We start from the raw sequence: 284,910 nt of genomic DNA, 5'->3' as shown, positions 1-284,910 counted from the left end.
TAGCGTCATAACTAACATGCCGGGTGTTCGGGTTCGGTTCCCGTTCTGGTAGGGGGAATTTTTCGTCAAAGAAATTTCCTCCGGCTTACACTGTGATCACGCGTATTCTCGAGCTTGCCACTCAGAATGCATTCAAGGCGTGTTATTTGGCATAGAAATCTCAACTAAGTACTAATAAAAATGACGCAAGTAATACTACGTTGAGACGGCGAAGTTCCTCTAGGAACGTTTGTGCCATTGAAGAAGATATTTGAAATCCGTCACAACTATGATGCCCAAATATGGTTGTCGTACCCACCAAAACCACTCAGTGATAGGAAACGCTTTTTTTCTTATTTTTAGATGAGCAGTCATGACTGTGAACCATTTATAGAGAATAATCTGTCTCTATTTATCAATATTCACGATCAAAAGTGATCGGGAGGGGATTTAGGATTTTGACGTGGGACTACGTCTAACCGGAATATATGGAGGGTAAAATGAAAACCTAAACACAGAACATGCAGGAAAAAATGAAAGATTTCGAATGCTTATAGCTCGAACATTTCGTACTGGATAGGAGAGATGTTTGCATCACTTGATAGGGAATATTTCTACGCATCTATCGCAACTAACAAAATGTTGTTTTTCATTAGATAAACAATTGAATAACTGTAAAATATTAGGCGTTATCTAAACGCCCTAACTGCATCGTTTTGATTGGCCCGATTTACGGTTTCCCTAACACAGCCATCAAAACCAAGCAGCCTTGGGGAAATCGGTATTGCAAATACATGAAAGTAGGGGGACTTTTGTTCTCATCGAAAAATGTTCCCTAACACAGACTTTAAAACCAAGCAGCGAAATCGGCATTGCAAGCACACGAAAGAGCCTAGAGGCGAGTGAACTGAAAAGTTTAAACCCTCTTAAAGCCAAAAAGAAGAAGAAGAAGAACACACGAAAGTAGGGGGAGCTTTTGTTCCCACCGAAATGTGTTCCCTAATAGAGATTTCTAAACCAAGGTGCCTGGAGAAATCGGTATTTCAAATTCATGCAAGTCGGGGGTTTTTTTGTTCCGACTGGAATGTGTTTCCCTAACACAGACTTCAAATCCATGAAGCGTGGGGAAATCGGCATTGCGAATTCATACAAATCGGGGGTATTTTTGTTCCGATTGAAATGTGTTTCCCTAACACAGACTTCAAAACCGTGGTTTCTGGGGAAATCGGCTCTGCAAATAAATGCAAACTGCGAGTACTTTTGTCCTCGCTTGCCTTTGTGCAGAGTGGAATATGTCTGTCCTAACATGATCTTCTAAACTTAGGAACCTGGGAAAATCGTGCAGCCACTAGAAGCGAATGAACTTCCCAGTTTCAAGCAAATTCGAGATTCGAGAAGTATGTACACTTTTGGGATGTAAACTTCAGAGGGAAATGTAAAATAAAATAATCGTTTGATAATTTTTTTTTTGTCTTTATTGGAAAGATTTTCAGCCTTAGGCTGGTTCATCAAACGTTTGATAATTCTTCCGTACATATATTTTGTTCTAGTCATCATACCAAACGTAAAAGGTCCGTCATTAAATTTACTTGTAACGAAGAACAATCAATCACAATAAATGAATTGACTTTACACGGCATTTGTTCATTTTTTTCACTCACAGAGCAAATATATTGAACTCAATTGAATTTGGAAACTGTTTCATTCAATCAAGAATTTAATCAATACAAACGAATGATTGCTAAGCTAAGGTAGTTCCACGTGAACCTTGCGGTTATATCATAGATATAACCCACTATTTTTTTGTTTTTTTTTTAATTCAATTGAAAAACACAGTGGGTGCTTATGTCATTCTTGCATATTTGGGCAGTACGCTAGTTATCTCAAAGTGAAAACCTCTGAAGCAAGTGTCTAAGATCTCATACATCACATGTACGATGAGTTAGATTACGATGCAGGATTTAAGACTCCTATAGAAAATTTCTTAGTACTAATGAGCCAAGAATCAAAAATCCTATTCATGAGAATATGAAAAAAATTCAAACTTTCGTTTCTTTGTGTGGATACCGACTGGACAACATCGTTGCTGGACGAGCTGGACGGCGAGGGATCGTGTGCCTTTCTCAAGGCAATGAGGGTGGAGGTGTAGTGTAGGAGTTAGAGCAGAATTATCCAAGGGCCTTTCTCAAGGCTAGAGACAAATGAACTGAAAAGTTTAAAGTCTATATATTACAAAACCATTCCATTCCATTCAAACTTTCATAGATGCTGTGGTACCGCTTTTTCTAGGATATAATCGATATCGTTTTTCGCCGACAAGCGAAGAATTGGTCGGAAAACAAAACCGAACGCAAGATGAACTTAAAGAAAATAATGTCTTTATTGCTAAAATATGCTTATACAAAACACTGTCATTATTGCTGCGAAAACAAACACCAGCTTAGCTTGCCACACCGAACCGCTCCCAAACATACTGGTTTTGGATTCACTCGTTTGAAAATTGTTATAATCATAATAGTCTCCCGTACTGACATTGTCCGTGATGGTAGAGTCTTCACTTTCCGCTGAGTACTCAATGGTTTCCGTTGTCTGTAATCTTTCGTCCGCTAGCTCAACTAAAAACGAAATGTTTTAAAATTAATCACTTTCTCATCCCAATCCCAATCACAACACCACTCACCTTCACCTCCGGTAGCGAACCTCAATATGTTGCTGGCGTCACTCCACCCGTACCGATTCCTAGCCAACACCATCACTTCGTACACGCTTGTCGGCTGAAGTCCCTGCAGTGTGTATCCGGTGCTGTGCAGTGGCCCGGCGGATCCATCCGACGGTATTATCAACTCACTCCAGGTGAGATTCGGGTAGCGCTTGTTCGGCGTTATGTTTCCCGAAGGAATCTTACGGAACTTCAGCTTGTACTCGATAAGCGCCGAAAAGCTCTCCACCTGCCAGATGAGATTGTGCGTGGTCGGTGAGGTCATCTCGGCCGATGGTTTGAACGAAGCCGGCATGGGTCGACCGGTCAGCTCAATGTGGGCACCCCGGATGCCGATGTTGTTCTCGGCTTTACACTCGTAATGTCCCAGATCGGTATCCTTCAGGTGTCGTATGAAGAGTACATGACGGTACGTGGTGTAGTAGGGTGGAGGTCCACTGACGATACTGTCCTGCTTGGAGAAGCGTCGGTCCGACGGTAGAGGATGCCCATTTCGGAACCAGTGTACCGACGCGGTTGGAGCGGATGTTACGATGCACTCGAGCTGTGCACTTTGGCCAATTTTTGTGTGGACGGGTGCGCTCTTCGCCCTAACCTCTGGAATGACTGACGAAAGGTTTCGAATTTGTTTTCTTCCGTGTTCCGGTGTAATTTCTACTTACAATGAACAATTACCTCTAGCACAGCGCTAGCCGATTCACCAACGCCATTTGTCGCCAAGCACTCGATTGGACCGGCAAGATCTTTGTCCTCTACGAGGACACCTATCTTGCGACTGTTTTCGAAGGTGGCACTTATGTTGTCGTTCTGCGAAAAAATAGGCTTTATGAGAAAAAGAGCCGGAGTAGAATCAAGAAAGTCGTCACCTTGAAGTTCCAGGTGATATAAGGCTGCGGAACTCCGGTAGCATCGCAGATGATTTCAAGAATTTGCCCAACTTTTATCTCAATACGATCCGTGGGATACATCGATATCAGAGGGGGGTCTGAAATATCGAATTGGTCGGATGAAAAGCATGTTCTGGTTTGAGTTATCAGTTGGATCATTACACTGTACTTCGATCGCGTGCTGCTGGATCGCTCTTCCCCCGTCGGTAGTAATCTCACACTTGTAATCCCCCGTGTCCTCGGTCTGCACCTGAGCAACCTCCAAGCTTCCATTCTTCCACAGCTGGACTCTCGGCGGTGGTGTCAAATCCGGATACCTCGAATCCGCCAGCAACAGATCGTCCCGGGACCAACGCACGTATCTGTAGGGTGCTTAAAAAAACACAGAAAATGACCATTAATCTGAATTAGCATTGTGTTGCAGTACAATTGGGACTGTCCTTTGTCAAATATTTATATTAAAACGTTTTGAATTACTGTCATTCAAGTTCGAAGCATGCACCCGCGATCACGTGTTCGTGGCGCGTCAATTGACGGATAATCCAATTACGCAAAGTGTCGTTTCAAATCAAGTGCTTTCCAAAAGTGTTGTGACATTCCACATATTAGAACGAAGGGAAGCCCATTTATAAACAAAAGATAAGTGTCGCATAAAGTTATGGAATGTTTGCTGCACCGAGTGGCACTTAACACTTCAAACCGCGCGCGCGGGAGATGAATTCTCTGGTGAAATAAGAACCGTCGCAAACATAACTTACAATTGTGGTAGCAGGGAAGTAGGACGGTTTCATTTTCGTACGTTTTCACGGTCGTTGGCACACTTCGGAACTGCTGGCCATTAACTGTGTGGGTTGGAAATGTTCCTGTTAGCATCGGTGCCAGCAGAAACCAGAGCGATACCGAGGGTTTCATATCCTTTCGAAAATGATGAATCTCTTATGTGTTATTCTGCAAATATAAGAGTGAGAAATTTTATATGAGAACTGTGTATGAAATTGAATATTCAACCCAGAGGAATGTGTTTCATGCGAACAGCAATGTTAACTAGTTTGCCGTTGAGTGCCAGTGTAAATTTTCAGTTCATTTAGGTATTAATTTCAGTTCCCGCCAATGGGTGCCGATTGAATCCGATGGCAACAGTTTCCAGTGCTATTAATTACTTTCTCCGTTGTCTTTTCACATTCTTTCACAAGAGCTCAATTTTCTTCATCCGATTGATGTGGATGAGTGATGGCCAGCGATCATATGGTATCCCAATCTGGCATCACATAGCTCATGATACTGATTATTGAATTAGTACAAGCTTCGGAACATTCGATGGGTTTATTGAAACTTATTCCGCTGTATCCTTGCCATTGGTTAGTATTCGCTATTACCTACAGTGACAAACACAAAGATGATTCGCCCCCTTATATGTGAAAATTTGATTTTTGACGTAGAACTACGTCTTCCATTAAGGGTGCCAAATCAGAAAACAGGTCACGTTTTTATGAAATAAAGTTAACGTTGATAACTATTTTTGCCGCGAACGGATTTTGACGATTAACATACCAAACGAATCGGAATTTCCCTAAGATTTGTTTTTTTATGCTATAGATTACAATTCCCTGGTGGTGTGATGAAAACTAGAAGCATTTTCATTTTCCCATACATTTGTCATTTGTGAGCTCTCCTACCCATGCCGTCAATAACGAGCAACTTATCGGCGATCAACGAGATGGCATGATTTAAAGTCTCCGTTAACAAAGAAGAGAAGAAGAAGAACGAAAGATAATATTTATCAAGAGCATAAATATTGGATCTCACTGAGGCAAGCTTTCAGTATCGTTCTAGATACGAAACAATGAATAGCGCTTGTTCTTCCTTGTTTTGCGTCATCACACGTCTTCGTTTCGGATTTAGTTGTGGGCGCGACCAAATTACTTACTCGCTGATGTCTCTGGCATTGCAATCATTACATCAAACTGATGCCTTTCCAATAAGATTCTGAACTATACAATTTTGTGGGGAATTATCAAACTAGGCTATCATCGGCTCACCAAGAAAATCATTGTTCAGGAATTTTGTGTGTGATTTGGTTTCGCATGACAACAACTTGGTAACAAAGCTATCTTCACCAAGAACGACAACAAAGCTAATCGAGACCGGAAATATTAATAGAAAGGGGTTCTGTTGAGAAGAGCGCAAAGCGGAGGACTTGAACAAAACAACAGCGTAGTTCTACGTCAACAATGTGGTCGTACTACAATTCGGTCGTATTACAATTCGCTAATCTCTAAACGGTTTAAATTCATAAAAACTGAAAGAATTTCATTTTTCGTATACATTTGTTCTGCCGATTTGTGAGATAACCCTACCCGTATTTCGAATGCTTATAGCTCGAACATTTCTTCAAACATCGGAAAGATGTTTGCATCAATTGATAGGAAATATTTCTACGCGTCTATCACAATTGATAAAATGTTATTTCTCATGAGATGAACAATTGAATAACTGCAAGGCCGATTACACATTATCCGGTTTCTGCCGGACCGGTTTGAAACCCAAATGGCAAATTTCGACCGTACCAACCTCTTCACGGCGCCGTGATGCAGCCGTCTACTGCGACTACAATGTCCGGTGACCGGACAAGCATTACACGCGATGACAATAGTATTGTGCCGACGTCTGGTGGAGACATCAGTTTGGGAAAGCAAATCATTCTCTATAAGATTATCAGACCTTTTAAGTTTCAAGTTGTTTAAATTTTGAATGAAAATTTTTACTTTATGTTATTTGATTACTTAGAACCCGTGAACTGATTATCATTTAATCATTTTTGTATAATTTTCTTCATATTTTCACTGAAACTCATAATTGTAATACAAAATCATCATCAAATATAATTATTGATCAGGGGGTTTTCTCCACTTGCAAAAGAACGTGTTACTCCATTACGAAAATAACATATTTTATAAGAAGAAGTTAATTTTCATTCATAACTTTTATTTTCAAACATGTGTTTATTGCACCTGAAAATCTATTATCACTATCATTTCCCAAAAGCAGAGCAAGAAGTTCCATGCCATCAACGCGGATTGACAGTTGTTTGTCATGTCTGTTAGTATTAGTACAATTCAGGCAGTTTTTCGTCCCATGTATTAGTATGTGTGTGCTATTGACGTTTGTTTGTTGTTTTTGGAATTCAGAATTTGCAAGTGATATGGATGGATTTACATTTACTCCTTTATTTCGCTACTGTGGAAAAAGTTTAGTGATGCAGGTTTCTGCTCAAAGCAAAGCAATGGTGAGCGATTTTATCGAGCTGAATGTGAAGGTCAGTTTTTGTTAATTTGAACACACCAAAAATAGCACTCTAGTAATATTCTTATTGGGCATTCCACACAGTTCGACCTGACCCGGAAAGCGATCGATGGCAAGGCTCGGCTCGAGGAGCTCAAGACCAAACTGTCTGTCATGTGACCGGTGATCAAGATGTTCTCCTGCCCGATGCAGAAGCATCCGCTCTGTCAGAGCGAAATCATCCAGCTGGCATATCTGATTCGGTCATTTTTCGCCTAGGATCCGCGTATTGATAACTATGTGTTGATGCGAAATACGCTCGAGAAGCCGTCCCTGCCCCGGGAGTACGCGCTCGAGGAATCTGCGGAAGCAGTGATGAAATAGTTTCTGAAGGAAAATTATGTTGTTCTAATCGTAAAGATTCATACTGCAATGGTGGAATAAAAAGACACTCTAGAATAGATGGATTATCTTGTAGGCTAATTCTAAGAAAATCACAGGAAGTGAACAAATAATTGAGTAGTGCCCTTAGCTTACGAAATGTTTTTTATTGGTTCATTCAAATTCTATTGGAAATATGTGGCAACAGAGTGTATGGATTGAATAATACTGTTTGTGTAAGTTTGGAAATAAAACAATTTATATATATGGATATGGATAAATACACCGCAACTGGACTTTTAAATTTATTTGTCATTGAATTGTATTTTGAAATGGGGCGAGAAGATTCACACCTTCGACCGCTGGATCGCACCTATCGGTAATAATACCGTCCTGATGCAGGATGCGCGTAATTTTCGCAAGATCTGCCGTGTCCCTGGTGTGCCACATTTTAACACGGCCGTATATACTCTCCAAAGGAACGCAAATTTGAGAAGACTTGTAATTGCTGCAGCAGCTGTGGTTTCAAGGTTTTCCGTATACAAACGGCTGCATGTAGCAGGAGTATTTGCAGCAATGTTTACCTGTCAATCCACTATATAAATAAATGCACGTATGTGTATGTGAGAGATGCACGGTTTTGTGTAGCGCGAGGTCTTTTTCACATTGTTATCCGGTTATCCGTCCAAACCCAGCGGCGCTTTTTGAAACCGGTCCGGCTGAAACCGGATAATGTGTAATCGGTGGGACCAGAATGCCGCGTTAAGTGCGATTCACATACAACATACACGTCACGTTCACGTCCCGTCACGTCACGATACGTCAATGATTCTACCATGCAATTCTCATGAAAACATTCACATACAGCAGCAACGTAACGACCCGTCAGCATACGTTCAACGAAAACAACCGGCAGGGTTTGTAGAAAAGAATAATTGACGGAGACGGACGGCTCGTTTTGGTTTTTGTCTGGGCTTTGTGTCTCGGCTTTTGTTTTGATTTGGTTGTACAGTAATTTACATCTACATCGACATTAAGCTAATTGAACAGATCTGTGATGCAACACGTTTAATTTGACATTTTCACCTCTAGTTGGACATTTTTGTAAACATTGAGTTCGGGGCCCAAATTATGGCCCCACATTGAAAGTCGCCACCAGTCGCAAATGTCCAATTACTGGTCAAAACCGACTCCAATGCGACACTGAGTGGTGCTTCAGCATATCGCTTTATAAGTAACTTACTGTACTTTTTATGCCAACACATCTCCTAGCTCCAAATTTCGGAGTGAAAATCATTCGCGACTAGTTAAAAGAATTATTCTATTTATTATTATTGTTGCATAAGGGTCGGACTACAGGGTTTAAGCATTTAAATAATTGAATTCAATGATTCTCATTGAAGTTTTCATAATTTAGAACTGATTCTAGGCATGCTGATTTGAAAGAGGGCATTGCAATTTAAATTGTTGTAGGTGGCGACACCATGAATAAAATTAAATAAATCATTCGTTTGGCATTTGAAGTGACGGTGCTGGTGGAAGCATTGACTGCATGTGTGAATTGGTGGAGACGTTGACGGAACGTAGACGTTCTTCTCCGTAACGTGCTATGTGAATCGCACATTATGCGTCGCGTTGCAACAGTTGTGCTTTGACAGTTTATTTTGAATATGTGTGTTTCCATATAGTCGCCCACAATGATGCGTCGTGTCATTTGCATCGTTGTACTAAACTCTGACATTTGTTCTAAACTGCTTGCGTCGAATGTGTCAATGTGTTACTTTTAAATACATTCTACTGGTGCCATGGACACAACACGAAAAAGATTTTCCCACGATCTGAAATTCGTTGAAAACGGAGTGTGAAACAAATCTCGTTGAATTTGTGAAAACAAACGAGTGCTTCAGTTCGAAGGAACATCGTGTGAAACCAGCCACACAAGAAAGAAAATTTGGACTGATATACCAAATGCACTGAAACAAGGAGGTATGTTACAGTTGAACATTTTTCAAATATTAGGACATCTTATTTGATTTACGTGACAGATATTCGCGTAATAAATGCGCTTTCACAAGCTCCAAGTATAGGATTGGCACCGACAGCGGCTTCATCATGACAGTATTTTGAAGCATTAAAGATTTTGTAAACACTTATCAGCAAATGAAGGTAAATAAAAAATTCAGTTATGTGGATACTCAATGTCTTAACTGTTTTTTTATATAGTGGAACTGCCAGCAACTACGACCCTGAATGATCAGTTCTCGTGTAGAAAAAATCGACGAAACAATTTGTGTTCGGGCTGCTGGGAGTGATCACAAAACTCCACGGAAATGGAACAAACAGCAGCACAAAAATATTGATCTCCGTGACATTAAGCTCATGGTGAAAACAATGTATGCAGCATAACCTCCGAGCCATGATTCATTCGCAAAAAAACCTTGATTGTGTCCTAAATGATCACAATTGTTGGGGAATGAAATAAAAACGCCATGTTGTCTATTTTTTAATTTTTTATTCATATTTAATTAATTTAATTATCTTTTACATAACCGGTGAGTGTGTCACGTAGCTGATACGAAGCCTTACTAGAATTGTTCTTATTCATATTTCTGCTGCTGATAAATCCATAAGAAGTGTAACTTCAGCACACCATTCTCTCTAATTCATAGAACTTTCAAAACTCTCTACACCTATAAAGTTGTGAAGCGCCGTTGCGATTTTCTCCACCAGATGCATCGAAGTCAGAAAACAATCACGGTCTCTTTGTCGCATCAGCTATACCAAAAATCGCTGTTCTAGTTCGAAAATCAAATTCACAATCTACGGGAGCCAGTGTCTCGCATATTATTTCGGTTAGTATGACGAAGGCTGCTCTCCGATGTCGGTTCATGTCTTTTTCAGTTCCAATTTTTAAACTAGCTGTAATCTGCATACATAGAATTATTAAAATGAAATACAAGATTCACTAGTTGATTGAATTTGTTGAGTGTTTTATTTCGTTTTTGTTTACGTGAAAAGCGGCGATGCGAACGCTACATTGTGATTACAAATCAACAGATTGCGTCAGGCAAACGCTTTAGTACAAAACGCAAGCAATGACAGCTGATGAGAAGCGACGCACAACGCGGCATTCTGTTTCCACCTTAAAATGTCAAGCGTTATCTGAACGCCCTAACTGCCAAGCTTTGATTGGCCCGATTTACGGTTTCCCAAACACAGACAAAACAAAAATTGATGTACCTGTGGAATTCCGCTTTGCAAACACGGGTATTGCTCGATTCAAGTTCTACCAACTAACGTTTCTTCTTACCTTTTCATTTTCAGAAGCCGTTTTCCCGCCAAAAATGCGCTTCGTGGTGTTGTATAGTGAGAGTGTGGAAAAGAGTGTTGTAAAAGCCTGTATTAAGGCTAATTTATATTTGAAATAATAATTCAAGGAATACATATTAGTTAGAAAAGATATAGGAGTGAAAAAGAAAATTTAAAGAAATTACTGGCTAATCCAGGTGAATTGTGTGCTAGTTGGGGCCTCTCCTGAGGTCAAGTGGTTTAGTTCCGCTTAATTTAAAGTGTTTCTGCGGTGAGTAATCGGTGATCACACTTATCATTGATCTTTTAACCGGCAAGCAAACGGTAAGCGACGATTTTTTCCATTCTTCTTCATTGAAAAGAATTATAAATAAATATATTAATAACACGGTGGGTTAATTAGCCCAGCCGTCATCATGGCGGCAAAGAACAGCGGTGGAACTCTACCACCAGATAAAAGTAAAAAAAGAAATTATTATACTGATACAATGCCATTATGGATGGATCCTTATGGTGAGTTTGGGGCTTTTTTTTTTATTTATTTGAGGATCTTTTAAAATTTATCACATTTGATTTACAATTCAATTTTTCAGCCTTAGGGGCCCGGCAACTTTGGTAAATTTTTGGCTTTCAATTTCTGCATTGGTTGTGAATCTAGTCTACATTTGATCCCGTAAAGAGAGATGTAACAATTATTAATTGAAAAATTTTATATCCTACCTAACTATAATCTAAATTAAAACTATGGGACCAGCTCCCGGACTATTGCGTGCGGAGACCGCTGGCAAGACCCCCTGAACCTAGACAGGATTTGTGTTTTCCGTTCCTCCAGCACCTGAAGACCAGACAGGCGGTGGATCTCGGTATTTCGGGTCCTTGGTGGACTGTCCAGGATCATCCGAAGGATGTTGTTCTGGATGATCTGTAGTCTTTTATGATGGCAATTTGCACATCCCTCCCAGATTGGTAAACCATATTCGATTACCGGCAGGATGATCTGCTTGTGTATCGCAAGCTTGTTCCTCAGCGACAGAGTAGATTTTCGGTTGATGAGCGGGTATAGCGACTTTATGAGTTTGGAACACTTCGTGGATGTATTGCTCACATGGGATGCGAAGTTCAAGTTCCTGTCCAGGGTGAGACCAAGGTAGACAACCTCACTAGACCAATTAATGGGATTGTTGCTGAGGTGGACGTTCATATCATCAGGCGGAACAAGTCGTGGTGATTTTGAGTGTGGAAATAAAATGGTCCGTGTCTTCGCCGCGTTGATGCGAATCTTCCAGGATGTTAGGTAGTCGGACAAAACATTCAGGCCCCTCTGTAATCTCCTGACTAGCGGGCGTATCACTCGACCCTTGTAGATGATGGCGGTGTCATCAGCGAACATCGACAGCACACCATCACCAGGAAGGGGAGGAACATCCGAAGTAAAGATATTGAACAGGATAGGACCTAGGAGGCTACCATGAGGAACTCCCGCGATGACGTTGAACGTATCGGAAAGCACGTTGTTCAGAGAGACCTGAAAAGTCCTGTCCGATAGATAGTTACCGATTATCTTGACGAGAAAGATCAGGAAGTTGAATCGGTGTAGCTTGAACACAAGACCATTGTGCCAGACATTATCAAACGCCTTTTCGACGTCCAACAATGCCATGGCAGATGTTTTAGACATGGACTTGTTCCGCCTGATGATGTTCGTGACTCGTGCAAGCTGGTGGAGAGTGGAATAACCTTTCCTAAACCCAAACTGCTCACGGAGGAAGATGTTGTTCTGGTTTGCGAAATCCAGCAAACGGCTGAGAATCAGCTTTTCAAATAACTTCGAGATGGACGACAAGAGGCTGATGGGGCGATAGCTTTTGGCGTTGGTAGGGTCTTTACCAGGCTTGTGTATGGGAATTACTTTGGCTAACTTCCAGCGAGACGGGAAGTAACCAAGTTCCAAGCATGTGTTGAAGATAGAAGTTAAGTGCTCGAAGAAGCCAACGCTCAAGTTTTTTTAACTCGAGGTTAAGCGTACTGTCGAACCCGGCAGCCTTCATGTTTCTCGTGTTACGGACCGCAGCTATCGCCTCATCAGCCGTTATTTTGAATTCTTCGGGGAGAACGATGGGGGTATCAGCGACACTAGCCACGACCTCCTCGACGATAGGCTCGTGGGGACTCACCATGGAGCGACCAATATTGTGAGAATCCACGAAGTGTTGACCAAGCGCATTCGCCTTTTCGGCAGATGTTATAAGTAAGGATGAATTCGAATCCAACGATCTGAGTGGAGGAACGGGTCGTGGTTTGCTTTTTAGAATTTTGGCGGTTTTCCAAAATGGTTTTGCGTGATCTAGGAGGGAGCAAAGATGATTTGAGAAATGTTCGTTCCTGAGATCCACCATCCTGGCATGGATGATTTTCTTGAGACGGTTGCAATTGGTCTTCAGGTGGGAAAGTCCAGTACGTTGGTACTGGCAACGGATGGTGTTGCGGAGTCTAATTAAATTTTTGGTTATCCTGTCTAGATTCAGGGGATTACTCACCAGTCTTAAAGCCGGTACGTGTCTGTCTCTGGCCCGAGAGATCGCCTCGTCAATGGTCTGAAGACACTGGTCGATGTCGTCGGTTGAATCGGGAACGATGTCGTAGTTGATCTCGGTGTCCACGCACTGCTGGAACTGTGACCAATCGACGCGGTGGTAGTTGCGTCGCGAGACCTGGAATCTGTTGGCGGAGGAGCTCACTTCAATCGCCACCGGGTAGTGGTCGGAGCTGAGTTCTTGATAGACGACAGGCTCCGAGATGTTTATCGCGTTCGTGATGAAAATGTCGATGGTCGCGTGTACACCGGACCGGCTCAACCGGGTGGGACCGTCCGGACTCAGAATGGTATATTGTGCTTCTTGGAGGTCGTCATACAGGATCAAGCCGTTTCGGTTACTACGGCTGTTGCCCCACGCTTGATGCTTCGCATTCAGGTCGCCACCGATGATGAACTGCTGTCGCCGCCGGGTCAGCTTGATGATGAAGTGCTGCCGAGCCGTCCCGTACATTTGTTTGTTTGGGGCAGTAAGCTGCTACTATGGTGAGAGGACCGACAGGGGTTGAGACTTCCACCCCTACGGCCTCGATGATTTTCAGCTCGAAGCTTGGAAGCAGCTGACAGCAAATGTTTCGCCTAAGTGCGATGGCCACGCCACCACCCCCTGAGCTGGCCCTGTCAAGCCTCACGAGCCGGAAGTCTGGGAGGCAGACATTTATTTCGGGCTTAAGGTGCGTCTCCGTGATAATTGCCACGTCGATTTCGTACTCATTGAGAAATACAACGAGTTCTATGGCTTTGCTCTTAAGAGAGCAAGCGTTCCAGTTGACTATGCGTGTTATATTACGGTCCATACTTGGAGACGAGGGTGAGGACAGCCTCAAGCTGTTCGTTTAGTGTCTTGCAGGTGCGTTTTATTCTGATGACCTCGGACACCAGCATGACGAGTTCCTTGTCATTTAGTAGGACGCCCTCGGCGGTCGTGCCGGATGTCACACACGAGTACGAGAGACCCGGGAGGGGTGGTTGAGTCTGCTGCGGCGCTGCACTCATGAGCCTATGCTGCACTGAGGAGACGCTAGAGCCCGCTTGGTTACTTACGGAGGGGGCGATGGGATCGCCGCGGTTTCGTTGATTGTTGAGTGGAAGAGGAGGCAGGTTCGGGACTGCACGGCGTTGCACTAGCGCGGGGAACTGCACATCGTTGACTGCTGGCGGGCGCTGGTTTCGCTTTCGTCCTGGTTGATTGTTGATGGAGGCACGCTTTCGGATCTCTATATACTCAGCTCTCTTCGGACACGATCTGCTGGTGGGTTTGTGATTGGCTCCGCAGTTTGCGCAGATAGGGACACCGTCCTCCATGTGTTCACATGCATCAGCGTTGTGAGTTTTGCCGTATTTGACGCACCGGGATGCCATGTGACAGTTTCGAGTGCCATGCCCGAACATGAAACAATTCGAGCATTGAGTAACGTCTCTGTGAACTGGTATGTAGCGATCCCACTCGACCACGATATGGAACAGCAGTCGTATGTTCTGGAGGTCCTTCAGGCACGTCGAGTTCTTGGCCAGGTGGACGAGATAAAGTTGGTCTCGATACGCCCGAGTCTGGTCGTGCCGCTTCATTTTGTAGATTTGAACCGGCTTGAGTCCGCGCAGCTCGAGTTCAGCCGATAGTTCCTTGGTGTCCATATCGTGGAGTCCGCGGAGTACCACCTTGAGCGGTTTCTCGGCCTCGATGTCATGTGAGAAATACTCACAGTTCCGCTGTTTTAGCACCTCCAGCACGGCCTTGTAGTGACTCATGGAAGGGACCATCAACTTGAAGCCCTCCGCACTACGGCGGATGGTGCACCTCAAACCCTTCTCGATAAAAAAGGCAATTCGAGCATGAAGCCCCTCCGGGAAGCCTTTCACGTAGATCGGCGGCAGTTTCTCCTTTTTATCTATCTTCGGTTCGTCACCATTCTCGAGTACAGCGTAACGATTGTTTGCCAGCAGCTTCTTGGCCGACGGATCAATGGATTCGGCCGATACTTCGGCGTCGTTTGTAGACCGGGAGCGTTTCCCGTTGCTGCTACCACTTGCGCCAGAGCGCGTTTTGCCTGCGGCTTGGTTCATGGGGACGTCGGCGTCCAGTGCGAGATAACAAACAGTATTACTTTACTTTTTCTTTTTAAACTATCAAGAGCAAGCGAAAATACGTGTTTACTGCTCAACACAACAGCAGAGAATCGAGTTTGGGGCAGCGCACTTCCTTCTACTTATAGCAGAAGAAGGTTGCACCCTTCCTAAGAACCCGTTCATTGTTGGCAAATCTATTGAAGATGCGGTGAAGGGTGAGATTGAAAACGCCCACACCGAAGAAAACCGTACACGGCACGTTTTAAAAGTCAGGAAACTTGAACAAGTCGAAATACTGCTTCCATTAAAAACATTTATTGATGGAACCAACATTAGTATCAGTTACCAACCAACAAAAAATTTCTCAAAATGCGTCGTTACATGCTGGGAAGCCATTGAGATGTCTGAAGAAGATCTCATGAAGAGCCTAAGCGATCAAAATGTGACAAAAATATATCGCATGACGAAAAAAGGAAACGATGGTATTGTTACTCCTCTTCCAACCTTGATTCTAACCATATTGGGTACTGTTCCTCCTCGGTATATACATTTTGGTCCTCTAAAAGTTCCAACCCACCCATATGCCCCAGAACCTATGATGTGTTACAAGTGCTGGAATATTGGTCACACCAAGGCTCGATGCCCAAGGAAGGAACCGCTTTACGGCACTTGTGGCGAAGAGCATAAAATTGTCGGTGAAACCAAATGTAACAGACCTTTGTTCTGTCTAAGATGCAAAACAGCTGATCACGGTTCTTTTCAATAGAAAGTGTCGGCATTATCAGGATGAAAAAGAAGTCCAACGGCTTTCACTTTCTAAAGGGTCTCTCTTTCGAAGAAGCGCGCAAAATAGCAAAAGGCGGTAAACACTATCTATGCTGAAGTAGCGCAACAGAGGCTAACTATAAACAAAACTGAGGGAGAATTTAATAAAATAATCGATATTAAAAATCGTGAAATCGAAGATCTTAAAAACCAAATTGCAAATCTGAACAAAAAAAATCGATTTGCTTTGCTTAAACGAATCTTTGACAGAAATGGACACGGAAAGTAAACACACTGAAAATAACACTGAACAACCGACAGAACACATCATATACATTAACAAAAAAAAATCACAGGAGGGTTGTGTCCGAGACACGACCGCATAGTTGACGTAGGATTCCGTTAGGCTATCTGTTGATTTTGGATATGTTTGAAGAATTACATCGTTAAACTTTCTGATAACGATTTGGTGGCCCTGAGAAGGGCAATTTTGTTTGGTAGTTTGGGTATTTGTTTGTTCACTCCACCAGTGTTGACCGAGTGATGATGACAAAAGTATGGTAAACAGTCGTTTGGGTGGTGCGTATCAGATAGAAGATGCCGAAAATGGAATGAGATATGATGAAAACCGCCCTCTGTGACCCTAGACGAGATGCCTCCTGTGTTATGTATGGATGAAATAAAGAAAAAAAACTTACCAATGTAATATGAGATAATTACCAATACCGAACACAATTATCAATTTTTCTCATCAGTAAAAACATGTTATTTTAATATAGTGAAAACATATTAGAAAAGGAAAAGGTAATTTTCTTTTATAAATTTTTACTTTCTGAGTGTTTATTCAACCCAATACGAATTCTAATTGGACTAACAACACCTAATACTTTATGTAGAGCATAATGGGAAAACCCTTTCTCGAATATTTCTTCATTGTTCCAATTCTTTCTCGTCGCATGAACTTTCTTTGGGTGAAAATGAACACAACAAAACAGACAGCTTAAACCGAACGACACGTTCTCGAGCGGGAACATACTTGGTTTTTATTTATGAAAATTGAAAAAAATCATTAAAGTTCCAAATTTAAATTTTATTTGCTAGAATTAATCGAATCACTCACCCTACTTGCAATATAAAAATGCTCCCGACTTGTATATATTTGAAATACCGATTTCCCTCGGGCATCTTGGTTTTGATGTCTCTGTTAGTGAAGACATTTCGGTGGGAACAAAAGCTCCCCTTACTCTCATGTATTTGCAATGTCGATTTCTCCCAGGCAGCTTGGTTTTGATGTCTCTGTTAGGGAACATATTTCGGTAGGAACAGAAATTCCTCCTACTTTCATGTATTTGCAATGTCGATTTCCCCCAGGCAGCTTGGTTATGATGTCTCTGTTAGAGAACACATTTCGGTAGGAACTCCCCTTACTTTTATCTATTTGCCAAGGTGCTACTGACACTCGACCGCAACGGTTATGTTTTTAGCGCCATCCTAAAAGAGAACAATAGGAATAGAAGTTTTCTCCTACTACCGAATGCAAAGCTTTTTTCAAAGCTAATTTCGGTCCTAAATAAAGCGTTTTTTGCAGCAACAGTTGTCCGGATACCAGGAAAGGAAGAAGCCCCCAACGGCCATTTAGGAAGTTGGTCCGGTCGGATTGGCCACTTTGACCGGCAGTTTTTACTGCCCCTTGCGTGTCCCGCTGTTTGCACCCGTCTCATCTACATTTTAATTTAATTTTAAGATTTGACCCAGTCATGAAGGAAAGAGTTCCTACTTCTACAATGATCCTTACCATACACGGAACAGTTATTCCTGAAGCAATTAACTTCGGATTCCTCCGTGCTCCAACCAGAATTTTGTACCCAAACCCGATGCAATGCTCTCTTAGTGGCAAGAAAGCTTCAAACTGCTATTCCCTCGAAATTCATGGCACCTTCACCGAAGATCCAGGCATCATAGCCGACCACTTTGCCACTATTTCAGCCACCTCCAACTATACTAACGAATTCAAGGCTATTAAGGCGGAGGCGGAACTTAAAGTTTTTCCTCCTGCTTCGGAACAGGTCCACAAATACACCGATAAGTTCTCTTTGGACGAGTTGTTATGGGCAATAAAAATATCCAAAAGCAAATCAGCTGGCCCAGACGGAATCCAATATCCGATGATGAAGCATCTACCTCTTCATGCAAAAATTCTACTCCTTCAGATATACAACGAATGTTGTATGCATGCATGGAAAACGGGCTTGGTAAGACCTCGGTTGTTAGTAACTGGGCAAATTCCATTGGGTTTAAGTTTTCGGCAGAGAAGTCTAATATAATGCACTGCTGCAAATGTAAAGGTCATAGGAAAAGGTTTAGAACATGTCTAATCAATGGCAGGCCTATTGAGAGTCAGCTCAGTCCGAATTCTAGGAGTGCTTGTTGACAGTAAACTATCTTTCGGACAACACCTCAGAAATGCTAACGCTAGTATGAAGTGTCGCCTGCGGCTGATGAAAGCTTTAGGTGGCCGATGCCGATTGAGTTCTCGTAAAACCATCTGCAACATAGGCAAAAGCATTATCTTCTCTAGAATTCGTTACGGCATCGAACTTTTCAGCCGTGCCTCTTGGGCTCACTTGAATTACTTAAAGCCTGTCTACCATAGTGTGATTAGATATGCATCAGGAGCCCTTCAGACCAGCCCAATAAACGCTCTGCTTGTGGAGGCTGGCGTAGTTCCTTTCGAACACTTCCTCACAAATATGCTAGCCACTAAAGCCATCCGGACGTCCGAGAAATACCCGGATCTTCTATCCATTTACTCCAGAGCCAACATTTGGCTGCAAAATATTAGCCAAGTCACCCTCCCGACTATCGCCCCATTAAGCAGAGTGGGTCAACGCCCATGGCACGCACATCCGCCAAAGATAGACTGGTCAATCAAAAATGCTGTTAGGGCTGGGGAAGCCAGCAGCATTGTTACGGCCTGTTTTAATAACCACCTCCATAACAAGTATCACACCCACCACAAAAGCTTCACAGATGGGTCTTTTGATGGAAACCTAACAGGGTTTGGAGTTTTTGCTAATAACACGGAGCTAAAATTCCAACTGCCTTCGATATGTTCGGTATACTCCGCCGAAATCTGTGATAACGACAGTAAAGTGGTGATCTTCTCTGATTCCTATAGTGCATTACGGGCGCTACAAAGTGGCGATAGTAAACACCCTAGGATACAAAGCATTGAGGAAAAAATTACAGGGAAGGACATCACTTTCTGCTGGGTCCCAGGGCACTGCGGAATCCAGGGTAATGAACAGGCTGATCGTCTCGCCAAGGAGGGTAGGCTCTCCGAACTATGGGGGGGAGCCCAGCAAAAGACACCATCAGATGGGTCAGTCAATCCCTCAGATTGAGCTGGGAGAACAGTTGGTATTTTTCCCGCGACCTCTTCTTAAGAAGGATCAAGAATACTACCCTTCCCTGGAAGGATAGTATTCTCCGATCTACTCAAGTATGTCTGACACGTTTACGTATCGGGCATACATTTTTAACACACAAATTTATCATGCGTAGATTGGAACCAACACTATGTGAGTCGTGCAATGTAAGATTCACGGTGGAACACATATTAATCACATGCCCTAATTTTAATGCTTCAAGAATAAAATTTCAGGTTGCAGACACCATAAGGACAGCACTATCGGACGACGCCGTCGAGGAAAAAAGGACCATCGATTTCCTAAAGGATACAGATTTATTTGATCAGATCTAATGTCTAATTACTACATTTACCTATACTGATAAAATTTTGTTTGTCTTCTCTTCTACTTTCAGCAAAAGATGAGCAGGTTTTTACGCCCCTTTTAGAAGCGAGCTCCTCAAGCACACTAAAAGGGGCTTTACCCTCCAATTGTTTGGTTGTGTTTTTCGCCCCAGGGCCGTGTAGGGTGCGGCGATACGACATACATCCATAGTCCATTACTAGGACTGGGTCGAGCAAGAATAACGAATTTTGCAATAGTTTTCTTAGTTTTCCTTTCAGTTAAATTTCCCGCCCTCAAGGGCAAGAGACGAATGAACTCTCAGAGTTTAAAGTTTCTCTAATTCAATACCGATTACCGATCTATTTGCAATGCCGATTTCCGCCAGGCAGCTTGGTTTCGATGTCTCTGTTAGGGGACCGCTGCATGTGTCGTCAATTTTGACCAATTAGAAGGGGATGTTTCTGTTAGAATAGGGGTTGAGTTTTTTCAATTGTTCAATAGTTAGTTTCTTAACAAATATTATTTTATTCAATATAAAAAATTGTTATGGAGTGCCGAAATCGATTGACGCAAAAATTTCAACAATCCATCATGAAATGACTGAGCAATAAGCGTTTGAAATTGGACAATTGTCACGATGTGCTCGATTTTCGATTTTCAATTTGTACCCCAATATGTTCCCGAAAGACGTAATCCTACGTCAAAAAATCGAAAGATACTGAATCAGTAAAGATACCGCTATCGCATGAACCTCGGACAGGTCGCATCGAAGAAGTTACGATTCCCGTTTTTTAAAAAATAATAATATTAAAAAACATCATTTTTTAAAGGTTCATACGATAGAGAGATGCCTACAGATTGTATCCATATAAATTTGACATGAATCGGTTAAGTAGATAATTTCTTGAGATATCGTGTACGGCAGTTTGAAAAAAACTAGTTTCGAGAAAAACGCGTTTGAAGTTCATTGTTATGACCGTACCAGGTTAGATACCGCATCACTAAAATGGCTCTTGTGTGGTATACCTCATTAAGGAGGTGTGAAATGAGCTTTGCGCTGGGTATTTCCGAGGAGGTATCGATTCCTCCTTTGAGCATTAATAACTCTTTACCGACTAAACGCAGTGTATGATAATCACTTTATTCGAAAGATAAAATGTCCAAGATTTAGAGGAGAATGAACTCCAAATTTCAAAACCCCTTTAAGCCAAAAAGAATAAGAAGAAGAAATCCAGTCCAAGAGTTATATGATTGTTATGTATTGATTCAAAAACTTGTTTCTATAGCTCAACAATTGCGTTGGAAACAAACTATTGAATTCCTAACAATCTAACTTATTGACGATGCTTGCGTTTGTGGTAATCGGAAGGCGTTCCCAAACATGAACACAAAATCAAGGCACCTCGATTTTTTTCAAGACCACCCAATAGTTCAAATGAGTTGAATTTCATGCGTATCCTTGCATAAATCATTCCATACTTATACTCATCCACTCACAAACTAATAAGAAACATTTCCAGCGTTCTTTCAAAATATTTATTCATTCATTCATTGAGAATTGGTTCAAATAAAATGTTTACAATGTATGGTTTAGAAAAAATGTTTACCGAATCAGCGGTATTCCTACATCTACCTTGGGATTATATCACAGATATAAGCCACTTCTAGATTTTCTGCGTGGCCAAATGTAGATTGAAATGTGAATTCAAATGGGCAGCCCTTACCACATACCACGTGAACAACTCTAGCTGGGGTAGGGGTTACGAAAATGTTGATGCTTGTCCACTTGTCCATAATTTCCACTTGATTTTTTTTTCAAATACATATGCAATACATTACAATACATTTTGAAGTAGCTAGGATGCAATTTTTAGAAACGATTCGTACTCGTTTCTAATCGATTCGACCGATTCAGCAGTTTCTGACACACAGTCGAGAACTTTCAAGGTTTTGCGAAAATGAAAAACGAACAGCAAATTCTTTTAAAAGTGCACGAACCGTATCTCTGAAGGAAGTTTTCTAGCAGCGATGCTCTTCTTGCTTTGAAATGTGGGGATTTTTGAAATACTCTTCTATAGGATGGCCCGGAAAGTTTATGCCGCCATTTGATTCTCATCAAACTCTCAATCCTCGGTGAATTAGGAGAATTATCAGATTTACTATAGATATAAAAAAATTGCAATTAGTGAAGGGTGATGAAAAGTCAAACAATTTACAACAATTTGGAAGATGTTCCCAAAACCGATCTTCACCCGAAAAAATGTCTATGTGTCTGGTGGTATTGGAAAAGTATTCGGTGTAATGAACTTCTATCAAGGAACCAGTCGATAAATTCCAATAACAGGGTGTCGACTACCTTGAAAATTCTTGAAAATTAGGGAATATCAAGGATGAATTCCCTACAACTAAAGTCTGGAATTTTTCTGGGAAAATACTGCACCCTGAAATAGACACCCTGAATAAATACAGATCGCAGCTGGACGAATTAAGGACAGGGACCCGTTCAGTTTTAGTTAATATGATGGAAGACGTGTCTTGAGACCTCATGTCTCTTTGACAATCCGGCAAACAATGTTGGAGTTCGGCTGGGATGTGCTATTCCACCCGTCATGCTCACCAGATATAGTACCTTCCGATTATCACTCATTCAGACCACAGTTTGATTCTCTCAAGCGCAAGAATTGCGACTCTTTGGATAGTATTAAAAACGTAATGACAGTTTTTTGACGGAAAGATTCTGGAATAAACCGTTATAAATAATGCTTTTGAATTTTTCCTTGAAATCGTCACTAGCTTCCCGGCTAGCTCAATATTCTCCAAGAAGTTGCACAGAAAGATCAATGGTAGATGAATCTATTACAATCACTAGGCTATTGCCAGGTTAATGTTCTAACAAGTGTGCTTGTAGCCAACAGACACTAGTTTTGTGTTTTGTAAGTGCTAAGAGATTTGTGTCTGAGTCGAGAAATTCGGAAAATATTTCATAATATTGTGCTCCCGTGGCCGAGTGGTTAGCGTCATAACTAACATGCCGGGTGTTCGGGTTCGATTCCCGTTCTGGTCGAGGGAATTTTTCGTCAAAGAAATTTCCTCCGACTTGCACTGTGATCACGCGTATTCTAGAGCTTGCCACTTAGAATGCATTGCAAGGCGTGTTATTTGGCATAGAAATCTCAACTAAGTACTAATAAAAATGACGCAAGTAATACTACGTTGAGACGGCGAAGTTCCTCTAGGAACGTTAGTGCCATTGAAGAAGAAGAAGGCTGTCAAAAAAGTCCTGCGGTATTTTCGCGAGGTGTCGTTGTAAGCGCGTAGTTCTAGTTGTATTCATTGTATCGAGTCATACTATAGCTTGTTGGAAAGGTATTTTTGCGCGCTATAATATAGTCCTTGACAGTGTTTTGTTTGGTTAAGTCGTTCGTGAGTTATAGTGTTGCAAATATGGAGCAAAATAAAGAGAAAAACCGACATATTTTACAGTACTACTATGACAAAGGCAAAAATGCATCTCAAGCTGCCAATAAAATTTGTGCAGTTTATGGACCCGATACAGTTTCCATTTCCACCGCACAACGATGGTTTCAACGTTTTCGTTCTGGTATAGAGGTTGTCGAAGATGCGCCACGCTCCGGAAGGCCTGTCGTCGAAAATTGCAAAATCGCTGAATTAGCCGAGAAAGACCGGCATAGTAGCAGCCGTAGTATCGGCCAAGAGCTGGGGATAGGTCATCAAACCGTTATTAACCATTTGAAGAAGCTTGGATTCACAAAGAAGCTCGATGTATGGGTGCCACACACGTTGACGCAAAAAAACATCTTTGACCGTATCGACGCATGTGAATCGCTGCTGAATCGCAACAAAATCGACCCGTTTCTGAAGCGGATGGTGGCTGGCGATGAAAAGTGGGTCACTTACGACAACGTGAAGCGCAAACGGTCGTGGTCGAAGCCCGCTGAAGCGGCTCAGACGGTGGCCAAGCCCTCATTAACGGCCAGGAAGGTTCTGCTGTGTGTTTGGTGGGATTGTTAAGGAATAATCTATTATGAGCTGCTTCCCTATGGCCAAACGCTCAATTCGGACCTGTACTGCCAACAACTGGACCGCTTGAAGGTAGCACTCATGAAGAAGAGGCCATCTTTGATAAACAGAGGCCGCATTGTCTTCCATCAGGACAACGCCAGGCCACACACTGCTTTGGTGACGCGCCAGAAGCTCCGGGAGCTCGGATGGGAGGTTCTTTTGCATCCGCCGTATAGTCCGGACCTTGCACCAAGTGACTACCACCTGTTTTTGTCCATGGCGAACGAGCTAGGTAGTCAGAAGTTAGCCACAAAAGAGGCCTGTGAAAATTGGCTATCCGAGTTTTTTGCCAATAAGGAAGCGAGCTTCTATAACAGGGGTATTATGAAGTTGGCATCTCGTTGGGAACAAGTCATCGAACAAAACGGCGCATATTTGACTTAAAACAGATGATTGTAACTAATTTTATGAACAAATGAAAATTCAAAAAAGTCACATGGGGGTGGTGTCAAAGACACGACCGCATGGTTGACGTAGGATTCCGTTAGGCTATCTGTTGATCTTGGATACGTTTGAAGAATTACATCGTTAAACTCTTTGATAATAATTTGGTGGCCCTGGAAAGGGCTGTTTTGATTACCGAGTGACGATGGTAGAAGAATGGTAAACAGTCGTTGGATGGTGCGTATCAGATAAAAGATACTGAAGGATCGAGATATGATGAAAACCGCCATCTGTGATCCTAGACGAGATGCCTCCTGTGATATTTATGGATGAAATATAGAAAAATAACTCACCAATGTAATATAAGATAATTATCAATATCGAACACATCAATTCTCATCAGTAAAAACATGTTTCTTTAATATAGAGAAAACATATTTGAAATGGAAAAGGTAATTTTCTTTTATAAGTTTTACTTTCTGAGTGTTTATTCAACCCAATGCGAATTTTAATTGTACTAACAACACCTTATACTATATGTAGAGCATATGGGAAATCTCTTTTTCTTCACTTTTCCAATTTTTCTCGCCGTATAAACTTTCCTTGTGTGAAAATAAACACAACAAAACAGACAGCATAAACCAAACGACCCGTTCTCGAGTGGGAACACACCTTGGTTTTTATTTATGAAAATTGAAATAAATCGTTTCATATATCAAGTCATTTTTACCACAACTGCTACCATATACAATTTTACAATATAAAAATTCTCCCGATTTGAATATATTTGCAATGCCAATTCCCCCCAGGCAGCTTGGTTTTGATGTCTCTGTTAGGGAACACATTCCGGTGAGAACAAAAGTTCCCCCTACTTTCATGTATCTGCAGTGTGGTGGTGGTAGTTTTGTATTATAGAGACTTTAAACTTTTTAGTTCATTCGTCTCTAGCCTTGAGAAAGGCCATTAAAACTCTACTCTAACTCCTGCATTACACCTTCGCCCCCATTGCCTTGAGAAAGGCACTCGATCCCTCGCCGTCCAACTCGTCCAGCAACGATGTTGTCCAGTCGGTGTCCACACAAAGAATGTCTGCAGTGTCGATTTCCCTCTGGCAGCTTGGTTTTGATGTCTCTGTTAGGGAACACATTTCGGTAGGAACAAAAGCTCCCCCTACTTTCATGTATTTGCAATGGCGATTTCCCCCAGGCAGCTTGGTTTTGATGTCTCTGTTAGGGACCCGCCGCATGTGTCGTCAATTTTGACCAATCTGAAGTGGGTATTTCCGTTCTCAACCCCTAAGATTTTTCAATTGTTCGATAGTTAGTTTCATGACATATATTATTTTCTTCAATATAAAAAATTGTTATGGAGCGCCGAAATCGAATGACGCAAAAATTTAATTAATTCCTCCTGAAATGACTGAGCAATAAGCGTTTGAAATTGGACAATTTTCACGATGTACTCGATTTCGATTTTCAATTTGTACCCCAATATGTTCCCGGAAAACGTAATCCTACGTCAAAAAATACCGCAGGACTTTTTTAACAGCCTAATACTAAACTCATTTTGATGGGATGATGAATCTGCGGATCAGCAAAGTAAATAGTAAAAGAAATTGGTCAGTGAGTAACGACTTTAAGTTTAAGCGTGTTATGCAATTTTAAGACATTCGGCATAAAAAATTGTTTGTAAAAAATAATGCGGTCCGGTTATTTTATTTATTATAAAAAGACGTTAGCTGGCTGAATTGTTTGACTTTAAAAAAAGCCAAACAGTGGAATTAAGGAGTTATTGGAATTTTAAGGAAACGAATTTCGAAACAAGGTGCTACTGTTGCCTAATAAAAATTGATATGGAAATCGAAACGGCACATTTAATACCCTAATTACTGCTCAAACTCTTAGACGTTAGACAATTTCTGATCCACAAAACAAAGTAAGCAGTAAGCGAAATTCAAAATCTGTGGGGCCTAGGGGAGGTCCCCATAATTGTTCAAGCCGTACTCTTTAGAGCAGTAACTGTTCCCGAGTTGGCCGACATCCAGAGGTCGATTATCCTTAGCACCTGCCCGATTGTCCGACAATTCCTTGGTCAGAACTCAAGATCACGAGCATACAGATTCGTGTATTACGCAGAGCCTCTGGTATTAAGATATCCCGTGCAGGTGAGAATTTCTGGCTAGTCTATCCATATGTCATATGAACTTCCAAAATAAATCAATCCCCCTATAATGACTCCCCGTAAAAGCCAATAACTAGAATACAATAGAACTCCGATTATTCTAACGGAATTGAGAGGCAAGGTCACCACGGATAACGAAAACCGCAGAAAATGCAATAAAGGACCAAACATGACACAAAATACAAAAAACACAAAAAACTCAAAAAAGATATTTGAGCATGAAAACAATGTTGTAACGATACAGAAATCATCAAACTCATCTATAAGGTCGTGTACACCAGTGGTCAGATAATGCGAAAGTCGTGACCAAAACAAAAGGGCAAGAGCCTATCACTAACTGACAAATTTTGGGAAGCCCTATACTGCCGTTCTACGCATAGTTGTCCCATGTTCCAAAATCAGCAACTGAGAAAAACGCAATCAAAGTTTTCTACCATATTTGTCTACCAGAAGCTTTAAGCATTTCAGTCTAGCAATACACTAGACTTTTTATATGCAGAAAACTATTGTTTAATGAAATGTGAACAGATCCCCTCACTTGAATCAATCAATCTTGGTTACAGGCTTCAAAATTCATGGCGGGACAGGTATACCTAGAATATCAACATAGGACAATTGAACCTTATGTTGTTTGAAATACTAGGAACAAACAATAACTTTTTTGTGTTTTTTTCGACAGATTATGCATAAAAACATCGTTTTATGAAGAAGGATGTGCAATACCTTTGCAGAATATAAATCTCATTGCTATTAGGCTTTCGCTAACAAGGTGTACACGTGTTCTGTACAACTTTTTTTTTATTTGTTTGAGAATTAGTGCGTTCTTCCAAACCAGAAATGAGTACATTAGCCCTGCAGAAAGCTTGACATAAAATGCTTGTACTTGAACCGATTTATTTATTATGGATCTACAAAAAATACAGTTCAGCTTAGAATAGCAACATGGGAAAATTAAGCTTGATGTTGTTTTTTTAACAGCTGGGAACAAACTATAACTTTACTTGTGTTTTTCCGGAAGATTATGCATAAAAACATCGTTTCATGAAGTTAATATTGTAAAAAGGTAACATGGGACAACTATGCGTAGAGCGGCAGTATAGAATGTATATAGAACTCGCTTTCCCGGATAATCTGCACCGCGGATAATCGAAGTTCTACTGTATTTGTGTTCGGCAACATTTGCATTGAAATGTATATTGAGACTTTTTCACTATTTTTAATACCAGTTGATGTGGTTCATGAGTATTAAAAGAGAAAATTGGCCAACACAGAAGTTCTAAATCGAATAAAATGGGGTTATGGAGTTTTTCCAGATTAACATTCTCGATCAAAGATCTTATTGAACAATTAGAACTATCCCAACCGAATGGGGAACAGAATGACTTACTCACCCTTTCTAAATAGCTATGTTCTTATTACTGTTTTTTATGTAGAAATCCAGCATCACAGTCAATACACAATTAATCCAAAGCGCATAACTTGATCACATATTCTGTAGAATCTCATGTCACCGCTCTAACCTTGTTCCGCTTTCGTTCGGATGAAACCGATCTCTGTAATTAATCACCATCCGACAGTTCTACACGGGCAATTATTCCATTTCAACACTTTGTTTCTGGTGCGTTCTTTCGTTCGTGCCACAAATTATACGGGTTCACATCACCAAACAGCAGCAAAAAAAAAATGTCACAAAACCGTTGTGTCTCTGCAATTAAAATATTTTCAAATTGTCACAGCTTTAACCACGGTATTCTACTATGTCCTATGCTGGCCTAACGGACACAATAATTTCGGTTCTTAGGACGGCACCCGCTTTTCGACCAATTCTCATAAATCACAACGCGCGCAACGGTCGCTTAATCTGTTAAATCTCGTGATTCATGCAAGACCGCCAGGCTAGAAAGTGTTGACAGCTTGATCGCCGAATCGATACTGACCGGCCGGAGACTGGAGAACTTTCATTCAGCTTCGCCTGCTTGCCTGACCGCCCGCTAGCCAGCCACAGAGAGAAGGGTGTTAATGCAAGCCGGTGGTCCGGCGGTCGGTTGGCCATCCGTCAGCACTTCATTTTGGTGCGTCAACGATTATTCAGTTACTCATTTATGCCGTTGCATCTGTGAAAGAGACAGAATTTAATTTTCAAAAAATCGACCGAATATGGATAAATGATGGTTGTTCACGCAGATGTACATTCACGATTCGTGATTTGCATGTTGCATAAGGTAGTGATACATTAACTTTCGTGGATTCAATACTGTTTAGTGATCCCCGAACCTCATTGGGTTGAATCAAATTTCCGTTTTCGAGTTTCAGATACAAATGTCAAGTCTGAAATCCGGATGCTAGATTCAGGATCCCAATTCGAATTCCAGAAATAATGCTTAAATATGAGATTGAACATGCAGAACATTCCGAAACATGAGGTTGTACATTAGCAGGTATTCTAATAATCTATATGAGTGTTCGTTAGTGCGTTATATGTGAGTTTTTTCTTCGTGCAATTTATTAAATTGCCAGAAATTTAGTTTAGTGAAACTGGATCATATTTTATTTCATCATCATTTCATTCAAAAAGTTTCCGATTGTTGATGGACTACGAGGTATCTATTGAAATAATTAAGTGTTCGCCGCAACAGCCCATCGAACAGGTCTGTGACGGTTGTGTAACGCAACCCTATCGGATGATCTGGGAAGTATGGGAGATAGCGATAGTATGCAAAAAGTAAACATAAACAAAAACAAAAGTTAGAAAAAAAACGATTTGGTGATTTGGAAAACGAATTTGAGTTAAAATCATTTATATTTCGAGCAGAGGTAAACTATTATTCGTCAGTTAATACAGATTAAAAGCAAAATACTATTTACAGTCTAATAAATTGTCACGCAAGTGTCGTAATTAATACAGTTTGTGATAGGAGAAAAACACTGTACGGAGACCGAAATGTGAGCGAGAAATGAATTTTGTTATCTAACCTATCCTAAATAAATGCACATTTATAGCTTTAAGCGGATCAAATCATATACACGGTTGATTGATTTTTTGCTGGAAGAACTCCCATCGATTCTATCACAACATCCTTAAAGATTTTGACCGGAGTAAAATGAATCCACAGGCGAATGTGAGACAAACTCGATCGCGGACAAGGGCTCAGCAGGTGAATGCTAACCTTACACCGGGTGATGATCAGTCATCGGAACGTTCGTCGGAAGATTCGTTCATCCCATCTATGGTTGACAGTAGCAGAGGTGACTTGCACGAATGTGCCGGTTGCGAACGACCCAATAGCTACGATTTATACATGGTGGAGTGTCAGAAATGTGATCGCTGGTACCATTTCTCTTGCGCGAATGTAAATACGACCACGGTACGTTCTATATGCTTCGTATGTCCGTCATGCATGCGGAATGAGGTTTCCAGTGCATTGGAATCGGCTCTGGCGTTGAGTCAAGTTAGTGGCATTTCTAGCACGGCAAGTGCTCGTGCGGCTAGAGTGGCTCATGAAATGCAACGTCTCGACGAAGAAAGGAACCTTTCGGAGGATTTGAGTCGAGAAAGGATTGACTTGACATGTACCCTAACGCGCGTTAAACGAAAAAGAGCTGCGGGAAAAAATGGAACGTGAGAAGCAGTTTATCGCTAGAAATCATGAGCTATTAAATCAGCAGGACGACGAGGAAAGAAAAAGTGTGCGCAGTATGCGGAGCAGCCAGAGAAGTGCGAAACGAACGGCGGATTGGGTTAGACAAACCGAAGCAGCCGCGGACGAGGCCATCGTTCCGGCATCGACGTCTACGAGTGCCGATCGTCCGGAGGATTCAAGTCTGGGAAACCCACAGGGAGTGCATCCGTCGGCAACGCCACTGAAGACTGTAGCATCCGTGGTACCTATATCTACATGCGATAACGGTATAGGATCAGAGGTTAAATCGATCCCACGGGCATTTTAGAGTATGATAGTTGGTGAAAACGCTGAGGATTCTCTTGAAGGTGCCGGTATAGTAGATGCAGATAAACTGAATAAGTCAGTTCTGCCTACCGTCGATCTTCAACCATATGCAGACATATTGAGAGCGGAAGAAATAGCGTCAACCACTACGTACCCGAAAGTTAATCGTCCACAATGTTACAAGCGCTGGAGTGTTGAAACCGGTGAGCTCCGAATGCAGCAACGGCAAACGGAAGCGGAACATCGAGACATGGAAGCACTTGTGGTGAAACATAAATTAGACATTGACACGAGGCAAAAACGAGAGGTAGAGCTGTTAAGTCAAATAAAAAACATGCAGTTGCAACACGCTGGTGAAATGGGACTGGTTCGTGTATCGGAGACAGGTTTGCGGAGTAAGCTCGAACATCGTGAACGTGAGCAAATATTGCTAAAGGAAAAGATTGAGACCCTGAATAAGGAGATTGAACGGATGCGCACATCGGAGTTAGATTTGCGGGGTCAGCTCAAACAACGTGATGATGAATCTGTAAACTTGAAAAGGCAAATACAGAGATTAGAGTCTCAACTCTTCGAGACAAGCGAGCGAATGCGCACTTCGAAAGCAGATTTGCGGGATCAGCTAAAGCGACGCAATCGGGAGTGTGAAGCACTTCAACTTCAGCTGGCAGAGCTGGATCGCGAAATTCATGGTCTGCGTGCAACAAAGCAGCAGTTGCAACTTCAAATAGAAGCAGGTGGTCGGCGTGAGAATGAAGAAATTCGTCTACGAAAAGAAGCGGAGAAAGAATACTGGGATTTACACGATCAGGTTCAACAGTTCGTAAATCGTAATCGGTCGGTAGATGTTGATTGTTCTCCTCCGTTACCTCCTCCTCCGGCGTCGCGGTTAGATTTGCCAAACGGAAATGAATGCGATGTGAATTCACCATTTCCTCCTCCTCCTCCTCCTTCACCTTCTTCTCTGAACTCGGATAACGTCGTTCTACCCGTAGTTTCTGTTGGGGGAATTCCGTCTGTACCGATTCATCAACAGATGTCCTTTCAGGGTGTAAATCCGCCTAATACAAATGGTGCTTTTGGGCCATCTCCACAACAGATAGCTGCTAGACAGGTGATCACCAGGGAGCTTCCGATTTTCTCCGGCGATCCTATTGACTGGCCGCTTTTTATAAGTAGTTATCAGAATTCGACGGAAGCTTGTGGGTACTCTAACGCCGAAAATCTTCTGCGTTTGCAACGTAGTCTGAAAAGCAGTGCGAAAGAATCAGTCAGCAGCTTCTTACTCCACCCAGCGACAGTACCTCAAAACTTGTCCACTCTTCAGCAACTGTATGGACGTCCTGAACAAATTGTCAATAATATGATTGCCAAGGTTAGGGCTACCCCTCCCCCGAAACCCGACCGGTTGGAAACCATAGTCACCTTTGGGCTGGTAGTCCAAAATTTGTGTGGGCACCTAAAAGCAGTTGGGCTAGAACGACATCTCGCAAATCCGATCTTACTGCAAGAGTTGGTGGACAAGCTACCACCAACGGTGAAGTTTAGCTGGGCGCTTTACCAAGACCAAATCCCGGTGGTTGACTTGAACGTGTTTAGTGACTATATGGCGAAAATATCATCAGCGGCGAGTGGGGTAACACAGCTTGCAACTATTACGCAGAAGTCTGGTAAAGATGAGCTAAGTCGACAGAAGGAGAGATCATTCGTCAACACGCACGTATCCACAGAGCAGCCGGAGGCGAATCGCCGAGAAGAGGAGAAAGCCAGTACCAGTGGTGAAATGAAAAAAGAAAATGATGCCGGGGTCGAAATTTGTTCAGTCTGCAGAGTCGATGATCATCAGATAGAAAACTGCACATCGTTCAAAGGGTTGAATTTGGATGGTAGATGGAAGGCGATGAAGGAAAACAAACTTTGTGCTCGCTGTCTCACCTCACATCCACGATGGCCATGTAAAGGTGAAATTTGTGGAATCAATGATTGCCCAAAGCGACATCACCGTTTACTCCATTTCGACCCACCGGTACCGCCGAAGACTACCAATGCGGTAGTGTCAGTCCATCGTCAGTTGTCGTCATCAACATTGTTCCGTATCCTTCCCGTTACATTGTTCGGTAAAAGCGGGCAGTTCAACACCTATGCATTCCTCGACGACGGGTCATCAGTGACACTTGTAGAGCGGTCGATCGCGACCGCCCTTGGAGTCAACGGTCAGATGGAAACGTTGCACATCGAGTGGACTGGGGGCATTAACAAGACTATCGACAAAACAGAGGTCGTAACGATGGAGATATCCGAAGTCGGTGGAAGCAAATGGTTCGGGCTATCGGAGGTTTACACTGTCGACAATCTCAGTTTACCACAACAGACCACGGACTACTTCGAGCTAGCTGCACAGTTTGCTCATCTTAGGGAACTTCCGGTAAATAGCTTCAGGTCGGCTGTTCCAGGTATCTTGATCGGGCAGAGTAATTGTCATCTATTAGCGACATTGAGGTTGCGGGAGGGCAAATCAAATGAGCCAATTGCAACCAAAACCAGAATCGGATGGGCGGTGTGTGGAAGTCTGCGAAAACCACAGAACAACTCTCGCCAGAATTCCTTCAACGAGCTCGTTATGAAAGAGGAAGCGTTAAAACTGCATGACGAGATGGTTTCCTGTTTGCTGGAGGAGTTCGTCAAGGTGCGCCAGAGTCTAGTCGAGAGCGGACATGTGATACGGAATTTGGAGACTAAAATCCAGGAATTGGAAGAGGACAAGACCCGCCTCCGCGAGACGACCATCGACAACTCGATAGCACATCTGCAGAATGAACTGAAGGCGAGTAAGTTACGGGAAGCGGAAACAAGCCTCTCACTGAAGGATCTTGAACAGCGCGTACAGCAGTTAAGCATCCAGTGGGACCAGCAGCTTTCCGAGCAGCGGAACGAAGCTGCCCAAACTAGCGAGTCGGGAGCGAAGAAGCTTCTGTTTTGGAAGTCATCTCGAATGGCGGAAATCCAAAAGCTGGAAGAGGATTTGATGATCACTCGGATTCGGGAGATGGAAAAACTGAACGAGTTGAAAGAGCTGCGGCTGAAAGTAATGGAGTTGGAGACGCAGGTACATGTATCCATCAACCAGCTCAGACGACAGGACGAGGAATCAAAGAAAGTAAAGGAAGAACTAGAGGAAGCATTGACTCGGGAGAGAGAATTGACTAACAAAGTTCGTGAACAACAGCACCAATATTCCGATTTCGAATCACGCATGAAGGACGAGCTAATTAACGTGAAATTCGAGCTCACCGAGCAGAGCCAGACGGTGACTGAACTGAAGCACCAGATTTCCCGACTGGAGACCTGTTGCGAAATTAGCTTTGCTGAACTTAGGAAAATTTGGTGACACTAAACTAGAAGTTAAGGCGACACGGGGGGGGGGGGGGGGGGAGGATGTTCGCCGCAACAGCCCATCGAACAGGTCTGTGACGGTTGTGTAACGCAACCCTATCAGATGATCTGGGAAGTATGGGAGATAGCGATAGTATGCAAAACGTAAACATAAACAAAAACAAAAGTTAGAGAAAAAACGATTTGGTGATTTGGAAAACGAATTTGAGTTAAAATCATTTATATTTCGAGCAGAGGTAAACTATTATTCATCAGTTAATACAGATTAAAAGTAAAATACTATTTACAGTCTAATAAATTGTCACGCAAGTGTCGTAATTAATACAGTTTGTGATAGGAGAAAAACACTGTACGGAGACCGAAATGTGAGCGAGAAATGAATTTTGTTATCTAACCTATCCTAAATAAATGCACATTTATAGCTTTAAGCGGATCAAATCATATACACGGTTGATTGATTTTTTGCTGGAAGAACTTCCATCGATTCTATCACAACAATTAAGCTTTTCAACGTACAGTTAGAACTGAGTGTACCGCCCTTTCACATCTTGGAAATAGTAATTTCATATTTGCATGCCCTATTTGAAACCCGATTATTCGAATATATTTTTATATGACATCAACAATTGACTCCGGAATTCATAGTACTTTGACGTTTTAGTTTTTAGATTTAAAGTTCGACTCACCGAAACTTAAGGCTGATTTAGACGATGCCTGTCAGCGCTCTAGTTAAGTATCCAGTGAATAGAGAACAGACACTCTGTTCAAGTTAGAGCCCAATTACTTGTTCGATACTGGTACAAGTAACTTGGACAGAGTGTCTGTTCTCTGTTCACTGGATACCTCAACTAGAGCGCTGACAGGCATAGTCTAAATCAGCCTTTACACAATGAGAATGATTTGCTACTCCCGAGCGACATTCAGTGCGTTCTTTGTGCAATTTCGCTGGTTCAGGTCAATCACGGAGAGCAACTACGAAGTGTACAGTCTACCGAAGCTCAAGCTCAAGCTCAATGTTGTTTAGTGATCCCCGTTTTTCTCTAAGATGAATTACTCAATACAGTGTGAGCCGAATTAGTTTCTATTTTATTTTTCACTAGCTGACCCGGCAAACTTTGTCCCGACCAAAATTTGTTTTTTTGTTATCAATACCTTCAAACATTCACGTTTTCTTACTATGAGCAAGTTCATGTGTCCAATCGCAGAACAGTTCATTGATTGATCTTCTAATCGATCCCATTGAATTTACCTTTCACTATAAAATTCCCAGTATTTCTAACAAAACTCATCATTATAATATCAGATTATTTTCAGACAAAATTCACGTTCAAGATTTTTCAACCACTTACAAATAACATGTTTCTTCGTTACATGGAATAAATGTTTTGTACATAAAATATGATAGAATAAAGACAGCCCGAAATCGGATAATTCCTTCCTCGAGTTCTGTTCTTATCAACACATTCGGTGATACTTTTTTATTGGTATAGATAGAAGAAGGTATCATATGGGAATTTCATTTTCCGAATTTTCCCTTGTTCCTTCTGAGTTTTCCGAAAATTTTCAATTGTCATGTTTGGTTGGAATATTTTTGGTTGAAATATGTGTAATATTGTTAAGGGGCCCCCTCTCCATTCCAGAGGAGGGAGAGGTGTCATACCATCATAGAAACATTTCTCATACCCAAAAACCCTCACATCCCAAATTGTGCTTGATTAGTTCTCGAGTTATGCAGAAGTTTGTGTTTGTGTGCCCCCTGTAATTTGTGTTTCATTTGTATGGCAGTCCTCCCTTAGAGAGGGGAGTGGAGTGTTTAACCACCATAGAGACATTTATTGTACCCTTAACCTCCATATGCCTAATTTGGTTCCATTTGCTTGATGACATAGAAATGAAGTGGTATATGGTACTTAAAGAGGGGGGAGGGGTCTCAAACGATCACGAAAACCTTCCCGGCCCCAAAAACCCCTACATACCAATTTTCATGTTGATCGGTTCAGTAGTTTCCGAGTCCATAAGAATCAGACATGCAGACAGACAGACAGAAACCCAATTTTTATATATATAGATTTCTTTAATTTTTTTATTCTTTATTATAGAGACTTTCAGCCGTAGGCTGGTTCATCTCTTTAGTATATAGATTTCTTGAACTGTATAGCAAAAATATTTCGTTATATAGGGTTGCCCGAAAAGTGATTGTCGATTTTGTCATTACAAATAAAGTACAAATTTTTGTACATCGAATGAACGCATCAAGATGTGCATCATTTCAAAGCTTAAACCCTCATGTTTTGATTGGAAATGTTGTACGAACATATTTTTATCTTTGTTTGTGTAGGTGTAGTGGACAACAATATCGGGAAGAAATAAAAAATCGTTTTTTTTCTGTTTTTTTCAAATATTTTTTTTATCAACCAACTTAATTTGATTCCTAAAAAGTCCTGTAGAAACTCTTAATACAGAGTTATTTTTGTTTGAATGAAAAATGTCCCCTTTGTCTTTGATGATTAATTGTTCAATAGACAATCACCAAGAAAATAATTGTTCAGGTATTTTGTGTGTGATTCGGTTTCTCATGAAAAGAGCTTGAGCTTGAGCTTGAGCTTGGGTAGACTGCACACTTCGTACTTGCTCTCCGTGATTGACCTGAACCAACCAAATTGCACAAAGAACACACAGAATGACGCTTGGGACTAGCAAATCATTCTCGTTGTGCAATTTTCGGTGATTCGAGCTTTAAATGGTCAATAACGACGCCGGCCACGTCCTTACAGTCACCAGGGAAAGGGAAGGAGCGTTAATATGATAATCGCCGCCCGAAGGCCAGAAGGGTCGCTTCTATAGCGTGGTTCCCTAGCGAATATCATGGAAGAGATAGTTGTTAGTGGGAGAGGTAAAAATCAGGATTCACTGTGGTAAGTGATGTGATTATGAGAGCGACTATCGTGACTATCGATCACTCAACGAAGTGAAATTCACTTGTATTACAACGCGCGACATAAATTACTTTTAGGTAACCTAAAAAGGTAGACCTGTTAAATCAATTCGACCGGCTATACATTTTACTATTTAACACATCTTTTTATCGAAACGCGACGGAAATCTGAGAAGGCAACCGAGATAAAATATATATTCGTTTATTTATCACACGTACTCTCCATCAAAATAATTCTCCGCGTTATATTTGGGAAACCTGAGAAGGTCTCTAAAATCACACGTATTTTTTATCTAACTTAAGAAGGCAACCGAAGGTAATTCACTACAAAAAAACTCCATCTGGCGATATATTCAGTCATTCATTACGCGTGTTCCTTACGTTACTTTCCGATCGCGACAATGAAGGTTATTTGCTCAGGATACCTACAATATTATACTCAAATCGACGGCGGCGGACACAGAGCTAAAACTATATAGATACATAATCACTCTTATACAAAACGAAAAAAAAAACATGAAAGAACTACAACATGGAACTCTAACTCTTCTACACGTAGGGTTTTATTACAATGTTTTTTTTAATTATACATTAACAAAAAAAATCTGAGACACCTTCTGCTTCTCCACTGAATTGCAAAAACATTCCAAATTTCTACAATTTTGCTACTCATGTAGCAATACTGGATCTATGCCAAATGAAAATCACCTGACATCACTGTATGCCGCAAAACATCAGACACATGCGCACATACACACCGATGGAGAAAAAACTAAATATATAACACACACAAAGCTCCTACTCTGGGTTCCCTGGAATAAAACTACAAGTATATGTGTAAGAGCAAGAGAGGGAAAACCCCCAGAACCCCCAAGTGCGCGCGACGATTGAGTGCGCAACGAAACACATATTTTTCACCCACATCCTGAAGAACTAAACAATTAAAGATCTACTTGAAGAAATGTATACGAATATATGAATAACAGGAAACTTAGCTCATTACGCCTGTTCGCTCCATGGTGATACCATACCTGCGACACGCACAAGTACACATTCGCCGCAAACCAATGAAGAAAGAAGAAAAAACACCAACCACACAGCCGTCGTTAGCAACATATTCAGCAGAGCCGTCTCCCGTTCCACCCATATCACCACCCACCATTTCATACTCATCCAAAAGGCATTCATACATGTGGGTGGCTGGAACGGTTAGACAAAACCTAAACACAAATAAAACCAAATGTATGGAATTATACAAACATAATTCACCATCACTGTCTTATTTTCTTTCAAACACGATTCCGTTCCTTTCTGCGATTAGCTTCGGAAACACAGGCCTTATTCGGCAACACACACACACCCATAACGAAGAAAAGAAATGATCCGACACGAAAACGAACAGCAACGAGCGCCAGCGCGACCAAATAAACGGACTGTACTAAACAATTTGCACTTCTTCGTCGGATGAAAATTCGATATCGAATCGAGCTCGCTTAGAAGAAACGCACACTTTTCACAGAAACTTGTACACTTATAACAATCAAAAGGACAAAAAAATGAGGACAATCGAAAAGAAGCCAACACGCACGTCTGCACAGCACAGACGCTCAACCAGAACTCCGATTCGGTTTCTCATGAAAAGAGCGCAAAAAAGAGATAAGTGTGTGTATGTTAAATAATATCCGAAGTTATTAAACCATTAAAAAAATGTTTTTGCTCTAACTTTTATATTTCAAATTCTACATACAAACTGTCTTCGAAACAGTGCCGAAAATATTCACGTTCACGACAATAAAATACGGCGAATTTCAGGCTGCCTTGTATTGATAACCTACTGCTCAAGCGAGAGTCGATAAATATGAAACAACACTATCAATGAACACCAGTGGAATGAATATCCGCATCAGCTTGCCATGAAGTTCATTTTTCATTTGCATCTTCATTTTCGTCATGATATTCGTAACGTAGAAATTGAAGATCATTGCGTGTTAGTGAAAATCAAAGCATAAAATTCAACGTCAACTAATACAGAATGAAATCGATTAATGGTAAAGCATGGCCATTCATCACTCAAAATTTTTGTTTTTGGCGACTCCGGCAATAGAATGTATAGATAACTCTTGCTATGTTTTGTGAGTTTACTCCCGATTGACAGGAAATGGCATACACCCTCTATTATATGGGCAATGGGTGAGCGGAAGACGAACACAATCTTGTTTTGATTTCCGGTTTAATGAAACGCTCAACACCGAACAACGGTCAACGCTCAACGAAAACTAATGTTGACTTTTCCTTTCTTTTGTTCTAAATACGGAAATCAAACACGTTTTCAATTAAAATTCATTGCAAGCGATGAAGATCGACTTAACTTTCGTGATAATCACATGAAATTATTGACAGTAATGAAAGTGTCTGAATGCAGGCTTTCCGAAATTGGTGTTTTCGTTTAATATACCAGACAAAGTTCACGCGTCTCGACTCATGTGTTATACTCATTATAACAGATATGGTGTTGAGCATCAACAGAAGAGAATTCATGCGACACTGGGAAAAATGTAATTCTTTCATTCGTGAATAAATTTTGATAATTTGTGGCACTGCTTCGAAAGATTTTTAGAACATACTGATACAAATATTTTTCGATGCAGAACTTGACAATATCCTAACTTCACCCAAAGTTATTGATATTTCTTCCCAAAAAATACGCTCTGCCGTTCTTTCTGGGGCCAACATAAAAAATGTTTGTTGACGGAATTTGAAAGAAAAAATTTCACTCTATATAATATGTGATTATCAAATATATGTTATTTTTTGTATTTGAGTAAATTAAAATTGAAATCATGAGTTTTTGGGTGAAAACCCATCAATAACTTTGAGCAGGATTAAGATATTGACGAATTCTGCATCCCAAAATGTTGGTATTGATAAGCTCTAAAAGTCGTACGAAGACAATTTTGATTTAGAATTTTAAATATAAAAGTTAGAGTAAAATGACCGGTTTTTTCATGGTTACCCTAATATAACTCTAGCCATGATGAAGAACTACTATAATGTTAAATATTGGATAGTTTAATTCTTTCAAGTCTTGCCAGATGAGTCATTGCTGATTTTTAACATCAAAAAAGTTTTTCCATTGAAATTTCAACATTTTCGGAAAAATCTCTTATTTACGTTGAGTGGGGGTGAGAATGGGTCCAGCATAAAATTGAACATATACAACTAAGTTGCAATGTACATGCAAAAATACACCAATACACTCACATTAGTAGCAATTCCTCAAATTCAACACTCATTACACCGCCCCTAGACTGTGTATTATTCATTGCTTGGTGTTTTTGTGGTGCGGTTTGGGAGGCCTGCGACCAACCGCACTATTTCACAGAAGGACCATACTGCTGTTTTACGTCTTCAGTACCACCTGAACTGGGCAAAGACGCTTACAGCGGCGTCAATTCGCTGTTTCCGGGTTTTTGTAGCTTTTCTTGGAGATTGACAATGCCCATCTACTCTTCCCACCACCATATCCTTCCAGCAACCAGCATCACGGCAGAAGACACCGTCGACAGCAGATTGAAGAAAAATCATCATATATAAACATTTCCATCGCACTTCTAGGTGGATTGCCACAATTTTCATAACTCAAATAGTGAACTTACACACAATTTACCTAATTTTGCCTCATTTTTTATATTATTAGCTATACTTATGCTAATAGGTTTGAAATACATAAAGCGAAGAAATAAGGCGTTTTGCACAAATGATGTTGATGTTGATGTTGATTTACACTACTCCTCCTTTTGTTTTCAATGCGGCAGTTTCTGTTGATACATTTCACTACAGTGGAACCTCGGTTATCCGCGAGCGGATGATCCGCGATGACTTCTGGTGTACACAACCTTATAGATGGATAGTTTAATGATTCTGATAAAACATAGTTATCATGCTGAAATATTGTGTTTACATCTCTTTTTTAATCATTTATTACATTATCCGTGATTTTCGTGATCCGCGGTGACTTAGCCAGACTATTCCGCGGACAATGGGGGTTCTACTGTACTTGCAAAAGGCCCTGGGATGTCCTTACGTGATGAGCAAACCACTCGGCTTAATATCGTACTAATTCCGCTTTAAAGTCTGCTTCATTTAATATTGGAACACAAACAATTGCGTGTAGTTCAGTCATTTATTAACGAATTCATAATTTGTTTTTCATACAAATGTAGCATTTTCTTTACTCTTTCATAAAAAAAAATTAAAAAAATTATTCATTGCTGTTTCGAAGAAATTCTCGTACTTTTCCCGTAATACGGCACATTAGGCGGCGCACACCCTTTTCGTCCACCGTTTTGGCGATTTGATTCCACCAGTTCTTCATTTGAGTCATGTTCCTAACAAGTTTTCCCTTTGCCTTAAGCCTCCGCTTCGTGATTGCCCAGTATTTCTCTATCGGCCGGAACTGGGGGTAGTTTGGGGGGTTGAGGTCCTTCGGTATTACGCTGACCCCGTTCGTTGCGTACCATTCCATAACCGTTTTGCTGTAATGGCAGCTTGCGGGGTCCGGCCAAAACATTACTGGACGGTCGTGGGCACGAATAAACGGCAGAATCCGTTTCTGTAGGCACTCTTTTTTGTAGACTTCTGATGTCATTGTCTTGTCAGTGAGAAAGACTTTGGTTTTCTGTCCACAACTGCATATTCCCTGCCAAATCATGTACTTAGGGGCGAATTTATCCGCAAACACGAACTTAAATTTTGCAGGTACATCCCCCCGAGCCGTCGCCAAATAAAATTTTTGATCTGGGATTTGCCCAAAGTCCGCCTTCACGTAGGTCTCATCGTCCATCAGAATACATCCGTCGAACTTGGTCAGCACTTGGTCGTACAGCTTTCGAGCACGGATTCTGGCCACATTGTTCTGCTTCAGCGTCCGATTTGGCTGTTTGCTGGCTCGGAATGACCTTATTCCTTCCCGGAGACGAATTCGTCGCACCGTACTGTGAGCGGCCTGGAACTTATTGGACACATCGCGGTCTGAAAGATTGGGATTCCTCTTGACGGCCTTGATGACTTTCCCACGCAGTTTCCGGTCGACAGTTCCACTCCGACGCTTCGAATGCGGCTTCCGAGCCGTCGTCAATGTTTCCTTGTACTGCTTGATAACACGCCATACGGTATTTCTGGGCATTTTAAGCTGTTTAGCTAGCTTAGATGCCGACAACAATGGATTTTCAAGAAAACTGTGCACAATTTTATCTCTCCGTTCGGCTTCCATGGCGGTTGTTTACAAAATGCTATCGTTTGGTGTTTTGACATAAATACATGGTGAAAGGTAATGAATTTCCCGACACGTGGGTGAAAAAAGTTTCCAAATCCGTCCACTAGGAGCGCCACAATGAGCAAAAGAATTTGTTCCAATATTAAATGAAGCAGACTTTATCAGTTTTTGAGTTTGCGAACTCAATGTATTCTGTTTTTAGGGAATATTCCTCGATCGCTAGATTATTCCACACATCAGCATACTTAAAATAATTCGTTTCCAGTTGAGATTCCTCATGATCATTAAACCTACTAACCCCCGGGGAAGGGGGCTCATCCGACGTTCGGCGATTGAAAGCACTGCGTCCTGGAGCATTTGTGATAACGCGTATTGGATCAAGATTCAATTGATTAAAATGATAAATCGAAAATATCTATGACCATTTTCAAACGAGTTCTCGTCTGGTCCTCCATCCACATTATTTATGATTACTGGCATATTATCCCTAAAGTTGAATAATCTCAAACTCAGGAAGCTCGCTCACCCTTTTAAAATCGAGCCCATGAGAAAATGCGTGCCTTTCTGAACGAACTGCAACGTACATTGGACCACTGTATTAAACTCTTTTTCTCAAGAAATCTGCGTTAGGTTTATAAGTCTAATTTTTAAGCATAATTTTAGGTTTAGTATCATTGATTGGCATAGAAACTATTGATTAGATGATGTTGATGGTATCCACGTAATGCCACGAAACATAAACATTGTAATAAAAATAAATTGCTTTATTGAGGTGCAATGGAAATTTATTCAGTTACCAGAGGATACTTGTTCACATTGGGCAACGTAAATACCTCCATTATAATATATTTCAGGTAGACACAAAAATATAATGGTAGTAATGAATTAAAAGGTAGCATAATAAAGCTTGAGAACTGTCAATGCTTGAGAAGGACACATAAAGTAACTATATACCTAATGCTTAGGTATGGGACAGGACAGGAATTTTTCCCTCTAAACAAATTAATCGGGTATGTTTTTATTGAAATTTCTATTTTTTATTCAAACTTTAGTCGTTGATGGTTCAGCAGATGGTTCTAAAAGCGATTGTTTTGTTTTCGCCCAGTTCAGTAGCTTCTATTTCTATATCTTCAAAACTACGTAGATATCTTCAGATGCTTTTCTAAATATTCTGGAACATCAGATTTGATGCATTATACTTGGCATATATTACTCAAGAAAGTGAGATAGAGTGTTCTGGTGTCCAAATTAATCTGAGTGAATTCAGGTGTTTCAGCTGTCTAGGTTATGTTTCCGACGGATTCAGCATTTTCAATGGTTCGAGCTTCAGTATTTCCTGAACTGATTCAATCCCTTTTTTTCGCTTTGAGCTGTGCAACACTCATTTGAAAAATACGCTTTCGAAGCAAATGAGTTTTCACGACAGTATGAGTGCACTTTTGGAATTTACATTCTCTGTGCTTTAGTAAGAAAAAGATAAACGATGTTATTTATTTATTATAACGCTATATGAATAAAGTAGGTGAGATGCGAAAAAATATTATTAACCTGAAGCCATTATTGCAACGTTATTTTGAAAAAATCTGTAAATTCTGTATGAGACAAAAAAAAAATTGTGAACTGTTTCTACAGATTCTTGGTTGAAAAATATCTTAAAAATCTGTAGAAATACTGATTATTATGTAGATATGGTAATTCGAGATGCATCTATCGGTGCTTGATTAATATTGGCTCAGAAAATACAACTCATTCGGTCCCGGAGTCGAAGCTAGCTGCTCAAGCATATAGGGGCCCGTGAATTAATTTAAGAATTTTGTTACGTAACGATCGCGGCTACCAATAACAAAAGCGCTTCTAATGCATTCAAAGATTAATACGTTGAGCTGGTTTCATCGCACCGACGGTGAGCTTTTTCTTTAGAGAGTGTCAACTGGAAGCGACAGCAACAAAATTGGAAAATGATTTTTATAAAAGCGCCCTATTGATCCGCACGGCCCAACGTGAGTCAGACGAAAAGTTCATCTTTGGTCCCCTAGCTCGGTCAGGGCTTAACGTTTTAAATAAGTCCGAAGAACTAGTGTATACTCGACTGGAAGAGGCAGGGTTGTTTGATGAAGTATCGTAAGTGAAGCGCTGGGCGGTCTTACGGAAGTTGGCCTGAACCTCAACCATGACCATCTCATCTCGGCGTGTTCTTTTACCTTTTCGTGGCTTTGGTGGTCGACTGCCTCTCCATTTTGGCCATTCGCCCAAAAGTTTTCTATAGGTTGCAACTGGGGAATGTTCGGAAGGTTGGCGGTCTTCGCGACAATTGTTATCTCCAGCCGATCCATCCTCCAGTGATCTTTTGACATAATGGGCTGATCCCAGATTCAGAATAAAGACCACATCACCTTCGCAACTTCCGGTAAGCACTTCGAAAACCGTTCACCATATGACTCGAAAGAAGAGCGGTTTGGACATTCCCTTCACGTCTGTCAGAGAAGGACCTTCTTCGAGAACTTGATGTGGATGATATATTCGACGTCATCGCTTACCTGGGGAACGTAAAGTAGCGAGCATTCCATTCGATAATTTGAAGAAAATTGCAGAATTTGAATCGTGCTTGCCAGGCGTAAATGCTCTGATTGAGTGAGTGATTTTCAGGCGTAAGCAAAATCTAAACCACCGAAAAATCACAATCGGTACTTAGAAAGAAATAACACAGATCAGTTTAGACTCGCTAAACTATGGTTTATGTTCACATAGCATATATACATAACGTTTTGTTTTTTGTGTCCCGCGTTAGACCTATGACAATCTGATCACTTTACTCAAAAGGGACCTTTCCTTCTTCGGATTTTGCGATTAGTGACACATTTGGCCTTCCTTTTTTATTAATAAAGGGTGTGTCACATCAAATTGCATCACGGAAAAAACGCTGTAGAAATTTAATTTTTAGGAATTATATATTCTGCTTTCGCTTATAATCAGATAAGAGTGTATAGATCACGTTGGCCATGCTTCACTGTCAATTTTTCGTAAATTTGGAAAAATGTCGTCGAACGAAAAAGAGCGTCGTGAATTAATCCTGTGCACTCATTTCGAGAATCCGGAGTTGTCACATCGGGACATCGGTGAGATGCTGGGAATCGTCTAATCCACGGTCAGCAGAGTACTGAAACGATACATCGAGAACCTAACCATCGACCGGAAGGTGAAGAACGGCAAAAATGGATGCTCCGTCAGTGAAACACAGTGAATCACAAGCGCGTAGTTAAGCAGTTTAGACGTGATCCGAGAAGTTCGGTCCGGGATGTCGCCAATAAGCTGAATTTGTCAAGTTCATTCGTCCAGCGGACCAAGCAGCGGGAGGGCCTGCGTACATACAAGGTTCAGAAGGCTCCTAACCGCGACGAAAGGCAAAACATGGTGGGGAAGACGCGAGCCCGGAAGCTGTACACCGAAATGCTGACGAAGCCGCATTGCCTGGTAATGGACGACGAAACCTACGTCAAAGCGGACTTTCGTCAGCTGCCGGGCCTGTTGTTTTTCTCCGCAGAGGACAAATTCAGCGTTCCGGAGGAGATTCGCAAGCAGAAACCATCCAAGTTTGCCAAAAAGTACATGGTGTGGCAAGCGATCTGCTCTTGTGGAAAGCGGAGCGCCCCCTTCGTGATGACCGGCACAGTAAACGGGCAGGTTTACCTTAAGGAGTGCCTACAGAAGCGCTTACTACCACAATTGAAGCAGCACGAGGGCCCGACCATCTTCTGGCCGGATCTCGCTTCGTGCCACTATTCAAAGGACGTGTTGGAGTGGTACGAAGCCAACGGAGTCACCTTCGTGCCAAAGGAAATGAACCCGCCCAACGCGCCGGAGCTTCGCTCAATAGAGAAATATTGGGCGATTATGAAGCAGGCCCTCCGGAAGAACCCAAAAGTTGTCAAATCGGAGGCGGACTTCAAGAGAAAATGGATTTCTGTTAAAAAAAAAACTACAACCTGACGTTGTACAGAACCTTATGGACGGGGTAAAGAGGAAGGTGCGAGCATACGGACTTGGGCTCGAAGTATGAATAAAAAGAAAATGCCAAAAATTGTTTAATAGTTTTTATTTTACTGTCTAAAATTTTCAAAAGGATCGGTCTACTGGGCGAATTTCTACAGCGTTTTTTCCGTGATGCAATTTGATGTGACACACCCTTTATAGATAGAAATGCGTTATTCCGCCTGAAAATCCATTTCCACCTTCAAACAAAGATCAAATTTATTAGCGCAAACATCGAATGGACTAACAACGCTTATCATGATGTTATTTTCGAACATATGGGTATTCAATTTACCGAAATTTCCGAACTTCCTTCAGAGTTTTCCGAAAAATTTTCCGATTTTTCTAACCGCTATATTGATCTATAGACCAAGACAAACACAACAAAATAAAGACGACTCAAATCGGGTTCGGGTTTTACGCTTAGCAACACATTTTTATTTATATGGATATAGAAGATAGAAGATATAGGATTGCGCTATTTCACCTAAAAATCCATTTCCACTTTCAAACAAAGATCAATTTCAATAGCGCAAACATCGAATGGACCGACAACGCTTATCATGATGTAATTTTAAAATATATGGGAAATCAATTTTCCGAATTTCCTTCAAATTTTTTCCGATTTTTCTCTCCATAACATTGATCTACGGGCAGAGACGAATACATCAAAATAAAGATGGCTCAAATCGGACGATTCCTTCTTCGGGTTTCGCGCTTAGCAACACATTTGGTCTTACATTTTTATTTATATAGATAATGTCGTGCGAGATAGTTCATTTTCATTCAAACAGCCGGAGTTCGAACCCCATCGAAACAAATTGTCTTCCATCACCATCACCATCACTTACATGAGCTGAGAGGCCATGAGTTCATACATATTTTGCAAGTCTGATTAAATAATCCTTGGTTTCGTGCAGAGAAACATTCTTTGAATAGAAAGAAGCTTTCTGTGAGATTTTTTTTGCGTGCATGTTGGCAATTAAAGTCTGGGGAACCGACAGCACAGCGGGCGACGTCGTACAAATGCTGACCAAAAAAATAAATACCCAAAAATTAGTCTCAGATGCATCCTTCAGCGGCACACAGCCGAACCAATTGTGAAAAACTCTGATATCAATCGACGTTTATTTTGTTCAGAACAGATAAAGAGGTTTATTTAATTTGCCCAATATTTTAGACGAAGCATCCATTGTCTAGATAGGAAAGCATTTTCTCCATGTCAACATACCAACACACCACGCGTTGAGTGGTGGTGGTGTGGTGTCCGATTCGCTTCTTCTACTCTACAGTCTTCCATGTTTCACAAAAAACACTGCGTCCGGAATAAACATGTCCACGCTGCTGTTCACAGCAAAACATGAGTATTTTTGGTTCGAATGAAAGTATGTAATCCGTTTGGGTTAGAGGAAATATGAGTTTTCCACAGCAATTGGGAATTTTTTGACTCAAGCGTAACTTTTGAAAAGGGCGTATCGATTTGAGTAAGAGAAATCTTTGATAATTTATATCTCAAAAACTATGAGTCGTACCGAAATAGTGTCTTAGAAAGAGTTATAGAGTATTGTTGGCTTAATTTGAAAAAAATATACACTGAGAAGAAAAATTAGTACTCTTTATTTTATTTACAAAATAAAATTTTAATTTGCGACATCAAAAAATATGTATTTTTTTATATTTTTTTCAATTTTTTTTATATAAAATAGAAGTCATGTAGAAAATTAAAAAAATGAGCCCAAGATGGTAAAACTATTTTTGATGAACTTTGTGGAACATCGAATTTTTAGGAATTTTCGTAACTTCGAGTTTTTGTATGTTAGCAGTCATTTTTAATCACAAATTATGAATCCTGATGTTATTTAAAACACTGATGGTTACCATCAGTCTTCTTCTCGAGATATTTAAAAAAATATTTGTAATTTATTGTCATTTTAATAGTAAATAGGCCCTTTAAATATGTTTGTCGTGTCATACCATCATGTTCATGAGATTTTATGAATTCGCTTATAATTTCCAACAACTTATCCAAATACATCGTTATGGTAAAGACATGTGTTCAGGAGTTACGTTACGAAACATTCGAAGACAAGTGGGTTAATACAAAACGTAGCGAAACTAAAAAATCTTTTTTATCTTAATACAAACTTCAATCAATCAAAAAAATTGTTGGAAATTATAAGAAAATTCATAAAATTTCATGAACATGACGGTATAACACGACAAACATATTAAAAGAGATTATTTACTATAAAAAAGATTATAAATTAGAAATATTTTTTTGAATATCTCGAGAATGGTTGTATTTAGAAGGAGATTGATAATAACCATTTTTGTTTTAAATCACATCAGAATTCATAAGAATGATTGCTAACATACAAAAATTCGAAGTTTCGAAAATTCCTAAAAATTCGATGTTTCACAAATTTCGTCAAAAATAGTTTTACCATCTTGGGCCCATTTTTTAAATTTTCTACATGACTTCTATTTTATATGAAAAAATTGAAAAAAATATAAAAAATACATATTTTTTTATATCGCAAATTAAAATTTTATTTTGTAAATAAAATAAAGAGTACTAATTTTTCTTCTCAGTGTATATTTTTTCAAATTAAGCCAACAATACTCTATAACTCTTTCTAACACAATATTTCGGTACGACTCATATTTTTTGAGATATAAATTATCAAAGATTTCTCTTACTCAAATCGATACGCACTTTTCAATAGTTACGCTTGAGTCAAAAAATGAACCATGATGATGTATTTGGAAAAGTTGTTGGAAATTATAAGCAAATTCATAAAATTTCATGAACATGACGGTATAAGACGACAAACATATTAAAAGGGATTATTTACTATAAAAAAGACAATAAATTAGAAATTTTTGTTTCAATATTTCGAGAATGGCTACATTTAGAAGGAGAATGATAATAACCTTTTTTGTTTGAAATCACATCGGGACTCATAATTTGTGGCTAAAAATGATTGTTAACATACAAAAATTCCTAAAAAAGAGTACTAATTTTTCTCTCAGTGTACATTTTTTTCATATTCAACCATCAATACTCTATAACTCTTTCTAAGACACTATTTCGGTACGACTCATAGTTTTTGAGATATAAATTATCAGTGATTTCTCTTACTAAAATCGATACGCCCTTTTCAAAAGTTACGCTTGAGTCAAAAAATTCCCAATTGCTGTGAAAAACTCATATTTCCTCCAACTCAAACGGAATACACACTTTCATTGGAACCAAAAATACAAGTTTTTAAAATCTGCGATTTCATTTGGAATTGCTGAATAGTTGTACTAGATGCATCTGTAAGTCGTATATACATCCAAACTAATTCGCAAGCAATTGTCATTATGTATACTAGGGTGGCAGCGAAAATGATCACGTGAAATATCAAAAACCGACCATGTACATTCTGTTTATTGACCGAATTAAATGACCTGTGCAAAATTTCAGCTCAATCGGACATGATTTAGGAGTACCTCAAAACGTTCAAAGTTTTGATTTTTTTGACCTCGAAAATCTTCCAAGAGTTTTCGATGCCAAATGACTTCAAAATGCATAAAACGTCGAGATCTGATGTTATCGAAAATCCCTAAACTCCGATCTAAACTTTAAGTACTTTGAGGCACCCCTAAATCATGTCCGATTGAGCTGAAATTTCGCACAGTTAATTTTTTGGGCCAATAAACAAAATTTACATGGTCGGTTCTTTGAATTCGATTTTGAACTTTTTTTTCCATACATCCATTGCCACCCTAACGTATATCACCTCCACTTTTACATGTATATGGCTGTTATGCACATCATATACCACCCAAAATAGTTATACGATTTAATGTTTGCTGGGTACCTTTTTTATTATGAAAACGCATGCGAAATATTGAAAACTGGAAAATCAAATAGATTCCATTTCTCACTTTCCTGTCGACCCCTCAAATCTCAACGACGCAAAACTCCTCGAAGTCTCAAATGTCCCATGCCAAGCCGCGCACATACTCAACAGATCATCCCATAATCGAATCACAAACAGGCATAACTTATTTTCGCTCCATCAAATGGGTGACAACGAGAGGATCTCAATTGAATTACAATTGACTCGTATAATCGTAACAAATCCAACGGTGGCGCACCGACAAATCTGATTAAGCCGACGTCAGGGACAAAACACCAATTTATTCATCGGACTTGGGCAGTCTGTTGTGTGCATGCTGTTGACTATTTTGGGCCGATTGTTAAATAATTTCTGTGATCACCGTATTTACGGTATTTACATGAGCACATGTATAATGGAGAAGTAACGGCGCTTAATTCACTGTCATCTATCATCACTTTTGGCTGACCATCCGTCCTGAGGATGTTTTTTTGATAATTAAGCTAAAAATAACAATGATCCAATAAACGATACCCGTATTTTTTTTTTTTTTTTGCTGTGCATAGAAGTAGGAGAAAAACAGCTTGGAAAAGAATGAGGGCTTTCTCTTGTCCCACTTGCTTTTGCTCCTTCCAAAACGTGTGACCAAATTTGAACCCGCGCAAAAGATCTCGTGCACATTTTCGGCCACTCTTCATTCGTTGCACCAAGCTCCCTTGAGCTGTCAGTTTTCCGCAGAAAACTTCTGGATTCTGTCGTTTCGTAAATTAATTAATTGATCAATTAGAACGGAGGCGTCTGCTTTGTGCAGAATGCGATCGGACCGTACCGAGTTCAAGCGATTCGACAAAATTGTACAATTTTAATTAGATTTATTGATGATCTACGACGGGGATTGTAATTATACGTAAGTTGCAAGTGCAGAAAGATTCTTTTCCCATGGAACACACAGTCATTCATCCAATGGGACATGAGAACAGGGCGACAGCAATGAGAATTTATGACGATCACTAAACTGACCCTTGCGATGATCTTTTTGACGCGGCCCTATTTCTGAGACGATTTGGACAAGCAGCGTAAGAAGATTTGCGCGGCGGGTAACTTGACAATTATGAATCGTTAACAAATCACTTTTTGGTTGATACAAAATGTGGAAATGAAGATCCGGATGGCCAATGGGTGCCTTCCGTTGTGCAGTGCAATCCGAAAGTTTACTTCCTGTTTTACAAATCAAATTGTAGAACAGAACTGTTCCTGTTGATTATATCCAGACGCAGAATATAGCATGTGGATTGAAGAACGAATGTGAATGAATATAAACGTTGCCCTTTATAACATGGCGTTTGCAAACCTTTTACCGCATGAGACACACGCATTTTACCAACTTACATCGGTTTCATTTTTCGGTTACTTATTGACTTCTGCTAAATAAACGCTAAATTTGACCCATATGCAACAGCATGGCGCAGCACATAAACAAAATGCACTCTTGGACTGACTGATCTGTTACATTTGCAAGACACACACTCGCGACAGGCGTCTGAAAGAGGGGGTCAGGCGTGCGAACCACCCACGCTTCCGCTTTCAGCACGTTGCATGTGTTTACACTTCACTTCACTCGAGCAAATATAGTTCGCTCGATTTAACTCGTTGAACCCTCGCAGTTTGAAACGATCCAATCAATCTTGTTGTCTCTTATTTTTTAATTATCCCAATTTTGAGTACCCGATCGTGTGCCGCCTGTTGTTTCGTAAAATGATCCTTTTCCGTCTCTTCTACAGATACCCTATTGATTGATTGTTCTCGGATAGTTACTCCCGAAAATCGATTGATACGATTATACTAAAAATTATACTGTGGCAGTATTCCAGTCTAGAAATTAGTAAATATCAAAAAAATTCTACATAACTCTGAAGTTTAGACATTCAAGTATATAGCCTAGAAATGACCATTTGAAATTCCCATTATTCTGTTATAGCCATTTTAGTGATGCCGTATCAAATCTAGTACGACCATAACAATTAACTTCAAACGCGTTTTTCTCGAAACTAGTTTTTTTCAAACTGGCGTACGATATCTTAAGTTTTACTGAACCGATTTATGTTGAATTTATATGAACACAATCTGTATGCATTTCTCTATCACATATACACATATATACAGTTTTTGTTTTGTGCGAATTTTTTTTTGTTCGATTTTTTGTGCGGTTTTCTGTTCTTGTGCGGTTTTTTTTGTGCGATTTTTTTTGTAGAAGAAGCATATTTGACGAAGTTTTTTAGTCGTCCATTTAGTTTTTTTTTGATGGTTTATATGCATTTCAGTGCGAAAAAAGCATATTTGCGTCTCAATTATCCACTTCTGAAATCATTCCCCTCTTCCCATCAAATGCTCTAAGTTTTTCTAAGTTTTTGCATGACATGATATCTAACAGCATCACGTTTCGGCATGCAACTTAAAGCACAAACAGCCACGCGCAACCGTGAGCGAACGTTCTAGCGCCCTATGTTATGCAAGTACACCACGATTGAGACTCGATGTTATACGGGAAAGGGTTAATATTTATAAAAACGCTATTTTGAATACGTTTCTTATCAATTAAAAACAGATATTTCATTGGAGTTCTCGCTTAATATGAGTTCAATGTGGTATTGTGTGTATTTTTCATTCTCTCATCTTCATAGAAACAATTTGATTTGAGTGATTTGAGTAAAAAATGTACAATCAAACACAACACAATTGTCATCTATTAAGAACAATTATTTACAAGATTTCATAAGCAATTTTGGATCATAGCATCGTGAAATTATTTAATTTATTTAAATATGTTTTGTTTCTTCCATATTGCATGTAATGACGACACCATGTTTTGTTTACCAATACAAGTATACTATGCCTACAGCACCACCTCATATGTATCTAATTGAGAATAGGTCGTAGAGATGTGTGAGCTCATAAAAACCATGCGTCTCCATAGATTGAAAAAGGGGTTGGTTTCATATTACAGCGCGGACTCGATTATATACAGTTTCTGATTTCTTTTCACTATATATAATCGAATCAAAAAAAATATTTTTTTGTATGGTTTTTTCTTTTTTTTTTGAATATAAAAAAAGAATTTGATTTCTGATTCATCCCCTTAAAGTCAGAAAATACCTTTCTCTCATGAAAAAAAAATTATCCACATTCTCTCAGAGGGTGATAGACGATCATATTTGTTGGAAAAAATCCTTCTACGCATATGTTCGAATTTCAACAATGACAGAGTTATAGACCTTTTTTTTTGGTTTCGGACTCTGTTGCCTCGAACTGGCTCTACATTACAAAGTACGCTACGGAAGGCGATTCTGTTGATTTCATTTGAAAGATGAGAAAATTTGATACAGGATATAGTAGTGGAACATCTAAATTAATGGATTTTAATAACATTTTGGAAGTGGAAAACTTAAAAGTTAGTAATTGTTACTGTATTATTATTGATGTCATCCTGATTTTTTTAATTAAACTGGATTGTTTCTATCAATAAAATTGAAGCTCTCTAACCGCTCTACAATTTGTTCTTTGACACCCAACTTCTATCTATCTTAATTTGGCTGCAATATCGATATCATTAATTCTTGGTGAAAATTCAAGCAAAATCTTCAAAAATCGCGATTTTTACCCCACTGTATATGAATTAGTCACATAAATTACACCTTAACGTTGGAAGGTTACATTTCTTCTTGAAATAAGTCATATTTGAAACATAACAAAAATATTTTTTTTCAAACGGAATATAATCGAGTCCAGAATTGTATATATTCGAATCACATATAATCGAGTCTGTATATAATCGAGTCCGTCCTGTATCAAGAATACCACGAAGGGTCTTATCTTTTTCATCCCATCTCGGAAATGTTCATATAAACACCAATTTAAATCATATAACATGTTTATTTGCTTGATTCATTATAGATGCACTTAATGACTATGGTAAGTAATTTAATCAACATAAACGCGCTCGCTTTTGTTTTATTTTACACTTTCGCTAATAGCTCCTGCTTCGCAACAAAATCCACCAAAAACCTTTACAGAACAAAATTCAACTCGCAGCTGTCCTGTGGCTAACTTAAAAACAGTAAACTAATTATTTCCTCTCTACATTGATGCGGTGCGTTGGTTGTGTTTTCGCTCAACAGGGCGTCCCGATTACAACAGCTTGGATTCCTGCCATCAGTATGGTTTTCCTCGCCTAGTGTTGATTGTTGGGACAACGAAAACTACTCGTAAACAACGCAAAAATAGTAGAAGAAATTCGACAATATCTTCATTAAATAGAGTCTGAAATAAAATAACATGTGAACGAACGACTTCCTAATCCACCCCGGAATTAAGAAGAATTTGCGACGGATTGAAGAAAAAACGCCCAAAACAGCTTCCGTTCCGTTCCTACTAGAGATTTGGCAACGCGTCTCATGGTACACACGGTACGAAAAGGGGGATCCATACCGTACTCTCATCTCGATACATAAATAATTTTCCTACAAAAATAGTATCAGAGTCCCTCTTCGCTCTGATCTCTGCAGATTTTTTGTGTCTTTGTTTGTTTGTTTGTTTGCTACTTCTCGCCGTGTGTATGACTGACTCGCTCCGCTTCGCTTCGTGCTGCTCGTGGTGATTAGTCCGAATCGGAGTCTCCGGACTCCGAAAGACACAGATCCTCCGTCAGCAAATGGGTTGGAAGCGAACGAGCGTTCATGGTGTTATCCGATCGGGTTGGACCTATGTCGAAAATTGATTCTATCATTGTGAAAAAAAGCGTGAAAGAAAAAGGGAGAAAAAAAACCACTTTTAGTGCTGTTATTTTGTACAGTGCAAAACTACCAGAAACTAGAAAGAATTTGATCAAGAAATTGACCTTTGAAAATATTTACCTTTAATGGGGGAATCGTTATTATCCTCGGTCGTGCTGTCCGATTCGGAACCGCTGTCGCTGTCACTGGAACCGCTCGAGTCCGAGCTGGAAGAGCTCAGCAAACCGGTAGACTGCAACAAATGGAAAGAGTTCATTAGAATATGATTGCCATTGTCATTTGTACGGGGCTCCGTTTGAGCAGTACTTACAAATCCGGTATCTCTTGGTGGGGAAGCATGGGATCGCGAGGGAAGATTCACTTCCACATTCGCCTCACCATGATGGTTATTGTACGGATTGTGATGATTGCTGTTGTTATTGCTGCCGAGAGAGGGTAACCCATGAATGGTGCCGTGGTTGTTGTGATTGCTGGTGCTGCTGCTGCTGTTTTGATGATTGTTGTTGTTGTTCAGATTGTTGTTCATACCACCACTTAGCGATCCGCTGCTGCTGCCGCTGCTTCCACCGCTTGTATTGTGAGCGCTACCGCCGTGATGCATCGACTGCTGTGTCTGAGATGAGGCTGGTGGTAAGGACGATGAGGACACGGGCATAAAATCGCTTCCATCGTCTAGCCCAATTATGGGAATACTTGGCAAGGTCTGCTGGGTGTTATTGGCATTCCATGCAGGTGCCGAGAGAGGACTTTTGTTCGGGTAGGATGGCGAGTTTTGTAGTGGCGAATGTTTTGGCACAAAGCTGATAGGATTGTTTTTGCGAGAGCCGGTTGTGATTTTAGTTTTCGAGCTCTGTCGAGCCGTAGAGTTTTCGACTTTGATTTGGGGCGGCATCGGCGGTGGTTGGACGACTTTGCTTTCGGTTCTAGTCTTTTTAACCTGTATGTTACTGCTAAGCTTCTCCAGGGTTACCTCACCAGTAAGCCGGTTAATGATGAGAACACATTCCTTCTTAGAGTAGTCACGTTGGTTGCCTTTGAAGACTGTGTTCGGCACTCCGGATCCGTCTGAAATACATAACAGAAAAATAGCGTCAGAAATAGTTGCTCAAATGTTCATTTAGAAAAAAAAACTCACCTAGATGTGGCACCGTGACAGAAATCTGCTTATTAGATCCCACCTCCAGTGACGCTGGTTTGTTGACGTCCACACTAGCCGGCTTGAAGTCGTACTTGAGCGTATGAAACACGGTCCGCGGGGAAGGATTTGTGAACGTTTCACCCAACTTCAATTCGCGAACCTCAGAAGTAAGGTTCAGTCGATTGTCCATCTTCCTCATAAGGGCTACTATATCGGAACCTGTGCTTTGCCGTTAAGAAAAATTTTCCTGCTTTCTGTGGCTATAATTCCCAAAGCCTACTTCCAAATCACACAAACAATTATTGATATCCGGACTCGACACAACCCACCAACGCTAATCAATAACGATGGCCAACTGATTGTTTGATTTTTCCACTGCGGTTAGCTTCTCCCGATCGAAGCAACAGGAGGAGGTAATTGAACGGGAATAGCAGACTCCTGCTGAGCTCAGGCGAAAAAATTCCACGAACGTTCACAACACGCAATCACTTCCGGAAATCCAGCGGAAGCAGGATCCAAAATCCAGCTGAATGCCTAGAAACTCCAGTGGATCTTCCAGCAACAGCTGTCAGGGCTATTTACTTCACCAGTGGGATCCCTTTTTTTTCCTTCCAAATAAACTCCTTGATGACCTGTCTGCTACTTCACTTCTTATTCCTTGGGATCTCGCTCAGATTGCTGACATGACACATCGATACATTCGAACTGTGTTAGTTGGTGCGTGACTCTTCCAAAGTTCAATTTTCTAAAACACCTCTTTATCGCTTCTGTTAAAACATCACATTCACTCTGTGTTATTTGATCTAAATCACAGATAGTAGCAGATTTGAATGATATTGGAAACACATTCAAAATTTGGCCCCCACAGCTCACAAAATTCAGTACATTAGTCAATACTGCTCCATGCAGCTGCTTCAAAACATCAGTAAAAACAGCACAATCTCGCGACGGATTGAAAAGAGAAAGGCACGAGTTTGACGTTTATGCTAGGCTGCTATGTATGCTGGTGTGTGTGTGTGTCGAAGGCAATAAAGCTTGTGTTATCGAGACCAAGACGGGTCTATGGTACTAGGTGAGGCCGTTTCGTCACTAAGTTGGTTAGGGGAGCGGTATATGAAAACAGTACGGAAGAAAGCAGAAGGGGAATTATTTCCTTGAAGCGTGAAAGAGACAGACTGATCAGGAGCGAGCTTCGGCACTAGCGTATTGGGTTTTGTTTACAAACAAAACACAGTAGACTTCCAAGATGGCTGAAGAGTGGTTTTAGCAAGTTGGCCCACCTTAGGATATACTTCTACGCGCCTTGATCGAGACGAATATCAACTTGATGAGCTTTGCGAAAACTAAAAAGCTTTACACAGCTAAGCACTATTGCTTCAAACGATTAATTCGAACTGTGGAAAAATCAATTACATTCGTTGATTTATAGTAAACAAAGAAATTAGAGAGGGTAGATTTTTCCCTGTATTCTCGAGGTAAAATCTACCTGGTTTATGTATGAAGGGGTACAAAAATGGTGACAGGTATCAATATACGTATACAACAGGCACTCATCATGTACACGCTTCCACTTGTTCGATTCATAGGGCCTGATTCTCGAATACACTTCACGATGAAAGCGATATGAACGGCACGCCATTGAACTACGTTTTACGAGTTAATGAAGCGTCAAAGATATTGATGTTTTTTCATGCCGAATGAGAACTTTTCAAATAAAAATTATCGATGGAAATCTCGCGTAACTTTTGAAAAGGTCCAATGTAACATTTTCGCCAACTCGAGAAAAACGAAGTTGAAGACCCGAACATTATTTCGCGAATTGTTTTAAAAGCTATCGATCTTTATCACAGTTTTCACAGCTGTCAAGAATAACTCCGTAAGACCAATCGTAACTGTTGTTCCGTGATTTGAGATTAAGGTTGAAGCCTCGGAGCGAAAAATGTTACATTGGACGTTTCGACTGCCCGCGTTTGCACATTGGACATGTTACGTTGCACTATAAGAATTTGAAACTAACTAATAACCAACAATCCAAATATCAGCATTTCGTTCTAAAGACTGATTATTATTGTTTTCACTCGTTGAATTGCACTGAAATCGATAACAACACGTGTAAGAAACAAATTCCAAAACGACCGAAGCACGACTGCGAGTTGTTTTGAATGCTTTGTTACTTCGGACGTTTCGGTCGTCGGAGGAAAGTGGCGTCCGAAGTAACAGCCGGGTGCTTAAAATCCGAATCTGTACATTGGATATTTTTTGTATCGGCGACAAAAAGATGAAGAAGATAGATACGTGAACGATTGTTTTTGTAATACATTCAATGATTAAAAACTAATAGCGTGCATCCATTAACTCGATTTGTTTACATTTGTTACATAGGACCTTTTCAAAAGTTACGCGAGAAATGTACTTCTTCATTTCAGAATAAGTGTTCAATGTGAATGGAAAACTTTGTTTTCTTCATGTGGTAAAATAATCTCATACCAATAATTTATGTGAAGATAATTTGATAAGTTTTAGTGGAAAAATAATTTCGTATCCAGATGTCGACACCGTGCCGTTGTCATCGTGGATACACATCGGGCCTGATTCTCGAATACACTTCACGGTGGAAACGAAATAAACGGCACCCCATTGAACTATGTTTTACGAGTTAGTGAAATGTCGAAGATAATGATGTAATGAATGTTTTCAGGCAGAATGAGCACTTTTCAAATAAAAAATCATTAATGAAAATTCACTTCTTCGTATCAAACTGGTATTCAATGTGAGTGGCTTTATTTTCTTCATATGATATAATAATCTCAAACAAAAATTTCATCTGAAGATAATTTGATATTATAATGTTAAGTTTAGTGGGAAACTAATCTCGTATCCAGAAGTCGACACCGTACCGTTGTCATCGCGAATACGTTTCATTCCGTTTCCACCGTGAAGTGTATTCGAGAATCAGGCCCATCATTTCGTTTTCATCGTGAAGTGTATTTGATAATCAGGCACGTAGCCATAGATGAATTTATTCATGAGCTAGGTGAGATTTGAAGTCGTGTCCTCCTTTGTTATCGACTCGAGCATCAAATAGGAGCTAAAAAGAAAAGTGGCTTCCAGAATAAAGTAGTAAACTTTGCAATCTCACGTCACTCGCCGCGCGGAATAAAGGGGAATATATAAATCAGAAAATTCCGGTAAAAAAACCTAACCTACCTGCTTTTATCATACCTCTTCATCGACAATTTCTTTCAATTATAGCTCAGCGGCAAAAGCATTGCCTTATGTATTATGTATATGATGATCAGGAATGTAGAAGAGAATCTCGTTTTCCGAACTATGTAGCAAAATCTGTCTGCAACAGGGGTTAGACATCAATTGAATATAGGCTACCCAAAATCAAAATCAATATGGCGTTATTTGTTTACCAACATATCATTTACGAGGATTGAAATCGAAAAATGCGCTGCTTTATTCTAACTGCATGAGCGATTTTCATATTTCGGTTTCACATGGAGGTGTTCACATTTAACATGGAGTTTAAAGTTAGCCACTATTCGACTATATAACCGGACCGAGTTGTAAACAACAGTAATTGATTGAACCAAAATGTCAGTGAACCGCAGCAATATTGGGTACACTGGCAATATGAGGGATTTGACGTTTTAGTCGTACCCCTGGTCTGCAAGGCCGTGGTTATCGAAAGTCATTGAAGATTATCGATCAAAGCAGATAGGTCCTTTCCAAAAATTACGTGAGAATTATTGCCCTCTCTATTGTTTCATTCGATCATCTATGTGTTTTGGGATTTATTCCCAAAAGAGGAACAGTATTATGAGGATATATTCCACGATTGAAATAGATATAAACAAGCTGTGTTCACCTTGAATTTCTGTGGTTTTCCTAATTCAAATGCCGTAAAGTCAACGTAAAGGAATGAAACATCAAATATTTACTCATGGAAATCATATGGTCGCATCCACATACACCAGCAACGGCAACTTAGACGTTGGCAAAATAAATCCAAGAGAATAGTTGACAGAACGGTGATGGTGACGTTACGCTCTTGAGTTTTTCGCGGTTAAGAATTCACATAAGTTGATCTTCATGAATAACTTATTAAATATATTCACGATATGAGCCGCACAGTGCAAACGGTCGGTAAGGTTTCTAGAAGTCACATTATATTCGTCCATGTATTATCTCACTATAAGACCCCATATTTAGGGTGCGTTTCCATTAGAAAAAAATTACAGAAATTCAGAGCGAAAACAGTTAGTGTAAATTTTCTTTCATCGCAGAATATATCCCCACAAGATGAATGCTGTTCTATTTTATAAATGAAACACAAAAAAATAAATGAGCAAATGCGACGAAAGAGAGTGAAACTTGAACTTGTTTGTGTTTAAGAGACTTTAAACTTTGCAGCTCAGTCGCCTCTAAAACAAAAATGGGACAATTTCTTCATTTGGTTCCACAATTCACTCAGCTCATCTTGAATGTGTGTGGCTGTATTCATGAATGTTCAGTATAATTTCAAAAACTATTTAGCCATTCATCATCAGTTTTATTCTATCCTTAAAAAAAGAGAGCCTCGATGAGCTGCACAGAAAGAAGTTCTAGCAGCAGGACTTTTTGTGTTACAAGTTTTGCTTAATGCGATTGGTGTACATAGTGAAGAAAGATTGGGTTTCTTATAGACTTAAAGATTACTGAAATGGTTTTCGTGGAAGTCTATACGAGGATTTTTCAGTATAGTGGATTATTTTGTACCATCACTTTTGGCAGAATAGATATGTTATTTATCTGCTTGATTTGAGATGCTAAATATACCAGATCGGGAGATGAGATGTGTAAATGTACCCAATCGATACATCCAGAATTTGATTCACTAAAATAAGTTACCAAATCTTTAGTAATGCAAACATTAGTAGAATGTACATATTTTCTGTAAATATGAATTGTAAATGTAAAATGAATGTCAGATGCGATACACATTCCTACCAATGATTGGTACATTCTACTACGCGGTATCGGTAACTTTGAGGATTCTGATTCCTGGCAACCGCTAAAAAAACATCTGTCATCATCCGCGTTAACGTCATTGAGCTTCGTATTACGAAATGGGGGAGTAGGCATGACGATATGGGTTTGCAGAAAAAATGAACACACTTTTAAAATAAAAATTATGAATGAAAATTATTTTCCCCAAATTTGACTAATTTAGTACTCTACCCAGGTAACCAGTAAACACTTAGAAATGGTCTTAAATCAGCACTGTATCCACATATAGAATACAGAATAAATGCTTATCAAGCGCTATAAACCAATATAGGGTGGATATAATGCTAAAAAGGCGAAATATAGGGCTCTTTTAATGCTTAAGTTACAGCTTTAAATAAGCATTACTAAAGCTTACTTATGGCTATCTGAAAAAATCACTTGTGATGGCAGGCTTAAATAAGCATCATTCATGCTAAAATATGATTCCATAAAAACGTCAAGATGTTTTTCTTCCGAAAAAGCCATTGAAATCATTCGACAGAAAACAAAAAAAAATCATATACATTTCATGGCCCACCCACACAGATTTATTGCAGATTATTACCAAGTTGTTGAGGTTATAACAGTATTCTTCTTTATTTCGATCTACGGCACACTGTTTGGAATGAGAAATAATTATTATATTATAAATTACCTTATGAGATTCGAACCGGGGTACTTCTGCAACATGTGTGTTTCTCTGTTGTGCCTTTGCTATCTGGACCACTGTTGATATAGAGGAATGAGTTGAAAATAGTCATATTAAAACAACCGCTCAGATGCCTGCTCAAAAAGATCATGTATGAGCGGGTTTTGCTGGCCGGCTTGGAAGCATATTTTTGGCATAAAATATCCATGTTATGTTTATTTTGAGACAAACACTTGCATCCAGATATCTAATGCTGAATGCATGAATGTTTTATCCTAATGCTTATAAGCATTATATGATAGCACTAAATGCGTATATAGGGCTTTTATTAATGGTTATTTTCATATGTTTTATCTTAATGCTTGTAGGCATTATATGGTAGCATTAAATGCGCATATAGGACTTTCATTAATGCTTATTTTCATTAATGTTTATATGCATTAATAATGTTGATATAAGGCCTATAAGCATCAAAAAAGCAGATATACTGCCATTTGGCATTAGAGATGCTGAATTAGTGCTACAATAGAGCTTAAAGTTAATGCTTATGGCTAACTGGGTATGTAAATAGAAAAATATTTTTGAAAAAATATCATACAAAAATTGTGTCTGGAGATAATTTTATATTATAATGGTAAGTTTTGTATAAATTAACGAACGATCACTGTATGGACGACACTTTCATCGTTGCTTTGATGAAATCTTGTATGAAATTTTATTGATGCATGAAATCTTGCATCTGATGTTTATGTTCGAAAAAGGTCTTGTTCGAACCTAGGTAGTGCGGACTGAATCAAAACGGCTGTCAAAAAAGATCCAATTGAAATGTCAAAAGAGATCCAACGATCAGGAGTGTTATTTTTCTTATGATAATCAACACTATAAAAGAGGTATTGTTGTCAAGGGCAAAAATAAGTAAAATTATAAAATGAACGAACTACATTTTTCCGTCAATTGTTTAATTAACCATTGCATCTCTAAAAGACCATCTCAGCCTTTCACTGAGCAACGCATTTTTAATGTCCCCTCTCTTTGTCATAACGTTTTTCCGAACGTAATAAAAACAAACAAAGTCAGAGTCACGTAAATGTTTACTCCTGCGATTTGGAAATATTCGATAAAAAGTGGAAGGAAGAGCTGCCAGATGATTTTTAAAAAAAGTCTGTAAAAACATGTGAATGTCTGTTAAAAATGTGGAAAAGTCTGTAAAAGTGTGCAGATCTATAGAAATGTCTTTTAACGTTAATTTTCACTTATTCATTAATACTTTGTACATCACGATGCACGTAAGATTGTATTCTGTATATATATATACAGCCATTCCATGCCAAACTAATATAGTGGTTCTCAGCTCTTCGTCAAAAGTGGTAATTTTGTTCTTTATCGCAAAACATTAAACTCGTATTTTTTTAATTTGTCATTAGGGTGCCCATTTCCATTTTAGGGTGATCCCAAAAATCATTTTTTCCACTTTTTCCCAAAATGACTTTTTTCAAAAATTTATAACTTTTGAACCACTCAACCGATTTAGATGATCGACATATCAAATTTAAGCCAATGAGCTTTAATTGAGAAATATTTAATTTGCATATAATATGGATCCTATTTTTAATATGGATTGAAAGCTGAGAACTTTTGCATAAAATATCTCGATATCAGAGATGCTATTTTTTTCGTTTTTGAAATATGATTTTGCAAAACTAATCGATGGTTCGAAAAACAATTTTTCCCCATTTTTCCCACTACAAAAAGTCATAACTTTCGAACTATTGGACCGATTCATATCATCGACATATCAAATTGAAGCTTACGAGATATATTTTTTTTAAAAATATTACTTTTGCGAAAAAATTGAATTTTGTTTTTGTAATTATGGATTGAGTTAGTTTTTCATAGTTTTCTCGGTTAAAGATAGGAGCGCTATATTTTTTTATATTTTTTTTATGGAAAGCTGAGGAGTATTTACTTAACATATCTCGATATCAGAGATGCTATAATTATTGTTTTTAAGTTAGAATTTTGTAAATTTAACATGTTTTAAGTCTTCGATCAATATTCATATGTGACTAAACTAGACCTAAGCTACTAGAATCCAATCTTCCCGCAAGTGTGAGTTTTGCTTATTGGCTTCAATTTAATATATCGATCATCTAAATCGGTTCAGTAGTTCAAATGTTATGATTTTTTGCAGAAAGTTATTTTTGGACAAATGGGGAAAAATGATTTTTTTTTAAATCATATCTAAAAAACGAAAAAATAGCAACCCTGATATCGAGATATGTTGTGTAAAAAATCCTCAGCTTTCAAGAAAAAATATAAAAATATATAGCGCCCTCTAGTCCAAAGTCATAAAAAAAATAAAAAACGACTACAATCAATAATTACTAAAATATAATTATGTTTTTCGCAAGTTAAATATTTTTTTATAAAAGGCTAGGTCAATTTTATATGTCGATCATCTAAATCGATTCAGTGATTCAAATGTTATTAATTTTCATTTGTCATTTTTGGGAAAAAGTGGAAAAAAATGATTTTTCGGACCACTTAATAACTTATGTGCTGTAAGTGTGTTTAAATGTTTCAACGATCTACACATACATACACAAACATACGCGTTGTTAATTTTTATAAAACACAGTATTTCTCCGTTGATATATTGGACATCCACCAAGGCTTGCGGTCTTGTCGTTTTTATTTTAAAAAAAATGCAGTGTATATTTTCCATCCGCCATACAAGGCTATACAAGTTTTAGACCACCACACGGCCATGAACCATGTCTGTCGTAACAATATCGAACAGTAACCCATATTTCGTCATAAGCAGACCCGAAAGCAAATGTAAGTTGTTGAAAATAGAATGAAAATTTTTATTCGATGTTGTTTAAATACATAGGTTGCATAGTCCTGACCCTAACTTCACTATTTTTCAATAAATCTCCTTGCATTTCAGCAAAACAATCTTGTCTAGAACAGAAAATAATTATCAGAGACAATTTTCGTTCAAGATTTTTCCTTACCTGCAGAGAATGCAATTGTTCATTAATTGTGAATAACTGTATCCTCTTTTTCGTCTGCAATGATGTCAAGGCAAAAGTACTTATGTGTATGAGTTCCAAACATCATACACACCAGATGGGCCAACAAGAAGGACTGCCGGGCCGCAGGTTGAGTATCGCTGGTCTAACGTCATGTGTATTGATATATACTAAATATAATAACTTTTCTGTATTAAAACTATGGAAAAATGTCATATGGTGAGTCAAATATTTTTGATGTGATGAATAGATGTGATGAATGTTTTACAGATATGTCTGTAAATTTACAAACATATTTGTAAATCTGGCATCTCTGGTGGTCTGAGAATTTATTGCAAGAAATCGCTTGAAAACATGCAAGAATTTGCTTGAGAATGAAGTGGATTGAGTCCGCACCACTTAGGTTCGAACGGATTCGTACGAAAACAAGAAAGTATTTTTCGAAATTGTCTGAATCTGGTCTTTCGAACGAAAGTCAGATACGGCCGTAAACAAGAATAAGGGTGTATACCTGATCAAAATACCATTGAACCGACATTGGACTGACAAATGACCCCTTGTTGAACAAATTACATATATATTTAGGGTATATGTTAAACCAAGGTTGAACCGACCGCTTATACTGGGTCATACTAGCCGGTTTGACATTTGTTTACCATTGTTATTCTGTAATATGTACGAATAATTCGTATTGCAAAGATTTACTAATCATTGGTAATATCTACCAAAAAATTCTTCATATGTACTATTTTTTCCGAGAGTGTAGGATCATTTGAGAAAAAAAAATCATCTGGCTACCCTGCCCGCTAACGTTGGCTTTGAAATTTTATCAATTTATTTTCACGGTGCTTGCGTGTTGGATTCGAGTTTTTTTTCGATTTGCGATAGCGGTACACGAGGAACACTAGAGTGCAATGGATGAGTTTTTAAAATCTTTAAGGGTAAATATGTAACAGAAATATTGTTGTTCATTATTTGGAACGCTCCTCTACCATTGTAGGAACAAGGAAAGTTCCAACCAGAGCCGTCGTATGCAGATGAGCTGGAAAAACAGAAGGCGATATTATTGAAGCAACGCGAAGTTGATAATTTGAAAGAGCTTCTCGATGGTAAGTTCAACATTGAGATAGAATGTTCTAGAGAAAATCCTAGCAGTTTATTTAGCCCGGGTCATGAAAGTTTGGTCTGAGATTTTTATTTTGAAAGGGTATTTTTTCATCGAATTATAGATTTTGGAAAGATGTTTCGAGGACTGACATTAATTCAGCTTGCGCATGCAGGAGCCTCATAGCAGATGTTGGATTTTATTTCAGCGGTCCGTGGAACGAATTCTATAGAACCGATTTTTTTTATTTGACGGTGGGCTTGTTCTAATTACTAATTAATAAATTAAAATATCAAAATATAGAGTATTTTTTGCTTTTCATGGATCAAATTTTAAGAAAACAAAAAAGTACTCCTTGTAGCCGGCTACAATATTGATATATTAAATTGTCAACGAATATTCATTGACAATTGATCATTAACTATTCGGTGTTAAGTCAGATCGGACCAAGTCGTAAAATTAAAAATTTCGAGTTATTGTTTGCATTAAGGTGAAGTTGGAAGCTAGCCATTGTAGTAGTATAGGTAAACCCTCGTGTAAAAATGGGGTAATAGTGTTTGTGAGAGAAGAGCAAAGCACACGTAAATAGATCAATTCACTTATCAGACTGTGTGGCGCTTCATTGACACGAGTCTTTGAATACATTTGAAAAAAAAAAACAAATAATTCAATACTAAAGTAAAATGTATGAACGATATGTTCCGATGAACAATTGCAAATATAAATATATATAGAAGGTGCATTTGCATATGATTCTGATTATACGCGAGCGTAACATGAGCAAATTTATAACACATGCGAATTGGGGCACTTTTGGTATTAACAAGTTCTTCCGCATAGTAACTCGATGTTGATAATTCCTTAATATTTTCATTCGTTGATCGTATTGTTTTCACATATTCACGTTGGAAAGCCTTAACCCTTCTCTTCGTTGGCCGAGACATTTAGATTGAATTTAATACTTTTCCGTTTACTGTTTTTGAAAGCATAGGCAGCCGTGGCAGTGTTCCGAGCTCTGCAATACAATTTTCTTACCCAATGTTAAAGTTGCTAAAACTTACATTATAGACCCATTAAACGTAAAAATAATAATTGTATTGAGATCAACACAATTTTATTCTATTGATTTTCATGACATGGGACGCTATGACTCCGGAATAACATTTTATTGAGTGGTTTTTATAGCTGTTTCGATGATGTTGTTTGGCATCAGTGTCGAAAAAATAACGATGCTTCCACCAATACAAACAAAACCATTGCAGAAGATTGAAAAACGAAAATTTAACTTTCAGAGCACTTGCTCGAGTTTTCCGACGTTCTTCACTATACGGTGCGAAAGCAGATGAAAATTTAATATCTTGTGAGTAATCGATTAGAGTTTGGTTGATATTACTTGATGGGAAGTGTGCGAAAACGATCATTTTCTTCACACTGTTTCGCAAAATTTTTGATTTTCGGGCGAGAGATGAGGGAGGGAGATGAAAGAAATGAGCGCCATTGTGGCAGCCATTTGTGGCTAGCTTCCACCTTCACCTTAAACATTTTGTAAGCTACATTCCACTACGAATTTTTTTGAACGCTCAATGATAACCCCTTATAGCACAAAACTTCAAATTCGTTTCACTCGAAACCATAAAAATGTCGCATGTTACGGTCTGATTTAACACCGACCAACTTATACTTACAGGCACGAAAGTATTTTGCGAACAGCTTGAAGTCGAAGATCGCTGCCTCCTAGAGCAAGCCCACAAAACGAAAGCCCTGGTAAGTCAGCTCGATGAGTTGAAGATTAAAGTCCAAAGTGTCATCGATCAGAACTTTGATCTCACAATGAACAAACTCCGCGAGAACTGCTACCGTAATACCGCACTGAACAAACAACGTCACCAAAAGCGACAGATGATAGTGAACTTGAAGCAGCAACATGAACATTACAAAGGGTTACTCGTTCAGATGCAGGAGTCGAAAGGTCAGGTATTATTGAGAGAAGCACAGGATGAATACGAGGAAGAAAAGAACAAACTTGAAGCAATTCGTTCGGAAATTAACAGTATCCGGAAAACGAAAACAGAAGGCGATAAAAAGTATTGGGAGGAGAAAAAAGCGATGTTTGTAGAGATGGCTAAATTGCAGATACAAATCAAGACACAAAATGAACAAACTTCGGCCGTTATGAAGAACAACGAATTGCTAAAGACGCGCATTATACAACTAAGTGATGAAATTGAAACCCAAAAAGAAAGAGAAGAAGCAGAAGCAATACGAAGAAAGAACGAATTAGATGAGCAAGTGATGACTCCTTTAAAAATTATTCACGCGGTTAAAAGTCAACATGTATTTAAAAACCCCAACGATTTTCCAATGCTCGTAGAAAGTATACAAAATAAACGTTCTTATGAATCTATTTTCAAACGATCTGAATTTCACAATTCTTATACATCTCGCAGAAAGGGGGAAAATACAGCAACGCATAACAAAACCACAATACCACACGCCACGTTCTTATCAAAAGCTGAATCAACACCACTAAAACGAAAGAAACAAACTGTACCAAAAAATTCACCTGATAATACTACCACAATGTATGCATCTCCATCAAATGAATTCAAAACGCAAGAGAAGCTTATAGTATCGGAATCTGAGAAACAGCCAAAACGACGACCTGCACAGGTACCCTCACAACAAGCTACCAAGAAAATTGATTCTTCAGAATCACAGCCAAAGGCTTCTAGCTTCTCGCAAGATAAACAAATCATCAAAACGAAAAATCCAACAAATGAGTTGGAGAATATAACAAAAGTATCTGAAAGTAAAACAAATGTATCTGAAGTTGCAACAACTATATCGGAAAAGGCTTCAAATTCGAATAAACCAGAGAAACAAAAGAACCAACCAGCACAAGTCGATGGAAACGCAGTCGCTACTTCTGTAGAATCGGATCCGAAGTCGAATTTCGCCTCAGAAGGCCCCACGCAGAAAGTGATTCCTTCGCCACAGAAAGATGAGAACCAATCTGGATCGATGCAAACAGAACCAGGTGCTTCAGAAGACCAAGATTACGAATCTACCAAGGATGCCGGTAATGCGGACACAGTCTCTTTGGCCAGCACCATTTCTTCGTTCGATTTAGATGAACGAGAGGGTAGCAGCGATCTAGGTTTTGACCTTTCGCCCGTTGTGGCCCGTAAAGGGAAAAAAGGCAGTGATGGCAGCGAAAGTGGAGATTTGGATTTTGATTTTCTCACGGATTCGCCTAAGCAGGCAGCTGCACCACGGAAGAATAAGAAGCAAAATGATTTCGATTTCCTCTCAGCTGATAACGATAATTCGTTTGATTTCTTCTAATTTCCTTCCACGTAAAAAGGAGATTATTTGCTTTGGCGATTTTAATTTTGGTTTCTCACTCACTATAGAAACTTGCTGAATTATTTGAATTCTTGAATAAATCTTCATTTTATCTAAAATGTATTTAGATCTTAAATTGTGTTGATGAACAAAATCACTGATGGTATCAACAGGGCACGAAATCTTCGAAGATGAAAAATGAACTCTTCTCTCATTAGCTTCGCTACGACTAGGACTACTTCGACATTCGCCGTCAATATGCCTTGAATTGACGAGCACTTACTATAAATAAAATCGCTAAAAAATAAAGCGCGGTCGTCGTGAACAGTCGTAAACGGTCGTAAATGTTCGTATTCTTGACGTAAACACAAACATAGTGAGAGAGTGAGCAGTGAGCAGCTGCGATGCGTTTTTTGTGTGAGAGAGTGTGTGCGTCTGCGTTGTTGCGAGAGTCTGTTTGAGTGCAACAGCAAAGCTATTCCAATGACTTTGCGGTAAACTTATTAAAACATAGAATTGGGCCGCTAGTGACGAGCATTAAAAGCGAAGATGACAAATAGGTTATTTTAACTAACAAATGGTTATTTTAATTGACGTGACTAATGAATACAAATCTGCATCTTCATTCAACCTGACTTCAATCCACACTAATAATTCCCCGATACTAATCTCGTTACCTGCGTACACAATTTTATTTTAAGGTCTATATAAAGTGAAGCGAAAATTTGATTTCTGATACAAAAAAAGTAACACCATTAATAGATGGCTTCATCGTTTACTCACCGTGAACTCAAACCAATGAACTTAGACAGTTAACAGGTATACTATAAATGTCCTTGCATTAGTATTGGTGAATAGCGTGCAGTTTGGGAGGAATTCTAAACAAAATTTTAGTTCACCTTGTCTCTGAGTTGTGAAAAACACAAACAGAAAAACGGATTTATATGAATAAAATTCACAAATTTGTCAGTGTTTCTGAACACAACACCGCATACTATTTTAGTGTGGGTAATTTTCGTGTGAGATACAAAAAAAACTAGCTCACCTGTAGTATATGTCAAACCACGTTGAACATACGTGATACATGAAAGAGAGAAACGAATTCATTTTGGGAGGGAGTCACTACAATATGCAATGACATGCATTTGATGGGAAAGAATGAAATGAGATAGTCGAGTCGTAGACTCAGCAACTCAACGCTCGAATGACTGTTGAGTCATGTTGACGGAGAATCTGCCAAAACTCATTTCCAATTGAATACGAAGGCGAATTTCTTCATAGTCCCCGGACTATTCTCAGTTGAAAATGACTTTGCCGGTTCCCGGTATAAAACGCTGCAGAAACCGGCTGCAACAGAAACTACCACTCAGAAAAAGTGTAGTAGGCTAGAAATATTGTTGCGCATTATTGTATTTCAAAACAAAAATTAACAGGGCAAACGTATCGCCCCGGGACGTTCGCCCGAGCGTCGGACGTATGCCGTCCGACGCTCGTTATAGCTTGGTCGGACATTGCTAATGGAACGTATCCTATGTTTCAAACTAACCGAGCAATCAGTGGATCCCAGGTGTGCGTGCGAGACACCGCCGCTCCCGGCGATGCTGCGATTTATTCCCGTCACGGACTTTGCCGAGCCCTGATATCAAGTATGTGAACTGCCGTCTAGAATAAATCTTCCCAGATATGATTTGATTTGATTTGAACACGATCTTACCGGTGAATAGTTTCTGTATTGATAAAACAGTTCACATGTTGAAACTATTTTGGAGATGCATTTTCATAAATAATTATGTTCTACTAGTCGAGCCATTTCATTTGATATTAACATTGATGGGGGTTTTGAGAAAATATGTTGTCCGCAGGGTTATCACATTTAATTCTGTAAAGTTTTCCGAAAAAATCTGTATACACCCAGGTTTTTTTACGCGGATTTTCGAATTAATGCGGTGTTTTTTACGAGGTACGTACCCCCCGGACCTGGGACCAAGTTGTATCTGAGTCACTCAATTTTGTCCCAATGAGATTCGTCTTGAGTAGCACGAGTTCAATATAGAAGCCACGAAAAATTGATTTGAAGGTCAGTTTTCTAGCTACATCCAATCATTTTCAGCTTCTTCTGCATCGATACCAGCGTAATCATCCTCAGGCTTCTTCAGAAAGTCTTCAAAATCTTTCACATCAAGGTCAGCATCAGTGAATCGTTGGCTGTAGCTCTTCAAACATATGTTACCCAACAGGATCAACGATGACATCCTTGTCTCATTATAGAGTTCGCAAAACAGAACTTTCTGAAAAGTCCAATAGACGTTATTGATTTAGTCATAGGATCGTTTAACACTAAACTTACCGATGTTTCATGTATAGCTATTCCTACCACAGCGAGTCAAGTGACCCTTTATGAATAGTTAGTGAACAATGACTCGATTTATATAGTTCTGTTGAGAAACGTTGCATACCATTTTTCTCCTGTATATTTCGACATTTTGGGATAACAATTATTAGCAAAACAATTAAATTGCAATTTTTGACACGCAAAATAGCACTGTAGCTTGGAATGGGTTTTCTTTTATTCAACCAATGAAGAGAGACCAGAGTAGCTTGGAATGGTTACTGTTAGCTCGCTTGGATAGCCAGTAATACAATTAATTCAAATCATTTACTCTTCATTCACAAATACAACAAAATATATAAAGCAATAGCAAAAATGTGTAATGCAATTTTTTTTTATCACAACCACACATATAAATCTTTCTGATAGAATATAAATGTTTGCACGGGTCAAGTGAAAAATTCACCTTAAGGTTACTTATGGTTCACCTTAAGGTGAAGGTGGAACGAAGCCTTTGTAGTAGTATATGTAAAACCACGTATTTTCATGGGGTAATAATGTTTATGAGGGAAGAGCAAACCATTTGTTTTGGTTTTGGTACGTAAATAGATCAATTCACTTATTAGACTGTGTGGCGCCACACTGACACGAGACTTAGAATACATTTGAAAAATAACTATTAACTATTCAAAACTGAAGTTAAATGTATGAACGATGTGTTCCGATGAAAAATGCAATTTTATTGCATATATATAGACAGTTTATTTGCATATGACGTAAAATTCTGATCATACGCGAGAGTAACATGAGCAAATGTATAATAGCGGGTTTACATCAGGGAGATCTATAGCTATAGATGGATTCATTCACGAGAAAATAGATGTAAACGGGTGAGAATATATATGATACATTTCTTCTAGGTATATATGACCACTTTGAATAGAATAAATTCAGACATATGTAAACGCTGGTGAATTTCTCACTGGTGAGAAATCCCTATAGTTGGATGCAGTTCTACTTGAGGTGAATAAATTCACCGAAAATATGAATATATTCATCATATAAGTTCGCGCTAGTGTAAACGGTTGATGCGATTTCTATAAATCTCATCATATTTCTTCACATGAATATATCCCTAGTCTAAACCCTCCCTAACACATGCGAATTTGGGCTCTTTTGGTATTTAAAAATGGTGTCGAAAAAATAACGATGCTTTCACCAATACAAACAAAACCATTGCGGAAAATTTAAAAATGAAAATTTAACTTTCGGAGTACTAGTTCGAGTTTTCCGACGTTTTTCATTATACATTGCGACGACAGATGAAAATTTTATATCTTGTGAGTAATCGATTAGAGTTTGGTTGATATTACTTGATGGGAAGTGTGCGAAAACGATCATTTTCTACACAATGTTTCAAAAAATTATTGAATATTATAATAGATTTTAATTTAATTTGTTAATTAATCAACGGGCTTTAAGGCCCTAATGATGTAGCTTACTTCTAACATTGCATTACATAGAAGTGGTCACATAGTCATAACATAAACCAAATTTCACATGGTAGTTTCATCATTAAAAAAAGAACTAAATCTTCGACGATGAAGCATTCGGGATAGGTTAAAGTCGAACAACCTGGTTACTCTGTCTGTCGTTGCAAACCACTGAATCCACCGAACATGCTATAGTTCGTGCGTAGTACAGGCATTCGTAGCATCGCATTATTCCGGAGAGCTCGAGGTCGAACGTTGATGTTGATGTTTTCCAAGAGAAAGGGACAGTCTATGCGTCCTTGCAAAGCATCAGCGATCAGCAAAGCTCTTGCTGTGTCTCTACGAACCGACAAAAATTCCAAGTTGATCAGCTGACAACGACTCTTGTAATTCGGTAATCGAAAGGGGTCTGTCCACGGCAATCTACGAAGTGCATATCGCACGTACCGTCGTTGAACTGATTACATTATTTCGACACGGTTGTTGTAATGAGGAGTCCAAATTGCTGAAACATACTATGAAATGAAACGAATTAGAGAGCAGTAAAGGGCTTTGAGGCAGTAGATGTCCGTGAAGTTTTTGGCAATCCTGAAAATGAACCCCAGAGTTCTGGACGCTTTATTAACCATGAACGAGATGTGCTATTTTAATGAGAGTTGCGTGTCCAAAATAACTCCCAGATCCTTGACTTCGCTGACGCGCTCGACTACCGTGTCGAACAAGACGTATTTGTATAATATGGTCTGTCTCGTACGCGCAAACGAGATAACAGAACATTTGACAGAGTTTTCATCCATTCGGTTAGAGTGCACCAATCTGCAAAAGCATCCAGCTGTCGTTGAAGGAAGCGACAGTCGGCTGTTGAGCAGATCCGAAGGTAAATTTTCAAATCGTCTGCATATGATAGTTGTGGTCCTTCAATTACCAGATTTACGTCATTGAAGTAAATCAGAAAAATTAACGGACCCAGATGGCTACCTTGTGGTATGCCGGACGTAGCAGTCAAAAGAGAAGATTGGCAATCACCAATAACGCGGCTAGTCGACGGCCAGTGAGATATGATTGGAACCATTGCAGAAGGTTGCCGTTGATCCCGAGTCTGTCCAGTTTCGCGATAGCTATACAGTGGTTCAATTTATCGAAGGCTGCTGTCAAATCAGTATATATGGCGTCCGTTTGAGCATGCTTTAACATACTGTTGGTAATGTAACAAGTTAGGCATAGAAAATTTGTGGTAGTAGAACGACCTGTCGTGAATCCGTGTTGATCAATACTAATTTACGGCTTGCTGAGAGCATCTAGCGGTTCTATAATAAAAAGCTCAAACAATTTTGCCAAAGCACAAAGCGAAGTGATGCCGCGATAATTATTAACATCTTGTCTATTTCCTTTTTTATGGACTGGGAACATATACGATAGCTTCCAACAGGTCGGAAAAACACCCATGGCCACGGAAAGTAGGAATATGTGGAGCAGCGGAGTCAAGAAGTCATGCATGTGTTTTGAGAAAAGCAGATGGGATTCCGTCCGGTCCCGAATTAAACGACGTTTTGAGCTTTGAGAATGATCTAAAAATCATCTCCATATTGATGTCAACTCTACTCAGAGTTTGGCTAGAAAGAGGTATGCAACTAGCGGCATGCCCGATATGGTCTGCTTAATTGTTCATCGGTGAAAACACCGGCGATTTTTTCTAAAAATAGGCTGCAGATATCCTTCTGGGTAGATGCCACGCTTTCGTTGAACGTCATAGACGATGGCAGGCCCGCTTCATGGCGCTGCTCGTTCACAAAATTCCAAAATTGTTTGGGACCTGATTTGAGTTTTCTTTGTATTCCACGCTGGTAATGCTGGAAGGATTGCTTTGCAATACGTTTATATTCCTGGTTGATTCTCGCATACTGGCTTTGGAGTGTTTGTGTGCGATGTCTAGTGAACATTCTCAATGCGGATTTTAGTCTTAGCAGTACACCGGTTTGTCATGGTTTACGGGATGCATGGAGGCACTTCTTCTTCGGCACATATCAATCGATAACATATATGAGAACGTTGGAAAATGTTAGAGCCTCAGAGGCGAATGAACTGCAAAGTTTAAAGCCTCTTAAAAACAACAAAAGAAAGAAAGAATGTTAGAGCAAATGAAGCTAGATAGCATCTGGGTCATGCCATGATGGTCGGCATTACGTAAGTCGTTGAAAACGGCTGCGGCTGAAATATCGAAATTCTCCAACAGCTTTGTACCAACGGTGATCAACAGGGGTGAATGATGAGGGGTAAGTTTCACAAGAGGTGCAGGTGCCTCGCATAGGATTGGGGCTGTGTCCTGTGCACTCACGAAGCAGAGATCCAGACTACGATCATTCTGGTTAGAAATGTGGTTGATTTGCGAGAGTGGCTAGGCTATAGTTGTCCAGTAGAAAAAAAAACGTTAGGTTGGATAACCGAGCGTCCCAAATTCGGATTAAAAAAGCTGTCGTGAGATTTCAGGAAGATTAAAGTCGCCCATCACACTGACTTAATGTAATGTAGCTGGTGTGAAATACAGTATTCTATGTCAAGTGAACGGAATTATGCACTGGCTGGTATAAGGGAGCTTTACGGTAGTTAAACACATCTTCTGTTTGAATCTAACAATTCGCCTGTTATGTTTATTCGTTCGGTAATAATCTGTTATATAGTTATGCGCATACAGTGTTTCTTTGTCGCACTAATTTGATTATCCTACATAACTGTAATCACCGTTTTATCGTAAAATAGAACGACTAAAATAAATATAATTAGAAGACAATTAATATTCTACGTGTATCCGCTAATTAGTTGTGATTTTTCAGCTATTACCATACGAACAGCTCTTAATCTGTTTGCATCACAATAGAAAACACTGAAAAAACGGAGGTATTTTTTATACCATCGGGGGGTCAACATGAAGCGGCCAAACACATACTCATTGTAAGGTAAAAACAAAAATTGTACAAACTTGTGAGCATTGCAAGTAATAGAGAACCCCTCGATTGTGATTTGCGAAAATTGAGTAGGATTTGTTCTAAACGAAATACTTCGAAGTGTTGTGTTACAACATGCTGGGCTTGGTGGACGCGGTCGTGAAGACATGTATCCTAATACCTCTAGAACAGTACATGACAGCAACAGCAAACGGTTGTCTGGTAAGCCATTCTAGACTCTATTTAGATTAAACCCCGCTTTTTCTTGTAGTCCTCAAGATTGAGCGAGCGTTTCGGGCCAGATTCCTTCACGGGCTTCTCCACCGGTTTCGGAAGCACATTGACCGAGCCTACTTTAAAGAGATGGAAGATTGTTAAAACACGGTGATTGATAAACACTTTGCTGAAATGAATTACTTGGTAAAGGCACGTCCAAATCAATTTCGAAGTCATGCAGCGAGTATAAATTGTTATCCGAACTAGAGGATGCCCGTTTTTCGTCCGGCTTCTTTTTCTGACCGGGCGGGGGAGGTGCTGCCATTTGGATGGTGGGTTCCTCGTCGCGTTTTTCTGACGCTTTAAAGGACATCCGTGGCTGCGTTTGACGCCTGGTGAAGGGATCCTCGATTTTAACACCTCGATTCGCACGGATTTCCTCCATAATGGCCTTCTCGGCATCCTCAACGTTCCGTTTCCGATTGCGGTCGTTGATGTAGGATATCAAACTAATACTACTGCTACGCTTCTTGTCCAGGCTACTGGCGCGTTCTTCGAGCTCCTGTATTTGCGTGTTGAGATCACGTGCCAGCTCATCTTCTCCTCGTAACTGGGCGGCATCCCTTTCCTGTGTGAGAGAATAATTTAGAACATACGAATTTTTGCAATACCGATACCTGACAAAACAATAACATACCTTCATTAGGAGGGTTTTTTTCATTGCATAATTTGTGGGATGCGCTCGGAATCGATTCTTTTCCTCGATGATCTTATCGATATCCGAATCATTGAATTCGTAGCTTATTGCTTCCTTAATATCTCTTTGTTTCTTTTCAATCATATCCACCTGGGGCATCGGAGTTCCGCTAGCTTCACACACGCTAAGCCATTTCGTATACTCGCTGTCAGTGAAATCCTGATTCGAGATAAACTCCAACCGGAAAACGCGCTCCTGACTGCCATGCTTCAGCCGGAATCCCTTATTCGTACGACCTTTTCCAAGCTGATAAATTTTGGCTGTCTCTACAACTCCCACTATTTCCGCTACGCGATAGACGGGTTTGCCATTATTGTTTCCTATGTTGATCCGCACGAAGCAATTCAACACAGTTTGATCAAACATCGGCAGATTGATGAATCGTTCGATTTTATGCCTTGAGATCCGCAATTTATTGAGTTCGTCCCGGGTACTGATGGCTACCGGTTTTTTGCTGGAACTCGAGCCAGAAGTGCTCTTCTTTTCCTTCGACTCACCCGTAGCTTCACTATCCGAGGAGGAACGACTATCGCTCCCGCTTCCACTACTGGTTCCCGAGCGTGATCGGCGTTCAGGTTTCTTTTCCGATTCTGAATCGCTACTGCCAGAGTCATCCGAATATATATCGGAAGCCTTCAGTTTCTGAGATGATTTTCCACCGGGAACATCTTCCAACTCGTCCTTATCGTCGGTTTCAGCTTTACGTTGGGCTTCCCGCTTTGCTTCCTCTTCCTCGCGTTTAGCTTTACCTTCCCGCTTCGCCTTCAGCATAGCCATCGCATTGCTTCGTTTATCATCCGTCCGATTGGCTTCTACATTTTTCTTACGTTCTTTCGATCGCTCCTTCGGATCGAAATAATCGGAAGCACCAGAGGCTGATTCATTCTCTTTATTCTTTTCCGGAGATGACAGTGGACTGCCCATTTCCACTTCATCCTCAGAGGCCTCCTGCTTCTCTTCTGGCGGGGGAGGCGATGCCTCCTTCGGTTTCGGTGAGGGTGCTTTCACTTTTTTCCGTAGCTCTTCCTGTTCCTTCTGCTGAATTTGCTTCTTCTTCTTATCTTTCTTCTTCTTTTTCCTCGGAGGTTGTGATTCTTTGTCCTTAGCCCGTTCAGCTTTCTTGGCGAGTTTCAGCTTCCTTTCGATTTCCCAGCGTGTCTTCATCACATCTCGTCGCTCGATACGTTTGAAGATTTCAGTTTCTCGTTCCTTTTCCGATAGTGCATTCAATCTGGCGCGATCCTCGTCATCACCCATCAAATTCTCATCGAAACCGTCATCAAATTCCGAATCGCTGCTACTGCTGCTGCTCCCACTTTCGTCGTCACTATCGTCACCCGAACCGGATCCCGAGTTCTCATCGGAAGAAACCTGACCTTCCTCCGGTTCCGACTTGTCGTCCTGTGCGATCTCCTCTTCCGGTTGCTTCCGCTTCGCATTGCCACGAGCAGCAACCGCTGTAGCCGCAGGTTTCTCCTCCTGGTCTGATTCGTCCTCTTCTTCATCGTCATCCTCCTCGGATTCTGACGAGGATGCAGCAGGTTTAGCACCACGCTTTCTGCGAGGGGCTGCAGCCTCGTTCTCAGAGTCATCCTCTGACTCAGATGAAGATAAATTTTTGGGCGAATTCGAGGCCAATCTAGAAGCTTTTTTCTTCTTCGCCAGGGACAGTAGATCCTATATTATTACGACATATTATTTGTGAGAGATTTTATAAGTCAAAGCTAAAAAGTAAATACTTACAGAATCCAGATCAGAACCGGACTCAGAGTCGCTGCTACTTTCGGAATCGATCAGTGGTTGGGCCTTCCTTTTCACCATCTTGTTTTTTTCTGCTACCCCTAATGTCAGTAAATTTACAACGGCTTTGTTTCGACCTGTTTGTTACAACCTAGGACCTGCAATGTGTTAGAACCAAAAAACAATTATAAATGGCATGTAGGATTTTTTTTTCAACGAGTCGTAACGTTTTCTTATTTGCGTCCCCCGAAAATTAATTTCGTATTAAATTTGGAAGCGTCAAACGTCAGCTAATTTTCAACACAGCCCGCGATGCTTTCCTACTTACCTTGCGGAATACTGCCTCATAGAATCTCCGCTGGGGGGAAACAACGGACAGAAGATGACCGAATACCACTTCCCGATGTTGCTGATGTTAGTTTCCGTTCCGGAAGGACAACAGTTGCTCTGAATTTTGGTCAAAATCGTCACCAAAATTCTCGACTAGTGTCGTTGGTGGTGCGAAGCGAGAGTGACAACAAATTTTCCGCGAGCTCAAAAGCGATGGGATATTTTTCAACCGAGAAAGGCCTTTGCGTTAGGGTTGCCAGGCGACCGGGACGGAGCACAAGCTGTCAAAATTCAGTAGGGTTCTAAATCAACTATTGCTTTGAAGTGTACGAACAGAAATCATGCGCTGCTATGTTGGAACTGCTCCGAGTTTTCTTTCTTTCTTTCTTTGTTTTTAAGAGGCTTTAAACTTTGCAGTTCATTCGCCTCTAACCGAGTTTTCAAATTTCTTTAGCTTATATAATACTCAAAATTTTACAAATGACAGAAAGTATATAACCATACTTTTACAAACCGCGGTTATCTGCTTCGCTCGGTAGCAAATTTCGGTACACATTTATTTTACTCCGTATGGAAGAAGGAAACAACGCCATTCATTTTTTCTTTGCCTTTATGTACATCGTTCATTTAAATATCCAATACTGCCGATTTTACGAGTGGTTCAAAGAAATTATGCTTAACTATTATGATTACGGATTTAATTGAAGATTTTGACTAATTTAATTGGTGATTGAATATGCTTGATTGTCTTTGAAAACTTTTTTGTATCTTTGAATTCGTTAGTCCAAATTCTTCAAGGTATTATTATTCGCCGTTCTTTGATGGCAGAAATGTTATAAAAATAATTAGTTTTCACTGTGTAATTTATTCTGAATTCTATCATTATGGTGGGTTTGGACTAGTGATATATTCATGTGAAGAAATATGATGAGATTTATAGGAATCGCATCAACCATTTACACTAGCGTGAACTTATATAATGAATATATTCATACTTTCGGTGAATTTATTCACCTGAAGTAGAACTGCATCCAACTTTGGTGATTTCTCTCCAGTGAGAAATTCAAAAGCGTTTACATATGCTGAATTTATTCAAGTTATATATATACCTCGAATAAACGTATCATATTCATTCTCACCCGTTTACACCTATTTTTATGTGAATAAATCCATCTATAGCTATAGATCTCCCTAATGTAAACCCACCATTAGTCCGTAGCTGGGTCATGCGGATAGAATCAAACTGGTTCTCAAAAAGAATTCAATAGAAATGTCAAAAGAGATTCAATAATCAAGGGGGAAAAAGGTGTTACTTTTCTTATAATGATCCACTACATAGATATAGTATTGTTATAAAAGGCAAAATAAATCAAAATTAATAAAAATGAACGAACTACCTTTTTGAATCAATTAATGCTAGCGTTCAGAATCAGAAAGATCTAGTTGATATTTTGGAAGGAACTGAAATTTCAGTATTATTGAGCTAATTTGAACTAATTATAATTAAATTGTACTCCCCGCCAAAATTTATCATTTTTTATGTGTTTTCGGACGTTATAAAAACCTTTTTCTTCCATTAAAACAAAAATACGAATTACAACATTTATCCCATTCGGGTTCATACAAAAGGCAAACAAATCAGGATCAATCAATAATACTTAAATGGACTTACTTCGTGCCACCCGAACATGGTCTTCATTGAACACTTGACTGAGGCGCTGTGTAATTTCGAACTGCTTGCTCAGCTGATTGAATTTTGACTTCTAACACTGAACTTTCGGTCGCCACATTTCGTGCAATCTGTAGCAAGAATATTCTGAATATACCAATCAGGATTGTATCATAGAAATAGAAAAACTACCTCTGACATTTGACACAACATTTTGGTGTCTTAACTTTTCGCTGAACAGATGGGTAGAAATTCACAAAGCTTTTAAAAATTTTCGGAATTTCACAGTCAGATTCTGCGATGTTGTCGCCACTCCATGGATTAGGATTTTCCCGGATGGAATTCGCGTAGTTATGAATATAGTAGCAAAACAATCTCCGCTACGTGTTGGAGTTGGACGTAGTCCTCTTGTTCGACAATCGGGCCAATTGTTGGAGAGCGTTCCGAAATTTTACCAGGTTCCCTTTTCGGTTGAACTGGAACAACGTATTTCTATTGAAATGGTCCTGCAAAAGTAAAAGAAAACTTTGCAACACTATTAGTTCATAATAATTCAACCATTGCACTTACTCCACAGACATGGGAATCCTTTTCCGGAATAAGTTTGTCGTCTCATCGAAAACCGACCCAGTGCATTTGTAAGAACGCATTCGAGGGGAAACAATGGATACTTACGTGAGTATTTTTACACGAATTCAGACAGTTTTGCACTAAACAACGCATTTTTAATCAAACTGACCATGTTCTTGAGTAAAATTCTGCTTTGGACACAAACGTAAATAAATTAGGTCTGAGTCACGAAAACGTTTTATTCTTCGGTCGGAGAGACATTTGACAAAATACACTTGATAAAAATACTTCATTGACTTCGCATGACTCCGGTCCGTAGTAATGTCAAAAAACTGCTGCGTTTGGTATCCAATTTATTTGAACGTAGATCGATCAGAAAGCGCAGAGGGAGAAGCAACGAACTGTCCCAACTGTACCGCGAACCCAGCATCCAGTAAGTTATTGAGACAGAAGGAGTGCGGTAGGCGGAACATATTTTGAGAATGTCAGACAGTACTGCTCGAATCTATTTTGGGGTGTACAAGAGGAGCTCAGAGAGCGATGTTTTGGTTTCTGGTGTTGCAGGCTTTAGCGAGAGTCGGCGGAACACAAATATCTTATCTTACAATCATATGTTTAGCTCAATAGAAGCTATCCTATCGATAAAACCTATAAAAGTCTGATTTTCTTATGAGAATAAGACAGCTCTTGGGTATTCTAGTCGAAAACCTTTACATGAACCTTTACATTACATCATGATTTTATTGTATTCCTCATCGATACGTACTCTCCAATTGGTAACACCAATGGAGTGAAGATAATATGGTTATATACAACAAGTCCCAAGGTATCGTCAAACGCATGGTTCAATGGATTGAATGTAGGTCGGGACTTCATTCGCGTGATGTCTAATCATTACTTATTAGATGCACAACTGTATTGCATTGGGATCATTGAAAGTAATATTTGTGTTTGTTGTGATGGTTTTCATGACATCGAATATGTGGTCTGGTGGTATGTGACACATTGACACATTGGTGGTATGACACATTACATCATCTTTATATTTAAAAAATCCATTGCCACAAATGTTTTCCGCACATCACTTGAGAACGGGATTTTTAAAAATAAATTTCCAACTTCCTAGGTTGGCATGGGCAATGGCACCAGGTCAGTGGAGAGAAATTTGCGCCGTAGAAAGATTCCTAGAAGTTCTTGTTTCCCTTGAATTTTATGACCAAGGATCTTCGAGGTTAATATATCGAGTTTTGCAAAATAATTCGTTATCCTTCAAGAAACAAAACAATGCTCCTCTCGACGCATCGTCACTCAGGACGCCCAGTACACACCCGCTGATCTCTTAATGAAATACTTGACGCTGTGGTGGATGTTGTAAAACCGAGCAGTGTCTTGTCCTTAGTCTGGACAGTACTCGGCAACGAGGAAGCCAAGACATCTTCGAACCTAGTAATGGAACCTTTTACTTTCCACAGAAATTCACATCCTTCTGCGAGCCCCCTTTTGGCCCAAAAGGTGCGAAAAGATTTTGTGATCCATAATTTCTCATCGTCCAGCGGCTTCCGTGTAAAGAATTGTATGACCAATTCCTGCAAACCGGTGAAGATTCTAATTGAAGAGAGTGTGGTATTGCAGCGAAATTTAAAAAAATAGGATTTGGTTGATAGAAACAATAGATATTATCATGCATTTTTTTGAGAAAATAAACAAAAAAGCATAAGAAAACACTAGCTCTTAAGTTTTCCTTTCAAAATGTTACTTTATTTCACTAATTCGAGTTTTTTACAACTGCAACCAGTACCAAATTTCGAATCTCTCAAACGTATGTTGATTTGTCCAGTTGAAAATATGATCATGGTTTGTCCACTTATTTGAATGCTCTAATTAAGTGCACCTGTGTTAAATCAGGTATTCAAATGGTTCAAAAAATCGAGGGATTGTATCCGAGACAAGACCGCTTAGGACGTAGGACGCAATCTTTTTTTTTTTAATTTGTTGGTTTATCACTTCGAATATTATTTGCGAATTCGTTGAAATTTTATAAATAACTCTTTAGTAAATAGTTCCGGGGACCCTGAAATGGTTCAAGGGCTTGCGTGGTTTTGTAGAATCGTTTCGAGAAGCAACGATTCTTTTTGCCTTTGCGAGAACAATACACTAATTGGTCATATGTCGCAATTTGTTTCTTTATATCAATGCACGCATTGCACTGAGTATTTAATGAGAGGCATCTTCGGTGCATCGCCAATCAACAAGCATCAACCACGCGTCTAACAGATGCACACAGTTTCAGCGATAAAAATGAAACATCGAAACACACTTCATGTGAAATATTCGGTAGCGTTCACAGCTCGAAGGGAAACATAAAACACAAAACGATTTCCAGATGATGATTTGGTAAGTATTCAGACCTTTTCTGGATTATAACACTTATAAATATTGTATACATCATGCTTGAACACCATTTGTATCAGATTTATATATCTAAACCATGTATTAAATGGATCTCGGTGACCTCAATTCTGATCATGAATTGTCCGACTAGCTGATGTTGGTTTGTCCAAGGTGCCTAGAAGTATATCCTAAGGTGGTCCAACATGCTAAAACTACTCTGCAGCCATCTTGGAAGTCTACTGTGTTTTGTTTGTAAACAAAATACAATACGCTTGTGCCCAAGCTCTCTCGTGATCAGTCTGTCTCTTTCACGCTTCAAGCAAATAATTCCTCTTCTGCTTTCTTCCGTACTGTTTTCATATACCGCTCCCCTAACCAACTTAGTGACGAAACGTCCTCACCTAGTACCATAGACCCGTGTTAGGTTTGTCCACATGATTACTATGGCTCCCGCTTGGCGCGCTGCAGTTTGTTTGTTTTGTTCTAAGCGTGAAGCAGCAATAAAGTTTCTCTGTGTTGAGTTCTTCTTCTTCTTCTTAAATGGCACTAACGTTCCTAGAGATACTTCGCCGTCTCAGCGCAGTATTACTTGCTTCATTTTATTAGTACTTAGTTGTTTTTTTTTATCTGTATTATAGTGATTTTCAACTCATTTGGCTGGTTCGTCACTTTTACTTCCATTTTTGGAAGAATGTCGGGAGTGAGAATTGAACTCGTGACCTTCAGCGTGAGAGGCATGGATGTTACCACTACGCCAGATCGCCTCCAGTACTTAGTTGAGATTTCTATGCCAAATACATGCCTTGAACGCATTCTGAGTGGCAAGCTCTAGAATACGCGTGATCACAGTGCAAGTCAGAGGAAATTTCTTTGACGAAAAATTCCTCCTTCCAGAATGGAAATCAAACCCGAACCCCCAGCATGTTAGGTGCGACGCTAACCACTCGGTCTAGGGGGCGCTGCTGTTGAGTGCTGTTTACCTTTAAGATGCTCAAGAAAAAACAAATTTCTGAAGAAACCCTTAATTATTAATGGATCAATATGATGGCAGAAAACTCAAGCAATAGGGAATGTAACATCTACTTGAAAATTATTTTTTCTTCATTCAAAAATGGTGATTTCTAAAACGGGACAAACCATCATCATTTTTCGAACAAACCATGATCAGAGGTGGAAAAACCATGATCATAATTTCTTTTCGAAGAAAACAATAAAAAATGCAAAAAGTTGAGCAATTTGAACGCCTTATGGTATTATTAGCAACTAGAAACTTGAGGCTTTTCAACAAACCTAAATCCGTCTTGATTTCATGTAATTTTCATTACGCAAAATCGATTTGCATTTACTAGTTGCGTGAAAGCACCCAAAATAAAAAAAAACATCATTTACCTTAATTATTTTGCAATTCTGTTCAGTTTATACATATATGAATTGAATATTCTGAACAAATATCCCAACACAACACAACGGAACCTACCCCTGTGACCCTACTGCCTTTTCGAAATTTCCCTTCCATCCTGACATTTGTTTTGATTGATAACTGTCAAAAATTTTATTCCCTGAAAAGATAGAAGGGGAGAGAGACAAAAACGTAAAAAGTTGTATGTGTTGAAAAGTCGACAGATTTTTAGTTTTTAAGATACGAAACTTGCATCCACGGGTACCTTAGAATCTCGCCCATTCTCGTGCTTCGCGTAGGGGAAGTGGTGGAGAAGCATGAACCAACAGAACAGAAACAAACTGATATTCAGAAAGAGTAGTTAATATCCATCGACTCTTCATCGTTATACATAAGGAAGGGCATCACAACGAAGGAGGCCGAGGACACGAAATCGAAGCAATCGTAATTATTCCAAACAGAAGCAGTAGTTCAAGGGGAAAGTCAAAATTTCACGTTCCTAATGTTTCCTGCGATGGAAAACTGAGATTTCCCGTCAGTCGAGTGGTTTCAAGTCTGTAGTTTTTTTTCTACTCGTAAGTATTGCTTTATTTCTGTTCTGGTGTTTGTATTGTTTGTATTGCATAGATCAACAATTTGTAGGGTATAGAAGACCGTAGAATTTAAGATTCTATTTGCATTCCTTGTACATTTTATTCATTTACATCAACAACATTTCCTTATTTACCTAATTTTCTACTCTCTCTCTCTTTTAGTTGCAACCTTCTTCTGTCCAGTCCGTCATTATTAAACCGTATTGAGCTAGAATCATCACCAGAAATCTCCTGCCTCACACATTGATCATATTTGGAATTTAGCATCACTGGCAAACGTAGAGCGAACATCATAGCGAACCTGGCATACACTGTCTTGTATAGAAAACTTTGGAGGGGCTAGTTCAAAATTTGACTATCCAGATTCGCGCCAGACCTTTTCATCAAATTCGATCCTTCTCTAGAGGCGAATGAACTGAAAAGTTTAAACCCTCTTAAAACCAAAAAGAAGAAGAAGAAATCCGATCCTGCTTGAAAACCTTGGCCTCCCGATTTTTGTTTACATACAAACACATTCACAATTTGGATCGAAAAGTTCATATCCTCGTTTTCTATTCCGTGCTACTGAACCTCGCGGCTCTCGGTGCTCCTATTGGATGTTGTGATGTTCTCGAACGGGCTTCCCTGCAACCTGCCCTTTCCTAGCTGTCTCGGGGTGCCAAAAGATAGTGGAAGCGACGAGCTGCTGCCGACTGCGATGGGGAGCCGCGAGCCCGTCATTCTTAACGTGTACGATATGGTAAGTTTACGCTAATTGTCTTGCCCCTCTCCCTAGAGTTAAGCCTTGCGTTCAAGCCACTATTAATTATTCAATTAAGACCGTGTCGGGAAATAAGGGCTACCATGGTTTGTGATTCGTAACTGTTGCTTTCGTCGAAGATAGTTTGTTGCACGCTTACATTGTACTCGAAGAAGGAGACAAGAACGTGTGGAATGAGTCATTGCTTCTTTCAAGGTGATCACAAAAAGCGCCCCATTATTTCTGCTGTATTTTGTTAGTTTTATTTGTGACATCGTTCGGAGATATATGATGTGTTCATATTTGTGGAACAAAGAAGGCGCAACATGCTTTATTCACAGTTATGGTGAACTATGCCCATAAACGGGATTGGTAGAGAAGAGGTAGGATAATGTTTAGCGTCCGTTTAGTACAGTAGAACAACGATTATCCGCGAGAACGAATTCCGTAGAAATTCTAGAGAGTTTCCCTAATTTTGTCAGATTAAATTCAACTTGTTAAATTTACAACAACTATTTGATAATGCCACGAAAGGTATATTGAGATTATTCAATATCATTCTTGAACAAAATATTGTCCCGTAATTTACCTAAGGAATGAAGGAAAACATTTTGTCTCCCATGACCGAATGGGTAGCGTCACACCTATCGTTTTGAGGGCTTCGTGTTCGATTTCAGTTTTTTCTTCAAAAAAAGTTTTTTTTCCGATTTGCAAAGGTACCCGTGTGTGCTCGAGTTTGGCACTCTGAATACAATGAAAACGTGACACACTTGGCATAGACATCTCATCTAAGCATCTAAATCAATTCAACATTCTCATTATATCAACTCATAATTCTAGAAAAATCGTTAGCCCCAAAAAACGTCAAGGTTATTCGGTTTGGATTGTTCAATTCTTCTATCAACTCATCTTTGCACGAACAAAACTTAAAAATCATGAGGTTTTTTTAATTCGTTTATTCTTACAGGTTCAGTTACATAAGTTTGAAGGAGCCGAATTATTAAATATATTTTTAAAACTATATAGAAACTATTTTCTTAACTCTATGGTTAGTAAGGTAGAAAACCGATTACTCGCGATGGACTCGAGTTTGGGTGACATATTTTTTCAGAAAAAGGATAGGATATAAGGAAATTGTTGCAATGTTGATGATCACATTCAATTCTTATATCTATTCGTCTGTCTATTGTGTATTTACATTTCAACTTATTCTACTGTTTATAGCAAGGGTATCAAGGATATAAGGATGTAGGGACAATCACACACGAAGATCGATAGCTTTAAGGAAAACGTATTTGGGACTAGGATTGGGCGATCTTTATAAAAAGATCGATCTTATTGAATCGATTTTCCAAACTGCGTTGGGATCGATCTACTGAATAAATCGGTACCAAAGAATCGATCTTTGCCGAATCGATTTTTGAAAAATTAAAAACTGTTTTTTCGATTCATCTGTTTATTCTATATTAATTCCATCTTTTCTTCAAACAGGGAATACAAAATTCATTTTTCTATTAAACATCAAAAGCATTTTGTTTTGTTTCTCAGCATGAAGACCACAGCCACATGGCATCCACCTTGTGCCGTCAGGTAGTCGTTTTATTGAAAAAATTAATTGAAAAAAGCATTTTTAGAAATTGAACAACCACCCAGCACTCAGCTGACAATGATCCCATAAAAGCCAATCAGGCCATACAACTGTCATTCAGTCGAAGCCGATTCTTGTTTTCGGCGCCAGTTCTAGAAAACAACCTTTCGCCTGTCATATATATCAACATCAGGTTCAGTGATCCCCTCAGTAGCTGTTGCTAGTTCATCACATCGATGTATACTGAAAAACAAATCTACAAAAAGATCGAAAAGATCGAAAGCAAACAAATCGATTTTCTCGATTTTTTCGAGTACGAAAGATCGATCCAAAAAATCGGAAATCGGAATGGAAAAGATCGATGTTCTAAGAATCGATTCGAGATCGCCCAATTCTATTTGGGACATGTAATCAAGGTCTAACCGAGCCAACACACTTCCCACCGGCACGCAGAGATTATTGCTGGCAAGATTGAAACGAAAGAGTAGCGCGTCTAACAACAGTGATTGGACATGAGTCGGGAGAAGGTGCGAATAAAGTCCCGACTCAAGTCCAGCATTTTGAACCATGGTTTGATGCTAACCTCAGGGATAATCGAGTGAAGCCACCGTCCCAATTCATCTTCGCTTCATTTACGATGCCAGTTAGCGATGGTATTTCTACGGGCTAAAAAATAAAATTCACTCAAACGCCTTTTTCACTCAAATACCCCTTATGGGCTCCCAAGTACATTTGGAATCGAACCAGACCCCAGATACCCGGACGGCATAGCATGAGTTATCGGTTTACCCAAAAGTTGAAGCTTTGGTTTTGCTGGTTTATACTTCCTAGAAAAGATGACCATCTCTGTTTTCTCCGTTCGATCCCTAGCCCAATGGCCCAGATTGGAAAATTGTTCAAAGTATCTTGTAAGGGTTCTTGCAGGTCGGATTCGTTTCATCCTACGACAGACACCACTCCATCATCTGCAAGTTGTCTTAGGCTGCAATTTTGGCAATTGTCAATGTCGCTTCCGTAGAAGTTGTACAAAAGGGGGGACTTACTGCCGAACCGAAGGCGAAAGATGAAGACCGACTCTACTCTCAGTAGATTCGCTTTGACTAAAACTGCTTCAGCAGTCGCCGTCAACAAAAAGTGACTTGATTAGAAAATGAATTGACTAGCGTTGACTAGCGAGAATGGCTGGTGAAATAGTCCAGTCAGTGGTTATTTTAACTAACGCGACTGAAGAATACAAATCTGCCTCTACATTTAACTGACTTCAATCCACACTTCCATTTTCCCCTGACACTAAATTTATACTCGCGTACGCAATCTTATTTTACGTCCATATAAAGAGGAACGAAAACTTGTTTCTGATGCAAAAAAGAAGTTACCCCATCAATGGACGGTTTATTGTCTACCCATCGTGAACTCAAACCAACGAACTTAGACATTTATCAAGTCCTCTCGTTAGTATTAGTAAATAGTGAGCCAAATAGCGCACACACCTCCATTCTGAGACCCAAGTTAATTTCCTTAAATGTTTGAGTAGAAATAGATATATGACAGGTAATAAATTGAAAGAAAACATTTGATTTTCTATCGATTCAGCAAAGATCGATTTTTTGGTACCGACTTAATCAGTGAATTGATTCCTACGCCGTTTAGAAAATCGACCCGTAAAAATAGATCTTTTTCTAAAGATCGCCCAATCCTACACAGAATGCATTCTCAGAATATGCGCGAAGTAGGAATGTAGGTGCAGAGCTTGCGCTGACGGGCAGAAGCAAAGCAAAAGAGAAATATCGAATAGAGCCTACCGCATCGGCTTTCATATTAGTAGATTGGTTGGGTATGATTGAACCATACTTACGAGTTGTTGATTTTATGCGTTACCCCTACAGAAAAAAGGTTGAGTACCACTGCTCTAGAGGCTCCTAACTTGAAAATTTATGCGGAGGATGGAGAAGCCCTATATCGGATGCTTGAGGCAGACCAGATCACGTAGACACACAACTGAGGGGATGCGACAACTTGTGTGATTCTTAGTAGCACGTCCTAGCCGGGCAGAGCCAGAAAGGAAAGGAAAGAGGGGAAGGTAGAAATTGGTGAATTTCGGATCTTTACCGAAATGAATTCGGATTTCCTCATACTCAATGGTAGCTTCTATAATCTTTCTTCCGGGTGGTGGGGGATTGCTTGCGGATGGTTCCTCTTCCTGGTGGAACCGACTACTTTTTGTTTTTTATAGAGCGCGGTCTAACCACCCGCTTTAGATTATGAAATGAATCACTTTCTGAAAGATCGTGATCCTTGCGGCATCAGTATAGCACCCATACTCAAGATCGCTCAGAGTAAGGCGTCGTGCACAAATTACGTAACGCGATAAGGGGTGAGGGGGGTCGAGGTTGCGTTACTTTCTGTACATTAGGGCGGGTTTACATTAGGGAGATCTATAGCTATAGATGGATTTATTCACGTGAAAATAGGTGTAAACGGGTGAGAATAAATATGATACACTTATTCGAGGTATATATAACTTGAATAAATTCAGCATATGTAAACGATTGTGAATTTCTCACTGGTGAGAAATCACTGAAGTTGGATGAAGTTCTACTTCAGGTGTATACATTCACCGAAAATATGCATATATTCATTATAGAAGTTCACGCTAGTGTAAACGATTGATGCGATTTCTATAAATCTCATCATATTTCTTCACATGAATATATCACTAGTCTAAACCCACCCTTAGAGAAAGGAAATTGCGTAACGTAGGGGGAGGGAGGGTTGTCCAAAATCCGGATTTTTAGCGTTACTTAATTTGTGCACGACGCTAACGAAACCGTTAAAATCTTCAGGCCAATTTCCTTGATTTCCTGTGCTTCCAAGTTGGCGAAAAGACGTCTGGTCACTTTTCAATACGAGAACAGAAAATCGGATTATTGGCAGTTCGCCTCCCGGCTGGGTATGGGCCATTTGGGTCATTTTATGGTGGCGGTCGTAGTAGGCGGAATACATGTAGCTTACAACGGCTCAAATTTCACGTTGATCCGTCTTGAAAAAGTCGTGCAGAATGGAATGGAAGAAAGATGCTAAAGTGACTCGTTATGCTGCAGATATGAAGAGATCGTGGAAAAAAATAGCCGCTGAGGTTGACTAATAGGGAGTTCAAACCTTGTTGAAAAATTCATCAAAATTGTAACGGTATAATTTTTTAAATATTTTTTTTTTCTAAAAAGAACAATGAATTATCTGCATGTTGATATCAAAACATTCCCGTACCTTTTCAAACCAATTCCGAGATACAATTGATTTGGTGATTCCGGATTCTGAATGAATCAAGGTTTACATCCAAGACCCTGTAGTCAGATTTTTGTTCGGAAACAGAATATTGAATTACTGGCAGCTCGTTTTCCATCCAGGTATGGGCACCAATTCATACTTTGTTCGCCCAGTTCGCACCTTTTGAGCCGAAAGATTGGTCACAGAGAGAAGACATTTTTTTTCAGAAAGAGAAAGGTTCCATCTCCAGGTTCGAAGATGTGATGGTATTGTAGAAGTAGCGATTACTGTCCAGACTAAGGTTTAGATACTGGCCGACCTGAGCAATGATCCGTCGCGAGTTTTAGCGTTGTTTTGTTACTCGAGATATGCCGAATTATTTTACAGAACCAATTAGCATTGAACTGACTACGTAGATCTCGAAGATGCATTTGTTCCTTTTTTTTGATAATCGATAATCGAGGGGAGCTATAAGCACAACCTGTTATGCGCTAACTGGTCGATAATGAATATTATTTTTGATGATATGCCACATGTTTTCTTTTCCACGCACAGTACTGGATAAACGAATACACGACCTCAATCGGGCTGGGCGTGTTCCATTCGGGTGTTGAAGTATTCGGTACGGAGTTTGCTTACGGAGGTCATCCGTATCCTTTTACCGGGGTGTTCGAAATTTCTCCCCGCGATCACGATGAACTCGGTGAACAATTTCGATTTCGGTAAGAAATAGTTTTTACTTCCGTTGACAGAACGATCACAGTTCCTTTTTTCTCTCAAAGACAAAGCATACAAATTGGCTGTACAGACTTCACCGAGGAGGAAGTCCGACGAATTGTTGAGGAACTGGGGAACCAGTTTCGCGGCGATCGATACCATCTGATGAACAACAACTGCAATCACTTCTCCGGAGCGCTAACACAGGTAACATCGATATGTCTTTGAATCATGCAATCACTCCATGCAAATGTAAACGAGAAATTGCATTCCAGATTCTCTGCGGGCAAGAGATTCCAAGTTGGGTCAATCGTCTGGCTCATTTCAGTTCATGCGTACCTTTTCTGCAGCGCTGTTTACCAAAGTAAGTGTCTCCAAAGTAGCCAACGTTCGAAACATAATTTACCGTTTGCTTTCTTTTCCGTAGAGAATGGTTGACCCCCAATGCCTTACAACAATCGATAACAGCCATACAAGATCGCGACTCGGATTCCAGTCCATTTTGAGGATAGCATGTAGCTAGTAGTAGTATTTCTGACAGCGCGCCAAGCATTGTCACTGGAGCGAACGACAACCATACAACAGTGGAGGAGGAGCCCAAATAGCACCAGGGTACAGTGAAAGCAAGACAGTAGCAGCGGTTAGACAGGTTGTGTTTGTGTTCTTGTTAATTTTTGTATAATCCATGTCTATGTCTTCTTAGTTATCCCACGCCATTTAGTGTTATTTGTATATTCGTTTTTCACGTGAGATGATGACCCCAATCATCACACATAATATCTTCGTTTGTTTTAGCTTAGCGATATGTTTTATCAAACAAAAATGTGTATTTCCTTTCTCCACCCCCGATATTATCTTACCAAAAAAAAAACCAAGAGAGTGTGAACACATCTGTAACATAAAAAACCTTTGACGAACGGGCAAGGGAGAATATTCGTTTCACATTGAACTTAATAATACATAAGGAAGCAACTAGGATAAGCGAACAAGCAACACAAGAATAATAGAGAAACATGTAATGAGAATTACCTATATAATATAAAACAAAGTCTATATTGAACTAAACAAAAAATAGTTGAAACAAGAAAGATTTAAACACTGTTTATACGGCAACTAAACACTAACGATATGAAAAGTATCTTACTGAATTTATCAGTATATACGTGTGGAGAGGAACACTCAAATCGCTCGAAACACTTATTAATGTATGTTTTGTTGAATATACCGGGAGGTCGACAGAGTTTATTCACGACAATTGGATAGAAGTGTTGATACGGAAACGAGGAAAAACGATTGGAACATTCGGATAAGATGGATTCTAACCATGACTAGTAGGGTAACAAACGTGAGCGTAATATCAACGAAACAAATAAGTATTTAACGTTGATACTATAAATAAAGAGAGTCGTTCTATTCGAAGTAACAAGCGCATAGACCAATTGAAGTTCGTGTCGCCCGGCAACAAATCATTTCCGGATAGGAAGCAAGTCAACCACTTCTACTTCATTTATTGAGGGGAAGCGAAAACAAATAACATTAAGTTTTTACTAATTATTCGTTGTGTCGTTTTTTCTGTCAGATCCATCACTACAAACGTCGAACAAAACCAACTCCACAGACAGACAAATAACATATTTCCTCTGAATTTATTTTTTTACAAAACGCGTGAATACACACACATATTATTATCTTACCCGATGATCATCATTGCGGTGAGAAGTGAAGGCAAAGTTACAGCATCCATAGTATTTAATAAGACTAAGGGAAAAATAAACCTAAACTGAGCATAGAAATCGAATCAGTGAGAACGAAGAAGCAGAGCAAACATTTTGTATTATATACTCCTTACCAACAAACAAATGCCATTTTTCTTCAACTCCTGTTTTATTATTAAATAAATCAATGAAATGAATAAAGATATTGACAAACTAAAAGGAGTGAGTAACGTCGAAACCCATACGTCCTGATGAGAACCTCCCGACTAGGTTTCCGTTCATTTTTAGTGAGTAAAAAATGGTTTGTACACTCAAGTTCAGATTTGTTCAGATCTAATAGAAATCAACGAAGGCTGTAAAATCATTTGGCCACATATGGTTAACCACAACAAAATCATTCCGGAAGGTGACTGGCTATGTGGCGTCGAAGATGGCGTCAGTCGAAACGTGGCAAGCCGACGCAAACCAGGATTGATGATTAGGCAGGAAATCTCTTACTATATGTTGCTCCCCTACGACCGAATCCTTAATTTGGAAGTATAGTGTCAACAAACTGAAGGAAGTAATCGCCCAAGGCTAACTTTGACTAATAGACGTGAGATTGCGTCCCATCAGGGCACTCACAGCGACAGTGGCTCGCAAGAAGCGCCTGGAGTTTGGTTGAGATGTTCACATACAGAAATCTGATAGTTCTGATCTAACACAAAGGGATTACTATTTGTCCATGTGTATGGTGAATCGAGAGAAGCTTGTGGAAGTCGACAGTCTCACTGTTAACCATTTTTTTAGATGATCATAATGGTGTTACATTCAAAATAGCTTGACCTAATTCGGATCATACAAACCATGCAACATCGAATCTTCGAGAAGTTTACGTAAATATAATGGATTTCTTTTTCTACAACTCAATATATTATCCCTATTTTCCATAAATTTTAGCCGTTTTCTTTCCAGTAGCGTAAAACAATGCTCTTAAAACAGATGGATCGACGTGGATTATAAAAAAAACGAATTCCACAAACAAGACGCCTTTGTTGTATTCTGAGTGACAAATTCAAGAATATGTGTATACCAGTGGAATTGGAAGCATGTCTAGAGCAGTCGAGTGGCATCGTCTGTCTTAACGTATGTGCTCGGATTTTTCGGAGACGAATGAATCAAAAGATTTAATTTGGTAACATCAGCTCCCGAGTTTTCCACGAGGAGACAGGAGTCCCTCGAGGTTCTGTTCTTGCCGTTACCCTCTTTCTTGTCGCCATGAATAGTCTGTTCCAGGTTCTGTCTAGGGGAGTCTTCGTATTTGTCTACTCGGACGACATTCTTCGGATGGCAGTGTGTGACAGCCATAGGATGCCACGCATCAGGATACTGGCATCTCCCAAAGCCATCGGCCAATGGGCGGCCGAGAGAGGATTTAGACTTTCAGCGCAGAAGAGCTACCTTATGGTGATTTGGAGCAACAGACATCAGTGTCCCAATTCTAGGGTCCAGCTATTCAGAAACTACACCCATCGCCGAAAAACGCTAAAGATCTTTGGAGTGTTGGTTGACCACAAACTTAGCTTCCTCTTCCATTTCGAGCAAGTGAAGAAGGGCTTGGATCTTGACTGCCCTTAGCAACACGATCCTGCAGCGGGTGGTGCATTTCAATCTCTCATCGGTGGCAAAACAATTCTGATTCGATGTGAATGACTGGAGGTTCAAAACTGGTCTCGTCGGGAACGGTATCAGGAACAACTTCCGAGCCGGGCGAGCTCAGCCGATCTGCTAGAATACTTCAAGGCCATCATAGCAAAAAATGCCGTCTCCATGAGATCAGATACCCGGACAGCTCAAAAGAACCACCAGAAGTTGGATTTAGGGTAGCGATGATAATAATAGTTTGACTTTCAACAAGAAACTCGCGGGCATCTGTCAGGTCCCCTGTTGATCGTCTTCGATTCGGCGAGCGCCATTGATGCCATCGTTGTATGTAGGGAATGTAGCGGCCGACCGATTTTCCGGAATGGGTCTCACCGGATCGCTTTTCACTCGGGAGGTGCTGCTCGACGAAGTGAAGTTGTGGATCACCAACTCTTTTCGTACCTTTTGGACCGAAAGGTGGTTCGCAGAGAGGGGCCAGTCAAGGGCTCGATTGATGGTTAGGTTCGATGTTGTAGAAAAAAAAAGAGAGAACGAATCCTGTCCAGATCAAGATGAAGGGGAATAAGAACACTTCGGCATCTCAAACGGCACAGCTTCCTCTCCACTAGCCTGGAGCATTAGTCCGGGGTCAGCCTTGCCATTTGGTCCAGCAAGCAAACATCAAGTTAAATAATGTTTGGAAATTTTATGATTTGATTTGTTTTCAGCGAAACCTTGCAGCAATGCCGTCGAAAAAGAGACCAACCAGCCCATGAGCATGAAGGCCTCTCAAATAAAGAAAAAAAAGACGTACACCCCTATTCTGTTTTTCTATCGATTCGAAATATTTCGAACGACTTGATAAAATTCCATTCTGTATTCCGTTCGAGTTGTTTTTGCATTTCGTTCGATCTTTTCTCTTCGAACATTAAATGGGCAAAACGGTCGAAATAGAGAATGCAAATTTATAACTTGAGCGAAACAACAGTTTCGAACGTAATACAAATTCGGCAGAATGTAGTACAGTGGTGATAGTCTCCGTCATAAAAAGGAAAAAAAAAATGACTGAAAAGCGCTAATATTTCAGCTGTAAGTAGGGGTCAGCGACTCTCGAAGTTCCTACATCTCTGCTCATTGTCAGTGGGGCTTAAAATTCGATTTTACTCGGTTGATAAACGTTAGGTATGTGCAACTCGAGTCCCCTGTCAGTCACCTCTGTCCAAAATCCCTGCGGATACCCCGTGGTAAAATCAACCTGGAACGAGCACCCTCAGTGAAGACCGGTTTTGAACCCCGGTGGGATCTTTGGTCGTGTGCAGACTGATACTGCCCGCGTCTGATCCAGAACGAGCGGGTGATTTATGAAATGCGGTATCTAGCCAGCTACATCTACATCAAAATATTATGAGAAATCAAGATCGACCGTGTTTTGATTGACGGTCGGCACTTCTCTGACGTCATTGGTGTGGCGACCTTTCGAGGACCTAAAGTCGACTCGGATCCCTATCGGGTTGTATGTAAGATTCGGGCCCGGTTGTACAACGTATTAAAATCGAGATCGACGAGGAATTTACGATTGAACACACAGCAGCTATCAATCGAAAGAATTGCTGAGGAGTTCAACCGCAAAGTTGTCGAGCCGACGGGGACTGGGAAGTCGCTTAAACGCGTCCCTCCCTTGGAAGATGTCTCTTCAGAGGAAGAACTAACCCACCTTAACAAGCCCCCCTCAAGAAAATTTGCAAACCTTTCCTCTTTCCTCCCTCAATCTCACGCTCACGCTTCCGATCAACTCCCGAACTTGCCACCCAGCCCTACTGATCTCGCTCCCGCTCAACCATCGACCTCGTCCTCCCCCTCAGATGTTTCCTCTCCTCGTGTCAAGGTCTATCCAGAAGATACACCTGGATCTGGCCCATGGATTGTTTTCTTCCGGCCCAAACCCAACGGGAAATCGCTCAACGTGATTCAGATTATGAAAGATCTGACAAAAAATTATTCCTCCGTGGTCGAAATTAGCAAGGTTAGACCGAACAAACTGCGTGTTGTCATGGCTGATTGGAAGCAAGCTAACGAGATTATTGTCGACAATCGCTTCGTTCTAGAATATCGCGCCTATGTGCCCTGCCATAACGTAGAAATTTCGGGGGTGATTACAGAAACGGGTCTGACGAGCGCATCAATAAAAGAGGGAGATGGCTGATGTTTTTGCTCTGTCCGAAACTTGGCTTTCGTCGCGAGATGATCTATCTTTCCACGATTTTAATACTATACGCTTGGACCGTGATGACAGATACGGAGGGGTGCTATTAGGGATCAATAAGCGCCACTCATTTTTTTCGAATGGACCTTCCACCTATTGGAGGAATCGAAGCTGTTGCTTGTCATGCAAACATAAGAGGCAAGGACCTCTGCATTGTCAGCTTGTATTGGCTTCCGAGAGCTGCGGTTAGCCGCAAGCAACTTTTTGACATGTGTTCACTTCTTCCTGAGCCACGATTGATCTTGGGAGACTTCAACTCTCACGGAACTGCCTGGGGGGAACAGTATGACGACAATCGTTCATTGTTGATATATGACCTTTGTAACAGCTTCAACATGACCGTTTTGAACACTGGGGAAACAACACGTGTATCTAAACCTCCTGCTAACCCAAGTGCTCTTGACCTTTCGCTTTGCTCGAATTCACTATCGTTAGATTGCAAGTGGAATGTAATCCAGGACACCAACGGTAGTGACCACTTGCCAATCAAAGTTTCTATCACCAATGGGTCCAATTCTTCTGAATCTATAAACATGGCATCTGACCTAACAAGACACATTGACTGGAAAAAATATGCGGACGCGATTACTCTAGTCATCAATTCCAGAGATGGCTTTCCTCCATTAGAGTAGTATAACTTCCTTTCTCGTTTGATCTATGACAGCGCAGTTCGCGCTCAAACGAAACCCATCCCAGGTTCCACCATTCGCCGAAGGCCTCCCAATTCATGGTGGGATAGCCAATGTTCCAAGCTTTATGTAGAAAAATCGAATGCATTTAAAGCTTTTCGGAAACGTGGAACCCCTGAAAATTTTCAAACGTATTTAGCTCTTGAGAATCAGTTAAAAAATTTGATCAAAGGGAAAAAAACGTGCTTATTGGCGAAATTTCGTGGGATGTTTGTCACGAGAAACGTCAATGAAAAAACTATGGAAAGTGGCTCGAAACATGAGAAATCGTTCTTCAACGAATGAAAGCGAAGAATATTCACATCGATGGATTTTTAATTTTGCACGGAAGGTTTGACCTGATTCCACTCCTGTGCAAAAAATAGTTCGAGATATACCACAAGATAGGTGCGATCTTGATTCCGAGTTTTCGATGGTAGAATTCTCTTTTGCTCTCTGAACGAAATTTAAATTAAGTGTCCAAAAACTTTTGTGCCGCCTTAAAAGGTCAACCAACCATCCAACCAGCAAAAAGTGGTTTACGCAATAGAGAAAAAAAAACCTCTTTTATCTCCACACAGACCAGTTGAATTCCGAACGAGAAAGAGATCAGATCCAATATTCCAATCCATTTGTATAAACGTGAACGGTGATTAAACCAATTTTGAAATTGTTAAATCGAAGTCTTTGAAGAAAATTACATCGCTAAGGGTGAAATAAATAAAATCAATATCGTGAATTAGTGCATGTTCGAAATCTTCGCAACGATTTATAAAAGGTGTCCGAAAATAGCGCGAGAATTGCGGTGCGCTTAATCTCAGTTCGTGGCTGAGATCGTAAGCTGGAAAATTCACTTTCGATCCTTTGGGCCGCTCTAGGAAGCGGAAGAAAATCCTTCGTCCCCGGACCCCCTCTGGTAAGCCCCCATCATTTGGTCCTTCGAACCGGATCAAAGGAAACCCCCAACCAAAGAGATTGATTGCGGTGAGTACAGCGTTTATTGTTTGCTGAGGCGTTGGCAGTTGATTGAACCCGAGCGAACGAATTGGTTATCCTGAGTTCCTCTTTGTGCGGATGATTCACACATATCAAAGCGCAGTGGTGTATAGAACAATATCCTAATCTGCATAATCTATTGCGCTGGAGAAGCAACGGTGTGTTGAAATAAAGATTTTGAGAAAATAAATGAATACAAGAATATCCGAATATATTATATGAAAATATATATCAAATTGATTATTTTATTCTGGTGGTGGTGAGTGGTAAGCGTATCGCGTAGGTTGATACGTCGCGTCGGGAAGGAGATTTCGTACGAATTAAAACGTATCAATCTCGGTCAATCGTTTCGTGAAAGGTGTGACATTTCGCGACGGGAAGGAGTTTATCGTTCGATTTGTGTCATTTCCTCGTTATTTAAATCGCGTAAAAACGGTATGCCGCGACGGGAAGGATTTCGTTATCGAATTACGTACCGTTTTCGATTAGTATTTTTCGCAGTCATATAAAGTGGTGGTAGTGAAGTGCATTGGTACAGTGAAACACAATGACGTCTAAAATAGAAAGGAAGTTGTCAGCTAATTTGATTCAACGTAGGAGTTTATACGTTGTGCGGGATGCTGTAGAAAAATTTATCAATGGATTTGACGAAGATCTAAACACATGCCAGATACTTATTCGCCTAGAATCATTGGATCGCGTTTACAGGGAGTTCCTGGAAATACAATCGGAAATAGAACAAGGAGACAATCCTGAAAATCTGGATACTCACATGGATGAGAGATTAGACTTCGAATCACGATATTGTACAGCGAAGGGATTCCTTCTGGCGAAACGCACGGGTACTGATACTCAACAAATGATGAATAATTCAATCAATGAAAATCAGCAGATGTCCTCGAATTTTCAACTTCGTCTACCAAAAATTGATCTTCCAAAATTTAATGGTGATTTTTCCCATTGGCTATCGTTCCGAGACACGTTCAAATCAATGGTTCATTCAAATGCAAATATTCCAACCGTAGCAAAACTACAATACTTGCTACAATCTTTAGAGGGAGAAGCCCACAAACCTTTTGAATGTGTGGACATTGAAGCAGACAATTATGCATCGACCTGGGATGCTCTTATGAAGCGTTATGATAACCGACGACTGCTTAAGCGTCAACTATTCCGTGCCATTTACGATCTTCCGTCCGTGAAGAGAGAATCACCACAAGAATTACATTCATTGATAGACGACTTTCAGCGACATGTGAAAGCTTTAGCGAAGCTTAATGAACCCGTGATACATTGGGATACTCCGTTAGTGAATATTCTCACGTATAAGTTAGACTCCACGACCTTACGAGCATGGGAGGAGAAAACTAGCAACGTCGATGATGTTACTTATGGGCAGCTCATCGATTTTTTATACCAACGTGCGCGAATGTTGAAATCTGTCTCAACTGATATGCAATCAAGACTATATCAACCAGTTCCAAACAAGGTGGCTGGACCGAAGCCAGCACAAAGGTTTCCTTCAAAGTTAACTGCAAACACAGCTACGACGAATCCCAAATCCAATATTCCGTCATGCATTGCCTGTCCAGACAAACATTTCTTGTTCCAGTGTCCAACCTTTGGAAAGATGAATGTTCAACAACGTCGAGAATTGGTGTCTCAGAAGCACTTATGCTGGAATTGTTTCCGTACTGGACATCAAGCGAGAAATTGTACGTCAAAATATAAATGTCGCAATTGCCACGAAACCCATCACTCGTTACTCCACGAATTCAAACCCCCAATTAAAGCGAGCTTACCAAACCAACCCATTCCAGAACCATACCCATCCACATCCACCGCAGTTGGACCTCACGTCAGTATGACGGTACAATCCATGCCAGTTCACAGCACCGTGCTGTTGGAAACAGTGATCGTTAAAGTTGTTGATCAACATGGTAAAGAATACTCCGCACGCGCACTCCTTGATTCGGCATCCATGTGCAACTTCATGACGAAAAAGCTCGCCAACACACTCAATCTTCGTCGTAGAAAGATTGAAATATCAGTATCAGGTATTGGTGAATCCACGAAACATATCAAGAGCAAACTAACTGCTACGATCCGATCTGACATGTATCCATATTCAACGTCGCTTGAATTCCTAATTCTCAAAAGACCAACGGTCAATCTTCCGACTGTTCCGATCGACACTTCTACCTGGAGAATTCCAAAGGTCACTCTTGCTGATCCCCGCTTCCACGTTCCATCTGACATAGATATGGTTGTCGGTGGTGAAACCTATCACGAGCTACACACCGGCAACAAGGTTTCCATTGGAGAAGATCTTCCATACTTAATAGAGACTGTATTCGGATGGACTGTCTCAGGAAGGACTTCTGTCAACACACCCAACACTCCACAAGTTTGCCATCTCACGACTGTCGATCGGAACCTAGAAAACGCTTTGCAGAAATTCTGGGAGCTAGAAACCGTCGAACAGTGTTCCCCCCTTTCCACCGAAGAAAAACGTTGTGAAGAAATATATGCCACTACCACCACTCGCGATTCGTCCGGTCGTTATGTCGTTCGCTTGCCTCTCACCCTAGATCCGCTCATCCCCCTCGGCGAATCCCGATCCATTGCCGAACGCCGTTTTCTAAGTCTGGAGAAAAGACTCGAGCGAGATCCGACCACCAAGGAAGCTTACTGCCGCTTCATCAACGAGTACGCCAACCTCAGCCACATGAAAAGAATCTCCGATCCAGTAGATGACACCAAAGCACACTGCTACCTTCCCCATCACCCAGTATTCAAGAATACTAGCTCAACTACGAAACTTAGAGTGGTTTTTGATGCATCCTGCAAGACATCGTCCGGATATTCCATGTATAACAAGCAACTTGTTGGACCTACTGTTCAGCAAGACCTACTGTCGATCGTCATGAGATTCCGCACTCACCCAATCGCCATCGTAGCCGACATCGAGAAGATGTATCGGCAGATTCTTCTACATCCTGATGATCGTTCGTATCAACGTATTTTGTGGCGTTCGTCTCCGGCAGAACCTATCGCAACGTACGAACTCCAAACCGTGACGTACGGCTTCGCCTCCGCGCCATTCCTGTCAACATGCACCCTTCAAAAGGTTGCACAGGACGAAGGCAAGAAATATCCTGTTGCAGCCAAAGTGGCAGTAGAAGACTTCTATATAGATGATCTCTTGTCTGGAGCAGTTGATATCCAATCCGCAATCCGTCTACGCCGAGAGCTTTCCACCATGCTTCTGTCGGCTGGACTACCCTTAAGAAAATGGGCATCGAACAACCCTGCAGTCCTATCCGATTTAGATCCTGAATACCTCGCTAATTCACCGTATCACGAACTCCAAGAACCGCAATCAGTGTCAACGCTCGGACTTGTTTGGCAACCAACGTCAGATTCAATGCGTTTCAACGTCCAATTACCATTACCAGCGCAGATCCTGACGAAGAGAAAGATTATGTCATATATTGCACGCATTTTCGATCCGCTGGGACTTGTGGGACCGATCATCACCGTTGTCAAGTTGTTCATGCAGAAGTTGTGGTCTCTGAAAACAGATTCAGGTGACCCATACGAATGGGATCGTCCGCTTCCTCAACGCCTCGAAAATGACTGGAGGCAGCTCCATAGCACGTTAGATTCCATATGCAACATCACTGTTCCCAGATTCGTCTCGCAGTCGAGTGCAACATCCGTACAACTACATTTCTTTTGTGACGCTTCGGAGAAGGCGTACGGGGCGTGTTGTTACGTCCGATCAGAAAGTACCACGGGAATCTCCATACAACTCTTGACAGCAAAATCCAAGGTTGCACCGCTCTCCTGTGTTCAAACAGTCGCAAGGTTGGAGCTTTGTGCGGCGGTCCTATCATCCAATCTGTACAAGAAGGTCGTGAGCTCAGTGAGCCTGTCTACAGATGCCTATTTCTAGACAGATTCGCTAACCGTCCTTCAATGGCTGAAATCCTCTCCAAGTAGATGGAAAATATTCGTCGCGAATCGCGTCTCAACTATCCAAACAAATACCGAGGTTTCGAGATGGCGTCACGTACCAGGAATAAGCAACCCCGCCGACATTATTTCTCGAGGTTGTAGCCCGACAAACCTCATCAATTGCTCTCTGTGGTGGAACGGACCATCATGGCTATCCCTCCCATCAACCCACTGGCCTCAGACGGAATTTCCAGCCATCGAAACGTCGAATGTTCCCGAAGAGCAAACCAGGGTCGCACTCTCTGCAATTACAGCCGTCGAAACACAATTCTCCGATGCACTGTTCAACCGATTCTCCAGCTATACTAAGCTTCGCCGTGTTGTCGCATACTGGATGCGGTATTTCTCCGTATTGAAGACCGCAACTCTCAAGAAACAACGTGAGGAGTTTACCTTCCTGACTTCCATTGATCTACGTGATGCAGAATTGTCATTATGCCGCATGGCACAGCGTGAGATGTTCTCCAAAGAATTACTGAACCTTACCTCAGGAAAATGTATTCCCAAATCCAGCGCACTGAAATGGTTAAGTCCGCATGTTACCACAGATGGTATTATAAGAGTCGGTGGGAGACTCAGTAACACGAGGCTACCTGTAGACCATAAGCATCCAATTGTGCTGTTAGCTAAGCACCCTCTTTCCATTTTGCTGGTAGATTACTACCATAGAAGTTTGCTACATGCTGGTCCTCAACTGATGTTAGCAACAATTCGTCAAAAGTTTTGGATCATCGGTGGTCGCAATTTAGTTCGTCGTATCTATCACCAATGCCATGCGTGCTTCCGCAATAAACCCGTTTTGATTCAACAAACCATTGCCGATCTACCGTCCAGTCGTGTAACTCCTACCAGACCTTTTTCTGTGTGCGGGGTGGATTATTGTGGGCCCGTTTTTATTAAATCTCCAGTACGCAACAGGTCACCAACGAAAGCATATATTGTCATTTTTGTGTGCTTCTCAACGCGCGCAGTCCATATTGACTTGGTATCCGACCTATCAACGCCAGCTTTTCTGGCTGTATTACGACGTTTTGTTGCTCGCCGTGGCAGAATGAAAGAGATCCACAGCGATAACGGAACCGCTTTTAAGGGAGCGGCGAATGAACTCAACCGAATTCACCGAATGCTGAAATCTGACCAGGAAGGGCGGAAACAAATACTTGACTGGTGTGCAGAAAATGAAATAATTTGGCGATTCATTCCTCCACGGGCTCCCCACTTCGGAGGACTGTGGGAAGCAGCCGTGAAATCAGCCAAGAAGCATTTGTTGCGAGAAATTGGTAAAACCAGCGTCAGTTTCGAAGATATGGTAACATTACTCGCGCAAATAGAAATGTGTCTGAACTCGAGACCATTAGTACCAATCCCAACAGATCCATCTGATTTGGAGGTACTTACTCCAGGACATTTCCTGGTTGGGACCAATATGCAGGCAATTCCGGATATAAACGTCAAGGATGTTCCAGACAATCGCCTGACACACTGGGAGTTGACTCAGAAACGATTCCAGCAGATCTGGTCTAGATGGTATCCCGAATACCTCCAACAACTGCAAACCCGAGCTTCGAAAGGATGCAATCCTCCAATCCAAATTGAAGTTGGACGTGTCGTACTGCTTAAGGACGAAAATTTGTCACCCATCCAATGGCCGCTTGCGAGAATCACCAAGGTTCATCCTGGTAAGGATGGAATCACTCGAGTTGTCACCTTAAGGACAGCAACTGTGGATGCCGTATTGAGACCTGTCGCTAAAATCGCCTTATTGCCGTTATCTGAACCCTACAATACAGTGGTTCCAGCATCGAGTTCCAGCGAAAGATCCGGGTAGAGCACTCCCAAAATGCTCGATGTCTTCGAGGGAATCGAAAAGGTAATTGTGGTTCCAAATATTTTATCCGTTTTGTCCAATTCGTCGTCCGGGAAATTTGTCTTTCATTCCCGGACGACGACGACGACGACGACGAGGGCGATCCAAAAATTCTACACAGTCCATTTTGAAATCATCGTTGTACATCGAGTATCACCTACGTTATCGTAATCCCGACGAACCATCAACCATAATCATAAGAGAGAATTGAAAGGTCTTTTTTGAAATATCACAGCTATTTCAAGGTGGCCGGAATGAACGAAATTTAAATGAAGTGTCCAAAAATTTTTGTGCCGCCTTAAAAGCCAACCAACCATCCAACCAGCAAAAAGTGGTTTACGCAATAGAGAAAAAAAACCTCTTTTATCTCCACACAGACCAGTTGAATTCCGAACGAGAAAGAGATCAGATCCAATATTCCAATCCATTTGTATAAACGTGAACGGTGATTAAACCAATTTTGAAATTGTTAAATCGAAGTCTTTGGAGAAAATTACATCGCTGAAGGTGAAATAAATAAAATCAACATCGTGAATTAGTGCATGTTCGAAATCTTCGCAACGATTTATAAAAGGTGTCCGAAAATAGCGCGAGAATTGCGGTGCGCTTAATCTCAGTTCGTGGCTGAGATCGTAAGCTGGAAAATTCACTTTCGATCCTTTGGGCCGCTCTAGGAAGCGGAAGAAAATCCTTCGTCCCCGGACCCCCTCTGGTAAACCCCCATCACTCTCCTTTCTTGTAACAATTCTGCTCCGGGATCGGATAGAATTAAGTTCAACTTGCTGAAAAACCCTGATGTGGCGAAACATCGCTTGTTGAATTTATTCGATCGGTTTCTGGAGCATAATGTTGTTCCAGATGATTGGAGACAAGTACGAGTTATAGCTATTCAAAAACCCGGAAAGCCCGCGTCCGACTTAAATTCGTACCGCCCAATAGCGATGCTGTCTTGTATACGGAAATTGTTCGAGAAAATGATCTTGTTTCGCCTTGATCGATGGGTTGAAACGAATGGCCTACTCTCAGATACACAACATGGGTTCCGCAAGGGCAAGGGGACGAATGATTGTCTTGCGTTGCTTTCTTCAGAAATTTAAATGGCTTACGCCGAAAAAAAACAAATGGCTTCAGTATTCTTGGACATAAAGGGGGCCTTTGATTCTGTTTCAATAGAGGTTTTGTCAGACAAATTACAATCTCGGGGTCTGCCGCCTCTATTGAATAATATGTTATATAACTTGCTTTGTGAGAAACATTTGAACTTTTCTCACGGAGATTCGGCAGTAAGTCGGGTCTCTTACATGGGACTCCCCCAGGGCTCATGTTTAAGCCCCCTTTTGTACAACTTCTACGTAAGCGACATTGACAATTGCCTTACACAAAATTGCAGCCTAAGACAACTTGCAGATGATGGAGTGGTGTCTGTCGTAGGATCAATCGAATCCGACCTGCAAGGACCCTTACAAGATACTTTGAACAATTTTTCAACCTGGGCCATTGGAATTGAGTTCTCCACGGAGAAAACAGAGATGGTCATCTTTTCTAGGAAGCATAGACCAGCGAAACCAAAGCTTCAACTTTTGGGTAAACCGATCACTCATGCTATGTCATTCAAGTATCTTGAGGTCTGGTTCGACTAGAAATGTACTTGGGGGGGGGGCCATATTAGGTATCTGAGTAAAAAATGTCAACAAAGAGTAAACTTTCTCCGTACAATTACCGGCACCTGGTGGGGAGCCCATCCTGAAGATCTTATAATGTTGTATCGAACAACTATTCTCTCAGTGATGGAGTATGGCAGTTTCTGTTTTCAATCAGCTGCCAAAACACACCTCATTAAACTCGAGCAAATTCAGTATCTTTGTCTCCGTATCGCGTTGGGATGTATGCCCTCAACGCATACCATGAGTCTCGAGGTTTTGGCAGGCGTACTCCCACTAAAAGATCGCTTCAATTTACTATCTCTTCGGTTCCTCATCCGGTGTAAGGTTATGAATCCAGTGGTGATCGGAAATTTTGAACAGCTTATCGAGCTAAATTTTCGCTCCGGATTAATGAGTACATATCATGAATTCATCTCCATGCAGGTTGTTTCTTCTTCGTATATTCCCAACCGTGTTTGTTTTCCTGACTACATCAATTCCTCTGTACATTTTGATCTGTTCATGAAGGAGAAAATCCATGAAATTCCAGATTATCTTCGATCGGGGATCGTTCCAAAGATCTTCGGTGCAAAGTATGGGCGTGTCAATTGTGATAATATGTACTTTACTGATGGGTCCTCTATGAAGGAGTCCACAGGATTTGGAGTGTTCAACGAATTTTTTAGCATCTCCCACAGTCTTCAGAATCCTTGCTCAGTATATTGCTGAATTGGCAGAAATACACTGGGCGCAGGACAGCGTCGCCTCACGACCTATTGAACACTATTACATTGTAACGGATAGTCTTAACTCTGTCGAAGCTATCCGTTCATCCGGAAAAGCACTCGCCGTACTTCCTTGAGAGAATACGAGAGATTTTGAGTGCTTTATCCAGACGCTGTTATGTCATTACCTTTGTCTGGGTCCCTTCACATTGCTCCATTCCGGGTAATGAGAGGGCTGACTCATTAGCAAAGGTAGGTGCAATTGAAGGCGATATTTATCAGCGTCAAATCGCCTTCAATGAATTTTATTCTTTAGTCCACAAAAATAACTGGCAACTGGCAACTGGCTAACTGGCAACGCAAGTGGAATGAAGATGAATTGGGCCGGTGGTTTCACTTGATTATCCCTAAGGTTAGCCTCAAACCGTGGTTCAAAAGTCTTGACTTGAGTCGGGACTTTATTCGCACCTTCTCCCGACTCATGTCCAATCACTGTTCGATAGACGCGCTACTTTTTCGTTTTAATCTTGCCGACAGCAATCTCTGCGTTTGTGGCCATGGTTACGACGACATTGAACACGTTGTTTGGTCGTGCGAGCTATATCTTGTCGCCAAATCGAATTTAGAAAACTCCCTTCGGGCTCGAGGAAAGCAGCTCAATTGCCGGTGAGAGATGTGTTGGCACGGTTAGATCTTGATTACATGTCCCAAATATATTTTCCTTAAAGCTATCGATCTTCGAGTATGATTGTTCATACTTCTTTTTCCCCTCCTTTTCGTCCTTCACGAGTTATCGGTTCTCTTCCTACTAACATTAGAATAAGTTAAATTGTAAATACATATTAGATGTAAGGATAGTTTTAAGAATTAAGTGTGAAGTGTCAGTGTGAATGAGAATGTGAATGTGAATGTGAGTGCGAGTGTGAACACACATCTCCTTACATCCCATCCTTTTCCTAATGAAAATGTGTCACCTTTCTAAACTCGAGTCGACCGCGAGTAATCGGTTTCCTATTTTATTAACCATAGAATTAAGGAAACATGTTAATATATGCTAGTAGAAATATATTTAAGAGTTTGGATCCTTTAAACGGAGCATTGCTTCTCTAGGCACGACACGAGAAGCTTCTAAAAAACATACGATGCGATAATTACTCGTGCACCCGTGGCCGAGTGATTCGCAATCAATACGCAATAAAAACTGTAATGTAATCTTTCATCAACCATGCCGTTATGTCTCGGACATACCCCTTCAACTTCCCAGCAAACATTAAATCGTATAATTTTGCACGTGCCAAGTCTTACAAGAAATCCGAATAAATCATTATCGCATATAATATCAATCAAAGTATGTATCGTGTATATTTGAAATCGCATAAAATGTAAAAACTCGATTTTATATACCACCCAGCAAACATTAAATCGTATAATTTTGCACGTGCCAAGTCTTACAAGAAATCCGAATAAATCATAATCGCATATAATATCAATCAAAGTATGTATCGTGTATATTTGAAATCGCATAAAATGTAAAAACTCGATTTTATATACCATTATCAAATTAAGTCGCATATCGGTTTAATAAACATCAATTTTATGATGTACATTGTCGTAAAATATATTTAATCCGCATCATATGCGTATATTACGCTGATGCAGTTTGTGTGTCGTATAAGCGTATAATTTAAATCGATTCAGTACTGTAGAAAATCGTGTTGCATGTTGAAGAAAATCATGAAACAGTAAATCATATTAGATCCTAATAAAGGACATATTACATCATATTGAAATGTCAATGAAATGCTGATGCACTCGAAAGTTTTAACCGCTGTTGAATTAAATTGCAGATAGCCGCGCGAGATAGCTGGTGGATGATAATCCAGACGACCGGAGTTCGAACCCATATCGGAGCAGTTTTAACCAAACATCAATCTGTGTCATTTTAAACATTCATATTCCACTCCCAAGGGTGCTCATACACTGTTTGACCGAAGCCAAATATTTGACTCTTTTTGACAGATAAAATTTGGTCAACGTGTACAGATCAAATATATTCTACACAAAACACGACAAGCAAATATTCAATTATTGGATGCCTAAAATATTTTTTGAGTCTGTTCTTCGAACCTGTCGGTACATGGTTAGGTTACCTTGAATATTTCAGTTGATTTTTTCCATGTTCGGTGTTTGATATTGTTTACTACTGTTGAAAATTGAAGAGTGGCAAACAAAATAGTGTTTGTACAAATATCAAATCAAACCTTATCTGTCAAAAAATAACAAATATTTGACCTCCGGGCAAACAGTGTACGGCCACCTCAACACAAATCAATCAAACAATTATTATTTCTACAAACATAAATACTCATATATAAAAATGGCGATTCGTGAGGCTATAATAAACATTTCACGAAAATATTTTGCGCCATTTGTTTTTTTTTCGATGTCTGTAAAAAATCGTATATGAGTATGGTAAAAGTCGCTATTATAGCCGGTCAAAGTTGCATATTCATCCAAACAAATTCGGTAAGCATTTGCCATGTATGTATATGGCCTCCACTTTTGCATGCATATGCCAGTTAGGCGCATTATATGCCAACCAAATTTTAGGGCATATGATGTTATATATACGCTTGTTATGCGATTTAATGTTTGCTGGGCATTATCAAATTAAGTCGCAATTCGGTATAATAAACATAAATTTTATGATGTACATTGTCGTGAAATATATTTAATCCGCATCATATGCGTATATTACGCTGATGCAGTTTGTGTGTCGTATAAGCGTATAATTTAAATCGATTCAGTACTGTAGTAAATCGTGTTGCATGCTGAAGAAAATCATGAAACAGTAAATCATATTAGATCCTAATAAAGAACATATTACATCATATTGAAATGTCAATGAAATGCTGATGCACTCGAAAGTTTTAATTGCTGTTGAATTACATTTCAGATAGCCGCGCGAGATAGCTGGTGGATGATAATCCAGACGACCGGAGTTCGAATCCACATCGCAGCAGTTTTCACCAAACATCAGTCTGTGCCATTTTAAACATTGCCATATTCCACTCCCAACACAAGTCAATCAAACAATTATTATTTCCACAAACATAAATACTCATATATAAAAATGGCGATTCGTGAGGCTATAATAAACATTTCACAAAAATATTTTGCGCCATTTGTTTTTTTCTATGTCTGTAATAAATCATATATGAGTATGGCAAAAGTCATATTTGGTGCTTTGACAATTCATGAATATATTCATATTATATCGCTATTCAATTGAACATAATCGCTATTATAGCCGGTCAAAGTTGCATATTCATCCAAACAAATTCGGTAAGCATTTGTCATGTATGTATATGGCCTCCACTTTTGCATGCATATGCCAGTTAGGCGCATTATATGCCAACCAAATTTTAGGGCATATGATGTTATATATACGCTTGTTATGCGATTTAATGTTTGCTGGGTTGTTTCTGTTGTTGAGTCAAAGGATAGTATAAAAGATGTTTTGGCAGATGGTGATACTCTATTATAGAGATGGGCAAAACAGTTCACTTTGATGAACGGTTCACTCATTAACCGTTCATCTAAGTGAATCAGTTCTTTTGAACCGTTCTTTCGCTCTTTCGTTCAGCGGTATTAAGTACAACATAGAATGTTAGCTGGAACCCAACATCAATAGACAGCTATTAATTGATATCGTTGGATTGGATAGTGTACGTATGGGATTTCTATTTTTGAAATTTAGTGGGGAAGCTGCTTCTTCTTTAAAAGTCGCAAACTGTATGTGAAAATATGTTTGTCGGTCGACAAAAGTTTATGTAATAATTTTTTTTATTTTTTTTTATTAATTCGTTTATTTTTACAGGCTCAGTTACTTAAGTTTAAAGGAGCCGAATTCTTAAATATATTTTTAAAACTATATATATATATATATATATATATATATATATATATATATATATATATATATATATATATATATAAACAATTTTCTTACATCTATGGTTAGTAAGGTGGAAAACCGATTACTCGCGGTGTGCTCGAGTTTAGAAGGGTGACATATTTTTAGGAGAAGGATGGGATATAAGGAAATTGTAACAATGTTGATGAGCACTCAATTCTTAAATCTATTCGTATATCTATAGTTTATTTACATTTCAACTTATTCTACTATTTATAGCAAGGGGACGAATTACCCGCAAAGGAAGGAAAGGAGGGTATAAGGATGTAGGGACAATCACACACGAAGATCTATAGCTTTAAGGAAAACATATATATGGGACATGTAATCAAGGTCTAACCGAGCCAACACATCTCTCACCGGCACATTGGGCTGTCTTCCTCGGGCCCGAAGGGAGTTTTCTAAATTCGATCTGGCGACCAGATACACCTCGCACGACCAAACAACGTGCTCGATGTCGTGATAACCTTGGCCACAAACGCAGAGATTGCTGCTGGCAAGATTGAAACGGAAGAGTAGTGCATCTAACGAACAGTGATTGGACATGAGTCGGGAGAAGGTGCGAATAAAGTCCCGACTCAAATCCAGACTTTTGAACCACGGTTTGAGGCTAACCTTTGGGATAATCGAGTGAAACCACCGGCCCAATTCATCTTCATTCCACTTGCGTTGCCAGTTAGCGATGGTATTTTTGCGAACTAAAGAATAAAATTCATTGAAGGCGATTTGACGCTGATATATATCGTCTTCAATTGCACCTACCTTTGCCAATGAGTCAGCCCTCTCATTACCCGAAATTGAGCAATGTGAAGGGACCCAGACAAAGGTAATGACATAACAGCGTCTGGATAAAGCACTCAAAATTTCTCGTATTCTCTCAAGGAAGTACGGCGAGTGCTTTTCCGGCCTCACTGAACGGATAGCTTCGACAGAGCTAAGACTATCCGTTACAATGTAATAGTGTTCAACAGGTCGTGAGGCGACGCTGTCCAGCGCTCAGTATATCGCTGCCAATTCAGCAATATATACCGAGCAAGGATTCTGAAGACTGTGTGAGGTGCTAAAAAATACGTTGAACACTCCAAATCCTGTGGACTCATTCATAGAGGACCCATCAGTAAAGTATATATTATCACAATTGATACGCCCATACTTTGCATTGAAGATTGTAGGAACGAACCCCAATCTAAGATAATCTGGATTTTCATGGATTTTCTCCTTCATGAACAGATCGAAATGTACAGAGGAATTGATGTAGTCAGGAAAACAAACACGGTTGGGAATATACGAAGAAGGAACAACCTGCATAGAGGTGAATTCATGATATGAACTCATGAATCTAGAATGAAAATTTAGCTCGATCAATTGCTCAAAATTTCCGATCACCAATGGATTCATAACCTTACACCGGATGAGGAACCGAAGAGATAATAAATTGAAGCGATCTTTTAGTGGGAGTACGCCTGCCAAAACCTCGAGACTCATGGTATGCGTTGAGGGCATACATCCCAACGCAATACGGAGACAAAGATACTGAATTCGCTCGAGTTTAATGAGGTGTGTTTTGGCAGCTGATTGAAAACAGAAACTGCCATACTCCATCACTGAGAGAATAGTTGTTCGATACAACATAATAAGATCTTCGGGATGGGCTCCCCACCAGGTGCCGGTAATTGTACGGAGAAAGTTTATTCTTTGTTGACATTTTTTACTCAGATACCTAATATGGGCCCCCCAAGTACATTTGGAGTCGAACCAGACCCCAAGATACTATAATGACATAGCATGAGTGATCGGTTTACCCAAAAGTTGAAGCTTTGGTTTTGCTGGTCTATGCTTCCTAGAAAAAACCATCATCTCTGTTTTCTCCGTGGAGAATTCGATCCCTAGCCCAATGGCCCAGGTTGAAAAATTGTTCAAAGTATCTTGTAAGGGTCCTTGCAGGACGGATTCGTTTGATCCTACGACAGACACCACTCCATCATCTGCAAGTTGTCTTAGGCTGCAATTTTGTGTAAGGCAATTGTCGATGTCGCTTACATAGAAGTTGTACAAAAGGGGGCTTAAACATGAGCCCTGGGGGAGGCCCATGTAAGAGACCCGACTTACTGCCGAATCTCCGTGAGAAAAGTTCAAATGTTTCTCACAAAGCAAATTATATAACATATTATTCAATAGAGGCGGCAGACCCCGAGAGTGTAATTTGTCTGACAAAACCTCTATTGAAACAGAATCAAAGGCCCCCTTTATGTCCAAGAATACTGAAGCCATTTGTTTTTTTTCGGCGTAAGCCATTTGAATTTCTGAAGAAAGCAACGCAAGACAATCATTCGTCCCCTTGCCCCTGCGGAACCCATATTGTGTATCTGAGAGTAGGCCATTCGTTTCAACCCATCGATCAAGGCGAAACAAGATCATTTTCTCCAACAATTTCCGTATACAAGACAGCATTGCTATTGGGCGGTACGAATTGAAGTCGGACGCGGGTTTTCCGGGTTTTTGAACAGCTATAACTCGTACTTGTCTCCAATCATCTGGAACAATATTATGCTCCATAAACCGATTGAATAAATTCAACAAGCGATGTTTCGCCACATCAGGGAGGTTTTTCAGCAAGTTGAACTTAATTCTATCCGATCCCGGAGCAGAATTGTTACATAAAAGCAGAGCAAGAGAGAATTCTACCATCGAAAACTCGGAATCAAGATCGCACCTACCTTGTGGTATATCTCGAAAAATTTTTGCTGAGGAGCGGAATCAGGACAAACCTTCCGTGCAAAATTCAAAATCCATCGATGTGAATATTCTTCGCTTTCATTCGTTGAAGAGCGATTTCTCATGTTTCGAGCCACTTTCCATAATTTTTTCATTGACGTTTCTCGTGACAAACCTCCCACGAAATTTCGCCAATAAGCACGTTTTTTCCCTTTGATCAAGTTTTTAAATTGATTTTCAAGGTCCAAATACGTCTGAAAATTTTCAGGGGTTCCACGTTTCCGAAAAGCTTTAAATGCATTCGATTTTTCTACATAAAGCTTGGAACATATGCTATCCCACCATAGATTGGGAGGCCTTCGACGAATAGTGGAGCCTGGGATGGGTTTCGTTTGAGCGCGAACCGCGCTGTCATAGATCAAACGAGAAAGGAAGTTATACTCCTCCAATGGAGGTAAACCATCTCTGGAATTGATGGCTAGAGCAATCGCGTCCGCATATTTTTTCCAGTCAATGTGTCTTGTGAGGTCATATGCCATGTTTATAGATTCAGAAGAATTCGACCCAATGGTGATGGAAATTTTGATTGGCAAGTGATCACTACCGTTGGGGTCCTGGATTACATTCCACTTGCAATCTAACGATAGTGAATTCGAGCAAAGCGAGAGGTCAAGAGCACTTGGGTTAGCAGGAGGTTTAGGCACACGTGTTGTTTCCCCAGTGTTCAAAACGGTCATATTGAAGTTGTTACAAAGGTCATATATCAACAATGAACGATTGTCGTCGTACTGTTCCCCCCAGGCAGTTCCGTGAGAGTTGAAGTCTCCCAAGATCAATCGTGGCTCAGGAAGGAGTGAGCACATGTCATCAAGTTGTTTGCGGCTAACCGCAGCTCTCGGAGGCCAATACAAGCTGACAATACAGAGGTCTTTGCCTCTGATGTTTGCATGACAAGCAACAGCTTCGATCCCTCCAATAGGTGGAAGGTCAATTCGAAAAAATGAGTGGCACTTATTGATCCCCAATAGTACCCCTCCGTATCTGTCATCACGGTCCAAGCGTATAATATTAAAATCGTGGAAAGAGATATCATCTCGCGAAGAAAGCCAAGTTTCGGACAGAGCAAAAACATCACAATTGAAGTTATGAGTTAAAAATTTGAATGTATCCAATTTAGGGATAAGACTACGACAATTCCACTGTAAAACAGTGATATCTCCGACCTCTCTATCTAAATTAGACATCAAGAGAGATAATCATTGCAAGGAGGGGCCATGTTTGCATCATTTGTTGTAAAATTGTCTTGATTACTGGAAGCATTGAGAAGACAAGGGTTCTGATGGAGTCGGAAACATTAAAACACTTGAAGATTTGATCCAAAAGGTCAGACAACTTTATAAATCCCGATTGGGAAGTTGAGCTGGACGGAAAAACAGGGACAGTTGGGGTTTTTGATGTCCCCTCGAGTGCTGGGTCGTTCGAAGGTGAACTATTCCCACGGAAGCCAGGAGGAACCTGATTTTGCTTGTCCGCTGCACTCGATTTTTTAGGCAAGCTAACTGGGATGTAATAATTTGATGTGCACAAAATATGTGCAATTTTTCATATTCTATTTTTGGACAACACACAGGTTCCATGTAAGATTATATTTCATAATGTTCATTCAGGGGAAAAATCAGCAGCGATTTTCACTAACAACAAATCATACAAACAATCACGATAACACGTATACGCAATAGGCCAAACAATGAATTGAAAGCAACGAAAAAACTTTGCCCTCACTATAAGATTTTATGTTTACCTAATTCATGAATCGTCCCAGCTTCCCCCAGATTTTTTTTCTGATAATCAGGAAATATATGAATGTTAAGCGGAATTGAAAGAATACATGTAATTGGAAATATATAGTTTTGCTTTTAAAACTACGAAAATCTAATTTAATTTGTAACACAAAATTGAGTATACATTAACAAAACAAACCCTGCGTTAGATGCATTTTGCTCATCATGACAATATCGTTTTATTTTCCTTACAAACGTACTCGTTATATTTGTCCATTCCGTCCAGCGCAAATTAGTTCAGCTGTACTCGTTCGCCCACAAACACTTCGTTCTCAAACAGTTCGTTCCCAAACAGTTCACTCTCAATCAGTTCTTTCCCATACAGTTCACTCGCAAACAGTTCGTTCTGAAGCAGTTCGTTCACAAGCAGTTCACTCTCCATCAGTTCACTCGCAAACCATTCTTTCGGAATCAGTTCATACACAAACCGTTCGCTCGCAATCAGTTCGTGGGGAGAATTACCGTTCTTTGAAAAAGAACGACCGTTCGTTCACTCTTTTCGGCGAACTAGTTCGTTCGTACCGTTCGTGAACGGTTTGCCCATCTCTACTTTATTATTCCCCAACGTTCGATGAGAGCCTGGTTTAAAGGAGTAAACGTTGATAGAGATTTTATTGAAATGGTTTTTATCACATCGTACTCAATACATGTCTGTTTCATGTATGTCTTGCTACTAGCAAATTGTGTAGAAGGATTTCATGATATTGAGAGCGTTAGTAATGTAGTAAATTTTGCAATGAAAAACAGAACTGGATACCGGTTGAGGGGTTCGGAAGGATGTCCTTTTTCGCGATATCATAGCTAGATGCAATCTTAAGTTAATGGTTATTAATGGTTTTATTTAGCCAATTTTCGTAGCCACATTGATTGCGTGTCCGCTTAATAAGCAAACGATCTTGTTTCTAAAACCCAGGGCCCTCAATTGACCACCCTGGTGTGTTATAGAATAAGTACGTCCATGCAACAATCATCACTGGGAGGGATCTATTCACGGTCGGAGTCCTGTAGAAATAAGCAGCACCGATGCATCAGTTTACATAAGGTATCTAATCTGCATCACCTTGCAATATTATTATTACGACAAACTATATGTGAACTAGCTTTTTAAACTTAAGTTTAAGAATGCACTGAAAGATGATGGCTACTTATGCTATCCAAATCAAATAAACAAAGTTTTTTTTCTATCGCTACAACTCTTACAACCCGTCTGAAGTTTAGTTTTTTTTATCCCATTTATTTATTTATCAGGCTCATTAGCATTTTATCTGTAACAGAGCCGGGTTTTTATCGTGTACATGTACATATGTTTATGTTCCTATAAATTGTAAATTACACAGTAAAAGTAGTAGTCATTTAGGCGTTAGGTTTTCTGTTCCATTACATTATGGTAAATTACACTGTAGTAGCCATTTAGGCGGAAGGGTATTCTATTTATAGAATACATTATTTATATTTATTGGGTTATTTATAGAACGGCAGCCCGATGTTTCTTGCAGAGCAGAGCAGTTGTATGGATGAATCGATCTTTGTTCCACCGTGGATCGATCTCCATAGCTGATGATGGTTGCGTGGACATAGTTATTCTATAACAACACAAAGATGGTCAAATTGAGGGCCCTGAGTTTGAACCCACGATCGATCGCTTAGTAAGCGAACGCGTAACCAAGTGGCTACGAAGACCCCCTGAATTTCAGTTAATATAACAAACTATTTTCAGGGCGAGCATTTGAAGTATTGAGTTGAATTTACGAATTTCTGAACAGTTAAAAAAACATAACTCAATAATTAAAGTCCTACGTCAAGCTTCCGTCCGTGTCTCTAGGTACATCCCCTTTTACTTTTTAATTTTTTTGTAAAACAAATATAAATAAAAATAAATGAAGCTAAAATTTTAAGTGAAATTCAGATACCGGCTGGAATCAAATACTAAAATAAATTTTGACCAATCATTGGTCAGACATCGGATGATTTTTATGTTGTGAAGCTTGGGCAGTCTCGAGCGACGTCTTTGTCGGCGGGCAGCTAGCACTGCTCGGCGGGCAGCTAGCACTGCTCGGCGGGCTTCGAACAGACGTTTCACACAGGAGCACTGAAACAAAGCCGTGTCAGTCCATTTCAGTGTGCCGAATAGGAAAGTTCAGTTGTAGACCAGTCTCGCAGTAGTCAGTGCGTGAAGTAAGCACCCGGTATATCTAGCTCTCCGTCGTCTGTTTCTGCTCTCTCGAGACTTGTCCGCAGGAAGAAGATATAACAAGAACATCCTCTTGTACAGATTCATGTTAGTTTTTTTTTTGGTCTCACTCGAACGGATTGAAGTGAAGAGAAAGAAGAAACCACGTACTCACACACACGCGCGATAAAGTCCCTTTCCCTCACATTGTTAGCAATAAGATAAAATCGTTCCTTACGCGGCAGTATTTTATTGTATTTTTGATATCCGTTGATAAGAATTATTGCAGTTCAATTTTATTCCTTGCAAAATAAAAACGTGTAATCATCGCCGTCGCCGCTTCTTGTTCAAAGCATTCGAGTGAAACCCTTCTCCGTTCTCTTCTCACTCAAGTCGAAAATACCGCAAAAAGGACAGACAGCGCCCCCTCCCGCGATTCGCGTGTGTTGTGTAGAGCTCATTTTCAATAGAAACTGCGACCGAAAGTGAACATCTCTGATCCGAATCTTATTCTTTTTTTGCAGTTTTTTGTATTATAAGTGAACTCCAGCAAAAGTTTGTGCAAAAATGGTAGGTTATTTTGTTTTCATATTTTATTTTCATTGCCTAAATGATGCCTGATCGCATGGAAGTTCAGAGAATCGTTTCAATACACCCATCGAGCCCATGTTTCGATACGGGCGGCTGAAAAAAGACACGCAGCGATTTAGTTTTTTTTTTTCTCTTGCTGTTTGAGTCACTCCCATTCCATTTCCGCAGTGACAGTATATGCTGTGATTCGATGTGTGAAGCAGAAGATAAAATTAAATTCGACGATTTCTCGTGCGAAAAACCGCATGCCGGCAGCAGAAAAAGTCGCTCGGTGAAAATGAAGGAAAAAATCACCATTCGTTGCTCTCCCCCAGTGGAGTTGGTTTTTTTTGCACAGCTTTTAAATGTGTGTGGAATTATGGATAGTCACCGACATATTTACTCATTCGATCTTCCAAACACCACGTCGCGTTTCACGGAGATAGAGAGTAGTATGTGCGCGCAATGGTGTGTCATGGATAATACGCAAACTGCTGCGATAAGAGCGCACGATTGTATGCACTTCGGGGGGTGTCATAATGGTGCGATTTGTTGTCCTAAAGGGCAGTCTTATTTTTTAGAGTGGTGCTTCTGTATACATAATCATGCCGACTCGATCTATCACAATTCAATGACTTGGGAGGAAATTCGTAATAGGATTGTTATATCTAAACGATAATTAAGATGCTAGTGTTTATTGATATGATTCATTCTGGATTGTAAGCTATTTATAGTGAAATTATCATTTGCTTTCGTTAGTTTATTCGAAGACAAATATGTGAAAGCTTAGGTTGTAATGTTTCTTCATTACTAATTGCGTCTTTCAAAAACTAATTCTCGCGTAACTTTTGAAAAGGTCCTATGTAACATTTACGTTAACTCGAGAAAAACGAAGTTGAAGATCGGAACATTGGTCCGCGAATTGTTTTAGAAGGAATCGATCATTATCACTACTTTCACCACTAACAGTCGATAATAACTCTGAAAAACCAATAGTAACTGTTGTATCGTGATTTAAGTTTGAAGTTGATGCCTCAGAGCAAAAAATGATACATTGGTCGTTTTGAGTGACTGCATTTGTACATTGGACAAATTACGTTGCATGATATGAACATGAAAATAACTACTAATCAACGATCCAAATAGCTGCATTTCGTACTAAAGGCAGTGTATTATTCTTAACATTCGTTGAATTGCGCTAAAAGCAATTAGAATTCCCAAAAAAACAAAAATTCTAAATGACCGAAGTACAATTTTGCATTGTTCAATGCTTTGTTACTTCGGACATTTCGAGCCTCGGAGGAAAGTGACGTCCAAAGTAACAGTCGAATGTTCAATATCCGAATATGTACATAGCACATTTTTTGTATCGGTGATTAAAATGTGAAAAGAATAGATACTCGAACGATTGTTCTTGTAATACAATCAATAATTGAAAATTTATAGTGTGCATCCATTAACTCGATTTGTTTACATTTGTTACATAGGACTTTTTCAAAAGTTACGCGAGAATTCATCGATTCTCATTTGGACAAACCTGTCATGGGAAATTCATTGTAATAGTGAGGTTTCAAAATCACAGTCAAATGCAAAATATGCTTTAAACTTTCTTTTGGAATTCTGATCATTCAAATAGAAAGTTTAGATTCAAATTGAATGCACGTTTATTCCAGCAATAATATCAGCTGTTTTTGAAAGCGGATTCCGCTTCGGTTCCTTTTTCTTCTTCTTCTTTTTGGCTTTAAGAGGGTTTAAACTTTTCAGTTCATTCGCCTCTAAACGGTTCCTTTTTGTTTTACAATGGATTACTAATAACAATTTGCGAATGTTCCACTAGCGATGAAGAAGATGGTTGTGCTAGATCAAATCATCTTACATTTCTTCCTACTGAATCTGATGGATATAGAGAATCAACAAATTATAGATTGTATCAATCACGAAGGACAATAACTTAATTTGAAGTCTACAGAAACAATATCCAACCATTTATTCAAGAAAAACATTTGCTGGTGACAATGATTCTATTTGCGATGAGAAATTCTTATTCACAGCTGTATTTTTATTTCAATGTATTCGTAATCTTCAATCCCAAATCTTCCTGACAATCATTTGTGATTTGAAAAATAGATAAAACTACAACACCAGAAAAAGGTTTACTCGTAGTTATTCTATCATTGCACAAGGATTTCTGAAAATTTTCACCTCTTCAACATAATGTTACTTGTATTGTGTTTCCAGAACATTGTCCAAAATTGATCATTAAACAACACTTCTTAGTTATAATTTTGAATACCAACATCAAATGCATATGTAAGTCGAAGGATTTTTTTTTACTATAACTTCGCACAGTTTGAATGTGTAATTACCAATGATGTCGTTGATTACTTATCAATTTCGCGAATTTTTCTTCCCTACTTTGACCATAGAATTTTTCAAAACATTCAAACTGGTGTGATCAAGAGCAGGCATTGGCCTCCAAGCTCGCCCAAATGCAGCAGTCCATTACTTGGAAATACGATGAGTTTGAAGCCACTCATTCTCATCACTGACGTTAAATTTTCCAAAAACTAGCTTTGTGAATCAGCTTGAATCGTTTTCAGCCAGTGGCCCATCTTGCATGGAGGTCTAAATTTGATCATTATTGGTTTTCTTAGCTCATTGCATCACGTTCGACAGAAAATAACGTTTGCATTAAGAAATGGATAATTTTCGGATGGCGATTTAAAAAAAAACTACAAAATATTTAATGGGACAAATTTTCCGTAAAACAGAACATTTATCGGCCATGTTAGAAAAATATTTCGACGCCCTGTTGGGTAGCCTTCCTGCAGTTGGCCGGCCGGAACTTACGTCATTGCTGTCGAAAACATATTTGTTGGCATGTTTGTCCGTTTTTTTTTTTAGTTCCTCCGTTTTCGCCACAAAATAGTCCCTCCGCTCCAGGTTTTCCAAACATTTTCGACGAGCTGGGGAACGTTCGGAGAGTTGGCGGACTTCGGAACATTTCTCTTCAAGTGGTTCATCTTCTCCAGCAACTTCTCCATAACACCACATCCTCGTCCGGATGATATTTTTGGATGAAGAAGGCAACTTTAGGCTAGCATTTTGGGCTGTAAATCTTTCCGTTCACCGCAATTCCCGAACAGAAGAAGAGCGGCTCTAACACATCTTTTTCGCTGATGGTTAACCGCAGAAGCATCTTCTTTGGGAACTTAATGGTGGAGATGTACTTCACGTCGGAACTCACTCCTTGGTGGGGGGACGTAAAGTAGCTGACTTCCTGCCAGTCGTCATCCAGCGTTAAATACGTCTCGTCGTCCATGACGACGTTTTGACGTTCCGTTTCGCCTGATAATTTCAATTCTCCATCACTTTCAGTCTTTGTTTTTGGGTCACAGCTTACTGTTTTGACACGGCCGGTATTGACTTGCGTTTCCGGGCGGACTTAAAATACTTGATGATGTGCACTTCGCAACGGGATGGTAATCCCAGTACCAACAACCATGGAGCGCGGTTGCTTTACTATTTTCGCCATAACTTCCGCAGTTCAACTGATAGCGCTGTTAAATTTTATATAAAAACTTATGGATTATTGTGTTTGACGATGGACAGGAGGTGTCATAACCAGGTGTTAAGGTGAATGCATGAAAAATTGGTATTTTTTTCCATTCTTAATGCGAACGTTAGTTCCGTCCTCGAATTAGTGGAAACCATCACAGATACGGTATGAGACAATCAGAGCACCGTTCATCCGATTTTACGGAATTTCCGTACCTAGTCCCTGGGTCTGTTGGTCGTTTTGTGTCTGATCAAACGTGAAGAATTTCAAATCGATAAAGGTTGTCGTTAGATGTTCGCCACAAGCGGCCCGTGCTAGAACTTCTCTGCATCGAGCGAGCCGTTTGGTTCTCAGCCGTTCCGTATTAGTATTTTTTTGAAGTTTATGCGGAGTCAACTTTACCTTGTTTTTAATAATGCATTGCAGCGAAGATCGTTATATTGTTTCAGTTTTTTAAAAAATTTTTGGTAAGTTAACGCATGCGATTTTTGTGAGCCTTAGGCGGCAATTACATTGCTTGCAGATTCTTTAAAAAATGTGACTGCACGAATCGTATGCAATCGTGAGATGTAAACAATTGTATTGTATTGCTGTGATGACATTGCTTCTCCTTGTTTTGTTCGAAATCGTCTGCCTCGAGCGAACAGAATAGTTTATTTCTTTCCGCCAGTTATCGTACAATCCAATTTTCGTAAATGCTCCGATTCAATGTCATCGTATCCTTAGCGTCGTAACGGTCACTTTTTGTGTACGACTTAAGACGATCCTTGATTGTTCCTCGTTTAACTGCATCATAAATATTGTGGATGGAGGTGCAAGATTATCATTTTAATTTATTCCTGAGAAAAAATAGTTATTGGGCGACACAACAATTAGGGAATAATTCTATTGAAGTTGATGAATCCATTGTCGTCTGTACAAGTTGAGAAACATATAATCTAATTGATCATGTTTCATTGATTTATCCCCTTTTTTGATAATTTAAACGTTTTACTTGTTCCTCGTTGTAATGAGGAAATATTTTTTAATTAATTTCTTCCTTTTCGAGAAATACGTATCTCGACATTCATGCTACTTTTATCATGTGTGATAAACCTGATGTTTTCGAAATTTCGGAAGTTTTCAAACCTACGCGAGGAACACGGTAAAGGAAAGTTTTTTTTTTGTTGAAAAATGGATTCGTGTTCCTACTTATTATTAGAAAAAGAAAGTGAAAAAAATATTGTACATATCTGTCGAGATTTTTGTTTTGATTATTTTTATTTATTTATTTAGGTTGAAAATCTTAATTTTTGTATCTTCTTCCGAAAATATGCATGCAAATCCCAAACGGCTAGAAGACAACAAAAACAGAAAAAATACAAAATCATTCTCGTACTCTCAGAGAAAGAAGGACTAATACATTATTGAGACGCGATATACCTCTGAAAATACACAAACCAACAACAAAAAATTATTTTCTTGAAACGAAAAATGAAAAACTGCTGGCACCATGGATGCGATTTCGATGGCCTTCATGCTCACCACTTTCTCGCCCCTCGCATCACGGTGACGCTTCAGCGGGGAGGATGACGACTGCAAGTATCACTACTACATCTATAGCATTGAGCGCAATGTAAAATGCGCCGTCGACCAGAGCACACGGCCACAAGCTAGACGCTGAAGAGGTGGAAAACCAGATAGCGGCAAGAGCGAGAGGTTCCCAAACCAGACAGGGAGGAAAGATATAGAGCATCGATGGAAACCCATCGCCTACTGTCCTCGGTCTGAGCCGCGTGCGGCCATTTCTGTGTTTCTCGCTCTTTTCTCCATACCACAACGCTGCCATCACCACACCACCCACCCATTTGTGCGAGATTTTTCTCCCTTTTCACTGGCGGCTCCATTTCTGAAGGCGCCTGCTTTTTCCTGTCGCCGTCTGTGCAGACGCGAAACGCACTGCAGCCAGCGGTTGTGAGGAACATTTATGGCCAATGAGATTGATTTTTTGTTACTCGATTCGTAGTCTGTTAAAAAAGCAAAACAATCGCATTCGCGCATTTGGCAAGCAAAAACAAAGAAAAACATATTGCAACGCGAGAATTAATTATCGAATAACTCTGGTCACTGATGAAGGTTCTCAAGAGATTTGAGACTGATGTTTTTCTCCGATATCAATCGCGTGTGCCGCTACTGTCTGCACAAATGATTCGCGAATCTGAACAGTGTGAGGAACTACCATATATGGTCAAAGTAGAAAATGAGATACGAACGTTTTCGTGAATTGAATTACTCATACCTTCTCTCTCTTCGATTGAATTTTGTGTGCGTGAACACTAGCCCTTTGATTTGACCGGCTTTTTGGGTATGTTGGTTTCATCGGAGGGGCTACTACACATTCATGGAGAAAAAACAGTAGACAAATGCAGCAGTGTGTATATGCGCGCGTGTAAATGTATATATTTCATATTGTGCCTACTACACACTGCTAATACAGCGGAAAAAGCCGGCTCCTCTCTTCCAGCCAACAGTAGAAAGGTAGGATAGGAACATTGCCGAAAAAGGAAGCGAACGGTGTTTCGAGTTCAGATACCGGAATTCGCTTATCATGGTTTTGTTCCGAGGGGAAAAGCGACATGGATGATTGTTCTGATTGATTGACTCGTGTGTGGTGTCGATCACGAATGCACTTGAAAAAGGGAAATGGAAGTTTTTCTTTTTTATCCGAATGTCTTCGTGGGTGGTGAACAAGTATGAATGATCGTCTTCGATGTTTTGTTCGTTTAGCTAAATATGTATTGATATGACTCGGAAAGTCACAGTGAGTGAGCACGAACCATCAAAGAGGCGTTAACCTTTTACATTTTGCATGAAAATTTGACAGTTAACAGGTGCTTCGTAACTTCTATGTATTTTCTTAGGCCAATAATATTTTTTGTGGGCAGAGAAAATATGGTCTATCAATTAATTTATTTCTATCGTGCAAATGAAATTTGCAGTGGTCACTTTTAAATCATCTGTTTTTCAGTACTGTTCGCGAAAAAATAAACTCTAATGAATCCGTGCAATACGCGTTTGTTTTTTTTATCTATACCAGCAATGTGCTCGTAAGTGTAGGATGTAGTCAAGGAGATCGGGGTGCTTTACGAACAACAAAAGGCGAGAATAAAAAAAACTGGATTTGTTTCATGACACAGTTTTAATTTTTGTAAATTCATACCGTTAAAAATAGGTTAACAGCAGCGACTCAGTAAACCAATGAATGTTACATCAAATTCAAATTGTTAGCATTTTTCTCTCGATTGAATGTTTATGCCTGCTGCTGCCCGAACGGATAATAAAAAAGCAGTTCCCAATGTCGGATGCTTTTTGTTCTGTTCAATCATCGCGTCATCATTCATTATATTCTAATTTGTGATGAAAATGACGACTCCTGCCACATTGTAGTGTGCTATTTTTGTTCTCTGGTACACTTCCAACACACGACCAACACCCCACGTGTGCTATATTTATCCATCTCTATGTTGGAATTACTTTGCACACACCACAAATCGGTTATAGTTCTTCGCGGTGTTTTAGCTTCACTTTTCATGCAGGAGCGAATCGGGTATGTGATCTATGTTTATACTCCAAGATATTTCATTGCGTAGGGATTCGGGCTTGATGTGTTCTTTCATAGTGGGAAAAATATTCAAAAAAAAATGTTCCATGTTCCTCACTACAGAATTTATCGGCCTTCGAAAATATTCTTGAGTTGATTCCGTTCTCTCTATAGCGGGAGAAACATCTCCGGAAGCATCTGTTACGGCTCGAACCGAACAATCGCAAATAAATCACCGATCAATATAGATCAAACTACTTTGACTATATTCGATCTAACTCTTCTACAACATCTTGTATGGCAAGTCTGTTATGACAAGGACGGCAACCTGCTTACTGAGAAACCGATGGTTGTAACCAGATGGAAGGAGCACTTTCAGGGGCTATTGAACGGTGAGGAACAAGATGCGCAAAACAGGAACTGGATGAGAATTATGAATGACGAACAAGCTGTGGAACCACCAACACAGAAGGAGGTTAAAAAGGCGATTAGTGAGATGGCAAACAGCAAGGCCGTTGGGAAGGATGGTATCTCTGCCGAACTTCTAAAAGCGGGAAGCGAGCGGCTGTACGATGCGATACAACAGATCATATTGAGGATCTGAGCGGATAAACAAATTCCGGACAACTGGTTGGAAGGCCCCATATGCCCAATCTACAAGAAGGGCCAGCGACTCGATTGTAGCATATATCGAGGCATTACCTTGCTCAACTCCACACACAAAGTGTTCTCCCGTGTCCTGTTCTTCAGATTGAGCCCGCTAACGGAATCCTCCGTCGGCGAATACCAGGCTGGTTTTCGAAAGGGGCGTTCCACGACGGATCAAATGTTCACCCTGCGACAGATCCCTGACAAGTTCTGGGAGCCGACTCACCATCTGCTTGCAGATTTTAGGGCGGCATACGACTCAGTGAAAAGAAACGAGCTGTGGTGAGCTCAGCTCAGGTGAATTATGCTGGAACACGGTTCCCCGACGAAGCTAATTAAGCTGAGTCGTATGACACTGAAAAGATCGAAGTCACGCTTGCGGATAGCTGGTGACTCATCAGTCGCGTTCGTAATGTTGGATGGACTGAAGCAGGGGGATGCGCTCTCCAACTTACTGTTCAACATAGCCCTTGAAGGAGCAGTACGAAGAGCAAACGTGCAAAGAAACGGTACGATCATCACTAAATCTCACATGCTTTGTGGTTTTACGGACGACATTGATATCATCGGTATCGACCGCAGTGCCGTGGGACTTATCATCAACTCTGCCAAAACAAAGTACATGGTAGCTGGCAGGGAGCGTGGAGGTTCCGGTGGTGTTGGTGTTGAAGTGGAGATTGATGGGGAACGATTTGAAGTGGTTGATGAATTCTTGGTACGCTTGTGACATGTGACAACGATATGAGCCGTGAAGTGAAACGACGAGTTGCAGCTGCGAACAGGGCCTTCTACGGACTACGTAACCAGCTAAGGTCCCGCAGTTTGCAAACTCACACAAAACTAGCGCTGTATAGGACGCTGATCCTCCCGGTGGCCCTTTACGAACATGAAGCATGAACGCTGAAGCAAGCTGACCGACGAGTGCTTCACGAGCACGAGTGTCGTCTATAGACGACATCCGCGCGATGAGCTGTGTATACGAGCGTCGTCTATAGACGACATCAGGGTGATACTGCACATCAATCACACCAGTGCGATGTGCATACTTTTCGGCGCAGTGCTTCGTTTAGCAGTAGCACTCCGACGGAGCACACTGCCGTAGTGAAAGGGTTAAAAAAACTTGTTAGGGCTGGGGATAACCTTCAGAAAGCGCATGCGAGGGTGAACGAGGTCCTACATACTGATTTCGCAGTAGAGGTGGGCAAAACGGTTAGTGAGCGGCTCAGTGCCGCTCGTTCATTGAAAAAAGGCCGGCTCATTAGCTCGTAAGCACTCGCCCATCTCTAGTGCGAACCCAACAGCTTTCGGGTTGAACTTAGTGCTAAACTGGGTGGAGACTAAGTGAATAAAAAAACGTTTTGACAGCACTTAGATTGGAACTGGGGTTGAAACTGAACAAAAACGAATTCGCTAATAGTGCTGACTTCAAGGCATCTATATTTCGATTTATTATTGAGTAAAACTCTCGATAACTTCTTGTCTGATAATGTCTAGGATGAATCAAAACCTCTACTAAATGGAAAGAACCAACGTTTCAGCATGATAGAAATGAGTTTTCCTTACTTTCGCAAAAAACATCGAATTTCTACAACCGAACATATTTTTTTTTACGAACCTACCGCAGCTGTCAGCACACCGACACTAACAAGAGCAGAATGTAAAACAAAAGTTACGCATTAAGGCAAAGTAAAATAGACTAATCTGAGGGCTGCAACCAATTTAGTAGCATGTTTGTGCATCGACAGAATACCGATGCCGGCCGGTTAACTGCACCATCATCATCGCCACTCGGTTCTGCCCATTGCACAGCTGCTAATAGCTTCCACGCTCTTCCTTCACCTACATCATGTGTACATAGATATATCGCGCGACTGGTTGGCCAACGCGAAACCGGTGGAGCGGCACTGCCCGCTGCCAATAGAAGTGCTCCCAACCAACCATTCGTTGTTATATGTTTTTTTTGAAAAGTCCGTAAAACAGCGTCTCGGGTGCGCGAGTCGTTCCAAAAATAGGTTTTTCAATTTAAAGACGACTATGTTCCGCGTATAATCCTAGGACTTCTTTTTTTTTGCTCGCTGCCGCCATCACACAGAGAGTCCACGGGACAGACCGAGTGACTGGCTGATTGGTTTTCAGCTCTCCCTGTCCCGGTTTCGCGCAGTAGCAAATTTATGATGGGCGGCTTTTTACGTCACAAATGTTTAACGCACAGGTGCCGGAAAATTTGAATTTTTGTGGCGTTCCACGAAAGTAGAACTCCACTGACTTCCAATACTCGCACTCTTAGTTACTCAATTTTGCCATTGGAGAAACCCCCAGCCGAGTCAGTCGATGAAGGTTAACGCCTTAAACAGTCATCTGGAGTGTATTTACACAGACACTGAGTCAAAACACGTTTTTCTGCATTCAATTCACCTTTTTTCCTCTTTCGCCTGTCGACACTCAGTCAACCGTGACTACTGCTGCGGATCCTTCGAGTAAACAACAAATTCTGCAAAGTCACGTTCGATAACTCGTTCGTATGTTCGTTCATCACTATCAATAGAGAGAAAGCGCACCATCGTCTCGATTTCATTAGTCAAGAATCTTAATCGGTGCTGCTTAACACAGCAACAGCGTTTTGACCGCCTCCTAATGATAGCAAAATACTGCCCGCCCCATGACTCACTGCCATCCATCGACAGGTGAGCTCAGGTGAATTACGGAAACAACTCACATCACATATACACGCTCTACACCTCGGGCAAGTGGTATACAAAGGTAATGGTAATCTCAGCACCGTAAAAGTAGATAGCACATGCTTTATTCGTCTGCTTCAGTGACTTCGGGGTACTCCGTTGTGTATCATGGTGGTTCTTCGAATTCGAAAGTTCATCGCCAAATTTGGATTCTCCGCAACTCACCTTCCCGCGCGTAAAGCGGTACTGACGCGTGTCCCCGCTGCACAGGCCAAAATATCATGTGTGCCAAAGATCGGAACGGCATGTAGCCGGTTTTCTTAGTTTTTGAACAATTGTTTCCGCCGCCTACAAACAACCAGTAAAAAAAAAACAGGCGTCTAAAAAGTGTTGGTAAATTCTGCAACACTTCCGCCGTACAAACCTATGGATGCACTTACACACAAAGCACCAACAACATCACATCATCGACATTGCTGCTCTGTTGGGTCGGTGAAGTGCGATGATTCATCTTTTTCGCCGGATTATTTCCCGTCACGAAGCGTTCAATTGCAATTGCTATATCACACAACAGAGCCGCTAGAAGTTGAAACGAAGTTTACCCAAGCAGCCGTGATTGAACAGAGATCTGGCATTGTGATTTCGAGACGAGTTTTTGTCCTCATCCCCCACATCTTTCTCTCATGTCTGGTTAGTTTCCGTTAGTCGATATTCTTCGGAAGGAACAAACCACGCGCGCTAGAAAAAACGCTAAATCAATTTCCCATGTTTTTATTACTTTGTCGAGCTCGAAGAGATTGAGACTAGAATGCCAAATTCGCGCTACTCTATCTTCCTTGTGTAACATCCCGCCCCCCTCACACAATGAACCCAAAGCGTCGAGAACGCGAGAGTGACGCAGTATAATGAGATGAGGGAGCGCGCAAAAGAGAGTTCGTTGAACCTACGGGCTCAGGGAACAACCCAACCTTTCCCCTCTCGTAGTCGTCGTCGTTTGCGTGATGACACAACCGCACCCTCAAACGACCTGAAACGAACAATGGGGGATCAGGAAATGCACGAAGAAAGGAGAGCGCACTATACAACTGCGCAAAATGACCTTGTCCTGTGAGCTGCCGCCGCCGTTTGGGGTGACAATGTCGCCCCCGGTTGCACACATCCACCAACCAACCACCAGTGTGATAATGTCGGTTCAGTCCCGTTTGTTAAATTGTGAAAGTGATGCGTGAATGATGATTACGACTTTCTAAAATATCGTGGATATTGGGAGAATCCATCAGAAGATCAGCGTGTTCCCAGTATTCCATATACAGTCAATCGCAAAATTCAGTGAACACATGCTACTTGACGATACTATCCATTTTTTTGATGCAAAATATTTGAAATGCATTTACGCATTTAGAGACGTTTAAATTTTATTTCTAATAATTAATTATTAATAATAATGAATTATTAATAATAATTAATTATTATAATAAATCTATATAAATAAAAATGTAAGGCAAAATCTGTTGGTAAGCAGAAAACCCGAAGAAGGGATGGTCCGATTTTAGCCTTCTTTATTTTGTTGTATTCGTCTCTTCCCGTAGATCAATATAGTGGAGAGAAAAACCGGAAAATTTTGGAAAACTCTGAAGGAAGGTCGAAAAATTCGGAAAATTGAATTCCCACATGCTCGAAAATTACATCATAATAAGCGTTATTAGTCCATTCGATGTTTGCGCTATCGAAATTGATCTTTGTTCGTAAGTGGAAATGGATTTTCAGGCGAAATAACGCATTTCCATATCTTATGTCTATAAATAAAAATGGAAGGGCAAATGTGTTGGTAAGCGCAAAACCCGAGGAAGGAATGGTTCAATTTGAGTCATCTATATTTCGTTGTATTCGTCTCTTCCCGTATTTCAATATAGCGGAGAGAAAATTCGGAAAATTGAATTCCCTTATGTTCTACAATTAGCTAAGCGTTGCTAGTCCATTTGATGTTGACGCTAACGAAATTGATTTTTGTTCGAAAGTGGAAAAGTATTTTCGCATTTCTATATCTTCTATCTATATAAACAAGAATGGAGGGCCAAATATATTGGTGTGCCCTAAACCCGAGGAAGGAATGGTCCGATTTGAGCTGTCTTTATTTTGTAACATTCTCTGTATTAAGCCTGTTCCATGCAATGGAGAAACATGTTATTTCCAAATGCTTGAAGAATCTTGAACAAGAATTGTGTCTGAAAATAATTTTATATTATAATGACGAATTTTTGTAGAAGTACTAGAAAAAGTACTAGTAAAAGGAAATTGTAAAGGGTCAAAGGGTAATCAATCAATGAAGAGTTCAGTGATTGGAATCACTAACGTTCACTTAGTAAGAACACGTAAATGTTTGAAAGTATACAAAAAATCTATTCTGGGCGGGACAAAGTTCGTCGGGTCAGCTAGTATATGAATATTTTTTTCAAAAAATACAGTGCAAAATTTATTTACCCGTCATTGTGTTTTGTCGAAATTCATCGAATATGCTAAACCATTCACGGTTCAAGCATATAAATAATTCCCTGGTGATGGAAGAGACTGGGAAGAAGAATTCATCGCCTGCAGGAGTAAAAGGCGGAATTGAAGGAGGTGGTCTAAGTTCCCGTACTAAAGTGGTAGTATTTAAATTCAGAGTGCCAAGGAAAATATACCATACTAATGGTCAATGATTCTACACTGCGTTTCATGACTATAGAATCACTCAAATTTTCTGAGTTCGTACATATATGTAAGCAGTAACTTGAATTGCAGTATTTAGTGTAGAATACAATAACTATCTTCATTTATAAGAGTGGCCATTTGAACTTTAATGTTGTGTTCAGGCGTGAAACATTCAAAAAACTAAAATTCCAGTGTTTCATAACTATAGAACCAGATAGAAAAACTCTCACTTCTTTACAAACTTAACGTCAATTTCACATGAATTACAATAAGTATCTAATTCGTAGGTCATCTTTAGTTCTCAATCAGTTCAAATAACCCATTCCCAAATTCCAAATAACCCAAGAGCACTGAGAGCACAAGGCAGACAATCGGATATCCCCGTCCGTAGGTAGCCGTGATCCTGATCTTCTGCTTCATCTATACCTGTTCCTCAGAAACGCCGATGTCAACGTTTAATGATGTTTCCTTCGTTGTGTCCCTGTTTCATATCCCTCCTATCCGATCTATAAACTTTTACTTAGTCGCGGCAATACATACACACACTCTTTACAGATACACGGGCCAACGGTTGTGCAGTCCACTGATGATTCAACAAGAGCCAAAGGTTGTACCGCTCATGACAACTCTACACGAGCTGATGATTGCGCCGGCTAGTGACCATTCTATCCTGGATTCCTCGAGTCGAGAAGACGCACCACGCTAGATATGGGGTACATACTAGGGGGGCGTTGCTGATTAATGGTCAGCTGCATCCCAATAGGAAGTATCCCGTGTCGGGCACACGTACAGAGTATTGGAGACAGCAACATCCCAATTACGAGAACACTTGTAATACTAACCTCGAGCCGACCGCGAGTAATCGGTTACATATTACTAACATAGATAATAAGAAAAACTGTCAAAATATTGAACTCCGGCCCCGTCAGGCTAACGCCATATGAGCCTTGATAAAAATATATATTTTGGAAAAAAAAAAACCATTCGGGGTGGTTTTGACCAAGCTGCACCATGTTATAGTGTGTATCTCGTTCTACACAGAGGATACTGCTCGTTTAAGCTCTTCAAGTCACTCATACTGCTTGTAAGCTGCATATACTGTACGTACGATCACTCATAAGTTCTTGACGGGGTTTTGATTTGGTGAACAAGCTGGCCAGTCCAGATTCTGAAGCCCCTATTCATTAAACCAAGCCATCTCCTTCCGGTTTTTATGAATTGATGCCAAATTACCCAATTATCACATTTGTTTTGATGCAAAAACAGCAGTAAATGATTCAGAAATACTTCGTTGCACTTCTGACTGTTCATTCGTGTTGATGGTAAGCTATCTAAACCAGGCCCAGGCCAAATGCACAGTCAAAAAAGCAACGAAGTACTTCAGAATCATTTACTTCTGTTTTTGCATAAAAAATACCGTGATAATTGGGTACTTTGGCATTAATTCGAAAAAACCGGTCATGGCATGGTTTAATGGATAAGGGCTTCAGATTCTGGACTGGTCAGCTTATTTATCAGATCAAAATTCTATCAAGAACTTATGAGGAGTGATCGTACGAATAGTAGATGCAGTGTGACGTCGAGAACCCCTCGTCATCCAACATGCAGTAGTTGCGGGATCAAATGAACGTTCGACATATAATGAAGAACCCGATAATGTTGGAACGTCATTGCTAGAATCGTCAAAACAAAGCTCCTCGTGTTGAAAACCGAATGAACAGAAGATTTTTTATTTAATTTAAAGTTGAAAATAATCTGAAAAGGAAAGTAATTGTTAAAAAATAAGCATTGAACTATCTTGAATTTAAAGCGAGTGAATTAGAATAGCATAAAAAGAAATTGTATAACTAATTAAAACTTATTTCTAGAACACATATCTAACCTAAATTGTGAATTGCGCTATCTTAATTACGTTTCAAAAAAGAAACTGTAAAATTGTAAGTTTGAAACATATGCCTAAGAGGAAGAAATTATAATGAAAACTATTTTTCAGCTAAAGCTGATCCAAATCAAAATCAAAAATCTTTGAGAACGGGTCTCCTAAGAAAACAGTTTAACATGCAGCTTACAAGCAGTATGAGTGACTTGAAGAGTTTAAACGAGTAGTATCCTTTGCGTAGAACGAGATGCACACTACAACATGGCGCAGCTTGGTCGAAACTACCCCGAATAGGTTATTAGAACGGATTGAAAACTAAAGATGACCTACGAATTAGAAACTTATTGTAATTCGTGTGAAAGTGACCTTCAATTCAACCGACTTCTTACATATCTCTGAAAACTCAGAAGAATAGAGTGATTCTATAGTTTTTTTAAGACGTGACGTGTTTTTACTTCTACCAAAACTTGACATTATAATCTCAGATTATTTTCACACACAATTCTCGTGCAAGATTTTTCAACCACTTGTAAATAACATGTTTCTCCGTTACATGGAATAAATGTTTGATAAAGAAAATATGATAAAATGAAGATAATCGGATAGTTCCTTTCTCGAGTTTTGCTCTCATCAACACATTCGGCGATCCATTTTTATTCATATATAGATAGGATACGATATAGGAGTGCGTTTTATCACATTAAAATCCATTTCCACTTGCGAACGAAGATCAATTTCGTTACCGCAAACATCAAATAGACTAACATCAATCAATATGTAATTGTAGAACACGTGCGAATTGAATTTTTTGAATTTTCCCATTTTCCTTCAAAGTTTTCCGAAAATTTTCAATTGTCATGTTTAGTTGAAATATGTGCATTATTGTTATGGGACCTCCTCTCCTTTCCAGAGGATGAGGGGTGTCATATCATCATAGAAATATTTCTCGTACCCAAAAACCCTCACATCCCAAATTTGGCTCTATTTACTTGATTAGTTCTCGAGTTATGCAGAAGTTTGTTTCATTTGTATGGCAGTCCTTGCCCTTAGAGAGGGGGTAGGTGTGTCGAACTACCATAGGAACGTTGATCGATCCCTAAAACCTCTATATGCTAAGTTTGATTCCATTTGTTTGATTAGTTCTCGAGTTGTTCAGCACCCTCCCCTCACCCTTCTTTAGAGAAGGGAAAGGAGTGTCAAACCAGGGAACAATAAATGTTTGATGGTATTTATTGTTCCCTAAAACCTCCATATGCCAAATTATGTTCCATTTGCTTGATTAGTTCTCGAGTAATGTAGAAATTTGTGTTTCATTTGTATGGCAGCCCCCCCTAAGAGAGGGGGAAGGTGTATCTAACCACCATAGAATCATGTATTGCACCCTAAAACCTCCACATGCCAAATTTCGTTTTATTTGCTTGATTAATTCTCGAGTAATATAGAAATTTGTGTTTCATTTGTATGGCAGACCCCCCTAAGAGAGGGGGGAGGAGTATCTAACCACCATAGAATCATGTATTGCACCCTAAAACCTCCACATGCCAAATTTCGATTCATTTGCTTGATTACTTCTCGAGTACTGTAGAAATTTGTGTTTCATTTGTATGGCAGCCCCCCCCCCTAAGAGAGGGGCAGGGGTCTCAAGCTATCATAACAACCTTCCCCGGCCCCACATACCAATTTGTCGATGTCGATCGGTTCAGTAATTTCCGAGTCCATAAGAATCAGACAGACAGAAATCCATTTTTATACATATAGAAGATAGATATAACGATGATCTTCGCCATCTCCGCTTGGGTCGATAGGCTATGTTACACTATCGTGGTGCACGCTGGCAACGACTATGACGCTGCTTGTCTTCCCGATGTACCATTCGATGACGACGTACATTTACCGACGTTTCCCAGGTTTAGATGCAAGCTTAGTCGCGAGCTGATGACAGACAACTATCCAATAATAAAAGCCTACACCAAGAGATTCCGATTTGGGTTTGCAGCAAATCCTCTCCCCTCGTGACATTGTTGTTTATTGTTTACATACTAGTGCCGCGATTTCTCGGCGTAGGTCGTTTATAAATAATTGATCTCTCTCAGACTAAGGTATTATTTTTATCCGATCTATACGAATTTTTTTGCTGCTGGGAGCCGGTGGATCACGGGAAAACTTCGATTCAATTTTTAACAGAGCCTTCGATTTGTGTATTGGAACGAAACGATCGTAAAATAAAAAGACGATAATAACTCTAATCTTATCATCAAAATGACCTCACGCGACCAATCTAAATATTTTCGCAAATTCATTCATTTTCATTCAAATAACAACAACAATAATGTGTGATGATAACGATTGATGCGACACCCACAACCGCAGGCCTCAGGAGTGACCGTATCAGATGTATGCAAAACGACATACGAGGAAATCAAAAAAGACAAAAAGCATCGCTATGTCATATTCTACATCCGCGACGAGAAACAAATCGATGTGGAGGTGATCGGTGAGCGTAACGCCGAGTACGACCAATTCCTCGACGACATCCAGAAGGGTGGTCCAGGCGAGTGCCGGTAGGTGTTTACGAAGCTTCCCATATTTGTGGAATTAAATTTTCTGACTCATTTTTTTTTACTTTATCCGATGATTATTTTTAGATATGGGCTGTTTGACTTTGAGTATATGCATCAGTGCCAAGGCACCTCGGAAAGTTCCAAGAAACAGAAGCTGTTCCTCATGTCCTGGTGTCCAGATACTGCTAAGGTGAGTTCTCGTGACAATACATACATTGGGTGAAACAATGGTTATTTATTACCAACGATTGTAAATGAAAAATCAACAAAATAAATGGAAATGGCAGGGAAAATCATAGTTTCCTGCAGACGTGGTTGCTCGAATAAACTTTTGCAACTTCGTAAATCTCATACATTTTCAAAATGGCATGTTTGAATATAAAAAAAAAATGACATGTTTGAATATAATTTTGTATGTCAAAACAACAGTAATGTATGTACTAAAAAGTGGATTGATTTCGGATGACAACGAAAAAAAAACTACAAAGATAATCAATGGACCAAACTTTTCTCAATACAATACATCCGCGGTGCGTATTATCTGAAGCAAGTTCTATAGTAATTCTATGGAACTTTCCGAAATTTGTCAGCGAGTGGTTGCTCTTTATCTCTTGTTCTGGCCATGGACATTGTCTGTCCTCTGGTGTACACGACCATGCGGATGGATAATTTTCTGTATTGATAAAACATACAGAAATATCTTTTATTCGCGTTGGAACTTTATTTTCAATCCTCTATTGCGTTATTCGAGGTGACGTTGCCCGACTATTTCACAAATAATCAGGGTTCTACTGTACCCTTCTGAATCATATTTCGGACGCTTGAGGCATATGATGCAGAAAACAGATCTAAACTTTATGCACAGGTATTATTTGGTTGATATTATTAATAAATTAGTTCAATATGCTTTTAAGCTTTCTACTTCGGTACCTATTTGATTGAAAACATAAAAAAATCATCGAATAAAATGCTTTTCCAATTAAGCAAATAAGAATCAAACTTCGGACACTAAATCAAATTTCGGGAAGATTGAATTCAAATTTCGGACACTTTATTTTGTAATTTGTTGGACGAAAATACATTACACTTGATTGTATTTTATAGTCAACTGTGAAACACTTACCAAGCAATCATAGTAAACTGTTAACGATGATGAGAACTGATGAAACACGGGGGAAATTTAAATATTTATGAACGAGTAAATTCTACGTGCTCGCGCTAAGGAAACGTCGAAAACAAACGATAATGAGTAGTTGTAAGATTTCTGACGATTATGTTATAACTCAAATGTAGTTCACATGTAGAATGATAGTGAAACCAAGGAATTACTCTAAAGAAGCAATTGTAATATTAATTTGATACTTATATCATCAGTGCATCAAGCATTTCAAGATATAAGAACAAAGTGTCCGAAATATGATGTTGTCCGAAATATGATTCAGAACGGTACTAAGTTTATGAGATGTTCTTCAAAAATGACCGATGAAAAGATGAATATCGGTTTATTTTTCATGGCCTCGTCGATCAGCAGCTTCTCCATTTCGGCCCCGAAATTATTGGAGTTTGAATCTCCATTTGAGGTGCGCCCAACACTTTTCTATCAATCGCAGCTGAGGGACGGGTTGGTGATCTTGACCTTTGTTTTAAAGAGGCTTTAAACTTTCCAATTCATTCGCCTCTAAGGGTTGGTTGTTGTTGTTGAATTATAGAGGTTTTAAACTCATAGAGTTCATTCGTCCCTCCTAAGAGTTGGTGGTCTCTGGTATAACGTTTATCTATCACCGATTCATTTCCTCTAGTGAACTTTTGGTATAATGGACCGAGGCCAGGTTCGGTTGAAAAACACATTTTCCTTCGCGTAATACATCTTGATGAAGGCGAGAATTTCCGGCAGGCACTTCGTACTGTATATCTCCCCACAAGTCGGTTGGTCAATGGCTTGGAACTTTCCTTCTCGCTAATCATCAGAATTTTCTTCGGGAACTTGACGTGGGAGATACAGTAATCGTTCGCTAACTGGTCTGTATTTTAACTGGGCGATCGTTAACTGGTCCTTGACAGTCGATTGGCGTCGATTTCATAAATAATCGACGTTACATTCAAATGAAAGATTTGTTGTGAGGGGCATTTGAATGTAAATTAAAATGTTATGAAAATTGACATTATTTTCGCATGACAAAAACATTGATTAAAGTACAGAAAATTAATTTCCTCAAATTATCACCCCTATTCTGTATTTCGATCGATTCGAAATATTTCGAACGACTTGATTAAATTCCATTATGTATTCCGTCGAGTTGTTTTTGCATTTCGTTCGATCTGTTCCTCTTAGAACATTAAAGGGGCAAAACGTTCGAAATAGATGAAGCGAAATTGTAGCTCGAATGAAATAACGATCTCGAACGAAATGGAAATCCGTCGGAATACATAAAAGGGCTGTATATTTCATATCTGTTGTCGACTCAATGCAAAACTTCCATTGGAATCCTTTTGTTTATCCAATTTCATGGCCAACGCGAATCAAACAATTCATTTAAGTTCCCTTCGATTTTATTTAACGTTTAACATATCGGACCAGTTAAAACGCGAATGTCGGTAACTGGTTTTCTTTTCTCGCTCAGTTAGTGAATGTTTACTGTATATTTGACGTCATCGTTCATCTCCTTGGTGGGGAACGTAAAGAATCAGGTCCGCATCCAGGTGTTCAGCATCAAGCAGGTCTCGTCATCCATTATGACCTCGACGTTGCGCTTTGCTGGAGAAATTTTTTTCACCAGCACCTTCAGCCGTTCTTTTTGGATGATTACCTGTTGCTCAGCCACGGCTGGCCCCCACTGACGCTTCCACATAAAAAGTCCAAGTACTTCTTCATCGTTTGAGTGGTTGTACCGAACTTCCTGCCCAAGGTGCGGAACGATGAGGCCATCTCTCGAACTCGAGCTTCCTCTTCAGTTTCCGCTGCACTCTACGGTCGCGCAGCATCGTCGGCCGAAATCAGACTTCCGTTCGACGCTCTCGCCTTACTCCAGTAAGGAGAGGACGTTCTAAATGCCCGATTGGCATTCCACGATTGGTCGGGGTGGTACTGGCAGTACGAATAAAGCATCGAGCGTAATTGCTTGACTGTTTCTGTCATGGCTGCGCAAATCAAGTGATAAGGTCGCCGAAACATTTTTGTGGATCTTCAAAAGTAGGAGGTTCAAGGAAAATTTGTTTCATCGAATTATCTTTCGTAGTTTTTTCATTAGTTCATTTTTTAATTAATACGTTATGTGTACATCAGAGAAAAGAAGAAAAATTAACTAGCTTACTCGGGAGCCACGTACACTTTTCATAAGATATCTTTAAACTTGCAGTTTGCCGCCGCAGTGAGTGAGATTTCTATGTCATAGAACGAGCCTCTTTGGCTGTGAATGGTGTCCTAATGGTTGTTCTGCGAATCTCATCACGATTTAAAAAAAAGGTTTTTGGTTCGACATTTCGACAAACAATCGTTACCGAAGGGCTTCTAGTGGTATTTACTCAAGCTTGTTTCACGGAAAGTTCGATTTTAATCATTCCGTGCGGTCTACCAACGTTAACTGCATCAAAAAGTCATTAGAAAATTAATTTATTACTAGAAGATAAAACAAAGCCATCCCGTGTTTGCGCGCTAGAGCATACCTCTCCAGAAATTTTTTTTTTCTTAAACTTCAATCAATTTTAATTGTCATTTAATTCAGCCTCTTTTAAACAAAGCTGATTCTCGATCTGTGAGACCTATGTGCATGTAAAGGAAGGTTAATTAAAGGAAAAACATAGGTCATACTAATAAATATTCTATGATAAATTATTCCATAAAATAAAAATAATTATCGATTACAAAATAATTGATAAGTAGGGGAAGGGTGATAAAGACGGACACCCTAAGTAGAAGTTGTTTTTTTTTTGCGAATTTCGGAAATTTATAGCTATCGCACCACAAATTGATAGTACAGGTAAACTTCGATATAACGTACATTTCAAAATTGTACGTTGTATCGAATTGTACGTTATATCGAAGCAAAATAAAGTACTCACAAACATAGTCTATAATATATTATTGTGTTGCTGTTTTAGTAAAGTTAATGAATAACTTCAATCAGAAGACAAAGCCAGCCTTTCTCATGATGTTTCCCTTCGTACTGTTGATTAAAGCTTGATTCATTTAGAATCCGGAATCACAAAAACACCAAAACCATTTCGGGATTGATTGAATGTACAAAACTTGTTTAGCATCACAATACAGATAATTCATTGTTCTATCAGGAAAAAAATAAAGAAATTTTTGTCCGACATCTTTGAGAAAATAAGATTAAGTCGGGAAAGGCGGACACTAACTGAAAATTCAAGTTTATGTACTCTATAAGTTATGTAGGTCTTCAAATATGACTTAAATATAGTCTAACAAAAAAGCTTGACTTAAATCACCTAGAAGGGCATGTCTAAAATAGCTTTCGGCATTCGGATTGACAAATTCGGATTACGTTTTAAAACCCGCTCTGCTGATTCGTCCGTGATATGTGGTTTCACTTGCAAACGTAGTTAGTGGGCATCAGGTATGGGCAAAATCGCATCGAAATTCGTTCAGCAACACTCATTCACAGATAAAATTCAACCTTCTATTCTCCGTTTATGTCTCACGTCATTTGAGACAAGAAATATTCACCTATCATCTTCGCGAAATTCATTCTTAATTTTAACGAAAAAATACTGCCTCGATTCCGCTCATCTATTCTCAGAGAATTTTGCATATTGTACTTGCTCACTTGCAATTTTGTTGATTTGCCTCTCGGAATGACGTTGGATGGTGAGAGAATCAAATTGGAAACTTTTGCTTGGGCCAGCGAGTATCTCTGTAAAATCATTCGTTTTTCACTCAAAAAGCAATCATTGAGCCTCGATCTGCGGCAGTAGAATATAGGTAGATAGTTGAAATCGAGCTGATTCCTGTGCACTATTGCAATGACATTTTTTTTTGTGAGCGGGAGGGTAGATTCATGTGCACTTGAATGCTTACAATGAAAAGAGTGCAAGGGATAATAAAATCATACACACACGCAGATTCAGTCTATTTTGACTCACTCATTATTTTCTTTCGTGCGATTCTTCCAAAGCAGTATTCATTCATTGAATGTTGTTTTCCACTCTTTGTTTTGTTATGTTCACTCTCAGTCCCGAATGAAGATGGTCGGAGAATGAAAAATGATTCAACGTGCAATCTCACGATTGCTTACTGCATTCTTTTCGCCATGATTATTCCAAGCAGATACAAGAGTGATTTATAATTAGGTATAGAGAAATATGCGAATGAACTTTGAGGTAATAAATTGTTTTCGTAACAAACTATTTGCCTTTTGTCGATGGAGTGTCCGTCTTAGCCGATTTGGTTAGTATTTTATTTTCGTCAATATTTCTGGAGAAAAAAATGAGAAAACTTCACCGCTGATTCGATAAACTGGAGGAGAAGTGATGGTAAAACATTCACGTAACGAAATAAACCCCAAAAAATTACTCGATAACAATGAGAACCTTATTTTCTGCAGACGAAAATTTACATCGAGATGCTCTTTGTAGATTACTTTGTTTTTATTTACAATCTCTCACAGAAAGCCAGCTAGGTATACACAGTAAGTGTCAAACACAAACCGTCAGTGGTTGACAGAAAAGTGTTTCTTTATTCTGGAAAATAATTCGTGAATAGCTGTCTAATTTATATAAAAAACGAAGATTTATAGTGGAATTTCAATCAAACATTTATTAAAATAATCGTGTTATATAATCAACGTCCATAAGTAGAACGTCCGGAAGCCTGAAGTACCCGGAAAGAAATAAGAGAAAATAATTATAAATATATTTTTTGAAATTTGTGTTTATAAAAATAACTTTATTTTCAGTTTGAGCTGATCCTAAAATGACTGTTGTAAAATTCGTTTCGTATCCGTAACATACTGCATTGCAAGTTTATACATCATTAAAATTTATAATTAAAAATGTAATTTATCAATTATACAGGGGTGGTCCCTCTGGGTTATCTCGATTTTTCATTCGGAACTTGCTACGAAATGTTGATTTGCACAATAACTATGCAAAATATTAGCTCATTTACTGGTGTCGCAGACGTTAAAATTTGAGTTTTTTGAAAACGGAAAAATCACCGGAAATCGGGGTTTTCGAAAAAAAAATTATGCCAAATGTCTTAAAATGGCATGAAAAGTCGAGATCTAGTGTCATCTCGAATTTTTTTTGTCAAAAATCGGCACTCTGGGACTTAGTTTGTTTTTCGGAATACGAAACGAAAAGTATGATTTTGGGTGCCAATAATAATCGTTATCTCGATTTTTCATTCGGAACTTGCTACGAAATGTTGTTTCGCACGATAATTTACAAGAAAAAATGTTGTGTTTGGCACGTTTGGTCGTTTTTCTGCCTGAAAAATCGATTTTTGAAAAAAAATTTTTTTTGAGATAACGGTAAATCTGAACGTGTCATGCAATTTTAAGACATTTGGCATCAAAAATATTTTTTAAAAACCCCGATTTCCGGTGTTTTTTCCGTTTTCAAAAAAATCAAATTTTAACGTCTGCGACACTAGTTAATGAGCTAATATTTTGCATAGTTATTGTGCAAATCAATATTTCGTAGCAAGTTCCGAAAAATCGAGATAACAATTTTTTTGGCACCCTAAACCATACTTTTCGTTTCGTATTCCAAAAATAAAAGTCCCAGAGTGCCGATTTTTGACAAAAAAAAATTTTCGGGATGACACGGGATGACATGCCATTTTAAGATATTTGAAAAATATAAAAAACCCCGTTTTCCTTTACCTCCCCCCTTGGGTGATTTTTCGATTTTCAAGAAACTCAAACTTTGACCGCTTTGCGCCACTCTCCCTTAAGTCCGATTGAGCTGAAATTTAGCATAGGGGGGTTTTTTCGAGGTGGTGAACATTTTGTAGGGTAACTTTCTGAAATTTTAGTGTCGATTTCATTTCATTTTAGTGACATACATTCATTGGCACCCTAGTGTCCGTCTTTCCGGTCTTTCCCCTATTAACCCGGATGTGATTTCAAAATTTCTGGACATAGCGAAGAAACGGATGTAGTTATGGTTGGAAGTATTCGTCGATGAACAACATTTGTCTGGCACTTGTGCAGATAAAATAAAAAATGAGTATGGACAATTGTGTTCAACGTCTTCTGCTAAAATTTCTTGACATGTGCCTCACCAAATTCGTTGTATTTTAAAGAAATACATGTTTTTGTCTCGATGCCGAGACATATTAAACGTGCAACAACATTTGCAGAATTTAAGAGAAGCTGTATTTTACACGTAAAAAGCTGTATTTTCATAACAGCTGAATGATTTTTTTTTGTTATTTCATGACGAAAATTTTAACTGACGAAGTTTTATACGGACGGATAATTTATGTGAACAGTTTTATGCAGTCTTTTTTATTTTTTTTTCATTGAATTATTTACCTCACGAAGTTTTTATTGAACGGATTATATTGTGTAGATAATTTAATTTTTTTTGAATTTTTCTTCTCTATTTTGTATTTATCTCTACTATGTCTGTCATCATCTTGGTGACGATGGACTATTTTCATTTTGTTGTTTTTATATTGTAGTAGTTGAAAAAAAAGTCTACAAAAGTTTTAGCGTCGTGCACGTGGTACAGATATAACTGATAAGAATTTAATTTAGGGCCGGTCTTCCTTGCTCCTGTGGCCGAGTGGTTAGCGGTGCATCCAACATGCCGGGGGTCGGATTCTGTGGTCACGCGTATTCTAGAGCTTCCCACTCTCTAGGAACGTTAGTGCCATTTAAGAAGAAGAAGAAGAAGGGCCGGTCTAGAATTTTTTCGTAAAGGAAAATTTCTCGATTTCTCTGGATATTCTAAGTCAATCTAAAACAAGGCTGGCGGTTGGACTTGTGTCTTGGTGGACCATTTAGCTGCAAGCGCCTTGTCGAGACCGTATCGGCTCTGTGGCCAACAAGACTGAGTATTGGCTTGTCTTTTGACATTGCAATGTTTTGAACGTATATCTGTAAATAATTTTTGCTAAACTGTGTAACTGGATTTATTCGGCAGATGTGAATTCAGTGTATTTTAATTCGTATAGTAATAATTAATCTAATTAATTTAATAAACTAGTTGGTCACAACGTTCACCCGTCAAATACAGAAACGGATTGCACCTAATCGCTCCTCACACGCTCGCTGAGGATGCTGATTCAGGTCACAATCAGGTTCAGGCTCACATCCACTGACCGCTCCCGTCGGTTCAGGATACGTCTTGAAGAAACCTGCTTCCACTTGTGGGTACTCGATGACTCCTTTGCGATTATCTTCGCGGTCCACCCACGACCTCTTTCGGTTGACACGTTTGACTGCGGCGATCAACGGATGCTTCTACTTAGTACACCACTTCCACTCGTGGAACTACAATGGAGAAGGCAAATTTCGACAAACTAATCAAATGAGGATGTCGATTAACGTTTTGACTCGCTCACGGCTCAATCTAGAAGAACTAATCACTCGTCGGGTATCCACCATCAGGACTCTTCGCCCCGATACGGCTGTCGTTTACGGGCTTTCGCCAAGGAGAGCCATTTCACAAATGACAGCTGATGTAGGGATAGGGCTGTGAACTTTAAGTTAGGGAATGTATGGATAAGGAAAAGGATCGGGAACAGTAGGATTTGGCTTACCATCACCGTCATGATTACTTCCTCGTTATCCTCATGGATTGTGTTCCTAGCGACAGGATACAACAGTCCAAGTAAGTGACGTGCTAATAATCACGTCACTCTGCTCGTCTGCTCTCAGAATCGTTACAACTGATTTCAATGCTGAGAAAAAAATATCTTTTAGATAACTCGTCTTGCCCAAACCTCTGTAGGAGAAGGAGGCGTGAACATCATCATCATCATACTAAAATTTTATTATCTGAATATCAAAGAACAGATCAAAGAGTTGACAATTTTTGGATGGAACTTATCACACAGTCAAAGAAGGAGCTTCCAAATTTGACCTTTTTTGTTCTGATTCTATCGCATGGGGCTCTAGAGTTATAGTGCTTGATAGTGAACCAAACCGAGGAAAGTCTTACGGCACAAAGAATCGTGTACGATGCAATCACAGATGCAGGAGGTGTTGTTACTGGTGTTGTCGTAACGAAATCACTCATTCATTACGGGTACAATGCTTACTCAAAATAGGTGTAGTCCTTAAAAGCGAAGCAAAATAAAGAAGATTAGAAAGAAATCTCTGCAAAACAAAAGCGGAAAGCAGAAAAAGAAGCGAACCAGAACAAATCCACATATCCTAATGAATCACATTTTTTTTCTGATTGTTCGCATGAAATTTGATTCAAGTTATTTATTTACTTAATTTGACTTGCATTCAATTAATTGCAGAATTACGATTGCATAGATTGCTAGATTGGACTTATTATATTCTGCTTTGACGGGATATCGGTCGATCGCTAGGTTATTTCACACATCCACTAACGATTCCCCTGAATACTCAAAACATTACGTTTTCAGTTCCGGGTCCCTTGTTTTGAGTTTTTAGGTTTGTTTGTTTTGTTAAGCCCATTACAACACGTGTTTAATCATCTTGGCTCAGAAAACGTGAATTGATTTCGGAATAAAAATTGAATTTTGTAACGTAACGATCGCGGCGTCATGTTTCCGTTTACTGAAGTGATCTCCAGGTGTAAAGGTATTGGAGGTTGCGCTGGAAGAATGTGCTTCGTATGGCCATGTTCTTGGAGGTAGCAAAGTCGATAAGTCTTAAGGTGAAGGTGGAAGAAAGTCATTGTAGTAGTGTAGGTAAAACCACATGTAAGAATGGGGTAATAGTGTTTGTGAGAGTAGAGCGAAGCACACGTAAATAAATCAATTCACTTATCAGACTGTGTGGCGCTTCATGGACACGATTCTTTGAATACATTTGAAAAAAAATAACAATTCAATACTAAAGTAAAATGTATGAACGATATGTTCCGATGAACAATTGAAAATATAAATATATATAGGCGTCGTGCACAAATTACGTGATGCGATAAGAGGGGGGGGGGTTGAGGTTGCGTTACTTTCTGTTTTTTTAGAGATAGGAAATTGCGGTACGTAGGGGGGGGGAGAGGGTCCAAAATCCCGATTTTTAGCGTTACGTAATTTGTGCACGACGCCATAGAAGGTGTATTTGCATATGAATTAAAATTCTGATTATGCGTGAGCGTAACATGAGCAAATTTATAACACATGCGAATTGGGGCTCTTTTGGTATTAACAAGTTCTTCCGCATAGTAACTCGATGTTGATAATTCCTGAATATTTTCCTTCGTTGATCATATTGTTTTCACATATTCACGTTGGAGAGCCTTAACCCTTCTCTTCGTTGGCCGAGGCATTTTGATTGAATGTAGTACTTTTCCGTTTACTGTTTTTGGAAGGATAGGCAGCCGTGGCAGTGTTCTGAGCTTTGCAATACAATGCTGCAACCAATGTTAAAGTTGCTAAAACTGACATTATATACCCATTAAACGTAAACATAATAATTGTATTGATATCAACACAATTTTATTCTATTGATTTTCATGACAAGAAACGCTATAACTCAGGAATAACATTTTATTAAGTGTTTTTTATAGCTGTTTCGATGGTGTTGTCTGGCATCAGTGTCGAAAAAATAACGATGCTTCCAATACAAACAAAACCATTGCCGAAAACTGAAAATTTAACTTTCAGAGCACTAGCTCGAGTTTTCCGACGTTTTTCACTATACAGTGCGACAGCAGATGAAAATTTAATATCTTGTTAGTAATCAATTAGGGTTTGGTTGATATTTCTTGAGGTGAAGTGTGCGAAAACGATCATTTTCCTCACTAGTTTCGCAAAATTATTGATTTTCGGTGAGGGGTGAAGGAGGGAGATGAATTTTTGGCTAGCTTCCACCTTCATCTTAAGCCGTTTCGTTGGTTCGTGGATAAGCGCTGAACCTACCAATTACCGGTTCTCCTTTTGGCCGACCTGACCGTTCAAAACACCGATGACGATTTTGATGTCGTGTTTTGTGTTTTGCGATCGTATTCACTCTCTAGCTGCCCGTAGAATTCTTATTTATCATCATCGATGCTACCAAGATGGGGGCTGTGGCCACCAGTCAATCATCCGATTCTGCATCATCGAACCTTTCTAGCAAACCTTCTGCAGTGCTACGATTTTGGTTTTTGGTGGGTCTGGTCCGATTGCTCCGTTCGAATTTCTTCGTGATTTTTCCTGTGCGTTTTTTTCGAATGGTATGTTAGGCCTGCACCAACTCCCCTGTAACAGACGCTGTTTTGAGCCACCCCATGGCGAACAAGATGCTCAGATAGGCCCCTTCCCTGTCAGCATACGACCTAGATTCTTCATTATAGCTATTCCTATTCTAGTCCGCACATTGGCGATGTAGGGATAGGAGTTACCAGACAGCAAACTAAGGACCCCACGAATGGGGTTTTTTGATGCCTACAGGTACACAAAGTCATTTACCAACCAGAATTTCGAATAATTACTTTTTTCCGTGTCGTGTTCTTATATGCTATCGACTCGCGTATTAAATAGGAGATAAACATTTATGTAGCTTCCAAAATAAAACGTGAAACTTTATTTGCGGTGTCGAATAGAGGGGATTATCCTTTCACGAGTCTCAGTCGATTTATTGAATTCATGAAAATAATGAGCCCTACTTCAGAAGGTGAGGCGAGAAGACGAACGCTTATCTCGTTTGTTTTCATATTCCAGAAGCCGACTTCTGAAAACCGAGAGCGCGACTAAAAACAGACGAGTAGGTCGCCCGACTCGATTGTACGGCTGCAGTTGCTAATGAATCAGTCGAGTCGTTTGTTTCGATGTGTTTGTTCTCCGTTTTTATTTTCAAGCAACGGTACTCTTTCGTTGCGCTTTTATCTTCAGAAATTGTTTTATGGCTGAACTAGAATTACATAAACAATGTATGTTTTTAACTACAACCGGTTCCCATCTTTCCTTTACTGATCTTTCCACTTTCGCTTCTCTTTTTCCAGGTCAAGAAGAAGATGTTGTACTCTAGCTCTTTCGACGCCCTGAAGAAGTCGCTCGTCGGCGTTCAGAAGTACATTCAGGCTACCGATCTTTCGGAGGCATCACGGGAAGCCGTCGAGGAGAAGCTGCGCGCCACTGATCGTCAATAAGATTATCCTTACTTAAGATTACGCACACAAGAAGAAAACAGCAGGAAGAAGCAAACAATACACGACATCAATAACAACAGCAATAGCACACAGACACACACACACACACACCAATACAACAACCAGCACCACTATTCAACAAGAAAGAACAGAAAACAGAATACATTTGAACATTGGTAATAATCGATTAAAGAGAACATCAAAGCAAAAAGTTCATTGAATAACACTTGGAAAAGAAAAAAAAAACACTTTAAGGAAGAGTAAAAAAATAAGCAGACTAAGCAAAGAAAACATAAAAACGGTACTGTTGTCAGTAAACTTCCTTCGGATTTTCTTCGCCAAAGGGAGAAGTTGATCGCGAACATGATACTATACTAATAAAAGCAGACAACAACGGTCAGGACAAGTCAGAACTGTAACCATGCTACCTTATGGGGTGTGGGTGTGTGCGAGCGAGAGAGGAAGCGTTTCTTAGTAAGCATTTATTTAAGCGTGTGTTTATTACCTCTCTCTCACCAACAGTAGGCCCCCGTCGTTTCAGTACTGTGTGTGTGCGGTCATCAGCGGGAAGCAAACGTTTGAAATACAGAAAAATTCAAAAGAACAATCGTATTACAGTTATGATTAATTTAAATTAAAACAATAAAATACTAATAAAAGATAGCCGGATGTGTGCAGTTTTTTGTCTTTCCCTCGCTGGGGGAACGAATATATCACATGCATTGTTCTACACTTGCAGTGTCAGTATCTTACGAGAGTGAAAAGGTAAGATATCTGTTTTTAGAAAGATGGTTTCTATTTCTCAAAAATGATTGTAAATTTGCGCATGCATGACAAATCAATCAAACTTGTATTCGTACAGTATTTGAAATGTTAATTCAATTCCGGTGTGGATCAATTTGAGGATTCAAATGTTTAGTATGATTATCCTCATTCTTTGCAACTGCTCTCAGACGTTTTGGCAGGCAATCAACGAGCCTTTTGGTGTATCCGGGAGAAATGTTCTTCAATTCGTCCATCAAGTGATTTTTAAGATCGTTTTTGTCAGAAATCCGATGATTTTTAACTTTTTCCAGTCCAGATACTCCCATAGTTTTTAATGAAATTTATTTCGAGAAGTTGTGGTGACATATCAATAACTTACGAAATTCATGTCTTGTGTTTTGTGTCATTGTCTTGATAAAACTTGAATGCTTCATTTCATCTTATTTTACATTGCTTTAAATTTTTTTTCAAAAATATCGGTTTTTGTGAAAACCCATTCCTATGTGAATGAAAGAAAGTAAGAAAACTAAGGCACCGAAAAATCAAATACAAGTCACCAAATATCAATTCTATTTTAGACATTTTCGGTCAGGGTTAGATATGTTTACGGAAAACAAAAAACAGGAAGTGGGTTATACCTATGGTATAACCGCAAGGGTGACGTAGGACTATCGTTGATTTAGAGATCATTTGTTTGAAGTTGAATCTGAATTCATTCTGAATGAATTAATATTTGGGGGACTTCGAAAACGAGAGCGTTACGTTGGAGGCACAAGGTTTTATGCATCCAATATTGGATACGGAAATATCCTACTGATGGGGAAGAATAATCTTCAGAAGCTATCCTGTTAATTGCGATTGATTGAAAAATCACAAAACCAAATGTATTTGGTCACAGTGTTACATGGATAGAAAACATTAAAATAAACTCTTTCACATGAATGTATTTTTAAATTCCCAGAGGAACTGGCAGATTATTTTCCGGATCTTTCTCGATGCTGAATGGTATCCAAACGGAAAGAATTCCGTGCGTGTATGTGTGTGTGTGTAGCGGCTGCTTCGATGGTCACCTTCTCTTCTCCTGAAGGATCGGCTTCTCTGTGCTCCCTCACAGTTTCAAACAAACTGCTTGCGTTTCAGGGCAGATCTCGATCCTTCGCCTTCCAGCACCCTCAGCAACGATGTTGTCTTGTCGATGTCCTCACGAAAAATGAATGCATCTCACCACCAGAATATCGCTTAAGTATGCTTTTTGTGTGTGATTGAATCGAGAGAAGGTGTGGTTTACGATGGCAATTTGGAAGGCAAACTAGAGGAGAATTAAATATCTGAGCTCGGAACTTTCGGCGACTGAGCAATATTCGATTGCGGGCGCATACAATATTGGATACGGAAATATCCTACTGATGGGGAAGAATAATCTTCAGAAGCTATTCTGTTAATTGCGATTGATTGAAAAATCGCAAAACCAAATGTATTTGGTCACAGTGTTACATGGATAGAAAACATTAAAACAAACTCTTTCACATGTAATTTTAAATTCCCAGAGGAACTGGCAGATTATTTTCAGTAACGATTAGATATTTCCACATTTTCCTCGATACTGGAAGCCCACCAGTGATTAATGCTGACTCGATAACCATCTGTTAACAGCACTTGATTGAAACATATTTGGTCACAGTGTTACATGGATAGAAAACATCCAAATAAACTCTTTCACATGAATGTATTTTTAAATTCCCAGAGGAATTGGCAGATTATTTTCAGTAACAATTAGATATTTCCACATTTTCCTCGATACTGGAAGTCCACCAGTGGTTAATGCTAACTCGATAACCATCTGTTAATAGCACTTGATTGAAACATATTTGGTCACAGTGTTACATGGATAGAAAACATTCAAATAAACTCTTTCACATGAATGTATTTTTAAATTCCCAGAGGAACTGGCAGATTATTTTCCAGATCTTTCTCGATGTTGAATGGCATCCAAACGGAAAGAATTCCACGCGTGTATGTGTGTGTGTGTGTGTGTGTGTGTGTGTAGCGGCTGCTTCGAGATCTTCCCGGGGAACCCTTTGTGGCATCACTCTCCTCCTGATGGATTTCCTTCTGGCCTAAGGTGCACAAACAGGCTTTTGGTGACACCGTTCATTCGCGCTTTCATGATAAACGAAGAGCTTCACCCCAACAGCGACAACATGCTCCAATCGCTGTTCAATTAGAACTGAGTGGATTTCCGAGCGGCGCTCGCTTATATACCGATTGGTGATTTCAATAGCCTGTTTTGAAAGCAATTTTAAGACTATTGAAACAAGTTTTTGGATCAGAAAGTAACAAGTATAGAACGCGTAGACATTTTATCTTTCGAATGAAGTGTTTATCATACCATTTCGTTCAGTTGTTTAGGAGCTATTAAAGCTCAAAATCTCGGTCTCCGGCGTAACGCTTTCGTTTTCGAAACTTTGATTTTACACCCCGGTATAGAAATGAAAGACGTAATCCTACGTCAAAAAAATCACATGCGCTGAAATGTTATCAAAGTCTTTTCACAATAAGTCGAATTACTACAAGATGAACAAATGTCATTTCTGGCATCCATAGTTCCAGATTATTGCACCAAATTTAGTTTACTATAATAAGTTGAATTTGGAAACATGGCACCTGGTGGATTGTAGAGTAAACGAGGTTCGAGGACACGAACCACTTGAACTATATCATAACTGTTTCGTTTTCCTGTAGAGTCATTCGGCTAGGGATACCAGGCGTTTTTATTTTCGAAAACGAGAATAGAGATAAAAATTTTCGAACTGTTTGCTTTTTTCCCTAGATATTTGTTATCGAACAAGAAAAAAGTAGGGGTGTTGTGTGTAGAACACGAACGTTTTTTTGATGTAGAACTTCGCAATTATTAAATTAATCTACTTGTTGAAATTGCATTGAAATTTTAAAACAATTCATAAGTAGAAGGATTTAGTGATGTGGAATAAGCCGTGGTTTTGTAGAATCAGCTGAAGATGTTTAAGTCAAGATTCATTCATTCCCTCACGAAAATAATAATAATATATTAATGAGCAAGCATCTGAAGCAATTTTTTTATTCTTGGCGTTATAGATGTAACAGTTATCGTGCTGGTCCTTTTCCTGTTGACACTTTCCAGCTGTTCTAGTTCTTCACATCCAACCTCTTTTTGGAGTTTCTTCTTCCTGTTTGCTGTCTCCGCTTCTGGCAGCTCCCATCCAGTGCTCTCCACCGTTCTTCACACGTTCCATCGTATTCGTTCCACGTGATCTAGGATGTTCTTCGCTGCGACTCAATGACATACTCTATATATCTAGCATAGAACTCGCTTTAGCGGATAATGTTATCGCTGATGGAACAAACTTTTCGTGTATCGTGCAGTAAAGTTCTGTTCGCCTACAGAAAAGGAACAATTTGATGCAGCGAAACTGTAAGTTCGATAACAAAATATGAAATTAATTGCATGTCAATTTTTGCATGTTGTGTGGGGTCAATGGCTTAATGACAATTGTACGATTCGGACTTCAAATAAAAATATGATGGACTTCCCAACTGATGCAATATACTTTATTGACTCTACCAGTCAAACCGTTTTACGCTTTCCTTCTCCGGCTGCGCTCTTCCTTTTTTCTGACTGCTCCCGATCCGGATCCTCGACGACTCATTGCTACCAACTTCAGTTTCTGGAATGACAGTAGATATAATCGATATAAATGATGTTAAGGTATATATTCTATCATGGACCCTACAACAAAAGTTTAACACGTTTCTTTGGAGTGAATTGATCACACAGTTTCAAAGCTTCTCTTTGGTCTAATTGATTCCAGATGCCGCTGAATTACAAAAAAGGATGAACAGACAACGTTGGAAGAGGAAGGAGCTTGAAAGAGCGACGCAGGCCATCCAGGACGGATTTTCTTTGACCAAGCATCGAAAGTGTTTGAAAATACTCGAGCAACAGTGAAAAGATCCATGCAGAATTCAAAATGGTTTCAATGCATTTTTTTCTGGCCTGGAATCTGGCCAAGACACCTGGTATCGATCCCAGAACAATGTTACTGATTGTAATATTATCGTGAATTACTTTACATAATCATAACTTTGTTTTTTTTTCGATGAAACACACACATGACCAAATCACCCCACAGACGGTCCAATCACCCCGCATTAAATTTTTATGCTCAAAAATCATCACTTTTCTTTTATTACATATTTTGTACTTTGAAGCTTGATATAATGATTAGACATTATTGATTGAGAGAAAACAAGTGTAGCTCAGTGTTCAATGTGACATTTTTTATTTAGATCCTTTAGATCGCAAACTGTGTAATGCATAATAATCTTACATCGAACTAATAATATAAGTATTTGTTTTGTTTGTAACGCCTCCTTTATCTATCAAAGTCAAAGATTTTGTATGGATATTACAATTTTTCCACTGTTAATATGTGAATTCCATGACATAACCCAATATCATTGTATTGGCTTCCTTTGCCGAGCCAATGCAAGGTTGTATTCAATTGTTGGTGTGGCTTGAGTGTACCTCCACAATTTGAAAGTTCGCTGTAAGGACTCGAAAATTTTGTTCTACCTTCGCAGGAGTCATCTAAAACGCTGCGAAAAAATAAGTGATTTTTTGACGTAGGATAACGTCTTTCGTTTCTATACCGGGGTATAAAATCAAAGTTTTGAAAACGAAAGTGTTACGCCGGAGACCGAGATTTTGAGCGTTAATAGCTCCTAAACAACTGAACGAAATGGTATGATAAACACTTCATTCGAAAGATAAATGTCTACGCGTGTTGTATACTTGTTACTTTTTGATCCAGAAACTTGTTTCAATAGCCTTAAAATTGCTTTCAAAACATGCTGTTGAAATCATCAATCAGTATATAAGAGTGCGCCGCTCGGAAATCCACTCAGTTATAATTTAACAGCGATTGGAGCATGTTGTCGCTGTTGTGATGAAGCTAACTTCGTTCATCATGAAAGCGCTGATGAACGGTGTCACCAAGAGCCTGGAGAGTGATGCCACTGAAAAGGCGACCAAGAGAATATCAGCATCGAAAAACGGTTCCGCTTGGGACATCGGAGCAGCCGCCACACACACACATACACGCGCGGAACTCTTTTCGTTTGGTTGCCATCCAGCATCGAGAAGATTCGTTGCTGAAAAATAATCTGTCAATTCCCCTTGGAATTGAAAATTACATTCTAGCGAAAGAGTTTATTTTAATGTTTCCTATCCATATAATACTGCGACCTAATACATTTCGTTTTTCAATCAAGTGCGATAACGTAAAACCACGTCTTTCGGCAATTTATTAGAGGTGCAATGAATCTTGAGAAGGAATTCCCGCTCTACGCGCACTGGCAAACGATGTTTACTCAACAATTTCTCAAACGAGAAATGGGTGTTGTGAGAAAGGATGAGCGAACGCAAAAATTATGTAGACTGATTTGACAGATATTTTGTCTATCAGGAATGGAATACAAATCATATCACAATAGGGGCAATGTATTATGTATTATACAACTTTTGTGTGATTGCCTCTTTTGCTGAACGTAACGCTCTCGGTTTTCGAAGTCCCCCAAATATTAATTTATTCATTCATTCAGAATTGATTCAGATGCAACTAAAAACAAATGATCACTAAATCCACGATAGTCCTAAGTCACCCGGTTATACCAGAGATATAACCCACTGTTTTTTCTTTTTTCGTTACTGGATTCATCTAGAGCAGCGGTACTCAACCTTTTTTTTTCATGAGGGCCACAAACACGTGTTAGTAATGGGGTCACGGGCCACAAGAAATAAATAAATAAAGAAGGGTGATATCCAAGACACGATCGCATTGTCAACATAGAACTACAAAATTATTGCCGGCGAGAACAAATATTGAAGAAATTTATTGATAAAACTCTTTGATCTCATTTTTGATAGCAATGACAGAGGCCGATAAATGAATGCTTTCGCTAAGTGAGGATTGCTCGCTGTTTAGAGCACTGAAACTGAAATATCTTCTTTCTCTCCTTGAGTATATAAGTAGTTTTTTCAGTATATCTTGGCAAAAACACAAATTCGAACGGAATCTTTTGTGTGGTGACGGTGGAGGCGAAAGCAATAGCATCGAATCAAATTTTCACCTTCAGTTTCCGACCGAAGAACACACAACTCTCAATGATGAAAAATATCTTACGTCACATTTAACCAGGAAACAACAATTGAAAACACGAAAATTTTATGATCATTTGAAAAAAATCACAAATAAGTCATTCACGATTTATCAGTCATCCAGCTAGCGACCGGACGGCAGCATTGCTTTTCAAATGGTTTTTTTTCAAGGTCGCGTTGTTTAGTTTGATTTTTCTAATTGGACTTTTTCAAGGCTTAAAGCGAATGAATTAAGAATCCAAACACATTCCGGAATTTACAGAAGCTCCCTTAAGTCACGAATAAATATGAAATAGATTTTTAGAATGCATAGAAATCTCTAAAATAACTCTGTAGTTGAAGGTTTTAGTGGCCCTGGAAGAAACTATGGGTTTGCATTGTTTTGTAGACGCAGCTGAAGATGGTTCCCCTCTATTTCCACGGTATGAAAACGACTTACGTCCGATTAAATATTTCTCTACTGCTCTGATTCGGCTCTACACCATGCTTGTTTCTTGCATATTCTGAAGATGGTGAAAAATATGGCTCAACACAGTAGCAAAATATAAATTCAAGTTGGCCAGGGCGAGCACAATATTTAGAGAACTTTCACTGATAGCCAACGACATGCATCGACAAATCTTGACTAAGATGAACTTTGAAGCAGGTACTCATATTTATAGATTCTGTGATTTCAATAGTTTGCTTTCGAAGTAGTTTTGAGCTATTGAAACAATTTTTGGGTCAATGAGAAGTAATCACTCATACACCTTTTATTTTTCGAATGAAATAATTGACATACCATTTTGTTCAACTGACAAAGAGGTATTAACGCTCAAAATTTTTCACCGCAAAGAAGACGCCCTCGCTTTAGAAATTTTAAACTTAGACCCCAGTACAGGTTCAAATATGATGCGACGCGCCAGACAGCATGCAAATCGACGCGGTGTTCAGACCGAACAAAATTGCACCATACTGTGCGATATCTATATTTCAGTCTTCCTTATGGCGGGTTTACATTAGGGAGATATATAACTATAGATGGATTTATTCACGTGAAAATAGGTGTAAACGGGTGAGAATAAATATGATACTCTTATTCGAGGTATATATAATATAACTTGAATAAATTCAGCATATGTAAACGCTTATGAATTTTTCACCGGTGAGAAATCACTAAAGTTGGTTGCAGTTCTACTTTAGGTGAATTAATTCACCGAAAATATGAATATATTCATTATAGAAGTTCACGCTAGTGTAAACGGTTGATACGATTTCTTCACATGAATATATCACTAGTCTAAAACCACCCTTAGAATCTCCTGTCTGATACTGCTGCTGTCTGATAGTTTGAACGAGATGTCTTGAATAATGATGATTATGGTGTTTTGAATTTTAGAGACTTTAAAATTCATCAGTTCATTTTTCTCTAGTCTTGAAAAAGACCAATTTGGAAAACTAAACACCCGGTCTTGAGAAAAATAATTTCGAAAGTCTTGCTGCCGTCTGGTCGCTAGCTAGATGACTGATGGTAAGTGAATACTGCAATTTGAAATGGCGAAAGGCTTGTGTGGGAAAGAGCCGCTATTTGCCGGCTTGATAACGTGTATTGTCAGTCGTTAAAAAAATCCCTAAAAACAACAATAACTGGTTGGGACCCAGGGACTTTTTAAATGACCCTCTTAAAAGCATAGTATTATGTTTGCTCCCGATTGTGAGAACATTTTTGAAAGAAAAATGTGGTTTTTTAGCAGCGTTCATTTCCCTCGATGCCTGATTCAGTGCAAGAGGTCAAGGATTTGACCACTGTAATACAGTGGAATTGCAGAAGCATCATCCCTAAACTAGATCAATTTAAATTTTTAATTCATAGTTCTAACTGTGATGTATTTTCCCTCTGTGAAACATGGCTTTCTTCAGCCGACGAACTGAATTTCCACGATTTCAACATTATTCGCCTCGATCGAAATGACTCGTTTGGTGGCGTACTATTGGGGATTAAAAAATGTCACTAGAGTCACTCTCCCATCGATGACAGGCATTGAAGTTGTCGCTTGCCAGACACAAATCAATGGCAAAGACCTCTGCATTGCCTCGATATATATTCCTCCAAGAACTATGGTTGGCCGCCATCAGTTTTTTGATATCATCGAGGCACTGCCGGAGCCGCGGCTAATCTTAGGTGACCTCAACTCCCATGGAACAGCATGGGGTTCACTCTACGATGACAACCGTGCCACTTTGATTTATGATCTGTGCGACAACTTCAAATTGACAGTTTTGAATACTGGGGAAGCAACTAGAATAGCCAACCCCCCTGCACGGGCAAGTATGCTAGACATATCACTTTGCTCTTCTTCGTTATCCCTGGATTGCACGTGGAAGGTAATCCAAGATCCCCACGGTAGTGACCACCTGCCAATAATTTTATCGATCGCCAATGAATCAGGTTCTCGTGAGTCAGTCGATATTGCGTATGACCTCACGAAAAATATTGACTGGAGAAAATTTGCAGAAATAATATCTGAAGCACTTGTTTCAATGCATGAACTTCCTCCACTCGAAGAGTATAACTTTATATCGAGTTTGATTTACGAAAGCGCACTTCAAGCTCAAAAGAAACGTGTTCCTGCTACCACTTTCCGACGTCGTCCTCCATCACTTTGGTGGGACAAGGAGTGTTCAAAGGTCTACCTTGAAAAATCATCCGCTTTCAAAAAATTCCGGAAAACTGGACTAGTGGAATGGTTTCGAATGTACCAAGCTCTAGAAGCCAAACTAAAAGGTCTGATTAAAGCAAAAAAGCGTGGATATTGGCGAAAGTTCGTCAATGGTTTGTCAAGGGAGACCGCTATGAGCACTCTTTGGAATACGGCTAGGAGAATGCGTGGCTGGAACCATACCAATGAAAGCGAGGAATACTCTGACCGTTGGATTTTCAAATTTGCAAGAGAGGTTTGTCCCGATTCCGTTCCTGCACAAAGCGTCGTACGCGACATTCCGCTCCAATGCGACTATGAGAATTTTTCGATGGTGGAATTCTCAATTGCCCTCCTCTTATGTAACAATTCAGCTCCGGGGTCGGACAAGATTAAATTCAACTTGTTGAAGAATCTTCCCGACTTGGCGAAACAGCGTTTGCTGAACTTGTTCAACAAGTTTCTGGAGCTGAATATTGTCCCACATGACTGGAGACAAGTGAGAGTGATAGCCATACGGAAACCCAACAAGCCGGCTTGCGATCACAACTCGTATAGGCCGATTGCAATGTTATCCTGTATTCGCAAATTGTTAGAGAAAATGATTCTACTTCGTTTGGACAAGTGGGTTGAAGCGAACAATTTGCTGTCAAATACGCAGTTTGGCTTCCGCCGAGGTAAAGGGACGACCGATTGTCTCGCGCTGCTATCTTCTGAAATCCAAATCGCATTTGCTCGCAAAGAACAAATGGCTTCCGTTTTCCTCGATATCAAAGGGGCATTTGATTCAGTTTCCATGGAAATTCTCTCAGAGAAACTTCATAATCGTGGACTTTCACCAATTCTGAATAATTTCCTGTACAGTTTACTGTCAGAAAAGCACATGTTTTTCAATCATGGCAGCTTGAAATCTTCTCGATACAGTTTTATGGGCCTACCACAAGGCTCCTGCCTAAGCACCCTCTTGTACAGTTTTTACGTCAATGATATAGATGATTGTCTAACTAGAGACTGCACGTTGAGACAACTTGCAGACGATGGAGTTATTTCCATCACGGGTACTAATCCCGTCGTTCTGCAAAAGTCGTTGCAAGATACCCTGAACAATCTGTTCACGTGGGCCCTCAAGCTGGGTATCGAATTCTCTACGGAGAAAACTGAAATGGTCGTTTTTTCTAGGAAGCACGAACCCGCCCAATTCCAGCTTCACCTATCCGGCAAAACGATCCAACACTCTATGTTTTTCAAATACCTGGGTGTATATTTTGACTCTAAGTGTACCTGGGGGAGACACATTGCGTATTTGAAACAGAAATGCCAGCAAAGAATTAATTTTCTCCAAACAATTACCGGAACATGGTGGGGTGCCCATCCAGGAGACCTCATTCAGTTGTACAAAACAACGATATTGTCAGTGTTAGAATATGGCAGTTTTTGCTTCCGATCAGCTGCCAGGATTCATATTCTCAAGCTGGAGAGAATACAATATCGTTGCTTGCGTATAGCAATGGGGTGTTTGCATTCGACACATACGATGAGTCTCGAAGTTTTGGCAGGAGTACCCCCGCTTACTCTTCGGTTCACAGAATTATCCTACAGATTTCTCATCCGTTGCAAGATCATGAATCCATTGGTTATTGATAACTTCGAAAATCTACTCCAACTGACTACTCAGTCAAGTTTTATGTCTTTATACCATGAGTACCTTACCCACGACGTGCACCCTTCACCAGGCATCTCCAACCAAGTTTGCTTCCCATACTTTTGCAATTCCTCTGTCATTTTTTATCTGTCCATGCGACAAAAAATCCATGGAATCCCAGATCACCTCCGATTCTATTCCGCCGATATTTTCGGTTGAATATGGCAAAATTAGATCTGATAAAATGTTCTTTACTGAAGGTTCATTCATAAACGGGTCCACTGGCTTCGGCATCTTCAATGAAAATTCCAGTGCCTCTTTCAAACTCAAAGATCCTTGTTCCGTGTATGTCGCTGAACTGGGTGCGATATACTACGCACTGGGGATCATTGAAACATTGCCCATCGACCACTATTTTATTTTTTCAGACAGTCTCAGCTCAATAGAGGCAATCCGCTCAATGAAAGTTGATAAACGCTCATCTTATTTCCTAACAAGAATAAGACAACTATTGAGTGTTTTGGTCGAAAAATTATTCAAGATTACCTTAGCATGGGTTCCCTCTCATTGTTCGATTCCGGGGAATGAGAAAGCGGACTCGCTAGCTAAGGTGGGCGCTTCAGAAGGCACACTTTTTGAAAGGCAAATTGCCTATAATGAATTTTTTCACATTCCTCGTCAGGACACACTCGTTAGTTGGCAGCGCATGTGGAGTGGAGATGAGTTCGGTCGTTGGTTACACACGATTATCCCTAAGGTCTCGACGAGTGCATGGTTCAAGGGATTGAATGTAGGTCGTGATTTCATTCGCGTGATATCTCGGCTTATGTCCAATCACTACAACCTAAACGCGCATCTCTATCGCATTGGGCTCGCAGCAAACAATCTTTGTGATTGTGGCGATGGCTACCACGACATCGAGTATGTTGTCTGGTCGTGTATCCGGTTCCATGCTGCTCGCTCTCAGCTCTCTAGAGCAATGAGAGCACAAGGCAGACAATCGGATATCCCCGTCCGGGATATCTTAGGTAGCCGGGATCCTGATCTTCTGCTTCATCTATACCTGTTCCTCAGAAACGCCGATGTCAACGTTTAATGATGTTTCCTTCGTTGTGCCCCCGTTTCATATCCCTCCTATCCAAACGATAAACTTTTACTTAGTCGCGGCAATACATACACACACTCTTTACAGATACACAGGCCAAAGGTTGTGCAGTCCACTGATGATTCAACAAGAGCCAAAGGTTGTACCGCTCATGACAACTCTACACGAGCTGATGATTGCACCGGCTAGTGACCATTCTATCCTGGATTCCTCGAGTCGAGAAAGACGCACCACGCTAGATATGAGGTACAGACTAGGGGGGCGTTGCTGATCAAGGGTCAGCTGCATCCCAATAGGAAGTATCCCGAGTCGGGCACACGTACAGAGCATCGAAGACAGCAACATCCGAATTACGAAAACACTTGTAATACTAACCTCGAGCCAACCGCGAGTAATCGGTTACATATTACTAACATAGATAATAAGAAAAAATGTCAAAGTATTGAACTCCCGGCCCCGTGAGGCTAACGCCATATGAGCCTTGATAAAAATATATATTTTGGAAAAAAAAACAATAACTGGTTACATAAATTTACACCATTGATTACAAGATACATTTTCGACATTACACATTTTATACAATCATTACGTTATTATTTCACAAACAAAAGGTAAGTATTCTAAATCTTTCAGGTTCTATTGCACAATTTTAATTATAATTTCACTGACATAAAATCTCACGTTCTTTCTTTTCAGGTATGTTTGGTTCTTCAGGTAATTGCAACGAAACTACGCACGTTTAGTCTCCTGCTACAATTCCCAACCTATGCAGTCTAGTCCTATTTATGATTTCAACTATAAATGATACGCTTACGCATTAGAATATTTAAGGGGCAAATTTCAAGACTTCTACCTTCGTAATTCGTTCTCAATGCAATCAGCTCATTCAATGCATTTATCTTTTTAATCCTATCTAGAGATGGGCAAACCGTTCACGAACGGTACGAAAGAACTAGTTCGCCGAAAAGAGTGAATGAACGGTCGTTCTTTTTCAAAGAACGATAGTTCTCCCCACGAACTGATTGCGAGCGAACGGTTTGTGAACGAACTGATTCCGTAAGAACGGTTTGCGAGTGAACTATTGGAGAGAGAACTGTTTGTGAACGAACTGTTTGCGAGTGAACTGTATGGGAAAGAACTGATTGAGAGTGAACGAAGTGTTTGCGGGCAAATTGAACGAATTGAGCGATCGAACGAGTGCAGCTGAACTGATTTGCGCTGGACGGAATGGATAAATATAACGAGAACGCTTGTAAGGAAAATAAAATGATTTGTCATTCATGAGCAAAATGCATGTAACGCAGGGTTTATTTTGTTAATGTATTTTCAATTTTGGGTTAAAAATTAAATTAGATTTTCGTAGTTTTAAAAGCAAAACATCATATACATATCATATACTTTCTGATTATCAGAAAAAAATCTGGGGGAAGCTGGGGCGATTCATGGATTAGGTAAACATAAAATTTTATAGTGAGGGCATGTTGAGAAAAAAGTTTTTTCGTGGCTCTCAATTCATTGTTTGGCCTATTGCGTGTACGTGTTATCGTGATTGTTTGTATGATTGATTGTTAGTGAAAATCGCTGCTGATTTTTTTCCCTGAATGAACATTATGAAATATGATCTTACATGGAACCTGCGTGTTGTCCAAAAAAAGAATATGAAAAATTGCACATATTTTGTGCGCATCAAATTATTATATAACGCTCGTAAGTTGGCAGCGCATGTGGAGTGGAGATGAGTTCGGTCGTTGGTTACATACGATTATCCCTAAGGTCTCGACGAGGGCATGGTTCAAGGGATTGAATGTAGGTCGTGATTTCATTCGCGTGATATCTCGGCTTATGTCCAATCACTACAACCTAAACGCGCATCTCTGGGCTCTCGCATTGGGCTCGCAGCAAACAATCTTTGTGATTGTGGCGATGGCTACCACGACATCGAGCATGTTGTCTGGTCGTGTATCCGGTTCCATGCTGCTCGCTCTCAGCTCTCTAGAGCACTGAGAGCAAAAGGCAGACAATCGGAGATCTGCTTAATCTATACCTGTTCCTCAGAAACGCCGATGTCAACGTTTAATGATGTTTCCTTCGTTGTGTCCCCGTTTCATATCCCTCCTATCCGATCGATAAACTTTTACTTAGTCGCGGCAATACATACACACACTCTTTACAGACACACGGGCCAAAGGTTGTGCAGTCCACTGATCATTCAACAAGAGCCAAAGGTTGTACCGCTCATGACAACTCTACACGAGCTGATGATTGCGCCGGCTAGTGACCATTCTATCCTGGATTCCTCGAGTCGAGAAAGACGCACCACGCTAGATATGAGGTACAGACTAGGGGGGCGTTGCTGATTAATGGTCAGCTGCATCCCAATAGGAAGTATCCCGTGTCGGGCACACGTACAGAGCATTGGAGACAGCAACATCCCAATAACGAAAACACTTGTAATACTAACCTCGAGCCAACCGCGAGTAATCGGTTACATATTACTAGCATAGATAATAAGAAAAATTGTATTGAACTCCCGGCCCCGTGAGGCTAACGCCATATGAGCCTTTATAAAAATATATATTTTGGAAAAAAAAATAATTATTATATAGACTTTTGTCGAACGATAAACATATTTTCACATAAAGTTTGCGACTTTTAATGAAGCAGCTTATCTTTCCCCACTAACTTTCAAAAATATAAATCTCATACGTACACTATCCAATCCAACGATATCAATTAATAGCTGTCTATTGATGTTGAGTTCCAGCCAACATTCTATGTTGTTCTTAATATCACTCAACGAAAGAGCGAAAGAACGGTTCAAAAGAACTAATTCACTTAGATGAACGGTTAGTGAGTGAACCGTTCATCAAAGTGAACTGTTTTGCCCATCTCTAATCCTATCACTTCGACACACAAAATGTTTTTATTTACCTTTGTTTGTTTCTATATACCTATACTCATATATTATACTCATGACAGCTCGCGACGCCATGGTGTTAGATTGAGGTTCGACACAATCCGCAGAGATGTAACATCTTGTTTATACTCAATGAATAGAGTACGGCGGAGCTAAGATTGCAAAATTTTCTCTATCCGCATTGTCCGTAGAACGAATGCTGCATTCATATATATCGTCTGATTAGCAGTGATATTTAAATATTGTACCTCGCTGATACATATTCGGCCACGGGAACATAATAGCAAAATATGTATTCTTGGAATTTTCCTTCATTTAAATTATTTATGGGTTAGGGAGCTGTAGTGTATAACGTACCGAAAAATTTTAGAGAATTTCCGATTCGATTGAAATACAAACCAATCCGTTCCGAAATCCGTTCAGAGCTGAAATAACTTCTTACATATCTCTGGAACTCTGGAAACTCAGAAAAAAATTAGTGGTTCTATAGTTGTGAAGCGCAGTGTACTACTACAAACAATTAACTAGTGTGTGAATGTGTAATATGTTTATTACACACATTCTATTATTCTCATCTCATGTTTCCTAGATGGTTTATTAGGTTTTCGTTATTGTTACACATACAAAATGGTAATGGGCCAGGCAGGCTAACCTGAAGGGCCCGGTGGGCCACTGGTTGGGTATAGCTTGTATAGGAGCCATACCCAACCAATGGCCCACCGGGCACTTAGCGTTTGTCTAAAACGTCGAAACGGTACGTTTCCGTACCCGAAAAATTTTAACAAAAAATCGAACATTGAAAAAAAAACGGGTCCACTCGAAGTTGTAGAAAAAAGTACAAGTCGAAACTTTTGTTATATGTTTATGCAACATTGACTTTGAATATGTAATATGTAACAAAAATTGTAAATTTTCACTTCTTGTTTCATTATGCAACAGGAATCTACAAGTGACAGATACAAGACTAATATTATTGTGCAGCGCTGATTTTAGTATTGTTGAGCCCCTCGTTTTTATGAGTATGAACGTCAGTTTCAACACAACTTCCGTGTGTGGAATCTGAGTGTCTTTTCATATGTGTATGTTTCGGATGAACTGTAAAGCGAATGCTTTTCCCCTTTCCGATTTCACTGCTAGCTATAATTGAATGCCAGATGTAACTCGACGGCTCAATTTAGCCAAGACACGTCTCAGAAAATGTCTTAGACACTCGTGTGAGTTTTTTCTAAGAAATTCACGTTTCCTTAACCGGGAGAGTTTTTGGCGGATTTTCTTGGTATTTGAATTCGGAATCCGGCGAGCAACTCGATTTAAGCCAAGATGGATGAACTAAAGGTGTGACCGTGTCGTCAATAAGTGCGCGAGGGGAAACGGTATAAATATACAGAGGACTGAGGAAAGGGATTTGACTGCAAATAGAGATGTCTAAATTTTTCGTTTATTCATTAATCGTGGGGTCATTTTTAAATATTCGATTCATTCGAATAATTGTTTTTCAGTATTCGATTAACCGAGCGAATATTTATTTCTTGTAATCAAAAAGAACAGACATATTTATAATAAAAAACTATGGTGTCATAATTTTAAAAGTTACATTAAATATAATTTTGAAATAAACATGGTGCAGAATAACTGTTTTTGAATGAAATGGTATTTAAGTATATTTAGTTTAGTAAATTTATCATTTCATGATTTTTTGAGGACGATTGAAAAAAAAGCACACCATGAGAATGATGCACAATATAATTATTGTATCTACATAAATTTTTTTCTGTTCAAAAAAACCTGTACTTTGAATGTTGTTGAAATAGCTGATTTGTTTGAATATTTCTGCTTGGTCTTTATAGCTACTAGTTCAAAAGAGGTACATTTATAGAATCATTGACCACTAGTATGGTATATTTTCGTTGGTACTCTGAATTTGAATACTATTATTTTAGAACGGGAGCTGAGACCTCCTTCTTTAAGTCCGCATTCTACTCCTGCAGACCCTGAATTCTTCTTCCCAGTCTCCTCACTTGGAAGGGAGTGAAAATAAAATGCGACTAAACTAGTGAACGATCAAACAAGAAATATATATTTCGACAAACTACAGAGCATTAAATTATCATGGCATGCTTCTTGTAATCGTGTTGCTTCGTTGGCAATCTCAACACTCCTCCTCAATCACGATCTGTTGCAGGCCAATTAATGATCGTAGTCTCTCCAGCTTCACCCTTGGTAGCGGCTTTGTCAGGGCATCTGCTTCCATGGATTCGGTTGGACAATACCGAACGCACAGGACTCCAGATTTCTTCAGATCACGGACGAGGTTGAGCCTGGTGTCGATGTGTTTGGTACGCCGGGTATCACCTTCGTTCTGCAGCATGCTGATGCAACTCTAGTTGTCCTCGTGGATGAGAACAGGGTAGTGGACTTCTTCACCGAGGCCTCGCATGAGTTTGATGAGCCACAGCAGTTCCTTGGTTGCTTCTGCCAGAGCTACATACTCTGCCTCGGTCGATGACAGCGTAACGCATGACTGCTTCCGGGATGTCCAAGCGATCGGTCCACCTCCAAGTTTGAACAAAAATCCGGAATTCGATTTCCGGTCCGAGCGATCTCCTGCCCAATCTGCGTCAGCATAGCCTTCAAGGTTTCCCTCTCCTCCTAGCTTCAACCGCAAGTTGGCAGTACCCTTCAAGTACCGCAGGGCTCGCTTTGCTTCCGACCAGTCGGTTTCCGTCGGCTTGCTTACTCTGCGCCCGAGAATGGACGCGGTGATCGCCAAGTCTGGTCTGGTACAAACAGCAACATAGAGCAAAGCACCGACAAGGCTTTGGTACTTCTCACTGTTCGGCATTTTCTCCTCCTTTTGCGTGATGTTCGCTTGTTCCATACTAAATCGAGCCACGATCCGATTGATGTAGCCTTCTTGCGACAGCAGAAAATCTCCGTTCACGTTCCGTTCCACCTGGATCCCAAGGTAGTTTTTCACATTGCCAAGGCAGGAAATCTTGAATTTCTTCCCCAGGAAAGAGCAAACTCGCCTGTATTCGTCATCTCCAAATGATACGATTAGCAAATCGTCGACGTAGAGCAAAATAAACGAAAGCTCTCCGTCAACGTTCCTCACGAAAAGACAGTTGTCAGCTTCCGTTGGCTTGTATCCCAGCTGCATCAGGACTTCGGTGATGGTTCTGTTCCAAACCCGTCCGTCTTGCTTGAGTCCATACAAACTCCTCCTTAAGCTGCAAACTTCGCTTCGATTTCCGGTTTCGTATCCGGGGGGTTGCTGCATGAAGATTTCTTCGCTTATTTCTCCATACAGGTACGCCGTTTTGATGTCGATGTGCTTCACATCCATCATCCTCCGGGCAGCTACCGCCAGAAGTGCCCGAAATGTCGTGTGTTTGGCTACGGGCGCGTAGACGTCATCGTAGTCAGTTCCAAACTTCTGACTGAAGCCTTTCGCCACGAGACGCGCCTTGTACCTTGCTACGTTGCCATGCTCATCCAGCTTTTTCTTGAAAATCCAGCGGCAGCCCACTGGTTTCCGGTTGGAGGGCAACTGGACGATTTCCCAAGTTTTGTTCTCCTGCAGAGAAGCAAACTCCTCGTCCATTGCTTTCTTCCACTGCTCTCGCTCTGGACCACCCAGGGCTTCTGCGACGGTCCGTGGCTCAGCGGCTTGCTGAATGGCAATCTGGCCTGTTTCGCCATATCTTTGAGGTGGCACTCCCTTCGTCGTCCGGCTGGACGTTCTTGGAGCCACAGGTTCAATTGGTGCGTTGGGGGGACGTTCATCCTCGTCGTTGCCATCGGTGAGCGTGGCATCGCAATCGACGTATGGATCGATCGTCTCGTTTTGATCATCCTCTTCGTCGGAATCAGACTCCTCTTCAATCTCCGGTTGCTCACTATGAACGTCCCCTGCAACGATAGGAAAATTATTAGTCTTCGGGAAAGCATGTTCACCGATCGAGCATTCGATGATACTTCCATTTTCTGACGCTTCATCCTGACCGGTGTTGCCCATCGTCAGAAATCGTGCATCTCTGCGGTTCACAATGGTGCCAGTCATCAGGTCCAGGAATCGGTACGCCTTCTGTTGCGATGAATAGCCCACGAACGTCATCTTCACCGCCTTCGAATCAAACTTCGATCTGTTCTGTTTGGGAACCCACACAAATGCCTTGGTGCCAAAAATCTGCAAATGGCTCACATCCGTTTCTCGTCCCACCATGCCTCGTACGGTGTTACCTGGAGTGCCGTGGTAGGAAGCCGATTCTGGAGGTAGTTTGCAGTAGTCACGGCTTCGGCCCAGTATCGCAACGGGAGGTCCGCGTCCAACAGCATCCACTTCGCCATCTCATTCAGAGAACGATTTTTCCGTTCCGCAACACCATTTTGCTGCGGGGTGTACGGTGTGGTAAACTGTTGCCGGATGCCTTCCCGTCTGCAGAAGTCTTCCATTGCTCGATTCTTGAATTCACCGCCGTTGTCCGATCGGATGATCTTCGGCGGCCTGTCAAAGGTGGTCTTCATCTCCATCACGAAGTCCTTCAGCTTGTCCTCTGCATCGGATTTTTCACGTAGGAAATATACCGTCGTGTAGCGAGAATAGTTGTCAATCACGGTGAGATAGTAGCGACATCCACCTTGTGTGATATTTTTCATCGGCCCACACACGTCGACATGGACCAAATCCAACGGGTGCTTCGATTTCTTCTTGGCTTCTTTGGGAAACGGGAGTCGTGCAAATTTCCCCTCCAGACAGCACTCGCACTGAATCCGCAGTCCACAGTCCTCGATTTGCAGTCCTGTCGCTAGGCTCTTCCTCTTCAAATCCTGCAAGGCCTCGTTGTCACGATGACCCATCCTTCTGTGCCACGTGTGCTGACAGTTGGCGGTGTGGCGTTTTTCTTCCACCTTCGTCGCTCTGTGGGCGTTCTTCAAGACGTACAACCCACCAGAAACGACCGCGTTTGCTGCAACCCTTTCATCCTTCAGAATGGTGCAGCCCTTGGCATCGAAGATGACGGTTCCTTTCTTCTCGACCAACTTTCGCACCGAAATCAAATTCGACTCGAGATTCGGTACGTACAACGTATCTGTAAGATTAACTGTCAGATTTTTACCTTCAAGATCGCAGCAACCGATGCGACAAGTTCCTTTGCCCCTCGCAACCGTCGTCTTGCCGTCAGCGAGCACCACGTGTTCGGTCACATTTTCATCCAGGTCCACGAAAAAATCCCTCTCGGCGCACATGTGCGATGTCGCCCCGGAATCGACGACCCAGGCTGCTGCTTCAACTGCTCCTCTGGCCATGAAGGTGGCTTCGCTCCTATCTTCACGAACCGCCTTTGCCCTGGACGAAGTTTTGCGGGTTTTCCGGTTCTCCTGGTCGTTCCGGTTCTCCTCTTCTCGGTCACTGGCCAACTTCCGACACTCCCGCTGTTTGTGCCCCGGTTTTTGGCAGTAGTGGCAAGTAAGTGGCTTCTTACCAGAACCTGCCCGCAAACCGGTCTCGTTGCCATAGCTACCGATTTTCGTTACCTCGTCGATGAGTTTCCTTTTCACCAATTCCAAAGTGAGCTCGTCGTCCGCCCTGCTCTCGAGGGCCGTCGTCAGCGTGTTGAAAGATTTCGGGAGGCTACTCAACACAATCGCCACCTGCAGCTTTTCGTCCAGTTTCAGGTCCGCCAAGGAGAGACGCTCGAAGATTTATTCCATTCCGACGACGTGCTTCTCCATGTCCTCGCCCTCACTGTACCGTTTCGTAATCAGGTTTCGCAATAAGGACACTTTGGAAGTCAGGGTTGGCTTCTCAAAATGGTCCCCAAGCTTTTTCCAGGCTTCACGAGCGGTCATTGTCTGCTTGATGAGGCCATGCTGGTTGCTCTCCATCAAGAGCCCGATCGTGGCTCGTGCTCGCTGGTCCCCGTAGTTCCAATCTTCCAACTCAGCAATGTTTCCCGGATCCGCCGTCGTCGCAGCTTGATCGGCAGGTCTCGCTTGGGTGACGAACTTCCACAAATTCTCCCGGATCAGCAGCAGCTCGGTGCTGAACTTCCAGCTGCTGTAATTTTCTCCATTTAGCTTCGGAAACTGGATCTTCTCCATTTCGGCTTCGCTTCAGGAAAAAATTTTCACGGATGTTGATTATCGTTGCTAGGCACCTAGTTCTGGGCCCATAACCACTTGGAAGGGAGTGAAAATAAAATGCGACTAAACTAGTGAACGATCAAACAAGAAAGATATATTTCGACAAACTACAGAGCATTAAATTATCATGGCATGCTTCTTGTAATCGTGTTGCTTCGTTGGCAATCTCAACATCCTCCACCACCAGGGAATCATTTTGGAATATATATATATGAGCTAAACAATATCGATGATAAAACTAGTCGCAGGAAGTTGCTAGAAATCCTTTTATATTTTTGGTGCAATTGGTGCGTTGGGGGGACGTTCATCCTCGTCGTTGCCATCGGTGAGCGTGGCATCGCAATCGACGTATGGATCGATCGTCTCGTTTTGATCATCCTCTTCGTCGGAATCAGACTCCTCTTCAATCTCCGGTTGCTCACTATGAACGTCCCCTGCAACGATAGGAAAATTATTAGTCTTCGGGAAAGCATGTTCACCGATCGAGCATTCGATGATACTTCCATTTTCTGACGCTTCATCCTGACCGGTGTTGCCCATCGTCAGAAATCGTGCATCTCTGCGGTTCACAATGGTGCCAGTCATCAGGTCCAGGAATCGGTACGCCTTCTGTTGCGATGAATAGCCCACGAACGTCATCTTCACCGCCTTCGAATCAAACTTCGATCTGTTCTGTTTGGGAACCCACACAAATGCCTTGGTGCCAAAAATCTGCAAATGGCTCACATCCGTTTCTCGTCCCACCATGCCTCGTACGGTGTTACCTGGAGTGCCGTGGTAGGAAGCCGATTCTGGAGGTAGTTTGCAGTATTCACGGCTTCGGCCCAGTATCGCAACGGGAGGTCCGCGTCCAACAGCATCCACTTCGCCATCTCATTCAGAGAACGATTTTTCCGTTCCGCAACACCATTTTGCTGCGGGGTGTACGGTGTGGTAAACTGTTGCCGGATGCCTTCCCGTCTGCAGAAGTCTTCCATTGCTCGATTCTTGAATTCACCGCCGTTGTCCGATCGGATGATCTTCGGCGGCCTGTCAAAGGTGGTCTTCATCTCCATCACGAAGTCCTTCAGCTTGTCCTCTGCATCGGATTTTTCACGTAGGAAATATACCGTCGTGTAGCGAGAATAGTTGTCAATCACGGTGAGATAGTAGCGACATCCACCTTGTGTGATATTTTTCATCGGCCCACACACGTCGACATGGACCAAATCCAACGGGTGCTTCGATTTCTTCTTGGCTTCTTTGGGAAACGGGAGTCGTGCAAATTTCCCCTCCAGACAGCACTCGCACTGAATCCGCAGTCCACAGTCCTCGATTTGCAGTCCTGTCGCTAGGCTCTTCCTCTTCAAATCCTGCAAGGCCTCGTTGTCACGATGACCCATCCTTCTGTGCCACGTGTGCTGACAGTTGGCGGTGTGGCGTTTTTCTTCCACCTTCGTCGCTCTGTGGGCGTTCTTTAAGACGTACAACCCACCAGAAACGACCGCGTTTGCTGCAACCCTTTCATCCTTCAGAATGGTGCAGCCCTTGGCATCGAAGATGACGGTTCCTTTCTTCTCGACCAACTTTCGCACCGAAATCAAATTCGACTCGAGATTCGGTACGTACAACGTATCTGTAAGATTAACTGTCAGATTTTTACCTTCAAGATCGCAGCAACCGATGCGACAAGTTCCTTTGCCCCTCGCAACCGTCGTCTTGCCGTCAGCGAGCACCACGTGTTCGGTCACATTTTCATCCAGGTCCACGAAAAAATCCCTCTCGGCGCACATGTGCGATGTCGCCCCGGAATCGACGACCCAGGCTGCTGCTTCAACTGCTCCTCTGGCCATGAAGGTGGCTTCGCTCCTATCTTCACGAACCGCCTTTGCCCTGGACGAAGTTTTGCGGGTTTTCCGGTTCTCCTGGTCGTTCCGGTTCTCCTCTTCTCGGTCACTGGCCAACTTCCGACACTCCCGCTGTTTGTGCCCCGGTTTTTGGCAGTAGTGGCAAGTAAGTGGCTTCTTACCAGAACCTGCCCGCAAACCGGTCTCGTTGCCATAGCTACCGATTTTCGTTACCTCGTCGATGAGTTTCCTTTTCACCAATTCCAAAGTGAGCTCGTCGTCCGCCCTGCTCTCGAGGGCCGTCGTCAGCGTGTTGAAAGATTTCGGGAGGCTACTCAACACAATCGCCACCTGCAGCTTTTCGTCCAGTTTCAGGTCCGCCAAGGAGAGACGCTCGAAGATTTATTCCATTCCGACGACGTGCTTCTCCATGTCCTCGCCCTCACTGTACCGTTTCGTAATCAGGTTTCGCAATAAGGACACTTTGGAAGTCAGGGTTGGCTTCTCAAAATGGTCCCCAAGCTTTTTCCAGGCTTCACGAGCGGTCATTGTCTGCTTGATGAGGCCATGCTGGTTGCTCTCCATCAAGAGCCCGATCGTGGCTCGTGCTCGCTGGTCCCCGTAGTTCCAATCTTCCAACTCAGCAATGTTTCCCGGATCCGCCGTCGTCGCAGCTTGATCGGCAGGTCTCGCTTGGGTGACGAACTTCCACAAATTCTCCCGGATCAGCAGCAGCTCGGTGCTGAACTTCCAGCTGCTGTAATTTTCTCCATTTAGCTTCGGAAACTGGATCTTCTCCATTTCGGCTTCGCTTCAGGAAAAAATTTTCACGGATGTTGATTATCGTTGCTAGGCACCTAGTTCTGGGCCCATAACCACTTGGAAGGAAGTGAAAATAAAATGCGACTAAACTAGTGAACGATCAAACAAGAAAGATATATTTCGACAAACTACAGAGCATTAAATTATCATGGCATGCTTCTTGTAATCGTGTTGCTTCGTTGGCAATCTCAACATCCTCCACCACCAGGGAATCATTTTGGAATATATATATATGAGCTAAACAATATCGATGATAAAACTAGTCGCAGGAAGTTGCTAGAAATCCTTTTATATCATCTTTTTATGCCCCATCAAAAACAGGCATTAAGTTTTTGTTAACCAAGAACACAGAAACAAAGAATAGATATAGGAAAACTTGAAATTCCAGAAACCTTACAATCGAACAATTAACCGACGTCTCTAACTGCAAAACGCGGGAAAAATACCTTCATCACCGACCGACACCGAAAGTCGATTTATTCTCCTGAGCTGAAAAATATAATAAGATAGAGTATATTACAAACCTAATTTTAACCGTAAAAGACTTACCTTTCAACGTTTCAATGTTCTTATTCCCACCAAAACAATTCCACACACAAAGAGCAAAAAAAAGATATTGCAAAATATTGCAGATTGTTTACATTCAAAATCCAAGATGGCTGAAAGGCCTTTCTCATAAGTCGCCCTACCGTATTGTATCTATCGTGGATTTAAGCTGCGCTCGGGAGATTAAAGATAATCGCCCGAAAATGTTTGAAAAGAGAACAGAAGCAACACCACACAAAAGTACACACACAATAGCCATTGAAAAGTGAATGGAGAAGCCACAGCAGTATGACTAGAAAGTCAACCGCCATTACCAAATCTATTTGAATGTGCCTTTGGTGTAGTGAGCTAATTGCTATGTCTGCAAATCCAATGATTTGATGTTCGAGTCTGGAGTTAGATTAAATTTTTCTGTTATGTGTAAATGAGTTGAATTAGTTTTTTGTCGTCACGCTGTTTTCCTGTAATAAATGTTGAGTTGAATATTTTATAGTCTGAGTTATTTACTGGCTAGCGGTGTGGCCTAAGTACCGGCAACTGATTTTTTTTTGTAGTCGTAAAGGTCTTGAGTCTGCAAAGAGACTCCTTTTTGTTGCAGTTAGTTGAACTCCTGCGCTCCGAAGCGAGCTTCGTTGTGGACGATATTTTCGCTAATTGGTCCAGTGAGGAAAATTTGCTGAAATTTGTGGTCTGGGGATCGGCCCACGCACTCTCGGGCTTTAATCTTGTCCTCTGGACAAGCGGTGTTCGGGTTCACTGTACAGCGCAGCTCAAATTGAGAAACAAACCGGGTTTTGGGGGAAGAAAGAAAAACCCGCCCTGGGAGTTCGATTCTCATTGGCCGGGCAACCAAAAACACGGCGGTTGGCCTCCCTTACGGGAGTGGCGCTTAAGCCAACTGCTTGACTGCGCAGAGTCTCGGTTAGGAAGGACTCACACGCCTAGAAGGCGTGTCGGGTAACAATTTATGAAATTTCGATTATGTAACAGGGCCCTGGTCTGCCCATGTTTGCATAGGAGACGTAATCACCAACACCATTAGTGTTGGGAAAACACAATTTTGTAGTTTTTTACTTTCAAGCGAAACCATGCAAATTTCCAATGAAATAATCTGTCCAGTTGAAGGATATTATCGGTAAGAAGAGGACCTAAGAGATTTCGCGGATTCAAACACATTTTTTCCATTTGGAAAACGCTTGTGTCCATTTATGCGGACAATCAATCGTTTCAATGAACATTTGTTCGCATATCTAGACGTAATCACTCTGCAGCGTTAGTATTTACATTTCCGATAATTGTCAAAACGTCTCCGTCGGTAGTTTCAGTTGTTTTCGGATAAAATCAAAATGGTTTGGAAGAAATTCAGTGGAATGTCTGGAAAAGGTGCTTTGGATTTGTTGAGAGTCTATGATAGTACTTTTTTCCTGAATGCTCTGGAATATAATAAGAGCAACAGGTTCATGTTTTTTTTTCAATTTATTGAATTTATAAAGATAATCTGCAATGTTGGTAATTTTAGCAACATGATTTACCGATATCACGATCAATCGCCTAAAGATGGTGGAGTGACTTACTCCAACGGTATTATTATTATTATTATTATTAATCTTCGACCTAGTCGCACAGATCGTAAACTTAAACTACGTTCATAATTCGGTTTTTAAAATCATTTTTAGCCATATTAAAGTCGAAACTGCTACTAACATTGTTGAACGCCCTTAGGCAGCTGCTGAATGGGCTGTTGAACCCATAACTTGTTCTATGTCTAGGAACGATAATTAAAGGCAATTGTCTTAGTTGACGTTGAGAAACGTAAAACGAAACTTTTTCAAGTCGATGTTGTTTTTCAAAAGGTCGAATATGAACAGCCGTTGTGTCTGGGTTCTTCGTGCTGATAGTAACTGAAGGTCTATAAGTTGGCAGCGAGCCGCATAATCAGGGAGATTAGCCGGGTCGTTCCAGGGAAAGTTACGGAGGGCGAAGCGCACGAATTGCCTCTGTACACGTTCAATGCTGATCACTTGAGCAACGTGATAGGGTGACCAGATCGGCGAGGCATATTCCAGAGTACTGCGCACTAACGTGCGCAGCTTGGAGTCACTGACAACGCCCAGATCGCGGATGGACTGAACACGTTCTAGAGGAGTTATGTTAATTGAGTAGACGTGATTGATCGGCGACATACCACGGGTGAACGTGATTACCTTGCATTTAGTGATGTTCAAATGCATACCATTATCGGAGCACCATTGCGAAGTGATGTTGATATCCGTTTGTAGCGCAGTACAATCCAGTGTTGACTTGATTACCCTGAATATTTTTAGGTCGTCTGCATATAATAGTTTCCCGGATGAGAATCGGGGGCATAGATCATTTATAAAGAGAACAAAGATAAGAGGACCCAGTACGCTTCCCTGTGGAACACCGGACGCTATTTCAAATAATTCCGATCGTGCAGAGTCGAGTTGTACGAACGCCTTCCGGCCCGTCAGATAAGATAGTAACCAGTCCGTGATCCAGTTTGGAAAGCCCATGTGCTTCAGCTTCTCCACTGCGAAGGCATGCGGTACAGTGTCAAAGGCCTTCGGGAAGTCGACATAAATAGAATCGACTTGATTCCGACGTTCCATTTCCTGGAACAAGCTGCTTGTGTAGCACATCAAGTTGGATGTTGTGGAGCGACGAGGAACAAATCCATGCTGGTATTCAGAAATCGACGGTGTTGCTGCAGCCAGTAAAACTTTATGAATAAGGGATTCTAGAACTTTTCCTAAGCAACAGAGTATCGAGATGCCGCGGTAGTTCTCGACTCGTTGCAAGCTTCCAGCTTTATGAATGGGGACCATAGAAGCAGTTTTCCACATAGCCGGAAACGTTTTCTGTTGCACGGATCGATTAAACAGTAGTGTCAAAGGCTCCACTAGAGATGTAACACAGTTTTTGAATAAAAGTGGTGGTAAACCATCGACTTCTGCTCCTTTTGACACGTCAAGATCTTCTAATACATTCCGCACTTCTGCCCTAGAGTAATCGATGAGGGGCAGATGAACATTATAGAAAGGTACATCTTGGAAACTACTTTGATGAATTTGAAGCGAGGTAGAGCTGAACACACTTTGAAAGTAGTTTGAAAATAGATTTGCAGCTTCTTCGGCAGAGGTAGCCGTAGATGAGCTGTAGCTTACGTTGTTGGGCACACGATTATTGGTTCGTTGTAGTTTTACAAATTTCCAAAATGTCGAAGGATTTTTCTTCAGTGATGACTGTGACCTGATCACATAATCGTAGTGGGCAGAGACAAGACGTTCCTTATAGCTGACTTCAGCTTACCGTAGAAGATCTCTATTTGAATCTGTTTTAGATTCGAAGAAATGTTTGCGGGCTTTGCGGAGTCTGTTTCGCAGGTTAGGCAGCTCGGCATTCCACCAAGGCTTCCTGTAGGTAGAGCTGATAGCACGGCGACGACGGCGAACATTAGCGTGCAAGATTTCGAGTAATTTATCATAGAACAGCAGTACGTTCTCATCGACAGAGTCACCTTGGAAATAATTCTGCCAGTTTACTGACGAGAGTTCAACATTCAGAGATGAGAAATCACACCTCCGAAAGTCAAAATCGAAAGCTGCGGGATGCAAATCTACCTGGTCGTAAATGCAGCAATGCGTATCTACTTGCGAGACGAATGGTACGTGATGAACGTCGATATTCAGGAGAGGAAGTGGAGGTGCGAAAATTTCGAGATCGTCCGGTGAATCAACGAACGCCAAATCAAGGAGCCTACCATTGCAATTTGTGAGAGAGTTCACTTGTACCAAACCAAGCAAGAATGGATTCCGCAATTGTAACTTCATGTTCACTAGATGCGTCTACCGGCAAAAGTCCATTGATATCTTCGTCAAAATGCCAACGCAAATAAGGGAGGTTATAGTCGCCCAATAGTAGAACGATATCATTTTCAGATGATCGATCACAAATGCTCTGAACGGCCGAAGCGTGAGTGGAATATAATCTTGGATCAGAGTTAGGTCGTAAGTAGATACCGACGACGTATATGGATCGATGTGGAAGCACTAAGCATGTAGCAACTTGCTCTATTTGCTCACAGTTCATCAAGGAGACTGAACTGCAGCAAATACTGGCTCTAACTGCGATGAGCACTCCACCGCCCCTCTGAAGATCGCTAGTGGACTCATTACGATCGCAACGAAACACTGAGTAATCTGACGTCAGCTCGACGTCGCATATATCCGGGCGAAGCCATGTTTCGGTGAGCACGACCACGTCATAGTCACAACTCGTTTTAGTGCGTAAAGGGTGTGTCACATCAAATTGCATCACGGAAAAAACGCTGTAGAAATTCGCCCAGTAGACCGATCCTTTTGAAAATTTTAGACAGTAAAATAAAAACTATTAAACAACTTTTGGCATTTTCTTTTTAATCATACTTCGAGCCCAAGCCCGTATGCTCGCACCTTCCTCTTTACCCCGTCCATAAGGTTCTGTACAACGTCAGGTTGTAGTTTTTTTTGAACAGAAATCCATTTTCTCTTGAAGTCCGCCTCCGATTTGACAACTTTTGGGTTCTTCCGGAGGGCCTGCTTCATAATCGCCCAATATTTCTCTATTGGGCGAAGCTCCGGCGCGTTGGGCGGGTTCATTTCCTTTGGCACGAAGGTGACCCCGTTGGCTTAGTACCACTGCAACACGTCCTTTGAATAGTGGCACGAAGCGAGATCCGGCTAGAAGATGGTCGGGCCCTCGTGCTGCTTCAATAGTGGTAGTAAGCGCTTCTGTAGGCACTCCTTAAGGTAAACCTGCCCGTTTACCGTGCTGGTCATCACGAAGGGGGCGCTCCGCTTTCCGCAATAGCAGATCACTTGCCACACCATGTACTTTTTGGCAAACTTGGATAGTTTCTGCTTGCGAATCTCCTCCGGAACGCTGAATTTGTCCTCTGCGGAGAAGAACAACAGGCCCGGCAGCTGACGAAAGTCCACTTTGACGTAGGTTTCGTCGTCGATTACCAGGCAATGCGGCTTCGTCAGCATTTCGGTGTACAGCTTCCGGGCTCGCGTCTTCCCCACCATGTTTTGCCTTTCGTCGCGGTTAGGAGCCTCCTGAACCTTGTATGTACGCAGGCCCTCCCGCTGCTTGGTCCGCTGGACGAATGAACTTGACAAATTCAGCTTATTGGCGACATCCCGGACCGAACTTCTCGGATCACGTCTAAACTGCTTAACTACGCGCTTGTGATCTTTTTCACTGACGGAGCATCCATTTTTGCCGTTCTTCACCTTCCGGTCGATGGTTAGGTTCCCGAAGTATCGTTTCAGTACTCTGCTGACCGTGGATTGGACGATTCCCAGCATCTTACCGATGTACCGATGTGATAACTCCGGATTCTTGAAATTAGTGTACAAGATTAATTCACGACGCTCTTTTTCGTTCGACGACATTTTTCCAAATTTACGAAAAATTGACAGTGAAGCATGGCCAACGTGATCTATACACTCTTATCTGATTATAAAACCAAAGCTGAAGATATAATTCCTAAAAATTAAATTTCTACAGCGTTTATTCCGTGATGCAATTTGATGTGACACACCCTTTAGTCCTCTAACATTCTGGTAGTAGATGGACAGGATGGAGACTCCGTTGCAGTTGCAGTGGTGGCTGCTGGCAGAAATCGAAGAGGCTAGGCGATAAGACTCTGGCGTTCCGCTCGTATGAGTAAATGCTGAGTATGTGGAATAATTCGATGTCGAATCCGATGCTAAGAACCAATATTATTGTAATTTTACTACTGATCCGATTGTTTCATTGCCTACTTGAAGATTCAAATGCAGAAATTTAGGTAATTGTAACATTTAAAAAAACACAATTGCTTCTCTTTGTTCATCGCAGTGCAGTGTACAGAAAGTAATTATATGAGCAGTGTTTCAATGGTGTATTATATTCATCTATTAGGAAACACTAAGTAATAAGATACTATGATGATAGGCATGTTTGGGCTCTACAAAGAATGTGATTCAAATGAAGATTTAGCTTATAGCCATAATACTGATAATTGTTGATTTTCGAACGATGTATGAAAGCTGTATGAAACTACGTCTGTTATGCGGACAAACAGTGATTTTTCGGAAACGTTTTTTTTTAAATTGCTCATTGCGTAGAATGCAAAACAGTGAAAAAGTCGATTTTGTTCATTTTGTCGCTTGCGTCTCCTATACAAACATGGGCAGTGGTGTGATGTAGGTTTATTTGCATCCCAATATGTTCCCGAATAAAGTTAAAAATCCGCGACTAAGTGGTGCCGACTCAATCCACTTCATTTTCAAGCAAATTCATGCATTTTTTCAAGCGATTTCTTGCAATAAATTCTCAGACCACCAGAGATGTCAGACTTACAGATATGTTTGTAAATTTACAGACATATCTGTGAAATACTTTTTATTTTTGTTGCAGACTTTTTGGATATAACAATATTTCACAGGTTTTTGAAAAATGAGAAGCTCTATTCATCAAATCAAATATATTTCACTCACCGTATGTAATTTTTCCATAGTTTTAATACATTAAAAGTTTTTATATTTAGTTTATATCAATACACATCAGGTTAGTCCTATTTTTTGAGTCATTCATTAACACTTCACCGTCCTACGTAACCACAGCGTAACCACTCGCAAAATAGGTCGCACCGCAGTGATGTCGTGAGCATAGTATCGCTCAGTGGCCGACGACAGTACTTCAGTATCTTTTGTATTCTGGTAACAATAACTTGTACACGTCAACGTTTTTTATGATTTCATAAGTACTTTTGTCCTGACATCATTGCAGACAAAAGACTTCACGATGACTGAAAAATTACATTCATTTACTCTAATACTATAATTTTACTATACTATACTTCGAAATTTTATGACAGTGAGGGAACAGAGTCGAGAACTTATGAGAACTATCGATGAGATTGACATTAACAGATTGTAATTTCCCGATAATGTCAAGAACGGCCGGCGACAAACCAAGTAAACCGAATTAGCGCTGCCGGCGCCAAGCGAATCATTTTTTAGTAAACGAGCGGATGGCAACATGTGCGTCGCTAATTTCCCTAAAAATTACTCTCCTAGAGGGGTATCTTTTGAGCAAACGACAATGAGTTGATTCTCAAAGCCTAAACTGAACATCTTTGAGTAATATTAAAATTGACTACATCCAAGCGATAACGGAAACCGTTTCATCCCAGTCCTTAAGCATCCCTTCAACCTCGCACTGTTAGCCTATATCTATCTATATAAATAAAAATGGAAGGCCAAATCTATTCGTGAGCGGAAACCCCGAAGCCTTCTTGGTCCGATTTTAGCCTACTTTATTTCTACATTTCTACATTTCTACATCTCTTCCTGTAGATCAATATAGTGGAGAGTAAAATCGGAAAATATCCAGAAAACTCTGAAGGAATGTCGGATAATGTCGGAAAATTGAATTCCCATATGACCGAAAATTTCAACGTGATAAGCATTGTTAGTGCATTCGATATTTGCGCTAGCGAAATTGATCTTTGTTCGAAAGTGGAAATGGTTTTTCAGGCAAAACAACGCATTCCTATATCTTCTATCTATCTATCTGTATAACTAAAAATGGAAGGGCAAATGTATTGCTAATCGCAAAATCCGACGAAGGAAAGATCCCTTTGGAGCCGTCTTCATTTTGTTGTATTCTACCCATAGAACATTATGAACATTATGATGAGAAAAAGTTTAGAAATTCGTTCTAAAGAATTCATATCAAAACAATAATTTTGGGCAGGACAAAGCTCGCAGGATCAGCTAGTATATATACAGCCATTCCATGTCAAACCGATAAAGTGGTTCTCAAGGGGAAAAATGATTTTTCGGACCATTTTTCGGTTAACTTTGAAAAATCATATCTCAAAATGAAAAAAAAAGTATCTCTGAAATCGAGATATGTCATTTAATACATCCTAAGCTTTCTATAAAAATATTAAAAAATATAGCGCCCTCTAGTCTGAAGCAATGAAAGCAATAAAAAACAACTACAATCGATAATTAGGAAAATAAAATTTTGCAAGTTCAGTATTTTTTAATAAAAGGCTAGCGAATTGCCCCTAAAATGGAAATGATCACGCTAACGAAAAAATAAAAAATACGGGTCTAATGTTTTGCGATAAGGAACAAAACTACCTCTTTTCATCGAAATCTGAGAACCACTATATCGGTTTGGCATGGAATGGCTGTATACTCGTGTATGCAAAATATACATATACAAAATATACAATAATATACACAAAACAATCTTACGTGCATCGCGATGTAAAAAGTATTAATTAATCTGTGAAAATTAACATCAAGAGACATTTTTACAGATCCGCACACTTTTACACACATTTCCACATTTTTAACAGACTTTCACATATTTTACAGATATTTTTTACAAATCATCTGGTAACTCTTCGTTCCACTTTTTATCGAATATTTTCGAATAGCAGGAGTAAACATTTACGTGACTGTAACTTCGTTTGTTTTTATTTCGTTCGGAGAAATATTATATCAGGAAAAGTGGACATAAAGAATTCGTTGCTCAGTGTAGGGCTACCCGAATACGAGTGAAAATGTTTGCGTTAGCTTTTATCGTATCCCCTCGGAAACGTATTAGGCTGTCAAAAAAGTCCTGCGGTATTTCCGCGAGGTGTCGTTGTAAGCGCGTAGTTCTAGTTGTATTCATTGTATCGAGTCATACTATAGCTTGTTGGAAAGCTATAATATAGTCCTTGACAGTGTTTTGTTTGGTTAAGTCGTTCGTGAGTTATAGTGTCGCAAATATGGAGCAAAATAAAGAGAAAATCCGACATATTTTACAGTACTACTATGACAAAGGCAAAAATGCATCTCAAGCTGCCAATAAAATTTGTGCAGTTTATGGACCCGATACAGTTTCCATTTCCACCGCACAACGATGGTTTCAACGTTTTCGTTCTGGTGTAGAGGTCGTCGAAGTTGCGCCACGCTCCGGAAGGCTGTCGTCGAAAATTGCGACAAAATCGCTGAATTAGCCGAGAAAGACCGGCATAGTAGCAGCCGTAGCATCGGCCAAGAGCTGGGGATAAGTCATCATACCGTTATTAACCATTTGAAGAAGCTTGGATTCACAAAGAAGCTCGATGTATGGGTGCCACACACGTTGACGAAAAAAAAACATCTTTGACCGTATCGACGCATGTGAATCGCTGCTGAATCGCAACAAAATCGACCCGTTTCTGAAGCGGATGGTGACTGGCGATGAAAAGTGGGTCACTTACGACAACGTGAAGCGCAAACGGTCGTGGTCGAAGCCCGCTGAAGCGGCTCATGAAGAGAACGATGATTACCTCTTGCTGTATACGCATTACATCCGAGCACCCCTTCCCTAGTGAGTAATCGTTGATTCAATTGACATACCCCTAGGTAAATAGCGTGTGCTCTCATTCGATAAAGCACTTTTCCCAACTACAGTTTATTCAATCGTTTATCCTAAAATACAAGTTATCAAGTGCAAACTCGCGTGTTTTATTTCACCGTGATCAATCTGAAACTGGTTCCCTGGTCCGCCGTGTTACTCTGCTAGTCGTATCGTCGTCAGGTTATGGGCCCAGGAAATAGTAGGATTTGAGAAATCTCGGAAGAAATAGTCCGTTTGAAAAGTGACGGAGTATCGCGAAAGTTCGACGGCGTTTGTGTGTGTTGGTGTGCTGCTGCTGTAAAGTGCAGAGTCATCCTCATTTTGTAAAAGTTTCGTTTTTCGACAAGCGTCGCTAGTGCTTGATAACTGTACTGTTTTTCGGACGTGTTTTGCCAAGATGGCGGATTCTCGTTTTGCATTTGCCAAGCTGAATGGCACAAATTGGCGAACCTGGAAAGTGCGCATTGAGATGCTGTTACAGCGTGAAGATTTGTGGACTGTGGTGAGTGAGCCGCTCCCGCCGGAAGAACTGGACGATGAGTGGAGAATTGCCGACCGGAAGGCGAAGGCCACTTTAGTGCTGCTGCTTGAGGATAGCGAGCTGTCACTCATCCGAAACTGTGTTAGTGCCTATGAAGTGTTCAACGCATTGAAATCGTACCACCAGAAAACGACACGATCAGTACGAGTTTCTTTGCTGAAGAAATTGTGTGCGGTAAACCTCCCCGAGCGTGGTAATTTGGAGGAACATTTGCGCGAGATTGACGAACTTTTCGATCGTTTGGACGCTGCCGGTACGGAGCTGGATAAGGACACGAAAGTGTGTATGCTATTGCGAAGTTTGCCACCCTCGTTTGATGGCATTGTTACGGCTTTGGACAGTCGTGAAGATGATGATATCTCGCTGGATATCGTCAAATCCAAACTGACGGATGAATATTATCGTCGTTTGGAGCGTGAGGGTGATGGTCGAAATCGGAAAAAGCTATGCGGTCGGTGGATAACAAACCGAAAGAGTCTCGCGTGTGCCACTTTTGTAAACGTCCGGGACATTTGCGTCGGGATTGCCGAAAGTTCAGGAATCAGAAGGGAGAAAGTTCAAAGGAAAAAGAAATTCCCAAAGCGAAAGCCGCTCAAGGCGATGGAAAAAGTGTTGCGTTTACCGGCAGTGAAAGTGTTCGGTCGACATCGTGGGTAATTGACAGTGGGGCAAGTGCCCATATGACCAACAATCGTGAATTTTTCGAATCGTTGAAAGAAGTTTCCGGTGGGTGTATTGTGCTCGCTGACGGACAAAAGACGGAGATCCACGGAGAAGGTTGTGGAATGCTCAGTGGTGTGGACGGTTCGGGCAACCCGATGAAGATTAATATGAAAAATGTGAAGTTCGTTCCGGGATTGTCGACGAATCTGATATCGGTGGCCAAGTTGGCGGAGAAGAATCTTGCGGTGAATTTTGATGGTAACGTGTCGAATTGTTGAAGCAGGAGGAGACGTCGTGGCGACGGGCTTTCGCTACGGTGGTCTATACTACCTTCGTACGGTGGAAGTTTCCAACAAGGCTGCAACTGGTGAGCATCGGGAAAACTGCCAGCATCGGTGGCATCGGAGATTCGGCCACAGGGATTGGGCAGCAACTGAGCGACTCTTCAAGGAAGATTTGGCAACTGGCGTTAAGGTGACTGTGGCATGCGCCTTGTATGTGAATGTTGTCTAGAGGGAAAATCCGTGAGACAGCCTTTTCCCCCGGTAGCCGAACGTAAATCCAGACGAGTGCTTGACATTGTACATACGGATTTGTGCGGACCGATGAAATCCGTTACTCCAAGTGGTAATCGATTCGTCATGCACTTGATTGACGATTATAGTCGCTTTACGGTCACATATTTGTTGAAGCACAAATCGGAAGCAACACAGATGATAAAAGATTACGTTCGATGGACAGAGAATATTTTTGGACGAAAGCCTGGAGCTATTCGTTCTGACGGAGGGGGTGAATTTTGCAACAACGAGTTGAAGAACTTTTATCGTGCGGAGGGAATTATGCCGCAGTTCACGACACCCTACACTCCTCAATCCAATGGTGTGGCCGAACGTAAGAACCGGTCGATTACGGAGATGGCAACATGCATGTTGATTGACTCTGGCATGCCGAAGCGGTATTGGGGAGAGGCAGTGCTGACTGCAACGTATTTGCAAAATCGTTTGCCTTCGAGAAGTATACCAAAAACGCCCTACGAACTCTGGTGGGGCCGCAAGCCGGATCTGAGTCATCTTCGCATCTTCGGCTTAGAGGCCTTCGTGCATATACCGGATCAGAAGCGCGGAAAGCTTGAAAGTAAGTCAACGAAGCTTCGTTTTGTGGGATACTCGATGGATCACAAAGCCTACAGGTTTGTGGATTGCAAGACTGATCTCATCACACTCAGTCGTGATGCACGTTTTGTCGAACTGGGGAATGGTATGTCGTCGGTTGATATTCCGTTGCATTTCGAAGCTAGCAATAAAGAAAGAGTAGCCGTCGAGGAGGAGATGGATCCATTGAAGCTCGAAGAAGAGGAGAAGCCGATCCCTGAAGCAGAGTACGAAGAGGAAGAGCGGATTGCGGAACCAGAGAACGAAGAAGTGGAACCTGTTCTATCGCTTCTGCGTCGCTCGCAGCGTCAAACGCGTGGTGTGGCACCGCGGAATCTGGGTGATTACGTTCTCGATTATGCCGTTGCGAATATGGCTTGTGCATCGGAGGAACCGATCAACGTTCGGGATGCACTGGAAGTTAAGGAATGGCGGGACGCGATGTGGGATGAGCTTGACTCTCACGAACGGAACCAAACATGGGAACTGGTCCCATTGCCAAAAGGACGTAAAGTTGTAGGATCGCGATGGGTGTACAAGCTAAAGCGTGACGAAAAGGGGAACATAGTGAAGCATAAGGCGAGAGTCGTGGCCCAAGACTTTTCACAAAAATTCGGGGAAGATTTTGAGGACGTGTTCGCTCCTGTCACCCGACATGCGACTTTTCGTACGCTGTTGGCCATTGCATCGAAGCGGAAGATGGCGGTGAGGCATCTAGACATTAAGACGGCCTACCTTTACGGTATTTTAGTAGAAGAGGTTTACATGCGCCAACCGCCAGAGTGTGTAGTACCTGGCAAAGAAGGTTACGTCTGCAGGCTTAAGAAGAGTATATACGGATTACGCCAATCCGCGCGTTGTTGGCACAAACGGCTCCACGACGTGCTCAGCAAGCTACAGTTCCAGCAATCGTCGGCTGACCCTTGTGTGTATGTGCGGGATTGCGGTGATACCAAGGTGTTTTTACTAGTTTATGTCGACGATATTCTTCTGTCGTCGGCGTGTACCGAAGAACTGGAGGCAGTAACGGATGGGCTGAAGAAGGAGTTTGAAGTTACGTGTCTGGGAAATGTTCGCTATTTCCTTGGCATGGAAATTCGTCGTGAGGAAGATGCATATACGATTCGGCTGCAGAACTACATCGAAAAGCTTTTGAAAGATTGCGGTATGAACGAGGCGAAACCGGCTAAAGCGCCGATGGATCCAAGCTACGTCAAGATGGAAGATAAAACTGAGTTTCTGAAGGATGCCTCCAAGTACCGAAGTGTGGTCGGATGTCTCCTTTACCTTTCGGTTGTGGCTTGCCCTGACATCGCTAATAGCGCAGCTCTTCTTGGTAGAAAGTTAGCTGCACCCACGGAGCAGGATTGGGTGGCGGCGAAAAGAGTAATGAGATATCTCAAAGGTACCATCGGCTATAGTCTACGATTGGGCGGCAGAGAAGATCAGGCATTGCTAGGCTTTTCGGATGCCGATTGGGCTGGTGATTTGGCAAGTCGCAAATCAACATCGGGTTTTGTTTTTCAATTTTGTGGTGGAACCATTTCGTGGGCAAGTCGAGGACAAACCAGTGTAACGCTTTCATCTATGGAGGCGGAATATGTTGCACTCAGCGAGGCCAGTCATGAAGCAGTCTGGTTGAGGCAACTGTTGTCGGACTTCGGAGAGCGTCAGGTAATAGCAACAACCATACGCGAAGACAACCAGAGCTGTATCACGTTTGTCAAAACGGAACGTGTCAACCGAAGATCAAAGCATATAGATACTCGGCAGAAGTTTGTTCAGGAGCTGTGTTCAACGGGGCAGATTGCGTTGGAATATTGTCCGACGGATCAAATGGCAGCCGATATACTAACTAAGCCACTAGGACCGCTGAAGCATAACCGCTTCTGCAAGATGTTAGGTCTGGAGTAATCAAATTCCGGATCCTAGAGGTTGATCATCGAGGAGGAGTGAAGAGAACGATGATTACCTCTTGCTGTATACGCATTACATCCGAGCACCCCTTCCCTAGTGAGTAATCGTTGATTCAATTGACATACCCCTAGGTAAATAGCGTGTGCTCTCATTCGATAAAGCACTTTTCCCAACTACAGTTTATTCAATCGTTTATTCTAAAATACATGTTATCAAGTGTAAACTCGCGTGTTTTATTTCACCGTGATCAATCTGAAACTGGTTCCCTGGTCCGCCGTGTTACTCTGCTAGTCGTATCGTCGTCAGCTCAGACGGTGACCAAGCCCTCATTAACGGCCAGGAAGGTTCTGCTGTGTGTTTGGTGGGATTGTCAAGGAATAATCTATTATGAGCTGCTTCCCTATGGCCAAACGCTCAATTCGGACCTGTACTGCCAACAACTGAACCGCTTGAAGGTAGCACTCATGAAGAAGAGGCCATCTTTGATAAACAGAGGCCGCATTGTCTTCCATCAGGAAAATGCCAGGCCACATACTTTTTTGGTGACGCGCCAGAGCTCCGGGAGCTCGGATGGGAGGTTCTTTTGCATCCGCCGTATAGTCCGGACCTTGCACCAAGTGACTACCACCTGTTTTTGTCCATGGCGAACGAGCTAGGTAGTCAGAAGTTAGCCACAAAAGAGGCCTGTGAAAATTGGCTATCCGAGTTTTTTGCCAATAAGGAAGCGAGCTTCTATAACAGGGGTATTATGAAGTTGGCATCTCGTTGGGAACAAGTCATCGAACAAAACGGCGCATATTTGACTTAAAACAGATGATTGTAACTAATTTTATGGACAAATGAAAATTCAAAAAAAACACCGCAGGACTTTTTAGACAGCCTAATATTTACAAACGCGCTGGGTCGATTTTTGCGGAGACGACAAACTAGTTACGAATAAGGGTTCCCGTATCTATGGAGTTAGTACGATGTTTCCATTATTGAAAACCAAAAGTGTAGTAAACCATTCATACACATTTTCAGGTTTATTTTGATAGAAATACATCGTTACATTTCAACCGGAAAAGAAACCTCATGAGAAACCGTAATGCCTTTTCCACAATTAAGCCGGTAGTTGGTTGATTCTTTGTTTTTAAGAGGCTTTAAACTTTGCAGTTAATTCATAAGCCGGTAGTTGACTCAGAAGATTACATCCATCATCAACACGAAGCGCAGATTGCTTTACCGTTATATTCATCACCAGGACTAGCGGATCATAATTGAGCGGATTTCATTCGGTCAGCTTTACTAGAAATGCTGTTTTCACCGACGTTAGAAAAATACGTCTTCATAACATTTTACTTTGACTATGTATGTACGTATCGGAACTCGCCAATGTCGAATTTTGCTCTCACATTGAAATCTTGGAGTAAACTAAGCGTTATTCGTTGGTTGTTTATATTCTGTCAGGTTCTGATACCTTGCAATATAAGATGCTCTTTCAGAGATGCAATGGTCAATTAAAAAATTGACGGAAAAATGTAGTTCGTTCATTTTATAAGTTTCATTATTTTTGCCTTTGATAACAATACCTATCATAAGAAAAATAACACTCCTGATCATTGAATCTTTTTTGACATTTCAATTGGATCTTTTTTGACAGTCGTTTTGATTCAGTTCGCACTACCTAGGATCGCGAATAACAAAAACTACTAAAAGTTAACCCCTTGATCGGAAATGACGAGTCCAGCTAGTCAAAAAAATTTCCCGAACAAACTGATAATAACGAACTGAATTCGCCTGAAATCATTGAGGTTTGATGCTTTTTATGAGAGCAGTATCTGTAAGTCATATCGACCTATTGCTTTGATATATTTGAGTGCATGCTCCTAGAAAAATATTTTTTTTTAAATCGTATGCTGTAGCGTTGACTGAAAATAAATTATCGTTCATGGGATTAATTATATCCTAAGTGGTGCGGACTCAATCCACTTCATTTTCAAGCAAATTCATGCATGTTTTCAAGCGATTTCTTGCAATAAATTCTTAGACCACCAGAGATGCCAGATTTACAAATATGTTTGTAAATTTACAGACATATCTGTAAAACACTTTTTTTTTGTTGTAGACTTTTTGGATATAACAATATTTCACAGGTTTTTGAAAAATAAAAGGGCTCTATTCATCACATCAAAGATATTTGACTCACCATATGACATTTTTCCATAGTTTTAATACAGAAAAGTTATTATATTTAGTTTATATCAATACACATGACGTTAGACCAGCGATACTCAACCTGCGGCCCGGCAGTCTTTCTGGTTGGCCCATCTGGTGTGTATGAAGTTTGGAACTCATACACATAAGTACTTTTGCCCTGACATCATTGCAGACGAAAGAGAGGATACGGTTTTTCACAATTCACAATTAATGAAAAATTGCATTCTCTGCAGGTAACGAAAAATCTTGAATTGTCTCTGATAATTATTTTTTGTTCTAGATAAGATTGTTTTGCTGAAATGCAAGGAGATTTATTGAAAAATAGTTAAGCTAGGGTCAGGACTATGTCTTCTAAGTATTAAAACAAATCGAATAAAAATTTTCATTCTATTCCTAACAATTTACATTCGCTTTCGGCTCTGCTTATGGCGAAATATGGGTTACTGTTCGATATTGTTACCACAGACATGGTTCATGGCCAAGTGGAGATCTAAAACTTGTATAGCCTTGCATGGCGGATGGAAAATATACACTGTATTTTCTTATAAATTTCACCAACGACAAGACCGCAAGCCTTGGTGGATGTCCAATATATCAACGAAGAAATACTGATTTTTATAAAAAATAACAACGCGTATGTATGTGTATGTATGTATGTGTAGATCGTTGAAACATTTAAGCACACTTACAACACATAAGTTATTAAGTGGTCCAAAAAATCAATTTTTTCCATTTTTTCCCAAAAATGACAAATGAAAATTAATAACTTTTGAATCACTGAATCGATTTAGATGATCGACATATAGAATTGAAACTAATGACTTTGCCTTTTATTAAAAAATATTTAACTTGCGAAAAAAATCATTATATTTTAGTAATTATTGATCGTAGTCATTTTTTATTTTTTTTATGACTTTGGACTAGAGGGCGCTATATTTTTATATTTTTTCTTGAAAGCAGAGGATTTTTTACATAACATATCTCGATATCAGAGATGCTATTTTTTTGTTTTTTTGGATATGATGTTTCAAAGTAATCCGGTGGTTCGAAAAATCATTTTTCTCCCTTTGTCCAAAAATAACTTTCTGCAAAAAATCATAACATTTGAACTACTGAACCGGTTTTGATGATCGATGTATTAAATTGAAGCCAAGAAGCAAAATTTGAAAAAAATATCACACTTGCGGGAAGGATTCTAGTAGCATAGTTCTAGTTTAGTCACATATGAATATTGATCGAAGACTTAAAACATGTTAAATTTACAACTTTATAACTTAAAAACGATAATTATAACATCTCTGATATCGAGATATGTTAGGTAAATAATCCTCAGCTTTCCATAAAAAATATAAAAAAATATAGCGCTCCTATCTTAAAACGAGAAAACTGTGAAAAAATAACTCAATCAATAATTATAAAAACACGAATTCAATTTTTTCGCAAAAGTAACATTTTTTCGAAGAAAAATAGCTAGTAAGCTTCAATTTGATATGTCGATGATATGAGTCGGTCCAATAGTTCAAGAGTTATGCTTTTGTAGTGGGAAAAATTGGGAAAATTTGTTTTTCGAACCATCGATTAGTTTTGAAAAATCATATTTCAAAAACGGAAAAAATAGCATCTCTGATATCGAGATATTTTATGTAAAAAATTCTCACCTTTCAAGAAAAAATATAAAAAATTATAGCGCCCCCTAGTCCAAAGCCATGAAAACATTAAAAAACGACTACACTCAATAATTACGAAAATAGGATCCGTATTATCTGCAAGTTCAATATTTCTCAATTAAAGCTCATTGGCTTCAATTTGATATGTCGATCATCTAAATCGGTTAAGTGGTTCGAAAGTTATAAATTTTTGAAAAAAGTCATTTTGGGAAAAAGTGGAAAAAAATGATTTTTTGGGTAACCCTAAAATGGAAATGGGCACCCCAATGAAAAAATAAAAAAATACGAGTCTAATGTTTAGCGATAAAGAACAATATTACCACTTTTGACGAAGATCTGAGAACCACTATATTGGTTTGGCATGGAATGGCTGTATATATATACAAAATACAATCTTACGTGCATCACGATGTACAAAGTATTAATGAATATGTGAAAATTAACGTTAAAAGACATTTTTATAGATCTGCACACTTTTACAAACTTTTCCACATTTTTAACAGACATTCACATGTTTTTACAGACTTTTTTTCAAAATCATCTGGCATCTCTTCCTACCACTTTTTATCGAATATTTTCAAATCGCAGGAGTAAACAATTACGTGACCCTGACTTCGTTTGTTTTTATTTCGTTCGGAAAAACGTTATGTCAAAGAGAGGGGACATTAAAAAGGCGTAGCTCAGTGAAAGGCTGAGATGCTCTTTCAGAGATGCAATGGTTAATTAAACAATTGACGGAAAAATGTAGTTCGTTCATTTTATTGTTTGAATTATTTTTGCCCCTGACAACAATACCTCTTTTATAGTGTTGATTATCATAAGAAAAATAACACTCCTGATCGTTGGATCTCTTTTGACATTTCAATTGGATCTTTTTTGACAGCCGTTTTGATTCAGTCCGCACTACCTAGATTATATCTAGCATATCTAGCATCACTGGATTTCAGCCCGTTTTGACAGTTCTCTGTGCACTATCGCACGTTTGTCTTTTCTCGATTTCCCAAACACCCGTCATGCGACGAAACCAACACAGCTACAGAAGTGTCTGCTTATCTCGCTCGTCTCTCTCTCTATTTTCTCCGTACGCGCTGCGAACAGCACTTGCGCAAAATAAAAACGTACGGAGACGCAAGTGCGAATGGAATGGAAGCGTGTGATACGCGCGTGTGGAAAAACGAGACCACCACACGGAGTACCGGTTTGTCATTCAATGATATCGAGAGAAAATTATCCGCTCCTTCTCCGGCGAGCGAGCGAGCGAGTGGTGACACCGTCGCGAGTGCGGCATCGTACACACTTGAGTAGCACTGCCTTCAGTTTCACCCAGGCCGCGGACAGTTAGCCAGTATCCGATTCTCCGGAGACCGAGTAAGAAGTGAATTTTCTGAAGCACATCGTTCGTGGTCTATACTTTATCAGAAAAAAAAATACAGCTCCCGTTTGGCCCGCTGCGAGTGTGTAGTGAATCGAAAAATATCGCGCACATCCTTGAGGTATAGTGGTCACCGAAGTCTATTTAATCACAGTAGAAAAACCCTTCGAATCGCCCATCGTTTGGTGGTAACCTGACAACCAGTCAGTCAGCCTACTGCTAGGTTTTTCTCGAGCCACATTTTTGAGGTTTTACACACAAAAGAACAGACCAGCTACAATACGCCGTCGCAAGGATCCCCATTCATTTCCCGGTTCCGGTGGTAGCGAGCTAAGGGCAGTGCCAAATATCGCTGCTGCAATTTGTTCCGACGGGCTTCCCTTCGCGATATCATCCAGAACAGAATTTTCCCGTGCATATTTGCTCAAGTGATCCGTCGTTTATTAGTGGAGTGTGCCCATAGCTGTCATAGCAACGCCTCCCGCGCTCCATCACCACCCCCCACCAGGTCTAGTAGTCGTTCATCCTCCGGTGCGTCGGTTTGTGTTTGAAGAAAATCAGAGCCACTACTGCCGAGTCGAGTCGAGTTGAGTCGAGTGTGTGCGTGAAGTATAAGCACACGACAGCAGCAGCAAAAGCAAAAGAGCGAAACCCATTGTTTTATATTTTTCCTTGGCTGCATGGTTCGTTCGTCCGATTGTCAGTAGAAAATATAATAATTAAAAAATCGGTTGTGTGTTTGGGGGAGAAAGAAGCAAAAGAAAAATAAAGATAGACCAAAGATAAAGGCAATAATACATACGGCAGCGAAATAGCGTATCGCGTGTGAGAAGCAGTGTAGAGAAGTTCGGCAGCGGAGAAAATAAATAATAAAATAAAATAAGGCGATCCATATCAGAGAGGTGGAAACATCACACGCACGAGAGTTACGAGTGAATACAAAAGTGAAGAAAAGCTAGCAAATAAATAAAAAGGAAAAGGATTCGATTTTGTCTACGCGATTGTTTTTCCTCCTTCCGTTTTCCATCCGCGATAGTGTGCGTGCGCGTCAAATAGTGGTGGTGGTTGTCAGTGCTTATCATCTCTCGAGTAGCCGCAACATTTTTCCTCCTGCGAAGCGACAACAAAACAGCAAATCAATGATCATGGCGTTCAATGGAAACGGTGCCGGCGGTGGCCAGGATGGGCCTCACACCAAGCGACTCTGCACCGGCCAGGAAATGATCGAGACGGTTCCGTTGAATAGTCGGGTGAGTAGACTATTTTTGGAGAAATTTTAGTCCTGGCAGAAAATTCTGTGCCGGAAGGAAGAGGGAGGGAGGAAAAAGAAGATGGTGGAGACCAAGGATGGTCATCCTGTTGTGTATGACAGACGAGTGGCGAACAGGCAATTTGTGTCAGCCAGTCTCGTCGACGGGTAGTTATTCTCCCAACTCCCCCAAAATGGGGGAGGGAGGAAAAATTCATTCATTCAAGACAGCAGCAGCAGCAGAAGCAACATTATTTTCTACCCTAAAATGATAAACATAAATTTTGCTCGCGTACAACGAGCGCACCTTTCCTCTGTGTGTGCGTCTTATCGCGGGTGAAAGAGGGTGAATTTGGGAAAAGCAAGGGAAAATAGTTGAACTTTTTTTTCCCTACTGAGTTATCACTGTTTTGGATGGAGATTTTGCTGGTGTGTTTGTGAGAGCTTTTCGGAAGCGTTCGACGAGTGGAAAACGACGACGGGATGAAAATGCTACGCGCGATGGGTGGCTCTGTTGCAGTGTTGCTAAATGATTTCGGCGTTTGGAAAAGGAGTAAAACTGTTTGAGAAATGGTGCGAAATGCAAGTTCTATGAAGTTGGAAACAATCTCATTAACCCTCTACCGCCCAAGTTTTTTATTTATCTAAAAAAAACTACTCCACTTTTATCTCGAATTCCCGACTTTCAACATAAAATACTCCTAGCAGAAAGCTGCCAGCATAAAAACAATGTGTATGTGTGATAGATGAAAATTTTCTAAGGACGTTCCAGTGGGAGTGAACAATGAAAATAATGTCTGAATAATTTGAAAAGAGAATCCGTGAAGCCCGTCTAAAGGCGGACTTGGGCTGTAGAGGATTAAAACGATGTTTTGTTAATGATTTATTTAAATCTGATGAATCGAATAAAAATCTATAATAGTGGTTTGATTTATTTTAAACATGTAGGTCCGACAAATTTCGTACTGTCCCAAATTAACACTTCAAACGCCCCGTCACCCAGATCTGGGTGACGGGTGTATTTCCTGGGAGGCCCCGTCACCCAGATATGGGTGAAACTTTTCTCGTTGAATTTGAATAGGATTTTCAAACGGAATTTGATAGAATAGGCACTTAAATGTAAATATGGGATATGTAGAATATTCAAAAATCAAAAACATAAAAATATAGTTTTTATACTATATTTTAACCCTCCTGTACTCGCGTGCAAAATCATAACACGTATACTCGCGCACGGTGTCACAGACCAAAAATTGAACTTCTCTGTAATGTTGCTATTGTGTATTTTTCAGGCTTCGTTGGCATTTATTTGAAGAAGGAGGTATGATTGAATGAAAAACTCCAAAAAATATGTTTTTGTCGTCTTTATTAAGTTTTAATAGTCATCTAAATCAGCCTCCTCAAGACAGAGTAATTTTTGACACTCCAACACAAATAACGAAATTCGAATTTTTCACTCTTATTAATAAAAAGTAAGCAACTGAATATAATTCATGGAAGTATAAGGAGCTATAAAATAACATAAAAGCGTATTAATAGATTGTGGTTTCATTGGAGTAAGAATCAGAACATTGCATAACTGCATGCTCGAAACAAACATATTTTTTACATTTCATGCAGTTGTTGCGTGTTTTTCGGGTCTTTTATCGAAGAGAAGAATGTATAACGACCTTTTAGATAATTATCAGATGATACAGATTTTGGAATATAAAGTTTGCATATTTCTAATATTCTTACATGCTGTATTCTTGGTAAATTAAGAATTAATGCTTTTTTTTAGATGGGGCATAAAAAGATTATATAAAAGGATTTCTAGGAATTTCCTTTTCTTTTTCTTGTTTTCTTGTTGATATTGTTCATTATAAAAACAAAATCCCCGAAACTGTAACTGTTATAAGCCACCGATTAGTTTATAGTTTACAATTATTCCACAAGTGAAATTCTTTCACAAGTGTGTATATGTATGACCATTATATTTATTTATTTATTCATTTCGTCAAACAAATGTAGACTACACACTTATACACTAATGTTACAATGTTTTCTTAGGTTAAATATTATTTTTGCGGTACATGTTTCTTTTTAGCTGTTTTTTATTCATTGTTGTGTCAATTATTTCGCAGTGCTGATTGTATATACGCATCATGCGATTGATAGGGGCGTTATTTGCATAATTTGTTCTGGATGTTTTGGTTAGAAACAAATTTCGCGTTCTTAGTTGACGCCCAGGTACATAGAAATTTAGTTTTTCTAGTAATTCAGCTGACTGTACTCGTTGCGAAATTAGGTCATTAACAAAAGAAAGCATTGCAAATTCACGGCGTTCTTTTAGTGTTTGGATGTTTATGAGCATGCAACGTGCTTCATATGAAGGAAGTGGAAATGAGGTCCAGTTGAGTTTACGAAGTGCAAATAGAAGAAACTGTTTCTGGACTGACTCAATGCGTTCTTCATGTACGACCATATACGGGTTCCAAACGATGTTACAGTATTCCAGAATAGGCCTTACATATGTAATATATAAAAGCTTTATTGTGTATGGGTCCTGGAAGTTATGTGAGAAGCGTTTGACAAAACTTAACACACTATTCGCCTTATTTATTACAGAGTTGTAGTGTTCTATGAATGTGAGTTTACAGTCCAGGACGACGCCTAGATCTCTAACTATTTCACATTTTTCTACATTTTGATTTCCAAGACATATTACAATATTTGGTACATGTTTTTTTCTGCTAAATGTTATAGAGTTGCACTTTTTCACATTCAGTTTTAGTAGATTTTTATCACACCAAGTATGGAATACATGTATTTCGTTTCGAAATGCTTCGATGTCGTTTTCATTTCCAATTTCCGCGAAAAGCTTCATGTCGTCGGCATACACAAGTACATTGATACGCTTGAGAACGAAGGAGATGTCATTAACGTACAGAATGAAAAGAAGAGGACCAAGATGAGAGCCTTGTGGGACTCCCGATGTGACTATTACTGGATTTGAAAGAGAATTTTGAAAATGAACAATTTGTTCACGGTTTGTTAGATAAGAATTGAGCCAGTTTAGGAGTCTTTGTTTCATTCCTATTTTCTGCAATTTGAAGAGTAGTAATGGAATGTCGATGCGGTCAAATGCTTTACTGAAGTCAGTGTAAAGAGTTTCTACGTGTTTGCCATTTTCCATTGCATTCAAAATAAAAGTCACAAAAGCCAACAGATTAGTTGCAGTTGAACGGCCTTTGAAGAAGCCATGTTGCATACACGTAATTCTATTCTTTACATATGAATCTAACGACGAATAGTAAAATCCGTTCAATCATGTTACAAAAGGGACTAAAGGGACTGAAATCGAATCAGAATAGTCCGATAACGACCTTATGCATTATATTCAATAAATATTCCACGCCACTAACATCTATTTTTACATTTCATTTTGGACAAGTGCCTTTTTTCAGAATATGAAAAAGGCACTTGTCCAAAAAAGTTACTCCTATACTCGCGTCGGTGTGTCAGACCGAAAGTGTTAAAAAGTGGCACACGTTCCCTTTGTACCAACACATGCGATACGCTAAACGATGACGAACGACTATTAACAAAGCTAGATAGAATCGCAAAGTCGTAGTGTTGATATTTTCTGAGAACTGAACGAATTATTGATTTCTCGATCTGACAGACCAATGCGCGAGTATAGGAGTGTTTTTTTTTTTATTAAATCGTTTATTTTTACAGGCTCAGTTACATAAGTTTAAAGGAGCCAAACTCCTATCTGTATTGTTACAAGTATATATAAACATTTTTCATTAATTCTAGTGTTAATGAATAGAGAACCGATTACTCGCGGTTTGCTCGAGTTTAGAAGGGTGACATTTTTTTCAGGAAAAGGAAGGGATATAAGGATATGTTGACAATGTTCACACTCACATTCGCACTCACATTCATCATACTCAATTCTTAAGCCTATCTTATATCTAATACGTATTTACATTTCACCGTATTCTATTGTTAGTAAGAAGGGATTTGCTTTCTCGCGAAGGAAAAGGAAAAGGAGAATATAAGGATATAAGGACAATCACACACGAAGATCGATAACTTTTAGGAAGACATATATTTGGGACATGTAATCAAGGTCTAACCGAGCCAACACATCTCTCACCGGCACATTGGGCTGCCTTCCTCTGGCCCGAAGAGAGTTTTCTAAATTCGATCTGGCAACAAGATACACCTCGCACGACCAAACAACGTGTTCGATGTCGTGGTAACCTTGGCCACAAGCACAGATATTGCCATCGGCAAGATTAAAACGAAAGAGTAGCGCGTCTAACGAACAGTGATTGGACATGAGTCGAGAGAAGGTGCGAATAAAGTCCCGACTTAAGTCCAGACTTTTGAACCATGGTTTGAGGCTAACCTTAGGGATAATCGAGTGAAGCCACCGACCCAATTCATCTTCGTTCCACTTGCGTTGCCAGTTAGCGATGGTATTTTTACGGACTAAAGAATAAAATTCATTGAAAGCGATTTGACGCTGATAAATATCGCCTTCAATTGCACCTACCTTTGCTAATGAGTCAGCCCTCTCATTACCCGGAATTGAGCAATGTGAAGGGACCCAGACAAAGGTAATGACATAACAGCGTCTGGTTAAAGCACTCAAAATTTCACGTATTCTCTCAAGGAAGTACGGCGAGTGCTTTTCCGGCCTCACTGAACGGATAGCTTCGACAGAGCTAAGACTATCCGTTACAATGTAATAGTGTTCAACAGGTCGTGAGGCGACGCTGTCCAGCGCCCAGTGTATTGCTGCCAATTCAGCAATATACACTGAGCAAGGATTCTGAAGACTGTGGGAGGTGCTAAAAAATTCGTTGAACACTCCAAATCCTGTGGACTCATTCATAGAGGACCCATCAGTAAAGTACATATTATCACAATTGATACGCCCATACTTTGCATTGAAGATCGTAGGAACGATCCCCGATCGATGATAATCTGGAATTCCATGGATTTTCTCCTTCATGAACAGATCAAAATGTACAGAGGAATTGATGTAGTCAGGAAAACAAACACGGTTGGGAATATAAGAAGAAGGATCAACTTGCATGGAGATGAATTCATGATATGAGCTCATGAATCCAGAATGAAAATTTAGCCCGATCAGCTGCTCAAAATTTCCGATCACCAAAGCATAGGAGTGTTAAAACGGTTTATTTAGCACGACCTATTGTAAGTATGTTTGTATGTTTATCTGTAGGGTTGTCCCACATCAATAGAAATTTAACCCCCTTCCTGTTGATCGATTGATCTGAAAATTGGAACACGCCTTAATCTCTGCTGTCGTTATAAAACTGCGTATTCCATGATCTTGAAAATCCAAGATGGCGATCGCTACAAAATGGCGGACTACATATTTTATCATAACCCCATCAATATGGATATCAAATGAAATGGCTTGTTTAGTAGAACACAGTTATTTATGAAAATGCAAATTCAAAATGGTCCCCATCACAAAATGGCGACATTTTGGACTACGTCTTTCATTAAGGGTGCCAAATCAGAAAACAGGTCACGTTTTTATGAAATAAAGTTAACGTTAATAATTATTTTTGCCGCGAACGGATTTTGGCGATTTACATACCAAATGAATCGGAAATTCCCTAAGATTTATTTGATATGCTATACATTACAATCCCATATGCTATACATTACAATGTAAATGGTTAAAATTCGTGAAAATTATAAGCGTTTCCATTTTCCCATACATTTGTTCTGTCCATTTTTGTGCTTTCCCGAACAGAGCTATCAAAAACGAGCAACTTATGGACGAGCAATGAAGGGGAAATCGTAAGACTTAAAGTCTCCGTGAACAAAGGAAAAGAAGAAAGACGAAGGGGAATATTTGCCTAGAGTACAAACAGTGGATCTCGCTGAGGCAAACTTTCATTCTTCGTGATGACACTGACTGAACTACATAGCTGCTGGGCGAGCTGGACGAGTGAGGAGTGGAGGAGTAATACGAGGAAAAAGTAAAGTTTTCAAATGGCCTTTTTGAAGGTTAGAGACGATTGAACTAAATAAGTTTAAAGTCTCACGTGTCTTAGTTTTGGATTGAGCTGTGGACGCGACCAAACTACTGGCTCGCTGAGGCCTCTAGCATTGCAATAATTGCATCAAACTGACGCCATTGCATTAAGGTTCTGAGCTACACAATTGTGTGGGGAATCATCAAGCTAGGCTATCGTCAGCTCACCAAGAAAATAAATGTTCTGGAATTTTGTCTGAGATTTGGTTTCGCATGACGGTAGCAAAACTCTCTCCACAAAGGATGACAGCTAAGCTGATCTAGACCGGCAATATTAACAAAAAGGACATCTGTTGAGAAGAGCGCAGAACGGAGATAAGTGTGTGCATATTTAATTGCTTCAAGCCATCGATATATGGATATTTTTGTGTGTGTACGTGCGTGCGTTTTAACGTATTGCGCTGTTGCGGGTGAACATGTCGATCCGAACCTGGCGACAAGGAGGGAGGTAAATATTTGCGCTAGGGTATTAGTAATTAATCTCTGCTGAGGCATATATTCAACCTTGCATTGAACTGAAGCTATGGTGAAGCAGATGTAGAGGTTGTGCACCAAAAAAATATTTGGGAAAACAAGTTATTCAATAAGTTATAAATTTATTTGGGTTCTCGTGCCAGTTGCAAAACTCCCTTCAACTAGGATTGCATTTGCACTAACCTTGATCATAATGAAGCAGTGCTACTCTTTTCGTTTATTTAGTCACCAGGTTGTATGTGATTTGGTTCCGCTTGCCAGTAGCAAAACTTTCTCCACTAAGGATGATAATTGCGCTTATCTCAAGCATGTATTGTTCTGAGAGGACAAGCATGAATCATCAATAATCGTCAAATGATTCTACAAGAAAAAAAATATTAAAGGGCGACCAAACTGGTAGAATGGTTATTTTTCTAAAATTTCGTAATATTATAAAATAATATTCGCAGTTATAAACAAGCGACTTGAATTAAACTACAGCGTAGTTCTACGTCAACAATGCGGTCGTGTATTGGACACAACCTCCTATATTTTTCTATTCATCAATATGGGTATCGAACGCGAAAGGCTTGACTAGTAGAACGTATTTATTTGTGAGAATGCAAATCCAAAATGGCGATATATGCTTTTTTTAAAACCCAATCAATATGGATATCACATGAAAAGATCTGACTACTAGAACCCATTAGATCATGAAAAACCTAAGTTCAAAATGGCCAATTAGTTTTATTGATACAAATCCCGTATAGAGCGATTCCACCCCAAATCAGCCGGTTGCTGACCCGACCCTCTACGATTTTTTTAAAACATGGTACAAATGATGGAACCTACCTAAAATTACAATTTTTATCATTATATGACCAATTTAAATTACGACTGATTTTTTAAAAGGGCTTAATTAAAATGATTGATCTTTCTTTCAAAAAATTGTAACTCATAAACCAAATGTCTGATTAAAATATGATGATGTCAAACTTATTGGAAAACAATAAACCGTTTGAGAAAAATCACTCAAAATCAAAATAAAAAAATCACAAAACCAATCAATTTTTAATCTTTTAGCCTCTTAGCTCTTAACTTCGCACTATTTCGTCGTCACTACTTCCCTCGCTTTCAGATTTACTATTACGCCGTCCGGTGAACATTTTGAGGATAAAAAAAGACGGGTGGGTAATGTCGGGGACATAACCGGAGTGACGTAGGACTATACAAAGGGGACAGCTTTTGTTAAATATATATTTTAAATATATTGTTTTATTTTCTTCTGCTACGTGAATACCTACCTATCTACCTGAAAAATGGATTAGTTTACTGTTTACTATTCATCAACATGTTGGGGGTTCTGAAAAGAACCTTTGGTGTTGTGTTTTTGCGTTTTTTTTTACAAACTTTCTCAATTTTTTCTCGCTGTCTTATAGTTAATTCTTGATTTTTTTCCGAAGGCTTTGTACTTATTAAATGTTCAACGCCGGGCATCTTTCGGCGTATGCACATATCCTACAATCAAAATGATGGCTGTGATAGGGGATGCATAGGTGGTCATCAACTCATTCACTATCATATATTTCACTATTGAACACATTACCGTACCTTAAACTGTTTCCGTGTTTCGGAGACGAATGAATTGTAAGATTTGTAGTTTCCGCAAACAAAGTAAATAAGAATGAAAAAGAACTGAGGTTTTGGAGACGAACTCTACGATCTGTCGAGAAATAAACGAGCTATAAGCGTTCTGAAAAACCAACAGTAAATACATGGACGAATGACCTTCGGATTAAAGCCCTTTAAAATAGGAACAGAGCAGCAGGAAATACATAGAGGCGAATGAACTGCAAAGTTCAAAGCCTCTTAAAAACAAAGAAAGAAGAATAAGGAAATACATAGCTAATCATGTTGCTCCTTAGTTAATTTTCTATACAATGCAGATGTAACGTCAGTCAATTTTCAGCATCAGTTATCAACCAAAGAAAGCAGTTCTTGCTACCGAGAAAATTCGTTAATGCCATCCAGCATACAATGTGTTGTAATTTGAAGCCACTTTTAATTCGGAAACCAAGCATGGGTTTGTGAAAACTGAATGATCAATTTAAAAGACCCCAACCACCAATAAGTTCAAGAACAAGATAAACAAAATAAATCAGTTTATATTATATGTCATATTATGTCTCTTTAGAATGCATTGGTATTGTGAAAAACTTTCAATAACTCTTCTTTGAAAGGTTTAATGGCCCTGAAAAGCGCCGTGTTTTACGGTGGCTGGTTTTGCCACCAAAGCAGTCTGTATAAACAAACTTTTTCCTTCTTCTACCTGCTTCCGTTTTGCGATTGCGTTTGCCACTCGCTGAAACTAAATAGTTGTTGCCACCGAACCGAATGTGCTCTGTTCTGTTCGGTTTTGCGGGTTTTTTTATTGTTGTGAGCAGCTTTGCAAGCCAACTCGAGCACTCCGGCGGCTATAATTTCTATAAAGAAATTCTATAACCGCTATTAGGTATACTGGTGCTCCGGCACCAATCCGTTGATGCGATGTGATGTGAAACGATGCCACACAACCACACTGATTTACGGTTTGAAAGAGAATGATATATTTTTCAACGGATCCGCGCCTTTTGTACTCTAGCGGTACACACTCACAGGATAGAGACAAATCAGCAGACTAATGCGGGCGCTACACTACTATTCGTCCAACGTTCCATTCGAACGTTGGTTTCAAACATTTGACTCGATGAATCGACAAATGTTGTGACGAATGTGCTGCTACACGGTGAAGTGAATGTTCGATTCAATGCAATCGGTCCAAACAATTGGCGAGTATTTGGATCGAATGTTAATTGTTTTTATTTACCATCTAAAACGTTAGGAAACTGGTTGACGATGCGAGTATAGAAATTGCCACCGTTGCAATTGCACTGATATCGGGCTGTAAATTAAAAATGCTTGAAATCAACATTATTAAATTGCAATATTTTGCGGAATATTTTGAATTTTATGAACCAATTTCATAGTTCCTTCATTTAAAACTTGTAAACAAACCAATCTGTCAAAGATAGATTCGGACGAATCGTGTAGCGGTGTATCGAATGTCATCGAGTGTCGAATCCAGGGGTATGACTAAAACGTCAAATTCCTCATATTGCCAGTGTACCCAATATTGCTGCGGTTTACTGACATTTTGGTTCTGACAATTACTGTAGTTTACAACTCGGTCCGGTTATATAGTCAAATAGTGGCTAACTTTAAACTCCATGTTGAATGTGAACACCTCCATGTGAAACCGAAATATGAAAATCGCTTATGCATTTAGAAATAAAGCAGCGCAATTTCCGTGATTTCAACGATTTCAATCCTCGCAAATGGTATGTTGGTAAACAAATGACGCCATATTGATTTTGATTTTGGGTAGCCTATATTCAATTGATGTCTAACCCCTGGTCGAATCAACGAATGACAAAAACTCTTTGACTCGTGCCACTCGCGTTGGAAGGTAATCCACAACGAACGGATTACCTTCCAACGCGAATATTCGGCGCTCGACATTGGAGGTTCGTAGCTCGTCAGTCGACTACACGATGCGTCGAATCATCGAGCGTCCAGCATTCGAGGGTGTTCGTAGCATCGTGTAGCGCTGGCTTAAGCCAGAGGGGCGAGTCCAACGAGACGAACGAAAGATCATTAAAAGGCAGCGATGGCAAAAAAATACATTAGAGGCGAATGAACAGCAAAGTTTAAAGCCTCTTAAAAACAAAGAAGAAAGAAGAAAAAATACATTCATTACGATTTGTTCGCTCGTTGGATTCACATGCAGGCTAAAAAGGGTCCTTTTCAGGATCACAAAATTATCTTTAATCTAAAGAGTTTATTGTTTTGTTATCACTCGATATCCCCATCTTGTTCGGCTAAACCTTCCTGTTTAGCGATTGCGTTTGCCACTCGCCACAGCTTTCACAGTTGGAAAATTTCTTCCCATCCAGCTTGTGACATGTTGTTCAGTAAATTACATTTAATGCGACGTGCCGAAACACCACTCAGTGTCGCACCTGTAATTGAACATTTGCGATGACAGTGGTACAGTGTCGACTTTCGATGTGGGGTCATAATTTGGACCTCGAACTTTATGTTTACAAAAATGTCCAACTAAATATGTCGCATTACAGGTCCGTCCAATTAGCTGAATGTCGAGCTAAATGTGAATTACTGTACTTTCAATCTAGAAGCAATTTAAAAATTAATGAATATTGAATAATCGGGAAAGTCCCCAACCATAAATAAGCTCAGAACAACTGCCAAATTCACATACTCGTCATATACTGGCAAACAAATTATGAAAAAATCAATTTGTGTTTTATTATTATTCTGGATATTATTTTAGAAAGCATTGAACTGTATTTCGTAAACTCTTTTTTGAAAGGTTTAATGGCCCTGATAAGCGCCGTGTTTTATGGAATTTTAGAAAACTTAGTACTCGTGGTTTTGAAAAAAACCATTTCGAACGCCCTAGATCCCGCCTTATTCTGGATTTGCCACCAAAGCAGATTGTATAAAGAACAAACTTTTTTCTTCTGCTACCAGCTGCCGTTTTGCGATTGCGTTTGCCACTCGCTGCAACTGCCTGTTGTTGTCTTGATGTCCACCGAACCGAATGTGTTCTGTTCTGAATGCGGGTTTTCTTATCGTCGCGAGCAGCTTTACCAGCCAACTCGATCACTTCGACGGCCGAAACTATATAACGCCGGCTAGGTGGACTGGTGCACTGGTACTAACGCGCTCGGCCTAGCTACCCTTGCGGGGAACTCCAGATCAACACGGTTCGAGCGGGATTTTGCCTTTCCCTTCACTTTTCCTCCTTAGCCATGTCAAGACATGGCTGCTTGGGTTGGTTTGTTGAAGTGTTTTGATGCGAACCGATGTGGTGTACGGTTTAAATGAGAATGATCGTTACGGCAGCGGAGCGGGGATTTTTAAGCTGACTGGCTGGCTCGAGAATTACGCATGTGTGAGCGGCGACCAATGTTTCGTTCATTTTTTTCTTTTTCCTTTCCAATGGTGCTTCATTCTATTTCGCTGCTGCTCTGGTTGCCCGTTTTGGTCGGTACGATTTGAGGAGCACAAAATGGACCAATCAAAAATGGGCACATAGTGCATTTGGACAATGCTTGATATTTCACAATTATTCAATTATTTATCTCAAGAAAAATGAAAAGTTATTCATTATGATAGATGCGTAGATATATTTCCTATCAATTGATGCCAAAACTATTGAGAAATGCTCGAGTTATAAGCGTTCCAAATCTTGCATTTTTTCCTACTTGTTCAGTGCCTAGATTTCCATTTCACCCCCTATATCTTCCGGTTAGACGTAGTCCTACGTCAAAAAAACACATGTGCGTCTAAGAAAAAAACTTTTTGGAATGAACAGGGGCCTATCCGAGTTGCGCAATTATTATCCTCATTCTCAGAAAAAAAAAACTTGCAGCTCTTCTTTTGTCTTTTTATTTACCAAGCGTAAAGGACAATTAAAACGAATCACTTAGAAAGTCGATGTTGTCAAATGTGATATAGTTTATGACGATTATTTTCACACGAAAGTGACATATGTTATTGGTATGCTATATTCAGTGAATCTTCGCAATCGATTGAACAGAATATTCCATAGTCTCGAATTAGATTTTAATTATTCATCGTCATCGATTATAGTATAGAGAGCAAATTCGTTTGGTTGAATTTCATTTTTTTTATTATCATTGGCAATACTGTATAATTGGCTGAAAAATTATTTTCATAAGTTTTCTAATCATTGATTGGTTAATTTCATTCAGATTCAAAAGTAGTCCTGAATCGTACCCGGAATCATTATTGTCGTTGCCCGCTTATTCTCTAGCTCACCGACAGTTGAATTGGGGCCCCGCATGAAACTCGACCAAATCGGTCTGGGCGACGAAGGTGTTAAATTGAATATTTTAAAACTATGGGTTTCTAATCACCCTTAATATCACAATCATGTTTATGTTAAGATTGTGGTTTCAATGATGTTTAGCAGTTTTTTTACTTCAATTGTAAAATCGAGGTAGATTAATACCCCGGACGTAATAATCATTGATGCAAATTTCAACTGCAAATTATGAGGCGCTAATCCGGGTATTTGAAACGCTTCTAGAAATCAGTGGGACAGTAAATCACATTACTTCAGTTCGTGAAAAAATCCACCTCATTTGTATGAATGCAGTTCTCCGTCATTTTCATTTCGGATTGCGTAATTTAATCCGTGGAAAACTTCATCAAGCAAACCGCTTGAAATGTCCGCACCTACTACAATATTCTGCAATATCCAACAATCGCTTCAGAACCTTACAGCTGATTGGACATTTAATAATGCTACATGAGTGTTATGTAATCAGAGAGTTTGTACTTGTTTCCATATATTGAATATCTTCAGACCCGCATTTATTTGGTCTAGTGCGTTTGAACGGGGAATGAGAAAGAATGATTGCCGTAAATCAGCGGCCAAATGAATTGGTTGTTACGCAAATCTTCCATCGGCTGTATTCAACGTTTTCAAAAAATTTTTGTGTGGAAAGATGCATTCATCCAGGATCATTTGTGTTTTTAACGATGGGTCTAAAACTGGTAAATCTACAGGAGCTGAGATTCTTCTGTAGGAGCATTGTACCACTGCGACCATTAGTTTGATCTATTGTAGTGAGGAACTGGGATTACTGGACCAGGAATCGACATGTCAATTCCAATGGAACAGTGGGCTACAGTTTTTCAAACAGAAATACAAGCTATTTTAACAGGTACAAATGTTTGTTTGGCTAGAAAGTACGGGTATGCCAGTATCTGTATCTTCTCAGACAGTCAAGCAGTTCTTGACCCTTTCACGAGTAGTGGCAACTATATTGCCTCCAACGGTTTTATTTTTTTTTTCCTCTTTTTTTAACAATACATTATCACTTCTAGCCTAGCCTAGCCATATTAATGTCACAACTCCCAATATAGAGCAGCAAGAGCAAAGAGCGAAAAGTCATTGAAAAATCAGTCAATTTTCTGGCGGTTTGGACCTGCTGAACATGAGTTTTATTAATTGTTTTTGTTGAATTTAACATCAAAAATTGAAATATAAAAAAATCATGTTTACCATCAAGTGTTTACCGCTAGCCAACTGTATTGCCACCAACATTTTACGTTAGCCGGGCAGTGGCAGTTATACTGTCATAAAATTTTTCAAAGTTTTTAACTGTTTTGCGTATTGAAAAAAAATGTTTTGTGTATTTTAACATGTAAACATGTATTTTGCGTTGATTACATGCCTAGTTCTAACGGCCTGTTGAAGCGTTAATGCATTTAAAGCAATCACATGTCAGTTGAAGCTAGTTTGGAAATGTGTAATATTCTTGATGCAACTAGCTGCTACTATCGATGTTAATCTATACAGGGTGCCTGGTCACGGCGGTGACCAGGTGATGAAAATATCGATCTCTTAGCAAGATTAGGATCTTCAACGAAATTCGTCTGGCCTGAGCCTTTTTGTCGATTATCTACATCAGGGATTCTCAAACTATTATGAGCCAGAGCCCCCTCTTCCAGAATGAAGTGATACCATCGATGGGGATACCATCTGGTCGGAGTTGAAAATCAGCACACCTGTCACAGCTACGATTATGACCATTGTTATTATTATCATTGTTTTGAGATATAAATAAATAGAAACACGTTGTATGTGATTTGCACTTCTAGAGACCAAAATACTTAAATCTATTTTATCTGCATTATAATTAATTTCAACACTTTTGGCTGGTTCCTCACTTTATTTCCATTTTTGGAAGAATGATGGGAGTGAGAATTGAACTCGTGACCTTTAGCGTAAGAAGGATGGATGGATGATTTCTCGGACGATTTCATGCGGTGAAAAGAATCCGGAGATGATAGCTTCTGTTCTGTACGAGAACAGGTGATTTTTGGGCGGTTTCCGAGTCATCAAACATGATGCGCAATGGTGCCGGAGACAGTTCATGGATTTGAATCATTTTTAATGTATGAAACGCAAGAGTTCCTTCTGCAGCTCAAATCTTCTGAGCAATGTGATTTTTACACCACATAATTCAACATGGATTTAGTAGAGGATTCCAATTGAATATTTATGCAATGTTTCGGTTTGTGGATTAAAACTTCTGTTTCAACAAAATGACGAAATGAACATACCGCTATTGACCACCAACATTCATAAATCACATGTGTAGTACTTGGTCTCATAATACATAGGACTTTCTGTGAGACAAAGGTATTTTCGTCGCAAATTCGTGGGTAAAATGATACTCCCGTGTAGAAATTTTCAAATTTTAGTCATCAATGAAAAGTTACAGGAGGGTTGCGGCCGAGAAACGACAGCATATGACGTAGGATTACGTTAAGCTATTATTGAAAATTTATTCTGGATATGTTTGAAAAATTCTATTATTTAACTCTTGAATATTAATTTGATGGCCCTGAAAAGGAGCGTTTAGTTTGATTGTTGAGTATTCTTTGTTTACTCCACCAGTTGTACAATCGAGCGATGATAGCAGAAGGATGATGATAAGAAATGAGATGAACTGGGGGAGAGCAAATTGGTCCAGTCAAGATCTAGAATTTACCACAGCAGAAAATCAAACCAAACACATAACTAATTGCACAGTCCCGTATTCGTATTGAATGAGCAACTGGGAGAGCACAGATTGCTTGTATCATTTGACCAATTGCATAAAAGTTTCATAAAATATATAATTTTCTTCATTGTATTAAATTATTAGTAAGGAATGCGAAATCTATTGATGCAATTATCCCGAAAATCCATCAACAAATGACTGAGCAATGAGCGCTTGAAATTAGACAATTTCCGCGATGTGGCAGTTTTTTCGTTTTCATTTCGTACTCCAATATATTGCCGATAGATGTAATCCTACGTAAAAAAAATTTTACTTAAAAACAAAATACAGGAAAAAAAATTAATTATATTCAGAGCTTAACAATTTCGAAACAAGAAGATGCAAATGATTCTTTTACTTCATCTTTTCTTATTAGCCAGAATCTTTATCGATTGAGTATTCTTTACTCAAACTGAAACATCGATTCTTCAATTTAGTTATTTTCTGCTGTCATTTCTTTTGAATTTGAAAGCAAACGCGTCCTCTTGAAGATTGAAACTACTCGAATTCATTATCATTTGAATGGGATATATGTCAGTTTCAGTTTCACGTGTAAAAGGACGATCGGTTAGGTGAGTAAACTTGACACCATTATCTCATCCAAAAATAGACATACAATTCAGTAAATATCTTGTATCTATATATCAGTAAGTATCTTGAAAGTTTCAAATGAAAACTTGTGTTATTCAATTGGGATCGGTTTTTAGACCTGGTCGATCACCAAAATCAGTTTTCGTTCATGTCGACTCCTGGGAAACCAACATCGACCCCAACGGGTTGCTATCGACCACTTTGAGAACCAATCCAATTGGAGGGCTCTATCAACATTAAGACAGTTCAAATTATTCATCCATGCTTGAGTAAGGTGATTTGAGTACATTAATCGGTCTATTGACCGGACACTGTCCGTGCAGGTATCATCTTAAAAAATCGGAGGAAGGAATCGTCCGATTTGAGATGCCATCATTTTATTATATTTTGTGTATCAAACATGTATTCCATGTAAGGGAGAACGTGTAGCACTAGGAACTTTATAATAGAAGGAAATTTATAGGGTCAATTAGAAGATCAATCAATACACAGTTCTGCGAGAAACTGCAAGAAACCGTGAATGTTTGAAGGTATTGATAACAAAAAAATCCATTTTAGGCGGAACGAAGTTTGCCGGGTCAGCTAGTAACATATATAACCGCATCAAAAAAGCAAAAAATATGCTAATAAAAAAAGTTTCTGATCTTTTCACTTTTTTAATAAACTTTTGTTTAATTTTTTCTTTTGTAAAAGAATGAAAATCATGTACCGTTCTGAATCATATTTCGGACACTTTGTTCTGATATCTTGAAATGCTTAATGCACTGATGATATAGCTATAAATTTAATATCACAATTGCTTCTTTAGAGTGATCCCTTGGTTTCACTATCACTTCGATTGAGAATAACATTTGAATTATCACATAGTAGGAAAAAATTCAACAGCACCACTCATTATCGTTTGTGTTTGTGAGCACGTTTGTTTTGCGTGAGCACGTAGAATTTACCCGTTCATAAATATTCAAATTTCTCCCGTGTTTCATCAGTTCTCATCATCGTTAACAGTTTACTATGATTGCTTGGTAAGTGTTTCGCAGTTGACTATAAAATATAATCAAGTGTAATGTAATTTTCGTCCATAAAATTACAAAATAAAGTGTCCGAAATTTGAATTCAATCTGTCCGAAGTTTGATTCTTATTCGCTTCATTTGAAAAGCATTTTATTCGATGATTTTATTATGTTTTCAATCAAATAGGCACCAAAGTAGAAAGCTTGAAGCATATTGAACTAATTTATTAAAAATATCTACCAAACAATACCTGTGCATAAAGTTTAGATCTGGCTTCTGCATCATATACCTTAAGCGTCCGAAATATGATTCGGAACGGTAGGTAAAAAATATAAACTGCATACTGCTGCTGGACATTACGAATAAGGTTTTGATATCGTACAAAAATTTCACAAACATTATCTCCATGATATAGTGTTGGTTACATCTCAAGAACGGTTAATCTATGGGACTAAGGTTAATCTAAGGGACATATAGTTTCTCATGCAAAAGTACATGTAAATTATTTTTTTTCTTAAATTGTTACAACTGCAAAATATGGAAATTCATAATTTAAAAAAAATACATTAATTTTTGTGCGTCCGATGCGGTACCGCTACGCGCTAAACTTTGTTTAACCCCTTCCCATATTACAGGTCGGACTCGATTATAATTTATTCGATTATATGTGATTCGATTTTATACAATTTTGGACTCGATTATATACAGTTTCGATTTGTTTTTATATTTCAAATATGACTTATTTCTAGAAGAAATGTAACCTTTCGACGTTAAGGTGAAATTTAAGTGGCTATTACATGTACAGTGGGGTAAAAATAGTGATTTTTGAAGATTTCGTCTGAATTTTCCCCAAGAATTGTTTTTATCGATATTGCAGCCAAATTAAGGAAGATAGAAGTTGGGTGTCGAAGAACAAATTGTAGAGCAGTTAGAGAGCTTCAATTTAATTGATAGAAACAATCTAGTTTAATGTAATTTTTTAATAAAATTAATAATAACACATTAAAAATTATTAACTTTTAAGTTTTTCTCTTCAAAATGGTATTGAAATTAAATTTAGATGTTCCACTACCTGTGATAAATTTTCTCATCTTTCAAATGAAAGCAACATAATCGTCTTCCGTAGCGTACTTTTTAATGTAGTGCCAGTTGAGGGAACAAAGTCTGAAACAAAAAAAAAAGTTTTATAACTCTGTCATTTTTGAAATTCGAACATATACGTAGTAGGATTTTTTCATCAAATATCAGAAACTGTATATAATCGAGTCCGCCCTGTATACAATTTTGGACTCGATTATATACAGTTTGAAAAAAATATTTATTTTTGTTTATTATTCAAATATGACAAATATGACTTCTCAACGTTAAGGTGAAATTTAAGTGGCTATTATAGGTACAGTGGGGTAAACATTGCGATTTTTTAATATTTTGCTTGAATTTTCACCAGCAATTATTTAAATCGATATTGCAGCGAAAATAAGAAAGATAAAAGTTGGGTTTGAAAGAACGAATTGTGGAGTGGTTTGAGAGCTTTGATTTGATTGATAGAAATATAATTTTTAGGATAAAATTAATAATTTCACATTAAAAACTACTATCTTTTCAATTTTCGCTTCCAAAATGTTATTTGAATCCACTAATTTAGATGTTCCACTACTATATCCTGTACTAAATTTTCTTATCTTTCGAATGAAAGCAACAGAATTGGCATACGTAGCGTACTCTTTAGTGTAGAGCCAGTTTGAGGCAACAGCGTCCGAAACAAACAAAAAAGTTCTAGAACTTTGTCTTTGTTGGAATTCGAACATATGCGTGGAAGGATTTTTTTCATTAAATATGATCATCTTCTCCTTCTCAGAGATTCTGGAAAAAAATATTTTGTTCATGCGAGAAAGGTGTTTTCTGACATTAAGGGGATAAATCAAAAATTAGATTCTTCTTTTATTTTCAATAAACGAAAAATATATGCATAAAAACCGAATAAAATTTTTTTTTTGACTCGATTATATACAGAATTCGATTATACAGCCATTCCATGCCAAACCGATATAGCGGTTCTCAGCTTGTCGTCAAAAGTGGTTGTTCTTATTATTAAACCCGTATTTTTTTATTTGTTTGTTAGTTGTCCGAAAAATTCATTTTTTCGCATTTTTGCCAAAAATGACTTTTAAAAAAAAAAATTACAACTTTTGAACCACTGGACCAATTCAGACATTCGATATATTAAATTAAAGCCAATCAGCTGGTCTTTTTTGGAAAAATACTGCAGCTGCAGAAAATTTGAATTATGTTTTCATTATTATTGATTGTATTTGTTTTTTACAGCTTTCATGGTCTCGGGACCAAAGGCGCTTTATTTTTTTACATTTTTTCTGGAAAGCTGAGGATTTTTCACATAATATATCTCGAAACCAGGGAGGCGTTTATTTCGTTTTTGAGTTACGATTTTTCAAAGTTAACCGGTGGTCAGAAACATATTTTTTTTCCCATTTTTTCCACTATAAAAATCATGACTTTTGATCTACTAAACCGATGATCGACATATCAAATTAAAGCCAATGAGCTAGTATTGTCTGGAAAAATATTACACTCTGATTAAAAATGGATTTTGTTTTCGTAATTATTGATTATATTTGTTTTTTTATAGCTTACACCGTTTCGGGACCAAGGGTGCTATATTTTTTTTATATCTTTTTCCTGAAAGCTGAGGTTTTTTCACATAATATATCCGAATACCAGTGAGGTGTTATTTCCCGTTTTTAAGTTATGATTTTTCAAAGTGAAAACGTATTCAGTTTTCGTTCAATATTTCTATGCGACTAGACTGGATGTATGTGACTATAATCTAATTAATTGGCAAATATGTTATTTTTTCAATAAAAGCTAGCTAGTAGGCTTCAATTTGGTATGTCGATCATCTAAATCGGTCCAGTAGTTCAAAAGTAATAAGTTTTTGAAAAAAGTCATTTTTGGGAAAACAGGGAAAAATGGTTTTTTGGACCAACGGGTAACTTTGAAAAATAATAACTCAAAAACAAAAAGAAACGCCTCCCTGGTTTCGAGATATGTTATGTGGAAAATCCTCAGCTTTCCATAAAAAAATATAAAAATATATAGCACTCTTGTTCCCGAGAGCATGAAAACTATAAAAAACAAATACAATCAATAATGACAAAACCAAAACCTGAAATCTTTGCAAACGTAGTATTTTTCCGAGAATGACTAGCTAAATAGCTTTAATTTGATATATCGACCTTCTAAATCGGTTCAGTAGTTCACAAGTTATGAATTTTTGAAAAATGTCATTTTTGAAAACGGGGAAAAAGTCGATATTTCGAATCACCCTAAAATAAAAATGGGCACCCTAACAAAAAAAAACGGGTCTAATAGTTTGCGATAAGGAACGAAACTTAGCACTAGCACCCCCCCCCCCCCCCCCCCCCGGAGCGTTCGAAAACCAGCAACTTTGATAATTTTTCATGTCTTCGGACAGGAACCATATGGTAATGTTTTTGCACCAAAAGATAGCATAATTTATTAGCTACCACTTATATCGATTTCATTCAATTTTGAGTAACTTTATTGGATAATAAATTCGATTTAAAGCAAGTATGTTTGGAAGGTGTTTTCAATTTCAATTAGAAACCCCAATAAAATACAAAAATATGTGAAGTTTTCTACAGTATTGCTTTGATAAAAGAACATACATTGTGATATAGAGCGAAAATCATTCGATTGAGCCGCATACAGGTAAATAACAGCCGGGGAAATTGAGTGTTCGAAAAATCGAACGTTGGCCATAACGAACATTTTTTTTCTGCTGAATCAACACCAACACATCTAACCTCCGCTGCGCATTTTGATTTGTTTACTTCAGAAGACGGAAGGTTTTTCATTTATTCTTGCATTTTCAGTCTTGAATGTTTGCAAATATCGATTAATTTAGCAAATATTATTAAAAATCTGTATGATTTTTTGTCCGTAACAACCTTAGGTGATGGCGGCCCGTAGAATTTCTTTTGTGGGGCAGCTGGAGGAAATGATCAGTACGTGTAACGAGGATCTAATAAGATTGTTTGTGTGAATATTCTTCCGCCGGACCGAATAATAACCGCCCAAGTCTCTATGCCATTGTTGTTTAGCAGTACTCTGGTACTTTGCAGGTTTTGGAAAATGTTCGATTTTTTCGGGAAATGGCTAATTGGAGAGACTAGTTTTGAAGCATTGACATTTCACCACAATTAACAATAAAAATAACAGCATATGCTTTCGTTTGAAAGAAAAAGCCTGTCAGTAATAAGTGAAAATTACATGAAATTAGAAATGCCACATCTCACTTTAGGTGGATTAATTTGGATTTATACTTAGAGACCTCCATTCTCCCGTTCTTGTTCTTCCGGGAATCCAAAATTGATGCATTTATGAATACCGTGTATTTGCTAATTGAAGTGACTTTTAGTTCGCAGTATGGTTGTACTTGCAAAAAAAAGTGCGGGTTTCGGCCAATGTTCGATTTCTCGAACGATCATTTCCCGGAAAATGGAAGATGGGAAAAAAATACTTCTTGAACATTGGAGTTCCTTTAGCGTTAATTATCGAAAATACAACAATGGCTTTCGTCAAAAAAAATATTTTTACAGCTTGGTCGTTAATGGGTTAAGAACTAATCAAGCAAACGGAACTAAATTTGGCATGTCAAGGTTTTTGGATTATGGCATATGGAAGTTTATGGGAGCAATAAATGTGTTTATAGTGGTTTGATACTCCTTTCCGTTCTCTAAAGAGGGGGGGGGGGGGAGGGTGCTGAACAACTCGAGAACTAATCAAACAAATGGAATCAAACTTAGCATATAGAGGTTTCGATAAACGTTCGACACTCGTCCCCCCTCTTTAAAGGGAGGCTCCCATACAAATGAAACACAAATGTCTGCATAAGTCGAGAACTAATCATGCAAAATGAACCATATTTGGCATGTGGAGGTTTTAGGGGGCACGAAACGTTTCTATCGTTTGTTGCAATTTTGTTGTGGTTTTTTCCATGGAATTGCTATTTAACCACCACATACAATGATTGTTACCCCCGGAATAAAACAAACACCTTAAACCAGTGTGTGAGAATGAGTTTCCTAATGACGAGACAATTTTCGACGACACCATCTAGATCTAATACCTTCTATAGCCCATTCCCAGTCCTAGCCAAGATTGGATATCGTATTCACCAGAATGGTAAGCCGCGTAATATTGTCACCATCGCATTTGGCACGAAAAAAATAATTAGATTAATCCATCAGATTACGGCTTCATGTTCACCATGTACACCTCCTCGCGCTACGCTACCTGACACCGGTGTTGTTCCAGACGAAAGTTTTCAGCGAAAAAAACAAACGAACCACTAACAAAGCTTTCGCTTCCCACCTTCGCGTCGAGCGGCTCGACTCTGCGAACGCGAAGACATCGCGCACCCTCCCCAAAGGAAGACCACCAAACGTTCGTTCGTCGTATGTGTGTTTATTATTGATTTTTGTTTTGGTTTCTTTCAGGAGCTTCCTCTCTGTCTTGGTATTTACTCATCGTCTTGTTACCTCCTCCGCACCGCGCATCGCGCGCACCCCTTATTCCAGTTTCCTGTTCTGTTCTGGCTGGCTGGCTGACTGACTGACTCGCTGGATGGCGATGGCAAACTTTTACTTTTGTTTGTTCGGATTCCCATTGCCATGGTCTTGAATAACATCAGCAGCAGCAGCAGTAGCAGCAACAGCACACGGTGATACTCTCACTGAGTGCCTCGAAGCAACCGGCTGAAACCTGAACCCGGCACAGAATGTAGAATTGTTTCTTGAAAATCAGATTACCCACTATCGATTACGCCTACGAGCCGCTGCTTTAGTGCGCGCGATGATGACTGTGTGACGTTCCGTTTCGTTCTTCCGAGTAATTCGATGCATTCCTTGGAATTCCCACCGAATCCTAATGTGTGGAAACACAGTATTGTGTTCTAATATCTTCGATTTTTCCCTGAATTCGATAAGTTTCAGCAATTTCACGAGTGTGAACGAGCCTTTGTTAGTTTCGATTGGTCAGAACCTATCGCTGGACGACGGACGACTCTTTCATACTTTTTCGCATGATTGAAGCTTTTCCTCTGCACCAAATGGAACCAAATCCCATTTCTCGTCAAAATCGTTGTATAACGCCCATTGAACTGACGTGGATTTGAGATCACTAACAAATTGCCCACACCTCTGGAAGTGATAAACGAAAAGGGAAACGTTTTCGGATCTTTTGGATTTGATGACATACCGTCCGATTGGTTTTCCACTTCTGCTGAACTAACTATCGAAGCCCATTTCAAGCACCCCTTCGAGGACACTCAACCAATCACACTCACTCCACCAAACACACTCACGCAGAGATTACAAGCTGAGTCAAACAGAGGCAAACTGGAATTTGATCAAACACCCCGCCGCATTACACAGACGCTACGAATTGGCGACGGAGATTGACAGTTATTGTTCTTCCAGAGTAGTGATGGGCAACCACCTCTCGGTGCGATTCGGAATGACTACCAGCAGCAAGCATCCTAAGCGCCATCGCCAGGACGACATGTTGATGAAAGCAGCACTTTCAGCAGCAGTCGCATCATCGTGACAGCAGCAGCGGTAGCATCGGCATATCTTTCTGGTTGGTTGACACATTTCACCCAATGAGCCTACCCATATCAACCCGCAGAATAACGACGACGACGACGATGAGAATACCATGCGTTGGCGAATTTATCAACCAACCCGCCAACGCCACCGGCTCTAGTGACTCTAGTGACTGACACAAAGTGGGTGGGTGGAAAAAAAACTTGACGTTTTGTAGATTTAAAGCACCACATTCGTGTCCTTCTCAAGGTACAATTTGTATCATATCGTCCTTTTTATCGAGATGGTAGTCGAACTAGTGCCGACAAGTGAGAAGTTTGTAGTTGCTTTTGAGTGCACTTTGGACAATGCGTTTTCCCGCATGATAACGATAAAGAATTCCGTAAGAATTCAGAATAAATAAGAATTCCGGTAGAAATTTTTGCATAAAACTAGCGATAAATTGTGCTTAGGAGTTTTAAAAACAAAATTAATTTTTAGCACATGTTTTGCCATCCCGATTTATTACGAAAGTAGGCTTGGACGGGGCGAAATTCGTCGGATCTGCTAGTTTTTATATAATATCCAGTACGAGGTCTGTTCAAAAAGTATCGCGACTTCAGAATTTACGTGGGTTACGTATATTCGATTCGAGATTTTTTTGTGGCATTTTTTATAAAAAAAATTTTCCATTCTAAAGGTAGCTTCATAATGCCTCTCTCATAGAAGTCTTGGTCGTTATTGGAGAAGAACTCTAGCAATACATTTCTACAATCATCTCTTGAGTTCAATTTCTCATCACTCTGGATGTTTTACAATGCGAGAAAAAGGTGGTAATCGTTTGGGCCAGGTCCGGATCATATGGTGGATGCACCAATACATTCCAATCAGGCCTTGCATTGTCCTGATGGAGCACAACACCTCTTCTGTTGGCCAATTCTGGACGTTTCTGGTCAATCTTTAGCTTCAAACGGACAATTTTTTTTACTGTAAACATCTGGAACCAGTGTATTGCATTAAAACAAAAAACTTCAAGAAGAATAATGTTTTTTTCAAATAATTGAAAACTTCGGCATGGCACAACTTTTTCTTAAACCCTTCACTTCACCAGCTTGTAACTATATTAATTTTCAATATTTTTCTCCGTTTAGTTCTTGTTATATTGTTAAAAGATAATTAAACAAAAAAAAAATACAGGCAAACCTGTTTTTGTGCGGTCCCTTTTTGCGTGATTCCTCCTTTGTGCGTTTCTATTATGACACCGGGTCCTGAATCACACTAATCGCACAAATAATAATATCGCACCTAAACAGTCACACAAATGAGAAAACGCTTAAAAAGCAACCGCACAAAAACAGCTTTTCCGGTAATATTGGAAATATTCCTTGTTTTATTTTTTTCAAAGCTTGCAAAAACGTACGAAATTTGTGCATCTATATTAGAATAATACCCCCTTGTATTTTGAACAAAAAACATCCAAAACTTTAAAACCCACAAAATTTCGGTTAAGAATGAAATGTAGAGAATTTTTTGAATTTTTGAAATTGAATTTTCATTAAAAATTGAAATATATGTGCAATACACTGAGAACTTTTTTTTCAAAAATTTAAATTCTTGTTTCTAGAAAACGATTTTTTTTTATTCTGAAGAAAAAGTATGAGAAGCTATTGTATGGCCTTTTCACAATTTGTTTCCAAAAAAAAAAAACATGGGCTTTAAATTGTAATATTCATTTTTTCATTTTTTTGCAAAAAAAAACTATGAAAAAACTAAATTACGAAAATTTTAAACTCAAAATTTCAAGACTTGCAAAAGTTTGATCAACAAATATTATGTAGGAAAATGTTTGATTGTTAATAAAATTGAAAAAAAAATACAATAATTGGAAAAAAACACTGAAAAAAAATATTTTAGAAAAGGGTGGTTTATATCTATGATATAACCGCAAGGATGACGTGGGACTACCTTAGCGTAGCAATCATTCGCTTGTATCGATTAAATTTTTGATTGAATGAAACAATTCCCGACTTCAATTGATTCAATATATTTGCTTTGTGAGTAAAAATATTGTATAATTCCATATAAGATCAATTCATGCATTGTGATAGATTACAGTAAAACCTGTTTTTGTGCGGTTTTTTTTGTGTGATTTTTTTTGGTGCGATTTTCTGTTCTTGTGCGGTGTATAAAAAGAATTATATTTGACGAAGTTATCGTCCGTTTAGTTTTTTTCGATTATATGCATTTCTGTGCGAAAAAAGCATATTTGCGTCTCAATTATCCACTTCTGAAATCATTTCCCTCCTCTCATCAAATGCTCCAAGTTTTTCTAAGTTTTTGCATGTCATGTTTTCTAACAGCAAAACGTTTCGACATGCAACTAAAAGCACAAAACAGCCACGCGCAACCGAAAAGGCAAAGTGTCCCATTGCAAAGCAGGGAAACAAAAGGAAATTGAACGGTGAATGGCGTGGATTTGAGTTATTTTCTTAGGAGAAACTTTTTTTATACGGTCCCTGTCTACCGCACAAATTTTTTTTTTCAATATATGTACCGAACACGATTTTTTAAAGCTGTTGGTGAAGTTTTGAACGATTTTTTTATGCGACTTTTTTGTGCGGTCCCTATCCCCCGCCCAAAAAAAGGTTTGCCTGTATGTTCTTTGTTACAAATAAATATAATGACAGTCCCTTTACGTTTGGTATGATGCCTAGGACAAAATATGTGAACGGAAGAATAATCAAACGATTATTTTATTTTACGTTTCCTTCTGAAGTTTGCATCTCTCAAGTGTACGTATTTCTCGAACCGCGAATTTGCTTGATTTGTTGAACTTCGGGCACTCAGTTTCAATTTTGACATGTACGTCGAACGCATATTGCCGATTTCCCCGCGCTCCATGGATTTGAAGTCTATGTTAGGGAAACACATTTCAGCCGGAACAGAAAACCCCCGACTTTCATCTCTTGATCTCTCCAACGCTGCTTGGTTTTGAAGTCTGTGTTAGGGAACACATTTCGGTGAGAACAAAAGTCCCCATACTTTCATGTATTTGCAATGCCGATTTTCCCAAGGCTGTTTAGTTTTGATGGCTGTGTTAGGAAAACCGTAGATCGGGCCGATCAAAATGAGACAGTTAGGGTGTTTATATAACGCTTAACATTTTACAGTTATTCAACTGTTTATCTAAGAAAAATAACATTTTAATAATTGCGATAGAAGCGTAAAAATATTCCCTATCAATTGATGCAAACATCTTTCCGATCCTACTGGAAATGTTCGAGTTATACGCATTCGGAATGTTTCATTTCTTCCTGTATTCTCTGTGTTTAGGTTTTCATTTTACCCCCCATATACTCCGGTTAGACGTAGTCCCACGTCAAAATTAAATTAATTTTTTCTCAAAATGTATTATTTTAAGACTCCGAAAAAATATATATGAAAAGCCCATACAATAAACAACAAGTCATGCATCGAATTTTTTTCTAGCAACAACTTTTTCAATGTTTTCATTGAAAAAAATACAGCTGATCCTAATTTAGTTTGAAGTCAAGTTAGCGGTACAGTGTATTCGACAAAGTTTAGAATAGTTTCAAAATATGAACTTTTGTCAAATACGTCGGCTTTCTTATAGCTTCTGAAATATATGGATTCTTGTATGGAGTGAAAAACTGATGCTTTACTGGTAATATTTTTGTATGTAAATTCTCGCGATTGACATGTTCTTTTTTTGTTTTTTTTCTATGTTCCTAATTTCAATCATTGCAATTTACATGTTACGAGTGCAACATAAGTTTTTCGCGAATCTCCATGCAAAAATGCCATATATTTTGGAAGCTATATGAGATAGAAAGTGTAGGTCAAAAGTCGATATTTTAAAATTATTTTCAACTTTTATTTGATCACACTATATCGCTATCTTGTCTTCGAACATAATTAGGATTAACTGCAATTTTTTTTTTCCTGTAGAAGTGATCATGCTCCGATGTGACTTGTTGTTTATTGTATAAGCCATGCATATATATATATATATATATATATATATATATATATATTAGGAAATTAAAAAAATAGAGAAAAATGGATTTTGATTTTTGAAATGTTTTTTCCTGCGTATTTTTTTGGAAAAACGTTAATATTTATAATGAAAATTTAATTTCTTTAATTTTATTCTTTTACAATAATATTAAAGGTCTTATATTTTTGTAAGTTTAACTTTAACCTTTTTCAAAAAGTTGTCTATTTTTTTGTTTTAAGTATGCAAAGCATTAAGTATCTTTACATCTACAACAATACAACCTGCCACGATGCTGCTAATGGTCAGTCGAGTTGGCATGGATTTCGTCAATAGTTACTATTTTTATGATATGATCTGTACCGAGCTATATTACTCTATATTACTATATTTCATACCATACAAATGAAACACAAATTTCACACAAATCCACGTAAATCGAAGCTCTCTGACCGGGATAAGCGGGAAATAGAACAGATTCGAATACCTCAAAACCGTATATGCAAATAAAGAAATATTTCAATTTGAATATTACTCGGGTGACAACTCGTCAAGTTTTGGTAAAAAATCCTCACATGAAGATGGTTTAAAAGGTTAAAGCTCCTCATCTTACACCATCTCACATCGGAAGACGTCTGAGTTTTGCCAAAGCTCACATGAACCGATAGTGGGATTGTTGTGACAAAGAATTCTTCCATAAGAATGCATTTGCTATATACCATAAAGAAAAGTTCTTCAATGTATAGGTTATCTTCACTGACGAAAAAAAGTTCTATTAGGATGGTATTGATGGTTTCAACGGGTACTGGCGTGATTTACGGAAAAAGGAACAGTATTTTTCAACCAGGAATTTTGGTAGAGGCTCGTGCATGGTTTGGGCGGGATGCTGTGCAACCGGAAAGCGCAAGACAGCTTTCATATCATTCAAGGATTACACACATGTTCTGGGATCCTCTCTCCTACCGATTTTGCGTGGATATCGTCACAAAAAATCCACATTCCAGCAAAACAATGCCACTATTTATATCAGCAAGGAAACTAAGCAATGGATTAACGACCAAAAATTATTTTTTTGGACTGGTCGGCTCACTCTCCAGATTTGAATCCTGTTGAAAATCTTAGGGGGATCCTTGTACGCAGGATCCACACTGGAGGAAAACGGTACACCTCGATCGAAGAGCTCAAGGTCGCAATTCCGGAAACATGGGAAAATATCGAGAAATTCGTTCAGCAGAATTTGGTAAATAGTTTTCCAACACGAATTTTCCAGGTTATTAGTCGAAATGGCAAGGTTGCTAATTATTGACATGTAAATCAGCCGATCGTTTTGAATTTTTCATTGATAATCCTTATGAATTTTGATGTGGTCTTATAGAAACTGGACAGCTGAAATTATCATATTTAAGCACAATAAATAAACAAACAACTCTTTTGAACGAAATTGACGTTAAATATACTTTATTCTAAGCATTCAACAATGTATGAATGTATCATGTTGAAATTCTAACTGTTTGTGTTGCAATGAAATAGAATCAGGGTGGTCTTATAGAAGTTGGACAGAGTGTATGTATAATTTGATTGTGTCCATTATCTTTTTTAAGGCCTACTTTTCTAATGGAGAGGGAATGTAACACGGTAAGAATTTAAGCAGTGCCATCAATGGCTGTAGACCTTCTCCTTGGTTCGTTGGCTAGAGAAAAGTATAAATCCACGATCCAGTAATTACACGCTCCAATTATCGCGTTCACAACACTCCGTTTTCTTTCTAATTCCAAATCTGATACGCAGAACTCTTGCACCTAGTTTCACACACGGATTCACATAATCCAGATTCCGTGAATAACCGAAAAAAACTTCCCTTCTCGTATGAAAAATATTCCTTTTAATTTATTTTACGACTATGGTACAAAGTTGCAACACTTCTATATTTGTCCAATATCGGTTGGCTACTAGCTTGGCCGGCAATTTTATTGGTGTATATTAGTAGCAATGTTTCATTTCAGTCTGTTCCTGCATGCCTTTCAAATATATTTCTTTTTCCAAACATATTTTGGAAAAAAAAGCATAGATAACACAAATGAAAGAGAACCATCATTTGTGTTATCTATGCTTTTTTTTTCCAAAATATATTTTTTTATCAAGGCTCATATGGCGTTAGCCGGACGGGCCGGGAGTTCAATATTTTGACAGTTTTTCCTATCATCTATGTTAGTAATATGTAACCGATTACTCGCGGGCGGCTCGAGGTTAGTATTATAAGTGTTCTCGTAATTGGGATGTAGCTATCTCCAATGCTCTGTACGTGTACTCGACACGGGATACTTCCTATTGGGATGCAGCTGACCATTAATCAGCAACGCCCCCTAGTCTGTACCCCATATCTAGCGTGTTGTGTCTTCTCGACTCGAGGAATCCAGGATAGAATGGTCACTAGCCGGCGCAATCATCAGCTCGTGTAGAGTTGTCATGAGCGGTACAACCTTTGGCTCTTGTTGAATGATCAGTGGACTGCACAACCTTCGGCCCGTGTATCTGTAAAGAGTGTGTGTGTATGTATTGCCGTGACTAAGTAAAAGTTTATAGATCGGATAGGAGGGATATGAAACAGGGACACAACGATGGAAACATCATTAAACGTTGACATCGGCGTTTTTGAGGAACAGGTATAGATGAAGCAGAAGATCAGGATCACGGCTACCTAAGATATCCCGGACGGGGATATCCCGATTGTCTGGCCTGTGCTCTCAGTGCTCTAGAGAACTGAGAGCGAGCAGCATGGAACCGGATACATGACCAGACAATATGCTCGATGTCGTGGTAGCCATCGCCACAATCACAAAGATTGTTTGCTGCGAGCCCAATGCGATAGAGATGCGCGTTTAGGTTGTAGTGATTGGACATAAGCCGAGATATCACGCGAATGAAATCACGACCTACATTCAATCCCTTGAACCATGCACTCGTCGAGACCTTAGGGATAATCGTGTGTAACCAACGACCGAACTCATCTTCACTCCACATGCGCTGCCAACTTACGAGTGTGTGTTGACGAGGATGTGAAAAAAATTGTTATAAGCAATTTGCCTTTCAAAAAGTGTGCCTTCTGAAGCGCCCACCTTAGCTAGCGAGTCCGCTCTCTCATTCCCCGGAATCGAGCAATGATAGGGAACCCATGCTAAGGTAATCTTAAATAATTTTTCGACCAAAACATTCAATAGTTTTCTTATTCTTGTTAGAAAATAAGATGAGCGTTTATCAACTTTCAATAAGCGGATTGCCTCTATTGAGCTGAGAGTGTCTGAAAAAATAAAATAATGGTCGATGGGCATTGTTTCAATGATCCCTAGAGCATAGTATATCGCACCCATTTCAGCGACATACACGGATCAAGTATTTTTGAGTTTGAAAGAGGCACTGGAATTTTCATTGTAGATGCCGAAGCCAGTGGACCCGTTTATGAATGAACCATCTGTTACGGCCCAGACTGGCCAAAAAGAGAATCCACAAAACAGAAATACACCTCAATTCTATTAAAAACAACTTTATTTTAAAATCTTCAACACTTCACATATTACTACAAACACTTGACACTAAAACACTTAACATATTAAATTCAGCAGGCAGACCCTAAATCCGCACCTGAAAAGGAAGAATAGTTAGTGAATTACAAATATAAGAATATTTATTTACTTACCTTTTGCTTCAGGGATAATCACCTGTAAAAATGATGAAACATTATTCTAAACACAATACACATAACACTTACCACAGCACAAAACAAGAATCTCAACAAAGCAACATGTAAACAATCACAACACACAAACGATCTCACCACATCATCGGGTAGCCAGTCTACTCTACTCAACTCTTCGGAACTCTGCTCAGACACCTCTCTGGGCGGAGACACAGCCTGTAAAGAACATTTTATCAGATCTAACTTTCCCATATTTTTCCGAAAATATCGACGGAATAACATTGGAGCGTAGAAGAGTTGGGGTTTCATGGATTTTTTGTCGCATGAAAAGATCAAAAATGACAGAGGAATTGCAAAAGTATGGGAAGCAAATTTGGTTGGAGATGCCTGGTGAACGGTGCACTTCATGGGTAAGGTACTCTTGGTATAAAGACATAAAACTTGACTGAGGAGTCAGTTGGAGTAGACTTTCGAAGTTATCAATCACCAATGGATTCATGATCTTGCAACGGATGAGAAATCTGTAGGATAATTCTGTGAACCGAGGAGTAAGCGGGGGTACTCCTGCCAAGACTTCGAGACTCATCGTATGTGTCGAATGCAAACACCCCATGGCTATACGCAAGCAACGATATTGTATCCTCTCCAGCTTGAGAATATGAAGCTGATCGGAAGCAAAAACTGCCATATTCCAACACTGACAATATCGTTGTTTTGTACAGCTGAATGAGGTCTCCTGGATGGGCACCCCACCATGTTCCGGTAATTGTTTGGAGAAAATTGATTCTTTGCTGGCATTTTTGTTTCAAATACGCAATGTGTATTCCCCAGGTACACTTAGAATCAAAATATACACCCAGGTATTTGAAAAACATAGAGTGTTGGATCGTTTTGCCGGATATGTGAAGCTAGAATTGGACGGCTTCCTAGAAAAAACGACCATTTCAGTTTTCTTCGTAGAGCATTCGATACCCAGCTTATCTATGTCATCACTATTATTTGTTAACACTATTTTATTTTTTCAGACAGTCTCAGCTCAATAGAGGCAATCCGCTCAATGAAAGTTGATAAACGCTCATCTTATTTCCTAACAAGAATAAGACAACTATTGAGTGTTTTGGTCGAAAAATTATTCAAGATTACCTTAGCATGGGTTCCCTCTCATTGCTCGATTCCGGGGAATGAGAAAGCGGACTCGCTAGCTAAGGTGGGCGCTTTAGAAGGCACACTTTTTGAAAGGCAAATTGCTTATAATGAATTTTTCCACATTCCTCGTCAGGACACACTCGTTAGTTGGCAGCGCATGTGGAGTGAAGATGAGTTCGGTCGTTGGTTACACACGATTATCCCTAAGGTCTCGACGAGTGCATGGTTCAAGGGATTGAATGTAGGTCGTGATTTCATTCGCGTGATATCTCGGCTTATGTCCAATCACTACAACCTAAACGCGCATCTCTATCGCATTGGGCTCGCAGCAAACAATCTTTGTGATTGTGGCGATGGCTACCACGACATCAAGCATGTTGTCTGGTCGTGTATCCGGTTCCATGCTGCTCGCTCTCAGCTCTCTAGAGCAATGAGAGCACAAGGCAGACAATCGGATATCCCCGTCCGGGATATCTTAGGTAGCCGGGATCCTGATCTTCTGCTTCATCTATACCTGTTCCTCAGAAACGCCGATGTCAACGTTTAATGATGTTTCCTTCGTTGTGCCCCCGTTTCATATCCCTCCTATCCAAACGATAAACTTTTACTTAGTCGCGGCAATACATACACACACTCTTTACAGATGCACGGGCCGAAGGTTGTGCAGTCCACTGATCATTCAACAAGAGCCAAAGGTTGTACCGCTCATGACAACTCTACATGAACTGATGATTGCACCGGTTAGTGACCATTCTATCCTGGATTCCTCGAGTCGAGAAAGACGCACCACGCTAGATATGAGGTACAGACTAGGGGGGCGTTGCTGATCAAGGGTCAGCTGCATCCCAATAGGAAGTATCCCGAGTCGGGCACACGTACAGAGCATTGGAGACAGCAACATACCAATTATGAGAACACTTGTAATACTAACCTCGAGCCAACCGCGAGTAATCGGTTACATATTACTAACATAGTTGTAAGACAAAAATTGTCAAAATATTGGACTCCCCGCCCCGTCAGGCTAACGCCACATGTGCCTTAATAAAATATATATTTTGGGAAAAAAAAACTATTATTTGTGGTAGTGTAGTGATTGTGTACCGTTGTATGTAAAACAGTTATAATTTTTACTTATTGATTTCTAGATTTAAGTTTTAATTCAATGCATGTAAGGGTTGCGGCTACAATGGCATGTATACTATACGGCTACAATGGCGACTACATTCCGTACGAGCCTAAAGTACATAATACTATCAGTTTGACGAAGTAGAGTTGAAAACAAAATTAACAACACTGTAAACTGTCCCGCAAGTGAAAAACCTGCTCGTATGCGCCATCCTGTAATGACCTAAATAAGCCATCAATCAGACGTGTAATAAGCACACAAATATATGTCTATGCCAATCAATACCGAAACTGAAACAAGACTTGGGTGTAAAGCCATAACAAGTTCTACAACTCTCACTCAAAAGAAACCAGAAACAAACACAACAGGGCTATTCGGCCCAGGGCAAAGAGAGGCAACCGAGAGTGGACGCGAGAGAGATAGCAGAGCAAACCCGAGAGACCGCCCATGTTTAAATGGCATGCTCCAGAGAACAGCAGCCAGGAACCGGATCAATGACTCGGTCCGTCACCGCCAGCAGTCGTCAGCCTGGGCCTGGGCTTCGATATTCGTCCCACTCCTGTTCCCCGGTATTTTTCCTACTTTACTGTTTGCACATATTCCCTTTTTTGCCGAATAGAACAGAAAACTGCCAACGCAATGCTTTTATTCAGCCACAGCAGCAGCGGTTGCACACAACAGATCAGTGCGTGTTTGTTATCTCTCGAAACAGTTTGCATATATTGAAAGGCCTTCCACATGTTGTATCCCTCCCCCTCAGACTCTGCACCGAATAAGCGCCGTTTCATGAGCGTGGATTTTCACTTACCCCGCAGAATAAAATGCAAAACACACACACACACACACATAGGGAAAAAAGCCTCCCATGTATAAACTTGTTTGAGCTAAAACTATAATAAAGCCAATAGTTTGTGAGTGCAAAACATAAACATACAGATTACAAGAACTCAACACATACACCCAAACACACACACACACCTAGAAAGAGAACGAGAATGGAGGATGCTTACAGGTTTTTAAGATGGGATGAAGTTGGAAAAGCAAAGCGGCGTAAAAGGGGGTTCAAACGATCCGGTTTCCAAACAAAGCATAACAATTCATAACAAAAGCCTCACGTGGAGAACGTGGAGCAGCAGCCTCAATGAACCTGCCTGTCCGAAAAAAAGCGTAAAATTTCGGGCACCATTAAAACATCTGATCGGTGGTCAGTCGGTAGAGGTCGTTCGCTTTCCAAGGGTCTTTCCAGGGCAACGGGATACCTTGTAGCCTTTCGCTTTGTGATTGCTCGCTTTTTTTCGCCCGGTTTTGAGGAGTTGCGAACTGAATGGCGGTGTTGGTGGTGGTGGAGTTGATGTTGGGCTGCTGCTGCTGCCACCGATGGGATCCGATCTTTGTACGGCCGAATTGTCGTAGGAGCTGCGCGTTGCGCGCGCCATGATGAAACATGGAAGCAGGAAAAACAAGTTTGACCGTGTTGTCCGTGGTGCTTGTCTGCTCGCCTATGTATGCTACACACTGCTGCTCCCTTTCACCCGTGGTGAAAACGAAACGCGGGCAGCAGAAAATGAAAGCCGTCTGCAGCAACAGCAGCCCTCGCGTTGTTGCTAAAAAAGAGAAGGAGGTGTCGGTGGTGGCGGCAATAACTTTTATCGTTCCGCGGACGGTTATCGTGCGCGGCGCACTGTTCAGCCGATTTTGGTAAATGGCGAGGAAAATGGTTTATTAAATGTTAATCAACGGAGAGAGGTATATTTGCTGCTGCTCCCTTGGAAGTTTTCTCTTTGTGTGGAATGCATTCATTCTGAAAGTAAAATGTTTTTTGGGGTCAAGTCTGAAGGATAAGATATGAGGTGGTCTCATGACAGATCACCTCCTGAAAGAATTCGGATTTTTTATGTGAGAAAGGTATTTTATTACTTCAAGGGGGTGAATCAAAAATTAAATACTTCTTATACAGGGTTTTCCATTTCGGGCTTCCGAAAGTATACAGCCCTGCGCTGACAACCGTTTGACATAGCTGTCAACCAAAGCGTCATATCGTTAGTTAAATGTCTGCCATTTTCCAATATGGATCGTTTTAGCATCGCACAACGTGTTAATTTTGTTAAATTATACTATAAAAATGATGAAAAACCGGCAAATGTTTTTCGAGCATTACGGACGGATTTTGGTCGTCATGGACGGCCTACAGAGCACACAATCGCTAATGTAGTGCGTAAATTCGAACAAACTGGATCCGTAGCGGATATTGTGAAACCTGTGCACCATCGTAATGAGCGTTCGGCCGAAAATATTGCTGCTGTTGCTGCCTGTGTGGAGGATGACCCGAATGTTTCGATTCCACGGCGTGCTCAGCAATTGGGCTTGTCAAACACATCATTGTGGCGAATTTTGCATTTGGACTTGCACCTACATCCATATAAAGTCCAACTGGTACAAAAATTAGAGCGTGGTGACCATGGAATGCGTCGGACATACGTCGATTGGGTGAACGAACAACAGCAGCAAAATGCTGAATTTTCGCATCAAATTTTCTTCAGCGATGAGGCACATTTCGAGCTCGGTGGCTATGTGAACACCCAAAATTTCCGTATAGGGGGCTCAGAAAATCCACACGTGATTGTTGAGAGACCATTGCATCCGCCAAAAGTCACTGTTTGGTGCGGATTATGGTCTGGTGGAGTCATCGGGCCGTATTTCTTTGAAAATGAGGACGGCGAGACGGTAACTGTGAATGGTTAGCGCTATGGCGGCACGTTAACCGATTTTTTTGCCACAAATTGAAGATATGGATACGGATGACATATGGTTTCAGCAGGACGGCGCCACGTGTCACACAACACGACCGAACATGGCCGTATTGCGAAAGAAATTTGAGGGACGCATAATTTCGCGTTTTGGTGATGCCAATTGGCCATCCAGATCATGCGATTTAAACCCGCTAGACTTTTTTTTTTGTGGGGTTATGCGAAAGACCGTGTCTATGCCAACTCTCCGCAAACTCTTGAACATTTGAAAGACAACATTCGTGAAGTTATGACCGAGATACCGCCCCATATGTGCCGAAAAGTCATCGGAAATTACCTGTTCCGGATCAAGGTGTGCGAGGAAGCCCTAGGTGGACATTTGAATGATGTTGTATTTCACACATAATGGCATAAACCAAACTTTAATTTGAAATAAAAGTTTCATCGAAATTCGAATTCTAAGTGTGTTTTATTTCAATTTACTTTCGGAATTTAAAGTTGGAAAACCCTGTATAACAAAACAGAACAACAATATCGAATAGATAAACTTTTTAGAATAGCTGTAGCCGATTGGCACTGTTAACTATAGGTGTGTTCGTTAAAATTGTCACTTAAATAGATGAAATGGAATTATGTTTTTAGCTTGCAATGAGTGTTGCTATGGCATATTCTCCTCACTTTACTTTTTAAATCTTTGACACCCGTCAATTTCTGTTACAAGTTTACGTCGACTTTAATTTGTTTCCCATGCTAAAATAATTCCTATTTAAGCTATGTTTTCTTTTATTGAATGTAATATAATTAGTGTTTTTTCCTTGCAAGTTTTTAATACAAATATTCATTTTTTTCTTCAATTTTGTCAATTGCTAGAGCTGCATTGTTGCCAAACGAGTATTTCCGTATGCTGTAAAATTAACCAATGTTGTTATTATTTTTGAGGTAATTTCCAGATTTTACGGCAAGTTTGACTATAGCACTTTGAAAAAAAAATAACGAGATATACACTGCGTTTCATAACTTTATAATCATGGTGTTTTTGATGCAAAAAAATAAGTAAATGAATCGGAAGTACTTCATTGCCCTTCTAACTGTACATTCGTGTTGATGAAAAGCTATCTAAACCAGACCTTTTTGAAAATATTTCAAATCACAAACTGTCGCCTGCAATGTTACGAGTTGAAAAATTTCATGACACGTTCCGTAAGTCCTTCCAGTATGGAAAAAATCTATTCAAGTTGAATTTCTTTTTGTCGGAGAAGTTCTTCTGAAATAGTGAAACCCATGGGATTAGCATCCAAGTTAGTTTTTGGACCCGCATCTTTGGAGACGGGATTTTATGGTTTGGAGAGAATTTTCTCAAAATGTCTGATTTTAGGTAGCTTACCATCAACACTATAGAACACTCAGAAGTACTTCGGAATCATTTACTGTTGTTTTTGTATCAAAAACAATGTGATTTAATAGATAATATAACTCAATTTATCGCTAAAAATAATAATTAAGTAAAACTATCATAGTCTTACTCAAACCTAGACATATGACATATTATACTGTGCGAAACCGTTTTTCATTCTTTCACCTATATGCTCGGATTGAAAACTGAATAATCTGCATATTCAAAACTGATCGTAAACATATCCTTTATTTCCTAGAACAGTTTTTTCATGAAGTTTATTTATTTCGATCTATTTTTAAACTTAACGTTCCCAACGCAGAAAAAAAGCCTAACTGGCCCCATTCCTTCCCACTGCTCGATGGCTCGCAGCAAGCTTTCGATTCTGTTTTATTTTTACATTCAACCTTTCCCAAATGTCGTTGTGATCGGAAACCTCCGTTTTGAATAAACCGGCCATATATATATGAAAAAAAATGTTCCTCCTCAGTCGGCCATTACTTCAATATCTCTCGTTATCAATTAGCCTCGCGTCGAATGACTAGCAGGTAGCAGTTGTTGCTGCGTGGTACAAGCTAGAGCTATAGCCTCAGGCGGTCATCGTGTAGACATGGGGCATTTCTGCCGAGGTGTGGGGGTCTACTAGAGACCCCCCCAGATGGTCGATGGTCACTTTTTTTTCACATGTGTGCACACACATCTTCGTTGCGGGGAGGATGATACCCATAAACACAACGTGCACCGACCGACTGCACTGCACTGGTTTGGTTGGTCGTCAGTGATTATCGGGCGAACGACCAAACCAGGAATCCCCTCCAGGAGGCGGCAACTGGGTCTGCGCACTCTGCGCTTGAGCAATTAATATACGGTGTGAGGGCTATGAATACTTCATAGTCCATTATCGCTCTTCTTTTGCTTGTGCGCTTTGTTATTTGGCTTGAGGTTTACAGAGCATTTCTTTTTTACTGTCGATGGATCGAGCCGAGTCGAGGTTACCTTGCCTATCGAGCTCTCGGAATGGTCGTCGTGGTGAGCAAATCTTGGAACGAATCAATGGCAGGGGAAAGGCAATGGGGATTTATCACACAGATGTGAAACAGGAATTGCTACTACCTCTTCGCAGTGTCCCTCTCAAGTGCAAGCCCGCTTCCGGCGCACGAGTTTCGAGACATTTGAATGATTTATAGCGGAAACGGCTCTTTGGCATGACTGAGATTACACGAAACGCGCACATGGGACCGAAACGCGTTACGAAAATCGACGGTTTCCTTTTCAATGAAATTTTAAACTTCGGAGTGAATGTTTTTGTTATCGGCGGCTTCGGATTGATTTTGTTTTCGTTTTGGATGTGTGCTTCCTTGGAAGTTCTAATTATAAGCAGTGACCGAAATGGACAGCCGTCGAGACAAGTGGTCGGAACATGTGCCTCCACTCGCTAATTGATAGATTCGAAATTTACATTGAATACATTTTAGGGTTGGACTTAATGACGCATGTCCGGTTACTACTGCGGGCCTTTCAGTGCCTTTCAATATTGCAATGATTCGCAATTAAAAAATAAAGTCAATCAATGATGGACAGATGAATTGATGCTCTCATGCTCTGTTATATGGTTCCAATCAATCGCCAACCCTATGTTTTGATATTTCCGAAAACCGGCCAACGAAAGTCACATCATCCTTGCTGGCTCACTTGTTAAATTTATTATTCCATTCTGATTTCGTTGAAGTATTTATTTGTACTCATTCATAATTTTGCATTTTTATCAAATTCACATCTATTCTACGTGAGCGAAAATTTCACCATTGCGCAGCAATCGTCTCTGAAATTTAATTCAATGAGACATTCAGCGATTTCGATTTCGATCTATTTCGCTCGCCTTTGGGCACCAAAGACAACGACTATCCTTGCCGTAAATGACAATTAGTACGTGAGCAAAGCGTGCTGTAATAAATTAGAAATTTATTACCCATTACTCGTGTGTACCTCAATCGATAGAGCAGCGCCCCATTCCACCAATGGCAGAGTCTCATCACAGTGAGTCGGGAAATGGGAACCCGTTATCTCAGCGTTCGGGTAATTTAGATCGTGCAGCTAAGATAAGTTCCGTCGTCAAAACTCGGTAGTACCCCCCTTCTGGAGGCACTTGCTTGGTTGCTAAGGTTTCGATTGTCGTTTGTAGAACAAGTGATTCCGACAAATTGTGTATATTACAAATGACAAAAATGCAGCTGTTGATTGCTGGTTGAACATGGTTTATTGTACAAACCGGGAGCAGACTGTGACTATGACTATGAGACTCACAACAAGGTGTGCTTTCGAGAACATGTGTTTGCTGATAAGGGTGCGCGATTGTGTGGCCCGTTGCCACTGGGAGCTTAGTGTCATTTTCTGGGAAGATGACAGCAACTGAAACACAGTAGATTGATTTGATCTGTATTGGTTTCAGGTATTGCGCTTCGTTTGCCGCAGGAATTTGTGGAATTTGATGAAAAATACTTATAAGAATATAATCATCAGAAAACTGTAAACAAAAACCATTGCACAATGGTCCAGGAGATGCATTCAAGTGGAAATTTGCATTTAGAGCTCGACAGTTATTCTCTAGACAAAAACTGTCTTAGACAAAGTTGTTATTCAACTATATTTACCTGTCTATATCTTAATCCTACTCAAAGTTATTGATGGTTCTTTACCCAAAAACTCATGATTTCAATTTTAATTTACTCAAACACAAAAAAAAACATAGTTTTGAAAATCACACATCATGTAGAGTGAAATATGATCTTTCAAATGCCGCCAATAAACTTTGTTTACGTTTGCCCCAGAAAGAATGACAAACAAATGAAAAGAGCATGTTTTTTGGGAAGAAATATCAATAACTTTGAGTGAAGTGGATATATTGACAAGTTCTGCATTGAAAAATGTTTGTATTAGTAAGCTGTAAAAGTCTTTCGAAGACAGTTCGCATGGAAAATTTGAAATATAAGAAAACAGTATTTTTCATGGTGACCCTAACGTAACTTAGAAAAAAGGCGCTATATCGGTTATTTCAAGAGATAGAGAAAAACTTTGTTCTACAAAGAGATGTTTCAAATAATTGGAGCTACAATATTGTCGAACTATGTTTACCTCTATCTATAAAGATAAGAAAGTTAGATTTTTTATTTCATCGAAAATTTTGGTCACCCTATTTTTGACAACATAAAAACGAGCGCTCTATCATGAGTAACAACTTTGTCTAAGACAGTTTTGTCTAGAGAATAACTGTCAAGCTCTAAATGCAAATTTCCACTTAAATGCATCTCCTGGACCCTTGTGCATTGGTTTCATATAAAAACATGTTTAAAACCGAGAAGATCGAGCGATTTTTTGTCAAAAAAATTATCTTTTCAAATCAATTATTAAGAAAAATATTCCACATAAATTACGCTTCCCGAAGTCCTTGACTAGACAACATCCATAATCACGATAATCTATCTTCTATCTATATATAAAAAAAATGGATTTCTGTCCGTCTGTCTGTCTGATTCTTATGGACTCGGCAACTACTGAACCGATCAACATGAAAATTAGTATGTAGGGGTTTTTGGGGCCGGGGAAGGTTTTCGTGATAGTTTGAGACCCCTTCCCCCTCTGTGCTGCCATACAAATGAAACACAAATTTCTGCATTACTCGAGAATTAATCAATCGAATGAAACCAAAATTGGCATGTGAAGGTTTTAGGGTGCAATAAATGTTTCTATGGTGATTAGATACTTCATCCCCCTCTCTAAGGGGGGCTTCCATACAAATGAAACACGAATTTGTGCATTACTCGAGTATTAATCAAGCAAATGAAACCAAATTAGGCATATTGAGGTTTTAGGATGCAATAAATGTTTCTATGGTGGTTAGACTCTCTACCCCCTCTCTAAGAGGGAGCTGTCATACGAATGAAACTCAAATTTCTACACTACTCGAGAATTAATCAAGCAAATGGAACCAAATTTTGCTTGTGGAGGTTTTAGGGTGCAATAAATGATTCTATGGTGGTTAGACCCTCCACCGCCTCTCAAAGGGGCTCCCCTCATACGAAACTAAACAGGAACGATTAGAAGATTAATCAATGAACAGTTCTGCGATTGGACTCATGATCTTGCTCTTAGTAAGAAAACGTGAATGTTTGAAGGTATTGATAACAAAAAACATATTTTGAGCGGGACGAAGTTTGCCGGGTCAGCTAGTGAAGAATAAAAGATTATCGTCTGCTGGGGGTGATTTAAAAACATCCGACTAGAGGTATATACTTTTCCATTGATCGTTGAATGTGATTTTTTAACATCCCTGTTAAGAACAGGTCAGTCGAAATAAAACCACCGATCAGTACAGCTCAAACATCTTTGGCTATATTCGATCTCATCTCTACTCATCTATTACTTTGGAACTCTGCTCAGATACCTCTCTGGGCGGAGACACCACCTGTGAATAGCGGATCTCAATAGTAGCATGTCTGAAAAAGAACTGAAACTATTGAGAACCATAGCAGTGGGTCCAAAGCCCCTAAGGAGTAAAAAAAATTTTTTTTTATATTTCCGAAGGGGCTGGCTGGGTGAGGTAGTAAAAAGTGCCCCCGAACCAAATCATTAGATGTATGAAAAATATTTTATAGGGGACTTAATATGAAATTTTGACAGTAGTACCATATATTTGAGTTCTTATATGGTACAACATAGGATCTATGGCGAAAAATGCACCTGTTCGTTTTTTACGCCATTCTCAAAAGCTTTGATACAAAAATATGAACACATTTAAATATGAATTAGAGTAGTACTGAATCATTAAACCTAAAAAAAAATTTTCAAAATTTAAAACATATTAAAAGGCCCTTTTTACTATAAAAAAGACAATAAATTAGAAATATTTTTTTCAAATATCTCAAGAATGGCTGCATTTAGCAGGAGATTGATAATGAGCTTTTTTGTTTTAAGTCACATCAGGATTCATAATTTGTGCCTAAAAATGATTGTTAACAAACAAAAATTCCAAGTTTCGGAAATTCATAAAAATTCGATGTTCCACAAAGTTCGTCAAAAATAATTTTACCATCTTGGATTCATTTTTAAATTTTTTTACATAAGTACCGTTCTGAATCATATTTCGGACGCTTAAGGCATATGATGCAGAAAACAGGTCTAAACTTTTTGCACGGGTATTATTTGGTTGATATTTTTAATAAATTAGTTCAATATGCTTTTAAGCTTCCTACTTTGGTACCTATTTGATAGAAAACATAAAAAAATCATCGAATAAAATGCTTTTCAAACGAAGCGAATAAAAACTTCGGACACTAAATCAAATTTCGTACAGATTGAATTCAAATTTCGGACGCTTTATTTTGTGATTTTTTGAACGAAAATTACATTACACTTGATTATATTTTATAGTCAACTGCGAAACACTTACCAAACAATCACAGTAAACTGTTAACGATGATGAGAACTGATGAAACACGGGAGAAATTTAAATATTGATGAACGGATAAATTCTACGTGCTCACGCTAAGCAAACGTCAAACACAAACGATAGTGAGTAGTGTCGATGAATTTTTGCCGATTATGTTATAATTCAAATGTAGTTCTCGTATGAAATGATAGTGTAATAATAGTGTAATTGTAATATTGATTTTATAGTTTTATCAGCGGTGCATTAAGCATTTCAAGATATTAGAACAAAGGGTCCGAAATATGATGTTGTCCGAAATATGATTCAGAACGGTACATGACCGAAATGTCTTTTTTGGGTCAAAATTGACTTTTTAGACCGAGTGCCAAAAAGTTAATTTTTGACGAAAAAATAATGTTTTCGAGGAAACCGTAAATCTAGACGATTCATGCAATTTGGAAAACATTGAACATCAGTAATTTTTTTTTTAATCTCGATTTCATGTAATCCTCCCTCCCTTCGAAGCCCACTTTTTTCTCATCCAACCATTGGAACTCTACTGTACATAAATAAATCGTTGAAGTAACGTCGTTGGTGGTATCACTCCTAATATCTGCATTTTCGCGTTCCTACCAACTTCGCAAGATATCATCAAACGATCGGGTACATGTTTTTGATCGCAAATAAGGTAGATTAGATGACAAAAATATTCATACCTTCGCCCATGCCGCAGCAAATAATAGCTCTTGTAAACACAAATTCACGCTAACCTGTTTTCATGTCACAGTCAAACTTCTTTAAACCAATCAACCAAGAAACTCATGGTAGCGTACAGTTCATATGACAGTCCTATCACCCTATAGAGATGCATAAAAACAGATAGCACTTATACAGCGTTGCCAACATTCCAGATTTATCTGGAGTCTTCCAGAGGAATATCCGGATATCTAGCTTAAAGGGTGTGTCACATCAAATTGCATCACGGAAAAAACGCTGTAGAAACTTAATTTTTAGGAATTATATCTTCAGCTTTCGCTTATAATCAGATAAGAGTGTATAGATCACGTTGGCCATGGTTCACTGTCAATTTTTCTAAAATTTGGAAAAATGTCGTCGAACGAAAAAGAGCGTCGTGAATTAATCCTGCGCACTCATTTCGAGAATCCGGAGTTGTCACATCGGGACATCGGTAAGATGCTGGGAATCGTCCAATCCATGGTCAGCAGAGTACTAAAACGATACTTCGAGAACCTAACCATCGACCGGAAGGTGAAGAACGGCAAAAATGGATGCTCCGTCAGTGAAAAAGATCACAAGCGCGTAGTTAAGCAGTTTAGACGTGATCCGAGAAGTTCGGTCCGGGATGTCGCCAATAAGCTGAATTTGTCAAGTTCATTCGTCCAGCGGACCAAGCAGCGGGAGGGCCTGCGTACATACAAGGTTCAGAAGGCTCCTAACCGCGACGAAAGGCAAAACATGGTGGGGAAGACGCGAGCCCGGAAGCTGTACACCGAAATGCTGACGAAGCCGCATTGCCTGGTAATGGACGACGAAACCTACGTCGTCAGCTGCCGGGCCTGTTGTTCTTCTCCGCAGAGGACAAATTCAGCGTTCCGGAGGAGATTCGCAAGCAGAAACTATCCAAGTTTGCCAAAAAGTACATGGTGTGGCAAGCGATCTGCTCTTGCGGAAAGCGGAGCGACCCCTTCGTGATGACCGGCACGGTAAACGGGCAGGTTTACCTTAAGGAGTGCCTACAGAAGCGCTTACTACCACTATTGAAGCAGCACGAGGGCCCGACCATCTTCTGGCCGGATCTCGCTTCGTGCCACTATTCAAAAGACGTGTTGGAGTGGTACGAAGCCAACGGGGTCACCTCCGTGCCAAAGGAAATGAACCCGCCCAACGCGCCGGAGCTTCGCCCAATAGAGAAATATTGGGCGATTATGAAGCAGGCCCTCCGGAAGAACCCAAAAGTTATCAAATCGGAGGCGGACTTCAAGAGAAAATGGATTTCTGTTAAAAAAAAACTACAATCTGACGTTGTACAGAACCTTATGGACGGGGTAAAGAGGAAGGTGCGAGCATACGGGCTTGGGCTCGAAGTATGAATAAAAAGAAAATGCCAAAAGTTGTTTAATAGTTTTTATTTTACTGTCTAAAATTTTCAAAAGGATCGGTCTACTGGGCGAATTTCTACAGCGTTTTTTCCGTGATGCAATTTGATGTGACACACCCTTTAGCTTTTGTTTAGCCCAGACTTCTCACGGTTCGTTCAGATTTTCCCAGGTTTTTAAAATAAACTTTAAGCGACAGATTTACCAGACAAGAACTCACTTGCTTCAGTTACCCAAACTGAATGAATAAAGAAGGATTCAGGTTCGTGATAGAATTTTCCTATAACCTTATCAAGGTTATGGAAACGAATTTGAGGATGTTGTATGATGAAGATTTTTTATTGCTTAGGATTATTTTCCGTAGTAGTTCGATTGACTTCGTTACAGAAAGTGCAAACAATATTATGTTAACTTAAACATTGCTTGGTGCTATCCTGAAGAATGTTTTCTCTTCATCACTCATCATGGAATGTATCTGTTTCTTTGAAATCTATTTTATTTATTTACTGTTATCCTAATGTACAATAAGAATCCTAATGATACAAATATAGCAATTCAAAATCCAAATAATAAAAACATCGATCGAAAAAAAAAATCAGACAAATCCATACTTTTTCATCTTCAACATTCAGATTTCACTGAAAAATACTTCTGCACTTATACACATATTTCTACCTTGATTGGTTCATAAGTTTTCGAGTCTATACAGAACACTCAGTCAGATACACATCTATTATCATACATATTTGTAGGTACATTTATTGAAATAATTTAAAGCAATGAGTCTTTGGTCCAAATAACCCAAATGAAAATAATTTTTGGTGGTAAAAAAATTGATTCATATTAAGTTTACATAATGTTTGATCGAACGCCAGGTATCAGATCAAAGATGCAGATGTCGCGAGGAATTTCAATCACAAATATCTGGATTTACCAAATTACCAAAAAATATATTGTTTGTATTCTAGATTCAAAATAAAGATACAAATCTAGATAAAAAGTTTCAGGTTTCAGATTCTTTATAAGGAATACAGATTTTGAACTCCTCTCTCAGATTTGGCGATTAAAAATAGATAGTTTGTGTACTCCTTCTTTGTTCATTAAAAAAAAAGGTTTTACATTTCATTGAAGGAGAGGTAAAATCCAACAATATTTCTTCGATAACCAGTTACTCAGAAAGACATTCATCCGCCATCAACACCTTGATATTTTTGGCAATTCAGAATAAGGAATGTTATAACGCTAATGACGCAACTTCAAACGTTAATAATATTACATGACTACAACAAAACAGCAAAACCAGCGAAACTTCCAGACAACCGATGCAGTGTTTCGAAACGAGAACAACATTCGCTTCTCGTTTGTGCATCGGAAGTGTCAGGAAGTGCACCCAGTTATCGCAAAGCTAATCTCGAATCTGGTAATCTTGAAAGTTTTCGCCAAATTTCGAAACTTTTCTCATCAGTTGAAAAGATGCGAAAGTTGGAGCGCAAACAGATCCTAGCGGTTTGTGTTTGATAGGGTATATGTCAGTTCGCTATGAACGGCATTCATACACAGTGAGGTTTCATCGTGTGTGGAATAGAACTGGACCTAGCCGAAAAACCAACTTCAATTGTAATTAATAACTGTACCCGGACTGAGGCGGACGGGACGGACATCGGAATGTCATGGTACCGAATACGCGCGTAAAGCAAGCGCAACAAATAGTAGCGCACGGCTATGTGAACGGTTATGAAAAACAAAAGAAATAACTTAATGGTACGCGTCGTCAACCCAAGCGCTTCAAATGCCAAACGAAACACCAAACAGACATTGTTGCTTGTTGCGTGCGTTACTCCCAATTTAGACTACTCCGGCTTCAACATTAACCTACCTCTCTCTCTGGTTACTGGGTCGGGCCGGAAAGAAAGCACAGCACCGAAAACAAACAAAAACCTCTCTCTCGCAACTAAGGCTTTGCTGAAATAGTGGAGGCGACATTTGCGACAGTGACGACCGTTTGCAAATGTCATCGCTGATTAGCCATAAATCTTAAGAATGCTACGGCGTGGCGTCGATTGGGGCGCGATATCCCCTTTCAGCAAAAAGTGAAAGTACCGAATCTGAACTGTGTTGGACGGAAAGCGCACGAACTACCGTTCGAAGTCAATAATTAGGGGATAATTTATGGTCCAACTCAATTCCAATACATTTTGCGTTTACACATAACTTGATATAAAATAAATGGTCTCAGGGCAATATTTACTGCGGAGTATGTCAGAATGGATGTATGTCAATTAGCTTTAGTCAACTTCTGGTACGATGTAATATATTTCAGCGTGCGTTCCAAGCTCACTTTGTGGGTGCAAGAATTTCCACACATTAACCGCAAGGTTATCCCCGCCTCAATCGAAGCGCATGATGCCCATCAATTAGCCAGGATTTTGCAGACCGTCAACCGTCGTGATAAAGCATGGACTTCCACATTTTCGCGCCGCCTTCCTTTCCTGTCACGCAAAGTAATCCATCCCCAGCTGTGTGTCAAGCTCACATCGTACACACAGTACCTGCTGTGCGCAGCAGCCAACGACATCATTTATCACCATATTCCTTCACTCCGCCATTTGTCATCATTAGAAGGTAATTAATCGCTAACGAATACACTAGAAAATGTACCCATACGCATCCAGGCCAGGCAATTATGTGCGCCATTCGCCGATATTGTTGGGGGTGTATTACCGTGTAAAAAGTCTCCACAAAACATTAATTAAGTTCATTGAAACCTATTGTGTCGCCTCAAACGTATTCTTCTCCCGAAATACATTCGAAACACATTCGATACCAAATATGAAAATATTTGCCAAAAGCATTTTCCGTAATCGACCTCGACCTTTCTTGTCGCGTAATCTCTTTTATGCTCTCTGTAGACGCGAAAACATGATGTCTCGAATTAGTAATTCGAATTTTGCAAAAAGAAAAAAAATGTCGACAGAACCCATATCAGGTGAATACGGTGGTTGTTTGATAACATTGAATGCTTGTCCAGAATTTTCGTACGCAATAATAGTCTTCTGAGATGGTGCGTTATTGTGGTACATAACTCATGGCAGTGGGGTTCTCGATGTACACTGAAGTCGCTTTTTAACACCGTCGTCGCCCAAAGCGACTTTTCTGAGTTTCTTGCGGAGTCCAACCTGCGGATAAATTATTAAATAAAGATCAAACTTAGTTTGTAGACATCTTTTACATGATCTTGCAATATTTTCTTTGATTTTAAAATGAATTGACAACAATAACACATGCCAAAGTCATATTATATGGGTTTCGCAAAAAGCTGCAGTACAAACCGCATCATGAATTGTAACAAAAGAAAATGTAACAAACAGTGGATTATTAGTTTATAATGCAAGCCATATTCAAACTATTGATTCACGGATTTTTTTGCATGCAACAATCATGGTATATGTTTCTCTTTTTTTTTCTCAGCTACTAATCAGTGATGCAAAACAAAGTTATTTCGTGAAAAGTCACATCAATTAGCACACTAAACCTGTTTGCACTGGAGTCACTTTTTACGCATGAAAAAATTGTTTGAAGATATTAACGATACACCTTAGTAAGACGTACTTTCAGTATTTTTTTTCCTAATTATGTCTCAAAGCTATTGAAAATGGCGTGAAAAAAACGAAAAGGTGCATTTTTCACCATAGATCCTATTAGGCTGTCAAAAAAGTCCTGCGGTATTTTTTTTGAATTTTCATTTGTTCATAAAATTAGTTACAATCATCTGTTTTAAGTCAAATATGCGCCGTTTTGTTCGATGATTTGTTCCCAACGAGATGCCAACTTCATAATACCCCTGTTATAGAAGCTCGCTTCCTTATTGGCAAAAAACTCGGATAGCCAATTTTCACAGGCCTCTTTTGTGGCTAACTTCTGACTACCTAGCTCGTTCGCCATGGACAAAAACAGGTGGTAGTCACTTGGTGCAAGGTCCGGACTATACGACAGATGCAAAAGAACCTCCCATCCGAGCTCCCGGAGCTTCTGGCGCGTCACCAAAGAAGTGTGTGGCCTGGCGTTGTCCTGATGGAAGACAATGCGGCCTCCGTTTATCAAAGATGGCCTCTTCTTCATGAGTGCTACCTTCAAGCGGTCCAGTTGTTGGCAGTACAGGTCCGAATTGAGCGTTTGGCCATAGGGAAGCAGCTCATAATAGATTATTCCTTGACAATCCCACCAAACACACAGCAGAACCTTCCTGGCCGTTAATGAGGGCTTGGCCACCGTCTGAGCCGCTTCAGCGGGCTTCGACCACGACCGTTTGCGCTCCACGTTGTCGTAAGTGACCCACTTTTCATCGCCAGTCACCATCCGCTTCAGAAACGGGTCGATTTTGTTGCGATTCAGCAGCGATTCACATGCGTCGATACGGTCAAAGATGTGTTTTTTGCGTCAACGTGTGTGGCACCCATACATCGAGCTTCTTTGTGAATCCAAGCTTCTTAAAATGGTTAATAACGGTTTGATGACTTATCCCCAGGTCTTGGCCGATGCTACGGCTGCTACTATGCCGGTCTTTCTCGGCTAATTCAGCGATTTTGTCGCAATTTTCGACGACAGGCCTTCCGAAGCGTGGCGCATCTTCGACGACCTCTACACCAGAACGAAAACGTTGAAACCATCGTTGTGCGGTGGAAATGGAAACTGTATCGGGTCCATAAACTGCACAAATTTTATTGGCAGCTTGAGATGCATTTTTGCCTTTGTCATAGTAGTACTGTAAAATATGTCGGATTTTCTCTTTATTAAGCTTAAGCTCCATATTTGCGACACCATAACTCACGAACGACTTAACCAAACAAAACACTGTCAAGGACTATATTATAGCGCGCAAAAATACCTTTCCAACAAGCTATAGTATGACTCGATACAATGAATACAACTAGAACTACGCGCTTACAACGACACCTCGCGGAAATACCGCAGGACTTTTTTGACAGCCTAATATGTTGCACCATATAAGAACTTAAATATATGGTACTACTGTCAAAATTTCATATTTAGTACCATACAGAATATTTTCCATACAGCTGGTGATTTGATTTGGAGGCACTTTTTACTCCCGTACCCCCAGGCCCTTTGGAAATATATAAAAAAATTGTTTGTACCGCGCAACACTGAAAAAAATCTGAAAAATATTACACATATCTAGAAAAGCCTTAGGAACACATTTAAATATGAATTACAGTAGTACTGAATTTCTAAATCCGAAATTTTTTTTTCAAAATTTCAATATTTTTTTAGTACTTAAATTTTTGATGATTTTTTTTTTGATACACCGTAGATGCACATTCGGTATTTCTTTGAAACTTTTATCTCGAAACTTTTGAGGATGGCGTGAAATAAACGAAAAAGTACGTTTTTCAATATAGATCCTATGTTAAACAACAACCAAACAAAATTTCTTATTTAATATCTTTTACAATATTTGCCATACAGCTAGTGATTTGGGTTGGGGGCACTTTTTACTCCCTTACCCGGCCAGGCCCTTTCGGAATTCGCTTTAAAAAAACCGCGTAAATTCCAAATTCCAAAATTATGTTTTACTCGTAACATTTTTTTGTGTAAATTCTCGCGTTTGACATGTTCTTGTTTCTTAATAAGAGAGCATGTAAGTCTTGATAATTTACACATAAAAATGTTACGAATAAAATTTAATAGCAATTTTTCAAAGAAAACATGAAAAAGTTATTGTCAGAAAAACTTGTTCCCTGTAAAAGTGCCCATCTTTCAATGTATGGCTGACTTGTTGGGAATTATATGGGCTATGCATATCTATTCCTTTGGAATTAAAAAAAAATGTTTTCAAAAAAAAATATGAAAAAAATAATTTTTTTTTTCCAAAAATTTGTCGGATTTTTTTTAATGAAAACATGAAAAAAAATCTACATTTTATTTTTTGACTAAACTTTTGTTTTGTAACTAGAGATTTTGTGTATTTTTTTACTTTGAGTGTTTTTTAACTTATTTTTAAAAAAATCTCGATATAAATTTTTTTTATTAAAAATATCAAACAAATGATTGAAAAGAAAAATTCACTAAAAAAAATATTTTCAAAATATTTTTTTTTCGAAAACATGTTTTTCAAAAGAAATAGATATTAAAAGCTTTTACAATTCCCAACAAGTCACCCATACATCGAAAGATGGGCACTTTTACAGGGAAAAGTTTTTCTGACTTCAACAACTTTTTTCATGGTTTCCTCGCAAAATTACTATAAATGTTTAACTCGTAACTTTTTTTTATCTGTATTATAGTGATTTTCAACTCAGCCAAATGAGTTCATCACTTTTACTTCCATTTTTGGAAGAATGTCGGGAGTGAGAATTGTACTCGTGACCTTCAGCGTGAGAAGCATGGATGTTACCACTACGCCAGATCGCCTCCTAACTCGTAACATTTTATGTATAAATTATCGCGATTGACATGTTCTGCAAACTTATTTCTATTTAGAAACATGTCAAGAGCATGTCAAACGCGAGAATTTGCACACACAAATGTTACGAGTAAAACATTTGTTTTTCAGGAGTCTTCATACAAAAATGATTCATATTCCAGAAACTATAAAAGATAGAAAGATGTCGTCTTCGACGAAAGTTCATATTTTAATAAAATTTAATAAGATAGATTTCAATAAGAGATATATTGCTATCTTGACTTTAGACAAAACAAAACATTTTTCAAAAAAAAAAACGTGAAAAAGTTGCTTTTAGAAAAACTTTTTTCCTGTAAAAGTGCCCATCTTCCGATGTATGGACAACTTTTTGATAGCTATATGGGCTTTTAACACAATTTTTTTGAAAACTAAAAACAATACGTTTTTGAGAAAATTGAATTTCGATTTTTGAAAAAAAGAAATTTTAGTGTAAATTTAAAAAAATAATTGTCTAAATATTTTTCTATGAAAATTTAAATGATTTCCTACATTTCTTTCTTTGACTAAAATTTTGTAAGACTTTAATTTTAATAATTTTTGAGATAGAATTTTTTGTTTCTTTGCATTGTTTTTAAAATATTTCAAGTATGCAAAGTTGCTTAAAAGCCCAATATCTGCATTGAGTTATTGATTTTTTTTTGTACCTGGGTCTGTTTACCATAAACTTGTTTCACTTCATTAAAACACTACGTATGACGATTCTGCTTCCATTCGAAAGATAAGAGAGTTTGATGATATAGTTGTCAAAAATCTACATTAGTGGATTTGAATCACATCTTGGAAGAGAAAAACATAAAAGTTAGTGGTTTATCGGTGTTATTTATCCCAAAATCCATAATAAACTTGATTATTTCTATACACCAAATTAAAGCTCTCTATCCGCTCTACAATCTGTTATTTGACTCCCAACTTCTATCTTTCCTAATTTCGCTGCAAATCGTTATAAACTGATGAGCCTTTTTATCGAATTTTTCAAAAATCACAAATTTTACTCCACTATACTTGTAGTAGACTTCCATCTCAACATTGAAATATTATGTTTTTTTCTTGAAATAAACCATATTTGGAGCCAAAATATCAAAAATTGCACAATACCAAAACTGGAAAAATATCAGAAACGGTAAATTATCGAAAATGGTAATATATTAAAAAAGCGAAATATCGAAAATAGAAAAATATGAAAAAACATCGAACATGAAAAATTATAAAACGTAATCAAAAATGAAAAAGAACATCAAAAATTGTAAAATATAAAAAAAATCAAAGCATCAAGAATGGAAAACATAATAAAATGTAAAAATATTAAACACGATAAAATGGCAAATATCTAAAATGAAAAATATTTCAACAAAGGGCAAAATATCAAAAATGAAAAAAATATAAAAAATAGTGAATTATCAAAAACTGGAAACAAACATGACAAAATATTTTTAAAATCTAAATAAATAAAAATGATTTGGTGTCCGTTCCTCAAGATTTAGTTCAAGAACGGAGCAACGGATTTAAAAGTCAGTCTCAGGATTGTTGCGTCTTAGTCTGCGTCAGGTTTATATGTCAAAAAAGTTATGAAAAAATGTTGGAAAATTTGAATATCTTTTTTTTAGTCAATTTTGTATGGAAGTTGGAAAATTGCAAAGTCACTTTTTAGCAAACTTGATGATTTGATTTGAACAGTCAGTATCAGGTTTGATGCGTCTTAGTCTGCGTCAGGTTTATATGTCAAATAAGTTATGGAAACCATTCGGAGAGATGGAAAATTTAAAAGTCATTTTTTAGCAAATGATTTGGTGTCCGTTCCTCACGATTTAACTCGAGAACGTAGCAACGAATTTCAACAGTCAGTGTCAGGTTTGATGCGTCTTAGTCTACATTAGGTTTATATGCCTAAAAAGAAACTACCTCGAATATAGATCACGTACAGAAAGATAATTTCTGTGGGGACTTGAGTGTTGGAAATTATTTATATGAAAATATCAATTGTTGGTTGGACGATGTTCGCCGAGTCAGCTAGTGAAATAATAAAATAATAAAAAAAAAATAGGAAAATACCAGGAATAGCAAATTATCGAGAATAACAAAATGTCACAAAGGAAAAGATCGAAAATGGAAAAAAACAAAAACGGCAAAATATCAAAAATTTTTCTTTTGTTTTGTTTTGATTGTTTTCAAAATTCAAAACTTTTCAAAATTCGAAACTTTAAATTTCAAATATTCAAAAATTCCAAAAATTTAAAACATGAATTTAACAATTTAAATACTTGAAGAATTTAAACAACCTTATAATGAAAAAAAATATTTAAAAAGTTGAAAATAATTAAAAATTGATAAATAAAAATAGAATAAAAATTATAAAAAAAATAACATTTTTAAATTGGGATAAATATTATAATTAAAAATAATAAAAGATATAAAAAAATTATAAAGTGGTAGTTTAAAAAAAATAAAAACAAGTTTTTAGCACGTTTTTATGCGGTTACAAGTTTATCTTTTTATGACGGTTTCAGTTTAAAAAAAATAATTGAATTTTTTTTATTGGTTTATGTAATAGATAGATGCGTAAAGAAGAAAATATTGAAATAAATCGGTTTGGTGGGACTCGTGCTCGCTAGTTTGGAAAAAGTATTTTTAAGAAAAATGCGTAAAAAGTTTTACTAGATTAGAAACCGCAAAGAAATTTTTTTTTTATATTTCTATTTTACATAGTGAATCCAAAGATTTTTTTTCTGTTCGAACAAAGTGGATAGAAACGAAATGGCTTATTTAGTAACTTCCTCGATCATGGCACATGTTGCAAGTTTGTGTTTCACAACTTGTATTACATATATCGCCTAGATTGGGTATCTCCACAGTCCGCAGTAAATAAACACACAACCGCCCTCCGATGGAACAAATCTTGTTGACATTCGGTTCAACGTTTGTATTGCGAATAGAATGTGGAAACGACGAACCACCGCTGTGAAAAGCTTCCTCATTAGTGAATTCTACGGAACCCATCCATGCTCTGCTGGGGTCGACGTAACGAAAACTTTGTACCCAACCCACCCAGCTAGAGCAACTAGAGAGCCGTGGTCAACTCCAACTTCCCGTACCTCATACAACTTTTATAGACCTAAATGACTGCGCCCTACTACTCCTACACCATATAACCCTTTTGGACGCGCTAACGAGGCTAACGATGACGACGAAGACGACGACAACTCTGTCGAATAATTATTATGACACAAATCCACGAAAAAGGTCCCTTCGCAACATCCGGAATATTAGATTAGAGTTTTGCTGCTGCTGCTAGTGTTGGCCGGATGTTCCCCGCCCACCTCCATCCCTTCTTCCCCCACACACTAATTTGCTACCTTTTCCATGCATATGTTGTTTAGAGAAAGTTTTGAGCCTTGATCCCTTGAGACTAACTTTTGTTTTTCTCTCGTCTGCGAAGCAACCGACGAAATGTAGTTCTACCAAAGTGCAGAATGATACGAGGTTCGCAAAAAAAGAAAAAAAAGCAGGACTGCACAGAGAGCAGCACACAAGAAAATAAAATTAGCAAAAATTTCTTCCACTTGCGTGCGCGCGCTTCCTTCTCCCGGTTTTCTCGGCGGAAACTTTTTTTTGGGCTGGGTTCCGAAAGCTAGATGAAAGTCCTCGAATCCTCGTTGGGGGAAATGTGATTTCCATATGTGTTGTGCTTTCGGCTGGGACCACCGTTGCAATGTGTTGCTCGTGCTTTTCCCTGTAGCCGGCGGAAGAGGTAATGCACTAAAAAGTGCATTAAAACAAGGTTGTTTTACCGGAGCAGGAAAAAGTTAGTTCCGGACGAGTGGCTGTCTGTATTTTTTTGCGGGATAGCGCAAAGTTTTGAAAGATTGGGTATTTCCCACAGGCTTTTTGAGGGGGGAGGGGGGGAATGTGGGGCAGGAAGACACCGATTGCTGGATTGTGATATTCATGAGTTGTTTATATATACATTTAAAAAAAACCTGATGTCATAAGTTAGCTGCGCTGAGCGCAGCTGCTTATAAGATGATTCATTCTTTACTAACTTTTCTTTAATATTTCATTTCAGGTGAGTGCTCAAAAGTATTTGTATATTTCCAAAATAATAGATCATCACATTGTAAGTAAATTTTTTCTTATGTAGAACAATATTTGATCCTGAGCCACGATTGATCTTGGGAGACTTCATCTCTCACGGAACTGCCTGGGGGGAACAGTACGATGACAATGGTTCATTGTTGATATATGACCTTTGTAACAGCTTCAATATGACCGTTTTGAACACTGGGGAAACAACACGTGTACCTAAACCTCCTGCTAAACCAAGTGCTCTTGACCTCTCGCTTTGCTCGAATTCACTATCGTTAGATTGCAAGTGGAATGTAATCCAGGACCCCAACGGTAGTGATCACTTGCCAATCAAAATTTCCATCACCATTGGGTCGAATTCTTCTGAATCTATAAACATGGCATATGACCTCACAAGACACATTGACTGGAAAAAATATGCGGACACGATTGCTCTAGCCATCAATTCCAGAGATGGTTTGCCTCCATTGGAGGAGTATAACTTCATTTCTCGTTTGATCTATGACAGCGCGGTTCGCGCTCAAACTAAACCCATCCCAGGCTCCACTATTCGTCGAAGGCTTCCCAATCCATGGTGGGATAGCCAATGTTCCAAGCTTTATCAGGATAAATCGAATGCATTTAAAGCTTTTCGGAAACGTGGAACCCCTGAAAAATTTCAAACGTTTTAGCCCTTGAGAATCAGTTCAAAAATTTGATCAAAGGAAAAAACCTGCTTATTGGCGAAATTTCGTGGGAGGTTTATCACGAGAAACGTCAATGAAAAAATTATGGAAAGTGGCTCGAAACATGAGAAATCGCTCTTCATCGAATGAAAGCGAGGAATATTCACATCGATGGATTTTTAATTTTGCACGGAAGGTTTGTCCTGATTCCGCACCTGTGCAAAAAATTGTTCGAGGTATACCACAAGATAGGTGCGATCTTGATTCCGAGTTTTCGATGGTAGAATTCTCTCTTGCTCTCCTTTCTTGTAACAATTCTGCTCCGGGATCGGATAGAATTAAGTTCAACTTGTTGAAAAACCTCCCTGATGTGGCGAAACATCGCTTGTTGAATTGCCGCCTCTATTGAATAATATGTTATATAACTTGCTTTGTGAGAAACATTTGAACTTTTCTCACGGAGATTCGGCAGTAAGTCGGTTCTCTTACACAGGCCTCCCCCAGGGCTCATGTTTAAGCCCCCTTTTGTACAACTTCTATGTAAGCGACATCGACAATTGCCTTACACAAAATTGCAGCCTAAGACAACTTGCAGATGATGGAGTGGTGTCTGTCGTAGGATCAAACGAATCCGACCTGCAAGGACCCTTACAAGATACTTTGAACAATTTTTCAACCTGGGCCATTGGGCTAGGGATCGAATTCTCCACGGAGAAAACAGAGATGGTGTTTTTTTTCTAGGAAGCATAGACCAGCAAAACCAAAGCTTCAACTTTTCGGTAAACCGATCACTCATGCTATGTCATTCAAGTATCTTGGGGTCTGGTTCGACTCCAAATGTACTTGGGGGCCCATATTAGGTATCTGAGTAAAAAATGCCAACAAAGAATAAACTTTCTCCGTACAATTACCGGCACCTGGTGGGGAGCCCATCCCGAAGATATTATAATGTTGTATCGAACAACTATTCTCTCAGTGATGGAGTTTCTGTTTTCAATCAGCTGCCAAAACACACCTCATTAAACTCGAGCGAATTCCGTATCTTTGTCTCCGTATCGCGTTGGGATGTATGCCCTCAACGCATACCATGAGTCTCGAGGTTTTGGCAGGCCTACTCCCACTAAAAGATCGCTTCAATATATTATCTCTTCGGTTCTTCATCCGGTGTAAGGTCATGAACCCATTGGGGATCGGAAATTTTGAGCAGCTGATCGAGCTAAATTTTCACTCCGGATTCATGAGTTCATATCATGAATTCATCTCCATGCAGGTTGATCCTTCTTCGTATATTCCCAACCGTGTTTGTTTCCCTGACTACATCAATTCCTCTGTGCATTTTGATCTATCCATGAAGCAAGATATCCATGGATATTCAGATTACTAACGATCGAGGATCGCTCCAACGATCTTCGATGAAAAATATAGGGGTAACAATTGTGATAATATGTACTTTACTGATGGGTCCACTATAAATGAGTCCACAGGATTTGGAGTGTTCAACGAATTTTTTAGCACCTCACACAGTCTTCAGAATCCTTGCTCAGTGTATATTGCTGAATTGGCAGCAATTCATTGGGCGCTGGACAGCGTCGCCTCACGACCTGTTGAACACTATTACATTGTAACGGATAGTCTTAGCTCTGTCGAAGCTATCCGTTCAGTGAGGCCGGAAAAGCACTCGCCGTACTTCCTTGAGAGAATACGAGAAATTTTGAGTGCTTTATCCAGACGCTGTTATGTCATTACCTTTGTCTGGGTCCCTTCTCATTGCTCAATTCCGGGTAATGAGAGGGCTGACTCATTAGCAAAGGTAGGTGCAATTGAAGGCGACATTTATCAGCGTCAAATCGCCTTCAATGAATTTTATTCTTTAGTCCGCAAAAATACCATCACTAACTGGCAACGCAAGTGGAATGAAGATGAATTGGGCCGTTGGTTTCACTCGATTATCCCTAAGGTTAGCCTCAATCCGTGGTTCAAAAGTCTGGAATTGAGTCGGGACTTTATTCGCACCTTCTCCCGACTCATGTCCAATCACTGTTCGTTAGATGCACTACTCTTTCGTTTCAATCTTGCCAGCAGCAATCTCTGTGTTTGTGGCCAAGGTTATCGCGACATCGAGCACGTTGTTTGGTCGTGCGAGGTGTATCTGGTCGCCAGATCGAATTTAGAAAACTCCCTTCGGGCCCGAGGAAGACAGCCCAATGTACCGGTGAGAGATGTGTTGGCTCGGTTAGACCTTGATTACATGTCTCATACATATGTTTTCCTTAAAGCTATCGATCTTCGTGTGTGATTGTCCCTATGTCCTTATACCCTCCTTCCTTCCTTTGCGGGTAATTCGTCCCCTTGCTATAAATAGTAGAATAAGTTGAAATGTAAAAACACTATAGATATACGAACAGATTTAAGAATTGAGTGTTCATTAACATTGTTACAGTTTCCTTATACCCCATCCTTCTCCTAAAAATATGTCACCCTCCTAAACTCGAGTACACCGCGAGTAATCGGTTTTCCTCCTTACTAACCATAGATGTAAGAAAATTGTTTATATATATATCGTTTTAAAATTATATTTAAGAATTCGACTCCTTTAAACTTAAGTTACTGAGCCTGAAAAAATAAACGAATTAATAAAAAAACAATATTTGATGATTGCAGACAGGGTTATGAGTATTCTATCTACCCCTGGCTTTCTAAAGCCTGGGGAGGACTAGGTTCCACGTTTTTTGCAAACCCTTCAGGACGAATGGGTAATATCCGATTGATTCATATATGGTCCATAACATCTCTCAATTTCCAATTTCGATTTGTGATGTAAACAAGTGAACTTTTTAAAAAATATGAATAGTTACAACAAACGAAAGGTATTTAGATTGATTTTATAGAATAGTTTTTCAATTTGCACCACAGCATTTTACTTTTAGGAGAATTGTTTTTGAGTTTCCGAAACCAAAGCGAATCTTCTAAGACTATTCGTCTTTGATTACTATACTGGGGATAACTTTACGAAATTGATCATTATATATGTAACGAAACTTGGGTAGAGTATTCGTGATAAACTTCTTGTAAATACATAATGTTTATGTCATTATTAGATAACACTGATTATGACATCGGTTTCTGTTCATCAATTTCCGTACAATCAATGTTTGCTTCGTCCCTAACAAGCGTGATGTGTTATTAATCGGCTCGACACACATTCCCCGATGAAGTGTGTGTATTACGCTGAGAGCAGGCACATTCTCATCCTTAAGCTCCACTGACGCTATCTTATCGCGTTATTCTAGCCTTATCAGCGTCTTTTATGATTCAATTGCGTACAATCAATTGCCTCAAGCGCACACAATCGGTTCATTCGCCGATTAACCCATTGCGAAGAAGAAACCTTGTCTTCTTACACCTTAGAAGCAACTCGAATGTATGTCACATTCGACAACCTCACAGCAATTCTCCACAATCAATTGATGTTTTATCATGTGTGACAATGTATTGTACACACATACACACGTACACCTGCTTAGCGTCTCAATTAATACTGAACGTGTGTAACAAGACAATAACTGTTGATGACGTGCGTTCCTCATCGTTAGACAAACAAAACAGTCAAGCGATTCAATTTGAATTATTTTACTGCGCCTCCATCAATTCGTCATCTTCGGCATCCCAACACCCATCTTTATCCCTCCTCCGCCTTGCATGCAATTGGTGCACCGTCATATCACTTTCGCGCCAGAGCGGGACCGAGATTCGACTGCGCTCGTTTTTGACAGATACTAATTTCTGCCTCCATTTATTTTGCACTTGGCTTTAAGGCTCATTCTTCTTAATTTTCCACTCCCCGCAATAAGCGGTGTCATCCGTTCGTCCCCTCCTCATACGTTGTATGAACAGGGAGGAAAACATTCTTCTTCACCTTCTTCTTCTTCGTTTATCGCGAGAAGTCATGATGCGGCAGACGACGCGTTTTGTTGAGTACCAGAAGGGAAAACAACATTTCCTACAATCGCTGAACCGCCGCATGAATGTGTTTTTATAAGAACGTTTTCTGGGGCCCCGTTCGTTGCGTCTGTGGCCGCTTATTGCTCGTACTTTAGAACTCGCGGGATTCGTTGGCAGGGAGGAAGTGTAGGGTTTTGTTGAAATCCACTATAAAGTCAAGTAACTCAACATAAGTGCGGATCATCAGTAGTGATTTCTGTTCAGGTCGAGAGTAATTCTCATTCATGATGTGATGTAAGAGACATTTCTGAGATATTTAAATTTTCGAATTTTTCTGAGTCTCCCAATTTTTATTTTTTTTTATTTTATGAAATCTTTAAAATTTACAAAATTTACAAAATTTACAAAATTTGCTAAAATTTGTAACAAAAATTAGAAAATTTTCAAAATTAATTACAAAGTTTAAAAAATTCACTAAGTTTATAAAATTTATAAAATTTACAAAGTTTACAATTTTTTTTAAAGTTTAAATAAATTTACAAAAATTAACAAAATTTAGAAAATTTACTAAATTTATAAAATTTTCGAAATTTGTCAAATTCACCGAATTAAAAAAAATTATAATTGTTACAACATTCCCACAATTTGGAAATAAATGTTTCTTTTTACAAAAAGTATGCCAAAAAGTCTAAGCTTCCCAAAAAAAAAAAAAAAGAGTCAGGATTCCTTTTCGCATCGACACCACAAAAACGACAGAATCTACATTTTTCAATGTTTCGCCTAAAAGTAGGCATTTGAAGTACAGTTTAGTGTAAATTATATTGAAAGTTAACTTGAATACCATTCATTTGCTGTCAATAGAAATTTGGCCAAATCGAACATAAGATGTTAATCCTTCTTTTAAGGCACTTGCCGAACATGAATAAAAAAAAAAGACTTTTCAGCCCAATTAAAGAGAATGCACCATAAAGGCCAAAAAAAAATACAGCTTTAATTTTTTTTTGGTTTGAGCATCATAACATTTTCGGTTAATCCTTTTTCCATTAATTTTCTAAATTATCTTTATTTCTTGATTTTCAAACTTTTAAAAACTCAATGTGAAAACAAGAAATTCTCAAATTTTCAAAATTTGAAATATGAAAAAAATATCAAAATAATCAAATACTAAAATATTGAAAAAGGTAAACTATCCTCTTATTCTTTGTCTGTATTCGAGAGACTTTGAACTATTCCGTTCAATGTCGTTTAGGCGAGCTATTATAAAATAACAATATATAAAAAAATTACATAATATGAAGAATATCAAGAATGACATATCATTCATACATAATGAATACAGGCAAACCTTTTTTTGTGCGGGGGATAGGGACCGCACAAAACAAGTCGCATAAAAAAATCGTGCAAAACTTCACCAGTAGCTTTAAAATATCGTTTTCGGTACACATTTTGAAACAAAAATTTTTTTGTGCGGTAGATGGGGACCGCATAAAGAAAGTTTTCCCCCAAGAAAATAACTCAAATCCACGCCATTTACCGTTCAATTTCCTTTTGTTTCCCTGCTTTGCGATGGGACACATTGCCTTTCCAGTTGTGCGTGGCTGTTTTGTGCTTTTAGTTGCATGTCGTAAGAAATCGTGTCATGCAAATACTTAGAAAAACTTAGAGCATTTGATGAGAGGAGGAAAATGATTTCAGAAGTTCATTGAGACGCAAATATGCTTTTTTCGCACTGAAATGCATATAAACCATCGAAAAAAACTAAATGGACGATAAATTCATCAAATTTTCTTCAATTCATACACTGCACAAAAAAGTCGCACAAAAAAACCGCACAAGAAAAGAAAATCGCAAAAAAAAATCGCACAAAAACAGGTTTTACTGTACAGGCCGAACTCGATTATATATAGTCGACCATTTTTTTTCAACAATTTTTTTCAAATCCTATACATAATCGAATTTCAAGAGAACAATTTTTTCATTAATGTATGAATGTCAAACATTAATAGAAAAATAGCCTTTTGTGATTCGATTATGTATTGGATTCGAAAATTAACGTTGAAAGTGAAATTGCGATTATATATAATCGAGTCCGACCTGTATATGAAAAATTTTAAGTATAAAATAATCACAAAATTTAAAAACATGGTAAAATATCAAAAAATTGTGAAATATTAGAATAATATTAAAAAAATTATAAAAGATAAAATTGACATAATATCAAAATTAACAGCTATGGCAAATTATCACTATGATATTCGCCACCCGAAGGCCAAAAGGGTCGCCTCTGTAGCGTGGTTCCCTAGCGTTTATCATGGAAGGGATAGTTTGTTAGTGGGAAGGGGTAATAATTAGGATTCACTGTGGTAAGTGATGTGATTCTGTAAACGCGGATTCTCAACCAATCGAAGAAACTGAATTATGAAATCGAATGTATTTCGACTAACGGACCAACGATGTATTTTAAGGGCAGATGAATATTTTTATTTTTCACCTATTCATTTCACATAGAATATACGATTCATAAGGTTGTGGACCCTTCAAATTTACACATTCTTAAACACTCACGACGGATGGTATCCATGGCCCGCCTGAAAAGGTAAGCCGAATATCAATTTCGTCATTCAATTTGTGACATTCTCGAACACCGGACGACAGATGACACCGAGGTCCACTTAAAAGGTGACCTGAAAAACCTCTCTACATTAAAATATACCTATAATATATTTCGTGATTCAGTGCATCGCGGGCTCTTCAATTAAAAAAAAAATCAAAATTCTGAAAAATGAAAATTCAAAGATTTAAGATTTTTCATTATTTTAAGAAATTCACATAAAAAACATTGAAAAATTAAAAAAAAATTAAATTTAAATTAGGAAACAAATAGATGGAAAAATTCAATATCTACAAAATTTGAAATTTAATTTAAATGATTTGAAATAAAACAAGAAATCAATTTAGTAATTTAAAAATTTAAATCATAAAAGTTTACATTTGTTTATAAAATTTAGAAAACTAAACAATTAACAAAAATGAAAAATTTAAAAAGAAAAGGCTGGAATATTAAATTATTAGGATAATCAAAAATTGAAGAACCTATGTTTTAAAAACTGAAAAAATGGGAAATTTTAAATGAAAATATTTAAATATCTATAAAACTTCGAAATTTGATAATTTAAAATTAAAGTTAAAATTCTAAAATTGACAAATTCAAAATGCATTAATTGTAAAAATGGAAGCGGCCAAATATTCAAAAGAATGGAAAATAAAAAAAAAGTTATTTAAAAAAAACCAAAGTATTTCAAAATTCAAAACTTCTTTTTTTCAATAAAACAAAAAGTCTAATGATTTTTAATTTTTAAAAACTGAAAAAATTAACAAATTGGAAAATTGAAGCTCTGTAAAACCAGATAATTTGAAAAATTTAAACGTTGGAAAACTGAAAAATTGAAGTATTTAAGTTTTAAAAATTTAAAAATTCAATAAAATGAAAAAAAAATTAAGAAACTAACTAACTGAAACTAAAAAAATACATATCTAAAAATAAAAAAAAATAATATTGTGTGATTTATGAATTTTATATTTTAAAATAGAAAGTACCCAAAAAATTCAAAATTAAAAAAAAAATGAAAACTTAAAAAAAAAAACAGAATTCAAGAATAGATAAATAAAAAAAAATAAATATAGAAGGAATAACAAATTTCAAAATTTCAAAAATTCGAAAAACAGAAAAAGAACATCAAAAACTCAAGAACTAAAAAAAATTAAAATTGAAAGATTAAAGGTAAAGTTATAAAAGATGGAGAAAATGGAAAAGATGGAAAATATGGAAAAGATAAAAAAGTTAATAAAATATAAAAATTGAAAAGTTGGAAAAACTGAAGGATTAAAAAAATAAGAAAAAATGGAAAACATATTGAATTGAAAATTCAAAAATTTAAAAACAAAGAAATTTAAAAATGTTAACCTTTAAGAAATGAAAATTTAGGAATTTGATAAATTTCAAAATTTATAAATTCAAAGGTTGAAACTTTTAATGGAACAGTGGAAGAATGGAAAAACTATGGATGGCTTGTACCTATGATATAACCGCAAGGTTGTCGTAGGACTGCCGTTGGCTTGGTAATCATTTGTGTTTTTTCAAATAGCAATTATCGCACCTCGGATGTTCCTCATTGGGTACGATATCACTGCTGCGTAGAGCTATCTTTTGTACGTGTTGATTAAATTTTTGATTAAACTAGTGAAAGAATGAAACAATTTACGAACTCAATTGCAAACAAACCTCAATTTAGGTCAATTCAAGCATTTTGGTAGTGGTTATCGCTGCAAATAGTTATCAACATTTTTCTTAATCATCAAACGGTACGTAGAAGTTGTACCCGCTTTTGTGGACCGTGTTAGCAAAACGAAAAAACAAAACGAGTACCCGCTGATTGCATCCTTTTTGCAATGCCAGTTTCCCCTGGCTCCATGGTTTTGAAGTCTGTGTTAGAGAAACATTATCTTTCGAATGAAGTGTATATCATACCATTTCGTTCAGTTGTTTTGGAGCTATTAAAGCTCAAAATCTCGTTCTCCGGCGTAACGCTTTCGTTTTCGAAATTTTGAACTTACACTCCAGTATAGAAATGAAAGACGTAGTCCTACGTCAAAACTGGAAAAATGAAAAAAAAATGGAACAAAAAGAAACATAAAATGTAAACATAAAATGAAAAAAATCAAGCAAAATTAAAATTTCAAACAGGAAATCAGAATACAGAACAGACTCTGTTCTATACAGTCTCCAATTTGTTTCCACCGTATATAATAGAATCGAAAAAAAAATCATTTGTTTTAAATACATTTATTTTTCATTTTTGAAGAAGTTATTGACCTTTTTTTGTTTAGGGCTTTGTTTGCCTCAAACTGGCTCCACTTCGAAATGTACGTTAAATAGACAAAGCTGATTCTGATTCATTTGAAAGATGAGATAATTTAATAAAGGAAACAGTTGTGAAACAACTGTAGATTGAAGCAACATTTTGGATCTAAAAAATATAAAAGTTGTTTTTTAAGGTTTGTTAAGGAGTTTATCTCAAGAAGAATAATAAATTTGATTGTTTTCATCGGCGAAATTAAAGCTTTTTAACTGCTCTACATTTTTTTCTTTGAAACCCAATCTTTTTCAATTTCGCGGCAATTTCTTTCAATTAGAAACTTCATAAATCGTGATTTTACTCCACTGTACTTATAATATCCAATCAACTGTCACCAACATTGAAATACTGGTCGGACTCGATTATCCGGAGTATTGATTTTTTTTCCACTCCGGATAATCGAATCCTCCAGACAATCGAGTCAAAAAAAAAAAAACTATTTTTCTCTCGGTAAACGTAATATAATTATGATTTGCACTTATTTATTAAACAGTTTTATCTAGCTTGACCCGTTTGTATGTTTGGGACTTTGTAACTTTGTCTGTAGCGCTGTACCACATTAATAGAAATTTAATCCCATTCCTGTTGACCGATTGATCTGAAATTTGGAATACATCTATATTTTTGATGTCATTATAAAACTGCGTATTCCATTATCTTGAAAATTCAAAATGGCGGCCGCTACAAAATGGCGGATTATTTACATATTTTCTAAAAATCCCATCAATATGGATTTTCCTAAAACCCCATCAATATGGGTATCGAATGAAAGGGCATGACCAGTGGAACTCAGTTATTTATGGAAAATGTAAATCAAAGATGGAGGCCTCTACAAAATGGCAGATTACATATTTTCTCAGAACCGCTTCAATGTGGGTATCAAATGAAAGGGCTTGACTAGTAGAACACAGTTATTTATGAAAAATGTAAATCCAAAATGGCCACTACCACAAGATGGCGCCATATATATTTTTCTCATAACCTCATACCCATATTATCAAATGAAAGTGCTCAACTGGTGGAACACAGTAGATCATGAAAAATCCATATCCAAGACTGCCGCAGTTCTCAAATAACTAATTACTTTTTAAATGGTTTCATTCAGCTTGACCTGTTTGTATGTATGTTTGAATGTTTGTAGGGTTGTCCCACATCAATAGAAAATTTACCTCGCTCCTGTTGACTGATTGATCTGAAATTTCAGAGACACCTTTAATTCTACTACGTATTCCATGATCTTGAAAAATTCAATTTGACCGTTGACTGAATGACTTAACTTGGAGAACACAAAACATAATGAACAATATAAATTCAAAAACGTTACCGCCACTAAATTGTCGACTATGTATTTTTTTTGCAATCCCCTCAATATCGGTATTAAATGAAATGATTGGACTAATAGAATACAGTACATCATGAAAATAATCCGAAGAAAATTAGCTAAGAAATGAGCGTTGGATTTTCATTATCCACAGTTAGTTGTTTCATCATATACCCCACGATTTTATTTTAGTCACATCATTGCCCTAGATTAATGAAGGAACGGATATGATATTTACTAAGTGCTACTTGCCTAATTATTTTCTACTTTTAGTACATTAAACCGTTTAACTTAAAAGTTTTTTTACTTATTTTATTTTCTAGTTTTTAGTAAATTATCTGTATCATTAGTATACTTCTCTACAATAAATCCATTCAACTTTTTTTTTATAATTTTTGTTTCTCCGAAGAAAGCTGGGCTTCGGAATATTTTGATGATGTACAGTATACTATTAGTCAAATCATTTAATGTGATACCAATATTGAGGGGATTGCAAGAAATACATAGTCGACCATTTTGTGGCGGCGACCTTTTCGAATTTATGTTGTTCATAATGTAGTGTATTCTCCTCACACGGATGTTGCTTTGACTAAGAATTTTGTGGCCATTTTGGATTTGCATTTTTCATAAATAACTGCAATAAGTCAATCCCTTTCATATGGTATCCATATTGATAGGGTTCTGAGAAAATATATAAGAAAATATGCCATTTTGTAGCGGCTGAGGTATTTGCATTTTTCATAAATAATTGTGTTCTGCTAGTTAAGCCCGTTCATTTGATACCCATATTGATGGGGTTCTGAGAAAATATCTAATCCGCAATTTTGTAGCGGCCGCCATCTTGGATTTGCATTTTTCATAAATAGCTATGTTCTACCAGTCAAATCCTTTCATTTGATACCCATATTAGCTATTATTTCGAGTATAAAAAACAAAAAACAAAAAGTATATAATGGTGATTGCAATTGTCTATAATCGATTCATTCGAGTTCGACCTGTGACGGAAAACATTGAAATTAAAAATGGGAAAAAATCGAACAAAATAAAAATTTAAAACAAAATAAAAAAAAGCTTAAAATTGAGTCATGTAAAAACGAAAAATCTGGAAATTGAAAATGTGAGGAGAAAGAAAATTGAAAAATAAGAAAAAGGATAAGGATAAAGGAAAAAACGGAAAAATGGAATAGAAACAATGGAAAAACAGAAAAAACAGAAGAATACAAACATAAAAAAAATTGAGAAAAAAAGTTAAAAATCAAAAATCGAACAAAATAAGGATTGAAAAATTAATTAAAAATTTTAAATGATAATGATGGAAACATGAAAAAATGGGAAAATAGCATAAACGAAAACGGGGAAAAGAAAACAAAGAAAAATTTAAATATCGGAGAAGAAAAATGAGATAATGAAAAAAATGGAGAAATTGAAAAATGGGAAAATGGAAAAATGTAAAAAGGGTAAAAAATTGAAAAATGAGATAATGGAAAAAATGTAAAAAGAGTAAAAATAAATCGATAAATCTACAATATTGAAAAATGGAGAGATGGGAAGATGAAAAAGGGAAAATGAAAAACTGAGAAATAGAGTTTGAAAAATCAAATAATAATTTCAAAAATTCTAAAAATAAGTCTTTTTTACTCCATCGAGCTCTTCCACTACACATCTGCACACAGTGTTCTAGTACCTGTGTTATGCACCACGAATCAGGTTCACTGTCGTGAAAAAAAATAAAATTTAAATATTCAATGATAAAGATTAGTTGATGTTTGATATACGATCTAATTTCACCCCTGACTCGATGTCAGTGTCAGTTTTGATTTCCTGCATGATCCCACGGAAAAGCAGCCACGACGACGACGACGATGATCTATGCGCTGATGTAAATGCAATCGTCGACGACGATAATGAGATCAGTGTCTCTGATGCACCACGAAATCTGCTGGCACTATTTGTTGCCGCGCCACACACCGGTGCATTCGATCTCACTTGCAATGGTTCTCAAGAGAGAAGCTATTAGTGATGTAAATTGCAATCCGCTCCCCGTCCAATTTCCCGTTCCCACGTCTCGTTTTTCTCCCGCATTCGGTTCTCCTCTGTCACTAATGTTGGCCGTTTTCGTAATTGGTCGAACTATTTCTAGTTCTAGGGTCCATTAAGTGCACTGTGTTTGCCGCAAAAACCGCAGCAGCATCGGGTTCTGGCCCGCAAATGGTTCTTCCACAGAGAGAGAGAGGTACATTGGATTGGAAATCCACAAATTTTACTACTACTCAAAGCCGACGGCTACTAACAGAAGGAAAATAAAACAAATTTATAAATATTATCTAACCAATAAAAGTGAAATATATGTGCAACATTAAAATGATCTAGTGCTGTGCACTTCTACACATCTTTCCAGCTGTGTTGTGGTGAAGTTGTTTTTGGGAGGTCTGCTCTCTCCGAAAGGAAGTCGGCTGATGATGAGATGTACCCATCGGCAAGCAATACTTCAGATAGAGTCGGAATTCGAGCGATGCTGACTAATGACGGGCAGTCAAGTCAAGTAGTCAATTAAGCGAACCGATGGCAGCAGGCAGCGATTGATTGGAGCAGATGCTCTGGGTGTGCGATGTGTTTGGGTTAGCGTTTGGTTTTTTTTTTTCGATTTAGATGCATAAATTATTTTATAAATAAAACTGCCTGGCTTGATTATAAATGAATGTGAGCCTCTGGGAACCATCGTTCATCTGGCGAGACGGGATTTGAGAAACCCGAGCAAAAGATGTTGTTGTTGCATCCATGTGAGTGCAAATACTGTCAAGTGCGATAACGGGGCGCCGGCAACCGCAGGCGCAACACTTTACTGCACATCAGACAGACAGACAACGGAGATCGTCGTCATCGTCGTCGAAAAGTATGCGCAGACACTAGGCAGGCAGAGGCTGGGCATCCTCCCTTTGGTAAAATTAACATTTTTCTTCTGTCCGCCGTCTCAACTTTACGGTTAAATCCAGAGAAGTAGAAAGGGGGAGGGTGGTCGCAGCCGCTGGCATTACCATCACTACCAAGTGTTGGTGTCCATGCGGCAAGTTTTTTAATTAAAAAATGCAATCCTACAGTGTAAATACTTTTGCCGCCGCCTCTGCTACTACTACTGAGCAATTCCAAATGAAATCGTCCTAAAAATGCAGTTTTTTAAGACAGTATTTTTGATTCGAAGGAAAGTTTGTATTCCGTTTGGGTTGGAGAAAATATGAGTTTTCCACAGCAATTGGGATTTTTTTGACTCAAGTGTAACTTTTGAAAAGGGGGTATCTATTTTAGTAAGAGAAATTTTTGATAATTTAGATCTCAAAAACTATGAGTCGTACCGAAATAGTGTCTTAGAAAGAGTTATAGAGTATTGATCTTTAAATGTGAAAAAATATACACTGAAAAAAAATCCTTTTTTTATTTACAAAGAACATTAATTTGGAATATCTAAAATATGTATTTTTTTATTTAAAAAAAAATCATATGTAAAAAATTGAAAAAATGAGTCCAAGATGGTAAAACTATTTTTGACGAACCTTGAGGAACATAAAATTTTTATGAATTTTCGAAACTTCGAATTTTTGTATGTTAACAATTATTATAGCCACAAATTATGAATCCTGATGTGATTTAAAATAAAAAAGCTCTCTATCAATCTCCTTCTAAATGCAGCCATTCTCCAGATATCTAAGAAAACATTTCTAATTTATTCCCATTTTTGATTTTATTTTTTTTATATATGATTTTTATTTTTTTTCTAAATGTTTTCATATAAAATAGAAGTCATGTAGAAGAGATTTAAAAAATGAGTCCAAGATGGTGAAACTATTTTTGACGAACTTTGTGGAACATCAAATTTTTATGAATTTTCGAATTTTTGTATGTTAACAATCATTTTAGCCACAAATTATGAATCCAGATGTGATATATTTTTACCATAATGATATATTTGGAAAAGTTGTTGAAAATTATGAGCAAATTCATAAAATGTTATGGACATGACGAACATAAGCCTATTTGCTATAAAAAAGACAATAAATTAGAAATGTTTTTTTCAAATATCTCGAGAATGGCTGCATTGAGAAGGTGATTGACAAAGAGCTTTTTTGTTTTAAATCACATCATGATTCATAATTTGTGGCTAAAAGTGATTGTGACTTTTGCGGTCGTATTAAGTTTGGACATGGGTATCGCACTGGTCGGAATTATTTTTCCTTGAAAAAGCATTGATACACGCAAAATTATGAAAAACATTTTTTTTTCTTTTTTTTTTTGTGAATTATATACAGGTCGGACTCGATTATATACAGACTCGATTATGTGTGATTGTATACAATTTTCGACTCGACAATTTATTATAATTTATATACAACTAGCTAACCCGGCAAACTTCGTCCCGCCCATTTACTTGATTAATTCTCGAGTAATGCAGAAATTTGTGTTTTATTTGTATGGCAGCCACCCCTAAGAGAGGGGGGAGGGGTATCTAACCACCATAGAAACATACATTGCACCCTAAAGTTTCCATATGCCTAATTTGGTTTAATTTGCTTGATTAATTCTCGGGTAATGCAAAAATTTGTGTTTCATTTGTACGGCAGCCCCCTCTAAGAGAGGGGGAAGGAGTATCTTGACACCATAGAAACATTTATTGCATCCTAAAACCTCCACATGCCAAATTTGGTTTCATTTGCTTGATTAATTCTCGAGTAATGCAGAAAATTGTGTTTCATTTGTATGGCAGCCCCCCTTTGAGTGGGGGAAGGACTGTCTAACCATCATAGAAACATTTATTGCACCCTAAAACTTTCACATGCCAACTTTGGTTTCGTTTGCTTGGTTAATTTCCGAGTAATGCAGAAATTTGTGTTTCATTTGTATGGCAGCCCCCCCTTAGAGAGGCGGGATGGGTCTCAAAATATCACGAAAACCTTCCCCGGCCCCAAAAACCCCTACATACCAATTTTCATGTCGATCGGTTCAGTAGTTTCCGAGTCTATAAGAATCAGACAGACAGACAGACATCACTCCATTTTTATATATATAGATTTGAAATTTTTTTTTCTATTATTCAAATATGGCTTATTTCAAGAAAAATGTAGCTTTCCAACGTTAAGGTGGTATGATCGTCTATCACCTCCTGAGAAAATCTGGACTCGATTATATACAGGATTCGATTATATCTATACAGTGAAAAGAAATCAGAGACTGTATATAATCGAGTCCGCCCTGTATATGTCCTAACTACTTCAACATAATTTGAATCAGTAGTTATTCAAATAATGATTTCTGTGTATCTGAAATGATCAGAACTTTTCACTTCAGATGAACGAAGATTTTGTCGCTTGAGACACTTATGCGATTATTCAAATAACATGAGACATTTATGTAAACAGTAGTTCTGATACTAATGGACAATTTTTTCCATCATACCGAAGATTTACAATGGCTAAATACTGCTGTTATGATTTTTGTCCCACATTCCTATGCATTCACTGCACTGTGTGTTATTTTATGTGGGTGAATACTTTGTTTGATACTGAGTACCGTTATTTATTACTCTTGAGAGCACCGTATTGATTCGTGAACAGGTTCACTAGATATCAAGCTACGTTTAGGAAAAGCATAAACTGATACTTGGTTGAGTAAAATATAAGATAAGCATGGTTACTTGCTGTGGTGGCTGAGAGCAGACAGACGAGCACAAAGAGTTAATATACAAAAATTAAAAGTTTCAAAAATTTCATAAAAATTCGATGTTCCACAAAGTTTAACCAAAAATAGTTTTACTATTATGGACTCATTTTTTAAATTTTCTACATGACTTCTATTTTATATGAAACAATTTAAAAATACATATTTTAGATATTGCAAATTAAAGTTTTTTTTTGTAAATTAAAAAAAGTACTGATTTTTTTTTCTCAGTGTATATTTTTTTTCACGTTTTAACATCAATACTCTATAACTCTTTTAAAAACACTATTCCGGTACGACTGATAGTTTCTGAGATATAAATTATCAAAGATTTCACTTACTAAAATCGATACGCCCTTTCCAAAGATTAAACTTGAGTCTAAAAATTTCCAATTGCTGTGAAAAACTCATATTTCCCCCAACCCGAACGGAATACAAACATTCATTCGAATAAAAAATACTCATGTTTAGTGATTTGTCGATTACATTTGGAATTGCTCTACTGTCCAACGCGAGACGACGAGAAGGGTTTATTTTTATTTTTGAATGGGTTTCTTTCTCTATGGCGTTAGCATTTCTCTCTGTCATGAAAGGTTCTTTCGGTCGCTTTTCTAAAACATTAAAAAAATTGTCATCAGAAAACGTTTGTAAGTGCATAAACTAAGTACACACTCATGACTCCATTTGGTAGTAATGACTGTCGTTCTTTGGTTGCGGTGGCAGTGTGGTTATTGCACAGTAATCGGGCACTAATGAAACCCATTCCGAGAGGGTTCTTGTCCCACTTTCCCGGGTGCTTATTGGGTCCATAATGAAACCGCTGCAATAATCGCTGATCAGCGGAAGTATGCTCCCCAGCTCTATAAACGGAAACTTTAATCGTTTGGTTTTATTTCGTGTTCATATGTGTCTTTTTTCCCGTCTCGATGTGGTGAATGTTGTTGAGTAAGCAAATCGAAACGGGTTTTCGGGTGGGGTACGACTGGTTTGTCGTACTTGCTGCTGACCACACGGATCATTAGGCGAGGCGAGGGCGTCGGAATTGGTTCACGCTCCTCGAGGTTGATTTTTTTTTATTACCGTTAAACGGTTGTGACCACCAAGCGACGGAACGAAGCAAAACACGTTGGATGATTTTATGATTGATGTAAACAAATTTATTGATGGATCAAAATGGAGAGACTGTGTGTATAGCTCACTCCCTCAAACATGTCAATATTTTCTCAAAGGTTATTGTTTACTAAACGACACGCAGTGTGGTTGTGTTGTTCGAATCCGAGTGGTTGTTGCTGCGCTGAAAATACATATCTGATATGAAAATATGATCACACTTGAATGGTTTTGATCGCTCTCGAGTTCTTCTGATGATTCATCATTTTTTCGATCATCAAATGATCTAACAATTGAAGAAAAAAATTATAGGAATCATTTTTCTCGAAATTTCAAGATGTATGTATAAAAAGTCTCCTCGGCGATCGGTTACTCAAACTATATTTGACGAATTTCATGCCCACTCGTCTTATAAATTGGCAGCACAATCTCATATCTTGGTGGAACGTTGTGGGTTTAAAGACATTGGTCATTTAAGCAACTTTGCATACTTGAAATCTGAAAAAATAGACTACGTTTTAAAAAGAATAAAAGCGTTTATCTCAAAGTTAAGAAAGAAAAAAAAAATACTTTAAAACTATGAGATTTACAGTTGTATCAATTTTCATGAAAAATATAAAAAAATTATACTGAAAACAATATTTTATAAATTAAATTTTATTTTTTTCTCGAAAATGTATTTTTTTTGTAAAAATTCTCTAGATCTGAAAAATTGGTACAGACGAATCTTTCAACTTGTTTCCCAAAAAAACGATTGATGCATGTTTTTGATAAAGTACCTTATTCTGAAAACTCTCTAGTCCATACAATAACCAGTGAGCCATCCATATATCTGAAGATGCAAATTTTGGATAACAAAATTTTTCTGAAGCATCATATTATGACGGTATGTTTAAAAAAATACGAATCAAGAATCAAGAATAAAGAATCAGGAATCAGGAATCAGGAATCAGGAATCAGGATTCAGGAATAAGGATTCAGGAATCAGGAATCAGAAATCAGAAATCAGAAATCAGAAATCAGGAATCAGAAATCAGAAATCAGAAATCAGAAATCAGAAATCAGGAATCAAAAATCAGAAATCAGAAATCAGAAATCAGGAATCAAGAATCAGGAATCAGGAATCATGAATCAAGAATCAAGCATCAAGAATCAATAAAAAATGCAGTCTATATCTGAACTTTCGAATCTATATCTGGAATCTAAGAACGTAACCGACAGAATGATTCCGCTGTTATTTGGATTCCGTAATGAGAATCTGAAAGTTGGTTGTCGAATTCAACTCTGAAAGCTGCATTTCGTATATAGAATCCAGATGTGTATCTGTTCCTGGAATATGAAATCTGATTCCAGGTTGGAAGACGATTAGAGTAGAATGTGAATCACAACTGGAACAGTTTACATCGGAAATAAAAAACTGAAATTAATGTCCGGAATCTACTGAATTAAATTTTGTACAAACGGATACTGCCACATGAAGAACCTACACATTTTGAAAATCTGAGGTCAACATATTAAAACGGGGATCTCCGTAGCCACATTGGTTGCGCGTTCGCTTAGTAAGCGATCGATCGTGAGTTCAAAACTCAGGACCCTCATTGACCATCTTTGTGTTGTTACAGAATAGCTACGTCCACGCAACAATCATCAGCGATGGAGATCGATCCACGGTCGAAATAAGATCGATTCATCCATACATTTGCTCTGCTCTGCAAGACACATCGGGCTGCTGTTCTATAAATAACTCAACAATGATCAATCAACTGTCTCCGCTGTCCTGGATAATGGAAGAACAGAAAGAAAACTCTTACGTCTAAATGGCTACTGTGTAAATGTACTATATGTAATGGTATAGAAGGAATACTGGCGAATGGCAACTGTGTAATGTACTAATTATAGATATGATAACCATGTGACATGTACACGATTAAAATTTGGCTCTGTTACAGCTAAAATGCTAATGAGCCTAAAATAAATAAATGGGATAAAAAAAACATATTAAATCTAAAAAATAGAATCCGGAAACACAAATTTGTAACCAACAATCGCAATCCGATATTCTGGCAACCTGTGTATTTGCAATCCAGATCTGGATTAGGTTCTAGAATCTGCAATTTGAAATTAGAAATCTGGAAACTGGAATCAGGGATCTAGAGTTTGAATTTAAATTTGGAGTGTGAATCCTGAATGCGAATTCGAAGTCTAAATCTGGAATTTGAATTTGAATCTTGAATAAGGAAGTTGAATCAGCAATTTGAATTGAAAGGGTACATTCTCAATTTGAATCTGGTAGCCCATTTCTTATTATTGAATCTCCAAAACTGAAATTCACAATCAGGAAAGTTGAATTTGGAGTTCGAATTTCAATCAGAATTCTTATCACAATCTCGGCCTAGTAACCTGCGTGTCACAACTATAGATCCACAATTTTTTTCTGAGTTTCCAGAGATATGTAAGAAGTCGGTTGAATTGATGTATATAGTGTAGGATATAACAACAATCTTCATTCAAAAGGCTGGCCATTTGAACTTTATTGTTGTGTTCAGGCGCGAAACATTCAAAAAGCTAAAATTCCAGTGTTTCATAACTATAAAACCAGATGGAAAAACTCTCACTCCTTTACAAAATTAACGTCAATTTCACATGAATTACATAAGTTTCTAATTCATGGGTCATTTTTAGTTCTCATTCAGTTCAAATAACGCATTCGGGGTGGTTTTGACCAAGCTGCGCCATTTTATAGTGTGTATCTCATTCTACGCACAGGATACTGCTCGTTTAAGCTCTTCAAATCAATCACACTGCTTGTAAGCTGCATCTACTATTCAAAGGATCACTCCTCATAAGTTCTTGAAAGGTTTTGATCTGGAAAACAATAAGTCATGTATTCAAATGTTTATATCTGACTCTGAAGTTGAATTTTCAATTTAATCCTAAAAATCTCGTGAAAAATCCCGCGAGAATGGCTGTTAGAGCTTAACAGCCATTCTCGCGGGATTTGAAAAAATTGAGCATAAATGAGAATCCCTGTCGGAAAAAAATTGAAAAAAACGAATTTTTTATATCCACATTTTTGGGCAGCTTACAACATCAAAAATGTTAGCGACCCTACAAATATAAGTAACTTATTTGTAAATAATCTGCTTCCTTAATAACACATTGCAGTGGGGTCGGTAATTATTGCGACACTTCCAATTTTTTCCTTGACCGAAATTAACCAAATTTTGACCAGTTTCTCTTTAGAGTGTTTGTTTACATCCGCTCAGTTTTGCAGTTCTCAATTGACATGGAAGTAAATCAACAACTCGTTCGCGAAAAGATCTTGTTCACCCACATGCAAAATCCTGGGTTGTCTTTACCCTTTACTCTACATGATTTAGATTTGCATTTCAGTTTCGAAAAATCTGATTCAGGCTTCTGATTTGCATACAAAATTGTAGAAGTCTTGAAGATCCATAGTTGAATATTTGCCTACAAGTTTGAGATTCCGAATAGTGATTGCAGATTCTGGACTCTAAATTATAGATTCTACAGATTCAAGCTTCTGCAGATTCAATGGGGTTTTCATTCATTCTCTAAATTCATGTTCAAGATTCTGTTTCTAGATTCATGATTCAAGATTTATGATTCGAGATTCGATACAGAATTCGAATAACAAATTATGGATCAAATTCGAACTTCATATCAAGATTCCCAATCTAATTTCTGGTTTCAGATCCCAAACACAGTTCAAATAATTGATTTGCATTTCCCGATTCCAGAGTTCAAATGTCATGTCCAGTTATCCGATTGCAGAATCATTATGGGTTTGATTTCTAGTTTCCGGATACAGATTCAGACGGATTCACGGTAGATTTACTGATTTCAAAAATAATTTACATCTATAGATTTGAATCTCATATTTCCGATTCCTTATCCAGATTACTGATGGCAATGAAATTTAAAATCAGATTTCAAATCAGATTCCAGGTTTTGATCCCAGATTCAGATTTCGGATTCATTTTATATTTCAGTGCCGTCATCCGGGGGCAAATTGATCACCGGGGTGAAATTGATCAAACGTATTACTGAAAACAAACATTAATATTCAGAGATGTTATGCAATTTAGTTTTAATATTTTTTAATCTGACATTTCAATAATCATCTGAGGGTTCTTTTTGTGAATGGCTCTCAACGAATCACTTATTAAATTGCATGGAAAGTAACATTTTTCGGAATAGCATTTCCGTTTCCATTTTTAACTATGGTAAAAAACATATTTTCAACACATCAAAACAATAGTTATAGACGCTAAACAATTAATTCACTTCTAGCCGATACTTGATGAGTTAAAATAAGTAATAAAATACTTGTTATTACTATTCAAACAAGTGAGAAAAAACTGTTTTACAAAAAAGGACCACGAATAACCAGAACCGAATCCCATCATGCGACATATCGAACGTCTTGGTTTGTCACAACTAGCTCATTGGTGACCACTTTAAGGGTTTTTGGCCACATGAGGATAACCCGAATGGTCTCCGGATGACCTGCAAATCAGTGTTTAAATCGAGTTATGGAAAGGCATGACCACACCTTTAGGTGGATTAAATCGGGATTTTGTAACCTCAAACCCTTGAATTATCATTAAAATGGCCGTAGGTGAAGAAATAATTGATTTTTATACATTTTTGTGCATACGATGCTATAAAATCCTGAAAAATATAGATTGATCAATTTCACCTCGAAGCTACATTTTAAAATTTTATGCTAAAAATTTTCCAAATTAACGCTTAGGGATTTTTCGAACAAAACTTACCATAATGTTTTGTGACCTTAGCACCAGTACTGATTTTAAAAATAATTGGGAATAAATTTATCAAAAAAAATCGGAAATATTCAAATTTTTCTGAAATTAGTGATCAATTTGCCCCCGGTTTACGGTAATACTTTTACTTATTGTACTTTTCGTTTTTGAGACTCATAGTTTTTTTTCTCACTTTAATACTTACAATCGTTGGTGTGAGATCGAAAACCACTTAAGCGGTTCAAAAGCAACGATTTTCTTAAATACAGACGAATTTCGGGCCAACTCGACTGACCATTGGTAACAATATCTCAGATTACAGTGAAACGTTGTGGGTGTGAAGACATTGGTCACTTAAGCAATTTTACATTCTTGAAATATTCAAAAAAAATTTAGACTTTTAGACTTTTTACAAAAAAAATATAACTAAAACACTATAATACCTAGAAAATTTGGTCGAACAAATTGAAATTGTTTAAAATTTAATAAAAAACAATCCTTAAAAAATTACACTGTAAAAACATATTTTCAAAATTGAAACTCATTTTTCTCAACAACGTATTTAAAAAAAAAATCTAAAAAAAATATGTGAATAACAATTACAATTTCCAACAAGTCATCCATACATCGGAAAATGGGCACTTTTACAATAGTTTTTCTAACAACAACTTTTTCATGTTTTTTAAATTACAACTAATCTTAAATATAGCGATATAGTGAAAAAATGTTGGTCGAACAAATTGAAATTGTTCAAAATTTAATAAAAAACAATCCTAAAAAAATTAAAAAAATACACTGTAAAAACATATTTTCAAAATTCAAACTCATTTTTCTCAACAACGTATTTAAAAAAAAAATCTTAAAAAAATATGTGAATAACTATTACCATTTCCAACAAGTCATCCATACATCGGAAAATGGGCACTTTTACAATAGTTTTTCTAACAACAACTTCATCCCCCTCTCTAAGAAGAGAAGAGGGGAGGGGTCTTTCTTTGTTCTATCATATTTTTCGTATCGAACATTTATTCCATGTAACCGAGAAACATGTTATTTGCAAGTGGTTGAAAAATCTTGAACGAGAATTTTGTCTAAAAATAATCTGATATTATAATGATGAGTTTTGGTAGAAATACTAGGAATTTTTTAGTAAAAGGTAAATTCAATGGGGTCGATTAGATGATCAATCAATGAACAGCTCTGCGATTGGACTCATGAACTTGCGCTTAGTAAGAAAACGTGAATGTTTGAAGGTATTTGATAACAAAAAAAAAAACAAATTTTAGGCGGGACGAAGTTTGCCGGGTCAGCTAGTCCTATATAAAATCGAGTCAAAAAAATTCTTTTTTATCTGTTTTTATGCATATATTTTTCGTTTATTGGATATAAAAGAAAAATATAATTTTTGATTCATCCCCTTAAAGTCAGAAAACTTCTTTTTAAATGGCACTAATGTTCCTAGAGGAACTTCGTCGTCTCAACGAGCGTCATTTTTATTAGTACTTAGTCGTGATTTCTATGCCAAATAACACGCCTTGAATGCATTCTGAGTGACAAGCTCTGGAATACTCGTGATCACAGTGCAAGTCGGAGGAAATTTCCATGACGAAAAATTTTCCGACCAGAACGGGAATCGAACCCGAACCCCCGGCATCGTAATGTGTGACGCTAACCACTCGGTCACGGGAGCACGTCAGTAAACATCTTTCTCAAATAAAAATTTTTTTTTTCCTGAATCTCTCAGGAGGTGATAGACGATCATATTTGATGAGAAAAAATCCATCTCACATATGTTCGAATTTCAATGATGACAGAGTTATAGTTTTTTTTTTTGTTTCGGAAGCTGTTGCCTTATTCGGACGCGGCTCTATATTGAAAAGTACACTACGTAGGACAATTCATTTTGATTTCATTTGGAAAATGAGAAAATGTGGTACAGGATGTAGTAGTGGAACATCTAAATTAGTGGATTTAAATAACATTTTGGAAGTGAAAAACGTAAAAGTTACTAATTTCTAAGGTGTTATAAAGGGAATGGGAGGGGGGATAAAGGAAATCGGGGTCTTTGAAAAAAAAAATTTAATGCTGAATGTCTTAGAATTGCATGAAACGTTGAGATTTACTGTTATCTCGAAAATTGTTTTTGGTAAAAAATTGACTTGTTGGTTTTTTTGTATGAAAAGTCGATTTTTGACGAATTTTTTTTTCGGGATAACAGTAAATCTCGACGTTTCATGCAATTTTAAGACATTTGGCATCAACATTTTTTTTGGAAAACCCTTTTCTGTATTATAGTGACTTTCAACTCATTTGGCTGGTTCGTTACTTTTTACTTCCATTTTTGGAAGAATGTCGGGAGAGAGAATTGAACTCGTGACCTTTAGCGTGAGAGGTATGGATGTTACCACTACGCCAGATCGCCTCCTGGAAAATCCTAATTTCCTCTACTCTCTCCGACACTACTAAATGAAGTCCGATTGAGTAGGGTAGTTTTTCGTTGAAATCAACGTTTTTAATCAAGTTCCCTTTGAATATTCGAGATGGTCATTTTCGTTGGCCCTCTAATGTGTATATCTTATTCAGAATTAAAAAAACATATATTTGAGAAAAATGGCTTTTAATTTTCAAAATATGTTTTTTTTTCAATTTTTTTTATTAACTTGTTTAATATTCTTTAATGAAAACATAATAATTTTCTACATTTTATTCTCTAATCAACATTTTGCAGTTTTCACAGCGATTTTTTTTAATATTTAGAGTTCTCTACGGCAGTGTACTCCGTCGGAGTGCTGTGTAATGGCTGAACGGAGCACTGCGCCGAAAAGTATGCATATCGCGCTGGTGTGATCGATGTGCAGTATCACCCTGATGTCGTCTATAGATAACGCTCGTAGAGAAAGGGTTAAGTCTTAACTCAAAAACTATAAGACCTACAAAATGTTAGTTTAAAAATGAAATGTAAGAAATTATTCAAGTTTTCAATCAAAAATATCAAACAAATTTAACTAAACAAACAAAAAAAAGTTATTTTGAAAATTAAACTTACGTTTGTCTCAAAAACATGTTTTTTAAAAATTCTATGAATTGCACATATAATTACCAACAAGTCACCCATACATCGGAAGAAGGGCACTGCTACAGGGGAAAAATCATAACTTTTAAATTTTTTTCTTTTAAAAATTTCTACTAATGTTTAACCTGTAATATTTTAGTGTGTAAATTATCACGATTGACAAACTCTGCAATTTTTTTTCTATTTTCTATTTTTCTAAAAAATTGCAGAGTTTTTGCCAAACTCTGAAATTTTTTTTCTGTTTCAAAAACATGTCAAACGCAACGAATTTACACACAAAGATGTGACCAGTAAGACTTTTTTTTCAGAAATCTCCATACAAATTTCTATATATATAAAAATGTTCTGTTCGTTTGTGTACACGTCAAAAACTCGAAAAGTACGGAACCGATTGAGCTCAAAGTTGGACACAATATACAACCCACTTCAAGGAGTGTTGTTACGGCATAAAAAATTGGAAAATTAGAAGAAGAATGATTTTATATATGACCAGAGCGCGTTTCTGAAATTGAGCTTCTAATGAAAATCGACAATTCAGTAATGAATATGTGTTCTATGTGAAGGAAACATCCTTTTTCCACGTGGTTGACAAAATCATGAACTGAAATTGTGTTTCGAAGTGATTCAAAATTTATCGATTCCCCTCATCTATCTCTATCTCTATATATATAAAAATGTTCTGTTCGTTTGTGTAAGCGTCAAAAACTCGAAAAGTACGGAACCGATCGAGCTCAAACTAAGATACAATATACAAAACAACCAAACACATCTAGGATTGTTCTTGCAACATAAAAAAATGAAAAATTCAACTCAACCATGCAACCACAATGTGCCACAGCAAAGCGTGGCAGGGTACAGCTAGTATGCTATATTTTCCAGAAACTATAAAAGATAGAAAGTCGACGTCATGCACAAAAGTTCATATTTTAATAAGATCTAAACATACGTTTTTCAGAAGAAATAATTTTAATTTTGAAATAATTTTTTTTTCAGCATATTTTTTTTTAATTTGAGTGATGTTTTTTGATGGAAATTTCAACCATTTCCATTCTTTGACCAAAATTTGATAGGTATGATGTTGTTTGATGCTTGAATTATAAATGCTTGTAAAAAAAACAAAATTTGGTCACTTTTCAAAAAGTAGTCTTATCTTTTTTTGAAATATTTCAAGTATACTTTTCTTGAATGGCGTTAACGTTCCCTGTGGCACTTTTGCCGTCTCAACGTAGTTGAGATTTCTTAAGTCAAATAACACGCCTTGAATGTATTCCGAGGGGCAAGCTCTAGAATACGCGTATCCACAGTGCAAGTCGAAGGAAATTTCGTTGACGAAAAATCCCCCGGCCAGAACGGGAATCGAACCCGAACACCCGGCATGATAATGTGAGACGCTAACCACTCGGCCACGGGCGCACTTCAAGTATACAAAGTTGCTTAAATGATCAATGTCTTTACACCCACAACGTTGCACCTCTATCCAAGATGGTCCTGCCAACTCCTAAGACGAGTTGGTATAAAATTCGTCTACAGCTGAAATTCCTTTTTTCAACAAAATGAATTTCAACGCACATTAGCTAAAGGGGCTTCTGGTCAACATAGTTTACCGATACGTATAAGCCAAAGCAAATAAAAACTCATGGTGAAATGTGTACTATCATGTTTGGGCAATTACTTTGAAGTGCTCCGTTTTATTTATCAGGCCAATAAGCGTAAGCGAAGAAAAAATAAGAAACCCTATCAAAACACTTAGGCTCTAATCAATTTGCAATTTCCATTAAATGAGTGGTTTTCTCCAAACATTACCTTGCACAATTGCGGTGCAATCAGTACCAAAACCGACAAATACCCGCAATAAAACCTTTTAAATTTATTGCAGCCTAATATGTAATACAATTCAATCGAAAACTAGCGCTGAACGCAACGCAAGCGATAAGCAAGACCCCCATTATAAAAGCTGGTCACGGAACTTTGGCTGTGCTCGGTCCCAATATGAAAGACCCCATTGTTTCCAGCCATTACACACTTGCACCATAAGACACAATTGCGTCTGCCGGCTACGGACAACTTACGCACAACCTGCAGCAATCGTTTCGCGGCGAAACACTACAATAACGCCCGGACCCGGACCAGCGCAATCAAGAGCCCGCGAGCGAGAATGGTTAAACTTTCGCGCCCAATTTGTGCAACACTATCGCGAACACCACCTTCGCAAAAAAAAGTAAACATCCAAGCGACCGCCCCCGCTTCTTCGTTCCGCTCGCAAACGCACCGACCTTGTTTACATATTATTTGTTCACTTCATTAGTTATTGTGTGTGTTTGCGTTGACTCTGTATGTAGTTAGTCTCGGCGCGATTTCTCGATAGCTGCCTTACTTTTATTACGATAAACAACCATCGCCGCGTCGCTACCCTTTATAACCTCCAGCTAATCGCGAGTGCACTATGGTACATGCGTCTCTTTGGTGGTGCACTTGCAACTTGCGAAGGTATACGCAATTGCAATCGCCCCATAACCATGTCTAACCCAGGGTTATTATTGAGCGCTTCGGTTGAATGCGCGCCAACACTACTGGTTCACGATTTCTTCTAACACCCCCGGAGGGACAGACACCTCCACCACCAGGATCACCGTATCCCAGTGGCTGTGGTTCGTTTGCACATTCGGAACTCCGCAATCAGTACAACACACGGGGCGTTCCACCACGCGAAACCTGTGTTTTGGATGTATTCACTTTTATTGCAATCGTCTCGCGCAATTGCGATTGCAATTCAGGCGAGTTGTTAGCCGCGGAATGCATTTTACCTAGAGGTGTATATTTTGACGTAGGATTACGTCTTTCGGGAACATGTTGGGGTACAAATTGAAAATCGAAAATCGAGCACATCGTGAAAATTGTCCAATTTCAAACCCTTATTGCTCAGTCATTTCATGATGGATTGATGAGATTTTTGCGTCAATCAACTCCGGCACTCCATAACAATTTTTTACATTGAATCAAATAACATATGTCATGAAACTAACTATCGAATAATTGGAAAATCTCAACCCCTATCCTAACGGAAATACCCACTTCTGATTGGTCGAAATTGACGACACATGCAGCGGCTCATGTACTTATAATTATTGGTCAGTTATTTCGTGATGGATTTACGAGATATTTGCAATCGATCTGAGCACTCCATAACAATTCATCACAATTGATAAAATAATATATCATATGGAACTAACTAGCAAACAATCAAAAAATCCTCAAACGGAAATACCTCGTTCTGATTGATATTTCAATTAACTTGTTGGATGCAGGCTCCGGGAGGTCAACACTGGAAATGGGGCTTCTATCCAAATGCAGGTAGTCGGAAGTCTGTTCAGCGACTATCGGGATGACGTGGGAGTGACAGGTAGCCAAGTAAATGATCTATGCTACTCATTCACTTAAAAAGTGATCTAGGACCCGAATACGTTGTGATGGGCAACTCGACGTGGTGAATGGGTATTTTGTAGAAATTATTTAACACGACACGCGACTTGATATGAACTTGATCAATTCACGACTCTTTATTCAGAACCGGAAATTTATATACTGCGGCGGAAATTCAATTCAATGAAATAAAAGCCTAACGAAATAAAACCGCAAGCGATAAACAAGAGTGTAGCCTTAGCGTTTGCCGTTTTATACACGTATGATGATATGAAATATTTCATGTGGTAAATCTGATACAGGGATATTGCGATTGTTCGACACCTAACAGAACTTGAATAGAACTTATGTTTGATAAAATTTTAATTTGGAACTTTTATGTTGGTTGCTTCGTGAAATTTCATATCAATGACCGATATCAATGTCCAATTGAAATTCACATTGAGGCATGTAGTATCGTGTTCCGTTGGGTTTAAAGTGAAAATGGAAATGGGTTGAGTAAACACTCAGAAAGTAAAAAATATAAATGAAACTACCTTTTCCATTTCAAATATATTTTATATATAATAAAATAACACTTTTTTCTGGAGGGAAAACTTGATAATTGTGTTCGATAATGATAATTGTCTTATATTACATTGATGAGATTTCATTATTTCATCCGTACATAACACAGGAGCCAGCTCGTTTAGTGCCACAGAGGGCGGCTTTCATCATATCTCATTCCACTTAGGCATCTTCTATCGTGATACGCACCATCAAATGACTAATCACCATCTTTCTATCATTATCTCTCGGTTGTGGACATTGGTGGAATGAACAAACAATACCTAACAACCAGACAAAACGGTCCTTTTCAGGGCCACCAAACCATCGAAGAGTTTAACAATGTTATTCTTCAAACATATCCAAAATCAGCATGTAACAAATAACATAACGGAATCCTACGTCAACGATGCGGTCGTGTCTCGGCCACAACCCTCCTGTGACTTTTTTTGTTCTGTTTTTGTCCGCGTCTTTCGGTTTATATCGTGTGTTAGCCTTGTACCGAAAACAATCGTCGACATCGTCTTCTTTCATGTGTATGTTTTGTTTACACTATTACCCATTATATCTGGTCACGAGTTTTGCCAAAATTTGACCAATTAAATTACAAAATCAAGCAATTATACTATCGCAGCTCGAGCAGTTCCACACTCATTATTTGTGATACAAGTATCGAAAGTTTCACCATTAGTAGCTATCAAATGGTTGTAAATTTACAGTTATCCAAACATCGACCCGGCACCCGGCGGGAAATATTTATAGGAAGCCATTACTTGTATAGCCCATTCTGTGAGCCGCCAAAAACCGAAAAGCAGACGAAACAAATTCGTTGCGGAGGGGTCGTCGTGTTTTGAATTGAAATGTTTTTCAAAACTCTCGCGGCACGCGTGTTGCCGAAAGATTGATGCGATCTAACGTAATACATCCGTTTTTTCTGTTTTCCTCTGTCCATTATTCATTGGTTTTCGTTTTAATCATGCATTCGATTTGGTGTGCGATTCGAGAACACGTTCGAAGCTAAACATGCAATTTAGGTATGGCTTGAATAATTTTAATTTTTAAATTGAATTAATGATTGAATATCACACCAAAGCTGAGAAGCAACCGATTTCGACCCGATCCTCTCCGATTTTTCGAAAACCTTGTAGCTACCCATAATTACAATTATAAATATCATGAGAGAAATTTGAAATTGTGACCGATTTTATTAAGGAAACATCCACAAACATAGACTTAAAAAGAACCAAAAAAGAAATTCAAAATCAAATTCATTTTTTTTTGCAAAATTGCATGTAAATTCTCTATTTTATATTACATCATGAACACGATTTCGCGATGTATTTTAATCGCATCAACTTTAAAAAAAAAACTCTATTTTTCTGAGTCCGACACGGCACCACAATGTGAATCTTCTTTAAAAGTCGCAAATTTGTAGAGCGGCTAGAGAGCTTCAATTTAATTGATAGAAACAATCTAGTTTAATATAAATTTTTTGGGATGAAATGGCATTAAAAATTATTAATTTTTAAGATTTTCACTTCCGAAATGTTATTAAAATCCACTAATTTAGATGTTCCACTATTATATCCTGTACTAAATTTTCTCATCTTTCAAATGAAAGCAACAGAATCGTCTTCCGTAGCGTTCTTTGTAATGTAGAGCCAGTTTGAGACAACAGAGTCCGAAACAAAGAAAAAGTTCTATAACTCTGTCATTGTTGAAATTAGAGCATATGCGTAGAAGGATTTTTTTTCATCAAATATGATCGTCTATCACTTCCTGATAGAATCTGGATAAAATTTTTTTTTTCATGTGAGAAAGGCGTTTTCTGACTTCAAGGGGATGAATCTATATATATATAAAAATGGAGTGATGTCTGTCTGTCTGCTTCTTATAGACTCCGAAACTACTGAACCGATCGACATGAAAATTGGTATGTAGGGGTTTTTGTGGCCGGAGAAGGTTTTCGTGACAAATGAATACAATGAAAACAAATGAAAAACAAATTTCTGCATTACTCGAGAATTAATCAAGCAAATGGAACTAAATGTGGCATATGGAGGTTTTAGGGTGCAATAAATGTTTCTATGTTGGTAAGACACTCCACCCCCCTCTCTAAGGGGGGGGGGCTGCCATACAAATGAAACACAACTTTCTGCATTACTCGAGAATTAATTAAGCAAATGACACCAAATTAGGCATTTGGAGGTTTTAGGGTGCAATAAATGTTTCTATGGTGGTTAGACACACCAACCTCCTCTCAAAGGTGGGCTGCCATACAAATGAAACACAAATTTCGGCATTACTCGAGAATTAATCATCCAAACGAAACCAAATTAGGCATTTGGAGGATTAAGGGAAAGTGGAAAAGGATTTTCAGACGGAATAATGCATTCCTATATCTTCTATCTATGTAAACAAAAATGGAAGGCCAAATGTGTTGGTGTGCCCTAAACCCGAGGAAGGAATGGTTCGATTTGAGCTGTCTTTATTTTGTAATATTCTCTGTTCCAAACATGTATTCCATGCAACGGAGAAACATGTTATTTCCAAATGCTTGAAGAATCTTGAACGAGTATTGTGTCTGAAAATAATTTTATTTTATGAGGACGAATTTTGTAGAAGTACTAGACAATTTATAGTAAAAGGAAATTGTAAAGGGTCAAAGGGTAATAAATCAATGAAGAGTTCAGTGATTGGACTCACTAACGTTCACTTAGTGAGGAAACGTGGATGTTTGAAAGTATTCAAATAAAAAAATCTATTTTGGGCGGGACGAACTTCGTCGGGTCAGCTAGTCAAAAATAAAATTCCTATTTTATATTCAAAAAACAAAAAAATACATGTAAAAAACCAATAAAAAATTATTTTTTTTACTAGATTACATACAGGATTCGATTATATACAGTGACAAGAAATCAGACACTGTATATAATCGAGTCCGCGCTGCACTAATAAAAATGACGCAAGTTATATTACGTTGAGACGGTGAAATTCCTCTAGGAACGTGAGTGCCATTTAAGAAGAAGAAGAATAAGAAGAAGAGCTTGCTAGAGATCTGAAAACTGAGTATGGAATCTAGAAGTCTAGAATTTAGAATCTCTCTGGATGTTGGAACAGAGACATCACTAATGAATCCGCATTTTGAATTCGTATGTGGTATCTAAGAGCTGGAATCTGTAAGCTAAAATCTAGTATTTAGAATCTACAATCTGAAAAATTTAGAGAATCTAGAGAATCCTAGAGAATCTAAAATCTAGAAACAAAAATCAAGAAAGTCTACAGAATTTAGAGAATTTAGGGAATTTAGAGGATTTAGAAAATCTAGATAATCTAGAATCTAAAATATAGAATCAAGAACCCAGTATCTGGAATCTGGAATCCGAAATCTTGAATTTAGAATCCAGAATCTGTAATCTGAATTCTGGAAAAATAAAATCAAAATCTCAAAATGTCAAAATTTGAAAACCTAAAATTTGAATTCGGAAAATCAAAAATCTGAAAATCATAAATTCTCGAAATCTTGAAATCCGAAAATATGCAATCTCAAAAATTCAAAATTTCAAAATGTCAAAATCTCAAACTTCCAAAAGGTTGAGATTCAAAAACCTAAATCCTGGAAAAGCGAATATCTAAAAATCTCAATATCAAAAAATTTTAAATCTTGAAAACGTAAAATTTCAATATCTCAAAATATTTAAACTCAAAAATTTGAAAATGCAAATACTGGAAAAAAAATTTGAAAATCAAATCCATAATTCCAATAAAATTAAAGGAATGTATACAACTCTGCTAGCATCATCTAAAACGTTCACCAGATAAAAAGAATCTAGAGAGTCCTAAAGAATCTAACATCTAGAATGTAGAGAGAATGTAGAGAGAATTTAGAGAACTTAGAGAATTTAGAGAATTTAGAGATTTTAGAGAATTTAGAGAATTTAGGGAAATTAGAGAATTTAGAGAATTTAGAGAATTTAGAGAATTTAGAGAATTTAGAGAATTTAGAGAATTTAGAGAATTTAAAGAATTTAGAGAATTTAGGGAAATTAGAGAGTTTAGAAAATCTAGAGAATCTAGAATCTAAAATATAGAATCTAGATTCTAGATTCTAGAACCTAGTATCTGGAATCTGGAATTTCGAATCCAGGATCTGTAATCTGGATTCAAGAAAAATAAAATCAAAATCTCAAAATGTCAAAATTTGAAAACCTAAAAATTTAAATCCTGGAAAAGTACAAATCTGAAAATCATAAATTCTCGAAATCTCGGAATCCGAAAATTTGAAATCTCAAAAATTCAAAATTTAAAAATCTCAAAATTTTGAAATTTCAACATCTCAAAACCTCGAAATGTTGAGATCCAAAAACCTAAAACCTGGAAACGCGAAAATCTAAAACTCGAAATTTCAAAATCCAAATACTGGAAAAATCTGAAAATCATAAATTCATAATTCAAATGAAATCAAAGGAATGTATACAACTCTGCTATCAACATTAAAACGTCAACCAGACAATTTTTACTTACAAACTTGGTAAAACGAAGAAAATGGAAAAATGAAAAAATGAAAAAATGAAAAAATGGAACAAATTCAAAATTTAAAAATTAAAAAAATTCAAAAATTTCACATATCAATGTTCGAAAATTTGAAAACTTTCAAATATTAAAATTTTAATTTATTTTCGTAAATTTAAATTTAAACAATAATAAATTGATAAATTGATAAATTGATAAATTGATAAATTGATAAATTGATAAATTGATAAATTGATAAATTGATAAATTGATAAATTGATAAATTGATAAATTGATAAATTGATAAATTGATAAATTGATAAATTGATAAATTGATAAATTGATAAATTGATAAATTGATAAATTGATAAATTGATAAATTGATAAATTGATAAATTGATAAATTGATAAATTGATAAATTGATAAATTGATAAATTGATAAATTGATAAATTGATAAATTGATAAATTGATAAATTGATAAATTGATAAATTGATAAATTGATAAATTGATAAATTGATAAATTGATAAATTGATAAATTGATAAATTGATAAATTGATAAATTGATAAATTGATAAATTGATAAATTGATAAATTGATAAATTGATAAATTGATAAATTGATAAATTGATAAATTGATAAATTGATAAATTGATAAATTGATAAATTGATAAATTGATAAATTGATAAATTGATAAATTGATAAACTGATAAATTGATAAATTGATAAATCGATAAATTGAAAAATTGATAAATTGATAAATTGATAAATTGATAAATTGATAAATTGATAAATTGATAAATTGATAAATTGATAAATTGATAAATTGATAAATTGATAAATTGATAAATTGATATATTGATAAATTTATAAATTGATAAATTGATAAATTGATGAATTGATAAATTGATAAATTGATAAATTGATAAATTGATAAATTTATAAATTGATAAACTGATAAATTGATAAATTGATAAATTGATAAATTGATAAATTGATAAATTGATAAATTGATAAATTGATAAATTGATAAATTGATAAATTGATAAATTGATAAATTGATAAATTGATAAATTGATAAATTGATAAATTGATAAATTGATAAATTGATAAATTGATAAATTGATAAATTGATAAATTGATAAATTGATAAATTGATAAATTGATAAATTGATAAATTGATAAATTGATAAATTGATAAATTGATAAATTGATAAATTGATAAATTGATAAATTGATAAATTGATAAATTGATAAATTGATAAATTGATAAATTGATAAATTGATAAATTGATAAATTGATAAATTGATAAATTGATAAATTGATAAATTGATAAATTGATAAATTGATAAATTGATAAATTGATAAATTGATAAATTGATAAATTGATAAATTGATAAATTGATAAATTGATAAATTGATAAATTGATAAATTGATAAATTGATAAATTGATAAATTGATAAATTGATAAATTGATAAATTGATAAATTGATAAATTGATAAATTGATAAATTGATAAATTGATAAATTGATAAATTGATAAATTGATAAATTGATAAATTGATAAATTGATAAATTGATAAATTGATAAATTGATAAATTGATAAATTGATAAATTGATAAATTGATAAATTGATAAATTGATAAATTGATAAATTGATAAATTGATAAATTGATAAATTGATAAATTGATAAATTGATAAATTGATAAATTGATAAATTGATAAATTGATAAATTGATAAATTGATAAATTGATAAATTGATAAATTGATAAATTGATAAATTGATAAATTGATAAATTGATAATTGATAAATTGATAAATTGATAAATTGATAAATTGATAAATTGATAAATTGATAAATTGATAAATTGATAAATTGATAAATTGATAAATTGATAAATTGATAAATTGATAAATTGATAAATTGATAAATTGATAAATTGATAAATTGATAAATTGATAAATTGATATATTGATAAATTGATAAATTGATAAATTGATAAATTGATAAATTGATAAATTGATAAATTGATAAATTGATAAATTGATAAATT

General features: G+C 38.8%; 10 protein-coding genes and 1 pseudogene across 15 annotated transcripts in view; 6 read left to right on the top strand and 5 right to left on the bottom strand.

Moving 5' to 3' along the window:
* Window positions 1-2,337: 2,337 nt before the first annotated feature.
* On the bottom strand, window positions 2,338-28,328 carry LOC129770222 (hemicentin-1). The gene is made up of 7 exons (XM_055772919.1): window positions 27,777-28,328; window positions 4,344-4,533; window positions 3,748-3,957; window positions 3,565-3,683; window positions 3,361-3,505; window positions 2,660-3,304; window positions 2,338-2,594 (listed from the first exon to the last, which is right to left on the bottom strand). Exons 2-7 carry the CDS (start codon window positions 4,495-4,497, stop codon window positions 2,365-2,367), a joined length of 1,503 nt encoding a protein of 500 aa, XP_055628894.1. The 5' UTR covers window positions 4,498-4,533; window positions 27,777-28,328; the 3' UTR covers window positions 2,338-2,364.
* A 25,433-nt stretch (window positions 28,329-53,761) lies between these two features.
* Window positions 53,762-56,701, bottom strand: LOC129767412 (ell-associated factor Eaf). Its single transcript, XM_055768294.1, has 4 exons — window positions 55,777-56,701; window positions 54,952-55,706; window positions 54,762-54,873; window positions 53,762-54,627 (listed from the first exon to the last, which is right to left on the bottom strand). The coding sequence occupies exons 1-4, from the start codon at window positions 55,976-55,978 to the stop codon at window positions 54,506-54,508; spliced, it is 1,191 nt and encodes a 396-aa protein (XP_055624269.1). The 5' UTR covers window positions 55,979-56,701; the 3' UTR covers window positions 53,762-54,505.
* Window positions 56,702-65,340: 8,639 nt separating this feature from the next.
* Window positions 65,341-69,018, top strand: LOC129768284 (uncharacterized). Its single transcript, XM_055769815.1, has 3 exons — window positions 65,341-65,438; window positions 65,498-65,606; window positions 67,290-69,018. The coding sequence occupies exons 1-3, from the start codon at window positions 65,412-65,414 to the stop codon at window positions 68,945-68,947; spliced, it is 1,794 nt and encodes a 597-aa protein (XP_055625790.1). The 5' UTR covers window positions 65,341-65,411; the 3' UTR covers window positions 68,948-69,018.
* A 6,366-nt stretch (window positions 69,019-75,384) lies between these two features.
* LOC129765257 (RNA polymerase-associated protein Rtf1) lies at window positions 75,385-78,958 on the bottom strand. Of its 2 annotated transcripts, none has more exons than XM_055765368.1 (5): window positions 78,753-78,958; window positions 78,428-78,582; window positions 76,625-78,361; window positions 76,129-76,555; window positions 75,385-76,064 (listed from the first exon to the last, which is right to left on the bottom strand). In XM_055765368.1, exons 2-5 carry the CDS (start codon window positions 78,503-78,505, stop codon window positions 75,955-75,957), a joined length of 2,352 nt encoding a protein of 783 aa, XP_055621343.1. In that variant the 5' UTR covers window positions 78,506-78,582; window positions 78,753-78,958; the 3' UTR covers window positions 75,385-75,954. The 2 variants fall into 2 exon arrangements, with proteins under 2 accessions (XP_055621343.1, XP_055621344.1); XM_055765369.1 differs by having other exon boundaries at window positions 75,385-76,061.
* A 5,981-nt stretch (window positions 78,959-84,939) lies between these two features.
* On the top strand, window positions 84,940-93,621 carry LOC129770078 (deubiquitinase DESI2). 2 transcript variants are annotated; one of them, XM_055772701.1, is made up of 6 exons: window positions 84,940-85,358; window positions 86,022-86,115; window positions 91,526-91,692; window positions 91,753-91,894; window positions 91,963-92,051; window positions 92,115-93,621. In XM_055772701.1, the coding sequence occupies exons 2-6, from the start codon at window positions 86,074-86,076 to the stop codon at window positions 92,191-92,193; spliced, it is 519 nt and encodes a 172-aa protein (XP_055628676.1). In that variant the 5' UTR covers window positions 84,940-85,358; window positions 86,022-86,073; the 3' UTR covers window positions 92,194-93,621. The 2 variants fall into 2 exon arrangements, with proteins under 2 accessions (XP_055628676.1, XP_055628675.1); XM_055772700.1 differs by having other exon boundaries at window positions 85,539-86,115.
* A 7,195-nt stretch (window positions 93,622-100,816) lies between these two features.
* LOC129765799 (uncharacterized) lies at window positions 100,817-102,910 on the top strand. Its single transcript, XM_055766229.1, has one exon. The coding sequence runs from the start codon at window positions 100,817-100,819 to the stop codon at window positions 102,908-102,910; it is 2,094 nt and encodes a 697-aa protein (XP_055622204.1).
* A 1,113-nt stretch (window positions 102,911-104,023) lies between these two features.
* On the top strand, window positions 104,024-104,800 carry LOC129765798 (uncharacterized). Its single transcript, XM_055766227.1, has one exon. The coding sequence runs from the start codon at window positions 104,024-104,026 to the stop codon at window positions 104,798-104,800; it is 777 nt and encodes a 258-aa protein (XP_055622202.1).
* A 13,003-nt stretch (window positions 104,801-117,803) lies between these two features.
* LOC129767605 (cofilin/actin-depolymerizing factor homolog) lies at window positions 117,804-148,978 on the top strand. 2 transcript variants are annotated; one of them, XM_055768651.1, is made up of 5 exons: window positions 117,804-117,914; window positions 118,434-118,479; window positions 135,885-136,075; window positions 136,160-136,265; window positions 148,169-148,978. In XM_055768651.1, the coding sequence occupies exons 2-5, from the start codon at window positions 118,477-118,479 to the stop codon at window positions 148,313-148,315; spliced, it is 447 nt and encodes a 148-aa protein (XP_055624626.1). In that variant the 5' UTR covers window positions 117,804-117,914; window positions 118,434-118,476; the 3' UTR covers window positions 148,316-148,978. The 2 variants fall into 2 exon arrangements, with proteins under 2 accessions (XP_055624626.1, XP_055624627.1); XM_055768652.1 differs by having other exon boundaries at window positions 117,893-118,017.
* A 21,054-nt stretch (window positions 148,979-170,032) lies between these two features.
* LOC129765796 (uncharacterized) lies at window positions 170,033-170,404 on the bottom strand. The gene has a single exon (XM_055766226.1). It carries the CDS (start codon window positions 170,402-170,404, stop codon window positions 170,033-170,035), a length of 372 nt encoding a protein of 123 aa, XP_055622201.1.
* A 21,448-nt stretch (window positions 170,405-191,852) lies between these two features.
* The window catches only part of LOC129769915 (heterogeneous nuclear ribonucleoprotein L), a 638,502-nt gene continuing 545,444 nt past the window's right edge, over window positions 191,853-284,910 (top strand). For 2 of the 3 annotated variants that reach the window (XM_055772452.1, XM_055772453.1), the window contains exon 1: window positions 191,853-193,175. In XM_055772452.1, the coding sequence (XP_055628427.1) occupies window positions 193,065-193,175 (111 nt within the window). In that variant the 5' untranslated portion in view covers window positions 191,853-193,064. The remainder of the gene's footprint in view (window positions 193,176-284,910) is intronic. The other variant, XM_055772451.1, reaches the window with a different exon arrangement.
* LOC129772409 (U4 spliceosomal RNA) lies at window positions 257,584-257,660 on the bottom strand (annotated as a pseudogene).

The sequence above is a fragment of the Toxorhynchites rutilus genome, chromosome 2 (assembly GCF_029784135.1).
Source record: "Toxorhynchites rutilus septentrionalis strain SRP chromosome 2, ASM2978413v1, whole genome shotgun sequence".
Lineage (NCBI taxonomy): Eukaryota > Metazoa > Arthropoda > Insecta > Diptera > Culicidae > Toxorhynchites > Toxorhynchites rutilus.
The sequence above is the reverse complement of the archived record's forward strand: the minus strand, read 5'-3'. Positions and strand labels throughout refer to the sequence as shown.

Excerpts from the sequence above, each read along its gene's own strand:
- LOC129770222 (XM_055772919.1), bottom strand. The coding sequence starts at position 4,497 with ATGAAACCCTCGGTATCGCTCTGGTTTCTGCTGGCACCGATGCTAACA. Across the intron at positions 3,684-3,747 it reads GCACGCGATCGAAGTACAGT|ACCCCCCTCTGATATCGATG; the intron begins GTAATGATCCAA and ends TCGATATTTCAG. Across the intron at positions 2,595-2,659 it reads GTTCGCTACCGGAGGTGAAG|TTGAGCTAGCGGACGAAAGA; the intron begins GTGAGTGGTGTT and ends TTTCGTTTTTAG.
- LOC129767412 (XM_055768294.1), bottom strand. The coding sequence starts at position 55,978 with ATGAGGAAGATGGACAATCGACTGAACCTTACTTCTGAGGTTCGCGAA. Across the intron at positions 55,707-55,776 it reads TGTCACGGTGCCACATCTAG|ACGGATCCGGAGTGCCGAAC; the intron begins GTGAGTTTTTTT and ends TATGTATTTCAG. Across the intron at positions 54,874-54,951 it reads CACCAAGAGATACCGGATTT|TCTACCGGTTTGCTGAGCTC; the intron begins GTAAGTACTGCT and ends CATTTGTTGCAG.
- LOC129768284 (XM_055769815.1), top strand. The coding sequence starts at position 65,412 with ATGGATGAGTTTTTAAAATCTTTAAGG. Across the intron at positions 65,439-65,497 it reads AGTTTTTAAAATCTTTAAGG|GAACAAGGAAAGTTCCAACC; the intron begins GTAAATATGTAA and ends CTACCATTGTAG. Across the intron at positions 65,607-67,289 it reads TTTGAAAGAGCTTCTCGATG|GCACGAAAGTATTTTGCGAA; the intron begins GTAAGTTCAACA and ends TTATACTTACAG.
- LOC129765257 (XM_055765368.1), bottom strand. The coding sequence starts at position 78,505 with ATGGTGAAAAGGAAGGCCCAACCACTGATCGATTCCGAAAGTAGCAGC. Across the intron at positions 78,362-78,427 it reads CCGGTTCTGATCTGGATTCT|GATCTACTGTCCCTGGCGAA; the intron begins GTAAGTATTTAC and ends GTAATAATATAG. Across the intron at positions 76,065-76,128 it reads TTTGGACGTGCCTTTACCAA|TAGGCTCGGTCAATGTGCTT; the intron begins GTAATTCATTTC and ends ATCTCTTTAAAG.
- LOC129770078 (XM_055772700.1), top strand. The coding sequence starts at position 85,981 with ATGTTCTCGAACGGGCTTCCCTGCAACCTGCCCTTTCCTAGCTGTCTC. Across the intron at positions 91,895-91,962 it reads TCTCCGGAGCGCTAACACAG|ATTCTCTGCGGGCAAGAGAT; the intron begins GTAACATCGATA and ends ATTGCATTCCAG. Across the intron at positions 92,052-92,114 it reads CTGCAGCGCTGTTTACCAAA|AGAATGGTTGACCCCCAATG; the intron begins GTAAGTGTCTCC and ends TCTTTTCCGTAG.
- LOC129765799 (XM_055766229.1), top strand. The coding sequence starts at position 100,817 with ATGACGGTACAATCCATGCCAGTTCACAGCACCGTGCTGTTGGAAACA.
- LOC129765798 (XM_055766227.1), top strand. The coding sequence starts at position 104,024 with ATGAAAGAGATCCACAGCGATAACGGAACCGCTTTTAAGGGAGCGGCG.
- LOC129767605 (XM_055768651.1), top strand. Across the intron at positions 136,076-136,159 it reads GGTGGTCCAGGCGAGTGCCG|ATATGGGCTGTTTGACTTTG; the intron begins GTAGGTGTTTAC and ends GATTATTTTTAG. Across the intron at positions 136,266-148,168 it reads GGTGTCCAGATACTGCTAAG|GTCAAGAAGAAGATGTTGTA; the intron begins GTGAGTTCTCGT and ends CTCTTTTTCCAG.
- LOC129765796 (XM_055766226.1), bottom strand. The coding sequence starts at position 170,404 with ATGACGTTCGTGGGCTATTCATCGCAACAGAAGGCGTACCGATTCCTG.